This window comes from Xenopus laevis, chromosome 8S (assembly GCF_017654675.1).
Source record: "Xenopus laevis strain J_2021 chromosome 8S, Xenopus_laevis_v10.1, whole genome shotgun sequence".
Taxonomy (NCBI): domain Eukaryota; kingdom Metazoa; phylum Chordata; class Amphibia; order Anura; family Pipidae; genus Xenopus; species Xenopus laevis.
Genome location: NC_054386.1, coordinates 55,910,288 through 56,116,540, shown reverse-complemented (window position 1 = coordinate 56,116,540; position 206,253 = coordinate 55,910,288). Strand labels below are relative to the sequence as shown.

The window sequence follows — 206,253 nt, the reverse complement described above, 5'->3', positions numbered from 1 at the left end:
AATTGGCAGTGCTTTACAGAGATGATATGTTGTTCAAATCTATCCCTGTGCCACCGGAGCTTACAGTCCTTATCACATTCACACTATAGTCAATTTCATCAGGAGTCAATAAAGCTGCCTGTATGTTGGGAGGGACTGGCAACCTGTGGGTTCTGGCAAATGCCAGAGGGGCTGATAAAAGGTCCCATAGAAAGTCAGTATTTAGTGGGCTGGTGGGGGCTGTTTGAACCTCTGTGTGGGCTGATTGGGCCTCTGTGTACCTAAAATGCCAGGGCCTATTTTAATTCTCAGTCCAGACCTTGAGGGAACCTATACACTGTGCTGCCACTTGTACAATATTACAAGTCACCTTGGAGTTGGGTGTTTGGAGATTGTTCTGCGACTTCTAATATCCTTTTATTTCACAACAGGGATACAGTGTTCCCTATATAACTAGCTTTAGTATTTAGGTCAAGGTTTCTTTACTTTTCCCATGTACATCATGTCTGTCTGGGCAACAGGGTGGAGGTGTGACCAACTGACTTGTTTTCTGTGAGAATCCTCTAAGCATCACATAGGCTGGTTTATAAGACAGTGCTGCTGCAGAACTTCTTGGCTACAGGAGTTGTCTTGTATTTATGTATATACCGTATTATAGACATGACTCCTGGCTGCTTCTGACGTATCTCCTTCCTCTTAGGTTCCTGCACAAAGAATCGGACTTCTAGCAAACATCCCAGAAGCAAGAGCAGTGCTGCCTCTAACTCCAGACATCTCTGCCTCTGACTAACTCCAGACATCTCTGCCTCTGACTCTAACCCCAGACACATCTCTGCCTCTGATTCCAGACATCTCTGCCTAAAGCTCCTCTGGACTGTGTAGCAGGGATATCCCCTGGGCTCTGCCTCTAGCGCTTAGTGGGAAGAAGTTCGAGAAGTCTGCGCTGAGGTGGGTGGGTGGAAAAGAAAGAAGCGCAGAGCGGGTGTGTGAGTGACCCAGATCGGCTGAGCACCTGCAGCTAGTGCAGCGTGTGATTCTGGGAGTGGAACCGGCCCTGTCACTTCTGCACCCTGAGTTCAGGATCCCTCCTTATTATGCCCAAGTTGCTTTATCAGCCAAGGACACCATCTACAACTGAGGAGCTGCAATAAGAAGCTGAAGTGGAAAAAGCGCTTAACTTTTATCTTTGGTAACAACAGCCTTGGGACCCTTACTTCGCTCCTTGCTGTTTAGCTATCCCAGTGAGCCATCATGTGCTGCCACGACTCCCCCTGCTTAGCTCTGGTGCTGCTGCTGCTGCAAGGTCTCCTGTGCTCTGCAGGTAAGTTGGCACTTGCGGTGGTAGTGTTTGTGTGGTTGCTTTAGTACCCACGGATTTAGGATGGAATGGGCTGCCAAACGCTGCAGGTGCTCCTGTATTTGATATTCTGACAGGTTGCATCGCTAAATTAAGGGGGCTTCGTTGATTTTGGGAGAGAAAAGTTTAACTGGCAGTTTAGTGATTGTTGGACTGTAATTCGTGTAGGGACTTTCCCTGCACATACGAGAATTAAGAGCTACAATGATACAGTATGAGCCATGTAATCCAGGCTGTCTGGGCTGCTGCCTCTGCGCTTAGTGTTATGTGCAGAGGGATGGTGTGATCTCAGGCAGATGCTACACAGTATTCCGGCCTCCTGTATTGCCCTGGAACGAATAAAAGCTGACTTTAGCCGTATACGTGTATCTATATATACAAGGTGGCTTTGGGTCAGTTACTTGCACTGCTACACCGGCAGCGCAGAAGTTGCGCTAGTATACTTGGCGTCAATAACCTTCCTGCACTTTTCCTGCACTCTATCTATCTATCTATCTATCTATCTATCTATCTATCTATCATCTATCTATCTATCTATCTATCTTTCTATCTATCTATCTATCTATCTATTTATCATCTCTCCCTCTCATCTCTCTCTCTCTCTCTCTCTCTCTCTCTCTCTCTCTCTCTCTCTCTCTCTCTCTCTCTCTCTCTCTCTCTCTAATCTGTTTATCTATCTATTATCATCTATCTATCTATCATCTATCTATCTATCTATCTATCATCTATCTATCTATCTATCTATCTATCTATCTATCTATCTATCATCTATCTATCTATCTATCTATCTATCTATCTATCTATCTATCTATCATCTATCTATCTATCTATCTATCTATCTATCTATCTATCTATCATCTATTTATCATCTCTCTCTCTCTCTCTCTCTCTCTCTCTCTCTCTCTCTCTCTCTCTCTCTCTCTAATCTGTTTGATTATCTATCATCTATCTATCTATCTATCTATCTATCTATCATCTATCTATCTATCTATCTATCTATCTATCTATCTTTTATTATCTATCTATCTATCTATCTATCTATCTATCTATCTATCTATCTATCTATCTATCTATCTATCAATCTTCTATCTATTTATTTATCATCTGTCTATCTTTATTATCTGTGTACCTTAATATATCTGTATGTGTATACCTATATACCTAACTGTCTATGGATATATATGTCTTTCTATCTGTCTGTCTATATCTATCTTTTATATATACTCAGTCTCTATCAAATATCTATTTAATATACTTATATTACATTTAGCCTGTATGTGTGTCTGTTCCTATGTGCTATGTCTTTGTATCATGTTAGTTTATCATCACTCTGTCCGTCCCTCTTCATCCTGTCGATCTCTCTCTCTCTCTCTCTCTCTCTCTCTCTCTCTCTCTCTCTCTCTCTCTCTTTCTCTTTCTGAGTGCGGTGAATGAATAAGTAAAGGTTATTAAGCGGGTGCTGAGCTGTCAGAGATGTGGTTGTGGTGTCCGTATCCCTGCGGGTGCATCGTTGTGCGCAGTGCAGTGAGCAAACGAGGACTGGACGCAGGTGCGCAAGCGAGCGCTGAGGGCAGGGGCGATCCTGGCCCCTCCGCCGCCTGAGGCAGCAGCAGTTGCTGCTGCTCCCCTCCCCCGGAAATTCGCTCTTAAAGTACAAGGAGCAGCGTTTTTGCTGCCCCTGGTACCTAGTGGGGCACTGCCGCCTGAGGCGACAGCCTCAACTTGCCTCATTGGCGAAGCACCCCTGGCTGAGGGCCTGCGTCACCTAGTGGGGCACTGCCGCCTGAGGCGACAGCCTCAACTTGCCTCATTGGCGAAGCACCCCTGGCTGAGGGCCTGCGTCAGCACCCACTTAACCCTCTCCAGTAGTGGACTAGGGGTAGGCTGTGTATAAGGTACGTGCCCCTCAAGCTTTGCGCCCTAGGCAGGGGCGCTCCACCAATGAGGCGAGTTGAGACACTCGCCTCAGGCGGCAGCGCCCCCCTGGTTACCAGGGGCGGCAAAAATGCCGCTCCTGGTAACTAAGAGCCGAATTTCCGGTTTTCAACCCGGAAATTCGGCTCTTCTAGTGCAGAGAGCGCAATTGCGCTCTCTGCACTAGCGTCGTGCAGCGCCCCGACCCCCTCCTGCGCAGAAAATGTGAGCGCCGTGAGGAGGGGTCAGGGCGGCAACGGAAGGCCGCCTCAGGCGGCATAAAGGCGCCGATCGGCGCTGGCCCTAGGCACGTGCCTCTCCCTAGTTCTGGCCCTGGCTGTGCGATGGGTGCTCTGAGCCACTTTTTCTCCTGGGTGGTCCCCTGGCCATGCCGCTAGGCTATCAGTTGTATTTACTGGCTTATTAGCAGAGAGCAGGGGCGTAATTACAGTGGAAGCAGACGATGCTACTGGGGGGGGCCCTTGAGTCCCTAATTCATATAGAAGTTAAATAAATAGACATTTCAGTGGCCTGAAAAATAATTTGCTGTGGGGCCCATTAATATCTAGTTACACCACTGGCAGAGAGGCACAAATGGCCACATGCATCCGTTTTGCTGCATGATATATAACTGGTTTCTTAGAGTTGTTGGTATACATAATTGAATATCAGCCCCAAACATCTAAACATTTAACATTTGTTTGAAGTGGCAATATTCTCAAGGTTTGTGGGCATAATAAACAGTGTAAGACAAAGCCGTCAGGCACTCTTTGATCCATTTGAATGTAAAAACGATGAATTTTATTTTAGCAAGTTAAAAACATCAAACGTCCTAATAATAATAGTGTAATAATAAACAGTGTAAGCCACTTTCTGCAACATAGTAGCCCTTACATGACCTATTGGTTCGACACTCTTGCTTGCGCTATCACGTCACCTTGGTTGTTTTTCTTTATAGATAAAGCTATTTCAGAGAGCCATATTTTCATTTGCTTGGCTCCAATAGTTTTGTGTTCGCTTAATATGTTTCCAATTACTGCGGGGGTGGGGGACCACAGCTGGGAGCTGTTTTTATAAATAACTCTAGGTGGCGCTCCAATCCCCCTTAATTCACTTCAGAAGTCTATAGGAATGTGAACCTGCGCTGTGCTTCTGCTCATGATGCCTAATATGTCTGTCGCAAATCTGGTGTCACACCCAAAATGATAAGGGACAGGGATCAGACCATATTTTGCAATTTAAAACATTAGAGACTCACTTACAAAGCTTATCTATGTGTATTTAATTTTTGTAAGTGGAGGTTGGGAAACCATGATTTTACACTGCTTCACTGTCCAGAAAAGTCTTTTTATCTAGGAAAGGTGGAAGAGACCAAATAATCGTATCTGCATTGTAAACTGAATGCTGTGATCTTATAGTGTTCCATCTGTTTATGTTAAAAAAGCTTTATGATCATGCATTTAAATGTACAGCAAATCTTTACCTACTTTGTGTAAAGGATTTAACATTGTGATGCTGATTATTATGTCATTGCATTCATCCATGTCATATTGCAGTAATTTATGCCAGTCATTTCCTTGGAGATTTTAATTTAGCCTATTCTCTCTAAAAAAAATAAAATAAAATAAAAGATTTTGAAATGGCTCATGTTAAATTGGATTTAGCCATAGATGTAAATACAGCTGAATCTCTCTAAATAATCATTATGCAAGTAAATTGGTATTTCTAACGTTAATTTACCCTGCTGTAATTTTGCACCATATTTCCCATGGAAAATACAACATTCTTGGAATTGCAAACAATTTTGTGAGCAAGCCTTGGCTTCTGCTAGATTATGGATTCATTGCTGGCACGGATTATACATATTTTAAAGTGTTCGCTGCCTTCTGGGATTTTAACAGACATCATTAACAGTTCTTCTGTATGATAAAGCCACTAAGTCAGTAAGGGACCATTGAAATGTCATTGGCTACATATTCTTGCTATCTACAAAATTGAATTATTTTTCTACTAAAGGTATAGCAAAGAATGATATACATTGGTGTGGGGGCTGTAGTTATTTGACACTGTATGGACATATAGTACCTACTTGTGGTTTTAATTCTGCATTCAGCTCAGGTTGCTGGTGGACAGTTGTTGACTGATAACAGGAAATAGGACAAAATAATTCCTTTGCACTATTAATGATTTTTAGGAAGGTGCAAGAACGACTAGCAGCCCTGCAGGTCTATTGTAAACCATCTAAAATGTGCACCACGGATTATCTTTTCTTTTACAGAGGTCCAACGGTTTTGTAATAATGTGTACAGCAGGGCAAGATGGTGTCAATAACTCTTGTATACTGTGAATATTAAGGCAGTAACCCCATATGTAGTAAAAGGCACTAAAGCTGGCCATAGATGTTGAGATTTTTAAAAGATCAGATCCTGATCGTGAGACCACGATCTTCTCGGAACGATCCTACGATCATACGAATTTACCATCAACTAAAAAGACCAATTTGCCAGTAGAGATGTCGCGAACTGTTCGCCGGCGAACTTGTTCGCGCGAACATCGGGTGTTCGCGCTCGCCGGAAGTTCGCGAACGTCGCGCGACGTTCGCCATTTTGGGTTCGCCATTGTTGGCGCTTTTTTTTGCCCTCTCACCCCAGACCAGCAGGTACATGGCAGCCAATCAGGAAGCTCTCCCCTGGACCACTCCCCTTCCCTATAAAAACCGAAGCCCTGCAGCGTTTTTTCACTCTGCCTGTGTGTGCTGAAGAGATAGTGTAGGGAGAGAGCTGCTGCCTGTTAGTGATTTCAGGGACAGTTGAAAGTTTGCTGGCTAGTAATCGTTTTGATACTGCTCTGTTATTGGAGGGACAGAAGTCTGCAGGGGTTTGAGGGACATTTTAGCTTAGGTAGCTTTGCTGGCTAGTAATCTACCTTCTACTGCAGTGCTCTGTATGTAGCTGCAGTGGGCAGCTGTCCTGCTTCTGATCTCATCTGCTGACTGCTGCAATAACAGTAGTCCTTGTAAGGACTGCTTTTATTTATTTTTTTGTTGTTTTACTACTACTACTACTACTACTACTATAAGAGCCCAGTGCTATTAGTCTAGCAGTGTTGGGGAGTGGGACTGGTGTGCTAATCTGCTGCTCCTAGTAGTTCAGCAGCACCAACTTTAATTTTTTTTTTTAATATTCATTTTTTTTTTATTTTACTTTTTTTTATTTTACTACCGCTGTAGTAGTGTATAAGTTGACCTTTTAGGCATTATTTGCCCTGTAGGCATTATTTGCACACTGTTTTCTTCAACCCGCCATCTAGCTGTGTGACCTTGTTCACATTCTGTCTAAATATCCATAATATTACCGTCTCCAGAAAAAACACCGGAGTGACTTTTTTCAAGCAGCATTCATATATTTTACGTAATCCGTATCCACCGCTGTAGTAGTGTATACGTTGACCTTGTAGGCATTATTTGCACAGTGTTTTCTTCAACCCGCCATCTAGCTGTGTGACCTTGTTCACATTCTGTCTAAATATCCATAATATTACCGTCTCCAGAAAAAACACCGGAGTGACTTTTTTCAAGCAGCCATAATATATTTTACGTAATCCGTATCCACCGCTGTAGTAGTGTATACGTTGACCTTGTAGGCATTATTTGCACAGTGTTTTCTTCAACCCGCCATCTAGCTGTGTGACCTTGTTCACATTCTGTCTAAATATCCATAATATTACCGTCTCCAGAAAAAACACCGGAGTGACTTTTTTCAAGCAGCCATAATATATTTTACGTAATCCGTATCCACCGCTGTAGTAGTGTATACGTTGACCTTGTAGGCATTATTTGCACAGTGTTTTCTTCAACCCGCCATCTAGCTGTGTGACCTTGTTCACATTCTGTCTAAATATCCATAATATTACCGTCTCCAGAAAAAACACCGGAGTGACTTTTTTCAAGCAGCCATAATATATTTTACGTAATCCGTATCCACCGCTGTAGTAGTGTATACGTTGACCTTGTAGGCATTATTTGCCCAGTTTTTTTGGCCGCAGCCACTGAAGCACAGAGGCCAGAAAAAATAAATGCTGAAAATAGTCATTTTTTGCCATACGTTGACTCAACGTATATGGCAAAAAATGACTATTTTCAGCATTTATATGGCATATTTTTTCTGGCAACTGTGCTTCAGTGGCTGCAACCAAAAAAACTGGGCAAACAATGTCTACAAGGTCAACGTATGGCGAAAAATGACTATTTTCAGCATTTATATGGCATATTTTTTCTGGCAACTGTGCTTCAGTGGCTGCAACCAAAAAAACTGGGCAAACAATGTCTACAAGGTCAACGTATGGCGAAAAATGACTATTTTCAGCATTTATATGGCATATTTTTTCTGGCAACTGTGCTTCAGTGGCTGCGTCCAAAAAAACTGGGCAAACAATGCCTACAAGGTCAACGTATGGCAGTTGTTTAAAGAGAACAGTAGATTACTAGCCAGCAAAGCTACCTAAGCTAAAATGTCCCTCAAATCCCTGCAGACTTCTGTCCCTCCAATACAGAGCAGTATCAAGCAGATTACTAGCCAGCAAACTTACTATCATCTGTCCCTGAAATCACTAACAGCTCTCCCCCTACACTATCTCTTCCAAGCACACACAGGCAGATTTTTCAGATACATTTTTGCCCTTGATCCCCCTCTGGCATGCCACTGTCCAGGTCGTTGCACCCTTTAAACAACTTTAAAATCATTTTTCTGGCCAGAAATTTTTTTTTTAGATGTTAAAGTTCGCCTTCCCATTGAAGTCTATGGGGTTCGCGAACCGTTTGCGAACCGCTCGCGTTTTTGCGCAAGTTCGCGAATATGTTCGCGAACTTTTTTTCCGACGTTCGCTACATCCCTATTTGCCAGGAGAACAAAGGGGAGCTGCTTGCTTGGCCCTGCAAACATAGATAGATTGCACTGGGACCGACAAAGATTATTTGACCTGGCCGATCAATTTCCTGACAGATGTCGGCCGAAAAATCGTAAGATGTACGATCGTTCGAATCCCACTAACTGCACGATAATTTCGAAGGATTGGTCGGGCTTCCCTAAAATCGGTCGTTCGCAAGAGAAATCTTTGCGTCTATGGGGACCTTAAGTTTGCCCAGTAGCAGTAACCCATAGTAGCCGATAAGATGTTTGCCTTTCAACAGGTGACCAGTAAATTCTATAGTGACCAATAACCTGCTGATTGGTTGCTATGGGTTACTGCACCTGGGCAAACTGAGTGCCTTTTATTACATAACCCCCTAAATGTGTACGCAAGATATGTAGATTGGTTTAAGAACCCTGGTGCCTATGTGTAAGTAGAAATACATCTAGTAAATGTTACAGTGTGGAAGGTAGGGATGGAATGCAATAAATCAGTTCTAAGGGTTTATACAATTAACAATTTGTTGAGCCTTTAGTTACCCTTTAATGTAATGATGGGAGCTGGGGCTAATATCAGATCACTATGATACCTGATCACATGTATATAACTGAATCATACCAGTGAGCCTGTATAGCTATGGGTAAGACAATGAGATCCCTACAGAGTTGTGGTCTATACTGTATATTGGATTATATTTTATGCTGTATATTGGATTATATTTTATACTGTAATTTTACTGGCCAACTGCTGTTGGGACAATCCAAGGAAGTGTTAATTGTATATGCAGACAGCCTATCAGATTACATAATCTGCATTTCTCTTCTCTTAAATCAGGGACAATGTATGCAGAGTAGGGTTTCACTGACGTCACCACCTGCATAAGACCAGAGTTTGAAGTCCTATATCATAGTTAGTGATGGGTGAATTTATTCGCCAGGCGTGAATTCGCCCGCGAAAATTCGCGGAAAAAATTCAAAACCGGACGCCGGCGTCGTTTCGCAAATTTTTCACCGTTTCGCGAATTTCGCACAAAATTCGCTAATTTTTTGGCGAAGCAAAACGGCGTAAATTTAACCATCACTAATCGTAGTATTCAACTGCAGATATCTTTTATATGGCTAACAAGAGAAAATAGTAAAATCTCAAACATTTTGAAAGTCTACGAAATCCAGTGACTAGGTTAGTGCTGAAGATTCTGAATTTACTGGTGCATAATGGGTTAACACATTCTGACAAAAACTATAGCTGCAACTATTTGAAACAAATCCTTGCAACACTATTCGTTTCGGTGCATTCTCGTGCTGATCTGTGAGATGGTTTAATAACACCTGTTGCGCTGTTTTTATGTTGTCCTGCGAGTCACTAGGAACAGCAAATTGTAGCCACTGGCAGCTTTTTTGAAGCTGAACAAAAGTTGCCATAAGTGAATGATCCCTGAAGTTAATAACAGTCCCTCTGGAACATACACCTCCAAATGGTCTCTGTAGGTGTGTATTAAAGTTGCACACCACAGTTTGTTTAGGATGTTCCTTGTTAAGCAGTAAGTTAAGTACTTAATTCATGTGACACCCACGTGTGGAGGGATAGATGTCAGTATTTCTCAGAATACTGCTCCTTCCATCTCTAATAATACAGATTTTTTTTTTTTTTCAGGATGCAAGTGTAGTCCTGTAAGATCAGTGTTCCATTATTGCAAGGGTATTGGCATCCCCTAAAAAGCAAGCCAGCATTGTTACGGAAAGATAAGCAGTTTTATCCTTTTTTACATATCTACTCTATATTGTTAATACTAGAGGGGCGAAGGAGTATAAAGGGAAGAAATATAGAGTGGAAAGAGGGCCCCACATCTGGGAATTGTGGCAAGTGGATAGGTAGAGTAGGGAAGCAGGAAAGACAGAAAATCATCTGAGAAGAGGATGGCTGGGGGTGGAAGTAATGGTAAGGGGGTAAATAAAGTCCCACTGTCCCTCAACTCAGACATGCATAAAAACTTAATGGCCATATAAATGCAGATCCTGTAACTAAAGGGTGCTCTTCTCTGCTAGTTCCTGCAGCAGCGTTGACACGGTTGGCCCCAGTCTCCCTTCTAGATAATGTGTTTCTGGACAATGGATTCCACATTATATTATAAATGTTAAACGAGAGCCTTTTCTATGCCTAGATTTGTACATGTACCTCCTGATTACTAGATTAAAACACAATCAGGGGAATGTAATAAAAGTCGCAAAGAGCAAAACAATTCGCACCAATAAGACTAAAAATCCACATCTCGCAATGTAATATTGTTCCTTAAACTGTTATTGCATTGCGAATTTTAATTGCGCATTGCGAATTTTAATTGCGCACTCATAAGAAGTGCTTGAAGGTGTCGTAATCTTTTGGAGCAAACATAACGACTTTTTCAGTAAGAAGTTTTATTACATTGACTGCGCATTGGCGCAAACTATAAAATTCGCAAACGGTCTTTCACTGTCGGAAGTGGTCGCTAAACAGTTTCCGGGCTCGCAAAAACTATATTAAATTCGCACAAAGCTAAATTTGTTCGCACAAAGGCATAACTTTTCGCATTGCGAATAGTTTTTCAGTTAGCGATTTTTATTACATTCCCCCGAATGAGAATAAGTTGGTTCCAAGGAGATAAAGTAGTATGTTTTGGAGAGTTTGTGCCAGTTCTAGTATTCCATAGCAGCCTGTTAGCATGTGGTATTTCATTGCCACCTGTTTGAATGCTATGGGATGAATTGTTTGCCATGGGTTACTAGAGTTGGTCAAATACGTCTTCTCTAACTACACTATCCTCATTTTAATTTTGATAGAGGCGCTTAAGGGGTGATATGATGACTATGTATAAATATATAAGGGGATCATATAATAATCTCTCTAATGCTTTATTTACCAGTAGGTCTTTCCATCTGACACGAGTTCACCCATTCCGATTAGAAGAAAAGAGGTTCCGCCTAAATATTCGGAAGGGTTTTTTTACAGTGAGAGCTGTGAAGATGTGGAATTCTCTCCCTGAATCAGTTGTACAGGCTGATACATTAGATAGCTTTAAGAAGGGGTTGGATAGCTTTTTAGCAAGTAAGGGAATACAGGGTTATGGGAAATAGCTCATGGTCCAAGTTGATCCAGGGACTAGTCCGATTGCCATTTTGGAGTCAGGAAGGAATTTTTCCCCCTCTAAGGCAAATTGGAGAGGCTTCAGATGTTTTTTTTTTGCCTTCCTCTGGATCAACTGGCAGATAGGTAGTTAATAAAAAAAAAAAAAAAGGTTGAACTCGATGGACATGTGTCTTTTTTCAACCTTACTTACTATGTTACTATGTTACTATGTTACTATGATATATGCATACAATGAATATATACATGCCCACAGATGACCATACTCTTCTACCAAATTTATGCATGTGTAAAGGGTGGATTTGTATCGTAGAAATTCTGGAAACTGAAGCACCTTGAGGAACTAGTAAATAGCTGTACCAGACTGCCAAAATTCCACTCTTCAATTTCTGTTTTCTTTTTTTGCACTACATATGTAAATTAATAAACAGTTTAGTAGAACAGAAGCTTCCTTATGTTTCTAATCCCTTTAAATATTCATATGTGTGAGTGTGTAATAAGTACATTCACTTAGAAGCATATAGAACCTCAACCCCAAACTGGCTGGGCAGGCTTGTTCTACAAGAGCTACTCCTCCAGCTCCACCAACTGCCAAAGGCTTAATGGGTAGAAGCCAGCTACAGATCATGTAAGTTCATTCCTCGGTTAAGCTATTGGCACTGTCTTATGGGAAAACACTAGGGATGTAGCGAACGGCGGAAAAAATGTTCGCGAACATATTCGCGAACTTGCGTCAAAAATGCGAACGGTTCGCGAACGTCGCGAACCCCATAGACTTCAATTGGAAGGCGAATTTTAAAAGCTAGAAAAGACATTTCTGGCCAGAAAAATGATTTTAAAGTTGTTTAAAGGGTGCAACGACCTGGACAGTGGCATGCCAGAGGGGGATCAAGGGCAAAAATGTATCTGAAAAATACATTGTTGACACAGCGCTGCGTTTTGTGCTGTAAAGGGCAGAAATCACACTACGTCACTCAGGTGATGTTTCTGGACACGGAATGTGAAAAAGCTCACACAGCGAGGTGGCACTTGGTTAAAGACTGGGCAAACAATGCCTGCAAGGGCAACGTATACAGTAGTGGATACGGAATATATTATTGCTGCTGTATCACTCAGGTGATGTTTACGGACACAGAATTATTATTGTTATTTAGACAGAATGTGAAAAAGCTCACACAGCTAGGTGGCACTTGCATACCTCCCAACTGTCCCTCTTTTGACCACTCAACCCCCTGTCCCTCTTTTGTACTGGAAAGTCCCTCTTTTCTCTGAACTGAACAGCTAACTTAATTAGCTTTTGGCAAAGAGCTCAGAACAGCTAACAGGTGCAAATAAGATACTTTGTAACAATTTTGACTCTGGTTGGTGCAGGTAGTGGTGTACTACTAGGAGGAGCAGCACACCAGTCCCACTCCCCAACACAGCTAGACTAATAGCACTGGGCTCTTATAGTAGCAAAGTAAAAAAACAAAAAAGAAAATAAAAGCAGTCCTTACAAGGACTATTGGGTTACAGGCAGCAGTCAGCAGATGAGAGATCAGCAGCAGGACAGCTGCCCACAGCAGCTACATACAGAGCACTGCAGTAGAAGGTAGATTACTAGCCAGCAAAGCTACCTAACCTAAAATGTCCCTCAAATCCCTGCAGAGTTCTGTCCCTACAATACAGAGCAGTATCAAGTAGATTACTAGCCAGCAAAGTTACTATCAACTGTCCCTCAAATCACTAACCAGCTCTCTCCCTACACTAGCTCTTCCAAGCACACACAGGCAGAATGAAAAAACGCTGCAGGGCTTCAGTTTATATATGGAAGGAGAGTGGTCCAGGGGGTGTAGGGGTGGTCCAGGAGGGAGAGCTTCCTGATTGGCTGCCATGTATCTGCTGGTCTGGGGTGAGAGGTCAAAAATAAGCGCCAGCTAAGGCGAACCCAAATTGGCGAACGTCGCGCAACGTTCGCGAACATTCGGCGGACGCGAACAGTCGATGTTCGCGCGAATTAGTTCGCAGGCGAACAGTCCGCGACATCCCTAGAAAACACCAGTTGTACATTTTATGGGGAAAACACAAACTCTGCCACCATGTTGACTTCCACACATCTGAAAAGGTAATAGATTTCCAATAGAGTCCAATAGGTAATCTGTACACTTGCCTCCACTCCTAGTGAGCAACGTCTGTGTCTGCCCGGGCTATTAGTAATGTCTCAGAGCATAAATCAGAGGTTTTTTTTAGGTATCTTATGTGATAAACAGGTATTTTAAAATGTGTAATTTTTCAGTAAACCTACAAATAACCCTTTAAATGTCAGGTTGTTTCTAAGCTTTTAGCTGCCCTGGAATTACGCCTACATATGGTGCCATATAGTGCCAGCAGTCAACTGAAAGGGCTGCTACTGTAGCTGGAGCAGCACAGGGCAGAAAGTTTAACAAAGCATTATCGCTGTGAACCTTTAGCTGAACTAATTTATACTTGGGCAGAAATGCAGAAGGAAATGAAAAAAATGAGTGTTACAAGTTCTGCCGACATTTGCCCAGAGGCGCCAGTGTTTTGTAGTAGTTGTTAGAGATACAAGTTTTTCTGTTTATCAACCATCTGTGGTTTGGCAATATAAGGCCTTATGCATACAAGTGACTTTTATGTGATTTCCAGTAATTTCAGCCAACCAGAGAGAGTAGACTGAATGTGCTCAATTGTGGCAGAACCCAGTGTGGCTCATTTATAATCCAACCTGCATCTCTTCAGCTACAATTGGTTCAATGGAAACTGGAGGCTTCATGAGGCAGAGCCCTCATATGAAACATTTTTGTTGCAAACCATCTCCTGGAAAGAGATACCTTTCTTGGGTTCAGTTGAGTTTCTTCCTTTACTCTTTGCTTGGAGGCAAAAATATCATTATTCATTTCATTGCCTTTTTTCATACTTACTACTTACTCCAAAAACAAAATTATGTTACACTGTGAAAGCAATTGATTTAGTTTCTGGATTGTTGGGGAATGAAAAGGAAAAGGGCAATATCTAGATGGATGTGGGGTATCTTAAGAATCCTTGCAATTTCCTGAGCCAACATCACCAGACTTCATCTTCCATACATGACACACCAAATTATCATGGTTATAACAATCACAGAAGTGTTTTTCACACTCTGTTTAAGCAACTATAATGACATTAGAACTTGAGATCGCTGAAAATGTTAAATACATTCAGGGTCGCTAAAGCATATATATTTTATTTTCAAAATGCTCTATTTTCAGCTGTTTAGCCACCTAAAATCCCTGTCTCACTAAGGACGTATATAGTGCATTAAGGACAGTAAGCTACTTAAACTGTGGAGAGTGAAACCTGATCCATTGATCTTCGGTTATGGAAACATTATTAACTTCAAAAACATAAGGGCTGGTTAGTTGGCTCCTGATAAAATTGGCCCTACTGTGTGTGAAAGCAATAGAGACCTTGGGACAGGGACTGATGTGACTGATGTGTAATATCTGTAAAAAGCTGCAGAATTTGGCTCTTTAGAATAAAGTTCTGATGTTATATCTCATCCCTCCATCCCCACAGATTAAAGTCTCAGTTAGTGAGTCTGACTTGAGCAGTAGAGATGTCGCGAACTGTTCGCCGGCGAACTTGTTCGCGCGAACATCGGGTGTTCGCGCTCGCCGGAAGTTCGCGAACGTCGCGCGACGTTCGCCATTTTGGGTTCGCCATTGTTGGCGCTTTTTTTTGCCCTCTCACCCCAGACCAGCAGGTACATGGCAGCCAATCAGGAAGCTCTCCCCTGGACCACTCCCCTTCCCTATAAAAACCGAAGCCCTGCAGCGTTTTTTCACTCTGCCTGTGTGTGCTGAAGAGATAGTGTAGGGAGAGAGCTGCTGCCTGTTAGTGATTTCAGGGACAGTTGAAAGTTTGCTGGCTAGTAATCGTTTTGATACTGCTCTGTTATTGGAGGGACAGAAGTCTGCAGGGGTTTGAGGGACATTTAAGCTTAGGTAGCTTTGCTGGCTAGTAATCTACCTTCTACTGCAGTGCTCTGTATGTAGCTGCAGTGGGCAGCTGTCCTGCTTCTGATCTCATCTGCTGACTGCTGCAATAACAGTAGTCCTTGTAAGGACTGCTTTTATTTATTTTTTTGTTGTTTTACTACTACTACTACTACTACTATAAGAGCCCAGTGCTATTAGTCTAGCAGTGTTGGGGAGTGGGACTGGTGTGCTAATCTGCTGCTCCTAGTAGTTCAGCAGCACCAACTTTAATTTTTTTTTTTAATATTCATTTTTTTTTTATTTTACTTTTTTTTATTTTACTACCGCTGTAGTAGTGTATACGTTGACCTTTTAGGCATTATTTGCCCTGTAGGCATTATTTGCACACTGTTTTCTTCAACCCGCCATCTAGCTGTGTGACCTTGTTCACATTCTGTCTAAATATCCATAATATTACCGTCTCCAGAAAAAACACCGGAGTGACTTTTTTCAAGCAGCCATAATATATTTTACGTAATCCGTATCCACCGCTGTAGTAGTGTATACGTTGACCTTGTAGGCATTATTTGCACAGTGTTTTCTTCAACCCGCCATCTAGCTGTGTGAGCTTGTTCACATTTTGTCTAAATATTGATAATATTATCGTCTCTAGAAAAACCACTTGAGTTACTTTTTTTCAAGCAGCATTCATATATTTTACGTAATCCGTATCCACCGCAGTAGTAGTGTATACGTTGACCTTGTAGGCATTATTTGCACACTGTTTTCTTCAACCCGCCATCTAGCTGTGTGACCTTGTTCACATTTTGTCTAAATATTGATAATATTATCGTCTCTAGAAAAACCACTTGAGTTACTTTTTTTCAAGCAGCATTCATATATTTTACGTAATCCGTATCCACCGCTGTAGTAGTGTATACGTTGACCTTGTAGGCATTATTTGCACACTGTTTTCTTCAACCCGCCATCTAGCTGTGTGAGCTTGTTCACATTTTGTCTAAATATTGATAATATTATCGTCTCTAGAAAAACCACTTGAGTTACTTTTTTTCAAGCAGCATTCATATATTTTACGTAATCCGTATCCACCGCTGTAGTAGTGTATACGTTGACCTTGTAGGCATTATTTGCACACTGTTTTCTTCAACCCGCCATCTAGCTGTGTGACCTTGTTCACATTTTGTCTAAATATTGATAATATTATCGTCTCTAGAAAAACCACTTGAGTTACTTTTTTTCAAGCAGCATTCATATATTTTACGTAATCCGTATCCACCGCTGTAGTAGTGTATACGTTGACCTTGTAGGCATTATTTGCACACTGTTTTCTTCAACCCGCCATCTAGCTGTGTGAGCTTGTTCACATTTTGTCTAAATATTGATAATATTATCGTCTCTAGAAAAACCACTTGAGTTACTTTTTTTCAAGCAGCATTCATATATTTTACGTAATCCGTATCCACCGCTGTAGTAGTGTATACGTTGACCTTGTAGGCATTATTTGCACACTGTTTTCTTCAACCCGCCATCTAGCTGTGTGAGCTTGTTCACATTTTGTCTAAATATTGATAATATTATTGTCTCTAGAAAAACCACTTGAGTTACTTTTTTTCAAGCAGCATTCATATATTTTACGTAATCCGTATCCACCGCTGTAGTAGTGTATACGTTGACCTTGTAGGCATTATTTGCACACTGTTTTCTTCAACCCGCCATCTAGCTGTGTGACCTTGTTCACATTTTGTCTAAATATTGATAATATTATCGTCTCTAGAAAAACCACTTGAGTTACTTTTTTTCAAGCAGCATTCATATATTTTACGTAATCCGTATCCACCGCTGTAGTAGTGTATACGTTGACCTTGTAGGCATTATTTGCACACTGTTTTCTTCAACCCGCCATCTAGCTGTGTGACCTTGTTCACATTTTGTCTAAATATTGATAATATTATCGTCTCTAGAAAAACCACTTGAGTTACTTTTTTTCAAGCAGCATTCATATATTTTACGTAATCCGTATCCACCGCTGTAGTAGTGTATACGTTGACCTTGTAGGCATTATTTGCACACTGTTTTCTTCAACCCGCCATCTAGCTGTGTGTATTATCGTTTCCAGAAAAACCAACTGAGTTTTTGTTGTTGTTGTTGTTTTTTTAAAAATAATGCCAGGCAAAGGCAGGCCGCCACGCAGAGGCCGTGCTAGGGGCCGTGCTGCTATGCAATCCTGTGGCCCTAGCAAATTGCCCAGTTTTAAAAAGCCAATGACCCTGAACTCCCAAAATGCTGAAGAGGTAGTTGACTGGCTTACACAGCACACCCCATCCTCTACCGTTTCTAACTTTACCACAACATCCTCCTCATCCTCCACTGCTATGGCCACCCCACGTAACACTTCCTCCACCACCGGTGCCCCTTCTTCACTGGGGTCAGAGGAGTTATTTTCCCATGAGTTTCTTGAACTGAGTAATGCGCAACCATTATTGCCAGAAGAAGATGAAGGAGATGAGGACCTTACACCAGATTTAATTCTGGCAGAGAACACGATAGAGATGGACATAATGAGTGATGAGGAGGAGGTCCCCGCTGCTGCTTCCTTCTGTGATGTGTCAGAAGAAATTGATGCATCTGAGGAGAATGATGATGAGGAGATTGATGTTTTGTGGGTGCCTAGTAGAAGAGAGCAAGAGGAGGGTAGTTCAGATGGAGAGACGGAGAGTCAGAGAGGCAGTAGGAGAATAAGACTTAGAAGAAGCAGGGAGGACAGCCCGCAGGGATCAGTAGGGCAACAACATGTATCGGCACCTGTGTTCAGCCAGCCAACGCACCCGCCATTGCCGCCAATGCCGCCAACTTCTACTGTTACCGCCAGATCGCACACTTCCAAAAAGTCAGCAGTGTGGGATTTTTTTAATGTGTGTGCCTCTGACAAAAGCATTGTAATTTGCAATGAGTGCAGTCAGAAACTGAGCCTTGGTAAGCCCAACAGCCACATAGGTACAACTTCTATGCGAAGGCACATGAGCGGCAAGCACAAAGCACTTTGGGAGCAACACCTCAAAGGCAACAGGCAAACTAAAAGCCACACTCCTTCTGGTCCAGCATCTTACTGCTCTACCTCTGCTCTCCTTGACCCGTCTGAACCACCCTCCACTCCGCCTTCCACCTTGACCACCTGTTCCCATTCCCAGTCATCTGCCACCAGCCAAGTTTCTGTGAAGGCCATGTTTGAGCGTAAGAAGCCAATGTCTGACTGTCACCCCCTTGCCCGGCGTCTGACAGCTGGCTTGTCTGCACTCTTAGCCCGCCAGCTTTTACCATACCAGCTGGTGGACTCTGAGGCCTTCCGCAAATTTGTAGCAATTGGGACACCGCAGTGGAAGGTACCCAGCCGCAATTTTTTTTCTAAAAAGGGAATACCACACCTGTACCAACATGTGCAGAGCCAAGTTACCGCATCTCTGTCACTTAGTGTTGGGCCAAAGGTCCATATGACTACTGACGCATGGTCCTCCAAGCATGGTCAGGGCAGGTATGTCACCTACACTGCCCACTGGGTGAACTTGGTAATGGCTGGGAAGCAGGGAATGGGTAGCTCAACAACAACAGTGGAGTTGGTGTCACCGCCACGGATTGCACGCGGTTCTGCCACCACCTCTACTCCTCCATCGCTCTCTACCTCGTCTTCTTCTTCTTCTTACTCTGCTGCTGGGTCCTCCTTCTCCTCCTCCACACCTGTGCACCCCCAGCTCCCCCTAGGCTATTCGACGTGCCAGGTACGCCGTTGTCACGCTGTCTTGGGGATGACGTGCCTGGAAAGCAAAAACCATACTGGATCTGTACTCCTGTCATCTCTGCAGTCACAGGCCGATCGGTGGCTGACCCCACACCAACTGCAGATCGGAAAAGTGGTGTGTGACAATGGAAGCAATCTGTTGGCAGCGTTGAGACTAGGCAATTTAACACATGTGCCCTGCATGGCACATGTGTTAAATTTAATAGTCCAACGTTTTGTCTCCAAGTACCCAGGATTCCAGGACGTTCTCACCCAGTCCAGAAAGGTGTCGGCCCATTTCAGACGTTCCTACACAGCCATGGCACGCCTTGCTGACATTCAGCAGCGCTACAACATGCCAGTCAGGCGTTTGATTTCTGACAGCCAGACTCGCTGGAATTCAACGCTCCTTATGTTGGAACGTCTGCTGCAACAACAAAGGGCCGTCAACGAGTAGCTTTTTGAACTGGGTGGTAGGACTGGATCTGCACAGCTGGGGATTTTTTTCCCCCGTTACTGGGTGCTTATGCGCGATGCCTGCAGGCTCATGCGACCTTTTGAAGAGGTGACAAATATGATCAGTCGCACCGAAGGCACCATCAGCGACCTAATACCCTTCGCTTTCTTCCTGGAGCGTGCCGTGCGACGAGTGACAGATGAGGCTGTAGACCAGCGTGACGAGGAGCTGGTGACCTTTTGGGGACCCCTGGTCTTGTACGTGGCTGGGGGGAGGAGACCGTGGATGATGCAGTCCTTGATAATGAGGAAGCGGAGATGGATAGCTCTGCATCCAACCTTGTGAGAATGGGGTCTTTCATGCTGTCATGCCTGTTGAAGGACCCCCGTATCAAGAGGCTTAAGGAGAAGGACCTGTACTGGGTCGCAACGCTACTAGACCCTCGGTACAAGCATAAAGTGTCAGAAATGTTACCAACATACCACAAGTCCGAAAAGATGCGGCATTTACAAACCAGCCTGCAAAACATGTTGTACAATGCTTTTAAGGGTGATGTCACTTCAGGAACTCATCAACATTCCAGGGGCAGAGGTGCCAGTAATCCTGCCACGAGCACACCTGCAAGGACAAAGCCCTTTGGCCAGTCTGTAACGTCAGACATGCAAATGTTTTTCTGTCCAAGGCAGCGCCACAACCCTTCTGGATCCACCCTCAAAGAACGCCTCGACTGGCAGGTAGCGGACTACCTGGCATTAACTGCAGATATCGACACTCTGAGGAGCGATGAACCCCTGGACTACTGGGTGCGCAGGCTTGATCTGTGGCCAGAGCTGTCACAATTTGCCATGAACCTCTTGTCTTGCCCAGCCTCAAGTGTGCTCTCAGAAAGGACCTTCAGTGCAGCAGGAGGGATTGTAACTGAGAAGAGAACTCGCCTAGGTCACAAAAGTGTCGATTACCTGACCTTTATTAAAATGAATGAGGGGTGGATCTCGGAGGGTTACTGCACGCCGGAAGACTTGTTCTGACTTCTATGCAGCTGTCCTTCTCTTCAAGCCTCATGACTCCACACACAGCTGTCCTTTAGCGTCCTCCTCCTCCCTCCGCCACCGTTACAAACTAGGGTGCAAACCCTACTGGTTTAATTTTTTCTGGCCTCTGTGCTTCAGTGGCTGCAACCAAAAAAACTGGGCAAACAATGTCTACAAGGTCAACGTATGGCAAAAAATGACTATTTTCAGCATTTATATGGCATATTTTTTCTGGCAACTGTGCTTCAGTGGCTGCGTCCAAAAAAATGCATATTTTCTGCATTTATATGGCATAATTTTTCTGGCCTCTGTGCTTCAGTGGCTGCAACCAAAAAAATGCATATTTTCAGCATTTATATGGCATAATTTTTCTGGCCTCTGTGCTTCAGTGGCTGCAACCAAAAAAATTTATATTTTCAGCATTTATATGGCATAATTTTTCTGGCAACTGTGCTTCAGTGGCTGCGACCAAAAAAATGCATATTTTCAGCATTTATATGGCATAATTTTTCTGGCCTCTGTGCTTCAGTGGCTGCAACCAAAAAAATGCATATTTTCAGCATTTATATGGCATAATTTTTCTGGCAACTGTGCTTCAGTGGCTGCGACCAAAAAAATGCATATTTTCTGCATTTATATGGCATAATTTTTCTGGCCTCTGTGCTTCAGTGGCTGCAACCAAAAAAATTTATATTTTCAGCATTTATATGGCATAATTTTTCTGGCCTCTGTGCTTCAGTGGCTGCAACCAAAAAAATGCATATTTTCAGCATTTATATGGCATAATTTTTCTGGCAACTGTGCTTCAGTGGCTGCGACCAAAAAAATGACTATTTTCAGCATTTATATGGCATATTTTTTCTGGCCTCTGTGCTTCAGTGGCTGCGGCCAAAAAAACTGGGCAAACAATGCCTACAAGGTCAACGACGTTGACCTTGTAGGCATTGTTTGCCCAGTTTTTTTGGCCGCAGCCACTGAAGCACAGAGGCCAGAAAAAATATGCCATATAAATGCTGAAAATAGTCATTTTTTGCCATACGTTGACTCAACGTATATGGCAAAAAATGACTATTTTCAGCATTTATATGGCATATTTTTTCTGGCAACTGTGCTTCAGTGGCTGCGACCAAAAAAACTGGGCAAACAATGCCTACAAGGTCAACGTATGGCAAAAAATGACTATTTTCAGCATTTATATGGCATATTTTTTCTGGCAACTGTGCTTCAGTGGCTGCAACCAAAAAAACTGGGCAAACAATGTCTACAAGGTCAACGTATGGCGAAAAATGACTATTTTCAGCATTTATATGGCATATTTTTTATGGCAACTGTGCTTCAGTGGCTGCGTCCAAAAAAACTGGGCAAACAATGCCTACAAGGTCAACGTATGGCAGTTGTTTAAAGAGAACAGTAGATTACTAGCCAGCAAAGCTACCTAAGCTAAAATGTCCCTCAAATCCCTGCAGACTTCTGTCCCTCCAATACAGAGCAGTATCAAGCAGATTACTAGCCAGCAAACTTACTATCATCTGTCCCTGAAATCACTAACAGCTCTCCCCCTACACTATCTCTTCCAAGCACACACAGGCAGATTTTTCAGATACATTTTTGCCCTTGATCCCCCTCTGGCATGCCACTGTCCAGGTCGTTGCACCCTTTAAACAACTTTAAAATCATTTTTCTGGCCAGAAATGTCTTTTCTAGATGTTAAAGTTCGCCTTCCCATTGAAGTCTATGGGGTTCGCGAACCGTTCGCGAACCGCTCGCGTTTTTGCGCAAGTTCGCGAATATGTTCGCGAACTTTTTTTCCGACGTTCGCTACATCCCTATTGAGCAGTGGGGTCTAAAACTGAATTCATATCACACTTACATTGTACTTGGTAGTGTAAAAGACAATGTTCCCTTACAACTCTAGTATTAAACAGTTACATTGTCACATGGTCCTTTTTATTTCTTTATCTGCCAGTTTTCTACTACAGTTAGGGGCTGATTCACTATGGGTCGAATATCGAGGGTTAATAAACCCTCGATATTCGACTAGGAATTGAAATCCTTCGACTTCGAAGTCGAAGGATTTAGCGCAAATGCTACGATCGTACGATCGAAGGATTATTCCTTCGATCGAACGATTAAATCCTTCGAATCGAACGATTCAAAGGATTTAAATCCAACGATCGAAGGAATATTCTTCGATCAAAAAAACTTAGGCAAGCCTATGGGGACCTTCCCCGTAGGCTAACATTGACTTCGGTAGCTTTTAGCTGCCGAAGTAGGGGGTCGAAGTTTTTTTTAAAGAGACAGTACTTCGACTATCGAATGGTCGAATAGTCGAACGATTTTTACTTCGAATCCTTCGATTCGTAGTCGTAGTCGAAGGTCGAACTAGCCCATTCGATGGTCGAAGTAGCCCAAAAAATACTTCGAAATTCGAAGTTTTTTTACTTCGAATCCTTCACTCGAATTTAGTGAATCGGCCCCCTAATGTTTTTAATAGGTAAAGAAATGTTAGCAATATTTTTCCACTGGGTGAAATGATACAAAGTGCAGTTATTTATAACACAAATAATGATAACATTTGTTCTCAGATTTTTTTGTATGACTCCCAGACCTCAGAATGCTGGATGACATATGATACATTTCCCTGCATTACCCTTCTGGATACTTAGTGCCAGCTTCACTGGGAGGAAATGCTGGAAACTGTTTTCACATTGCTGCTGAAGGCTTTTGCATTTCCACCTAGATTCTCTCAGCTCTTCCTGTGTTTCTGGCCAGCATGTGGGAAAGATGCTGCTAAGGAAGTGCACAGGCTGTTTGCACAAGCATGCTAGAATTGTTCTCTGTCTCAGGGTCAAAATAATGGGACCCCAAAGATATTGTGTGCCGAGCCAGCAGTCTTGAGTTCTGTGCGTTCAAAGGGAGCTATTTACCAAAGTATTATCAGGAACCAAAAAAGCTAATCAAAACATTTGCTTAACCCTTGGCTTCCTTGACTTGGAAGCAGGCCTCTAGAGCAGAGCTGTCCAACTTCTGTGGTACCGAGGGCCGAAATTTTTCTGGCCTACATAGTCGAGGGCCGATAATGGAAGCCAGTGTTGACTACTCCCTGTTTTTAAACCACACCCACTTTAAACCACACCCATGTTGCCAGAAGATCATGTCCACATTAATTGTAGTAGCACACCAAAAAACCAAATGGTTGGTGCTCACTGCAGCGATATCACTTATCACTCATATGTGAAAAAAGTTGTCATATTAAGACGTAGCCTTAAATCCATATGCCTCCTCTTCCCCTTGGATAACACAGCACCCCCAGCACATGATTAAACACCTTAGGGGCCCCTAACAACACTTGACTGGGTACTTGATAATTTCTATTCTACTGATTCCTGGATTTCTGACCCTGCCTGAACCTCGACTTTGCTACTATATGTCTGCCTTCTGAACTTCTTCCTGAATTTGACTACGCTTTGTTCCTGAACCCTTGTCTGTACTGTGAACTTGGGCTTAACCCCTGAGCTTCCTCCTTGGTCCGGACTACTCCCACTGAGAGCCGATAGGCCCCCGTGACAGAGGCTTAGCCTCCCCAAAATGACACAAACTGCTGTATATATATATATATATATATATATATATATATATATATATATATATATATATATATATATATATATATTATACATTCTCTAACTAAAAGCCTTCTATTGGTCGCCTCCCCAAACAAACTTTTACCTCCAACTCTCCCAATCTGAAAAAATTAAGAGGGTAATGTGTAGAATTTATTGAAAGTACTATTTGTGATTATATTTTATATTTTTAAAGTGTTACATATTATGTTTTCAATCCAAACGTATTGCAGCTTTAGAAATCCATCCTAGGACACAGTGTTTTGATGATATTTTCCTGGATTGCCTAATAACTTTCCACACAGGCAGTTGGCAGTAGTGCCCACATAAGTGCCCATAAGGATCCAAGCAATTCAGTTTTACTTGGAGAAGCCAGAGGAAGCCTATGAATGATTTGTATCCTGTCTGAGAATACTAAAGTCCCTCTGGCATTTATGAGGCACTGTGCTCACAGGGCCGGATTTATATAGAGGGCGCCCCTAGGCCCACTGCCATTCATCACCCCTGTTCCCCCCCTTTATTTGTGCAAATCTTCATCATCAATGGGGATTGGCACATGGGAAATTTAAAAAATTATTGTATCTCCAGCACATCCCCAGTGTTTTTGCACCAATCTGGGTGCGGTTGGGCAGCATGCCGCCCCCCTAAAATCCTGCCCCCCTAGGCCCGGGCCTAGGTGGCCTTTCCACAAATCCGGGCCTGTGTGCTCACACTCAAACCAAGGGCACATGCTAGGTTACATCAGCCAATGAATGGATAGAGCTGTGTCTTTTCCTGTTACAGTCAGGTGATCAGTGAGTGATACACACACACAGAACATCCCAAAATGGTGGCTCATAGATGTAAAAATTATATATGTATTTGATGAGATTCTTTAATAAGTCACTAATTAGGATATAACATATCTGTTTTTATGTTTCCATTTATAATATATAGTTCTCTTTGTAAATAACAGATATCCTAGGGGTTATTACTTTACCTTTAAAGTTCTTGAAAAAATCTGTGCGACAAAAAGTCACGATGCAATCGAGCACAATTCGAATTGTGCAACTATATTAGGATCACATGACCCCATGGACACTCTTCATTACTGGGCCCTATGCACTTGCAGAGTTTGTGCTTATATTTTAAAGGAGAAGGAAACCCCCTGGGCGCAAAACCCCTCCCCCCCTCCCCTGTGTTGCCCCCCGCCCTCCTCCCCCCTGGCCTACCTGTCCCCCTGGGCAAATGCCCCTAACTTGTTACTCACCCCTCTGCACAGGTCCTGTCCACGGAGTTCACAGTCGCCATCTTCTAACACGCGCGTCTTCTTCCTGCTTTGACCGGCGTCTTCTGGTGCATGCGCAGTAGGAACAGTTACCGGTATGGATCTACTGCACATGCGCCGAATGTCACTAAGTTTTCCGATTTCACTTTGTGACATTCGGCGCATGTGCAGTAGATCCGTACCGGTAACTGTTCCTACTGTGCATGCGCCAGAAGACGCCGGTCAAAGCAGGAAGAAGACGCGCATGAGAAAAGATGGCGACTGTGAACTCCATGGACAGGACCTGCACAGAGGGGTGAGTAACAAGTTAGGGGCATTTGCCCAGCGGGACAGGTAGGCCAGGGGGGAGGAGGGAGGGGGGGCAACACAGGGAGCTGCTATCTGGTTACCTTCCCATTGTTCTTTTGTTTGGCTGCTGGGGGGGGAAGGGAGGGGGTGATATCACTCTAACTTGCAGTACAGTAGTAAAAAGTGATTGAAGTTTATCAGAGCACAAGTCACATGACTTGGGGCGGCTGGAAAATTGACAATATGTCTAGCCCCATGTCAGGTAAAACTCAGTTTAAGATTGTAGCACATTTTCTCTTGAACTCCTGTACATGTTTGTGAATCCCCAGGACACTAATGAATTCAGAATGCAGATCTTACATCTCTGGAGCTTGTCTTAGCTGGCTGATTCTCTTGTTAGTGACTCATAACTCCTTTGTTATAAATTATATTATAACGCTTCCTTTTTCCTAATCACGGTTTAATGCCAGTTTTCCAAAGGGCCCTTATGGACTTTCTATGTGTTGATGTTGTAGTGTGTGTGTGGCAGGCAGGCAGGTCAGTCAAAGATAATCTTCTCATAAGGCAATTCCCCAAATCTGTTTTCACTTTCAGTAATGTGTTGGGAGGTCAGGTCTAAGCATCCCCCCAAGTTTAAAGGGACTTTCTGATCCTTAGTGAGCTTTCTCACAGTTATAATGAAATTCTCAGCTTGCTCAGCAGCAGTTCCAGACAGAGGTCTGACCTGAATGTGCCCCAAACTGTGCCCCTGTATAATTCTGTACATTATATACACAGACACACATACACAAGAAACTTACTGCTTCTTCAATACAAATGTAATATAAATCTCTTTTGGAATCTGCTGGAGACCTCTGTGCCATCCCAAGGACAATACAAATTTTAGCTCTGAAACCAGGTTATAAAAAGTTCAAGATATGTCGATTTTGTCTTTGTTTAAAGTATACTCACCAGAGGTTATACAGTAACACTAAAAAAAACCTTGTTCATTAACACAGCAACAATCAGTGATTATTTTCAATCCTTCCAGTTGCATTAGGTTGGTTGTTATAGGTTAGGGAGCTTCGTTCCATGTGACTAAGGTACAGAAACCCAACCTAAGCAAGAACTAGGTGTGCTCCAGATACATGTTGTCTAGTACATACCACATATGCAAACATGCTTTTCTAGAAGATATGGAGTCTATAGAGTGCCTGCAGCATCCAGTTGATTAAATCCAAACAGTTACATTTTGTAAAAAGAATGTAAGGAATTCTAAAGGCCCTAATTTTTTTTGGAAGTACAGTGTCCTATGCTGATATCATTAATATTTTATCATTCCCTAAATCCCCACTATATAACACAGGGTAGAAGAACCTGGTGAACATGCAGCACAAATATAGGTCACCATTATCTTACTGTGAGGAAGTATAACCTGTTATACACCATAAACCATATTTTAATCTTTATCCAAAAAAGTGCAATGTTTTGTCCGAATTCATTTGCCTTCCAAAGCTCAGACAATGACTGCACTATTTCTAAAACTTGGAGTGCCAGGGTTAAAGGAATTGTTCAGTGTAAAATAAAAATTGGGTAAATAAATAGGCTGTGCAAAATAAAAAATGTTTTTAATATAGTTAGTTAGCCAAAAATGTAATGTATAAAGGCTGGAGTGACTGGATATCTAACATAACAGAACAAAACACTACTTCTTGCTTTTCAACTCTCTTGTTTTCCACTTACCAGGCAGTAACCAATCAGTGACTTGGGGGGGGGGCACATGGGTCATAAATGTTGCTTTTGAATCTGAGCTGAATGCTTAAGGATCAATTGCAGACTCACTTAATAGTTATGTCACATGTGGCCCCCCTTAAAGTCACTGACTAACAGAGTTAGAGAGCTGAAAAGCAGGAATTAGTGATCTGTTCTATTATGTTAGACATCCAGTCACTCCAGCATTAATACATTACATTTTTGCCTAACTAACTATATTAGAAACATCTATTTACCCAGTTTTTATTTTTACACTGAACTGTTCCTTTAAAGGAAAACTATACCCCTCAAACAATGTAGGTCTCTATGAAAATATATTGCATAAAACAGCTCATATGTAAAACCCGGCTTCATGTAAATAAACCATTTTCATAATAATATACTTTTTTAGTAGTATGCATCATAAATAGAAAACTGCCATTTTAAAAAATAAGGTCCACCCCCTGGGATTGTATGCTTCACGGTGCACACAAACATACCAAACAATCCAGACGTTAAGTCACATGAACCAATTAACAGACAGAGTTCTGTCTTTTGCTTCCACACTTCCACACTTCTTACAATTAGAGTTGTAGTATTTCTGGACAGGTGATCTCTGAGGCAGCACAGAAACCATCATGAAATGGTGGTTCAAGGTAGGAGATGTAAAAGGGCAATATATATTCCAGTTTGATAAGATTCTTTAATACTAAAATAATGTACTATTACGAATAAAGTAGATCAGAAAACAGGGAACAAATATGCTCTGACTGTTGGCGGTAATGGACTTGCAGGTGTCTGCAGGTTGAACCTATATGATTTATATGACTATAAGTTCATGTAACCTTACTTTTGTACACTTGGGCCTTCCTTTGGGGGATTCTTGAGTTATTGAACCAAGCTTTTCAAGGGACTGAAACTGGAGCCATCAGCATTATGTTATTCGTTGCCTCTTACATTTCCAATTAACATTGCTCTCCCTGGCATAATGTCATCTTTTCCTTTATTTCTGAGGAGCACCAATGAGACCATCCACTTAGCTTAATATCATAGCTGTGCAGCTATTGGGATTTCAGAGCTAAGAGCTGAGTGTACTCATGACTGCATTAGGTGTAGCAGCAGTATTTCTGAACATCTGCTTTTCAAAAGAGCTCCTCCTTTACATGAACGATGTGATGTTTTTAGGTTTTATTGGTTCCACTTTAATGGCCAGTTTGGCCAGTAATTCCATTCCAGAGAATACTGTTTACGCTATAGAGAGCTGGTGCTCAATGAGTGTTTCAGAACATCTGGAGCTTTATGTGCACAGCACAGGGCAACACACCAAACCTTCCCTTTCTTAGCATGCAGAAAAAAAAACAATTGGGAGCAATCTCTGCTCTGAGGATTCCAATAGATCTACAAATAGAACTACAGCCACAATAATAATGAGGGGTTTCTCTATGAGAGATTAGTGAGGGATTTTTTACTTACATGTTTTATACAGAATTAAGCATAATATATATATGCTATTTATGGTGCACCTTTTGTGGGGCATTGGAACAGTTTAAAAGGTTGCCACCTTTTCTGGAAAAAAAATACCGACCTTCCTATATATTTATCTTTTTTTCCTATTTATAACATTGGGATCAACTATCATTTTTACCGGCCAGGCCGGAAAAATACTAGCCAGGTGGCAACCCTACCTGTACAGCATGTCTACCAATTTCAGGCCCTAACTAATAGGTTAAAGGAATAGTTCTCCTTAAAAGGTCCTTCATAATGAATACATTCAATAAATAATAATAACAGGTGCCATTTTGTGCATAAACTGCTAAGGCAACCCAGCTACATAAACAGCAAAAAATTCTAGTTCTGTCAGTGGTGGTCATCAAACCATGGGGCTGCCTCCATTTAGGGACACAAAGAACCAGCTGGTAGGGCTCAAAAGACAGGTAATATTTGGAGAGTATGAATATTTTTTTCATGGACACCCATTCACGTATTTTTCTGGACACCCATCCTGAATACCACAAAGTAATAATGTATAACTGTTGTACATATCCTTGACGTTGTTGCAGGTAGACTCATAGAACAAGGTTTTCATATGACTTTTGATTTAGTGTTTAGTCTGAAAGCCACTGAGAGTGATGCAGGTTGTCTGTTCAACACTAATGTTTCACCCACAAAGTTTTAGTGGTTGATAAGACTAAACAACCTAGAGAATATGGTTGACATTGGCGTTATTTTCTGTAAATCAGAACAACATTCACATATGCATGGCCAGAGTATCCAAAAAAATATATAGACAATATTTCCTTGTAACTTCTTAGTTCATAATCACATGATCAGCCTTATTAAGATGATACAGATGAAGCAAACTTTGTGTTGATATCAACTATGCACACTATAGCACAATACTTCATTAGTTTCAAAAGAAAAAAAAGTAATGCTAATTCTCTCTATATAGTGAAGCATGTTGGGATATAGTAAGCCATATTAGCAAATAACTAGATACAATTAGCTCTATATAGGTTACTGTTACATTCTAACAATGCACTTAGCACAGACGTGCCAGAGAGAATACATCCATCTCAACAAAAGACGACATGAGGCTTATCACAGGTTTTTTTCCAAAGATTACAACTGTTACAACAGCTTGATTACAGTATGTAGATATATATACATACTTGCATGCTTTAATGCCACAGGAGACTCATAAGGTCTGTAGTGTGTAGCCTGCCTCCTGTCACTCAAGGCTAAAACCCACATAACCAAAATATTCCATAAGACAGTAATCAAAATAACCACTCAGACAACATAATTCGTTTTGGTAGAAAGGGGGAGGTCATATTTATTAAAATCTTAGTAAAGAATTTTCCAATAAAAAATGCAGGCCCAAACCATCCTCATTTAAGGGATAACTTTGTACCATTGCAAATGGGCAGGCCCATCACCAGTTGTTATAGTAGACATTTATGGGCTTCTCCTGTAGGGGTCCTCCCAGACTTGGAAACAAAACAAGTGTCAGTGAGCCCCTTAGTGGTTGCTTACATGGGCTTTGCCTGGTTTACCCAGAGGACTGAAAAATCAGTGGCAGGTGGATTCACAGTGATTGCCACATACAGTTCCAGGGCCTGCTAAGCACCACATGGGGCCGCATTGTCATCGCACCATTGTGAAAAAGGTCAGCATTCCCATTTAAGGGATAACACGCTTTGCACTGTTGCAAATGGCCAGGCCCACCACCAGTCACCATAGTAGACATTTAAGGGCATCTCTTGTAGGTGTACTCCTTGACCCAGAAGCAAAACCAGGGCCAGTGAGCACCTCAGTGGTTGCCACTAGAATGGGCTTTGCCTGGTTTACCCAGTATTTGCCCCCACAAAGTTCCAGGTCCTGGCAACGAACATATAGGACCAGCATTGCCGCCACTCTACATGGATTTCCACGCTCGTTTGCGAACTGAAATGCACGTGCGTCCCCGTTTGCCTGTGTACACAATTTCTTCTCATAGGAGGTTAGGACCTGTCAGAAGAGAATTGTGGCTGTTAAGGTAACTGACTGTAAGACATCTATAAATTGTGACCTGAGCTTGTATTGAAGGAAAACTATACCCCCCAAACAATGTAGACAAGTAAATAAACCATTTTCATAATAATATACTTTTCTAGTAGTATGTGCCATTGGGTAATCATAAATAGAAAATTGCCATTTTAACCCTTTAAGTGCCAGCAGAATTTCACATTTTGGTTACGCGAAATGCCAGCCGTTTTTGAAACATTTTGTGCTCTCTCACTTTAGGGGCATTTTCTGAGGGGAAACCTATAGTTTACCTAGGAAAACTATACATTGTTTTTTTCGGTAGAAACTGAGCTTTCTAAATCTGCCTGAATTTTCATGTATTTCCACCTGTGCAAAAAAATTTATAGTGCTAAATACCAAAAAAAAATGAAAAATTACCATTTTTCATCGTATATCAATTTATACCAGAAAAATATTTCATTTTACGGATGAAAATCCAACTGATTTGGAAAGCCTTATGTCTCTCGAACGTGCCAATACCAGATATGTATAGTTTTAGGGAGATTTAGGATTTCTGTACAGCAAAAACTCCCGGCAGTATATTACCGAATTTTGAAAGCACTAAGGCAGAAAACGGCATGCTTTAGATTCCAAGGCAAAAAATCCTGAAACCATAGGTTTACCCCAGAAAACCATACATTTTTGAAAAGTACACATTCTGTCGATTACAAAATGGGTAACTATGTCTCTCTACTCCCAACTACCAAACATAAAAGCTTGTCTGAACATAGCGGTTTTTCAACAAAAAATTCAAAATTCTGAAAAATCATTTCAAAGGTTTTATTTTGCTGCTCCGCATATCCCAAACTATATTAGGTACCAAGAAAAAGCACCTGAAATATGATTGCCAGGGGTCCACTGAACAATTTGATACCCATTATGCATAGGTTTACCAAAGTATCTGGCATTTAGAGACACCAATATGTAGTTAGCACATCCAAATTGTTCAGGACTTTACTTCAGCTACTGAGAAATCAACACATTGACTGCATTTTTTGTGGGGTAAAAACACAGAAATATATGTTTACCCCCCAAACCCATATATTTTTGGAAAGTACACATTCTACTGAATCTAAAATGGGTACCCATGCCTTTCTGCTCCAAACTACTGAGTCGCAAGGCTTTCCCACAATTGTCGGTTTTGGTGAAATATCTGAAAATTTCCTCAAAGCTTCAACTTCCCAGCACCATATCGCCCATGTATCATTACGTACTAAGAAAAAGCACCCTAAATATGATTGCCAGGGTTCCTCTGAACATTTTGGTGGTCATTGTTCATAAGTTTACCAAAGTATCTGGCATTTAGAGGCCCCAAAATGAAGTTAGCGCATACAAGCAGTCCCGTGGGTAACTTCAGCTAATGAAAGATCAACACATTGACTGCATTTTTGTGGGGTAAAAACACAGAAATATATGTTTACCCCCCAAAACCCATATATTTTTCGAAAGTACACATTCTACCAAATCTAAAATGGGTACCCATGCCTTTCTGCTCCAAACTACTGAGTCGCAAGGCTTTCCCACAATTGTCGGTTTTGGTGAAATATCTGAAAATTGCCTCAAAGCTTCAACTTCCCAGCACCATATCACCCATGTATCGTTACGCACCAAGAAAAAGCACCCTAAATATGATTGCCAGGGTTCCTCCAAACAGTTTGGTGGCCATTGTTCATAGGTTTACCAAAGTATCTGGCATTTAGAGGCCTCAAAATGAAGTTAGCGCATACAAATAGTCCTGTGGGTAACTTCATCTAATGAAAATCAACACATTGACTGCATTTTTGTGGGGTAAAAACACAGAAATATATGTTTACCCCCCAAACCCATATATTTTTGGAAAGTACACATTATACTAAATCTAAAATGGGTACCCATGCCTTTCTGCTCCAAACTACTGAGTCGCAAGGCTTTCCCAAAGTTGTCGGTTTTGGTGAAATATCTGAAAATTGCCTCAAAGCTTCAACTTCCCAGCACCATATCACCCATGTGTCATTACGTACTAAGAAAAAGCACCCTAAATATGATTGCCAGGGTTCCTCTGAACATTTTGGTGGCCATTGTTCATAGGTTTACCAAAGTATCTGGCATTTAGAGGCCCCAAAATGATGTTAGCGCATACAAACAGTCCCGTGGGTAACTTCAGCTAATGAAAAATCAACACATTGACTGCATTTTTGTGGGGTAAAAACACAGAAATATATGTTTACCCCCCAAAACCCATATATTTTTGGAAAGTACACATTCTACAGAATCTAAAATGGGTACCCATACCTTTCTGCTCCAAACTACTGAGTCGCAAGGCTTTCCCACAATTGTAGGTTTTGGTGAAATATCTGAAAATTGCCTCAAAGCTTCAACTTCTCAGCACCATATCACCCATGTATCGTTATGCACCAAGAAAAAGCACCCTAAATATGATTGCCAGGGTTCCTCCGAACAGTTTGGTGGCCATTGTTCATAGGTTTACCAAAGTATCTGGCATTTAGAGGCCCCAAAATGAAGTTAGCGCATACAAACAGTCCCGTGGGTAACTTCAGCTAATGAAAAATCAACACATTGACTGCATTTTTGTGGGGTAAAAACACAGAAATATATGTTTACCCCCCAAACCCATACATTTTTGGAAAGTACACATTCTACAGAATCTAAAATGGGTACCCATGCCTTATTGCTCCAAACTACTGAGTCGCAAGGCTTTCCCAAAGTTGTCGGTTTTGGTGAAATATCTGAAAATTGCTTCAAAGCTTCAACTTCCCAGCACCATATCACCCATGTGTCATTACGTACTAAGAAAAAGCACCCTAAATATGATTGCCAGGGTTCCTCTGAACATTTTGGTGGCCATTGCTCATAAGTTTACCAAAGTATCTGTCATTTAGAGGCCCCAAAATGAAGTTAGCGCATACAAACAGTCCCGTGGGTAACTTCAGCTAATGAAAAATCAACACATTGACTGCATTTTTGTGGGGTAAAACACAGAAATATATGTTTACCCCCCAAAACCCATATATTTTTGGAAAGTACACATTCTACCGAATCTAAAATGGGTACCCATGCCTTTCTGCTCCAAACTACTGAGTCGCAAGGCTTTCCCACAATTGTCGGTTTTGGTGAAATATCTGAAAATTGCCTCAAAGCTTCAACTTCCCAGCACCATATCACCCATGTATCGTTACGCACCAAGAAAAAGCACTCTAAATATGATTGCCAGGGTTCCTCCAAACAGTTTGGTGGCCATTGTTCATAGGTTTACCAAAGTATCTGTCATTTAGAGGCCCCAAAATGAAGTTAGCGCATACAAACAGTCCCGTGGGTAACTTCAGCTAATGAAAGATCAACAAATTGACTGCATTTTTGTGGGGTAAAAAACAGAAATATATGTTTACCCCCCAAAACCCATATATTTTTGGAAAGTACACATTCTACAGAATCTAAAATGGGTACCCATGCCTTTCTGCTCCAAACTACTGAGTCGCAAGGCTTTCCCACAATTGTCGGTTTTGGTGAAATATCTGAAAATTTCCTCAAAGCTTCAACTTCTCAGCACCATATCACCCATGTATCGTTATGCACCAAGAAAAAGCACCCTAAATATGATTGCCAGGGTTCCTCCGAACAGTTTGGTGGCCATTGTTCATTGGTTTACCAAAGTATCTGGCATTTAGAGGCCCCAAAATGAAGTTAGCGCATACAAACAGTCCCGTGGGTAACTTCAGCTAATGAAAAATCAACACATTGACTGCATTTTTGTGGGGTAAAAACACAGAAATATATGTTTACCCCCCAAACCCATACATTTTTGGAAAGTACACATTCTACAGAATCTAAAATGGGTACCCATGCCTTATTGCTCCAAACTACTGAGTCGCAAGGCTTTCCAAAGTTGTCGGTTTTGGTGAAATATCTGGAAATTGCCTCAAAGCTTCAACTTTCCAGCATCGTATTGTCCATGTATCATTACCAGCATAAAGCATCCTAAATATAAACATATGGGTCTACTAAACAGTTTGATACCCAATGTGCATAGATATACCAAACTATGTGGCGCACAGAGACCCCCAAATGACAATATGTATAGACATTTTCACGGCTGACGCGCTGGCTGCTGCAATATAACCACCCGGTGTGTGTATTATGCGACATTAGCCCACCTAACAGTACAGAGACCCCAGAAAACCATATATTTTCAGAAAGTACACATTCTGACGAATCCAATATGGGTAAATAAGTGTTTCTACTACAAACTGCCAAACTGCAAAGCAATGCTGAACATAACGTTTTTTATCAAATTTCGGAAAATCGTCACAAAGCTTGAATTTTACCCCATTATATGCCACACATTTCGTAACGTATCAGCATAAAACATCCTAAATATGAACGCCAGGGGTCTACTGAACACTTTGATGCCCAATATGCATAGATATACCAAACTATGTGGCGCACAGAGACCCCCAAATGACAATAGTGTATATACATTTTCACGGCTGACGCTCTGGCTGCTGCAATATGAGCACCTGGAGTGTGTATTATGCAACATTAGACCCCCCTAACAGTACAGAGACCCCAGAAAACCATATATTTTCAGAAAGTACACATTCTGACGAATCCAATATGGGTAAATAAGTGTTTCTACTGCAAACTGCCAAACTGCAAAGCAATGCTGAACATAACGGTTTTATCAAATTTCTGAAAATCATCACAAAGCTTGAATTTTACCCCATTATATGCCACACATTTCGTAACGTATCAGCATAAAACATCCTAAATATGAACGCCAGGGGTCTACTGAACACTTTGATGCCCAATATGCATAGATATACCAAACTATGTGGCGCACAGAGACCCCCAAATGACAATAGTGTATATACATTTTCACGGCTGACGCTCTGGCTGCTGCAATATGAGCACCTGGAGTGTGTATTATGCGACATTAGACCCCCCTAACAGTACAGAGACCCCAGAAAACCATATATTTTCAGAAAGTACACATTCTGACGAATCCAATATGGGTAAATAAGTGTTTCTACTGCAAACTGCCAAACTGCAAAGCAATGCTGAACGTAACGGTTTTTATCAAATTTCTGAAAATCGTCACAAAGCTTGAATTTTACCCCCATTATATGCCCCCACATTTCGTAACCTATCAGCATAAAACATCCTAAATATGAACGTCAGGGTCTACTGAACACTTTGATGCCCAATATGCATAGATATACCAAACTATGTGGCACACAGAGACCCCCAAATGACAATAGTGTATATACATTTTCACGGCTGACGCGCTGGCTGCTTCAATTTGAGCACCTGGTGTGTGTATTATGCGACATTAGACCCCCCTAACAGTACAGAGACCCCAGAAAACCATATATTTTCAGAAAGTACACATTCTGACGAATGCAATATGGGTAAATAAATGTTTCTACTGTAAACTGCCAAACTGCAAAGCAATGCTGAACATAACGGTTTTTATGAAATTTCTGAAAATCGTCACAAAGCTTGAATTTTACCCCATTATATGCCCCACATTTCGTAACGTATCAGCATAAAACATCCTAAATATGAACGCCAGGGGTCTACTGAACACTTTGATGCCCAATATGCATAGATATACCAAACTATCAACGTCGATTTCTTATCTGGGAACCCAAATTACGTCACACTACTCCGACCTTTTTAAGCTGAACTTTCTCCCTTTAATCCTACATATGAAACATTTGTTGCAAAAATGGGCTACTTATCCAATCTCATGGTTTGGCAAGATATCAGCAGTAAAAATGAGTATTCTACCTAAGTTTTTGTATTTATTTCAAACATTACCTATTACTGTTCCTTTATATGTACTGAGGGATATCCAATCATGCTGCCATAAGTTCATTTGGAGTAACAGCAGACACAGAATAGCAGGGAAACTATTGACAATCTCGACTGAGTTTGGAGGTCTCGGAGTTCCAGCTTTTCAGAAATATTACGAGGCCGCTCAGCTCAAACAACTTTTGGCATGGTCCAGGTGGACCTCGTGTAACAACTGGAGTGTTATAGAAAATGCTTTCTCACCAGGGGGTCACGTAAATCATCTTATATGGTCTCGACCTACACACACAGCAGACTTCTCTATGCTGTTATCCTCTACGCGGAATATGTTATCTCTCTGGAGAAGGCATAGGGACAGCCTATCTTCCGTGAAGTCTGTAAATTTGACGTTCCTGAATAATCCCAACTTTTTACCTGGAACCTGTCGGCATTTTGTTGCCAGATGGGGTTGTACTCAGTACCAGACGATATACGATCTGATCGACCCACTCACTAAAGATATGATGTCCTTTAATGGTCTCTCAGCGAAGGTGCCACAAGGGACATGCCGATTCTTTGAATACTTACAGCTTCGACATTTCCTTACACCTTACTGTTCTGGATTTAAGAATATGCCGCCTACCTCTTTTGAACGCTTAGCTCGATCAGGGCTACCACAAAGGGGTCTTATCTCGAGGATTTATAAAATACTTAATGACCCTCAATCAGACACTCTCCCAAGATGCTCATATATGGAGAAATGGGATGCTATTTCACCTCAACCAATTGCGGACGAAGATTGGTTAAATATATGGTCCAATGCGAAGAAAATGGTGCTTTGCTCTCGACAAAGGGAACACATTTACAAAATTCTCTTACATTGGTACCATACGCCAGCCAAGTTGCACTCTTTCTTTCCGGACCACTCACCACTGTGTTGGAGAGGCTGTGGGGGAATTGGTGATGTACCTCACATTTTTTGGACTTGTCCTATGATCCAACCACTGTGGACTGAAATAGCAATATTCATAAGTAGGCTACTTCGCAAACCGGTGCAAGCGGATATTCAAATCTTTCTGATGGGCAAGCCTCTCCCAGATACTCATAAACAAACTCAGTCTCTTCTCAACCAAATTTTTACGGCTACTCGCATGAGCATAGCCGCTAAGTGGAAGTCACAGGATATACCTTCCCTGACAGAAATAAAAAATAGAGTAAATAGCAATAAAGCTTTTGAGGCTGGCATAGCGGCATTAAATAACCAAATGGCTCGGTTTACGGAAACTTGGGCTGCTTGGGATCTGCTATCATAGGCCTCGACAGTCAACTGGCCCCTATACTGTTTCTTTTATCTTTTATTTTTTTGGCAGTATGGTTGGATCTCTCTCCCCTTATCCACATATAGCGGGTTCTTACTTTTCAGTAATCGCTTCAATGTCACAGTCTTTTTTTTTTTATTTTATTTTATTTTAGTTTTCTAATTTTTTTTTTTTTTTTTTTTTTTCTACTGTTGATTTTAATGCATGATTCATTTGATATGCTTCTTCATTTCTGTATCTGGATACTTCATAGAGCATTGTTCTGTTTATGTAAATGGATGATTCGTGGATATGTCATGCTTTGTACTTTTGTGTGAAAAATAATAAAAATTTTAAGTAACAAAAAAAAGATATACCAAACTATGTGGCGCACAGAGACCCCCAAATTGATATATAGTAAATAAAATTTACAAGGCAAAACAAAATAAGGCAGTAAAGAGTGAAATGCAAAAAAATCCAATAAAACCACAAAAATCAATGTTTTTTTTCCAGACTAGTGTTATCGGCCGTCAGAATCACAGTTTGAATATTTTAGCTGGGCCAAACAGGTTATACGGCTAGAAACAAGTGAACACAACATACGCAGAGCTGAAAATGCAATAAAATGGCTAAAAATTCAATAAAATGGCTAAAAATGCACCAAAATACCCAAAATTGCAATATAATCACCGAAATAACATAAAAAAGATATTGCACAGTACGGTTAGCGAATACGCTATTCGTAATGGCAATAAAACATTTTTTTCAGCCAAAAAAAGAAACGATGTGATAAGAAAAAAAAAAAAAAGCCACAATGCCATGTATGTGCGTGTGCGTGTGTACAAATGGTAAATTACATGTTATGTGCGCGTGTGTGCGTGTGCACATGTGTGTAAGTGCAGTGAGTGTAAGTGACCCCCCCAATCCCCAAAAATGTATGTGTAAGTGTGTGTAAGTGTGAATCTAAGTGTGTATTACTGTAATAAGTGTGTGTTGGTGTGTTTGTGTGTGTAATTGTTGCACTAACCTGAAAAAATCGCTGGAGACTGTTGCAGGCGATCTGGAAGGGCCTCAGGAAGAGATCTGCGACGTCCTCGCTGTGGGGGCGGAGATATCCAGCGCGGTGTAGGCTGCAGCAGCAGGACACGTAAGTTACACGTGCCTGCTGCTGTTTTTGGGCCCCTGGGCGATCGCGCCCCAGGGGCCACTCGATCCCCTGCTCTGCTCGTTGCCTAGGGGCAGGGGATCGATGCGGAACGGAGCGAGCGGCTCTAACAGCCGCTCCTCCGCTCCAGAACCCGGAAGTGCTGCAGAACGTAGAATCTACGTTCTGTGGCATTTCAAGTTACTTTTCCACAGAATGTAGATTCTACGTTCTGTGGCACTTAAAGGGTTAAAAAATAAGGGCCGCCCCCTGGGATCATAGGATTCACTGTACTGTATGTTAGGTCACATGAGCCAATTAACAGACAGAGTTGTGTCTTTTGCTTCCACACTTCTTCCTGTTACAGTTAAACTTGAAGTTTTACTGGTCAGGTGATCTCTGAGGCAGCACACAGACCATCACAAAATGGTGGCTCAAGGCAAGAGATGTAAAAGGGCAATATTTACTTAAATATATATTCCTGTTTGGTAAGATTCTTTAATATGCCACTTAATATGATATGAACTATCTGTTGCTTAAGTGTTCATTTTGGGGGTATAGTTTTCCTTTAATAGTATCTATTTTATTCCTGGGTGAGGTGTGCAAAACAATAGCACATTTACTTAGTGAATCTGATCATCATTCTAAGGACAACATCATAAGACACTGCTCTCTGGAATAGCTAATACAATGTATTCTTATATTACTATGATGTCAGTATGATGCCAGACCTATGCTGTTTTATTATAAGTATGGGAGGCATTTGTCTACACAAAGTGAAAGGATGCACTATTGCTAGGGTTCACATTTACTTTTTTTCCCAGTATATACTATGTAAAATACAGTACATGGCCATTAACAGGGATCACACCTAAGGAAAAAAAGTAAGCAAAATACTTATTGTAATTAATTGAGCAGGCCCATAAATAGAATTCCTTATATCAAACATAAGACAGCATACAACTATGCTAGCTTAGTAAGCTCAGTTCTGCAGGAAAATTTCAGTGAATAGCAGCTCTTTAATATACTTCAAGAAGAAAGCAGCCTTCAGAGACCATAGTATAGTGATGAAATGATACCATTCCTGAGCTATATAAGGAACTAGCCATCTCTCAGAAGGAGATCCCTTCTTGTACTTTGCATAATGTATGCCTCTGTCAAATCCATGAGTGTCCATTATAATGCCTTGTAAGTCTCCCAAGGCACTATAAAGGGACAAGTTGGTTATTCTTGCTAAGAGCATGGTCAATCCTTGCTAAGAGCATGGTCTCTTAGCAAGGATTAACCAACTTGCTGTTCATGCCTATCAGGCCCGGACTGGCAATGTCTCTGGTCGGGCAAATGCCCGAGGGGCCGCTCTATATTTCATTAAAGTGGGCCGCACCGGATAGATAATACTAATTAAAAACTGTGCTGCACTTGCCCGTGAGTAATCCTGCAAACACGCAAATGGACGTGGCCAAGACCGCTTAATCACCTTAACCCAGGGATGCCTCCACCGTCCAGAGAAGAGGGGGAAAACTTCTACGTCACGGTGCGTCGGAGGAAGCAGGTGTGAGGATTCATTCACTCCCTGGGAGCGCGCAAACACAACAACAGACGCGCATACCGTGTAGGAGACACGCTACTCAAAATAACTGCCTTCTTTTCTTCCTTCACAGGCTGCTCTGTCTTTGAAGGAAGATAGTTGCTGGCCAGGTCAATGTTCCCCCCTCATAACTTCTGATCTGCCTCCTGGAATGCGCTGCTGCTCTGAAAATTAACACACTATTGCCCGAATTTGAAATGTGCCTGGCTTTGGATTGTAAGGAGATTTTAACTAAACAGAGCATGCGAAAGAAGGAATATACAATTCAAAGCTAGTCTCACACACTAATAGAAGCTGCTTAAAAAAAGAATTTTGACTAGTTTGGTAGAGTTTGCAAGTAGTTAATGATCAGCAACCGGTTAAAGACATATAACGAGCTGGAGAAGTCTTAAAGAGCTTATCCTGATAATCCTCTTCTTGTTGCACAGCGAGTCCAATTCCGGTAGACTGACAGGGTCAAGCTTAGAAAAAAATGCTCCTGCACAGTGGCTCCTGCTTCACTGTTAATCGTAGGTGTACGTGCAGCTGGCTCCTCTCCGACTACTTTCATAGTCGAAGAGATAAGGACACCACAGTGATAAAAGGGAGTAGGGCTTCACCCTAGAGCAGGAAGCAGCTGAACTAAGTGAGAAAGGAATATTATTCTATGCACTATTTAGAGTCATTTTAGAGAGAGAGAAAAAAGTACCAGCGTAGGTGGTACCTTTGGTAAAGGTCCCTAACACTTTACTTAGCCCTTGGTGCAGATTCAGGGCATCAGAGTTCACAGGCTCCGTCTTCTTCTCTTCCGTAATCTACGGGTCTTCTTTCGGCGATATGGCAATTTTCGCGCACTTTTCGTGAAACAGAAGATTGCTCCAACTGCACATGTACCATTATGCCACTCTCTTCCCGAAGAGAAAAAGATGGCGCCAGTGAACTCTGATGCCCTGAATCTGCACCAAGGGGTAAGTAAAGAGTTAGGGACATTTACCAAAGGTACCACCTAGGCTGGGGGGGGGTGGAGCAGGAAAGGGGGATCTTTGGGGATAGGGGTTTTTAACACAACACAGTGCTATGCAATATGTTGGTGATATATAAATACATGTTAATAATAATAATAATTAGCAAGGGTTTGGTTTTCCTTTAAGTGAGAAAGACAGCACTTTTTACACATAATTGTTTGCAGTTTTACCAATGAGTGGATGGGTATAAAACCATTGCATGTTTATGTGTGGGCTGCTTTGATTTTTTTGCCCGGGCTGCTTTTTACCCCCAGTCCGGCCCTGATGCCTATACAGTAACTATACAACTCCAAGATACAGAGATTCATAATCCCCCAACTACCAGGAGTTGCACTGAAGTAAACTGGTAAAAAAATGTGATGAGCGTTCTTGATTATTACACGGCCCCTATATCCACTGCATTATGTCAACTTGTATTGTATCCGAAAGGCTGCAGATTATGCATGCCTAACCTAAATTGGCGTACACTGCAAACTGACATAAACTAGCAAGAATTCTAGTCCATATGCCCCACTTTGCAACAACATTTTCCCAGTGGCATTGCTCTAACCCTATAAACCAGATATATGCTCTCATTTGTTTCAAATTTTGCAGATTAAAGAAGTTGGTTGTGGATACTCCTAAAGACCGAGGTTGAACAGAGCCAAAGCTGTTGTAAGCTGAATTTCTATCCCTGTAATTTGTTGAGGCATTCGAGATACTTCATTCTCAAATGGAGTTAGTATAGAACATGCCCACCAGATGTGAAATATTGTTCCTTCTGCTTTATTACATCTTCAGCAGTTTGCTGATTCAGTCGGAAAAATACAATGTATTGTTTGAGGTAAATAGTACCATTTTCTTTGGTTTTCAATATGATTTGTGGATTTGAAATATTGGAATGCTGCAATAGCTGCATTGATCCAGTATGTTAGCGGATATGTTAACTGAAGGTCTTCTTTCCATTTTAGAATATGGCTTGGTTTTTCCAGGATATTTAAAACAAATAGTATTTCATGTACTCACTTCAGCCAGACTCCTTATACAGTAGCTAGGAAAATGGAAATCCTTACAAATACCAAATCTGGATGAACTGATCACTCTGATAGACTCCAACCTATCATATGAAAAATTCATTCTGGCAAATATACATTCACAAAACAAACAAAAACTAACCCACCAACTATGACAGGACGGGAAAATAAAACAATAAACTTAAAGAAGCAATTCTACCTTCTAGTCAAAACACTAATTGTATCCATAATTAATACACAGGTAGAACCATAAATGAATCAAAATTGAGACTTCATCAGATAAGAAATCCCCTTTCCCCTTCCTTAATACTTAGCTTTCTTTCTATACTTTTAATTCTTGCTTTTTAATTCTTCTTTCTATTTTGAAAATGATTGCAAAATGTATCTTGAATGTAATCTGAAAAATCAAGAATTATTTTAAGAAGGAAAATAATAGGAAATAATGACCATTAACCTGACTTCTGTCAGATCCTGCTATATCTATAATAATACAGTGTGTTACACAAAACAAATAGTTTTGTAAAATGGTTAAAATAGCATTGTTTGTTTTTAAGCAGTTTGCCATAAAATAAGGGCTCCAAAAACCTGTTACATTTTACTGTGTGTTTTATAGTTTATCTGATTCCATAAAAGAAAGTGGCCAGAGTGTGCTGACATCCAGAAAACAAATCCTGCTAGGACAGATAACAACTCATGCTTTTAATACCATTTTGGAAGCACACGTTTTTTTTTAATACTAAAAATCCAGTCAACGGAGTACATCACATCATGATTTGGAAGGATACTTACATTCCCTTGGACACTGAGTTGCTTTATCTAAAGAGTACCCTCTAACACTAACCAATTTAGAGTAAATACATTCTCCAGTGTGTTATCATTAAAGGAATGATATAAGCAGTAAGCTCTAAGATGCTGCTCTGTTCAAACTATTACCAGCAGGATCTGCCTAAAGCCTTCACATACTAAAGTTTCTTCCGCAACAAGAGAAACAAGGATGCAGATTTTTGCATCAGAATATGCCCAATACATTAAGTTGGATGAGCATGGAGACTCAGAATAATTACATACTGTATAAATTAAAATAAAAAGTTAAACATTTCTTCTATTTGTAAATTCTAATGAGAGCAACTTGCTGTAGAGAAAATAGAGTTGATGTCCCCATTAATGTCAAAATTATTTATGGCTTCTAATTCAGTTGCTTCTGCTCATGGGGGTTTCACTTTTTGACCCTAGTATAAATTACTCTTGCATTATTCCTGCATTTTTTTCCTTAAATAATATTTAATATTTATATATAACAGCTGGGGATACATTTAATGATGGTTTTGCAATGGAACAACATATAATCAAGACTATACAGTAGTAACAGGGCCCGTGTTTGCTCTAAGTCTACCTTTTAGAGGTGCAGTAGATTATGAAGCAGAAGTACTAGAGTTGGGTTTCCTCACAGAGGAGACTCAGTCAGTTCACTACTGTGGTAGAAATTACAACTACTGCATATGAGCACAGGTACAAATACAGTATGTACAAGTCTAAGCTTAGTCTATTACAGGTATAGGACCTATGCTCGGTTTTCCGGATAATGGATCTTTCCTCAATTTAGGTCTTTTGTAACTTAAGTCTACTAGAACTTAATATAAACATTAAATAAATCCAACAGGCTGGTTTTGCTTCCAATAAAGATTCATTATATCTTAGATTGGATCAAGTACAAGTTACTGTTTTATTATCACAGAGAAGAAGGAAATCACTTTCAAAAATTTGGATTATTTGGGTACCAAAATGCCTTAATTCTGTAATTCTGAGCTTTCTGGATACCTGTATAATTAGAATAATGATGGTAAACATTGTTCTAGTAACATTAGTTTCTAGAGAAGTTATAAGACTTGTTAATACTGAATGGTGAAACCGTTTAGTTACTGGTGTTGCTTAGAAATGTACTTACAAACCTATTGAATTTTGGATCGATTGGCAACATTGCTTACAGAATTGATATGGAAAGGGAATAAATTACTTCACAAAGAACAGAAAATACATCAATTCTAAAAAATCATGTGCTTGTGTTTGATTGGTTTTGTAAAGATGAGCTGCCCCTTTAAGCTGTTGTAGTGGCGCTCTGCAAGATTTCGCTATCCGGACACTATAGGGTGTTAGAAGAAGATATTTTTAAGTTTATATACTAATCAGTGGGCGTATGTGTGTGTGCCAGGACATTCTTTGGCTTTGAAGCTGATTTTATATCCGTTTGGAGCGTACATTATTGTTCCAAGACACACCCAAAAGTTGCTTTGAGCACATAGACCCCATTGTGTCCAATATAGATAGACTTCTTATAACAGTTTCCAGGCTTTCTGCTTTCCGCTTGCTTTTCATGTTCTAAGTTCTAATGTGTTTATTCAATAGTGAGCAGTATTATGTGCTGCAGCTGGGCACCAGCCCAGTATAATCCATTTAATTGCAACCAATTGTAGGGGTGAAAAAAAACCCAAGCTAATATTTGCAAAGAACACAATAAAACAATTTAAGAACTTTTAAAAACTCATTTACAATAGTTGTGAGTACTCCTGTTCTGGCAATCCAGGCCTTCCCTAGTGTGCATAATACACCCATGGAAATCTTTTTGTACCACTGTATAGAAACTGTCCGACCACATGGCAGTTCTTATAACTACAAGATGTTATGTGCCATACCTTGCAGTTATCTGACCAGTGGGTTTTATGATCAGCTATCTTCAGCTACAGCTCCATGCCTTTAAAGTGATGATAAAGTGGATTCTCCACCCAAGTTTTTCTTTTTCTTAATAAAAGAAATATAATATTTATTACAGAAATATAATATTAGAATTATAATATTCATTACAATTTTTCAGTGGTTTTAGAAATATTTATAAGTGTAATTGTAAATAAAATGAGTGTCAAAACCAGAGGTGCAAACAATGTAAACTGCCGGATAGGTACTGATTTTAATAGCAACTGATTTACCAATAACTTTAAAACCATTGGAAATGTTTCACAATGTAAAACATAGTTTTTGGCTGGAGAACCCTTTAACAAAAGTTAATTTTTATGTGAACTTTATGTAAAATTGGTAAGATATCCAAATTTCTAAAATTACACATATTATGAATACCATCATGGGGTTTCTTCTGATTTCAGTTTTCATGTCTCAACAGCTCTGCTAATGAATTCTGTTCTGCAGGCTTGAAATAATTATTATTAATTCCTATGGAGAGACTGTGACTTCGAACTCATGATCCGTTAGAAAGATAGCAAGAATTTTGCTCATAAAGTTGTACAAAACTCTTTTTTTCAAAGTAAGGCTGCAAAACTAAAGTAACAGGAAACAGGTTCCTCTATGCAAACATAAAACATTTTTTGTAAAGTAAAATTGCATTTCTCACTATTCTAACACATGGTTTTAACAAATGAATAAAAATGTAATAGTACAACATAGAATGTAGACAGGTTGATCAGCCAATTTTTGTAAGACCTGTGTCAAGTCTGTCAATTTACATGGCAGATAAAGGGGCAGATTTATCAAGGGTCCAATAGCAAATTCGACTTTGAATTTTCCAGTTTCAAAATTCACACATTTGAATTTTAATCCTCCTATTTGAATGTACATTCGAATTTGAGATTTATCATGACACGCCCATGGAAACAGTCCTAACTCAATATTCACCACCTGAAACCTGCCAAGTTCATGTTCAAGGCAATGGCAGAGGTCCTGGTTTTTTTGGGGGAGAAAAACTTGATTCGTACAAATTGAATACAAATAGAATATGATTTGAATTTTCGGGTCGGAACCATTTGGTTGAATATTTGACATTCAAATTTTTCTTAAACAGCCTCCCAGTTGAATTGTGAGTATATTCGAATTTAAAAAAATTCTCATGAATTTGAAATTCAACCTTTGATAAAAGGACCTCGAAGTGTTGAGCAGACTGAACACCTACATATGTCCCTACCAAAAGTTGTACCTTTTTTTGTCTAGCACTATTTACTTTTGAGTGTTGAGAACGCACATTCCCTATGTAGCTGTTATCACTGAGATTTGTGAGGAGTAGGAAATGAGCATACAGTTACACCATGGGTGGATTAAAGAACCACAGACTACCACATAGATTTCAGTCTTAAATAGAAGCTGCCCAAAAACTTTCAGACTCCATTCCAGAAATGGACTCACTGACAAACTCGTTGACCAAGAGAGACTGACATGTGGCAATGTTACTTTGCTTGTTAGTTGTCAGTACACCCTTGCTGGACTAAGCCATCACTTATTTCTAGTCGGTCACTGGTCTTAAAAAACTGTTTTAACGTAAGGTGATCTTAAATTTAGGACAACTAGCAATACTACATAGGTGATGATCTCAACCACAAGAAAAATGTTGCTCATCAACCCCTTGGCAGTTGCTTCTAATGGCCTTTAAAGCAGGTACTTATTTTTGAATTCCTGTTTTGGTTGCATAAAAACTAGATGTACTCCCAAACCAAGCTTCCTGTAGGCGGTCGGTCCACATAGGGGATATCAAATGGCCAATCTCAGCACTTATTTTGCACCACCAGGAACATTTTACATGCTTGTGTTGCTCACCAACTCTTTTTACATTTGAATAGGGCTCACTGTTTAAAAAGGATTGAGACGCACAACTAAACGCATAACTGCAGCACCTGTTTGTTCTGTATGTATCCCTATACAAGGCTAGCTCACCTTTAAATTATGTATTGGTATGATGTAGACAGTGATACCCTGAGACTGTTTGCCATTGGCCATGTTTTTTGTGGTTTTTAAAGAATTTAGCTGTTTGTTCAGCAGCCATCCAGTTTGGAATTTTAGCTAGGGGGACAATTTCTCCTAGCAACCAGGCAGTAATTTGAATGAGAGACTAAAATATGAATGAATAAATATGATGGATGAGTAACAATAACCAAAAAAAATGTAACCTCATAAACCCATATTGTTCTGGCTACTGGGGTCACTGACTCCGATTTGAAAGCTGGCTAAAGAAGAAAGTAAATTATTTGAAACTATAACAAATAAGAAACAGGTGAGAATTTGCTGAGAATAGACATTTGCCCCACATTACTCTAAAGCAGGGGTCAGCAACCTTTACTATCAAAAGAGCCATTTTGCCCCCTCTTCCACTAAAGAAAAATAGTCTGGAGCCGCAAAACAGAACACCGCTTATAAAGTTTTAAAAAAGTTTTAACCTTTTTTTAATTTTAACTGTTACAACAACAAAAGTGCAATGTGTAGGCCTACTTTGAAATAAATTAAACACTGAATAGCCCCATTAAATACTAGTGTTCGCATCTGTTTAAAGGCGACAGCTATAGACATCATTAAAATATGCGTCACATCCACGTCTATAGCCCTCGCACCTGGACTCTGGAGGCTTCTCTCTTGTCTTGAGTGTGCGACCGTGGTAAGGACCATGATGAATCATCTTGCTGCGGCTCGGTCTTGCCTGGGATGTCTATACAACCCTCGCACCTGCTGGCGGCTTCTTGAGCTGCCAGCAGGTGCAAGGGCTGTATAGACGACATGACAGGAAAAGCCGCAAGACTGAGCCGCAGCAAGCAGGATGAAGAGCAGCATGAGGCTCTGGAGCCGCAGGTTGCCTACCCCTGCTCTAAAGCCTACAGTTTTGCAAATAATGTTTTTAATAGTTGGAATACAACAAATTAATTTTAGCAGTAGTTAATTATTCCTTGATAATTGTAAAGGCTTAGGGTTATCCCCAAGAGTTTTAGGTTTATTGTTTGCATATTAGGGGCATGGATTTTGTTTTGCCGGTTCTAGCAACCATTAGCAATAATTTAACAGGTTGCAGAGGTCCTGTCTGGAAGTAGATATCTGATTAGTTTGTAACAACTAGACCTGGAGAAGATTTTACATCTATAATTACATTTCCTGACTTCTTTATATGTGGATCAGTGGGTGCCTTGCAGAGCTGAGGTCTTGAGTTTAATTTTGACCTAGGGCCTCTATATGAGGATGTCTTCTTGATTCTAATTTATTGTGTAAATGTGATGGGTACCTCAAATTGACTGATGTCAATGATGAACTCTCTATGTAAAGCGCTGCATAAATGTGTCAGCACTATAAATATATAAATATATAAATATGGTATAATACAGGCATAAAAAGGAGCTGTCAGGAAGTAATGGATTATAGTATTCCAGGGGTCTTTTCTAATTATCAGGCATTGGTTAGAAAAAAAGGTTTATATGATAATTTTAACTTATATAAATACTTCATACAGAACAGTAATGTTTTATTGTTTATTATCTATTGTCATGTTCAGAATCAGGTAGTTTATTGTTAGTGGTGGCACAGGCCTCTAAAGCAGTGCATTTTGGGTCATCACTCCTTGGTCATCAATCACTGCTTAAATCCTATAGTGAATTCTAGGCTTCACCCTTTTAGTATGGCAAGACCTTGGCTGGACTGAGGTTAAAATTCAAAGCTTAGCTGGATTGTTTGCAGCTAAAAAACACCCAATGATCTCTTTATAGACATCTTTTAGTTTGACAATTTAATGTTCTGAGGCTTGTGCTGGCTGATTGATTAGCAGGGCAAACACATTAAAAGTCTAGGTCAATATTCTATAGTAATAAAACAAATCTTATGAAGTCTGGGATGGCTGTTGAAATCAGGCTCTGGAACCGATCTGGAATGGAGATTCCCCCCTCGTCTATTTGTAGAAATTATTTACAATGCAGTATGAGATCTCAGCTTTTGGAAACATTTGTTGGAAATATTGCCCATGGGACAAATAATCACTCATTTCCTCACTTTCAATCTTCTGACTGACAGCCCTAATGTTACTTTAATCTGTGTTTTAAGTAAGGCTAAGATCAATGATAGCTTATTTCTCCATAATGCCCGGCCTGTCATGTCTCAAATCCAGTGTATTTTATCATTGTGTGGTGCTTCTCTACTAGGGATGGGCGAATTTTACCTGTTTCGTTTCGCCAAAAATTCGAAAAGTCTATGGGCGTCATTTCTGCGTCAAAACAAGGCAAAAAAATCTGCAGAATAGTGGGAGCTTTATGTAAGGGGATAAGGGAGCTCAGCTCGTGAGCAGCCAGACTGTTACCTTGAAAGATTATGCAAAACTGTGCTCTATATGGGAAAGTTTGATCCCTGCAATCAAAATCTGCTAAATGCTATAAATTGTTGAACTCTGATTTGATATTAGTTTCTCTTGTTACTTACTCCATGCGTAAGGACATTGCTGCAATGTGTAGGATTTTAAATATATAAAGTCTTAACTGATCAAAGGGGATTCTGCCAATGCTAACCATTGTAAGAGCAAAGGGCATGTGAGAACCATCCTTTTTTCCTCTTAATATTAATGGCTCTTATAGTTACCAGGAAATGATTTTTACCTCCCCTGGTGACTCAGGGGCTGCTGGCACCTGAGGCACATTTCTCAACTTGCCTCACGCCAGCAGTGCCCCTGGGTGGGACGCAGGGGCATTCCAGGGGCTGCTGGCACCTGAGGCAGCAGCCCCGATGGCACCCCGCCTCACACTTCTAACTTCTAGCGTCAGAGCGGGTTGAGAGGGGGGAGCATCTCTAGTGCAGTGAGCGCTATTGTGCTCGCTGCACTAGCAGAGGTGAATTTCCATTTTATAAAATGGAAATTCGGCTCTTAAAGTTACCAGAGGTGGCTTTTTGCCTCCCATGGTAACTAGCAGAGGCAAGGTTCTCACCTTGCCTCATGGCTGGAGCAGCCCTGGTGGGATGCTGCTGGCCCCGTGCTGTTCTGCACTGCGCTCGTTACCTAGGGGACAGAAATTATGGTGCCCTTCCTGCCTGCGCCTGACCAGTGGAGGAATTGCCACCATTGGGCACCTAGCGATAACATCAGCCAAAGGAGATGGGGCCAAGTGCTGTACCGTCCTAGAGATATGATGCTGTTGTTGATCTAGACCCTAACTTTGTGCTGGGACTCTTCCTCAGTATTAATAGGCCCTTCTGCAATCTACTGTATTCCTGAAACATTACAGAAGTTTTGTTGTCTGGTTTGCCATTTGTTACCAAAAACAGAAATAGAATCAATGCAATACCCAAATTTGTTATAATTAGTTATATAGCCCCATAAATACATGGGGCAATGTATTTGTTTTATAAACTGGAGTGAATAAAATATATGTATTTGGAAAATATGTCTCAAAAAACCAAGATTGCAAAAGCATGTTGCCCTATTTAAAGAGCATCAAATAAATATTATTCCATCTTGTCATATTTCTAAATCTTCACATATTTGTAAAACTTCATAAATAGATAAATATTTCATTCTGATACAACGTCAACAGAACTGCCACGTTTTTCCCATACAATAGTCAACATCCTTAGCTTCTGAAGAAGCCATGAAAACTATCTCGTGAAAATTGGTTCAGTCAATAGCCTGTACTTGATGAAATCTCATATTTTTTTTAGAGTAACTTTTAGGATTCAAAAAGATAGACTGCCTACCCCAAATATAGAATGTTATTGAAGTAATAGGATTTCATAAATATTTTGCTACTTTAAATGACTATAATAACACTGACTTCATCGACACTCTGACTTTACCACAAGCCTCATAAATAAGAAATTTGAATTCCAAAGGAAATTAATGAGGTACACTGTGGATCGGGTCTACGTCTCTTTAGCTAATATTAAGTGCTTTATTTGGCAGAAATTTGTTAGATATCATGTTTATTTCCAAAACATTAAGGGGGAAATTTACTAATTTCGCCTTGGAAGGCTCCCCCACACCTCTTGCAACTTTAACAGACGTTAATTTGCAGCGCATACGCTTATTCATCAAAATGCGAAGTTATATCGCAGTAGACAAATGCTGGCAACGTTTCACCAGTGAAAATTCATCAGCTCGAGTATTTCTAATCAAACATTCGCTAGCGTTACTTTCTTACACATTTACGCTTAGGTAAATTTAAATAGGGCTGGTACATATAGATCATATATATGTCTATATTAGTGACATTGGTGAAATTGCTTGAAGTGGTCACTTGTTATTAAAAAGATGTTATTAAAATGACCAAGAAAGCAAAATAAAAACCAAAGAGACCCTCTATTTTCCTAGACATGAGCCCATCCTAAATTAAATATGACATGCCCTTCAAATGGTTTAAAAAATATATATATATATAAAAAAAAAATATATATATATATATATGGTAAGCATATTGGTTATTATGTTAGATTATTCAAAAACTGCACTCCAAGGTCTTTTAGTGAAAAAAACAAACATTTTTATTCAACGTTTCGGCACCAACACTCGTGCCGTCTACAGGAAAGGTGAACCCTTCACAACTGTGAGGATGATTTATAGGTGCAGAAAGGGCGCCAAACCGATCAGGCATGACGTCATTAGTGAGTGACATAATCACAACATTCTGTAATATTAACTATTTCCATAGTAGCAACACAAATACGTAATGTATTGGCGTGAATAATCAAACCTGTGAAACAGCATACATCTCCCAAGTGCCCATGTGGAGTTAAAAAAGCCATGCTTTATTTTCTTAAGGCTATGCTCCCGAACATGACTGGGAAGTGTGAGTGTGATTAAAAATTTACCCCAGGCAGAATGAGACAGGGGATAACCAGACCCTTGTAGTTTTTATCCCCTTTATTTCTTTTGTCCTATAACCTTTGGGCGTGCGTTTCCATTATTGTTTTGCTCTCTTTTCTTCCGTGGTCAATTACCCGAAGCGTACCTCATCATCATCATCATCATCATTTATTTATATAGCGCTGTCAAGATAGGCAGTGCTTTACTGCAGTTATAGCAAACAGGGAATAAATGGTGGATAACAGACAAGGATTACAGAGTACAATAGGGTTAGAAGGACCTAGAGATTAGAGTTTACAAACTAAAAGGTTGGGGTACAATTGAGACATTAGGATTGTATAAACACTTTGTCATTTTTGATACAGCAATGATTAATTAAGGTACATCGAATAAGCTTCTTTAAACAGATGGGTCTTTAAGGAGCGCTTGAAAGTTTGGAAAGAAGGAGAAAGTCTGACAGCTTGTGGCAGAGAGTTCCAGAGAAAAGCAGAAGCCCGAGAGAAGTCTTGTAGACGAGAATGGGCAGAAGTGACCAGAGGAGAAGTGAGGCGAAGATCAGAAGCAGAGCATAGGTTTCGTGAAGGAGTGTATTTGGAGATTAGAGATGAAATATAGGGAGGGGTTTCATTATTAAGGGCCTTGAATGTGAGTGTAAGTAATTTGAATTTGATTCTAGAAGAGATTGGGAGCCAGTGAAGGGACAAACATATGGGAGCAGCTGATGTTGAACGGCGAGATAGATGAATGAGTCTAGCGGCCGCATTTAGAACAGATTGTAGTTGTGAAAGGTGACTTGTTGGAATACCTGTGAGGAGTAAGTTCCAGTAATCAAGGCGGGAGATGATGAGAGACTGAATCAGTGTTTTAGTTGATTCTGAACTGAGATAGGGTCGTATTCGAGCAATGTTGCGCAGTTGAATACGGCAAAATTTTGCAAGTGTTTGAATGTGTGGTGAAAAAGACAGATGAGAGTCTAAGATGACTCCTAGGCAGCCTGTGTGGTGGAATGAAAGGTTGTGTTGTTTGAGTGATATCTGAGGGACAGGGGAAGATCTTGGAGGAAATATAATGAGTTCTGTTTTAGAAAGGTTCAGTTTCAGGTGGCGCTGTGACATCCAGGAGGAGACAGCAGAGAGACAGTCTGTGACTTGGGAAAGGACAGAATTAGAAAGATCAGGAGTAGACAAGTAGAGTTGGGTGTCATCAGCATAAAGGTGATACTGAAGTCCAAATGACTGAATACGTTTTCCTAGTGAAGTTGTATAGAGCGAGAACAGCAGGGGCCAAGAACAGAGCCTTGAGGAACTCCAACAGAGAGTGGGAAAGTAGTAGAAGTAGAGTTAGAGAAGGAAACTTTAAAGGAACGGTCAGACAGATAAGATGTAAACCATGAAAGAGCAGTGTCCCGAATGCAAGCTGAGTGTAGAATGTCAAGGAGGAGTGTGTGGTCAACTGTGTCAAAGGCTGCAGAGTGATCTAGAAGGATTAGAATGGAATAATGACCTTTAGACTTTGCCAATAAAAGATCATTGGTTACTTTGGTGAGTGCAGTTTCAGTCGAGTGTGATGGGCGGAAGCCAGATTGCAAGGGGTCGAGGAGGGAGTTGTGAGTGAGATGCTGGATCAGGCGTTTGTAAACAAGCCTTTCTAGTAATTTGGAGGCGAATGGAAGAAGGGAGACCGGTCGATAGTTAGCGGGAGAGCTGGGATCAAGGGAAGGTTTTTTGAGGATAGGATTGATTAGTGCTTGTTTGTATAATGATGGAAAGGTACCAGTAGAGAGTGAAAGATTAAATAGGTGGGTAAGTGCAGGAGAGAGTGTATCAGAGATTGGGTGGAGAAGACGAGAGGGAATGGGGTCAAGGGAACAGGTGGTGGGTTTTGAGCAGGCTAGAAGTTTGCTAACTTCATCTAGAGTTGCAGGGGTGAAGGAGTGCAAAGTAGATATGAGTGGACTGCACGTTGGTCTGAGATTGTTGTTGGACGGTATGCTCAGCCTAATGAGATCGATTTTTTCATTAAAGAAATGAGCAAGGTCTTGGGCGGTAACATTAATAGGTGGAGGAGGTGGAGGGGGGCATAGGAGTGAGTTAAATGTGGCAAACAGCTGCTGTGGTTTGGAGGACATAGTAGATATTAGATAGAAGTATTGTTCTTTGGCTAATGATAGAGCTCGGTTATAGCAGGAGAGCATGAATTTGAAGTGGATGAAGTCAGGATCAGTTTGTGACTTTCTCCACCGTCGCTCAGCTGATCTACTACATCTTCTGAGGTACCGTGTTACACTAGTGTGTCAGGGTTGGGGTTTAGCTGGCCGGCTGTGACGGGTGGTAGAAGGTGCAAGGGAGTCAAGTGCTGTTGAAAGGGCATCATTATAGAGAGAAGCTGCCGTATTGGGACAGGAGAGAGTATTAATATGAGATATGGATTGTGCTGATACTGTTGATAATTGTTGTGGTTCAAAGGCATTAAGGTTTCTGTACCTGCTGCCCGTGCGCACCCAGAGGCTCCGCCCCCATTTCCATGGGAGCCAGACGCTTCGGGTAATTGACCACGGAATAAAATCTGCACTTAGGTGTGGATATGTAGAAAAAAAGAAAAAGTAAATATTGAAAGTTGGTGGTTAAAAGTAGGTATGTACTGTAGTAAAAACTGCTTCCATGCTGGTGGGAAATAATAAAACGAAATATTATTATCATCATCAAGCATTTATAAAGCACCAACATATTCTATGGCACTGTACTATATAAGGTTGCATACATCAAATACTATTCAATACAAAAAATTAAAGAGGGCCCTTCTCAACAGAGCGTACAATCTACAAGTAGAATAAGAAACAAACACACAAATCTTTAAGCCAACAGAACTTTTTTTTTTTTTAAACATTCCACCATTGTGGTACAAGTGTTGAACAAATAATTATGGAATACAAGTGCATGAGTTACTGATGCTCATAAACATGTCTCACAACAGGAATTCTGAACTCTTATGCTAAAGATTTATGCCCTCATTAAAGAGGACTTTCATTCAGAACCATGGTGACTTTAATCTGTTCCATTTAGGAAGACCCCCCAAAATGAAAGATATGAATTGTTCTGCCTTTTCATTCTTGACCTGCTTTCTCAATTTCCAGTGCTTATCAGATAACTAATCTGTGAAAGAAGAAGCAGGAATGAATCTTGAGGGCTTTCTAAATCCCTGTAGATGATTTGTGCAGTTCATTTGGCATGTCAAGTAAAGTGAAGCATTAGAGCTGATTATGCTTTTGAACATAAACTGAAACAAAATATTACTTACTTTCACTCATAAAAACACATACTAAAACCATTTCATGAAGTCATGAGGAAATCAATATCTGTCCATTCTAGCAAATCTGGACCAATAAATACATTTAACGCCTATTCTGTACTGAACACCTGTAAATCAGATTTGCTTAGTAGTAGCAGGAAGTCAATTTCAATAGTCAGATATTCATATTATACTTATTCAATGTCTTTCCTCCAAAGGCATTTCCTACTAAGTATCCTTTTCTGACTGTAGAAAATTGTTGTTGTCTTTGTATACTAGAAATACTTGAGGGGTGGGGTTATGCTTACTCACAGCATAAAACCATTAAACCGATTGTCTGCGTAATCTGCTGTTAATACTTGCCTGATTTACTCACCACATGGCAAGTTCAGCATTGGGGCGACTGACTGTCCTCATTTTCAAATGCATACCATTCAGAGGTTATATGAGCTTGTTTCATTTAGTGGAGCAGAGAAATTGACTGCAAATTGCCCTTCAGGACTGAACTTGAAAGACCTTGTGTTCAGATTTGCATAGTCTCCAGATCTTCAACACAGGGAGCAATCTTCGTAACTGTTAGTGCCTCAAAATGCAGAGCAGCTATGTCGTATCGTTCTGTTCCACTTTATGCTTCTCTGTTTCTCAATGAACGTCATACAGTACATTTAGTTCACTGTAACTGTGTTGTGTGTGCGAGACGTTTCTATTTGGTTCTGGTTCACTGAGAGATCTCCTTCTGAAGTTCTGAGTGGAACTAATAGTGCATAGACATGCAAATGTTGTTTTCATGTGCCAGAAAATAATTTAGCTTGTAGGCAAAGAGTCAACAAACTACTGTGCTCAGTGTGAAATCAATAAACATCTAATGTTTTGCTTGAAAATGTATATATGTACGTATATATTATAATTGAAAAAAGTGTCTGCATTCTATCTCTGCTTTTTGCTGAGGTGCACAGTCAAAAATATGTACAGTTTTGCAGGCAGGACCTTCTTTCTAACTTGATACCATATATATAAATATCAAATTAAGTGGCATATTAAAGAATCTTACTTAACTGATTTATATATTTAAGTAAATATCTTTTGCTTTGAACCACCTTTGCGTGATGGTCTCTGTTCTGCCTCAGAGAACATCTGACCAGAAATACTACAACTTTAACTGTAAAAGGAAGACGTGTGGAAGCAAAATACAGAACTCTGTCTATTACTTGGCTCATGTTACCTAACACGTATGGTTTGTTTGTGTGCACCGTGAATCCTAGGATCCCAGGGGGCGGCCCTTATTTTTTTTAAATGGCAGGATAATATAGATTACAGTGATCAGCAAAGTTTTTCAGCAGGATAGGGCTTTGCGGTGTAATTCTGCACTTTGCCAAAACCTTTGGCAGAGAAAATATCCAGTACGAAAATGGCCTATAGACGCCAATGTATTTTGAGCAATAAATAAGTTGCCATCTGCCTTTAGTTTGGTGGCACACGTGAAGATTCGAGGGAGATTAGTCGCCCATCGACAAATCTTCTCTTCTTCAGGTGACTAATCTACACAAAATGCCTTCCCGCCATCAAGAATGTGAATCGCCCGTGGGATGGCATTTGGATTGCTTTGTTTTCCGCCTCACAAGGAAACTTCAGATGACTTTGGAAAACCCGAAGTGATCCATATGCCATCCCGCCAGCGATTAAAATTTTCGCCGGCGGGAAGGTATTTCTGGGAGATTAGTCGCCCGGAGAAGAGGAGATTTGTCTCTGGACGACTAATCTCCCCAAATCTCCCCAAATCTGCACGTGTGCCACCACCCTTAATGGCAGGGGCAGTGCAGACAGTGTAACACTTGGAGGACACAAAGATTGCAACTGATAGATAGATGGTGCAGATATGGGGTGAGGTGCATCATAAAAAAAATACAACGCCATTTTTTCTCCAGTATTTTACACTTTCCCACCAACACAGTGACAAGGGCCAGGAGGGAATGGTAGCGAAGGAATCTTTATAACACTAACCTATAATAAAAGTTGCTTAATTGTATATCCAGAATACATATTTAGGGCAGAGACACACGCTGCTATTTTGGGAAATTAGTCGCCCAGTGACAAATCGTTTCTTTTTCGGACGACTAATCTCTCGAAATGCCTTCCCGCCCTTCCCACTTCATTTTCCGAAGTCGCCCATAGTTGCCTCACGAGCGTTCCGAAGCGTTCCGAGTGCCATCCCACCAACAATTTACATTCTAGCCGATGGGAAGGAAGTTCGGGGAGATTAGTCGAAGAAGAAACGATTTGTCACTGGGCGACTAATCTCCCGAAATAGCAGAGTGTGTCTCTGCCCTTACAGTGGAATGACAACAGTTTGTTATCTTTTCCTCAGAACTGAGATTAATATTTTCAGATAATGCTGTGAGCTGATAGGGACTGACATGAAAATGAAAGAGTCCCCATTACCCTCTTCCCCTTCCCTTTTTACATTCTGTACCCCCCTCCCTTTCTTTAAATTTGAAAAATAAAGACTATTCAAAAAAAAAAAAATATGAGTCAGTACATGCCATTATTATTATTATTATTATCATGTATTTATATAGCGCCAACATATTGCGTAGCACTGTAAAGTAAACGTGATTATACAACTACATCACATGAATTACATATATAGAATATATGGAGTAACAAACATCACAATCAATACAGGTACAAAAAGGTGAGGAAGGCCCTATGCATAGGCATACAGTCTAAAGGGAAGGGAGTAATACACAAGGTGTGGGAGTGGGCAAGATCGAATTGAGTGGGTGAGAAATGTGGTATTGTATGTGGTGTTGCGTTTGGTAGTTAAGCAGAGTGAGGGTAGGCTTCTCGAAAGAAGTGCGTTTTCAGAGATTTTTTGAAAGCAGAAAGGTTGGTAGAAAGTCGGACAGACCGTGGAAGAGCGTTCCAGAGGAGGGGTGCAGCCCTTGCAAAGTCTTGAATGCGAGCATGTGAGGAGGTAATGAGAGAAGAGTTGAGTAGCAGGTCAGTAGAGGAGCGTAGTAAGCGAGTGGGTGAGTATATAGAGATGAGTTCAGAGATGTAGGGTGGAGCAGAGTTGTGAAGTGCTTTGAAAGTCAGTGTCATTAATTTGAATTTGATTCTGAAAGGTAACGGAAGCCAGTGCAGGGATTGACAGAATGGCGGAGGAGGAGCGGTTGCTGAGGTGTATGAGCCTCGCAGCAGTGTTCATTATGGACTGGAGAGGTGACAGTCTCTGGAGGGGGAGGCCAATTAAAAGAGAGTTACAGTAGTCTAGACGTGATATGATGAGAGAGTGAATAAGAATTTTGGCAGCGTTTTGGGTGATAAATGATCGTATTTTGGATATGTTCCTTAGGTGGAAGTGACATGATTTAATAAGTGACTGGATATGAGGAGTGAATGACAAGGCAGAATCTAGGATAACCCCAAGGCACCGGGCCTGGGGAGAGGGGGTGATAGTGGAATTGTTAGCTATGATGGATACTTCGGGGATGCTACTGGTGTTAGTTGGAGGAAAGAGAACCATTTCAGTTTTAGAGAGGTTTAATTTAAGGTAGCGTTGCGACATCCAGGTAGAGATAGCGGACAGGCAGGAGGAGACGCGAGTTAGGAGTTCTGGGTTGAGATCAGGAGATGAGAGATAGATCTGGGTATCGTCAGCATAGAGGTGGTAGTGAAAACCATACGAATTTATTAATTTGCCAAGGGAGGAAGTATAGAGGGAGAATAGTAATGGTCCCAGGACAGAGCCTTGAGGAACTCCAACAGAAAGAGGTAGGGGAGAAGATGATACTCCATTGTAGGAGACACTGAAGGAACGATTGGTGATGTAAGAAGAGAACCAGGACAGGACTGTGTCACGAAGGCCAAGCGACTGGAGGGACTGGAGGAGGAGAGGGTGATCTACAGTGTCAAATGCGGCTGAGAGATCAAGCAGTATTAGTAGTAAGAAATGATTGTTGGCTTTAGCGGTTAAGAGGTCATTAGTTAGTCGAGTCAGGGCAGTTTCCGTGGAGTGTTGTGGCTTAAAACCAGATTGTAGGGGGTCCAGCAGGTTATTATCAGAGAGGAATGAGGTAAGTCGGTTGTAGACTAGGCGCTCAAGTAGTTTAGAGATGAAAGGTAGCAGAGAGATAGGTCGGAGCTTGTCAAGATTGGAGGGATCAAGAGAATGGGGGTGACAAGAGCATGTTTTAGTTGAGAAGGAAACAGTCCAGTTGAGAGCGAAAGATTAAATAGGTGAGTTAAGGCTTTGATTAGACAAGGATTGGTATTGCGGAGAAGTTTTGAGGGAATTGGATCAAGCGGGCAGGTGGTAAGGTGAGAAGAGGCCAGAAGCTTTGAGACTTCCTCATCAGTGACAGGGGTGAAGGAGCACAGGAGAGACTGGGGAGTGTGGAGGGAGGGTGGTGGAAGTCTAGGGGGGTTGAGTAGTGTAATGTCCCTTCTGATAGTGTCAATTTTGTTTTTGAAGTGCTCAGCAATATCTTGAGCAGAGACAGATGTGCATGGAGGGGGTGGAGAAGGGGAAAGAAGAGTGTTAAAGGTGGAGAAAAGTTGTGCTGGTTTTTTAGAAAGGGAGTTAATGAGTGAAGTAAAGTATGTTTGTTTGGCTTGGAAGAGGCTGATGTTAAAGGAGCGCAGGGCAGATTTGTAGCTCCAAAAGTCTGATTCTGAACGGGATTTGCGCCAGCGACGCTCAAGTGCACGTGAGTGTCTTTGGAGCGCTTTTGTATGAGCAGTATGCCATGGTTGAAGTGGTTTGGGTCGAGAACGTTTAGTTTTTATAGGAGCAAGCTCATTTAGGGCAGTGGTGAGAGTACTATAGTAGACAGTGGTAGCCACATTAGGACATGAGATGGCTGAGATATTAGAGTGAAGAGAGTCAAAGGAAGAAGAGAGATGTGACACGTCTACAGCTTGCAAGTCACGGTAAATACGTGTTTGGGGAATAGCAGGGGGTGAGGAGGGAGTTAGTGAGAGTTGAAATGTGAGCATATTGTGATCAGAGAGGGGAAATGGGGAGTTAGTGAAATTGGAGGTTGAACAGAGTCTGGTAAATATGAGATCCAGAGCATTACCATTGGAGTGAGTGGCCATTAGGGCCATTAAAAGCTGTCCTAAAGGTGACTGGGCAGTGAAAGAAATTATTTAATATTAGTTATGCCTTGGAAATGCTAGGAAGCATGGGATGCTCACACATATGGTCTTCAGTCTTTTTGGGTTTAAGCCCTTGTTTTTGTACCTAAATGTCTTTGATCACATAATATGTGAGAAAGTATTGTGGTTCCAGTCATAGTTCCAAAAACGGAGCTTTGCTCTCTACTGTAAATCTGCTGGTAGATTTCATTAGACTCATCAGGACACATGATGGAGGAAGGGTGTGGGGCCTAGATTATAAATGTATATAGTTGCTGTTGGGACTAGCTTTTGTATCAGCAGTTGTAAAAGCACTTTTCTCAGGTACTCAAGGGGCTCAAGTCAGATTCTTTCTGCCTTCCCCAAAACCAAATTGATGGCGATAAGGCAGAAAAAGAGTAGTCCTCTCATGAAATAGAGAACCATGTACCCCTGTTGTAAAATATAAGGCCAAGAGACACAGAGGAGTTCTGTAACCATTTAAATGCTCTAGGATATTTTATTTGTATTTCATTTGCCCCTGATATAGTGAAAATAAAAATGAGTGAAAATATATCCGGTCTCTCTAGATGCCTGGTTTATGCATTAGCAAAAAATTCTGATTGTAACATCTGAATTAAAATGGTGTTCCAACTTCCCACAATGAGAAATATCACATTTTATTTTTAAACATTCAAGATTATTTTCTGTTTCGAAGTGAATTAAGAATTATTGTAAATTATCCCTTAAATGACTTTGGTTTGAAAATCAAAAAAGTTGCAGGTCCAAGTCCAAATAGGTAATTTGGGAAATTATTGAATCAATTAGTCCAAATGTATTAATCTGTTGAGAGAGTTGAGTTGATCTGTGCTAAGATGCCCATGATTCAATCAAGCTTTTCTGCAATTTCCTACATATTGTAGTCAATGGAGAGTGGTAATGCTCTACCATCTAGGAATTTACAGTATTCCCTGCAAAAAGCAATTGACATACTTGTTGTATTCCAGATTACGCAGATTTGCAGTTCCACTGGGCTGATCTGGGTTGCTTAAAGGGATGCTGTCATCGGAAAACATGTTTTTTTTTCAAAACGCATCAGTTAATAGTGCCACTCCAGCAGAATTCTGCACTGTAATCCATTTCTCAAAAGAGCAAACAGATTTTTTTATATTCATTTTTGAAATCTGACATGGGGCTAGACATTTTGTCAATTTCCCAGCTGCCCCTGGTCATGTGACTTTTGCCTGCACTTTAGGAGAGAAATGCTTTCTGGCAGGCTGCTGTTTTTCCTTCTCAATGTAACTGAAGGAGTCTCAGTGGGACATGAATTTTTACTATTGAGTGTTGTTCTTAGATCTACCAGACAGCTGTTATCTTGCGTTAGGGAGCTGTTATCTGGTTACCTTCCCATTGTTCTTTTGTTTGGCTGCTGGGGGGGAAAGGGAGGGGGGTAATATCACTTCAACTTGCAGTACAGCAGTAAAGAGTGATTGAAGTTTATCAGAGCACATATCACATGACTTGGGGCAGCTAGGAAATTGACAATATGTCTAGCTCCATGTCAGATTTCAAAATTGAATATAAAAAAATCTGTTTGCTCTTTTGAGAAATGGATTTCAGTTCAGAATTCTGCTGGAGCAGCACTATTAACTGATTAATTTAGAAAAATGTTTTTTTTCCCCATTACAGTATCCCTTTAATGTATTACAACTCATAAAGAGTGTTTTACGGTTATTTTAAATGTTATCTGGTCTTTTGGTTCATTTTTAATGTTCAGGGACATACATTTTATAACACTACATGAGGGAATCAGAGTGACCATCCTTATCCCTCCTTATTTTGTCAGTGACACACAACTGTCTTGTAAAAATTAGAAATGGGTTGAAATCTCAAAGTAGGCCATAATATTTTATATACATTGGGGCCTGTTAACTGCCAATTATACCACTGGAAGTAGCTTGTCCACCTGGAGGAAACAGGAGAGTAAATAATGCTTAAAAGCATGGTGCCTAGAAGGTTGTAATGCCTATGGGACAACAAATTTACAAACAATGTGGTGCTCTCACGGAGAATCCCAGGATTTAAAATCCCTTATCTGTTTTAAAATCCCTAAAATCTGTCATCAAAAGAATGGTAAACACAAATGGTCCATCACTAGAGATTCTGTTATATTTCGAACATCAGTTTAGTCTGTGGGCTTAAATGCTTCCTACTCAGCTCTTAAATGGTTAAAGGAGTTCACTCATTGTTGCCCTACATGTGAAATATTTCCCCAGCACCTTGTGTGGGTGACAAGCCTCTATTGTATGCACTAGAATAGCGACCTTGCCTGCTTCCTGCTCTTATAGTACCTTGGGCCTTGGAAAACAATCTGAGCCCAGCTGGGGGACCACACAGCTCCCCTTTCCCACCCACACAGTGACACGGGCCAGGAGGGAATGGCAGCTCAAAAATGTTAAGACTGACCTACATTTAAAGTGCTTAATTGTATATCCAGAATACATATTTACAGTGGAATAAAAACAGTTTGTTATCTTTTTCTCAGAACCTAGACTAACGTTTTTTGGTAGTGCTGTGAGATGATACGGACTGACATGACAATGAAAGAGTCATTACATGCCATTAAGGCCATTCTAAGCTGTCCTAAAGTTGACTGGGCAGTGAAAGCTACTATTTACTAGCAGCCAGGCCTTGGAAATGCTAGGAAACATGGAAAAACATATTTCCTGAAACACTCACAGGTGTGGTCTTTAGACTTTTTGGGTTCAAGACCCACCTTGTGTTCCTAAATATCTTTACCATACTTAAGAAATGATTAAGAAATTCAAGCTATGGGTCTGTGTTTAAAACAAAATTAATAATAACATTGATTGGTGAAAGGAGAGCACTGGACTAGGGATGTAGCGAACGTCGGAAAAAAAGTTCGCGAACATATTCGCGAACTTGCGCAAAAACGCGAGCGGTTCGCGAACGGTTCGCGAACCCCATAGACTTCAATGGGAAGGCGAACTTTAACATCTAGAAAAGACATTTCTGGCCAGAAAAATGATTTTAAAGTTGTTTAAAGGGTGCAACGACCTGGACAGTGGCATGCCAGAGGGGGATCAAGGGCAAAAATGTATCTGAAAAATCTGCCTGTGTGTGCTTGGAAGAGATAGTGTAGGGGGAGAGCTGTTAGTGATTTCAGGGACAGATGATAGTAAGTTTGCTGGCTAGTAATCTGCTTGATACTGCTCTGTATTGGAGGGACAGAAGTCTGCAGGGATTTGAGGGACATTTTAGCTTAGGTAGCTTTGCTGGCTAGTAATCTACTGTTCTCTTTAAACAACTGCCATACGTTGACCTTGTAGGCATTGTTTGCCCAGTTTTTTTGGACGCAGCCACTGAAGCACAGTTGCCAGAAAAAATATGCCATATAAATGCTGAAAATAGTCATTTTTCGCCATTACGTAAAATATATTATGGCTGCTTGAAAAAAGTGACTCCGGTGTTTTTTCTGGAGACGGTAATATTATGGATATTTAGACAGAATGGGAACAAGGTCACACAGCTCGATGGCGGGTTGAAGAAAACAGTGTGCAAATAATGCCTACAAGGCCAACGTATACACTACTACAGCGGTGGATACGGATTACGTAAAATATATGAATGCTGCTTGAAAAAAGTGACTCCGGTGTTTTTTCTGGAGACGGTAATATTATGGATATTTAGACAGAATGGGAACAAGGTCACACAGCTCGATGGCGGGTTGAAGAAAACAGTGTGCAAATAATGCCTACAAGGCCAACGTATACACTACTACAGCGGTGGATACGGATTACGTAAAATATATTATGGCTACTTGAAAAAAGTGACTCCGGTGTTTTTTCTGGAGACGGTAATATTATGGATATTTAGACAGAATGGGAACAAGGTCACACAGCTCGATGGCGGGTTGAAGAAAACAGTGTGCAAATAATGCCTACAGGGCAAATAATGCCTAAAAGGTCAACTTATACACTACTACAGCGGTAGTAAAATAAAAAAAGTAAAATAAAAAAAAAATGAATATTAAAAAAAAAAATTAAAGTTGGTGCTGCTGAACTACTAGGAGCAGCAGATTAGCACACCAGTCCCACTCCCCAACACTGCTAGACTAATAGCACTGGGCTCTTATAGTAGTAGTAGTAGTAGTAGTAGTAAAACAACAAAAAAATAAATAAAAGCAGTCCTTACAAGGACTACTGTTATTGCAGCAGTCAGCAGATGAGATCAGAAGCAGGACAGCTGCCCACTGCAGCTACATACAGAGCACTGCAGTAGAAGGTAGATTACTAGCCAGCAAAGCTACCTAAGCTTAAATGTCCCTCAAACCCCTGCAGACTTCTGTCCCTCCAATAACAGAGCAGTATCAAAACGATTACTAGCCAGCAAACTTTCAACTGTCCCTGAAATCACTAACAGGCAGCAGCTCTCTCCCTACACTATCTCTTCAGCACACACAGGCAGAGTGAAAAAACGCTGCAGGGCTTCGGTTTTTATAGGGAAGGGGAGTGGTCCAGGGGAGAGCTTCCTGATTGGCTGCCATGTACCTGCTGGTCTGGGGTGAGAGGGCAAAAAAAAGCGCCAACAATGGCGAACCCAAAATGGCGAACGTCGCGCGACGTTCGCGAACTTCCGGCGAGCGCGAACACCCGATGTTCGCGCGAACAAGTTCGCCGGCGAACAGTTCGCGACATCTCTACACTGGACCAAGTAGGAATTGAGGTTTCAAAGCTAAACTGGAGAGTGTGGGTATCTTCAGTAGGAGAACAGTGGATAGTTCCTAGTTATTTTAACTCCATAACAACTGTACATGGTATAGCAAATGTATGTAGATGGGCAGCTGTCTGAAGAGTGTTTGGGCGTATAAGTTTCTGGCACACAAAATTCTGTGCAACATAAAACGGAATAGATAAGGAACTTCAGCTGCAAAAACATGTATAAGAATTTGATAAATGTCTTTCTGCTGAGAGAACAATGGAACATTCCCAAACAGGAAATGCCTGCTTTTTATTATTGTATGTAAGTATAAATGTTATAAATGTTCAACACCTTCTTTCACGTTCAACATTCATTTTTAATGAGGATCAAGCACAAGTCCTTCAACTCACGGATGCAGTGGCAATGCTCTGCTAGTTTTAGTAAAAAGGCTGAAATACAGTGGCCGACCTTGAGTTGTATTGAAAGCAGTGACACCCAGAAAAGAGATACTATTCAGAAGCCTTTAGATTTAAAGTAGGCCACTAAGTAAAGATTTTGTTTTTTTTTATTCTATAACAGACCATGACAAACAGAATATGTAGCAGTTTAGGGAAGGTATAAAAACCTGAACAGCCTCGGAAAAGCTTAATGGATCACTAGCCTCGACTAAATAATGTATCTGATAATTCGAACCCAAAAACTGTAAACACCCTCAACTCTACATTATTCGACATTTGGAGACTTACTTATTAAAAGTTTGATTTTAGAGGGTTTAGAAACCACGACTAAACTGCAAACTATAAATACATTGAATTTATTAAAATATCCAATATATAAAAAGTGTTAATGAAAAAGATCTTAAAACCTCTAAAAATGTGAGTTTTAAATAGAATAAATTGGCCATTTAAAAGAAAGATTTTGCTAATAAGGAATTTGTACAGACACAAAAGGTTATATTATAATCCCAGATGGGAAAAATGTAAAAAAAAACCCCAAAATTATGATATATTTCAGTAGCCAAGAAAAATGTACAAAGGAACACCAAGCCAGCAATAGGTTCTCAAGCTGTTTTGAAACTGCTGTCAAAAATGATTCACCTGTATGTTGTATAAAAGATTGCAAAACCACAACATTTGGCAGAATTGAATTGGAGTAAATGAGAAGGCAAAATGAAATTACAATTAAAGTTAAAAATATGCTACAATGTTGCCAGTTTCCCCCAGAAATCACACGCAGGCAGTTTATTTGACAGGGGGAGGGCTGGAGATGTTTTCAATGGCATTGCTTGATATGGAGTTTATATATATATATATATATATATATATATATATATATATATATATATATATATATATATATATATATATATATATATATATATATAAAAGTATATATACACAATAAATCCTGTAAATGATATCCTTATTAATGGCTCTTAGTGATGTCATCAGTTAGTGATGTAATTTTTGTCTCATGACTCACTAAAACGTGTGTATTATAATATAAAGTACCCCTTGTTGGAAAATATGAGGATATTGGAAAGAAACCTCTGAGTTTCATGTATAAAAGCATACATACAAATATGTATTCATATTCTCACATATACTGTATAATAATTAAATGAAAGTTCTGCAAAAACATAAAGTCAAAATCTCTATCTAAATCAACTCTCTTCTTCTTAGGTGACTATCAGGGGCGCAGTCGTTTACCTAAACCTGTAATCAGCCCACGGAAAGACCATGTTCAGATTAACAAAGGAGAATCTTTCACATTTACCTGCAGGTAAGCTTGCAACCTGAAAATTATCAAACATGTCTATCTTGTTCACGTTGCACTTATAGATTTTCTCATGATTTATCAGGAGCAGAATTAAACCTAACATTTGCAGTGAAAGTTATCCCACTGATATCCCCATCCTTCTTCTCTTCCCCACCCGAGTGTGTTCACCCTATTGCTCAGAGCAGGTCTGAAATGTGACTCTCTACCTCCACATTGTTTGCCAAGGTGGATGGTGGGTAGGAGACCAGGAATGTATGACATGGGCTTGCACTAACCTGCATGATGCTTGACAGAGCAATGCTGCCCCAAATAAACAAGATCTATAACCACAGAAGAAAAAAGAAAAAGCATCTCTACATCACATCATAGTTTCACATGCTGATCCTCTTCTTTGGTTTATAATAAGCATTTGCCCATCACGCACCCAGGCATTTCTGGCTGGCTTCCCTTGGAACTATATATATATATATATATATATATATATATATATATATATATATATATATATATATATACATATATATATTCCAGAATGACCTGGTTTATCTATCCTGTATATAGGAATTTTTTTCTGAAATTAAAAGAATCGAAATGGAATCATTTTGATTCTTTTAATTTCAGAAAAAAATGTTAGTTTAGAGGAGATTGCCTTATTTGGGAACAGGAAACAAACAATCTATCTGTATTAGGGACAAGAAAGGATAGCATAGCAACACTAACTTACATAGTCATAGTGTAAATCATTCAGGAATTGGAAGTTTCCTCAAGATGAGGCTGTCCTCCACCGCATTACTCTCAGGAAGGTGGCTTCTTATGGCACCATTGCCTCTTTCTGACTAGTTTAGTCAACTCTCCCCAGAATGCTAAAATACAATGGAGATCTGTTTTATTGTTGACATGCAACAGCAATACTCAATTTATTTCCAAAAATGACATGAGATTTAATTAAGACAAGCAAAACCCAATATCATTTAATTTATATCATATGATATGTTTATACATACCAACATTTGCTGGCAGCAGTGCTTGTCTAAGGCAAAATTTATGTTTGGTAAAGCCAATTTTGCCAGAACAGTTTTTCACAATACAAAACTGCCAATACATTGGGTATATTCTACATGCATTTCACCTTTCTTGCCTGCAGGATGGATAAACCTGTTTCATTGCAGAGCAAAAACATGACAGCTTGCTACTTCCATTCATAATATAGCAGTAATCTGACAGTACCCTGTCATTCACAAGGGTTTATCCAGTTATACTAGGATATATCTTAAAGGTGAAGGGAAGGTGAAATCACTAGGGGGTGCCAAATGTTATGCACCCCCCAGTCACTGAAAACTGCTCCAGCCTGTGGTACATCTGAAGGAGAAGTGCACAATCTTCTTGTGATTCTTCTTCTCTACTGGGCTGGCGAATGCACAGTAGAGTAAAAAGCTGGGATTTTCACTCTACTTTCCAAGTGTCAGCCTGGAGCCATTAAAACGAAGAAGCAGAAAAAAATGATTGCTCCGTGGGTACGTTTCCTGTGTGGGTTCAATATTGGGTAGCATCCGGATTATTTGGGTAGAATTTTATAGGTAGGCTGGTAATTCCACTACATACAGATGAAGCCATTTGGATTTGTGAGTTAAATGTGTCATGACTCAGGGTTAATTGAAGAAACTGTGTTATCTAAAGTCATCTTAACTAATTTATTGCATTTAACCTTTTCATAAGCATACCAAAGCACCATTGTTCACAATGGTGAATGCTTTAATTGGATGGGATGTTGTGAAGCAGTTTTCTGTGTTAAATGAGATAAATGGGATATCTGTGTTTAGTTATTCTGTGTCAAACAGACAAACCAAAGCAGCTGCATCTGTACCTTTGTAGAATTCTATCCACATACTCAGACAAATTACAAGAAATAGAATTAATGCACGACATTATTGGTCTTCCGGGTGGATTAATTGTATCCTTGTCTATTTTTGCCAGGCAGTAGAAAACAGGAACATTTGTTTTTTTTTATATAGGTATTCACTAACCTTTTGATCTAAAATCCCTTCCTCTGTTGATCTGTTTATTAGTTTGTTTATTTTATTATTAAAAATTGTAGTGGGGTCCCCCGTTAGTTGTCTATAAGTTTTTTGGTCCCCAATTAACTCTGAATTTCTCTGTGTCCATAATAACTATGCCGCCCCCCTTATCCACCGGTTTGATAGTTATGTTTTCATAATTCATAACTACATAGGGCATCCTTTTCTTCCCTTCTAAGACTTTGTCTAATGGGTTTACTTGCCCACTTATTTTGTAGTTCATTTAGATCCCTCTTAATTAGTTCTTCATATAATTGAAGATATGGCCCCGTTTCTTCCCTGGGGATGTATCCCGATTTGTTTTTTAGGCCTGTGTGGTAATAGCGTGGTTGGTTTATTGTTAATCCCTCTATTTCTCTATTTCTAAACTCACAATTGGAGAACACTTTTTTCAGTTTAAGTTTTCCAATGAATTTTTCTGCATAAATGACAAAGAGGTCAACGCCGCCTATTTGTTGGTGCAAATATTAAGCCCTGATCAACTGATAACATGAGAGATAAAATAGAATAATATGGAATTCAATTTAACATGACTAGTAATCCAAATAAATTTTATCTGGATAGATAATCCATTGTGGGCAAGAGGTACACAAAAAAAAACACAAAAAAGAGGGATTATGCATATATGATTGTATTGTTTTATGAAAGAGATCGCTCGTTTGTCGTAGCAACCCGTGAAACTGGAACTTAACAAACCCAGAAGTTGGTAGGCATACAAGCGGTGAACTAATGGAACTCAAGCATTTACTGGTGGGTGGTTGACATGGCAACCGGATGTGATCGTCCTTTTAAGGGGAGTATGGAGAACAGACCACATGGCTCTGAGGAAGCCAATGGGATTGGAAAAACGCGTCAGGCAGAAGTGGCGTCACGATAAGATACAGGGAATCAGTATATTATTTGTCATTGAAATTAGGCAAGAAATATAGCTGTCTACTTAATGTCTAAGGGTGATGGCAAGGTGGTTAAGCATTTTCAGGAGTTTAGTTGCACATGGTTGTCCAGATTTACTCACATTAATGTAAACACAGGTGGGAAAACATTCGCACCACATAATAATAAGACAATTCAGGCTAATACGCAAAGCATAAATGTTGCATATTTTTCCCTCCAGAGAAGGAAAAGGAGTATTATTTGTTTTAGTGCCAGTTTGCTATGCCCAGCCAACTATTTTGAGTGTGTTGGATAATCTGTTGGATTACTGCACTTTCTGCTTACCTCCTGGACCCCGGTCGCGTCTCAAAAGGTATACACACGCGCACATGCAGGAGGGGCCGATAGGACTTTGCAGCTGGGGGGCCCCTGAGGCTGTGGCCCGGTGGGCCCTGGGCCCCCCAGTCCGATGCTGTTTATGTCCACATTTCCATGCTGGATAAAAGGCATCCCACTTGAACCAACCCAATATTTCCTGGCACACAGATTTAAGATTAAACTAAAATTTAAAATTGTTTTGTCCTATATAATGCAATATAGTTATAATATTATTATTTATTTTTAGGGGATCTGGCAAGCTGAAATGGGATTTGGCAGAAATGTCCCATTTATCTAACAGCAGGTTCAGCATATTGCCACAGTGTCGCAGGCCTGATGAGGAGCATCGTTCATGCAGTCAATTAACAATCTCAAATGCCCACCCTAACGACACAGGTTCCATAAATTGTCATTATAGGGGAAGTAGCAACCAAAAGCGCATAGCCAAGATCTACTTATATGTCAAAGGTAAGCACCACCTATTTAGTACAGCTGAATATAACATAAGCTAGAAAAGTCAGTATAATTGCTTTATTGGAAGGAGTATGGTTAGCACTTTTTTTAACATGATTAAGATATTTGAATTATATTAGCAGAGCTGCATACAGTGGGGTAAATGTGATAGGCAGACTTTGTATATAGGGAGAGTGAGGGTAGCTGTAGGCCATAATAAATCACATTAACACTTATGGGCTCATTTATTAACAATTGAACTGCAATTTTTTTCATGAATCACAAAAAAATTGTGGGTTTCCTATATTTCTAAAGGTTTTAAAAATTTGAGGTTTATTAAGTGAAAAAAACACAAAAACCAAACCTCACCAGGTAAATGTTATCGAGGTGCTGTAGATGTCAGTGGGAGGTGCGTTGGTCTTATTGGACCATTTTTAAACAGTCAGAATTTTAGAGATTTTTGGAATTTGTTTGGTACGAATTGTCCAAAATATAAAATTTTTAGATTTTCAGATTGTTCAGGGCTTTTTTTGTTTCTATGATTTTGAATCAGAACTTCAATTCAATGATAGTCGTGGTTTCAAAAACCTTTAAAACCACTAAAATTTGACCTTTAAAATACATGCCTCTACATATCTGTGTTGTCCAACCAGTAGCACTTTAAGCCAAAGCCAAAGTCCTAGTTTTCAATTTTAAAATTGCATAAAACTCAAACAGCAATTTGCCATCTTCCATTTGCATTGAATTAAGTGTTTTAGTTCAGTTTGGCCTAACACCCAGTAAGTAGTTGAGCCCTACTAGGGTTCTAGGATTCAGATGAATCTCACAACGATTCCAAAAGTGCCCTTCTAACTTGCTTTAGTGAATGGTGCAATTTACCCTGCTCAACACATGGGCCTTCATCAATCCACATGATTGGCCAGATTCTACACTATCCTACTGGAAATGATGAGGTGTGCACTACGTGGGCAGCTTTGTTATCTAAAGCACTCCTGTGTGATGGAATACAAAAGGCGTAAGATCTGTTAGCGGATAATCTTCAGCAGTTGACCTCTAACCCCAGGACAAAGGCTGGTTATGCCATGAAGCATTGCCTCTATGCAACGGGAAGAAGGTACTGAAATTCGTCTTTTAGTGTCTTTGCCTTTTATGAAGCAGCTTGAACAAAAAAAACATAACATATTCCTCTGAGTGAGAATTAAAAAAGAACAATATAAGGGGATGTTAATTTTAAGTATTGTAATATGAAGTCACAAAAGTGGATCCTTTTGTTGAGAGAGAAAAATGCCCTTTGTTATCAATACAGACCAGTTCTAACAATTCCTAGCAGCTCTTCAAAAACACATAACACATTTTTATCTAAAAATAAGGGTTTTAGCATTAATAAACTGTTCTTTTAGGGTTCTATCTTTAATAAACTGCACTTTTTTCCAATAGAAAAAAAAAAACAATAGCAGAGTATCTTTTTGAGAACAAATCTCTCTGACTGGCAGAATTAACCCAATGTCAATTCTGGCTTATTATTACTGGTGAGTAAATCGGACCCATTTCGCTCTGCTCAAAATTTACGAAACAGCAAAAAAATCTTCAAATGCCCAAGTCTATGGGCGTCCCCGTATCCTAATGTAGACATGTTCCAAGTGTTGAAATACATTTTCCACTACCCCTCCAGCAGTCTGTTCACTCCACAAGAAAAATAATAAAAGTGCTGCTGTGTTAATATGGAATAAACAACTTGCCTTACGTTTAAGTCCTCTCCATAGCTTGATCTTCTGGCATATGTCCAGATATTGAGCAGATCTGTGAGAATTCCATGTGTAGCCCCGTCATCTAATCTAATTATGCAAACACTGGCCATTTATAAGTATTAGGTTGTGCCAGTAATAGCAGCCGTGCAGTATAATGGGTTAGTTTTACTCCATCCCCAAGATCAACCGATCAACTGTACACTGATCATTACTCTGATGGAAATGGAATTAACAATTTTGGTTTGGAATATAAAACACAATGAAAATATAATTATAGTCAGTGCCTGAAAAGATGACCGTTACTCCCCAATCAGTGGCATTGCGGAAGCTGAATGTGAGAGTCTTGCTGTATTTCTAGCTGTCAGCTATGAAGTGTTTTTCTGATATGTGAGAATGTCCCTTGGTACCAACAGTGTGTGTGTCTCTGGGTAGGACCAGCAGGGCTGTTTCTAAGGAATAAAGCTTTCAGCGGAAATTTTACAAACGTTTGGATAAACATATACGTCCATTGAATTCAACCTTTGTAAAAACACCCTTCAAAAACAAACACAAAGAATGTCAACAATCATTAATGAGCCACCGATTCTAACTAGTCCCATCTGGAAAATACATTCTGGAAGGTTTGTAAAATAGTTCATCATTAATAATGATGCACCATTAAAATGGGCAGATAATGATTCATTATCTGCCCATTTTAATGGTGCATTTATCTGAATGAATGATCGGTTCCCCACAAATAGGGCTGGATAACATGGAGTGGTTCCAGATTCACCTTAAATAGAGAAAATGTACCCTGCAAATAATAATTTAAAAGAAAAGAAATGTCAGTCAAACAATCAGTAATTCCACTGCTGGTCCTAACTACATGTACATGGAGCCGTGCCAATGAGGTGGGTTGAGCAACTCATCTTAGGCGACAGTGTGGAAGGTGTTATCAGGGTGGCAAAAGAGCCACTCCTGGTAACTTTAACCCAAGTGGAATTTCTGTTTTTTAAATGGAAATTCGTCTCTCTCCTGGACCCCTTCTGGTGCCTAAAGGGGTGAAGGGGGCAGAATCTCAGGAGCTGCCTCAGGGTGGCACAATGTTCAGAATCTCCCATGCTTGTGCCCTTAAATAGTGTAGCAGTAGGCAGTTTAAACTAAGACTCTGGTTCTCACAAAGCCTTGTACATTCTGTGACTAAGACACCACTGAAGAAGGAGAATCACAGAATAAGTGAGGTGTCCTGACAAAGGTCATATAATGGATTTAGGGTTGCCACCTTTCTATCTTCATCTTTCTTACTTATTAATATTATTGAACCCTGCTAGGCTTACAGTACATCTGAGAATGGGTGATCAAACCAATCCTACAATCTATCAAAGCAAAGTTATTTTTTAAGTAGAAAGCCATCTCAAATAAAAGCAGCTGATCTGAAATTGTATTCTGCTCCCCATAGATGATACCCAGCCTTTCCTTGAAGCGCACATAGAAAGTCCAGAAGTGATCACATATGCAAACAAAAAAGAGCTAATAATACCATGCCGTGTCACCTCTCCAAACTATACTGTCAGCCTAAGAGAGGTAAGTCGTGCAATGTGTGCTATCTATCTATCTACTATCTATTTGATTTTGTAAAAAGAAATGTCTTACTAGAAGCCTGCAGTTTCACTAAAGAGTATTTCTGGATTTACAATAGCCTCAATTGGGCACTATAAACCGTTGTTTAATATAAGTTCAATTAATAAAGCTGGAACTGGAGATTTTTGTCTACATTTTTAATGACAAAATATCTATTATTTTATACTTCTTGCTTTAAAGGGTAAAACTGAATGTATTTTAATTTTCAGAGTAGTGGGAGGAGAGGGTATTTACATCAAATTACACCTCCTAGATAAACTCCATGTATAATGAACTATTCCTTCTCTTCTAAGCCTTTAAGACAGGGGCACACGTGCAGATTTGGGGAGCTTTAGGGGGCACACAGGCAGATTCAGGGAGAATTAGTCGCCTGGCGACTAATCGCCTCTTCTGCGGGGTGACAATCTCCCCAAATTGTCTTCCCCCTGCCTTCTGCCTGCTATAATGAGAAAACACCAGTGCAATGGCATTCGCGGTGCTTCGATTTCCAAAGTTGCCTCACAAGGAAACTTTGGGCGACTTTGAAAATCGAAGCACAGCGAGTGCATTGGCACAGACGACTTAAGGTGGCCATAGACTCAAAGATCTTTCCCCGATATGCCACTAAACTGCATGGCTATATCGGGGGTAATTCGAACGTTCAGCCTTATGGCCGAACGATCGAATTACGATGCGCCAAGCGGCTCCGACGGGTCGGTCGGGTAAAAATCCAACCTTCCCGATCGATATCGTGGCCAGATATCGATTGGGAAGACCCTTCGGAAGCCCCCATACACGGGCAGATAAGCTGTCAAATCGGTGCAAACGACCGATATCGGCAGCTTTATCTTCCCGTGTATGGCCACCATTAATCGCCCAGATTCTACCCATGTGCCCCTGCCCTTAGTCAATTACAAATTTAGTCATTCAACTGTGACTTGGAAATGTGGTAGTCAGTGTTTTTCAGCAAAAATCACCTGCCCTGTGAGTGCAACTTCTGGTTCAGACTATTGCTGTTGAAATGAATGAGGGTGTTCCTGACAACTTGCTGAACTGGAAGTCATTCTTTTGACAGAAAGCCCTGTATTGGCCTGTTTGCTTGTACCCTAATACTCACGAGTTTTCACTCAACATTGTTTTGATTTCAACTGCAAACCATAAATCCTCTTAGTAGCAGCCTTTTGAGACAGTGTTTTAGTTTGGAATCGTTGAATTGCATTTTTGGCATGTTTTTCTGACACTTCTATGTAAATACTGTTAGAATTGGCAGCTTTGCACAAGTGGAATTTTCTGCCAGATCATTAGGGATGTCGCGGACTGTTTGCCGGCGAACTTGTTCGCGCAAACATCGACTGTTCGCGCTCGCCGAATGTTCGCGAACGTCGCGCGACGTTCGCCATTTTGGGTTCGCCTTACCTGGCGCTTTTTTTTTTACCTCTCACCCCAGACCAGCAGATACATGGCAGCCAATCAGGAAGCTCTCCCTCCTGGACCACCCCCACACCCCCTGGACCACTCCCCTTCCATATATAAACTGAAGCCCTGCAGCGTTTTTTCATTCTGCCTGTGTGTGCTTGGAAGAGCTAGTGTAGGGAGAGAGCTGTTAGTGATTTCACTGATTTGAGGGACAGTTGATAGTAAGTTTGCTGGCTAGTAATCTACTTGATACTGCTCTATATTGGAGGGACAGAAGTCTGCAGGGATTTGAGGGACATTTTAGGTTAGGTAGCTTTGCTGGCTAGTAATCTACCTTCTACTGCAGTGCTCTGTATGTAGCTGCCTGCTGTGGGCACTGATCTCTTCTGATCTCATCTGCTGACTGCTGTAATAACCCAATAGTCCTTGTAAGGACTGCTTTTATTTTCTTTTTTGTTTTTTACTTTGCTAGTTGCTACTATAAGAGCCCAGTGCTATTAGTCTAGCAGTGTTGGGGAGTGGGACTGGTGTGCTACTGTGCTGCTCCTAGTAGTTCAGCAGCACCAACCCGAGAATTTTTTTTTTTTAATATACATATAATTTTTTTTTATTTTACTTATCTTACTGTTCTTTAACGTGTACAGTGCTGTTTGCTGTTCTTCATAGTAGTGCACCAATAGTAGTGCACTTGCAGGCATTATTTGCCCAGTGTGTTCTTCAAACAACTGCCATCTAGCTGTGTGAGCTTGTTCACATTCTGTCTAAATATCAATAATAATACCGTCTCCAGAACCACCACCTGAGTGACGTTTTTCAAGCAGCAATAATATATTCCGTATCCACTGCTGTAGTAGTGTATAAGTTGACCTTGTAGGCATTGTTTGCCCAGTGTGTTCTTCAAACAACTGCCATCTACAGATGAAGCCACTTGGATTTGTGAGTTAAATGCGTCATGACTCAGAGTTAATTGAATAAACTGTGCTATCTAAAGTCATCTTAACTCATTTAATGCATTTAACCTTTTCATTAGCATACCAAAGCACCATTGTTCACAATGGTGAATGCTTTAATTAGATGGGATGTTGTGACGCAGTTTTCTGTGTTAAATGAGATAAATGGGATATCTGTGTTTAGTTATTCTGTGTCAAACAGACAAACCAAAGTGGCTGCATCTGTAGCTGTGTGAGCTTGTTCACATTCTTCAAAATTCCTTGTATCCAAAAGATAGCTGTCCCAAAGGCTTGCTTTTCCGTAAAAAATTCCTTTATTTAAATTATCATTAAAAATATTTGGTTACATTCAGTCCCCCCAGGCCCCCACGTTCACATTCTGTCTAAATATCAATAATAATACCGTCTCCAGAACCACCACCTGAGTGACGTTTTTCAAGCAGCAATAATATATTCCGTATCCACTGCTGTAGTAGTGTATACGTTGACCTTGTAGGCATTGTTTGCCCAGTGTGTTCTTCAAACAACTGCCATCTAGCTGTGTGAGCTTGTTCACATTCTGTCTAAATATCAATAATAATACCGTCTCCAGAACCACCACCTGAGTGACGTTTTTCAAGCAGCAATAATATATTCCGTATCCACTGCTGTAGTAGTGTATACGTTGACCTTGTAGGCATTGTTTGCCCAGTGTGTTCTTCAAACAACTGCCATCTAGCTGTGTGAGCTTGTTCACATTCTGTCTAAATATCAATAATAATACCGTCTCCAGAACCACCACCTTAGTGACGTTTTTCAAGCAGCAATAATATATTCTGTATCCACTGCTGTAGTAGTGTATACGTTGACCTTGTAGGCATTGTTTGCCCAGTGTGTTCTTCAAACAACTGCCATCTAGCTGTGTGAGCTTGTTCACATTCTGTCTAAATATCAATAATAATACCGTCTCCAGAACCACCACCTGAGTGACGTTTTTCAAGCAGCAATAATATATTCCGTATCCACTGCTGTAGTAGTGTATACGTTGACCTTGTAGGCATTGTTTGCCCAGTGTGTTCTTCAAACAACTGCCATCTAGCTGTGTGAGCTTGTTCACATTCTGTCTAAATATCAATAATAATACCGTCTCCAGAACCACCACCTGAGTGACGTTTTTCAAGCAGCAATAATATATTCCGTATCCACTGCTGTAGTAGTGTATACGTTGACCTTGTAGGCATTGTTTGCCCAGTGTGTTCTTCAAACAACTGCCATCTAGCTGTGTGAGCTTGTTCACATTCTGTCTAAATATCAATAATAATACCGTCTCCAGAAACACCACCTGAGTGACGTTTTTCAAGCAGCAATAATATATTCCGTATCCACTGCTGTAGTAGTGTATACGTTGACCTTGTAGGCATTGTTTGCCCAGTGTGTTCTTCATTTTCAAACAACTGCCATCTAGCTGTGTGAGCTTGTTCACATTCTGTCTAAATATCAATAATAATACCGTCTCCCGAACCACCACCTGAGTGACGTTTTTCAAGCAGCAATAATATATTCCGTATCCACTGCTGTAGTAGTGTATACGTTGACCTTGTAGGCATTGTTTGCCCAGTGTGTTCTTCATTTTCAAACAACTGCCATCTAGCTGTGTGAGCTTGTTCACATTCTGTCTAAATATCAATAATAATACCGTCTCCCGAACCACCACCTGAGTGACGTTTTTCAAGCAGCAATAATATATTCCGTATCCACTGCTGTAGTAGTGTATACGTTGACCTTGTAGGCATTGTTTGCCCAGTGTGTTCTTCAAACAACTGCCATCTAGCTGTGTGAGCTTGTTCACATTCTGTCTAAATATCAATAATAATACCGTCTCCAGAAACACCACCTGAGTGACGTTTTTCAAGCAGCAATAATATATTCCGTATCCACTGCTGTAGTAGTGTATACGTTGACCTTGTAGGCATTGTTTGCCCAGTGTGTTCTTCAAACAACTGCCATCTAGCTGTGTGAGCTTGTTCACATTCTGTCTAAATATCAATAATAATACTGTCTCCAGAAACACCACCCGAGTGACGTTTTTCAAGCAGCAATAATATATTCCGTATCCACTGTTGTAGTAGTGTATACGTTGACCTTGTAGGCATTGTTTGCCCAGTGTGTTCTTCATTTTCAAACAACTGCCATCTAGCTGTGTGAGCTTGTTCACATTCTGTCTAAATATCAATAATAATACCGTCTCCAGAACCACCACCTGAGTGACGTTTTTCAAGCAGCAATAATATATTCTGTATCCACTGCTGTAGTAGTGTATACGTTGACCTTGTAGGCATTGTTTGCCCAGTGTGTTCTTCAAACAACTGCCATCTAGCTGTGTGAGCTTGTTCACATTCTGTCTAAATATCAATAATAATACCGTCTCCAGAACCACCACCTGAGTGACGTTTTTCAAGCAGCAATAATATATTCCGTATCCACTGCTGTAGTAGTGTATACGTTGACCTTGTAGGCATTGTTTGCCCAGTGTGTTCTTCAAACAACTGCCATCTAGCTGTGTGAGCTTGTTCACATTCTGTCTAAATATCAATAATAATACCGTCTCCAGAAACACCACCTGAGTGACGTTTTTCAAGCAGCAATAATATATTCCGTATCCACTGCTGTAGTAGTGTATACGTTGACCTTGTAGGCATTGTTTGCCCAGTGTGTTCTTCATTTTCAAACAACTGCCATCTAGCTGTGTGAGCTTGTTCACATTCTGTCTAAATATCAATAATAATACCATCTCCCGAACCACCACCTGAGTGACGTTTTTCAAGCAGCAATAATATATTCCGTATCCACTGCTGTAGTAGTGTATACGTTGACCTTGTAGGCATTGTTTGCCCAGTGTGTTCTTCAAACAACTGCCATCTAACTGTGTGAGCTTGTTCACATTCTGTCTAAATATCAATAATAATACCGTCTCCCGAACCACCACCTGAGTGACGTTTTTCAAGCAGCAATAATATATTCCGTATCCACTGCTGTAGTAGTGTATACGTTGACCTTGTAGGCATTGTTTGCCCAGTGTGTTCTTCAAACAACTGCCATCTAGCTGTGTGAGCTTGTTCACATTCTGTCTATATATCAATAATAATACCGTCTCCAGAAACACCACCTGAGTGACGTTTTTCAAGCAGCAATAATATATTCCGTATCCACTGCTGTAGTAGTGTATACGTTGACCTTGTAGGCATTGTTTGCCCAGTGTGTTCTTCAAACAACTGCCATCTAGCTGTGTGAGCTTGTTCACATTCTGTCTAAATATCAATAATAATACTGTCTCCAGAAACACCACCCGAGTGACGTTTTTCAAGCAGCAATAATATATTCCGTATCCACTGTTGTAGTAGTGTATACGTTGACCTTGTAGGCATTGTTTGCCCAGTGTGTTCTTCATTTTCAAACAACTGCCATCTAGCTGTGTGAGCTTGTTCACATTCTGTCTAAATATCAATAATAATACCGTCTCCAGAACCACCACCTGAGTGACGTTTTTCAAGCAGCAATAATATATTCTGTATCCACTGCTGTAGTAGTGTATACGTTGACCTTGTAGGCATTGTTTGCCCAGTGTGTTCTTCAAACAACTGCCATCTAGCTGTGTGAGCTTGTTCACATTCTGTCTAAATATCAATAATAATACCGTCTCCAGAACCACCACCTGAGTGACGTTTTTCAAGCAGCAATAATATATTCCGTATCCACTGCTGTAGTAGTGTATACGTTGACCTTGTAGGCATTGTTTGCCCAGTGTGTTCTTCAAACAACTGCCATCTAGCTGTGTGAGCTTGTTCACATTCTGTCTAAATATCAATAATAATACCGTCTCCAGAACCACCACCTGAGTGACGTTTTTCAAGCAGCAATAATATATTCCGTATCCACTGCTGTAGTAGTGTATACGTTGACCTTGTAGGCATTGTTTGCCCAGTGTGTTCTTCAAACAACTGCCATCTAGCTGTGTGAGCTTGTTCACATTCTGTCTAAATATCAATAATAATACCGTCTCCAGAAACACCACCTGAGTGACGTTTTTCAAGCAGCAATAATATATTCCGTATCCACTGCTGTAGTAGTGTATACGTTGACCTTGTAGGCATTGTTTGCCCAGTGTGTGCTTCATTTTCAAACAACTGCCATCTAGCTGTGTGAGCTTGTTCACATTCTGTCTAAATATCAATAATAATACCGTCTCCCGAACCACCACCTGAGTGACGTTTTTCAAGCAGCAATAATATATTCCGTATCCACTGCTGTAGTAGTGTATACGTTGACCTTGTAGGCATTGTTTGCCCAGTGTGTTCTTCAAACAACTGCCATCTAGCTGTGTGAGCTTGTTCACATTCTGTCTAAATATCAATAATAATACCGTCTCCCGAACCACCACCTGAGTGACGTTTTTCAAGCAGCAATAATATATTCCGTATCCACTGCTGTAGTAGTGTATACGTTGACCTTGTAGGCATTGTTTGCCCAGTGTGTTCTTCAAACAACTGCCATCTAGCTGTGTGAGCTTGTTCACATTCTGTCTAAATATCAATAATAATACCGTCTCCAGAAACACCACCTGAGTGACGTTTTTCAAGCAGCAATAATATATTCCGTATCCACTGCTGTAGTAGTGTATACGTTGACCTTGTAGGCATTGTTTGCCCAGTGTGTTCTTCAAACAACTGCCATCTAGCTGTGTGAGCTTGTTCACATTCTGTCTAAATATCAATAATAATACTGTCTCCAGAAACACCACCCGAGTGACGTTTTTCAAGCAGCAATAATATATTCCGTATCCACTGTTGTAGTAGTGTATACGTTGACCTTGTAGGCATTGTTTGCCCAGTGTGTTCTTCATTTTCAAACAACTGCCATCTAGCTGTGTGAGCTTGTTCACATTCTGTCTAAATATCAATAATAATACCGTCTCCCGAACCACCACCTGAGTGACGTTTTTCAAGCAGCAATAATATATTCCGTATCCACTGCTGTAGTAGTGTATACGTTGACCTTGTAGGCATTGTTTGCCCAGTGTGTTCTTCATTTTCAAACAACTGCCATCTAGCTGTGTGAGCTTGTTCACATTCTGTCTAAATATCAATAATAATACCGTCTCCCGAACCACCACCTGAGTGACGTTTTTCAAGCAGCAATAATATATTCCGTATCCACTGCTGTAGTAGTGTATACGTTGACCTTGTAGGCATTGTTTGCCCAGTGTGTTCTTCAAACAACTGCCATCTAGCTGTGTGAGCTTGTTCACATTCTGTCTAAATATCAATAATAATACCGTCTCCAGAAACACCACCTGAGTGACATTTTTCAAGCAGCAATAATATATTCCGTATCCACTGCTGTAGTAGTGTATACGTTGACCTTGTAGGCATTGTTTGCCCAGTGTGTTCTTCAAACAACTGCCATCTAACTGTGTGAGCTTGTTCACATTCTGTCTAAATATCAATAATAATACCGTCTCCCGAACCACCACCTGAGTGACGTTTTTCAAGCAGCAATAATATATTCCGTATCCACTGCTGTAGTAGTGTATACGTTGACCTTGCAGGCATTGTTTCAATTTGTTTGCCCAGTGTGTTCTTCATTTTGAAACAACTGCCACCTAGCTGTGTGAGCTTGTTCACATACTGTCTAAATATCAATAATAATACCGTCTCCAGAAACACCACCTGAGTTGTTGTTGTTGTTTTAAAAATAATGCCAGGCAAAGGCAGGCCGCCACGCAGAGGCACTAGGGGCCGTGCTGCTATGCTATCCTGTGGCCCTAGGAAATTGCCCAGTTTTAAAAAGGCAATGACCCTGAACTCCCAAAATGCTGAAGAGGTAGTTGACTGGCTTACACAGCACACCCCATCCTCTACCGTTTCTAACTTTACCACAACATCCTCATCCTCCACTGCTATGGCCACCCCACGTAACACTTCCTCCACCACCGGCGCCCCTTCTTCACTGGAGTCAGAGGAGTTATTTTCACATGAGTTTCTTGAACTGAGTGATGCGCAACCATTATTGGCAGAAGAAGATGAAGGAGATGAGGACGTTACACCAGATTTAATTCTGGCAGAGAACACAACAGAGATGGACATAATGAGTGATGAGGAGGTCCCCGCTGCTGCTTCCTTCTGTGAGCTGTCAGAAGAAATTGATGCATCTGAGGAGAATGATGATGAGGAGATTGATGTTTTGTGGGTGCCCAGTAGAAGAGAGCAAGAGGAGGATAGTTCAGATGGAGAGACGGAGAGTCAGAGAGGCAGGAGGAGAATAAGACTTAGAAGAATCAGGGAGGACAGCTCGCAGGGAACAGTAGGGCAACAACATGTATCGGCACCTGTGGTCAGCCGGCCAACGCACCCGCCATTGCCGCCAACGCCGCCAACTTCTACTGTTACCGCCAGATTGCCAGCTTCAAAAAGGTCAGCAGTGTGGGATTTTTTTAATGTGTGTGCCTCTGACAAAAGTGTTGTAATTTGCAATGAGTGCAGTCAGAAACTGAGTCTTGGGAAGCCCAACAGCCACATAGGTACAACTTCTATGCGAAGGCACATGAACGGCAAGCACAAAGCACTTTGGGAGCAACACCTCAAAGGCAACAGGCAAACTAAAAGCCACCCTCCTTCTGGTCCAGCATCTTACTGCTCTACCTCTGCTGTCCTTGACCCGTCTGAACCACCCTCCACTCCGCCTTCCACCTTGACCACCAGTTCCCATTCCCAGTCATCTGCCCCCCAGCCAAGTTTCTGTGAGGGCCATGTTTGAGCGTAAGAAGCCAATGTCTGTGAGTCACCCCCTTGCCCGGCGTCTGACAGCTGGCTTGTCTGCACTCTTAGCCCGCCAGCTTTTACCATACCAGCTGGTGGACTCTGAGGCCTTCCGCAAATTTGTAGCAATTGGGACACCGCAGTGGAAGGTACCCAGCCGCAATTTTTTTTCAAAAAAGGGAATACCACACCTGTACCACCATGTGCAGAGCCAAGTCACTGCATCTCTGTCACTTAGTGTTGGGCCAAAGGTCCATATGACTACTGACGCATGGTCCTCCAAGCATGGTCAGGGCAGGTATGTCACCTACACTGCCCACTGGGTGAACTTGGTAATGGCTGGGAAGCAGGGAATGTGTGGCTCAACAACGACAGTGGAGTTGGTGTCACCGCCACGGATTGCACGCGGTTCTGCCACCACCTCTACTCCTCCTTCGCTCTCTACCTCGTCTTCTTCCTCTTCTTCCTCCTCTGCTGCTGGGTCCTCCTCCTCCACACCTGTGCACCCCCAGCTCCCCTAGGCTATTCGACGTGCCAGGTACGCCGTTGTCATGCTGTCTTGGGGATGACGTGCCTGGAAAGCAGAAACCATACCGGATCTGTACTCCTGTCACCTCTGCAGTCACAGGCCGATCGGTGGCTGACCCCACACCAACTGAAGATCGGAAAAGTGGTGTATGACAACGGAAGCAATCTGTTGGCAGCACTGAGACTGGGCAATTTAACACATGTGCCCTGCATGGCACATGTTCTGAATTTAATAGTCCAACGTTTTGTCTCGAAGTACCCAGGATTCCAGGACGTTCTCAGGCAGTCCAGGAAGGTGTCGGCCCATTTCAGACGTTCCTACACAGCCATGGCACGCCTTGCTGACATTCAGCAGCGGTACAACATGCCAGTCAGGCGTTTGATTTGCGACAGCCAGACTCACTGGAATTCAACGCTCCTCATGTTGGAACGTCTGCTGCAACAACAAAGAGCCGTCAACGAATACCTGTTTGAACTGGGTGGTAGGACTGGATCTGCAGAGCTGGGGATTTTTTTCCCCCGTTACTGGGTGCTTATGCGCGATGCCTGCAGGCTCATGCGCCCTTTTGAAGAGGTTACAAATATGGTCAGTCGCACCGAAGGCACCATCAGCGACCTAATACCCTTTGCTTTCTTCCTGGAGCGTGCCGTGCGACGAGTGACAGATGAGGCTGTAGACCAGCGTGACGAGAAGCAGGAAGCGCGCGATTTCTGGTCGGAATCACCAGAACGAACCCAGGCACCTGCTGCAACGCAGGGAGAGGTGTCAGAAGTGGAGTCAGAGGAGGAAGGTGGCTTTGTGGAGGAGGAGGACCAACAGGAGCAGGCTTCCCAGGGGGCTGGTGGTGACCTTTTGGGGACCCCTGGTCTTGTACGTGGCTGGGGGGAGGAGACCGTGGATGATGCAGTCCTTGATAACGAGGAAGCGGAGATGGATACCTCTGCATCCAACCTTGTGAGAATGGGGTCTTTCATGCTGTCATGCCTGTTGAAGGACCCCCGTATCAAGAGGCTTAAGGAGAAGGACCTGTACTGGGTCGCAACGCTACTAGACCCTCGGTACAAGCATAAAGTGGCAGAAATGTTACCAACGTACCACAAGTCCGAAAGGATGCTGCATTTACAAACCAGCCTGCAAAACATGTTGTACAATGCTTTTAAGGGTGATGTCACTTCAGGAACTCATCAACATTCCAGGGGCAGAGGTGCCAGTAATCCTGCCACGAGCGCACCTGCAAGGACAAAGCACTTTGGCCACTCTGTAACGTCAGACATGCAAATGTTTTTCAGTCCAAGGCAGCGCCAGAACCCTTCTGGATCCACCCTCAAAGAACGTCTCGACCGGCAGGTAGCGGACTACCTGGCATTAACTCCAGATATCGACACTCTGAGGAGCGATGAACCCCTGGACTGCTGGGTGCGCAGGCTTGATCTGTGGCCAGAGCTGTCACAATTTGCCATGAACCTCTTGTCTTGCCCCGCCTCAAGTGTCCTCTCAGAAAGGACCTTCAGTGCAGCAGGAGGGATTGTAACTGAGAAGAGAACTCGCCTAGGTCACAAAAGTGTGGATTACCTGACCTTTATTAAAATGAATGAGGGGTGGATCTCGGAGGGTTACTGCACGCCGGAAGACTTGTTCTGAGTTTCTGACTCCCCATGCAGCTGTCCTTCTCTGCACGCCTCATGACTCCACACACAGCTGTCCCTTAGCGTCCTCCTCCCTCCGCCACCGTTACAAACTAGGGTGCAAACCCTACTGGTTTCATTTGAATCCAGGTAAATCCTGAGTTTTTCTGGCCTCTGTGCTTCAGTGGCTGCAACCAAAAAAATGAATATTTTCAGCATTTATATGGCATATTTTTTCTGGCCTCTGTGCTGCAGTGGCTGCGACAAAAAAAAAAGAATATTTTCAGCATTTATATGGCATATTTTTTCTGGCCTCTGTGCTGCAGTGGCTGCGACAAAAAAAAAAAGAATATTTTCAGCATTTATATGGCATATTTTTTCTGGCCTCTGTGCTTCAGTGGCTGTGACAAAAAAAAATGAATATTTTCAGCATTTATATGGCATATTTTTTCTGGCCTCTGTGCTTCAGTGGCTGTGACAAAAAAAATGAATATTTTCAGCATTTATATGGCATATTGTTTCTGGCCTCTGTGCTTCAGTGGCTGTGACAAAAAAAATGAATATTTTCAGCATTTATATGGCATATTTTTTCTGGCCTCTGTGCTTCAGTGGCTGTGACAAAAAAAATGAATATTTTCAGCATTTATATGGCATATTGTTTCTGGCCTCTGTGCTTCAGTGGCTGCGACCAAAAAAAATGAATATTTTCAGCATTTATATGGCATATTTTTTCTGGCCTCTGTGCTTCAGTGGCTGTGACAAAAAAAATGAATATTTTCAGCATTTATATGGCATATTTTTTCTGGCCTCTGTGCTTCAGTGGCTGTGACAAAAAAAAATGAATATTTTCAGCATTTATATGGCATATTGTTTCTGGCCTCTGTGCTTCAGTGGCTGCGACAAAAAAAAAAGAATATTTTCAGCATTTATATGGCATATTTTTTCTGGCCTCTGTGCTTCAGTGGCTGCGACAAAAAAAAATGAATATTTTCAGCATTTATATGGCATATTTTTCTGGCCTCTGTGCTTCAGTGGCTGTGACAAAAAAAAAGAATATTTTCAGCATTTATATGGCATATTTTTTCTGGCCTCTGTGCTTCAGTGGCTGCGACAATTTTTTTTTATATTTTCAGCATTTATATGGCATATTTTTTCTGGCCTCTGTGCTGCAGTGGCTGCGACAAAAAAAAATTAATATTTTCAGCATTTATATGGCATATTTTTTCTGGCCTCTGTGCTTCAGTGGCTGCGACAAAAAAAACATAATTTTTCAGGAAAGTACACATGCCTAATTTTTCAGGGTTCTGCAACAGTGGCAAAATCGCATCTTTTATGGTCACCGCAGGTGATCAATAAAGTAGACCAAAACTGGGCCCACACTGCAGAATCAGTGTTTTTTGGTTCACTTCACTGTACATTGAATTACCTCTGCCTGACCGTGCACGTGCGCACAAGCACGGTGACTAATAAACACACCACTACAGAAATATTGCCACCAACAGGACGAACATCCTGGAGGTGACAAGCTCAACTAGTAATTAACAACTATTATTTGCTCACTTGACGGTATCATTCATTGCATTTTTTTGCGTTGCAGTAAGCGCCGCGTTTCGTCTTTGCGTGTGAACAGGCTGTAACCTTTACATGTAGACGCTGGACGTTTTAAAGCAGTTTATTACACAGGTTTAGAAATGTAGTGTGATTTCTGCCCTTTACAGCACAAAACGCAGCGCTGTGTCAACAATGTATTTTTCAGATACATTTTTGCCCTTGATCCCCCTCTGGCATGCCACTGTCCAGGTCGTTGCACCCTTTAAACAACTTTAAAATCATTTTTCTGGCCAGAAATGTCTTTTTTAGCTTTTAAAATTCGCCTTCCCATTGAAGTCTATGGGGTTCGCGACGTTCGCGAACCGTTCGCATTTTTGACGCAAGTTCGCGAATATGTTCGCGAACTTTTTTTCCGACGTTCGCTACATCCCTACAGATCATTACAAATGTAACCTGGGAATTTCTAAAAAGGATAGCACATAAAGGAACATTTCTCACCTGTATTTAGCATGGTAACTGTTCTTTTTTACATAATGGCTTTATTAATGACAAAATATTGCAATAGTTTATAAACTGACACCTAAACCCAGCTGAATATGGAAACATTATAATAATTTTGGTCTGTAGCGATCATACAGTCATACAATTCTATTTATGGGTTTATGAATTCTGCAGAGCAAAAAATGATCACAGCATATTACCAAAAATTAGAAGGCCTATGTTATATGTATATATAGTATAGAAAAATATAACTCAACCCATTATCAATATATTTAAGACATTTTGAGCATACAGCTACTAAAAAATGCATTACCCTTTAAACAACATAGGGATTGTTTGTGCATATATTGCAATATATTTAAGCTGGCCAACTACGTCAAAGTCATCCCATATCTGGCCAGTCCTATGCTCAATTTTCATCAGATTCATTATAAATTCTATTGCTTCATTATATAGCAATTTGGTAGCCTCATCCTCGGCTACCAAAATATAACAAATTGGCAACAAGATGTCTCTTCTACCCCTGCAGCAGCTTGCAGCTTTTCTTCCAAACCCTGGTGAGCCTACCATACCTTTTACTGCTTGGATCCGTATGTTTGCCTGGGAGCAAAGGGGACAGCATATATTCTATACATTACCATTACCTGATAATACCTATGAAACTGCTATTACTGCTTTAAAGAACTTTTTTGTGCCAAGAGTAAATGTGGTGACTGAAAGATATAAATTCCGCCAGGTGGACAGCGTAATGGCAAATCCACAGAGCAATTTGTAGCAGCTTTGAGAGAGCTGGTTGTTACCTGTGAGTTTTGGAATCTAACAGATGAAATGCTAAGAGACCAAATAATGGAAAAAACAAACTCACCTCGCATGAGAGAGAGACTGTTACTAGAGCAGGATTTAACCCTTGCAAAGGCTATTACAGTTGCTAGCCAAATTGAAACAGCAGTGGCAGAGGCTACAACTCTCAGTCAGAGAACTGCTGGGAATGTACAGAATGTGAATTCAACACTGTGGCCTAATAATGCATAGTCACAGGCAAAATACAGTGCTAAGGAAAGGGATTCACCTAAACTGTGCAGCAAATACAAATAAAAAATTCTACTTTCACTGTGGTTCAACACAACACACTGCAAATTATGTTACATGTCCTGCAAAAGCTGTACAGTGCCGCAAATGCAAAAAGGTAGGACATTTTGCTAAGATCTTTCATAGTTCTGCTAAACATGTTCATGAAGTCACTACTACAAATGTTACAGTATTAAGTGTGGATAAAGCTGGTACATTTATTCCAGACAAGTTTGTATGCACTGTCAATGTCAATGGTTCAGCTGTTTCTGTACTACCAAAGGATACTTTCTTGAAATACTTTGCAAAAGATCCACTTGTTGCACCTGCCCTGAAACTGGTCAGTTACTTAAAGGATGCAATCCCTGTGCTTGGTTTTTTGTCAATGACTGTACAATTTGAATCAAATACTGCAAAATGTGACTTTTACATTGTGAATAAGGGTACTGCTATACTTGGAAGGGATCTATTTGCTGCATTAAACCTACAATTAGTTGATGGTCTCATTACTACAGCACCAGTGCCTGCCAAACAGCCAGTGTATAAAATATCACCACAAAGGAACACTTCGCTGGGCTCTGCAAAGTACTTTGTACACAAAGTTAAGTTGAGACCAGATGTAAAACCAGTACCATTTCCTGATTTAGCATGAGAAAAACTTGCTATTGATATTGTGGGTCCTTTTGAAGATGCTCCTATAGACTGCAGATTTGCTATAACCTTGATAGACTATTACAGTAAATGGCTTGAAATTGCATTTGTTTCTCATATAACATCAGCCACAGTGATAACATTTCTGTCTACAGTCTTCAGCAGAGAAGATAATCCAAAGGAGTTAATATAAGACAACGGACCACAGTTTGTCTCATCTGAGTTTGAATCCTTTCTGAGAGAGAGGAATATTGTGCATAGGAAATCTTCAGTGTATTACCCACACCACAAGCAAATGGAGAAATCGAGCGATTCAACAGAAGTCTGAAAGAAGCATTACAGACAGCAAATCTTACTGAGAAATCTTGGAAAGTATTTACAACAGAGTTCCTACATAACTATAGAGCAACGTGCCATGCAACAACCCAATCATCTCCAGCTGAATTATTTCATGGCAGACAGATACGCACTAAGTTACATGTTGCAGACATCAAACTTCCACAAAATACTGTGCCTACAAAATTGTCTACTGCTGACTTTGTCAAACGTCAACAAGCCAAATGCAAGGCTTATACAGACAGAAAATGTGGTGCAAGAGAAGTGCACTTTCAGCCTGGATCTTTAGTCAGAATTAAGAAACCAGGAATGCTGAAACAAGGACAATCTAAATTTACTACACCACTTGAAGAGAGACGCCAGCGAGGACCATACACATATGAACTGTCTGATGGACGCATATGGAATGCAAGTCGTCTTGATCCTGTTAGATATGACTATGGAGAAGCTCCATTTGATACAGGACATTTTCCTACTCCTGATGTCAACTGCAATAGGCATGAGAAAAGTCAACCAATAAGGCATACTGAGAGAATCAGAAAACTACCTGCATGGACCAAGGACTTTGTGATGTGAAGAATGTATAATACTGTTTTAAAATGCTGTTTATTGTTGCTGTTTATTATAATTGTCCAAATGCTTTCCTACTATAGGGGGGATGTGTGGTATTTATACAAATGGCCTGTAGATGTAACTGTGCTCAAGACTGTGCATACTTTCTATACAGCTTGTGGTGTTAGAGTTGCTTACTGTTGTGTAATGGCTGCATGAGCCTGCTAATAAAGCACTGTTATACTCTACTCATCCTCAGCTACCAAAACATAACACCACTGGAAACTACCCAGGGAAAATTTAGCACCTATGCTAGCAAACTGGCTCATATAGTAAGTATAACAAATATTGGATTGGGGTTCACACCTTAGGGCTCATTTGCAAACCCAAGTGCAGCATGCAAAGTGGAAAAAAAGGGCCTCAAACCCACTTCAGTTTTATGTGGAAGGGGTACAATTTTGGGAGTTTAGGAAGGTGGCAGTGTGCAGAGGGCTGCTGTTTAGGAAGTGATAGAGGGGCAGTTCCCCCATTAGCATGACAGAGGCTGATATAACCTCAGACAGAAGTTTTGTGCTTTTAGTTTGCTGGGGGCTCAGCTGAGAAGGGACATTTATTTTGAGGCTAGATACTTTTTAAAAGATGGAGTGCTGTATAACAAAATAATTAAATGCCACAAAAGGAAGTTGACAGTCTCTAGGATACTGGGCCCAATAATATTTATCCAGCAAAACTAGAGAACCATGTGTTGAAGATCATTGGTTCAACCAAAAAAAACCTGGTGTTTGTTCCATATTGATTGACTGCTATGAGAAAATAAAGAATCTCCTTCCTATCAGTTGACTTGGAACAGCTTCCCTTCTTACAATCCTAAGTAAATTCCAGTCCCAGAGAATTTTACTAGTCAGCAGGAAATTATATTTTGTCGTGTGGAGACATTCAGTCGGCTTCCTGTACATAGAGGATGCCCGGGGAGGGGAGCAAGAAACAAGTAAAACATCAGTCAAAGTATATTGTATTGTTGTAGTTACAGTATTATGAAGTGACTACTAGCAGAATCCATGTCTTTCTGATATATGGAATACATTCTTATGTATTTTTTTTAAATTTTTTATGGCTGACCCAAAGCAATGGCAGTTCTGGAGTCCATCAATTAGGAGACCATTTGGAGAGTATGTTACTACACTGTTCTGAGTAGCTCTTGGAATTCTATGCAGTAGATATTTTTCTAATCTAGTTAGGAATTGAACTCTAACATTATTATCTTTATTTTTAAAGGTGTTGAATAACTGATTCAGCTTGCATGTTCAGTTTAAAACCAAGAGCAACTTTTACTATTGGCCCATTTTTCTCAGGAAAACTCCTTGAGGAAACAGAAATACTGTAGATTTGATTTGGGACCTGAAATATGCATGGCTTAGTCTTTGGAATTTTGTTGTTCCAGTTATGCATTTTTTCCCTTTTTTCATGAGTTTGCTGTAATTTTGTGGCCAGATCATGTTACGTAGTTATATTGTTATTTGAGTGGAGAATAAAGATTTGTTCATAAGTTCAATCTTTTTTTATGTACCGCTTGGCACTGTTGTTCCAGAGAAAGGATACATGTCCCAACATTGTCCTTGCCAACATTGCTTCAACGGAGGGAACAAACTGTTACTTAATGGGTAATTTAAATATTCCCCTGGAATATGCCTTAATTTAATTTGTTACTGTAGGCCTGGATATTGTGATATTTCAATAAGATGTCTAAGACTGGTTTTGAGGATAATTAATTGGGGGGGGTTCAGGCTGAACATCCATAGATTAGAGGTTACTGAAAGGCAATTTCTGTAGTACAGGGTGGAATCACAACAATTATGAAACATTACTGAACATACTAAAATGAGCTATAGTGGTAAAAGTGTAGGCTTGCTTTGTTTGATTTCAGTGCTGTTGCTGTTTTAAATTTACCATGATAAGTGCAACATGGCAGAAATTTTGATTGACAAGAGTTGCCTAACTTACGGCATTTGGTGAGAGAAGGCCCCTCTAGGATGAAATAACTAAAATGTGTTTGCATGAAAGAAAACAGCCGGCACAATTTCACACCCTTTACACTAATACTAGGGGGCTGATGGAAATATGGAACTAGTTAATAAAGTGGGCAAGACAAGTGATGAAACCTGTCACTATGAGACCTTTAGCCATAAGGGGGGTTAGCTATGGAGTCATTTTCTCTTTTACACTGGAACAAAAAAGAGCAGATATTGCATAACAGATTAATGTTCAAAAGTCCCCCATTTGACAGTCATGCCCTATGGAATTAAGCAACATGGCCATTTATACTGTGAATATAATTTCTGACTGATTTATGGCTTCTTGGGAACCTGCCCTTGTGAAAATGTAGACAGAGATATTATTTTATTATTATTTTATTAACAGCTAGAATTCTATTCTGGCTTTGGGAATTAACTTCTTACATCTAACAATTCTGACATTTTAAAACAAATGTGTGTGAAACCACCATATCTTATGGGATTCATCTCCGGTTTCTTGATGCCAGCAGTGCAGACATTGCATTTAAAGCACCAAGTCCTGGTAATTATCCCTTTGCATGCCTTTTTAATTAATAAGTTTAATATTAATAATCTAGCCTGCAATTATTATTGCATTATTAATAATATGAAATTATTATTCCAATTATTATTGTCAAATATCCCACAAAGGGGTATATTTTTAGATCAATAGTTTGGAGTAGGCAATTTAGACCTTTAACCTCATGCTACCACTGTGTCCAACCACTCAGGCATACCCTCTTGCCTCTGAATGGTCCAGGAACAAGGTAAGGAGGGAAGCTCTCAAACTACAGCAACAAAGAGAGCACATTAGTATCTCCTGTAGTATTAAATACCTAGCTCCAAACAAAAAGTCAAATTCTTAAAAATAAAAAACTTCTTATAGCTTGCTACCTGCCTCTGCAATTTGCTCATCTCTCCTCATGGCAGAAACAACGTTGCCTTTTGAGAGGGGGTAATCACAAATAGGAAGCTGTAAAACCTTCAGCTAAGTTGTGCAATTCTTATTGAGTTTCTGTTGAAAAGAATCTGCAGGTGTTTGTTGATAAACTATAACAAACAAGGGAAAGTTGTGCTCACCACTAATTTTTAAAAAACATTAGGCAGGGTTCAATGTGACCACAAAATACATATAGACAAATACATATAGACTAATACAAATACAAGAGGTCCTCTGCACTCAACCCATTGTCAATATATTTAAGATATTGAGACATTTTGTGCATACAACTACTAAAAAATGCCTTACCCTTTTAAAAAAACAGGGATTGTTTGTCCATATATTGCAATATATTTAAGCTGGCCAACTATGTCAAAGTCACCCCATATCTGGTGAATCCTACACTCGGTAGCTGTATGCAAAAAATGTCTCAATGTCTTAAATATATTGATAATGGGTTGAGTGCAGAGGACCTCTTGTATTTGTGTTTTTGGATAAGCAAGATGGTTTCCTCGAAAAGTTATAAGTTCAAGATTCTCAAAAACAAACTGAATCTGACTAGTTTCACTTCGCCGATAACAGAGAAACATTCGCCAAATGCATTGAAGTCTATAGATGACAATGTTTTTTTGACACATAACAATTTTTTGTGGTGAAACCTGCCGAAAAAATTTTGCTCATCATTACTAATTAATTGCTATTGCAAAATCACTAGTGGTGTTTGTCTTTGATGTTAATAAATATGCCCAAAACTTTATATCGGTGTGACATTTACCATTAATAATAGTGCAGCAGTAATATATTTTATAATCATCCATGGCAATGCAGTGAAACTCATGTTTCTTCTTTTTTATCTGTTACAGTTCTTCTCAAGGAAGGAGGTGAACACTTCAGAAATGAAGTGGGATCCACAGAAAGGTTTCAGCATTTTAAACACATCTCATTCTATTCATGAAGTACTGGAATGCCTTACAACGCTGAATGGAAACAAGTTCTCTTCTTTGTACATACCACAGAAAGAGAGTAAGGATAAAGAAAAATGGATGCATTTGTATTGTTAATTAAAGTGTCTCCTTTGATCTGTTAAGTGTACAAACCAAATCCAATTTTATTTGATTGAGATGCCCCCCCCCCATAAGAAATGGTTAAGCATAGTTAAATCATTTTTCCCTTTAACATAATGGGAATAGTGATGTGAATGCATAATTACAGCACATCTGAAGGAGCATAAAAAGCCTATAGTAGATATATGTTTCTTACTGATTTATCATAAGTAGATTATAGAATAAACAGCAGCTCTGCTAGGCCCTTTAAGGTGATGGCAGATGGGGAGATTTGGTGCCAATGGTGAAATCTGTGCTACTGAGAATGACAAATCTCCAGAAAATGCTTTTCCACAAGCAATGAAGTAAATCATCAGTGGGAAAACATACATAGTGTCTCACAAGGACACTTTGGGCAACTTCAGAAAACGAAGTACAGCATTTATTTTCCCACCTGCAATGACCGAAAGCATGGAGATGGACAATTTCATCACTTATTGGGGAATATAATTAAAGCTGCAAAGAGAAAACAATTAGCACAAAGAAGAAAAAAATTAGTATTTTGCAATGTAATATTGTTCCTTAAGCTGTTCCTTAAATTGCACACTTTTTAAAAGTGCTTGTTGTAATCTTTAGGAGCAAACAAAACAACTTTTTCAGTAAGAAGTTTTATTATATTCACTGAGCACTGACGCAAACTATAAAATGTGCAAAAATTCTTCCACTGTTGGAAGAGGTTGCTAAACATTTTTTTTCCGTGACTGACTTTTATTGTATTCTCTCATTAGAGAGTTCCTTGGTCAGTGCCCTGTCATAAGGTACACCAGTACTGTGGCGCAAAAGATATTGACACCGCACACCCCCAAAAAAATATATTCCCCATGTAATTTTCTAAGTTTCTCATATATATATATATATATATATATATATATATATATATATATATATATAGATATATATATATAGATATATAGATATATATATATATCCAGTAGTCCAGCTCATGGATTGGAGCTCACAGGCTGTCCTGTGGAAAGGTATTCTAGTGGGCCTGTGAGGAATCTCTCTCAGAGCAGGTAACAGAGCAGGAAGGACACCTCCCTGTGTGAGGAACTCCCAGAGGGGTTGGGGGTGCCAGTTGCCACTGCAACGTACAGAGAGGGGAGACCAAGTGACAAAGAGTCTGTCTGACTGAGAAAAGCCAGAAGGCTGAGCAATCCCCCAGGAGATGTGAGTACAGGGATGACCCCAATACAAGTGTTTTCTTACTGGTAGTCCATGAGGGACCCCGTTTAGTAAGGGAACTCCCGTGGGCAGGATTTATTTTTAGGATTTGTTTTGTATCCTGAAATGGTCACCCCTGTGTATATATAAACTGATATATATATATATATATATATATATATATATATATATATATATATATATATATATATATATATATATATATATATATATATATATATATATATATTGTAGCATGGTTGGGAAAATCATAGATAGTTCGCCGGCGAACAGTTCCCTACATCCCTAGCTCTGAGTAGCAGGGAGGTGATTAGCCTCACCTGGAGTAAAAAGGTGGGGGCTTAATTAAGGCTGCTCTCTGCCCTGGGGGCAAATTCACTAAGAATCGAAGTTGCGCCAGGTGCAACTTCGCCGCTCTTCGCTGCACTTCGCCGCACTTCGCCAGGCGAATTTTTGCCAGCGCTCCGCAAATTCACTAAAATGCGAAGTTGCGCACAGGGGTAGCGTAAGTTTGTGGCTACAACCAGAGGAATTAACTCCTGCACTAATAGTGGAAAGAGTGGTCCTGGATCGTTTTCTCCATGCTTTACCTGTTCGGCTGCAACGTTTTGCAGGCCAAGCTGATGCAACTAATGCTAACCAGATGGTGGCCCTGGTGGAGCGGTTTCTTACCACAGAGGATTTTCTTCAAAGTTCAACAGCTAAAAGTGCTGGCCCTAAGAGTCAAAAGGCACTGGGTATAGGTAAAGACCTACCAACCACTAAGGGGTGGAAAGAGGCTCCAAAAGGTGGAAATGATTCGATGACCAAGCCATTGAGAGGGCAAAGCCCTAAACCAGACCTGCAAGTTAGGGATAGAGGACAAGTAATTTGTTGGCGCTGTCATGAGCCAGGGCATATGGCAGCCAGTTGCCCACTTACCCTGGAACCCATGGATTGTAGCACTGCACAACCACATTTCTCCTTATTTGCTAAGCCTGTTTGTATTGCCCAACCGGGTGCAGAAGTGGAGCCACAAATGTGTACCATCAAAGTAGACGGGGAGGAAGTTTCTGGCGTTCTAGACTCTGGAAGTCTGGTACCTTTGGTTCATGCCAGCCTGGTAGACAAGCAAAAACTACAGTCATACCAGATGGGAGTTATTTGCATACATGGGGATGTTAAAAACTATCCCACAGCTTCCCTCTCCTTTGAAACGGCTGGTGGAATTTGCATTTATGAAGTGAGAGTGGTAACAAATTTAATGCATGATGTTATTTTGGGACGTGATTTTCCTGTGTTTTGGGACTTATGGGGTAAAGTAAAAGGGTGCAAGGAGGGAAGTGTGCCTCCAATGTCCCCAATATGTCCTGAATATTTAGAGTCTAATCTTCCCATATGTCCTGAGCCTTTAGAGTGTTTTTCCATAGGTAAGGCTGCAATTTTCCCTTAGAGATCTTGGTAGGAGAGGATGCAGAGCCTGAACTTGATCTGCCTGATCTACCCATTTCCCGGGATAATTTCGGCACTGCCCAACTAAGGGACCCGACCTTAAGTAAAGCTCGGGAACAAAAAAGGTTGTAAATGGGGTGCCCCAGGAACCAGGTGCTGATAAAATATTTCCTCATTTTGCAATGGAAAATGATTTACTGTATAGAGTAAATGAAGTACGGGGTGAGAGGATAGAGCAACTGATAGTTCCCCAAGCCCATAGACGTACAGTGCTGGATCTGGCACACGCCCATGTGTTAGGGGGACATTTGGGCTATGAGAAAACGAAAGACCGGGTGTTACAAAGGTTTTATTGGATTGGGGTACACCGAGAGGTAAAACAATATTGTGATTCCTGTCCCATTTGTCAGTTAACAGCCCCAATGCCACATTTCAAAAGTCCCCTTGTACCCTTGCCTATAATTGAGGTACCTTTTGACAGGATTGCCATGGATCTGGTAGGCCCTCTAGTCAGATCGGCTAGGGGACACCAATATATCCTTGTTGTACTTGATTATGCCACGCGGTATCCCGAGGCAATTCCACTAAGGAACGCCTCTGCAAAAAGCATTGCCAAAGAGTTGGTTCTGATGTTTACGCGTACTGGGATCCCAAAGGAGATCCTCACTGACCAGGGGACACACTTTATGTCAAAGGTAACAAAAGAATTGTGGAAATTACTGAAAATCACCCAACTGCGTACCTCAATTTACCACCCCCAAACAGATGGGCTGGTAGAGAGGTTTAACAAAACGCTAAAAGGCATGTTAAAGAGGGTGGTAGCTACGGATGGAAAGGACTGGGATGGCCTTTTACCTTACCTCATGTTTGCCATACAGGAGGTGCCCCAAGCTTCCACTGGGTTCTCTCCTTTTGAACTGGTGTATGGTAGACACCCAAGGGGTCTTCTGGATATTACTAAGGAGACCTGGCAACAGGAAGCCACTCCCTTTAAGAGTGCAATCGAACGTATCAGTCAAATGCAAGATAGAATTGAAATGGTTATGCCTATTGTACGGGAGCATTTGCAACAGGCTCAGGAGGCCCAGTCCAGGGTGTATAATCACTCGGCTAGGGTGAGAACCTTTAATCCGGGGGAAAGAGTACTTGTCCTTGTTCCCACAGTAGAAAGTAAATTCTTAGCAAAATGGCAAGGTCCTTATGAGATTGTAGAGAAGGTAGGAGAAGTTAATTACAAGGTTCATCAACCTAGGAAAAGGAAACCCTACCAAGTGTATCATGTAAATTTGATTAAGCCCTGGAAGGACCGGGAGACCCTGGCAGCTGTAACCTTCCCTAGGGAAACAGCAGGTAGTTCGGTTCCAGAGGTAAAAATATCTGAGACCTTGTCACCAAGTCAAACACAAGAGGTAAAAGAATTCTTACAAAAAAGTAAGGATGTGTTTTCAGAGTTGCCAGGACGAACCATGGTGATTAACCATGACATTATGACAGAACCTGTGGTAAAAGTAAACTTGAAACCCTATAGGATGCCTGAAGCTCGCAGGCAGGCGATCTCAGATGAAGTTAAAAAGATGTTAGAGCTTGGGGTAATAGAAGAGTCATGCAGTGAGTGGTCTAACCCCATTGTCTTAATTCCTAAGCCAGATGGCAGTCTCCGTTTTTGTAATGATTTCAGAGAATTAAATGAAGTCTCTAAATTTGACGCATACCCCATGCCCAGAGTAGATGAGCTGAATGAGAGGTTTGGCCTAGCAAGGTATATAACCACCCTTGACCTTACAAAGGGTTACTGGCAAGTTCCCTTAACTGAAACTTGGATGAAGCAGAGCACACTCAGATGGCTTACCAGAGAACGCCTGGTGCACAGGGTGGAGGTACGGCAGTCCCCAATATATAATTGAACGAAAGAAACTCTGGCACTCAAGGCAAGTGAAATGCAGGGTTCCCCCGGGGTTACCCCCTTAATCATGCTTGATTAAGGGGGTAACCCCGAAACGTCGCACGTCTGCACAAGAAATAAAAGCAAGGGGGAACCCTGCATTTCACTTGCCTTGAGTGCCAGAGTTTCTTTCGTTCAAGTTCCCTTAACTGACAGGGCCAAAGAGAAAACTGTCCCAGCTACATTTCAAAGGCTGATGGACCGTGTTCTTAAGCCCCATCAGAAATATTCCTCAGCCTATCTTGATGACGTGGTCATCTACAGCACAGATTGGCAAAGTCACTTACCCAGAGTCCAGGCTGTTCTGGATTCAATCAGAGCAGCTGGTTTAACAGCCAATCCAAAAAAATGTGCCCTTGGGTTAGAAGAGGCCCGTTACCTGGGATATGTAATTGGAAGGGGGTAATTAAGCCCCAGATACACAAATTGAGGCTATACAAAACTGGCCCCAGCCACTGTCAAAAAAACAAGTAAGAGCTTTTTTAGGAATGGTTGGCTACTACAGGAGATTTGTGCCCAATTTTGCCACTATCGCAGCCCCACTAACAGAGTTAACTAGAGGTAGAAAATCTGCCATGGTTACATGGAATCCAGAAGCAGAGACAGCATTCTAAAATCTAAAAACTGTTCTCTGTAAGTGCCCAGTTTTGATTACCCCTGATTTAAACCGTGAATTCATAGTTCATGTGGGACTAGGCTCTGTTTTGTCCCAGGTGATCAGGGGTGAAGAACACTCAGTGGCCTACCTTAGCAGGAAGCTAACGTCAGGGGAAAGAAATTATGCCATTGTGGAAAAGGAGTGCCTGGCCATTAAGTGGGCTCTAGAAGCCCTAAGATACTATCTCTTAGGGCGCCAGTTCAGGTTAGTGACTGATCACGCTCCTTTAACGTGGATGGCGCAAAACAAAGCGAAAAACGCCAGGGTAACCAGATGGTTTCTGGCACTACAAAATGTCAAGTTTGTAGTAGAACACAGACCAGGGAGTCAACAGGGAAATGCTGATGCTCTCTTTAGGGTACACTGTCTGGTGGCCAAGTGTGCTCAACCCAACAAGTTTGAGCAGAGGGGGAGGATATGTAGCATGGTTGGGAAAATCATAGATGGAAAGTATATCCCTCCCAGAATCCTCTATGAAGCAGTGCAGAGGGATGTGAAAATGAGGCTCTGAGTAGGGATGTAGCGAACTGCCGAGTATGTGTTCGCGAACGCCGTTCGCGAACACCGGCAAAAAATGCGAACAGTTCCCGAACAGTTCGCGAACTTCGAACATCCGAAAATCGTTCGATTCGAACGATCGAAGGATTTTAATCATTCGATCGAACGATTTTCGTTCGAATCGAACGATCGAAGCCATTCGATCGAATGATTTCATTCAATCCAATGGCTTAGATCGTTCGATTCGAACGAAAATCGTTCGATTTTAGCGATCGAATGGTCGAATGGTCGAACGATTTTGACGCGAACGCCTATTGGCGAACGTCGCGCGACGTTCGCGAACTTGCGGCGGACGCGAACAGTCGAAGTTCGCGCGAACTAGTTCGCCGGCGAACAGTTCGCTACATCCCTAGCTCTGAGTAGCAGGGAGGTGATTAGCCTCACCTGGAGTAAAAATGTGGGGGCTCAATTAAGGCTGCTCTCTGCCCTGGAGAGAGAGAGAGAAAGGAGAGGTACTGGAGGGCTGTGTTAAAAAGTTTGCATAGTAACTGCATGTTACCTGTGTTTAAAGCATAAGGACTTTTATTGCTGGGCACAAGTTTACAGAAAGAGACACGTTATCTGGTAGCAAGGACTGGCTACCAGCTACTGCCTTAAGTGTTTGGGGAGCGGCTGCTTCCAGGAGAAAAGCACAAGGTATCTCCAAATGACTTTGAGTTAACAGTTAATTTTGTTTGCTGGACTTATATTGCCCAAGTGGGAGACTGTGGGACCTTTGGGAAAAGGACATTTTCATTTATCAGTACAGCTGGATTATTTTTGTTTACTGCCTTCCCAAAGGGTATGAACTGTTATGTTGGTGTTTAAGCTGCTGTGTTAAATAAATGCACACGTGAGATCAGCTGGAAACCTATGTACTGTCTACTGTCTGTGTGAAAGGAGTGCTGCTGCTGCTACTACCGAAAGAGTGATCCCCCACAATATATATATATATATATATATATATATATATATATATATATATATATATATATATATATATATATATACACACTGTACATACCAGTATATACCATTACCAAAGGTGAAATAGAAGCCATAGTTTCAATCAACTTTCAATTAACTTTTATTAGTCAAATGCAGAAATCTAAAAGAAGTTTCTCAATAATTGCTTTGTCAGCTAAAGGTTATTGCACTGATGCAAAATTAATTATATTAATATAATATATATAAAACCACCACTAACAAAGCATTTATTATGGACAGTGTTCCACTGCAAGAACATGTATCTATAAAACATTAATTTTCAGCAGCATGTTATGGCTAGCATTTAATAAGATTTGTAGGGGATTATTTACTAAAATCTTAATTTTTGTGATGACATCAGATACTGGGATATATCATACTGGGATATAATATCTCATGCCACTAATTCATATGCTACTTTCTATTCCTCTCATTGCAGATTATAATGTCAATATTACTACTGCGACAGCAAGTGCAACAAGATTGCTGGTGGGGGAACCACTGACACTTTTCTGTAAAGGAGAAACTGGATACAACTCGAGGGTACTTTTGGATTGGGTACATGGCAAAAAGGTGAGAACATATTGCTACAGGTTTAAATAATAGGACAGCTGAAGCCTAACTAAAGAAGTAGGCTAGAAATGTTGTACATTATGTTTTGGGCTTCTATACCAGCCCAAGGCAACCACAGCACGTTAGCAGTGAAGATCTGTGTCTCTGAAGATGCCCCAGTAGCTCCCCATTTTCTTTTCTGTTGATTGCAGCACATGCTCTGGGCTGCTGTCACTTACTGAGTTTAGGGACTGACTCAAATATACTGTATATACAGAAGAGAAATGTCACAATATAAGGCTGATTAGTAATTAACACAGATAACTACTACATGGCAGTTCAGAAACTAGTGCAACTAGCATGAGGATGTAATAATCAGCCTTGTATTCAGCTTATATTACAGACAAAACCTAATTTTCTGCTTGTAAATTTTGTGATGAATCCCTAAGCTTAGATTCTCAACAACTGCTCAGAGCCCAGTGAGCATGTGAGTGTCGCAGACACTTTCCAAGATGGTGACTCCCCTGTGACCCCCAAGTTTGAAGTCCTGGATCATTGCTACTGTTGAGAAGCTGAAACATTAGGCTGGTACAATAAGTTCATTATATAAATAATAATTTTTAGGGTTTAGTTCTCCTTTAATTGAAATGCCTTTACTTACGTATAAAGAGATCCAGTAGTTCTAATATTTGACATACATGGATTATATTAATTATGACTACAACAAATTCGGCTCTCACACACCCTAATGTAATGAAAGGTAAAGATACCTGGTGCTCAGGGGTAGAGGTTCGGCCACCTCACAAATACTGATCCATAGAAAAAAGTCCAATGGCACACAGGATTGATGCAAGCAAGATTGCCTTGCGTGTTTAATGCGGAGTCCGGAGTTTTGTTGCCCCAGTCCATCGGGTATTTGTATAATACAACAGTAATCAAATAATATGCATTTTGTATATACACAATTTGTACAGAATAATATGCATATGCCTTTCAATACCTAAAAGGCTTGTTATAAACTAGTGTTTTTATTGATATCCTTATCTATGACAATGTCTGGTGGCAGATAGTGATGAGCAAATTTATTCGCCAGGCATGGATTCACGCCAAAATTCCGCACTTCACCACCCGCAAATATTTTTGCGAAACTGCAGCAAAAATTTGTTGCATAAAATTTCGCTGAGACAAAAATGTTGTACTCTTATTTTAAAGAAATAAATGATAGAAGTCACTGAAGCATTTTATGACCAGATAAGGACACAAAGCCACAGTCTTATGGACTATAAACAAAAAACAATGAATTATTTATAAAATACTGTATTAAAGAGTAGTCAGTCATGTCTATGTTGTAACTTTACTACATTGTTCCCCAAAAACATATACATATATGCAAGTGCATGTTCTCTCTCTCAAACTATAAGAATATATTTCTTACCTATATATTTGTGGTTTTTTGATCTAATTTATATGTAAGATTCATTGAACATAATAATAACTACCATGCATGGGTAATGCAAAATAATGCAACCCTTTCCAGAGTAGCAATGAACACATTCATTGTGATCCTGGCCTCTAAATGAAGTGCCTTGTCCACTATATTTGTATTTTCAAACAGTGGAAAATATTTATATTTGATAGTTACATATATAAGTCTACCAGTATGCATGTAGTTTATGCCCATTTCTACAATTTATAAGGTATACATGGCATTAAAGGGGTTGTTCACCTTACATGAACTTTGAGCATGGTAAGGTAATAGTCTGCAATTGGTTTTATTTTATGTTTTTTTTTAGATATTTAGCTTTTTATTCAGCAGCTCTCCAGTTTGCAATTTTAGCAAGCTGGTTGCTAGGGCCCAAATTACCCTAAAAACTATGCACCAATTTGAATAAGAGACTGGAATATAAATAGGAGAGGACCTGACTTGAGAGTAATAAAAAGTAGCAACAATAAATTTGTAGCCTTACAGAGCATTTTTTAAGATTTTACATTATTCAGCTTTTGTTTACCATGATTTATTTCTCTCCTATAGGTATTAAAATCCATTTCAGCCTTCAGTAAGGAAACACTTCCTTATGTTGGAATAAGAACTGTGAATATCACACATGTTTCAATGCATGATCAGGGAGTTTACACCTGCCAAGATAAAATATATAAACAAAACTTCAAAAAAGTTAACATTAGAGTTTATGGTGAGTAGATTGGGCACTGAAACTTATTCAGTAGTTTCTATTTTGTAACAAGAAATATAATTCACTTTCACTATCATCTCTAATTCACAGGGAGAATTTCTAGTATAGTGGTTAAATTTAATCTTAAAGACCCCAGCACGAGGACTCGCAGCAAATGGATTAATGGATAGTTTTAGACATGTATTGAATTAAAGCACCATACTTGACTTAAACAAAACAATAGCATTAGAACATATACTATGTAGCTTGGGAGTCCTTGCTTCCCAGGAGCCCCTGATACTATCAGTCATTTGGTAATTTACAAAGAGTGGGGCATGGTAAAAAGTGGAAAAAGGAGATGCAAGCCACCATATTTCTTTCAGTTTGTGTTCTGACATGAACACTCATGGCTCTTTGGGCACGATAATGGAGCGTAAGAACCTGTGCCTCCCCAAAGAAGAACAGACTGGGATGTATATAAGAACCCCCGATGTTGCCCAGTAACTTGTGTATTATTTAGACACTCAAGTTAGGGAACACTAGTTGGAGCATGATGCTAAGGAGGCCTGTGCTTAGAGCTGTAAGGTGCAGAGAGACTTGTTTTACCTCTTTATATTTTGTGTTAGTGTCTCTGCGATGGTCCTAGGTGAATAAAGTACAAAATCAGCTGTCACTTAAATGGTCAAACCTCATTTACTTTAGTCATTGTATTAGTTTAATTTCTTTTCAGTTTATCAAAAGAAAGTGTGACCTACATTTCATGCAGTCTGGAAAGTAGATGAATATGGAATGCTCTGGATGAAAGTTAAGGATCACTTTCCTACACAAAAAGGATTTTGTGAACAAGGCAGCATGTTTATTTTTCATTGGTGTGGAGTAGATGTGACTTGAAAGCTGTTGTGCTGGATTTTCTACACACTCACATTTTTGGCAATTCTGATTTTAAGCAGCAATACATTTTTTTTATAACCTCCTTTTCCCCCTGCCCTTCATTAAAACTCTTAAGTCAAAATGATAACTGCCTCAGTTTTGTGTTCTCCAGGCTATTATTTAATAGGAGCTTGAAGCTGCATTCTATTATTGGTCATTCTTAATGTAAGCAGTGCTGACCTCAAAACGATAACAAAAAAATGTAAAAACATACTTTTTGTAAGCATGGTTATTTTCTTCAAGGACAAATGTTTTAATTTTCATGTTCATTTAATTCCTGGATGGTTGACCACAAACTTCCTTTTCACCTCCCAGAGTTTTTCTTTTGTGTGTAATATTCCCTAAATACAAGTGATCTGTGGGTGTGGTCATATAAAACTGGTGGGCATGGCCAACCATAAATGGCACTGTTGTAGGGATAACTACCTAGGTTTTCTCATACCCTGTATAAATATTTTATACACATATGCCAGCATGTTACTCTGTTTTAGGCTAGGGCCATATGGGGGCCGGAATCAGCTGGCTGATTTCAGCCCTTCCACGGGCAGTAGCCTCCTTTTTCACTTCTGCATTGAATCAGCTCTGCGTGAACAGATTTTGGTGGATTTTGGCTCCAATTGCAAAGACTCGAGGTTCTTCGCTGAAACCCACTGAGTCTGTTCGCACTGAGCAGATTCAATGCAGAAAAGAGAGAGGAGGCTACTGCCCCCGTATGGCTGAAATCAGTCAGCAGATTTTCGCCCCTGTGTGGCCCTAGCCTTAGGACATACTACAGGAAAGTTTAATGTTATAATAACCATTTAAAAAGCTGTCCACAACATCAAAAGGAAGGTGTTTAAGAAATGTTCCTTTGTGTAATATCTAAAAATACTTCAGGGGTCATTTACCACTGCAAGTACAGCCAAAGTCCAAAATGCAATTTGGAGAACAGTCAGCATGTTTTTCCCAACACAATGTAATGGTTTTCCCAGAACTCCAGCACCATTTTGGTCACCAGGCCCTTTGTTTATCTAATTTAAAGAATGGTGATTTTAAATTTGCTAATGGAAATAACTTTAAAATAACTTGAAATTTTAGATATATTGTAATGTATGGGCAAACAAACCAAGAGCACAAATGGGGAAGACCTTATTTGGGACAGAGAAACATGGTGAGAACTGGTGTTGAGCTGTTGAAATTCTGAAGTCAGAAAGTCTCTATGTAACAAGGTATGTTCCCCATACAATACATCTCAAGATGGTTTAGCATACATCGCAGCCATCTTGCTTAGCGAATGACATTCTGAATCAACTGCATAAGATTTTTTTTTGAGGAGAAGCTATTTATAAATGTTTTGCTCTGTTTGCAAATTATTTCACCTGTTGCAATGTCTTGGTTTCCTTTTAGAAAAAGGATTCCTGAACATAAGTACTTCAGATGGGAAAAAATATGAAGTGAATGGAGTTACTAAAAAAGTTAAGTTGACTGCCGAGGTTGACGCATTGCCAGAGCCTGTTATTACTTGGTGAGTCACTGTTAATCATGACAAATTTCCAGAAAATTATCTGTTTTCCTTTTACTTTAGTTCCGTGTTCTAGACTGAAAAAGATCAGCCAGTTTCACAACAACAAATTGCAGTGAAACAATTGTAATTTATTCATATTGCTGAAGAAGTTATTCTATTTTCATCTACAAATTGGGTGTTTTACCACAATTTGCAGCATTGTAGCCAATACTATTACACAGTTATTGAGACTTAAAGTGAACCTGACAAAGTAAAAACCTATAGGATCCATGATACTCTGTGCTGTTTTGGCCTCTAAAAATTTTTACACATTTATTTTGTATTTTTCATACTATTCTTTCATCTAGCATTATACCACTCCATAGAAGATACCTTGTACCTTCCAGGAACTTAAATGTATAAAATACACCTAGGGGCCTATTTACTAACATTCAAATTTCTAATTTGTTTCTATTTTTTCTGTTAAACTTTTTCTTTATTTCTCTAAAGCTTTGAAATTTTGAGATTTATAAAGTGTAAAAACCACATAAAAATGTACTAAAAAACTTTGGCAAGTAAAAGCAGTTGAGGTCCTATAGACGTCAGTAGGATCTGCAATGATCCTATTGGACCTTTTTTTAGCCATTATACATTTTTTAAATAGTAATTGTCTGAAAAAACAAAGTTAAAGAGCATTTTTTTTTGTTCATACTTGTTATATTTCAATCTTTTGTTATATAATAAGACATACGTGATTTTAGAGAAATACAGTTTAATCATAGTTTAAAAAAAAAAACTTTAGAATTGAATGTTGATAAAGGGCCTCCCTGTGTATAGGGCTTGTATAAGATGTATTCTGCCTGTTGTTTTAATTTAAAAAATGTATGGTTTTCATAATCTTTTGAAGAACAATGAAATTCAAAATGCTTTCTTATTAAACTTGGTCAAAAGTGTTAAATCGCTGCACCAAAAAAATTCTCCAGCTTTGAGGTAAAAACCCTTCTACCCTTTTTGGCTTAATTAACCAACGTGAAATGAAAAAAAACAGAAAATGCTAGTTAAATAATGGACCAATGACAGAATATCAGCTTTTCTTGCCAACAATGTTATTTAACTGGGATGGCAGTGGATGTGATTTACTTAGACTTTGCTAAAGCATTTGATACAGTGCCACACAAAAGGTTACTGGTTAAATTAAGGAATATTGGCCTGGAACATAGTATTTGTACCTGGATAGAAAATTGGCTAAAAGATAGACTACAAAGAGTGGTGGTAAATGGAACATTTTCTAATTGGACCAGTGTTGTTAGTGGAGTACCGCAGGGCTCTGTACTAGGTCCCTTGCTTTTCAACTTGTTTATTATGGGCATAGAAAGTACTGTTTCTATTTTTGCAGATTTTACTAAATTGTGCAGAACTATAGGTTTCATGCAGGATGCTGCCACTTTGCAGAGTGATTTGTCAGAGTGAAGTTGAGAAACTGGGCAGCAAACTGGAAAATGAGGTTCAATGTTGATAAATGCAAGTTTATGCACTTTGGTAAAAATAATGTAAATGCAAGTTATACACTAAATGGCAGTGTGTTGGGAGTTTCCTTAAATGAGAAGAATCTAGGGGTTTTTGTAGATAACAAGTTGTCTAATTCTGGGCAGTGTCATTCTGTGGCTACTAAAGCAAATAAAGTTCTGTCTTGCATAAAAAAGGGCATTAACTCAAGGGATGAAAACATAATTATGCCTCTTTATAGGTCCCTGGTAAGGCCTCATCTGGAGTATGCAGTGCAGTTTTGAACTCCAGTCCTTAAGAGGGATATAAATGAGCTGGAGAGAGTGCAGAAACATGCAACTAAACTGGTTAGAGGGATGGAAGACTTAAATTATGATGGTAGACTGTCAAGGTTGGGGTTGTTTTCTTTGGAAAAAAGGCGCTTGCGAGGGGACATGATTACACTTTACAAGTACATTAGAGGATATTATAGACAAATAGCAGGGGATTTTTTTTACCCATAAAGAGGATCACCGTACCAGAGTCCACCCCTTCAGACTCAAAGAACTTTCATTTGAAGCAACGTAGGGGGTTCTTCACAGTCAGGACAGTGAGGTTGTGGAATGCACTACCAGGTGATGTTGTGATGGCTATATCTGTTAATGCCCTGGCTTGGATGATTTTTTGAACAGACCGAATATCAAAGGCTATTGTGATACTAAACTCTATAGTAAGTATATGGGTATATATAATTTATGTGAAAGTATGGAGGGGTGTGTGTGGGTACTGGATTTTCATTTGGAGGGGTTGAACTTGATGGACTTTGCCTTTTTTCAACCCGATTTAACTATGTAACCAAAATGTTTTCACTGGTGATAAAAAATGTGAACAAAAGAATTTTGTTTCAGGAATTTTCTAAATCTTCACCTTTGTAAAGTGAATTCTTCCTTTTGTTTCTGAATATTTGCATAATAAATTCTTCTATGCAGTTATCTACTCTAATTTGGAAAAGCTGGGATATTTCAATGTAAAATACTTTTTTGGGAAACTTTTAAAAAAATATTAATGCCCCTGAAGGTTTGCCTCATGACTCTGCTGAAAGGACATGGCTGGTTACTTTCTCTAACTGCTAAAATAAAGAATTTCCATATCTTTTAATATTATTTTCCATGAAAGGTACAAGAATGGAGTGCTTATAGCTGCAAATCACACCTGTTACAAACCTGAGCCAGAGGAGTACAGTCTGGTTGTAAAGAACCCAAGTGACAAGGATTCTGGAAATTATACCATGGTTCTCGACAACTCTTGGTATAGGAAGAGCATCAGCTTCATTTTGAATGTCAATGGTAAGTGGTGATTATGTATGATTGGAATAAATAATTTAAGATTTTTCTACATACATATTTAATATAGTTATTTCAGTAATCACCAGTGTACTATAGCAGACCTGCATACTAATGTAAATGTATATTCATTTGTAGGGTTGCTCATTTGACCACAATTATAGAAACCATAACCTAGAATATTATAATTTCCTTTTAAAGAACAAAGAAAAGCCAAATCAATAGAGAGTAGGGGGCAGGGGACAACCTTTAGTGTTAATAATTGCATACCTCAGACCCCATGCTTGGTGCTCCATGTGCCCCCTTAAAGATTTTTTTGTGGGTGAGGATGGCCCAGTCATTGGTAGTAACTACCCTCTTGCACTTAATAAATATATGGCTTCAGAGATGTTTTGGAGGATGTTGATCAAGGTGACAGGGTCTTTTTATGCTTTTGAGAAGCCATTTGCTATCTCTTGTGCATCTCCATAAGGATCCATCATCCCTCTCTCTATCCAACCTGTAAAAAGGGTTTAAACCTTTGCATACAGCAATGTACACTGTAATGAGGCAAAGATTGAACTTGCCCATATGCGGCTGCTGTCATAGCCTAATTGAGTTCCTTTGGCTTCCTACGTAAGCATTGTTATTATACCCTTCATGATCCCCATCTGGTTCTAGCCTTAAATGGGAAGGAAACCTCCTCGGCGCTAACCCCCCACCCCCCCTCCCTCCTCCCGTGTATTGCCCCCTCCCTCCTCCCCCCTGGCCTACCCCTCCCGCTGGGCAAATGCCTCTAACTTGTTACTTACCCTTCTGCGCAGGTCCAGTCCAGGGAGTTCACAGCCGATATCTTCTTCCACGCGATCTTCTTCCTCCTTTGACCGGCGCATGCGCAGTAGGATCATTTCACCGGTACGATCTACTGCGCATGTGCGTGACTTTTGGCGCATGCGCAGAAGATCCGTACCAGCGAAATGCTCCTACTGCGCATGCGCCAAAACGCCGGTCAAAGGAGGAAGAAGATCGCGTGGAAGAAGATGTCGGCTGTGAACTCCCTGGACTGGACCTGCGCAGAAGGGTAAGTAACAAGTTAGGGGCATTTGCCCCGCGGGAGGGGTAGGCCAGGGGGGAGGAGGGAGGGGGGGCAACACACGGGAGGGGGGGAGGGGGGTTAGCGCCGACGAGGTTTCCTTCCCCTTTAATAGATATATAGGCTTTGTTTTTAATGTGTATGGCTCTGCACTATACATTAATCATAAAACAAAAGCACTCAGAGCTATATTCTTTGGTCTGTTTCACAAAAAATCCAGGTATTTAGCTAGAGGCCCAGGTCTCCAGTGCAGGATCACCTTCTTAAAGTACCCAATACCTACTGTATGTCTTCAATGACCACTAGTTCCTTAACTACATACAGTATTTCTATCCAACATATATGTACACTTGCATCATCCATTGTCCCATCAAACTAAAGTTTCCTTTTTCTTGTGTTTTGAATGGTGTTTTGTTTATTTGGGCTAGGGCCTGGATGTGGTCAAAAACACTGCAGCCCTATAGCTGTACCCAATAATAAATAATTGTAAAATATTCCCTGCAATTAAATTAAATTACTGACTAAGGCACACAATGCTTGTAACAGCTACTCTGGACTCTGCCTCGGGCCCCGTGACCACAGCTAATACCTACATGTTGCTTTGGAATTCTGCTATACTATCTTTAGAAAGAAATGTTTTTTTTTGTTTGATGCTGACGTAGTGGAAGGGGAAAAGAGAAAACATCTACAATTCCACTGTAACTGTAGGTATTTTCCCAATTAATTGCAGTTAATTGAGTAGAATGTGCTGATGATGTTAAAAAATACACTATTCCAGGTGGCAAGCAGCTTAGCTTGTAAAATTTTCAGCTATTTAACTAACACACACACAAAATTGAAGACATGCTGTATGCACAGACACCTTCCAAGTCTCTAATTAGCTAGCAAATGTGAGCAATTTTCACCACTGCCTCCATGAGTCTTGGCTGCCTTCAGGCAGCCCTCTGATCCCTGGCCTCCTTTTATCATTTACTTTGAAGTGTAAGGGAAGGTTCACAGAAAAACATTATCTCAAGTTCATTACAAAGGGTTACCTGTTGTTAAATTAAATTAAATCTGGTTTGCCAGCCTCCAAAAAATCTGAAGAATTCACATGACATGGTTTTACTTTTTAATTTTCTCCATGCATGGCATTTGTGAACCTCAAAAATAAAAAATATTGAAACACAGAGAAATTGACAAACACTGCACCAATTACCATTTAAAGGGGAACTATTATATATATATATATATATATATATATATATATATATATATATATATATATATATATATATATATATATATATATATATATATATATAGAATAAAGTACCCAACATTTTTTCATTAATAATATACCATTCGAATTGTGAATAAAATTGAACTTATTAGAGTTTTAAAAAATTCACATTATTCTTGAATTCAACCTTTCAGCCCCAAGGGATAGTGCTTTGCTGATTGGGTCTTAGAACAAGACTTTCCAAGTGAATTAGCCAACTGCTGACAGAGTGGTCATCCCCACCTGTAGTTTAAACTAGAACTGAAATGCACTTGGCATCCATTCCTCTGTGCTGTACAAGCCCTCTGACACTGAGGTCTTTATCATGGAAGCCAGAAATTAGAATCACTTAACCAGGACTGTAATAAAATTATCCATGACTTTGGGCTGTATTTGAACTAATGAACTTTTAATTGACAGGTATTTACCCCAAGGTTAGTACCTTCGCTTTGTTTTGAAAGATGTATTTTTGCATTGAGCATGACAGTCTCTCTACTTTGAACAGATATAGCAGAGATAAATTGAGATCCTCACATTGGCATCTCCTGTGAATGTTAAGTTTCACCTGCTGATTAGATATATTAATGTCAGAATATATACAGCAATAACCTGCCTTTTGTGCCCAAAAAAGGGTTGCTTTTAATTAACCTTTAGTATGATGTAGACATTGGTATTCTGAGGCAGTTTACAATTTTTCATTTTTTGTGTTTTTTTAGTTGTTTAACTTTCTGTTCAGCAACTCTCCAGTTTGGTATTTTAGCAGCTATGTGGTTGCTAGAGTCTTAATTATTGTAGCAACCAGGCAATGGTTTGTATGACAGACTGGAATATGAATAGGAGAGGGACTGATAAGGAAGTTAAGTGATAAAAAGTAAGAATAACATTTTGACTGCCAGGGCTGATGGCCCCCATTTGAAATCTGGGCAGCAAGGGGGCTACTACAGAGGAAGCAGACCCTACAGCAAGGGGGGGTGCAGGAGATATAGGGGGCCCCACAAGTCCCTAATTAATGAGCATTTTTAATGAGCAATTGTATTGGTAAAACAGGACAACCTCTGCATATTTTTGGGGCCCTACAATTATTTTGCTGTGGGACCAAGTAACATCTAGTTACGCCACTGCTGGAAATAGGCAGAAGATTAAAAAACTATAAATAATGAAGACCAATGTCATAGTTGATAGGAATAGGACATTCTATACCATACTAAAACTGGACATAAAAGTGAACCACCCCTTTAAAAAGCTGGAAGGAACAGGTTGAAGATCTGTACCCTGTCACCATAATTACACTTTCAGGCATGCACTGTCTATTGTTGCCTTTTAGCTATGCATTTTCAGTCTCTGACATTGTGGAAGAGTTAATGGTTTAGGCATGAGAGTGGAATGAAGGCTGACGTAACCAAAACAAGCAATGTTTATTAATGCATTCCACTGCCATACTATCTTCTATTCACAGAGAGGAATGTTGGATGAAGCCAAATTTATCACTTTTCTTATATTTTTAGCTTCCAATTATTTGGAACTTGGTCCAAAAATCCTGGGGTCAAAATAAAGAGATTCATTCCACCTAGCATGCAATCCCAGATTTGGTCTCTTTTCAGCCCAAGGTCACTCTAGGGTCTGGGAAGAGGCACACTTTGGATTTTTTATTCACTTGCATGAGAAAGTGGCTCTGCATTTTATAGCCCCTGGTCATTTTTTTTACTTCAAAAATAACTAGAATGTCTGCTTTACTAAATCATACTATATTAAAAAAACATTCTTTCAATACTTTACTATTTTGGGTAAACATAGAAATAAGGAAAGGAATGTGTGCTTATGGAAATTAATTTTGTAGTGACACAGAATTCTTCACTATGCTTATGGGAAGTTTTATGGAATCTCCTAGCATTTTTTTTTCCATACAGTGAAAAAATGCTAGCAGATTCAATAAAATAATTCCGGAATTATTTTAGTGTTTTAGGAGTGGTTTACCTTTAAGTTAACATTTAGTATGTTATAGAATGGCCAATTCTAAGCAACTTTTCAATTGGTCTTCATTTCTTTTTAACTTTTTTTTTTATTATTTGCATTCTTCTTTTTCTGACCACAGAAAACAATACTCTGTAAGGCTACACATTTATAGTTACTATTTACTCATTTTTCTAATCTATTTTCTATTTTGTTTTCAATAGAAATAATTATTAGTTGATGCAAAGCACAAGGTTATCTTTAGGACTGGAGGATTTCTGAATGTCTTTATACCTCTATACCTTTATACCTTTATGGCATGCTCGTAATTATATGCAGTGCTATACAAAGAGTTACTAAGGTACAGCAAGTTCCTGTGCAATATGTAGAGGGGAAGAATTCTGGTGCTGTCTGGGTCACATTATGCACCTTTAGCAGTTAGAGGCATCATTCTGCAATGGCAACTGGGCCTACATTTCAAGGGTTTACAAAGGTCCATATGCTTTATATAATATTATGAATTGTATTTGTTGGTCTGTTAACTGCATATAAAATATAAAATATTTTTGGGCAGCAACAGTCTTGTATTGTATAAAACAGATTATCATCTTATATGTTCTATATGAATAGAATTTCTCTTATGCAATTGTGAGTCCTACAACCTTGCCCAGCTGTATCCACTGCTACAAAGAAGTTGATTTATATTGAGTATTAGCGTTCTAGTTCAAAAACACAACTGTTACACAACTGTTACATAGCTACACAGGGTAGAAAAAAGACCAAAGTCCATCACGTTCAAGCCCTCCAAATGAAGCCCAGCATCCATTCATATACACACTCACATTGACCCCTCCATACACTCACATAAACTATATATACTTGTAGCGCTATAGCAAATTGTGTGTACTGTACACCACTATTGACCTCCACTCCCAATAAATGTGCTCCGGATGAGACCTATAATCTTAGGGAGTAAGCCCTTGCAATGGTGTGGAGGCAGGGTGTAGTGCAACTATAACTGGATACAGGGTATAATAATTGGGTGCCAGTGGTTCTTATAACTTAACCATGAACATATTTATTGAACATACACAATCCTCAGTGGAGTATACAATAGAGCAGACAGGATTTGGAATCTCATTGAATAGGCAATACTCACAGCACCATTTGGTCAGTATTAGTCCCCACAGGCAAGAGGATGTGCAGAGCAGCAATAAAGGTACACCCAGCTTTTAGCCTTTTCCCTAAGTGGAACCTGAGGGGAATCTATCCACCCTGTTCCTATACACTTAGTCCCTACTTCTGGGCTATTAGTACCCGGGATCTTAATCCCTCTGACTCTCCTCGTTGGAGCCTTGAGCTTCTCGACTAAATAACCTGTCTGTCTGTCACTCCTAGAGTGACCTATAAGGGTGAGAAGCCTATTCTTACTAGACCTGACTTGTCTAGGTTCCACAGAGCTCTACCTGCCTGTTCAGGTTAGAGCCAGCACAAAATGGACCCTGAAAGCATGGCTTCAGAGCCTTTTATATCCTAGCACAGTGCCATCTGCTGGTCACTGTGAGACACAGCAAGGGGCATAGCTTAGAGCAGGAAGAGCAAACAGTACCCCTCCCAACTGTATTTTAGGACCCAGTTAGGTGTCTATAACACTGAGCAACTGCCTGTCAAAAATATTAGGGGTGGCTATTTTCCACATCCCTATACTAACTATAGATTTCAGTATCACAATAGCCTTGGAAATCATGCTTGTCCAAGAAATAATCCAAGCCTCTCTTAAAGGCATTAACAGAATTGGCCATCACAACAACATCTGCAATGCATTCCACAACTTCACTGTGAAGAACCAACTACGCTGCTTCTTTTCCTCTAGTCTCCTAGTCTGAAGGGGTAGCCTCTGGTACGGTGATCCTCTTTATAGGTAAAAAGTCTCCTGCTATTTGTCTATAATGTCCTCTAATATACTTGTAGAGTGTAATCATGTCCCCTCTCAAGCATCTTTATTTCCAGAGAAAACAACCTCAACCTCGACAGTCTACCCTTATAATTTAAGTCTTCTATCCCTCTGACCAGTTTAGTTGCATTTAGTCTCTGCACTGTCTCCAGCTCATTTATATCCCTCTTAAGGACTGGAGTCCAAAATTGCACTGCATACTCCAGATGAGGCCTCATCAGGGACCTATAAAAAGGCATAATTATGTTTTCATCCCTTGAATTTATGCCCTTTACTATGCAAAATGTATTAATAAAATAGAATTTTGTCAGCTCGGAAGAATTGAATCGACTCGAAAACTCAAATCGAATTCGATTTGAATTAGAAAAACTCAAACTGAATTTAAAAAACTTGATTTGCAATTTTTTAGAGCAATTCGGCAGGTTTAAGGTGGCGTATAGTCTAATTTGAGTTCTTAAAGTGCCAGAGTATGATAAATCTCAAAACTCCTATTTAAACTCGAATGGAGTTTGGATAATTCACAATTCGATTTTGAGAGTTTTGACCAAAATACATTTTTAATTCAAAGTTTCACTTCGTCACTTAATAAATCTGCCCCTTAGTGTATAACTTGCATTTATATTATTTTTGCTAAAGTGCATAACTTTGCATTTATCAAAATTGAACCCCATTTTACAGTTTGCTACCCAGTTTTCCAATTTAGTCAAATCACTCTGCAACGTGGCAATATAGAACCTATAGTTTGTACAATTTAGTATCATCAGCAAAAATAGAAACAGTATTTATAGCAAGGTAATAATGAATTTAGAATCTATATGGAGCCATTTGTTTACTGCTGAATACCATTATAAAATGGTATGACTGGCATACAGCTACAGGATATTGAGGGGTTTTAAACAATACTTTGTATATTTTGCACACTCAAGCAGTGCATATCAAGGAAAAACAAACAGCACCACCATATATAAAATAGGACTCTGGAGAACAGATTTTATTGTACTTATAGTTATAAAGGGTTCCCAATTGATTCATCATCAGTTTGTATCCAAGTGCTCAACACAATGAAAAAGATGATTCACTTCCTGTACGGAGCTCTCTTCATTGAAATATGTTGTTTGCTTAATTACTTCAAGTAGTTTGTTAATCGGAAACCTTTCCCCCTGATAACCATCAGATGGCTTCATATGGAATTAGCAGAAATGCTACTTATTCCTGAAATGCGTTGCCAGAAAATTGCTCCAAAGCGCCCACTTCCTATTCACCTTACCATTTACGGTTTTTAACCTTGATTAAGATATACAGTATCATTGCAGACTGGCCTCCCTTTAAACCTCTGTTCCATTATATGGCTTATACTAAGACTTACATAAATCACCATTGACATTGGGTGACTGGCAGCTTCCCTTATATCATGGTTGAGCCCCCTCTTTCTTATGTCCCTAAGAAATAAAATGTATACATTATTTATTATATAACACATAAATTATATTGATAGATATTTTTGTGGACACTTTTTGGTTAAAGGGCCAGCAATAGCATTTGCTCTGATTAGTTAAGACATTGTTTGAACAGAGCCTCACGTGATCTATCCTAGTGGAAAGAATGCATATTAGGGAATATTATAATTTATTGAATAGCAAGTGCTTTTTAGCAAGTATTTTTTTGGTGATTTGTTACCCTTTTCCTGCTCCTGATTTTATCTACCTATATTAATACTTTCATAATCAAAAAAAAAAGAAGCAAAGGCTACTATAATTTTTTTTATTTATATTTTTTTTCAACAATATATTTATTGCATTTATAAACATATAATACAGGTATGTATCATGTCTATTGTAGTAAGTATGTAAAATGCACATTGATACGTTTTGCTAATGCATTATAACAAGTGAGTCTACTCAATGAATAAAACAATAAAATGAATAAACTTTACAACGTTGCACCATTGTATCAAAAAGTCCTAGACTGAGTTTTTAGAGGAGGTGAGACATACAACACAAGGCTAAAGTTTGGTGCCTCATTTCCAACACAGGGTCTATATCACATAATGGTTAGATAGTACATGTATGGGATCCATTATCCGGAAACCCGTTATCCAGAAAGCTACGAATTACAGAAAGGCCGTCTCCCATAGACTCAATTTTATCCAAATAATCCGAATTTTTAAAAATTAATTTCTTTTTCTTTGTAATAATAAAACAGTAGCAGGATTTTCTAATAGACTTAAGGTATAAAGACCCAAATTACATAAAGATTCGTTATTCGGACAACCCCAGGTCCTGAGCATTCTGGATAACAAGTCCAATACCTGTACAGTAATTCCAGTCAGTATGCACGTATCATGGTTCCATAGGTGGGTCATATTGATTACAACTGTCTAGTAGTAGAATCATAGCCTCTATAATCCAGCCATGGTTGCCAGATTTTTAAAAATTTATCATGAGTGTTGTTTCGGAAGCTAGCAAGTTTTTTGTTTATCATGATCCAGTCTAATACAGTCTACTTTAAATGCTGGAAGAAGGATAGAGCAGGTTTTCCACTCCTTGGTTATGTTTGTTTTGCTGCCAGAAATGATTAGTCAGAAGTTTATGTTGTAGTTTATTAAAACCTGTGCATTTACCATTCAATAGTGCTATTAGCGGGTCGTTTTTTGATTTATATTTAATATTATATTTCTATTGGGCCTTAAAGGCCCATGACATGGGAGAAGAACTTGTAAGTAGTCCTGAGCTGAGTAGGTTATGTAGAAAGAGAGGTAAAGCTATTCAAAGTAATTAATTGTCAGTAAAAGCCTAAATGGGTGCTATTTCTAAGTAAAAGCCAATGTGCTTCCTTTATAGAGCACGAAGGAGATGTTTTAATGGTATGTATGTGTGTGTGGGGGGAGGTCAAAGCTTTTGCAGGTCTGGTCATTCAAAGCAACCAATCAGCAGCTAGTGTTTAGTTGTCTACTTCTTAGAGTTATGAAAGCAAATATTGTGTTATTTTTTTTATTAGACCAAGGTGCTTGCCCCCTCTTAATCCATAACCCATGCGTAGCTTTCACATGGTTTGCTTGTTTTAAAAGAGTGAACTAGTCCTCAGTAACGATTATGCATCCCTATCACATGATCTCTTATGGGTTCTTGAATAAATAAATTACAAACCTGTCCTGAAATTAATCCTCTTTGGGGAACCAACAGAGCAAAATGATATAAGTCACGTGTCAGCTGGATTGTCGATGAGCTTTTCTTTCCCAACAATGGCATTTACATACAACCCGCGAGTTTTATATATTTTATTTATTCGTTTATATTTTCTTGACAAATGTCTCTATATATCATTGCTATTAATGATCTAAAGATTAAGTCCCGCCTCTCTTAGAGGAGATTTAACATAGGAATGCTCTGAGGTCATATACATTGGGGTAGCCACTGTTAACCTCCAATACTTAAATGTCATCCTACTTTCAATAGAAAGATGATCTATATCAGTGGGGAGCTATATTTTGGATAGAATTACTATCTGTTAATAAATTGTTCCATATGAAGTGTGTTTTAGTTTTTCTCTTACAAAATTACATACACAAAAAAGCTACCTTCTTCTTTTGGTTCTAGTTCTTAAATGATAGATTTCCATAGGCCAATGTCTTGGGATCAACTGGCAACATTTATCAATTATCAGTTAAATAATATCAAAATAATAATAAGTAATAATCAAAGATGAGAGCTGGGAAATATGGTTACTTTACTCTGGGATGTATACATAAGTAATATAGCAGGCTATATATGCTATGTATCTCTAAAGAATTGGTTAAGCTACATTCCTAGGTGTAATTAGGGTGAGATTATTTATAATAACCTAAATTCCTTTTCTGGTAACAGTGGCTAAATCTATAGATCCCAAAGTGTGTATTTTATGCAGTATGTATAAGCTAAATAAACAAACCAAAATAGCACATTTTAGCTGGCCATGGGTTATTGCTTTATTTCTAGGATTAAATACCATGAAGAACATTTTCTTTTTTCTTTATGTGCTAGAAGAGTGTTTTATCTTTGTATGCGTTTCATGTAAGCCAATGTTCACATGCTGCATAATAACTGTCTCTTTCTTTCTCTTTCTATTCCAGTTAAGCCAAAGATTTACGAAAAGGAGACAGACTTTAACATACCCAAACCACTGCTCTTGGGAGTACCCCATAGCTTCCGGTGCACAACTTATGGAAATCCCCTTCCCCAAATTCGCTGGGAGTTTCAGCCATGTCATCTTTCAAACACAGTGTGAGTGAGACTTACCTTCTTCTTTTTCATTGCCTCCGAATTGAGGTAGATTGGTAGAGTGGATATGTCACTCTATAGGAAAAGTGAAAAACAGATATTTGAAAATGCATAAACAGTCTTGTGTCTAAAATATCAGTGAATAGGTAGAATTCAGAAGAGGAGAAATGGACAATGGTTTTTTCCAGCTTGACTTTACATTATGCTTAAAGTATGATAATGAAATTGCATGACCAGCTCTACTGAGCAGGGCCATCATTATTGTATCTTGTATCAGTTATCAAATATATGTAATGTATATGTTCAATGTACTCATCTGCTGGTAAAATGTATTAAAGGAGAATAAAAGGTATAATCACTGGGAGGTGCCAAGATGTTAGGTACACCCCAGTTATTATAATCACTTACACCAGGGCAATGCTCCTGTTCTCTAAAATCTAAAGATGTTCTCTGTATGGCTGTTGTAAAGCTGGCCATAGATGCAAAGATCTGATCGGGGATTCGTTCGATTTTCAGACCGTGTGTGGAGAGTCCCGACATTTTTCGTTCGGCAGAGATCGGTCGTTTGGTCGATCGGACAGGTTAAAAGATTTCTGTCGGCTGCGGGTAATATCTCTGCATGTATTGCCGATCGTACGATTTTCAGAGGGAGACTGACTGTCACTAGCTTTGGTCGGACATAACTTTCATACGATTGCTGTCAGGAGCAGAACATCGGCTGATCTGTTCTTTTGTATTTTATTTGATCGGAATGGTTAGTGGCAGGTCAGGAGATGGGGAAGTCCGATCGTACGTTGATTCGTACGATCAGATCTTTGCATCTGTGGCCAGCTTAACCTTACTAATCACCTCCCACGGTCTCCCTATTATGTTATAATTCTATTATATAACCTGTTTACCTGTTAAACTTGACATTATTGTGAGACAGCATTTAAGAGGTTTGGCATGTCATCACCAAAGGGACAAAGCATATTGGGCTTCAAATTGTCTCCAATATTGTTTTAGTTTGTATAGCTGTTTTAGGCTGTCCCACTTTATTTTTTATTGAAGTATCTTGCCGCTGACAGCAAATCAAACAAATGAAATGAAAATTCTATATATCTGTGTCATTGCTGTAATATGAGGAGTGAGGGTGATTCATGGTGTTGCCTAAAGGTCCCCATAGACGCAAAGATTTCTCTTGCCGAACGACCACTTTTAACGAAAGTGTGGTTAGTGGGATTCGAACGATCGAACATCTTACGATTTTTTGGCCGACATCTGTCAGGAAATTGATCGGCCAGGTTAAAAAATCTTTGTCGGTCCCAGTGCAATCTATCTATGTTTGCAGGGCCAGGCAGGCAGCTACCCTTTGTTTTCCTGGCAAATTGGTCTTTTTAGTTGATGGACAATTCGTACGATAGTGGTCTCACGATGATGATCGGATCTTTTAAAAATCTCAACATCTATGGCAATCTTAAGAGCTCTCATTTTCCTTTCCTTCCCTGTGAGGGATGACCAATTGTCATTGTCTCAGTTGATGACATAGTACTTACCATATTGCCTTTGCTATTATGTGAATGGTGTCAATGTTTATATAGGGTCCCAAATTGAAGGTAACAGAAGGGCATGAGATATACTATAAAGCAGACTAGTGGCTTGGATTAATATGGGCTTGGTGTGGTCAAAAATTCAGTTTTTTAGCTAAAAATAGTTTCATATATATGCAGTGTAAATAATGGAGTTCACACAAACATGTATAATTAAATTCAAACACATATGCATATTTGAGCATAAACACATACACATATGCATATTTGAGCATAAAAATATGCCCAAATATTTTAAAATAACCCACTTCTTCTTTTCAGGATGTGGATACAGTATTGCTTTTTATTGGTTGCTCCTGAAATGTTTGGATGCCTTCAATCGATATAAAGTCCCTTGCTAATTGCACGCTTGGCTTGAGACTTATTTATTTGAATAGAGTGTGTGTTCTTGGTCAATAAAGTGATTATACAAGAAGCAAACTCTCCAGCAGAATTAAAGTTTATTTCACGTTCAGCAAACAATGTCTGCTGTTTCGAGACCTCCCGCTTCCTTGTAATGTACCTGAGAAAAAGATTGTTTGTTGGCTGTGTAATTCTAACAGATGGAGTGCTGGATTGTTGGAAATGAGCAGACAGATCTATGAAACAAAATTATGGGACTCTAATAGAAAGTTATAAATTTGAAAACAAAGGGATTTGTAAAAGATTGGTATGGGAACATTTTGACACCAGCAATGATCAGGCTATGTAGTGTTTTATTATCATTATTATCCGTAGTTGTAACCCCATCTAGGCTAGACTAGACCTTGTCCGCTAGGAAACAGCCAGAGCACTGATTACATTTGACCCTCTCTCCACAGGATGGGCCTCTGCTACTTAAATGGGTGAAGGAATGGTATTGTGCAACTACACCTCACTTGTGTTGCTTGACTAGACAAAAGAATTGGATGCCAGATGGTTCTTGAACAAAACAAACAGCAACGGGCTTTGTTCTCTTAAAGGGGTGATTACTTTTTAGTATGTTATAGAATGGATAATTCCAAGCAACTTTCCGATTGGCCTTCATTTTTTCTTTTTTATATTTTTTGAATTAATTTGCTTTTTCTTTTGGCCTTTTCCAGCTTTTTAAATGGGGGTCACTGACCCCATCTAAAAACAAATGCTCTGTAAGTAGGGTTGCCACCTTTTAAAATAATATATACCGGCAGGTGGAGGGGGCAGTGTTAGAAGGGCGGGGCCGTGACGATAAAGGGGGCAGGACCGTGACGCGCTATTGGCTGGCCGGGTCGTGACGTCAAAGGGGGCGGAGCCATATGCACGAATTTGGCAAGAAGCCCAGGAAACAGGTAAGTTTGGAGCAGGCTGGGGGCAGGCCATGGGCTTTTTTTCAGGGTATTACAAATTTACCGGCAGCTACATTGCTGGTAAATTTGTAATACCGGCCCCGGCCTTGGCTGGTGTTTTACCGGCTAGGCCGGTAAAATACCGGCCGGGTGGCAAAACTATCTGTAAGGCTACAGATGTATTATTATTGCTATTTTTTATTACTCATTTTATTCAGTCCTCTCCTATTCATATTCCAGTCTCTTAATCTAATCAATGCAGGGTTGCTAGGGTAATGTGAACCCTAGCAACCAGATGGCCAGGCCCGGATTTGTGGAAAGGCCACCTAGGCCCGGGCCTAGGGCGGCAGGATTTTAGGGGGGCAGCATGCTTCCCAACCACACCCACATTGGTCCAAAAACACTGGAACGTGCTGGATTTTTAAACTCATTTTTAACCTTCCCATGCACCAATCCCCATTGATGAAAATTTGCACTAATAAAGGGAAGACGACAGGGGCAACGAACGGCAGTGGGCCTAGGGGCGCCCATTAAGTAAATCCGGCCATGCAGATGGCTGAAATAGCAAAATGGAGAGCCACTGAATAAAAAGCTAAAAAACTCAAAAACCACAAATAACTAAAACAAGCCTTGAGAAAGGGTCCTGCGAGGCCCGAAATGTTGCCACATGTCTGCTCACATTTGAGGCAATAAAGTACACTTTTGATTATTATACAAATTGCAGCGTGCTGCAGTATATTGGATTCCTGCAATTGATTTTCTGACCCGTGGCAGGTTGTATCAAATACTACTAGAAGCACCTGATCCGAAAGGATACATCGCATGAGGTAGAGCACTCCATCTTTGTGTGGAATCCAAACATACACATACATGTCAGGTACATCGTTGCTCTTCAGAGCCAGCACTTTGTGACACTGCTGTGGAGATAGCGTACCACACTGGATAGATGCACCCTCAGACTCTCTGTACAGTGACCTGGATCCCCACACGTTGGTTCACAGAAATCACTAAACCTAATTCCCTATTAGGCTGTGTCTCTCACTATGTCTATTGAGTAGAGAATGCCAAAACATCATAGGAAGCAAAATAATAATGATATGTAGAGTTAAAATGTATTTAGAATAAATAAAAGGATTTTAAAGGTTACATTATATATATATATATATATATATATATATATATATATATATATATATATATATTTTTTGTTTTTAAAACCATTAGGCGGGGGTGCAATGAGGCTGTGACCACAAAATACATATAGACAAACACAAGAGTCCTCTACACTCAACCCATTATCAAAATATTTAAGACAGAGACATTTTGTGCATAGTGCTACTGAAAAATGCCTTACCCTTTAAACAAAACAGGGATTGTTTGTCCATATTTTGCAATATATTTAAGCTGGCCAACTACTTCAAAGTCATCCCATATCTGGCCAGTCCTATGCTTAATTTTATCTGATTCATTAAGAATTCTATTGCTTCATTATACGTTTTACAAAGGGAATAAGTTTTACCTGCAACTTACTAGCTGCTTTCAAAGTAAAACTCCCAAACTTGGCTGCCCTTTTATTAGACCCCAGCCTAATGGTTTTAAAAAATAGTGGTGAGCACAACGTTCCCTTGTTTGTTATAGTTTATACAGGAGCAGTGTCCAGCTCCATGTTGTAGCTCCCACCCTTTCCAGCTATAGTCAGATGGACTATAGCTGGAAAGGGTGGGAGCTACAACATGGAGCTGGACACTGCTCCTGTATAAACTATAACAAACAAGGGAACGTTGTGCTCACCACTATTTTTTAAAACCATTAGGCTGGGGTAGAGACATTTTGTGCATACTGCTACTGAAAAATGAATAATGGGTTGAGTGCAGAGGACTCTTGTATTTGTGTGTGTGTATATATATATATATATATATATATATATATATATATATATATATATATATATATATATATATATATATATATATATATATATATATATATATATATAATGTATTTTTTACTAGTATGTACTAGTAGTAGTTTTTGTTGCAAAATAACTTTTCCAGTAAAAAGCTTTACTGGGTACTCAGTGTATTCTGCAGGCGAATGGGTCACTAAATACTTTCACAGATGCACAAAATTCATGTTGAATAAGTACAAATGTTTCATAATTTAGTCCATAGGGAGTCCATAGAAAAGTGAACCAAACATCCTTCCTTTTAGTAGAGGACTAGGGGGTAAAATATAATAAAACTTCTGTATTTGTTACTAGTCTAGTAACCCATAACAACACAATGCTATGTAGCATTTAAAAACAGATATCTGATTGGTTGCTATAAATTACTAGACCTTGCGAGCCCCTGGAATATTAATGCAGACTCAGCTAGGCCAAAGGTTAGGGAAACTCCTTTTGCCAAAACATAACATGGCACCCTCTAATTAAACATGCATGAGATTAGTGGAATTAATGAAATAACAAATTAAAGTTTATTTCCTTTGAAGAGAACTGTTGCATGTGTAGAATAAGGCTAACAGTTGTGCTGGTGAGCACTGCAACCTTATCTTTTGCTTACAGAAGCTGGAGAGTGATTCCTGGGGGCATGATGCAAGGCATTATTTCCTGGTCTTGTCTGGTTTCCTCTCCTTCTTTCTGCCTCTGTTAAAGCCTACAGGGATCCTGATTGTTTCCATTGTTATCCTTTAGTGGAACTTTGCTTCCTCTCAAATCCCTGACTTGCACTTATGCTTCTGACTGTCACACCAACCATTAGTTCTCTGAAGCAGGGATCCCCAACCTTTTGAACCTGTAAGCAACATTCAGAAGTAAAAGGAGTTGGGGAGCAACACAAGCATGAAAAATGTTCTTGGGGTGCCAAATAAGGGCTGTGACTGGCCATTTGGTAGAACCTATGTGGATTGTCAACCTACATTGAGACTCTGTTTGGCAGTGCACCTGGTTTTTATACAACTGAAACTTGCCTCCAAGTCTGGAATTCAAAAATAAGCTCCAGCTTTGAGGCCACTGGGAGCAACATCCAAGGAGTTGGAGAGCAACATGTTGCTCACAAGCTGCTGGTTGGGGTTCACTGCTCTGAAGTATATATTTATACACCCTTAACTTCACCAACAATTATAACTCAGTGTATTCAAAACAATAGTCTAGTAATCAGTCTCAATCAGGAAAATGCTATGTGGTCTAGGCTTGATATATGACATTATATGACATTATAAAAGACATGTTGTGTCTTAAAAGATGATATGTTATAAAACAGTTCATTGTACCATGTGGACCATATTCTTTATCAAAAAAATCAGATGTCTGTTTGTTGATTATATGGCTATTATTAATTCTGTGATATTACAATACATCCATTCTCCTGAGTAAAGACCTTCAGGTCAAGTAAAAGCAGTTTATGCCATTATTGAAAACACACTTTCTGATCCTTGTACAGGTATGGGATCCGTTATCCATAAACCTGTTATCTAGAAAGCTTTAGATTATGGAAAGGCCATCTCTCATAGACTCAATTTAATTAAAATAATCCAAATTAATAAAAATTATTTAATTTTTTTCTGTAATAATAAATCAGTGTCTTCTACATGATCCAAACTAAGAGGCAATGAATCCTTTTGGGAAACAAAACAATCCTAAAGGGTTTATTTTATGTTTAAATGATACTCTAGTAGTCTTAAGGTGTATTTGATTTGGAAAACCTCAAGTCCGAAGCATTCTGCATAACAGGTTCCATACCTATATATACAATGAGAAAATCACTGTTACATATTTTAATACTCTTACTAAAATGTTGAATGTTGGAATCAGGAAAGTCTGGTAACTGGTAACAGACTGATCAGAACAATTTGCAAAGTTGTTGTAATAGACACTATATATTTAAGATGGCAATATGAGACACTTGGGAACAAAGGTTTTAGGTGGCGAACTAGGGGGTCGAAGTTTTTTTTAAAGAGACAGTACTTCAACTATAGAATGGTCGAATTGTCGAACGATTTTTAGTTCGAATCGTTCGATTCGAAGTCGTAGTCGTAGTCGAAGGTCGAAGTAGCCAATTCGATGGTCGAAGTAGCCAAAAGAAACATTCGAAATTCAAAGTTTTTTTTTATTCTATTCCTTTACTCGAACTAAGTAAATGGGCCCCTAAATGTGCTTTATGTAAGAGATCTAAAAGTAGTATATCCAAGTCATCCAGACTAGTTTTACATAGCATACCATAAATATCTTTTAGCATTGTGATGATTTTCTGAATCAAGAATTAAAACTATGACTTCCATATTCACTCTTGTTCCTTCTGCATCTATAAGTGGCCATTAATATTCTACATTTATTTTGGGTGGGCACCTAATTATATATGATAAAGGAATATATGCCTTACATTGAATTTCTTTCTGAACAATACTTGCTGAGATATTATCGGTTCAAATTCAAGCCAGACTGCTACATCTCTTAGTTATAATTTAACTAACCAAGGAGAGTGTTTCAAAGTTGTTTTACATTTGTGCCCATACCAGAGCAATCATGGTTCTCAGCACTAAACATGTATGTGCATAAATAAAATTCTCTATGCAGAATAATCTCTGCCAATATTACTTTCAGAAAAATATAGACTAAAAAAACATTTTTTGTGAAAATTTGCTTTAGTTGGTAGATATTTTATTTTCCCTTGCTCTTATTTAAACCTGTCCTAAAAAGTCTCTTAATATATACGCCACACTGCCTCTTCTCTATACATACTTCTAACTCTGGTCTGTATATTCTGTTTAGGTGTACAGTAAATGATGCCATTCCAAGGATTCCTGTGATACCTGAAATCTCACGCAAAAACCAGTCTATTTCAGACACAAGCCCAGTGATAGAGGAAAGCATTATGGGGAAGACAAAAAATAAAGTAGGTGAAGATATGAAATGCACTGAGGTGTCTACTGTACTCATGTTCCAGCTGCACTGACAAAGTTTGCTAAGATTACTCTGTAGTCTAACTACAAAAAACATGAGTGGGACAGGTCATGTTCAGATAAATACTTCTCACAATATCACTCATTTGTGAAATGAATATGTGGGTTACATGACTTTTCTACATTTATGGTTGAAATATTTGACATTAGAGTTGTCTGAAGTCCATGGAACCATGAAAACACACAGGATTTCCTTAAAATCTGCAGATACAGTAAGACTATCCTTAAAAAGATCATTACCAGCTGAAACCCAGCTGAGATAAATATACTAGGCAGTGGCCTAACTAGGAACCCATTGGCCATGATGTAAGATTTGGAGCATCGTTCCCTCCTTGTTGGCCCACACTCCCCTAATAAACCACTTGTGATTGCGCTCCCTGTACCCCTACAAAATGCACCCTGCTACTATTTTCACACCTTGAGTTGTGTAATAGGGGCTTGACCAAATCTTATTTGGGGGATAGCTCCATCAAAATCTATAGGAAATCTGAAGACCAAGGGGCAAATTCACTAACGCGCGAAGCGTCGAACGCTAGCGTTAATTCGCTAGCGTTGGGCATTTTCGCTACTGCGCAAATTCACTAACGAACGCTGGCGTAGTTTCACTAGTGTTACTTCGCAACCTTACGCCAGGCGAATCTTCGCTAGCGACGAAACTACGCAAATTCACTAACTAGTGCAGTGTAGCGAACGCTACCTTTTACGCTAGACTTCCTTCGCCACCTCAGACCTGGCGAAGCGCAATAGAGTAGATAGGGATTGTTTAAAAAAAAGTCAACATTTTTTCTAAGTCCCAAAAAACGCTGGCGTGTTTTCTACATGATGGCTGATAGGCTGAAAAAGATCGAAAAATTTTTGGGGCTCCCCTTCCTCCCCCCTACATTTCCTGACTCATGGCAACTTACCTAGACAGTGGGCACATGTGTAGGGCAAAATTAAATTTTTATTTGCAGATTTGAAGGTTTTCTAGGCATTTGTAGTGCAGATACGTGTTCCTCCATTGAAATTTGAATTTCGCGCCGTATGCTAATATGCAAATTAGCCTTCGCTAGCGCAACTTCGCTTTATATAGCGAAACAACGCTAGCGCAACTCCGCAACCTTACGCTACCCCTGTGCGCAACTTCGGATTTTAGTGAATTTGCAAACCGCTGGCGAAACTACGCCTGGCGAAGTGCGGCGAAGTGCGGCGAAGTTGCGCCTGGCGCAACTTCGCATCTTAGTGAATTTGCCCCAAAATATTTTTCTTGTGCATTTCAAAATAAAAAAATGCAATGTGATGATTGCTAGAATGTGCTTTGGTTTCCTGTGCAGCCAGTGACAAATGATGGTCGACAAGTGCCAAGGAACATATTCCAGTAAATTCAGAAGATTCCTGAACCCAATGATTTGTTCCAATGGATCTGTGCTCATGTTGGTATATAGTATATTTTACTACCGCTTGATAATTTAAGAGAAAACCATGACAACACAACTGAAATCACTCAGAATTTAGAGCAAGTCAGAAGCAGGAAAGATCTGACTAATTAAAGGTATCTCTGTATAATGAAGCTCCCATTAATATATTTCAGTCTTCAGCTCACCATTTAAATTTCCTTACAAAGCAAGGCATCCATTAGCCAGAGGGAACTGATCAACTGAAAACTGTTACAGGAGCACATTAAAGGGGATTTCATGACAGGACATTGTGCAGATTTAAGTATTACTCAATATCGTCCAGAACCAATGAGTATACACACACACATTATAATTATGCATATATTATTTCACCTATTGTTAAAGAGTAAATTATAAGGATATTAAAGGACATACAGGAGTTCAATGACCATTTTCGGGGCTGCAGGTCAAGTACTTTTATACAGGTCACGGAATTCCAATCTGTTATTAGTATATGCAAGTTCAATGAGCCATATGATACAAGTGACATCACTAAGGACCAGTGATATTACTAAGCACTGTTTATAAAGATGTGTTTTATAGGTTTTTCCATAGCTTTGCTCTGTTGTAAACACAGTGACACAAAATAATGGTTGCATAATTCAGCACTGCCACAAGACAATTGCCTTTAAAGTGTTGCCCATATCTCTCTAGCTTTTCATTCCAGAGCCCATAGAGGTACCATAGCTTTTCTATTATTGTAAAAATAGTATGCAATGGCTTATTCTGCCTGGAATGGAATAAAATGTAATAAACCACATTATTAGTATATCTACTATAATTCACATTTGTGTAAAAGCATCTGCTAGCTGGATCTGCTCCCAGTTATAGGCCCCTGCCTACTGGTTTACCTAGCAAAAAAAATTTTCTATGTGGCCCAGTCTGTAGTTTTTTTTTTATGTTACACCAACACATAGGACTCACACTCTTACATGGTTCTCACTCCTGTTCCATTCCAGCATTCCAGACATTTCATACCTAGTGATTTTGAAACATCTCCGAGGGCACCTATTTATCAGTACCGGCAGAACAAGGCAAATAAAAAAGACATAATATATCACTCCTTTGGTCATCCGAGGAGCTGTAAAGTGTTAGTAAGTGGCAGGCTGTCCTGCTTTCTTCCTAGAGAGAAGTGTGCTCTTGGGAGCAGTAAGCTCTACCTCCTCGGTACAAGTGTTTTGCTTTTAATACAACATGTGGTACACAATGCATGTAATCACGAAATTCTCCCCAGTCATATTGTTTCACCTTCAAAAAAGTTATTGTTTTTGAAGGCAACTTTTATTTAGTTAGTCAGAGTTAACATTTGATTTCTTCCTCTCATTTACAGAGCAGATGTTAGAAGTTGATACAGTAGCTGGCAAAGCTGTAGAGAGCACCTATTTTATAAATATTTCTGTGTTAACCAAGAGTAGAAATCCACAATTGTGAGCGCTCTGTGCCTGCACCAGGAGGGAACTCCAGGTTCAGGCAGCCATGTTGAAACAAAATTCATGTTCATAAAAAGCAAATCCCCAGGCTTGCTCATTATGTGCATGCATGTGACATATGTGTATTTATGCTAGATATGAATGTGGGTCATGGAGGTTCATGGATTCTGTTGTCAATTCTTTCCAAGTTGTGGCCTCCAGCCTTCCTGCATTACCCAAGATCTCTGGCCTTAAATACCTTTTAATGTTCCCCTGAGGAACATAAAAACATTGTCAAGTTTAACATAAAACAATGTTGGCATTTAATGTAAGTGCTGTGCATTGAACCAACATATATAGAATAAACATCTCAGTAACATGTGAGGAACATCTGGGTAAAGTCTATGAGGTTTATATACAGCTGCATCTCTTTGGATTCTTTTGTGTAAGGAATGCAGGCAGTGTCAGAAATCAGTGCCACTTGGGGGACTGGGTTCATAAGAATTTTTGTCAAATTTTGGATATTTTTGGATAAAAACAGACCAATCACAAAGATGTCTTCAGCTAACAGATGAAGACATTAGCATACAGGTAGAAAATACAGCAAAGGCTCATGAGATGGCGCCTGTCCGTTAAAACTGCAAAATCAGCTACTGTGTTCTGTGTTGTTATGGCTAAGGATACAGAATATGAAAAAGTTATTCTAAATAATACGCGTTGCCTTCAGTTGTCAAGTTCATTAAAACCGCATGACCTCAAGGCAGATTAACCTACAACTGGGTCCCAAAAATGTGTTCCACTGATGTTTAAGGTTGGTCAATATGAACCCAAATACAGTGATATTTTCTCCTAAAGTGGTACATTAAACAAGGTCCATAACAGGGTCTGAACCAACAAATCCAGGTGCCAAACCAAATTTGGATCCATGAAAATAAGGTTAAGAAAGACGGTTGGATATGGTTTTACTGAATGGTAAGGATTCGTCAGAATTCAAATTTTATAAAAAGCACAAGGATTGACAGAATACACATCTAAATACAGGTATGGGACCTGTTATCCAGAATGCATGGGATCTGGGGTTTTCCGGGTAATGGATCTTTTCGTACCTTGGATCTTCATTCCTTAAGTCATTATCATTTCATCATCATTTATTTATATAGCGCTGTCAAGATACGCAGTGCTTAAGTCTATTAGAAAATCATTTACACAACAAATAAACCCGATAAGCTGGTTTTGCCTCAAATAAGGATTAATTATATCTCAGTTGGATCAAGTAGAAGGTGTTGTTTTATTATTACAGAGAAAAAGGAAATTTTACAAATTTGGATTATTTGGATAAAATTAAGTCTATAGAAGACAACCTTCCTGTAATTTGGAGCTGGTTTCCGTATAATGGATCCTATATCTGTATTGGATTTGGTACATCCCTTGTCACAACCAACAGTTATACTATCATACAGTACCTGTTGGTTTTATGTGGGTTCTCCGGATACTTTAAAATTCCAAAAACATATAGACACGTTGACCTGGATCCTTCTAAATCTGACCCTAGTGTGAGAATGGGGCCCACCAGAGAAACTGAAGTCCACCCCACTGTTGGAACTATTAGATACAAAATATACTGTATTGTTCTAAAATAAAAGTGATGAACTATCTTTGGGGCCCACTAAAAGATTCTATGGTATCCTGCAAGGCCAGTCCAATCTTTTGCTTGTTTGTTCTATGAATGTAGATGAAAAATTATATTATATATATATATATATATATATATATATATATATATATATATATATATATATATATATATAGCAGCTGCTTCAATTAAGTCATTTTCATCCGTACACAATTGTTCATGTTGTACCAGCTTATTACTCTTTTCAGTCATGTGTATGCAAATTTTTGAATGTTTGCCATATATCACTAGAGGCTTTACTGCTGGCTAAATTTAAGCTTTGAAACTCTGAGCTCACCATGGCTTACATTCAACATTAGTTTAATCCGGTATACACTTCTATGGTACGTCTGACTCATATGTGAACAGCATATCTGAACTTCATTTTTTCTCCTTTCGTTGCATGCTGCTTCTTTTGCTCATTTTTTAATTAAAAAAAGAGAGATCATGTTGCTAAGTATTTCTTCGCACTGCACAATGGCATTATTATTATTGTTATATATCAATTTCCATCAATAAAACCTTCCTTGCACAGTCCAAAATTGCTTAGGAATTTTATACTGTAGACTGCCACCTACTGACCAGAAAAGGAACTGTAAAAATGTTTTATTTTATTTTTGATAACACATTAGACTTTAAGGGGTTTTGTAATAAAAGGAACAGAGTTTGCCCAGTAGCAGTAGTCCATAGCAGGTAGCATTTACTGGTCACCTGTTCAAAGGGGTGGTTCGCCTTCAAACAACTCGTTGTTTTCAGATAGATCACCAGAAATAATTACTTTTTCAAATGACTTACCATTTTCTATATGTGACCGTTTTTCTAATATGGAAGTGCCAAGTGTCTTTTTTCGCCTTCTGAAGCAGCTCTGGGAGGGGGGCGCCAATCCTGTAAACTGTTCTAAATTGATACATTTAGTTGATACGTTTCTTATTTTTGTCCCTGTTGAGCAGAATTTCTTGGTTTCATTACAGGCAGCTGAGATGCTGCTGAGAAATGTATCAACTAATTGTATCAACTATTACTGAACTACTGTTGTAACAGTTCAGAGTCTGCACCTGAATTACTGAGCTGCCAGACTGAAATACCAGAGACAGGAACATTCAACTTTAAACTTTTTGGAAAAACAGTAAAATAAATAATGGAAAGTAATTGGAAAAAGTCTTTATTTCTGGGGAACAATCTAAAAACAACTGAATTGAAAAAAGTGTTTGGAAGGTGAACAACCCCTACATTTGTAGAATCCAAGATTGGACCTTATTTTCTTTTAAAAAACCACGCTTTAATCTGATCGGGGACAAACACAAAACAATTGAGAGAAAATCCATAATCGTACAGAGTTTTTCCCAAATCGCGAGGATTAATATATCTCAAAAAATTTTAGGTTTCTTTTCACGAAAAATTTGAATTTTATAGTAAAAAAAAATTACATTTTTCGAGTTTTTTGCATTTGGACTTTAAAGTGATACTGACGCTAAAAAACAACTCAAAATATTAATGTACATTAAAGTTACCTATAGGTTATGTTGATCCTTTTTCGATGATAGGGCTGTTCTTGTAAGTAATTGTTACTTAATGTTTCTAAACCTAACTTTGTCAACCTAACTGTCCCTTTTGCCAACCTGACTTTCCAACTTGCCAACCTGAGTTTCTAAAGCTAATGGACTTCTGCTGCACAAATGTGGCAGCCCCCTCATAGAGGAACATGGGTAATGGATAGGTAATGTGAAGCATCAGGCAAATACTTTTATGGCAAAATTCTAAGTATCCTGCAAAGAGGATATTGCATATTATAATACTATAGATGTAAAAAAGGTTTAATTCTGGTGTCAGTATCTCTTTAATAAATAACCCCCTAATTGTACCATTACCTGAATATTTGTATTTAGATGCTCATCTATTTGTCCTAGAATTAAGTTCTAAAAAACAGATATTACATTTAAAATTGGTGCTCTATGACAGATATAAATTATTCAAGTGGTTATTTGCTATATTTTAGGGTCAGTCTGTAGTAAAAATGTGCTTGTTGTGTAATTTAACAATACACAGTCAATCTATCTGATATATTGTAAGCCATTGAGGGGAGGGCCCTTATTATCTAATGTACCTTTTTCTTTGTAATTATAGCATTATGCACAGCAGAAATTTAGAAGATGCTGGAAATTACAATATAGAGGGTATCTGTCCAGCAACTGTTCCACAGCAACAACCCTTTTTTATATGAAAGGTTTTTAACCTATGCGTGTATAAAGAACATAAACCATATGTGCACATTTTACACCCCCATTAAAGTATAAAATAGGTGTAATCGAATAAGCTCATATGTTATGAGCCATGTAAAATTGGACCTATAGCTCTAAACTACTTTGCATGGCTTCAGCCAATGGAAAAAAACAAAACAAACATATTTCTATCATTCAAAATTCATTTGTGCAAGTACATATGCAATACATTATATTTAAATTTTCACAAATGTTCTATTTTAATTTTATGGGTTCCATTTAAATGTATCTGTCCTGGTTAACTGGAGTTTTCCTTGTGTTTTTGCAGCTTGTGAGCACACTGACTACGTCACGGCACAGCAATCAGTCTGGAATATTCTTTTGCATAGCTTCTAATGTGATAGCCAAAGACAAGAGAGCTATGCACTTCATCCTTACAGGTACTAATAGCAGCTTATCCTAGTAGAGTACAACAGAAGCATCTAACCAGAAATTAAAATAGAGCACATTTTAGTGGAAAATGATACCCTAGCACCAGTCTTCTCCCTGAGACTGTGGTGCATTATAACCCTGAAAGTGCAGTTTCATGTTGTGATTTTACATATATACTTTAAATGAATAGGACAATGTCTTATTATCCTTATTAATAATTTTTATGACACTTCTTAGAGCAAGAGACATACTATTACCCCTGTGTGATATTTCTCCAAACAAAGGTTCTTGTGAAAGGCTAAAATTGAAGTCCTGAATATAACAGTTGAATGGGAAAATACAGGATCTATAGAGACATGAACAATTAAAAAAAAAAATCTTTTATTCGATCCTAATAAATAAAATAGGTCTAAAATGTGCCTTGATCACCCCTATATAAAATCATGTGCATTAAACTAAAATTTAGATTTTGTGTAAGTAGCAGTTATCATGGTGACATCCCTTGAAAAGGCAAGCATATGAAATTTAAAAAAAAATTATTTATTGTTAAAAATGTAACATTAACTACATTGTGATCGAATTTTAATATAAATTACATTTTCAACATATTTATCTCAAATAGCCAAGGAGTTATTTCAGTTTTTCACTCTCTTAGGGCTGAACTATATGGTGCACCTTTGTTTGACACGTCACCATGTGATGACACGCATTCGATGTGTCAGATGTCCAGAAGATAAAGGAAGTGAATGAGAAATCGCAGGTAAAAACTACATATAACCGACTGTCAGATGAAAATGCGGCATGCTGCGTCTTCATCCGACAGTTGGATATATGTAGTTCTTATCTGCAATTTCTCATTCACTTCCGTTATCTTCTGGACACCCGACACATCGCATGCATGTCACTGCATGGAGACAACGGCGCTCCATGTAGTTCAGCCCTTATGCTTTCTCATTCATTTCAAATCAGATAAGCCAATTCATGAAAATGTTTGCCACTTGCAAAAAAAAAAAAAATAAATTTCATGAAAATCAGTATCAGGTGAAACAATTTGCTCATCCCTAATTACGGCAATAACATTTAGATATTACATGTATAGTTAATTGTAGATTGAATTGCCTACATGCATTGTGCTAAAATCGTTAACCCATTATCTGGAAAGCTCCAAATTACGGGAGGGCCATCTTCCATAGACTCCATTTTATTAAAATAATTCAGAATTTTAAAACTGATTTCCTTTATCTCTGTTATAATAAAACAGTACCTTGATCCAAACTAAGATATAATGAATTCCTTGTGGAGGCAAAACAATACTCTTGGGTTTAATTAATGTGGAAATAATTTTTTAGTAGACTTAAAGTATGCTGATCCAAATTATGGAAAGATTCTTTATCCAGAATTTACCAGGTCCAGAGCAGTTGGATAACAGGTCTCATACCAGTATCTTGTTTGTGAGTTGAACCCAGTGCCAGAATTAGGAATAGGCAGAAGAGGCACCTGTCTAGAATGCAACTATACGGGGTGCTGGGCAAGTAATTTCTTCTTTCTACCCCTAGTCCATGCTCACTCCCCTCTGCTGCTTTCCCCGCCCCTCTCCTCCCATCCCATCTGCCACTCTGCTCTCCAATCCAACATTCTACTCTGTGTCATAGCACATGATGTCCATAGGTTTGCACGTATGGAAAAGTTATTGTTGAAATTAAGCTCCCACAACTAAATCACACATTTTAAATTCACCACCCATAAACAAATGTAACTTTGCAATCTATATTTATAACTTTATTACTTCTCTCCAAATATACCTATAATTACTGTAATGTATAAGTAATAATGTATTACCCTGTTATTTTTCTCCAGCTTATGCTCTGCATAACTTACATAACTTTTTGATGAAACTGATTTTTCTGCAGGTGTATTGAAACACAGATGTAGTTTATTGCCTGCAGAGCAAACAACTTTTCATATTCCACCTGTGGGAGACCACTCAGTGAGAGCTAACTCACTGATTGGTTATATTATACGTTTCTGATTACACAATATTTAAGCACATTGCAACAATTTAAGCACATGGAAAATGAGGCTCCTTCTGCCAGCTGCTCAGTGTGCTGTAAAAATCCAGTACTGGTGTGGTGTTTATACAAATGGCCTGTAGATGTTACTGTGCTCAGACATACAGTGCATACTTCCTGGATAGCTTAAAAGTGAAAGTTACTGTTGTGTAATGGCTGCATGAGCCTGCTAATAAAGCACTGTTATACTCTACTCATCCTCGGCTGCCCAAAACATAACAGTTTGGTGACGAGGATGAGATCTTCTACCTCTGCAGCAGCCTGCAGCTTTTCTTCCAAACCCTGGTGAGCCTACCATACCTTTTAGTGCTCCGTATGTTTGAAAATGACATTATTGCTGCTGCTGCTGACCAAGGGGAGATTTCTGCTGCTAGAAAACGTGCTTTACTTATTCACTGCCTGGGAGCAGAGGGACAGTGTATATTCTATACATTACCATTACCTGATGATACTTATGAAACTGCTCTTACTGCTATAAAGAACTTTTTCGTGCCAAGAGTAAATGTGGTTGCTGAAAGATATAAATTCCGCCAACGTTGACAATTAATGGCAAATCCACAGAACAATTTTTAGCAGCTTTGAGAGCGCTGGTTGTTACCTGTGAGTTTGGGAATCTAACAGAGGAAATGCTAAGAGACCAAATAGTGGAAAATACAAACTCACCTCGCATTAGAGAGAGACTTCTTCTAGAGCAGGATTTAACCCTTGCAAAGGCTATTACAGTTGCTAGCCCAATTGAAAGAGCAGTGGCAGAGGCTAAAACTCTCAGTCAGGGAACTGCTGGGAATGTACAGATTGTGAATTCAACACTGTGGCCTAATAATGCACAGTCACAGGCAAAATACAGTGCTAAGGAAAGGGATTCACCTACACTGCAAAACCAAACAGCAAATACAAATAGAAAATACTGATTTCGCTGTGGTTCAATACAACACACTGCAAATCATGTTACATGTCCTGCAAAAGCTAAACGGTGCCACAAATGCACAAAAGTAGGACATTTTGCTAAGATCTGCCGTAGTTCTGCTAAAGATGTTCATGAAGTCACTACAACAAATGTTACAGTATTAAGTGTGGATAAAGCTGGTACATTTATTCCAGACAAGTTTATATGCACTGTCAGTGTCAGTACTGCTTCTGCTGACAAGGGACACTCCATTAACCTGATGCTTGATACAGGTTCAGCTGTTTCTATATTACCAAAGAATGTTTTCTTGAAATACTTTGCAAAAGATCCGCTTGCTGCACCTGCCCTGAAACTGGTCATTTACTTAAAGGATACAAACCCTGTGCTTGGTTTCTTGCCAGTGACTGTACAATTTGAATCAAATGCTGCAAAATGTGACTTTTACATTGTGAACAAGGGTACTGCTGTACTTGGAAGGGATCTCTTTGCTGCATTAAACCTACAATTAATTGATGGTCTCATTACTACAGAACCAGTGGGAAAAACTTGCTATTGATATTGTGGGTCATTTTACAGATGCTCCTATAGACTGCAGATTTGCTATAGCGTTGATGAACTATTACAGAAATTGCATTTGTTTCTCATATAACATCAGCTACAGCGATAACATTTCTGTCTACAGTCTTCAGCAGAGAAGGTAATCCAAAGGAGTTAATATCAGACAACGGACCACAGTTTGTCTTATCTGAGTTTGAATTCTTTCTGAGAGAGAGGAATATTGTGCATAGGAAATCTTTAGTTTATTACCCACAAGCAAATGGAGAAATCAAGCGATTCAACAGAAGCCTGAAACAAGCACTACAACAGAGTTCCTACATAACTACAGAGCAATGCACCACTCAACAACTCAATCATCTCCAGCTGAATTATTACTTGGCAGACAGATGCGCACATGTTACATGTTGCAGACATCAAACTTCCACAAAATACTGTGCCTACAAAATCATCTACTGCTGACATTGTGAAAGTCAATAAGCCAAATGCAAGGCTTAAACTGACAGAAAACGTGGTGCAAGAGAAGTACACTTTCAACCTGGATCTTTAGTCAGAATTAAGAAACCAGGTATACTGAAACAAGGATAATCTAAATTTACTACACCACTTGAAGTGAGATGCCAGCTAGGACCATACACATATGAACTGTCTGATGGACACATATGGAATGCAAGTCATCTTGCTCCTGTTAGATATGACTTTGGAGAAGCTCCATTTGAGGACATTTTGCTACTCCTGATGTCAACTGCAATAGGCCTGAAGAAAGTGAACCTATAAGGCGTACTGAGAGAATCAGAAAACTACCTGCATGGACCAAGGACTTTGTCATGTGAAGAATGTATAATATTGTTTTAAAATGCATACTGTTTAATTGTTGCTGTGTATTATAGTTGTCCAAATGATTTCCTACTATAGGGGGAATATGTGGTGTTTATACAAATGGCCTGTAGATGTCACTGTGCTCAGACATTGTCAGAACTCACCGAATGGAAGAGGTTTTGATGAAAGCTGACCTCACCTACACCTCCCTCCGAAAATAACAGTCACTGGAAATGGGAACAGGACTGTACCTCAGTAGCGGAGTGGGCAGGAGTGCCGAAAATCCAAAACGTCAAAGCAGGCAGGGATGATCAGAAGAATGGTCAAGACGAGTCCAAGGTCAATGCAGGCAGCAAACAGCAGAAGTCAAAACAGGCCGAGTCGAATCACAGGAATCAAGTTTGAAGAAAATAGCTTAGGAATCAACACAGGAGCGATGATCACTTCGCAATGCAACAAAGTTCAAGGTGACCTTTTAACCTATAGCGCCGGCGTCGAAAAGGGCGCGAAAAAGCGCCAGCGTCAGGACGCCTGCGTGATGCCCGCAGAGCGACCGCGACGCACGCGACCGCGTCGAAACTGAGCGCCCGCGAGGCGCCCGCGACGGACGTAACCGTGACGAAACCGGGCGCCTGCGTATGACGTGGTGCTGGTCACGAAACTGGAGGCACCATCTTGAAAAGGGGCAGACATATCCTTACATTGCCCCCCCCTCGACGGGCGGCCTCTGGAAATCTAAGGTGAAAAGTCTTGATCAACCGAGGAGCATGGACATTGTTAATTGGTTCCCAGGAGTTATCTTCAGGTGGATATCCTTTCCATTGGATCAGATACTGAAGTTGGCCTCTACAGATCCTAGAGTCCAAAATCTTTTGAACCACAAATTCTTGAACCCCTTGGACAATTGAAGGTTTCGGTGGTTGTCTCACACGATTAGGAAACACATTCTTAATAAATTTCTTCAGTAAAGAAACATGGAATACAGGATGGATCTTGTATTTGGCAGGTAATTGTAATTTAAAAGCAACTGGGTTAATTTGTTTAATAACAGAAAAAGGACCCAGGAACTTCTGTCCTAATTTTTTAGACGGACAAGATAATTTCAAGTTACGTGTAGAGAGCCACACCAAATCACCGACCTGAAAATTAGAATTCTTCAAGCGCCTTCTGTCCGAAAATTTTTTAAAAGACCGTTGCGCATCTTGAATAGTTTGTTGAAGGATTTCAAAATTGTGTTTCAGAAACAAAAGTCTCTCTTGAGAAGCTGGAACCGGCACTTCAGTAATACCTGGAAGAGACGTAGGATGAAACCCAAAGTTTGCAAAGTATGGAGACTGTTTAGTTGAATCATGAACTGCATTGTTATATGAGAATTCTGCTAACGGTAATAATGAAGCCCAATCATCCTGTGAGAAAGAAGTAAAACACCGAATATACTGTTCTAAGGTTTGATTGGTTCTTTCAGTCTGCCCATTGGTTTGGGGATGAAAAGCAGAAGATAAAGAAAGCTGGATATGAAGACCTTGGCAAAGAGATTTCCAGAATTTGGAAGTAAATTGTGACCCTCGGTCAGAAATTATTTCATTTGGTAACCCATGTAGACGAAAAATTTCCTTCACAAAAACACTAGCTGTAGTAGCTGCAGACGGAAGACCCCTTAAAGGTATAAAATGTGCCATTTTTGTCAACCTGTCTACTACAACAAAGATGGTATTGAACCCTTCAGATACAGGCAATTCCACAATGAAGTCCATAGAAATACTATCCCAAGGTCTCTTAGGAACAGGGAGTGGATGTAGTAGTCCCATGGGTCGGGAACGTGGTTCTTTAAATCGAGCACATACTTCACAGGACAGGACATAAAGTTTACAGTCCTTAGACATCCCAGGCCAATAAAATTTCCTTTGAGCCAACTGCTGTGTCTTCCTAACACCAAGATGACCGGATAAAGGATGATCGTGAACAAACTGAAGAGTCTCCAGACGGAGATCTTTGGGAACGAACACTTTATTGTTGACTAAGACAAGACCATCCTGGACAACAGCATCTTTAGGGCAGCAGTCTTTCGAGTTGGCGGTTTCCCGAATCTTGGTTATTAACTCCGCTTGGAGAAGAAAAAAATTAGCTGGAGACAATATATTTTCGACTGAAGTATCTTGTTCATCCATCGAATATAAACGAGATAGGGCATCAGCTTTCCCGTTCTTGGACCCAGGTCTGAAAGTAACATGGAAGTTGAACCTAGAAAAAAAAAGGGCCCATCTTGCTTGTCGTGGACGGAATCTTTTGGCAGAACGCAGGTACTCCAGATTCTTATGATCAGAAAAAACCAGTGTAGGATGATTAGCTCCCTCTAATAGATGTCTCCATTCCTGAAAAGCAGCTTTGATGGCGAGTAATTCTCGATCCCCGACATCATAGTTTTGTTCAGATCTAGACAGTTTCTTAGAAAAGAAAGCAATGGGGTGGAGTTGCTCCTGAATGTTGGCTCTTTGAGACAGAACAGCACCTATAGCTGACTCGGAGGCATCAACTTCGAGAATAAAGGGCAAAGCTGGGTCCGGATGTACTAAGATGGGTGCAGAAGTAAAATGACTCTTCAACTCTTCAAAAGATGACTGTGCTTCCTTTGACCAATGAAATTTCTTAAGGGAACTGGTAAGAGAGGTGATGGGAGCAATCATTTTAGAAACATCTTTAATAAATTTGCGATAAAAATTGGCAAACTCAACAAATCTTTGCACCTCTTTTCGGCTGGAAGGAGTAGGCCAGTTCAACACAGCAGAAATCTTACGGGTATCCATTGCTGTCCCATTAGCGGAGATTATAAAACCGAGGAATTCAATAGTGGTTTTCTCGAACTCGCACTTTTCTAGTTTGGCATAAAGTCTGTGAGTTCGTAACCGTGAAAAAACCTTTTTAACATGAGTTCTATGTTCTTCCAAAGATGAAGAAAAAATGAGAATGTCATCTAGATAAACAATAACAAATAAATCAAGAAAGTCTCTGAAAATGTCATTGACAAAGTGCTGAAAAGTTGCAGGGGCGTTGCACAGACCGAAAGGCATAACGAGATATTCAAAATGCCCATAGCGTGTCCGGAAGGCTGTCTTCCATTCATCACCTTGTCGAATACGTACCAAATTGTAGGCTCCCCGAAGGTCTAATTTGGTAAAAATACATGCTGAACGAAGCCTTTGAAAGAGTTCTGGAATTAGGGGCAGAGGATATCGATTTTTGATTGTAACTTTATTCAAGTCCCTGTAATCAATACAAGGTCCCAAAGAACGATCCTTCTTTTCCACAAAGAATATGCCAGCCCCAGCAGGTGACGTGGAAGAACGAATGAATCCCTTCTTTAAGTTCTCATCAATGTAATCTTTAAGAACTTTGAGCTCAGGCTCAGATAGGGGGTAGATTCTTCCGAAAGGAATAGCTGCTCCAGGTAATAAGTCAATTGGGCAGTCGTAGATCCGATGGGGCGGAAGAATATCCGCTGCCTTTGCATCAAACACGTCAAGGAATTCATGATAAGGTTCAGGAACCAGTGACGATCTAGCATCCTGAGACACCATATGTAAGGAAGTTTTACACGGAAGATGCTGAGAACAGAAATTGGAAGAAAACTTGACTTGCTTAGTGTGCCAATCAATAATTGGGTTGTGAACTCGAAGCCATGGGTATCCTAGAATCACAGGATATAATGGGGAAGAAACAACATCAAAGGACAGGGACTCAGTATGCTGCTGAATTTTTATTGACAGGAGAACAGTTTCATGCAACACAGGACCAGAAGAAATGTTCGAGCCATCAGCCAATCTCACCACCAATGGGTTAGTCTTAGGTAACAAAGGAATGCGATGCCGAACAACCAGGTCTTGTCAATGAAACATCCGCACGCTCCGGAATCAATTAGAGCTGGAATCTGGAGACTTCCCTTTGGCCACTGTAAAACAACATTAATGGAGATAAGAGATTGACCATTATTAGCACCAGTCTTTATAAGAACAGGTTTAACCATCTTACTGGCAGGCTTGAGTGGCAGGTAAGCAGGAGATGACCCGCAGCTCCACAATACATGCACAGGTTTAGGCGCCGTCTTCGGAGTCTCTCCTCAGTGGATAGGGGAGGACGAATGAGACTGATCTGCATTGGCTCTGGGTCCGTGGAAGTTGCAAAAGATGTGGGTACGGACTTGACGGGAGGTAAGGCCTTAGGAACTAGCCAACTGGGGGAAAAGGCTCCAGCCCTCTCCAGACGTCTCTCCTTGATACGTCGATCAATCTGGATAACAAGTTTAATGAAGGGCTCCAATTCATCAGGTGGCTCCACACGAGATAGTTCATCTTTTATGGCCTCTGAGAGACCAATGCGGAACTGGTGTTTGAGGGCAATGGGACCCCAATGGGTATCAGCAGCATAATTACGAAAGTCTGTAATATAATCTTCCACTGGTCTTTTCCCTTGGGTTAGACCTCTCAAACCGGCCTCTGCAGTTACCTCTCTCTTAGGATCATCATAGAGCTGGGCCATGGCTGATGCGAAGTCGTTGAAGTTCCCCAACAACGGACTATGTTGCTCAAGCAGGCGGTATGCCCAGGTCTGAGGTTCATCAGAGAGGAAGGAGATGAGGAATCCCACCTTGGATTGTTCAGTGGAATAGATATGTGGGTTCAACAGGAACTCCAATTTGCAGCTGTTTACAAAGGACCGAAATTTCTTACGATTTCCAGAGAATCGTTCAGGTGTAGCCAATTTAATCTTGACAGGCGAAGAAGCAGGAGGGGGTGCAGCTATGACAGGAACAGCCGCCGCGGCTCCAAAAAACTCAGGAGGGGCAGCTGCAACAGCAGGTGAAACAGAGGGACCAGGCAAATTCTGGAGTTGGGTTTGGATTTGCTGATAACCCCCTTGGAGATCTTGAACCACCTGGGTGAGGGCTGCCAATTGCTGAGTAAGGCGATCCATGGCGGAATCAGTTTCGGACTCTTCCATCTATCTGGCGAAGTGATACTGTCAGAACTCACCGAATGGAAGAGGTTTTGATGAAAGCTGACCTCACCTACACCTCCCTCCGAAAATAACAGTCACTGGAAATGGGAACAGGACTGTACCTCAGTAGCGGAGTGGGCAGGAGTGCCGAAAATCCAAAACGTCAAAGCAGGCAGGGATGATCAGAAGAATGGTCAAGACGAGTCCAAGGTCAATGCAGGCAGCAAACAGCAGAAGTTAAAACAGGCCGAGTCGAATCACAGGAATCAAGTTTGAAGAAAATAGCTTAGGAATCAACACAGGAGCGATGATCACTTCGCAATGCAACAAAGTTCAAGGTGACCTTTTAAACTATAGCGCCGGCGTCGAAAAGGGCGCGAAAAAGCGCCAGCGTCAGGACGCCGGCGTGATGCCCGCAGAGCGACCGCGGCGCACGCGACCGCGTCGAAACTGAGCGCCCGCGAGGCGCCCGCGACAGACGTAACCGTGACGAAACCGGGCGCCTGCGTATGACGTGGTGCTGGTCACGAAACTGGAAAATTGAAAAGGGGCAGACATATCCTTACAGACATACTGTGCATACTTCCTGGACAGCTTAAAAGGGAAAGTTACTGTTGTGTAATGGCTGCATGAGCCTGCTAATTAAGCACTGTTATACTCTACTCATCCTCGGCTACCCAAAACATAACAAATGGCAGAAGATATTTAAGAGAGGAGCAAGTAATAAATATGACTTACTTCCTATTTTAGGGGAGGTCCCAGGATTGGATCTCAATAATATTTAAAAGAAGGGGAGATACAATACCTCCCCACCCTCACATCCTACTTCTTTTTCTTCTTTATTTATCTATAAATGTATTTATAAATGCATGTTTGAGTGTAGGAGACAGGTTAACACAGAACCATATGTTTTTTATTTATCATTAAAATGGACAAAAAAATCTAACAGGAGGCCATTGGAGATAGAAAGACAAACAATTATAAGTAACATTGTGACAATATCATTTAAAAACACTGGAATGTGCTATTATTGGATAATAAAGCACATAACAGTATACTGAAAAGCCAAGCAAAACCTTTAATCTGCCAAATAATCAAGGAGCCGAAAAGGGACAACTGGTTTTATCCGCTGTCTCAATCAATCAGGAGCAAGATTTTATTTTTCTAGTGCACTTAGAATAATAAAAGCAAATATCTTGGTTGCCACGGTTACTGACTGTTACCTGCTATGTCACTTCAAACATAACAATCACCCTTTTGAAGTACGCTGTACAACAAACATATGACTGGACTTCTTTCCATAAATTTAGAATCTGATCCTTGTGTTAAAAAAATGTACTTCACTCAGGAAGTATGTGGATGAATCTCAGTTTTTGCCATATGGCTAGGCAGTGTCCTGTCTCTCATTTAGCATGAGTGTTTTTTGAAATTGGATTTTCTTTGGCATGATGTGTGCACAGCAGTTTATGTTGTACAGGACAGAATTGTAAATATGTGCAGTATTATGCTGAATCGGCTATTCTGGTCCTTGGTAAATAAAATGCAACCTTAAACAGCTGTCATAAATAATCCTCTCAAGTATTTTACTTTGCTGGACTCCAAAAAAACAAATGTTTGACGACAATGAATCTGTTCTTCTTTTAGTGCTCTGTCTTAATTCAAAATGGCAGCTCTACCCTCTTTCATTTTTATACTGGTCAGGGAGCCACAAAATATTCCATGATCTTAAGTGGAATTTAACAATGAACATATGTTTTTAATTAGCAATTTGCTTTTTGCATAGTTCAGGAAATTAAACACAATTAATTGGTTGAACATATGAAGAGTATGAACAGACTTCTCAGTGATTTACTCTGGAGAGTCCCATGTGAATGCTAAATCCACTGATTTGGGGAACTATACTGAAACTAGAGGATGAGCATCGTAAAAATGACATCTTCCTCTTCATTGCCTCATGATTTTACCTGTTACATAATGCCTTACCTCATTCATGACCATGGGTGGAATAAAACTGTAAAATTCCTGAAGGCCCCATTCCAAAAACAAACCTTTCTGTTGGAAAGCAGTACCCCTAATTTGGAAACAATCTTTCTCTATCCATCATATAACAAAATATTTCTTACTGGAAGGTCCATTCCTAGAGTCTTCAGTATTTGGAGACAGCAGAACATTATTATAGCTGGAAATACAGGGAAATCAGCTTGAAAAACAGCGAATTCGGTTGGGTCATCTGAGTAGTACGACAGTTAACACAGGGAGCCCATTTAAATTATTTATTAATGGTTAAAAACTGCAATACACTTCTGCTGTAAGATGCCATAAGAAATTCATCCACACGACTGACATATACTGACAAAAGAACAGTTAGATGAGCTGCTGTGATGTCAAAGAATAAGGTACTTGGAGGAGTAGGGGGTTAAATGAGGGCCTGTGGGCCATAAAATGCAATAATACTGGACGTAAACTCATGTGAGCAGGGCCCTTTAATTCCATTTTTATTCTGTAACCCGTTTGTGATATTATTGTAAGATCCCTCTTTGTCATAAATTAAAAGGGTGGTTCAACTTTTAATTAACTTTTAGAATAATCTAGAAATTACAAACTATTTTCAACTGGTTTTCATTTTTTTTTACTTATTTAGCTTGTAGTTCAGCAGCTCTCTGGTGTAGAATTTTAGCAGCTCTCTTATTGCTATTATCAACTTTACCCTAGCAACCAAGCAGTGGTTTAAATGAGAGACCGGAAGATGAGAAGGAGAGGGTATAAACAGAATAGCAAATAATAAAATGTAAGAATAACAACAATACAACACAATTGTAGCCTCACAGAGCAATAGCTTTAGGGCTGCTGAGATCAGCGAGAGCCATCTAACAGCTGGGAAGAGGGAGAAGAAGAAGATGACAAAATTAAAAATAAAATAAAAATATAATTAAAACTTTAATGCAGTTTAAAATAATACTTGTACTTTTTGGGTCCTAGGGTTAAATGTATCTCTGACTTCATGGTTCTGTGATAAGCATACTTTTTTTCTGAAAATCATAGTTTTTGGGTTTGCAGTTGCTAAAACTTACATTTACTGCTTTCCTTAAACATCAGGACTCAACATAAGCATCCTTCTTTTGTATGCAGCTTATGTATTCTATAGCAACAGTCATTGTTTAAGATGTAATGCTTACATATAGTGTACACAAGCAACAAAAATCACCTGTTTTTGGAAATGGCTTTATAATCTTCCAGTTCCAGTTTTCCAGGTGCAGGGGTCAGCTAAAAGCCAGAAGTTTCCATTTGTGGACAGTAAAATTGCTACCTTCTGCCTAAGGATAAATATAGAGTAATGGGTTCCAGTCTACAGTAGCTTTATCTCCATCTGCTTTAAACATAAAAGGGGAGGGGATGTGCATGCACAACATGTGAAGATTCTGTAGAACTAGAGGTATTAAAGCTGTATAATTTATTGTGTATTACTTAAAAATATACCTATTATGCTACACGTGGGGCTTTCCATCTTGCTGCTGTTGGGACTTAAAATTCCATTCATTCAGCATGGTGCCACATGACTGGGTATTAATGATTCTTGGCACATTTGGCCAATACTTTTTTTTTAATGATTAAAAGTTTGTGTAAAGAATTACATGGATATATTATTCAGGACAGCAAGCCTTGTCCAAGCCAGCAGTGTTTTTATGAGTGGATGAGAATGACAGGATAATCTGTTTGTCTATATAAAGGGATTATTTTGTTTGTATTTTAGTGACTAGGGTTTATTTTAGTATTAATGCTGCTGTTACATCATTATTATGTGCCTCCATCCAAAAATGGCACACCCTCTTCCTTTAATTGCAACCCATGAAAGTAACATGCTTCCACTCTTGGAAATTAAAAACAGAAAGATGCCACAAACAATTTATATAAGTACACTCACCAAGATGAAATGGTTGTCAATGTTCCGGGGCTGTGTAAACCAACAGCAATACCGTTGAAAGGGGCCTCAGGCACACAAAAAAGACAATGGTCAAAAATATAAAGTAAAAAAAAAATTCCATTTATTTGTTTACATTAAAAGATAAGGGCCCTACATGTTAGTCATGGACTAAAGCTGGCTATACAAGGGCTGATAAAAGCTGCCGACTGACGGGGCCTTCTGAAGAAGGGGCAACCCCAAAAGTAGGCCAGATGTCAATTGGGAAGGGTTAAAAATCCTGTTGCATCTGTTCTTTGGTGCGGTCCCATGATCCAACTGTCCGTATTGCCTATATTATGATTTGATCATTGGGCCCTAGGGCCCACGATTGGATCAGCCCGATATCGCCCACCTCAATGTGGGCATATCGGGGAGAGATTGTTTGGTGAAATTGTGTATGGCCACCTTAAGTTTGAGAGAACTTAGCCCATGACAACAATACAACACAATTGTAGCCTCACAGAGCAATAGCTTTAGGGCTGCTGAGATCAGTGAGAGCCATCTAACAGCTGAAAGAGGGAGAAGAAGAAGATAAAAATATGTTTCTCCTCTTGCCCAGTTCTTAGCTGTATAATAAACAGATATGAGTTTGAGTAGATCCTAATTTATATTACAGATGAAATTAGAAGGCTGGATTGGCATAAATTATCTTTGGGGTCTGGCCATGATACCTTTTTTTAAATAACTAAGCAACTCCATGCCAGTTAGTAAATTTCATCTGCTATTAAGAATAGTTTTCCATCGTATATTGACCAAATCCAGCAAAACAGGGCATTCAAGGATTTACAGCATTATCACCGAACTGAATTTGCAGTAACATATTTACCAGTGGCATAACTAGATATTACTGGGCTCCACAACAAAAATTTTTTTTAGGCCCCCAAAATGTCTAGGGGTTGAACCGTGTTACCAATATTTATTGAAATGGTATATGAATTAGGGTCTCATGGGGCGCCTAACTTCCTGGGCCCCCTGCAGCCACAGGGTCTGCTTCCTCTGTAGTTACATCCCTAATATTTACACATTCCTTATCTGCTTAGAACGTTTAGACCCGTAACATTAAAATACAGATGTATCTGAAGATGTTTAGTCTAATGCACTCCTAAATACACCACTGCAGATGTAATTAAGAAAGGTTGATTAAATTCTGTAATTCTAATAGCTTTATCTAAAGAGACCTATGAATGTCAATACGCAATTGGCTGCTGTAATCACCATTGTACTGTTAATCAAAGAGTACGAAATACATTTCCATATTTTTGGCTTGCAGACAGTAAACCTGAAGAAATGAAAGAGAGGACTCAAGGGACGCTGCAGGGAAGCAATGCCAAGCTGGTGTGCAAGGCAGAAAGATATATCTACACAGACCTGTCTTGGACCTTCCCAGGTAAAGAGGAGATTCCATGCAAAAAAGAGGTGCATCCTCACATGACCAAGAACACATATCAGCAATATACCATCAGTTGCTTACTGTTGCTGAAGAATGTGACACAGGAGCTTGCCGGAACTTTCAGATGTTTGGCTACAAATATTTATACCGGGGAGCAGGAGGAGAAACAAGTCATCAATCTTGTGATTAAAGGTAAGTTTTACTAACCTGGGAAAATAACAGAAAAAGAACAATAATTTAAAATAATACTAAATGCCAGAGAAAACAAGGAGATATTGGGGCACTGAGTAATTCTAATATATTTACAAAGACAATTATAATGTATATTATACTATGACTGGTTAGTATGGATCAACACCAGAGGATACACCTCTGGTGTTAATTTACACTAATAAACATTACTTGTTCTAAATATTTTGGAATTACTGAGTTCGCACAGATTGTACTTCTTTTCCCTGGAAATTAGTATATATTTACTACTATGGAATGTGGAGCATCTCCCATATTAGGAGTATCCTTTCAATAACCTGTACCAGTTGCTAATAAATGTAATAGTTTAAAATTTATTGCTGTTACAAAACATATTAACTGCTACTCCTTATTAAAACAGCATTACACCTGAAGAAACTGCAGGGCAGAGTGAAAGTTTGCAAAAAACACAGCGCATTAGGCCAGTGTTTTGCACTTGTTTGCACCAGTTTTTTTTGTACCATTTTTAAAATGACCCCTTATACAGTATGTAGTAGCTGCAGTTTTATGGGTCAACTCAGTGTTAGAAATGAGTCATCAGCTGAGAAGTATAGATGCACAGAATCCTATATTTTCAGATTCGCCCAAATACTGAACCAAATACGAATTTGCATATGCAAATAAGTAAAAATCTGAAATAAGAAACCACTTCTGGTTGTCACATGATTTTTAAGGGTTACAGATTCAGTTTGGTCAGGCATTTAGATTCGGTGCATCCCTACTGGGATTTCTTGCCCCATGACAAACCACAAAGCAGAGAGCACATTCTGCATGGAAATGTGCCTGGTCTATCATATACAAAAAAAAACTTTCCCCTATAGTAATATGTCAGGATCACAGTGATGCAATTAGCTTACAAATAGCAGTATCACTTAACTGTTAACCCAAGTGCTACTTTTTAGCACAACATCTTAATAAAAGAGACTTAATATTAGCGCATACAGGGGCTCAGTTATAAACTTTGTGCAGGGCAGATTGGTTTGCACAGTTTTCGCAAGTTGCGAATTTAATTACCGTCAACACTGAAAATTTGTCTTTTATCTAAAATGCTCTAAGTGGCGTTTGAGCAATGCACACAAGCCGCAGTACCATAATAAGAAAGACTATTGCACAACACTGCCTGTAGTATTCTCTCTGATTATTCGCATGGTGTCAGGCGACTTTACTGAAAATAACAGAAATGGGATGATGCCTAACACAAACTTTTCAAGCAATTTAATGGCTCATATTCATACCTAGATCTGAAATCCTGATACTAAAGATAAAAGAAATTAGCAATGTGCCACCTGTTTTCATAATCACATCATCAAATGTTTTGTGCACAGTTTTTCTGTTCTCTGTAGTTTTAGGTCAAGAACTCCCTTCCCTTCCTACTTCCCTCTGACTTATTTGCTTGTCTGTAATTTCAGAGAAGGAGGCTCCACAGGTAATACAGGAGCTTGAGCCGATAGTTGTAAACAGCAGTAGCACCCTGTTCCTGGAATGTAGAGTCAATGGAACGCCTACACCCACAATTACCTGGCTGAAGAATGGCTATGTGATTAAACCTGCTTCTGGTGAGGAAAACCGGGGCTGCTTTCCTGAGAGACCAGAACCTCTTAGTATTTTCCATTAAACAACATCATGTTTTAAGATCATACGTGATTTATTTTAGTGAATAAACGATCACCATTTTCACTGCTTTGATATACAGAATGATATTTTCCTCCTGTGGTTAATTCAGTACAAAATGTATGGGACCTGTCATCCAGAATGCTAGGGACCTGGGGTTTTCCAGAAAAGGGATCTGTAGTTTGGCTCTCCATACTTTGTTTTCTAAAAAAAAATATCATTTAAACATTAAATATACCCAATAGGATTGTTTTGCCTCCAATAAGGATTAATTGGAGGCATAATTAATCCTCCAATTAATCCTAAAGTATAATTCATAGTAATTATTTAAATTGTAGCTTCTGAAATTCATTGTTGAATTATCAAGCAAATGTTTGCCCTGTTGAGCTCAAGAAATAACACAAAAACTTTTTTGAAACTTTGAAACTATAAGCATTTTGGTTGATTCATCAGTGCACTGTATTATCTATTTAACCCTTTTGTAGGCATTACCTTTGAGTACAACAGCACTCTGGTTATTGAGAGGGTGAAGAAGGAGGATGAAGGTGTATATAAGTGTGAAGCTGTAAATGAACTGGGGAAAGTCAGTACATTTGCCTTCATTACAGTACAAGGTACGCTATGCAGTAGAGCCTTCTCCCCTAGAAGGCCTCAATGTATAATCTTAGTCAAGGTTATTAAGGGAACATATAGAAGGACAACCTATTCAGTGATTTACCTAACTCTCATTTATGGCAAGTATGGCAATTTATCCCACTGAATGTAAGTCTAGTGCAATTGCCTACATTTGGATTATTGCAGGACCAACACAATATACTGTAAATAATTGACTTTTATCTAAAATTGATTAATATGCCTTCCGTTGTAGGTGCAGAGGAAAAATCAAACATTGAAGTGATCATCCTGGTCTGCACAGGGGTGGCAGCCACATTGTTCTGGCTGCTTCTTACCTTATTCATACGGAAGCTGAAAAAGGTACGTGACTACCATTGTATTACAAGTAGATCAGCTTTGTGAGCCTGATGTGATCTGAGTTGCCATGATCACACAATCCGAGCTGTTTCATCGGTTTAAAATTCACCTACAGGGCACAAATTCTAGTCGTTGCACAGGTGCAGGTTGTTTGCACAAGGATAGGGGCAAGGCTTGATAACATCAGTGATTTTATCAATATGACAACCAGTCCAAATATGATAGCTCACTGTTTCCAATCCACAATTCATGAAAGTACTGACAGCCGAATGCACAATGTATGTTACATTTCTTCTATATGAAACAAGCATGGTGTGGCACATTCCAGCCTGACGAGAGGGCTCAGCACATATATTTTTGAAAACACTTTTATTATGGGAAGATTCTTATAGTTACAAACACTAACTTATGCCATTAGTACTGTATATATACAGTATATATATATTGTATTAGTATCAGTATAAGTTATACTTTATCACTAGGGGTTTTCCACCCAAAAAAGGCAACCATTTAAATATGCATACTACATCACTGCCTGGGGTAACGTAGCTGTTACCAATGAACAGGTTAGTAAGGCTGCAGATGAAAGAAGAAAGCTGATGTCCAGCTGTGTGTGACGTGACTGGGGCAAATGTAGCCTGTGTTACAAAATCCCATTTATCATTGCAAATTGAAAGACTTATTATTGACATAACTTCTAGTAGCTAAAACAACCTTGTTCTATAACATGATTAACGTACGCCAATTCACGATGAATAGATATAACAATTCTATTAAACTCTATTAATAATAAACTAAATATCACATTTTATTCTAGACTTTGTTAAACAAGATAATGGAAATGGCTATAAAGAACACTTTATTAATTCACTGCACGTATAGGTAATATAATTTATCAGTATTAATGGTTTTAAATATAAACAGGTAACAGGTATCTGTCAAGGGTGAAATAATTATATATCAAATTTTTTTCTAATGGGCTGCAGCACATTAGGCGGAAGTAGCTCTGCTGAGCCACCAGCATTGTTTGTGTTCTAGAATCCCAAGGGCTAAATTCCATGTAACTATATTTGTCCATACCAAAAATATGGTCAGACAGTGATGGATTTGAGATGCCAGGGGCCCACCAGAAACCAGAAGACCATAGGCCCATTCTCCATACTATTTTCTCAGCTCTCCTTGCTCAACCTTCCTATTCCCCTTCTTCTCTTTTCTTTACATACTACAATCAATTCTTATATAAATTAAGCCTGTTGGTTCCCATTATTTACCATGAATTACCATGAAATAGGTCAAACGGTTAGAAGCAAGTCGGCCCACTGGCATCTGGACCCACTGGGAGTTTTCATGGAATCCCAGTGGGCTAGTCCTACACTGTGGTCAGATGGAAAAATTCATGTAACTATATTTGTCCATCCCAAAAATATAGTCAGATATTGTTGGATTGGGATGTCGGGGGCCCACCAGAAATCAGACCATCAGGCCACCAGGCCCATTCTCCATACTTTTCTCTCCCCTCCTCGCTCAACCTTTTTATTCTCCTAGTCTCTTTCCTTTACATACTATAATCTATTCTTCTAATCTATTTAGCCTGTTGGTTCCCATGATTTATCACGAATTACCATGAAATAGGCCAAATAGTTAGAAGCAAGATGGCCCACTGCCATCTGGGCCCACCTGGTGTTTTCCTGGAATCCCAGTGGGCCAGTCCTTCACTATGGTCAGATAAATTGATAATTATTTATGCCACAATGAATGTAAAAGCACCCTTTAGCAAATAGTTCAAAACAAATAGTTTAAATCAGTTACAATCCTTTATGACATGTTGAATTGTATGTATGAATTGTAGGATGTGATTAGTCAATCCAAGGATGTCTGAGAAACTCTCTCAAGTAGTTCAGCTCTAATTAAGTGTTTCAAGACGTTTTTATAATGAGTTGAAAGAAGTGGCTTGTAGATTTTATGGACTAAACTTGTGGCTGAAATTCTCCATTGCAGCCACATGCCTCCGAAATGAAGACGGGTTATCTGTCCATTGTCATGGACCCAGATGAGATGCCTCTAGATGACCAGTGTGAAAGGCTGCCTTATGACAGCAGCAAGTGGGAATTTCCCCGTGACAGACTCGGTCTTGGTAAGTGGCAAGTGCAGTATGCATATATGACTCTATAGGACACTTACAAAGTTGATATTACATATCATATATTATATACATTTGATTAAAGTGAATCTCCAAATATTGTTTGTTTTTTTTTTGTTTTAGAAAAAAGGTTTTCTCCCACCTAGTTTATTTGCTTACGTCATTGTCGCCCTTATCTCTGTTCTTTCTGACCCGCTCACGCTTTCACAAGGGAGTTTTTCTGCAGTTAACCCGAGCTGTGAAAGCATTGATGACCTACACATTCCTTTAAGCTGCTTTTTATTCTTTGTATACATATCAAAATTGATATAAAAGTGCTTGAATTTATTAAAGATAGGGATGGGAAATCTATTGGCACATGCCCACTAAGATGATTGTTTGTTGCCACTAATCTGCTGCAATACAGTTTTCATCAACCCTTAAGACTTACAGAGTATGACTAAGGATAATGGTATATGTAGAACATCCGAAGCTTATTTAATGCAAAGATTGGGGTTAGCAACATAGACAAACATCCTCTACATTTTGCAATGATTTCAAACTATTAGACCACTGACTATCGTTATACAATGTTAGAATGGGATATTTCTGTAAAGGACTGTATAGCATTCAACCTATAAAAATTACACAGTTTTGCCAAAGAAAACTTAACCACCAGAACTAAAATTCTCAGCAATGCAACAGCTGTACAGTTGTATGATTTCTTGCAAAAATCTTGACCATTATGAGACTAGTATGTTAATTTAGTGGTGGATTTTCTATGTACCACCATTTTACAAGCACTTACAATTTGGAATATGGATTCTATAGGCCTATTATATGCTTACAATTTCCTGCAGAATTGTTTGGAGGACAGAGGGAAATCCAGGTGGGAATTTTCAAGAATCTGTGTATAGGATATGAACAAACCAAGACATTTGTTCTTGCTATAGGAAGTTCAATTTATGGCTTTTCATTTACCTCTTTCATAGAACTGATACAAGATACGATTCTTACATCAACTGTAATCTTCATTTTCAGAATCTGACTGTTAATATATTAAGGTTATTTATTTTCTAAACAAAATGCTGTATATATGTCAGTGCCAACATAGCTTCTTTGTAATCAGCTTTGAAGAAGGAACTACAATGTTCTGAAAGCTTGCTGTGATTATTATCTTAGTTAGCCAATAAAGGTATCACCTTTACACCACTTTTGTTATGCTTCATATCAAACGTTCTACCCAATAACTTTTTCAACGGGCTAACACAGTACAAAAAACATTCACTGATAGTTGAACCTGTTGGTTCCACCAAAACCATAATCTCTATAAACTCTTGGCCACTTTACCTTGGGTCCACTTTAAAGATTGGGGTTTAAATTCTGTTAGTAGTGTTTCATTGCTTTTTAACATTTTCAGGATCCATTTGTATTTTGAGGTTTGTTGTTTTTTTTAAAAAAACTTTTGCCTTTTAATATAAAGATTTAAACACAAGTTTCTTCCACTCCATTATAAAATGTGGTATTAATTCAGCTCTACCACATAAAGCGTTTATTTTATTAGAAAATTTAAAAAAAAAACTGCTTAATCACATTATCTGAAGTTTCCAATGGGTAACAGAATAGACTAAAATCCTATAATGAAAGGGATTTCCTTGTGATCACAGTGATCTGGTTAACTCACCTACTACCCCACAACCCTCAATTTAATGTCCATTAATGGTCCATATTCATAAAATGGAAAAGTGACTGAATGATAACAATTAACTGAAGACTCTAGTAAGTGAAACACTTCACTATAATTTTGTTATATTTGAAAAAGAATGTTAACAAGCTTGAAGACTTTATAAGACATTCCAATTGGTTTGGTATAGTAGGAACCGTATGGACTTTCCATTTCCTGACAAAAGACCCTATTCTAGCAATGATCATCACTGCCCAATATGACTGTTAGGTCCTTTCACCCTTTGCATGTCTCTCTGTGAGTGTGCATAATGTTCTGTGCATGTCCCTCCAGCACACTAGTTCTAACTCTTCGCTTCTACCTCTAGGTAAAACACTCGGCCATGGTGCTTACGGTAAGGTGGTGGAAGCGTCTGCTTTTGGCATTGATAAATCCTCAACCTGCAAAACAGTTGCTGTTAAGATGCTTAAAGGTATTTCTTCCTATTGGGCTTTCTCCTTTAATAAAAAGTGCAATTAAACATACCTCAATGACTTTTTCAGGTCTTTGGGTCAGTAGATCTTCTTTCAAGTATTGCATGGCCTTATCTTGTGTAGTCTGATTATGCATAGACTATTTATTGGCTTTAAATGCTTTATCAGTAGATGTGCTTGTGAAATATATGAACTAAATCCTCAGATTTTCTACAGCTAAGCTCAGCACAAATTACAGTTTCAGTTTGCACCCTTCCATTTTATTTGCTCTTCTCTGCCTTTGAACATTACAGTTACAGTAATGCTAAATAAGTGTCAGTTAACATTCCTGTGCCAAGCATTATCAAACATTTATTCTCAAGGTTAAACATTTTTCACACAAACTGTGCTTTAGATACCATGATGTTCAATGCCAAGTCATTATATCCATATTTGATGGTCCTAACAATTTACATCTTAACCTATTTCACATATTTGCAAAGGCCTTAAAAGCTGCATCATCCTCTTCCCCATACTAGGGGGAGATGAATAATCTTTCATTTGAAAAGGTGCAACTATCTCATTGATCCCTCCTGAGGTCAATTTAAATATAGCATAACTGATCCTGGTAAATATTCGCAGCAAATATACAAAGAAGTATATTTATCTATACACCAGACAACTAGTTAATATGGTATCTGCAGGTGTATACAGTATATTTAACCCCGGCTATTTTTTATATATTATGATCTTTAAAATTTGATAATGGGACTTCTTTTTTTAATTACTTATATTAGATATGATCTTCAAAACTTCCTGAACTGGGACAACAATTATCGCCATATATCATTATGTCTGCATCTTGATATATTTGAATATATGGGATGTTGCATTAGGTTCAGTAAAGTTGGGCTCCTGAGCAACGCTTAAGATGAATTCAGGATAAAACTGAGTTGTTTAATTTTTACTCAAGCCCAATCCAATGAGCTTCTTGACACATTGACATATTTTAGCAATACTGTTTCTTTAATTTGATTGAAGTGTTACAAAGTAGAAATAAAAGCATTCTCCAGTTACCATATATTCGAGACAATGAGCTGAGCAATACGAAAGCAGATAATCTGCTACAAAGTGATTTCGGATTGCTCTCCTCATTGTCTCGAATATATGGTTACATTGAAGACCAGCGGTGAGGTCTAAGAGGAAAGAAGCATCACGGCAATAAAAGCTTGGCAAAGTGCGCTGAAGTATCCTGTTTTTTTAACATTTTCCAGTTCTTTCTGAGTATTTCTGAGTAAAATGTACACCTCGAAGAGCAAAATTTAAGATTTTTAAGATGAATATTATTGATAATATTTTTCTGTTCTTATGTAAATATTAGTAGTGATGGGCAAATCTGTGCCGTTTTGCAAACGCATTGAAGTCAATGGGCGTCAAAACAAAATACGCGAGACTATTTTGTCTAAATGCATTAAAGTCAATGGGCGTCCAAATACATTTTTTACACATCAATTTTATACGTGCAACAATTTTTTTTCTGTCGTATCAGATTTATTCGTTGGCAGGGAAATACTGAAATTTGCTGCAAATTAATACCTGCTGAATTTATTCGCCCATCACTACATATAAGCTGAATAACTTCATGTCAGAAATAATGACAGATCTGTGGATTTGTCAAACTATTTGGTCCTGTTTAGGCATAGGAATATGAAGCAGGCCTTAACAAAGTATGAGGAAGAGATTGATATTTTGCCTATGACATGGCATAGCTATCTTAGAAGTAAATATTTTGAAAATATTTTGTTTAGCTATAATTGTAATGAACTGTTATCCAGCACATTTCCTTCTGTAAACAAATTAACAAAATTCAAATTCCTGCTATGGACATCTCTGTTGCATTCAATGAATGGGGAAACACAATGCTGTATGTGACATGCTATACATAGTGTCCCTGTATAACATTACAAAGTGACCAGTAGGCTTAGTTATGCCTGTTATGAGTTTCTTGAATATCTTTATGAGCTCTATCACTAAATAAATAGAAGTGGAGTCAGGAAGAAGCAACCTTAATGTTTGAGATTCCTTTCAGAGGCCTTGGCTGTCTTCCTTGTTGTCTCTTCAGGTTTCCTTTGTAACCTAAACAGGATTTTGTGTGCCCATTAAAAATAACCCATTGTGCCGAGATGACCATGTCTTGTTTATGTTAAACAGAGAGTGCAACATACAACGAACGTAAGGCATTAATGTCAGAGCTGAAGATCCTTATCCATATTGGCCATCATCTCAATGTTGTTAATTTATTGGGTGCATGTACAAAGCCTGGAGGTGAGTCTTTTCATTGTCACTGTACAGATGCAGCCACTTTGGTTTGTCTGTTTGACACAGAATAACTAAACACAGATATCCCATTTATCTCATTTAACACAGAAAACTGTGTCACAACATCCCATCTAATTAAAGCATTCACCATTGTGAACAATGGTGCTTTGGTATGCTAATGAAAAGGTTAAATGCATTAAATGAGTTAAGATAACTTTAGATAACACAGTTTCTTCAATTAACTCTGAGTCATGACGCATTTAACTCACAAATCCAAGTGGCTTCATCTGTACTTGTACTAGGTTTTTGTTTGGTTCATATTTAGATCAGGCACCAGTTTCTGCATGAATGAGTACATTATGCCCATTTATACCCGTGGTCTCAATAGGAACTTGAAAGACATATGCTCAAAAAAAAAAATTATGTGTTTGTATGCATTTCTCGCTTTTTCAGTTTTGTTCCAAAGCTGATTTATTAGGTAAGAAAGATAAAAAGAAATGTAAGTGCCTATGAGTGGGAAAGACAGAGAAGCTGATGCGTACATGTGTACAGTTGAGATGGATCTGCACCATGTGCTCTGTCATTGCCAGCAGAAATTTTAGGGCTGTGCCAAGAGAGAGTGGAGACATAATTTGCTGCATATAGAGAGGATGAGATTGTGCCAAAAACTTGGGAATACACATCAGTAAGAAAACACAAGCTCTCCTCTGTACAGATGTAAATGATACATTTACAATAGGTGTGCAAAGTGAAAAATGTTGGCACAGTATACCATTATTTCTCAGAATTCAACAATCAGACACAAAATTACTCACTAGATACAGAAGGCACAAGGACTTGCCCGTATTTGTTGAACCTTGCACTGAGCCTATCTAGTAAAAAAGTCCAGTCTACATTTTTGAGCTGGAAATTTGCAATCTAGAAACAGATTCACAATCCATCAATTTAATATAGGCTACGGATTAGTATAGGGCCTGTCTGAGGCTTTGTTTACTAGAAATGCATATTTTTGAATCCAGCTCCAGATAGAATGTGACCAATGTTGTAGGATGAAATTTTTATATAGTTTAAACACAGAAATCATCACTGGTTTGACCTCCAGTCATGGTGCAGTGGATGAAATAGAATACCATAACTGTCTGAGGTTGCAAATGGTAAAGTAACTGAGTAAAGGTTTGTCCAGGTTTTGTAAGCCTAACAGGTGTTAGTATTTGTTTATTTAATGCAGTGTGAATAAAAAAGCAAACATTAGGTGAGTATGACTTACTGGACAGGGTCAAACTTTTTCCTTACTACTACATTTGCCTTTAGCCTCCTCAATGTACTGTATCAATTCAAAAGTTGTTTCTGGGTGGAGATACTGTATATAGAGGAGCAAAGTTGCTCATTAAGAAAAATGGGAAGTATTATGCAAATTCAAAAATGCTGTTATCTGCAAGAGAGGGGCCATCATAAATTTCAATATCCCCTTACCTATGCAGTAGTTGTTTCAAGAAGGACTATGTCTATCTTAATGTACTATTCACCTTGTACTGTTTAGCCAGGGAAATATACACTGAAGACATATTCCTGATTTGATTGGGTGATTTAGACCTTCCCCTCCCTTTCTAATGATGGATAGTTTTTCTTTCTAATAACAGATAGATTTTCAATAAACATGCAAATACTTTATGTGGCAAATGTATTCAGGAAACAATATTGCATTTTACATTGCAGTTATACGGTTTGTAACAGCAAATTATGTTTTTTGTTTGTGCAGAACAGTGTATGTGATTTCTATCAGAACAGATGGTTATACTTATTCTTCTGACAGATTATATGTACTGCTATATAATACAAAGCATGCTGATGACACCAATAATTCTGTGTTTTTTTTCCTCCATAGGCCCTTTAATGGTTATAGTGGAATACTGCAAGTATGGAAATTTGTCAAATTACTTAAGAAGCAAACGTGGCGACTTTATTGCATATAAGGTATGACCAAACCCAGCAATATCAGACTTTCTTCTGAAATGTTTCACCATGCTTTGATTATGCCCAGTTGCTCTGACTCATTACGCTCCTTGTCTCACTTTGTTAAATTTGGAAGAATCACAAAAGATGCCAGGTGTAAGCTGTATGAGAAGACACTGCCACGAGATGGCCCAGATGCACTGAAAAGTATTCTAAATAGGTAGCCCTTTTATAGGCTTCCATCTCTAGTCTTTTAAAATGCATATATCACTATATGGCTGTCAAAACATATGGTAAAGCTAAGATAAAATTAAGTTCAACAGAACACAAAGAATACACAGTGTGGGCAAAACGGATACTTCGTTTGATAATACCAAAATCTACTAATAATGAGAGCAAAATAAACAATAAGTTTTCCTTTATGAGAATGTAAAAAGTTGGCATGATGGTTAACCACAGTAGGCAGCAACCGAAAGAATCAATCAATAAGGAGTAATAAGAGACACTGGCCTTAGTATGTCTTGTGTGTTACATACCCAGTGTTGGAACTATAATTAATTGATTATATAACCTCCCGGTGTATTAGGGAGCACTCAAAAGAAAATAGGAAAAGTTAGGTGGTGGGCTGTGCTCTCAAAGCAGTAGCCTAGGGCTACATCATCTTTAACTCATTTTTATTTCAGCACTGCACCATTTAAAACAACACACACTTATTAACATTCAATAAGCCCCCACTATTTTTGTTAGTTTCCTTATTAGAACAGTGCTCTAATGATCTTTTTTCCAGAATGCAATCATGCAGTGCTAATGTGGTTCGACATCCATTAACAGTATTACTTAGCAAAGATGTTGCTTTTTTTCAGTTGAATTTTATGATTTGAAGATACAATTTCACTTTTTCCCATCTGGAATTGTATATAACCTCACTGACACACATGTAATTGATACGATCTGTGGTCTCAGTGCAGAATCCACAATGTGGAAAGTTACATTCAAGTACCGACTTCTTCCTCTCCCTTAGTGCTGGCAGTGTAGGCAGTGATTTGTTATTTGCTGTCCCGTAGAATGTAAAACCTATAGACAGATCTAACACATGCACTGAGGTAGCCGTCACCTTTTTAGGTAACAACATCCAACATGGCAGTCACATACACCAAACAAAGAGTAACAATGTACATTGATTCTAGTGATACTGGTCTGGAACTGTTCCTATTTAAACCAATGTTCTTGATGGTCTGGAACAATTGCCAGGATGATAGCTGGAAAGTATTTTTATCATTGCAGGGTACACTGAATTTGAAATCTAAATATATTATTAAATAGTCATATTTATTATGAGCTTACATTTCTATCATTATTCAATATCTCCAGATCTAAAATATTCCCACTCTTATTTTATTGGACATATTTGTTTTAGTGCTCTAATGATATTAAGGGATATTTGTGTGGGGAAACCTCTGGTCTCCTCCTTTTCAATTCTGTTGAAATGTAGGGATGTAGCGAACGTCGGAAAAAAAGTTCGCGAACATATTCGCGAACTTGCGCAAAAACGCGAGCGGTTCGCGAACGGTTCGCGAACCCCATAGACTTCAATGGGAAGGCGAACTTTAACATCTAGAAAAGACATTTCTGGCCAGAAAAATGATTTTAAAGTTGTTTAAAGGGTGCAACGACCTGGACAGTGGCATGCCAGAGGGGGATCAAGGGCAAAAATGTATCTGAAAAATCTGCCTGTGTGTGCTTGGAAGAGGTAGTGTAGGGGGAGAGCTGTTAGTGATTTCAGGGACAGATGATAGTAAGTTTGCTGGCTAGTAATCTGCTTGATACTGCTCTGTATTGGAGGGACAGAAGTCTGCAGGGATTTGAGGGACATTTTAGCTTAGGTAGCTTTGCTGGCTAGTAATCTACTGTTCTCTTTAAACAACTGCCATACGTTGACCTTGTAGGCATTGTTTGCCCAGTTTTTTTGGACGCAGCCACTGAAGCACAGTTGCCATAAAAAATATGCCATATAAATGCTGAAAATAGTCATTTTTCGCCATACGTTGACCTTGTAGACATTGTTTGCCCAGTTTTTTTGGTTGCAGCCACTGAAGCACAGTTGCCAGAAAAAATATGCCATATAAATGCTGAAAATAGTCATTTTTCGCCATACGTTGACCTTGTAGACATTGTTTGCCCAGTTTTTTTGGTTGCAGCCACTGAAGCACAGTTGCCAGAAAAAATATGCCATATAAATGCTGAAAATAGTCATTTTTTGCCATATACGTTGAGTCAACGTATGGCAAAAAATTACTATTTTCAGCATTTATATGGCATATTTTTTCTGGCCTCTGTGCTTCAGTGGCTGCGGCCAAAAAAACTGGGCAAACAATGCCTACAAGGTCAACGTATACACTACTACAGCGGTGGATACGGATTACGTAAAATATATTATGGCTGCTTGAAAAAAGTCACTCCGGTGTTTTTTCTGGAGACGGTAATATTATGGATATTTAGACAGAATGTGAACAAGGTCACACAGCTAGATGGCGGGTTGAAGAAAACAGTGTGCAAATAATGCCTACAGGGCAAATAATGCCTAAAAGGTCAACTTATACACTACTACAGCGGTAGTAAAATAAAAAAAAGTAAAATAAAAAAAAAATGAATATTAAAAAAAAGAAATTAAAGTTGGTGCTGCTGAACTACTAGGAGCAGCAGATTAGCACACCAGTCCCACTCCCCAACACTGCTAGACTAATAGCACTGGGCTCTTATAGTAGTAGTAGTAGTAGTAGTAAAACAACAAAAAAATAAATAAAAGCAGTCCATACAAGGACTACTGTTATTGCAGCAGTCAGCAGATGAGATCAGAAGCAGGACAGCTGCCCACTGCAGCTACATACAGAGCACTGCAGTAGAAGGTAGATTACTAGCCAGCAAAGCTACCTAAGCTTAAATGTCCCTCAAACCCCTGCAGACTTCTGTCCCTCCAATAACAGAGCAGTATCAAAAACGATTACTAGCCAGCAAACTTTCAACTGTCCCTGAAATCACTAACAGGCAGCAGCTCTCTCCCTACACTATCTCTTCAGCACACACAGGCAGAGTGAAAAAACGCTGCAGGGCTTCGGTTTTTATAGGGAAGGGGAGTGGTCCAGGGGAGAGCTTCCTGATTGGCTGCCATGTACCTGCTGGTCTGGGGTGAGAGGGCAAAAAAAAGCGCCAACAATGGCGAACCCAAAATGGCGAACGTCGCGCGACGTTCGCGAACTTCCGGCGAGCGCGAACACCCGATGTTCGCGCGAACAAGTTCGCCGGCGAACAGTTCGCGACATCTCTATTGAAATGTACTAAATATTTCCATATGGCTTGGAACCACATAATTAACCTTTTTTACTTATATGGGAAGTCTTAAGGGACAGCTGGGCATGACTTTGTTTAATGTTTTTGACTCTTTCATGAGTGTAGATTATTTACACTATATTCCCAGTTCCTTGAACATTGAAACACATAGAACGATTTCTACTATAAATTTTCATTGATGGAAACTGGTGGTTTGGGTACAAACAAAGGTTCAAAAGAAGTGATAACAGGATTATTCTTTGCAGAAATGTGGAAGATCACATAACTTTTGGATGTATTTTATCAGATCATGCACAGTTTGAGTTTCTTTCTTTTATTCCTGTATCATTGTGAGACACCTTGCTATAATTGACTGCACTGTAATATTGCCCTAAAGCAGGCCTAATTTAAATATATATATATATATATATATATATATATATATATATATATATATATTAAATATACTGTATATATCAGACCTGTCAAGAAATGCACTATAATATTGCTCTAAATCTTAAAATAACCCCATCCAATGCTTTCAGCCATTCCATCTACTCCATTGGGACCCCCTAGAGTAGTAAATCTTACACTTTGGAAACCTTTAATTTATTATACCTTTTAAAGATATAAAACATTACTAGATACTAAAAATAAACAATATGAGAAAAAGGCAGAACTTGATGTGATATAGCCTTTTTTTAACCACAGCAACTGCATTGCTATGTATACCTCCTTCTCTCAAACATGAGGGATGGCATTAGACTCTGCAATGCCAACATGGATTTCCTAATAGCACATTTCAGTGTTAGGGAAGTGGTTAAGTACTATGGAGCTTTAGTGCCAAACATAACAAGCCTGAAGTTTCCTTTCCATAGCACAAGGGGTTTGTATCATGTTATCTGTGTGGTTGCTTTGAGTTAGTGATCAAAGAGGACAGAATAACAGCACCAGGCCTTATGATTCCCTGTGTACTATTTCGGGTTCATGTTTTAATTGTCTCTGTTTCATTAGATATCCGTAGGTGTCATTTATGAAGACCCCAGACAGAAGTGCCTGGCTAGGTTGTATATCTCACGGCAAATTAAAATTATGCTGGGAAATGCCGAGCACAACATCGGCAGCCTTACTACCCATCCTATAGTTAATCAAAGAACATTGATCAGGACACATGGATTTATATAAAGATCAGAAGAATTTATAGTTCATTAGCGTGTATTCTCCACCCAACTGTGTTCTCTTATAGCCATTCTATGTATCACTGTTATAAAAACTCACCCTGGTGGTCCAGTGGGCCGGCGGGGATGCTCGCCTCCAGCAGGGACACCGGGCACGTGCTGCTTCTTAGGGCGCGAGTGTCGTGCACTTGCAGCTTTTATTTGTGCAGTGACGCTGGCGTGTTTACGTCAGCGGGCAATGGCGCGAGTTTGAAATGTATTCAAAGGGACCTTGACGTTGTTATCATTGCCCGTTGTTAGGTTCCATTTCTGAGTTCCTGGGTGCGATTTGCTTGTATTCTGATTCCTGTTTTGACCCTGCCTGCCTGACTATTCCTGATTTCTGTGATCCCGACCTCTGCCTAGTAAACCGACTATTCTGATATCCGTATTCCGACCCGTGCCTGTCTTGACCATTCTAATTGTATTCGTCTATTTCCTTGAACTGTGATCTTCTGCCCAAAGACTTTGTTTAACCATCATGCCCCTCTGCTCCTCCAGAACCCTTAGCTTGGCTCTACTCTTAATAAGACCTGGCGGCATCCAATTAGCCGAGGGCTCCTCCCGAGGTGAAAGGCGGCTGTTAAAGGCGGAAGCAAGAGCCGAGACCAGGGAGCCTAGCATTGGTTCTAGATTCTGGGTGCCGATCGTGACAATCACTTGTCCATTGTGAATTGCTGACTGAGGCTGAAATCAGCCAAGTAGGGCAGGAGGAATCTGTCAGTGATCCACAGCATAGTTCAGATGAAAACCAAATGGTAGAGTGAAGAACTCACAAGTAAATCATTACATATCTAAACAACTGTAGAAAAAATAATAATAGAGACCATTTGTGAAATATATTTATTGAGCATTCACTACAGTTTCAGGACAAAAGAATATTTTACTAAACTGAAGCGTATGCCTACTACTTCTAGATGTCTATCAGGTCTTATCCACATGTCAGGGGTATTAATTCCTTATTCCTTATTTTGCCCTAGACACATATTGGCTGATTAAAAACCCTGAAAAGGTTTGTTACAGTAATCAATAACCGGACTTCTATATTTATGAATGTTGATGTCTGGGAAGCAGTTTGTGCCATGAGACCTCTGCTTATTTTATGGTGAATAATCAGTCCAGCAGTGCAATTTCTTCATACATCTGCAGTTACACCCCTAGATCCACTAATATTTAGATAGATTAAAACAAATGAATTCCCTAGAATTATACATTCTTTATTTTTATTTTTAGTATCAAGAAGCAGAGAAAGCCTTGGATGGCTCAATCAGCGATCTCTCTGAGCTCATCAAGAGGCGCTTGGAAAGTGTTGCCAGTACTGGAAGTTCAGCTAGCTCTGGATTTATTGAAGATAAAAGCTATAGTGACTCAGAGGAGGAGGATGAAGGTACAGAAGAGGGGGATATTGCTTTTTGACTGATGCATTTTTAACCCCAGAATAATAAGGTATTCTGTTAGCAAGCAGAACATATACAGCTACAAGCAGCAATGAGTAAACTTGCACAAATGTCCACAAAACATATCTTCTGGACATGTTTGCCTTTGCACATATCTATGTTGGTGCTGCTGTTCCATTAGCTGGGACATTCTCATTTCAAAACTTTTCTTCCGTGTTCAGTATTGGTAGGTCATGCAAACAGGCTACAAATTGCTGTAGCCCGATTGTTGTAAAGCATTGTCTTTTCCTCCTACCAAACCCTGCAGTATAGAGAACCCAGTGGGCATCCTGAGTATGGAGCAATTATACATGTGCAAAGCAGAACTTGTACTTATGCCAATTAGACATAGTTGTGGAATGCAATTGTTTTTTTTAAATCCACTTCTGAAATTTCCTTTCCATGATAGCACAAAGATAATGTGAATCTGCACGTCCTCTTTTCCAAAATAGTAGGGGAACAGTTCATGGTGGCTTTATCTCTTCCTGATATGTTGTGCCATATGAGAGTACAGCATGTATACCAGGAAGTAGAAGCACAAGAAAAATAAAGCCCCCACCCAATATAACATATTCTATATCTCAAGTGCTCTCTCACTCAAAGTGTAAATAAAACATATCTGGGACTCTTATTTCTGCTTGTATTCCAACAAATGAGGGATACATTACTTATCAGATGCACTACTTCCCACCATTTGATGCCAAACCTTACTCACTGACCTTTATAAATGGAAAAACTATCTGCAGTAAAATATACATCTCAAACAATATGAATAGGGTTCCTGGAAAGCTGTGCGGGTGCATTATTATGAATGTGAGCACAACCTCATTCTATGTTCAGCACTGTGATGCTACTTCTCTTAGATCATGAGGATGTCAGCAAGAGACTGCTAACCATGGAAGATCTCATATGCTACAGTTTCCAGGTTGCAAAGGGCATGGAGTTCCTGGCATCAAGAAAGGTAAGATCACAGTGATGATGGATTAGATATATCATAAAAATGTTCATTCTTATATTGACAGGTATTTTACTTTCCATTTATGTCTTTTAATACTGTAAGTTCACAGTAGGTATGCGATATGAAGTTTTTGTTAGTTAAGGAAGATATGAAAATAGTCCATACTCATCATCCTAGAGCACCTCAAGGAAAGCTGACTGTATGATAATGGCATTAATCTATAGAAATCAAATAGATCCACTGTATTAGACTATTAAGGAGCAGACCCCTAGAGTGCAGGAAGGCCTTGGGAAGAGGGGTCCTGGTAATCTTTGGCAGGTGAATAGTTCACATGGAGTAGTGGTGGGACCAAATTCCTTTGTTCCTGGGGGGTCTAAGTGCCATAAAATTATGAATCTGACTGGATGTGAGTCTGTTCTTTTTAAAACTGGCAAACTATGTTTGTCACATGTGGTTTATGTTGTATATCTTCTAGTATTTTCCTTTTTTGTGTTCTGTAGTGTATTCACCGGGACTTGGCAGCCAGGAATATCCTTCTGTCTGAAAATAATGTGGTGAAGATCTGTGATTTTGGTTTGGCCCGTGATATATACAAAGATCCAGACTATGTGCGAAAAGGAGATGTGAGTAGAACAACAGGGAAACATTTATTTATACATGGAAAGGAAAAATCAAATAACTTATGAAAAAGACCATGCTAAGATTACCAGGGATACTAATAAATGCAGATTGCTGGAATGCACTCATTGCTTTGGAAATTAATAAAAGTAATTAGAAATTAAACAGTTCATTTAGATGTATTCTGGAGACTTTTCTGTGATGCCTTTCAGTTGTATTCATACAATTTGAAATTAGGCAGGTTTAATAGACTGATTTTATAGGTGTCCTGTTTTATATGGGTGAGGTGGGAAGTAATTAGGGTTGCCACCTGGCCGGTATTATACCGGTAAAAATGATGGCTGATCTCAATGTTATTAATAGGGAAAAAAGATCAATATATAGGAAGGCTGGTATTTTTTTCCAGAAAATGTGGCAACCCTAGAAGTAGTAGTAGTGTATGTAATATTGAATGGCATTGCTGTTATAATTACAGCAACTAATGCACATGCTACCTGGTATAATATTCTACTTTCAATGAGTATGTGCTGAAGGATGATGTTTATTCTACTTGTAGGCACGGTTACCCCTTAAATGGATGGCACCTGAAGCTATTTTTGATAAAATCTATACAACAAAAAGTGATGTGTGGTCCTTCGGTGTTCTCTTATGGGAGATATTTTCCCTTGGTAAGTAATCCATTCAGTATCATTACTGAAAACTTTTTGTTCTGTATTTTATAAGATTGGAATCAGCTTTTTATTTTATTTTCCATAGTTAGATTTAATTTTTTTAGTCTGAGGTTACAGAAAAGTGGTTCAGCTTAGTCCTTGACCACAAAAAGCCTGGAAATCAAGCAATTTAAGGTCCTTTCCAAAGGGCTTGGACAGACTGTGCAAGCCTATATGAGAGGAGACAAGAATTTTCCAACCAGCAATGTTATGCCAATGTCAAGGAACACTGTTAACTGTTTCAGAGAAAATGTCAAGTTCATTTTCAGATCTCATCTAGTTTCATATACTATGTACACCTTTCAAAAAGGCTGTACAACATAGCATGCAAATTATTATCCAGTGCTGGTTCATTACCTGAAAATGAAGGGGGTTCTTGTTTTATTACAACTCCATGTTTCAAGAGGACATTGTTGGTATTAATACAATTTTTAAACTCCAATAAGCCTGAAGTGGGGTGTGAAGTGGGGTGCAATGTCACTGTATATATAGACTCATAAGAGTCATCAGTTTCTGTAATGTGTCATAATTATTCATCCTGATGACTTAAAGGGGTTGTTCACCTTTAAATCAACTTTTAGTATGATGTAGAGAAGGATATTCTGAGACACTTTGCAATTTGTTTTCATTTTTCATTATTTGTGGTTTTGAGTTAATTATTTTTTTATTCACCAGTTTGCAATTTCAGCAGTCCTGTTGCTAGGGTCCAAATTACCCTAGCAACCATTCATTGACCTGAATAAGAGACTGGACTATGAATAGGGGAGGCCTGAATAGAAAGATGAGTAAAAAAAATAACAATAACAATACACATGTAGCCGTACGATGCATTTGTTTTTTTTGGTGGGGTCAGTGACTCCCAATTGAAGGCTGGAAGAAGGCCTGAATAGAAAGATGAGTAAAAAAAATAACAATAACAATACACATGTAGCCGTACGATGCATTTGTTTTTTTTGGTGGGGTCAGTGACTCCCAATTGAAGGCTGGAAGAAGAAGGCAAATAATCCAGGAACTATAAAAATAAATAATGAAGGACAATTGCAAAGTTGCTTAGACTTAGGGGCACATTTACTTAGGGTCAAATATCGAGGGTTAATTAACCTTTGATATTCGACTGCCGAATTAAAACCCTTCGACTTCGAATATCGAAGTCGAAGGATTTAGCGAAGGAATCGAAGGAATAATCGTTCGATCAAACAATTAAATCCTTCGAATCGAACGATTTTAATCCATCGATCTAAGGATTATCCTTTTGATCAGAAAAACCTTGGAAAGCCTATGGGGACCTTCGCCATAGGCTAACATTGGCCTCGGTAGGTTTTAGGTGACAAACCTAAATTCGATTATTGAATGGTCGAATATTCGAACGATTTTTAGTTCGAATCATTCGATTCGAAGTCGAAGGTCATAGTCGAAGGTCGAAGTAGCCAATTCGATGGTCGAAGTAGCCAAAAAAAACCATTCGAAAATCAAAGTTTTTTTCCTCTATTCCTTCACTCGAGCTTAGTGAATGGGCTCTTAGGCTAAGGCCACACTAGGCGATAGCGCCGCGATTTGACTCGCGGCGACTTTTCGCCGCGACTTTTAAGCCGCAATCGATGGGGAAACTTTTGCGCTGGCGTCTATGGGGAATCGCGAAAAATCGCGAGCGTAAAAACACACGCGGCGATCTTTTCTCTACTGTCGCTCGAAATTGCCTCGCTAGGTGATTTCGAGCGACAATAGAAAAAAGATCGCCGCGTGTGTTTTTACGCTGGCGATTTTTCGCGATTCCCCATAGACGCCAGCGCAAAAGTTTCCCCAGCGATTGCGGCTTAAAAGTCGCGGCGAAAAGTCGCCGCGAGTCAAATCGCAGCGCTATCGCCTAGTGTGGCCTTAGCCTTAGAGTAAATACGGAAAGATCCCTTATCAGGAAAACTGAAGGTCCTGAGCATTCTGGATAACATGACTCATACCTACTGTATGTACGTTATAGGCCCTTTCCAGCCCTGTTAAGAGATAATAAAGGTGGAATGACAGCTACTATTAATTTATTCTGCTGTTCTGTTTTGTATAGGTAACTGAACATTAAGGAGATTATTTAGCAAAGGTCAAATGCAATGTGAATGTGAATTCTTTTTACATTTTATTAAAAATTCGAATGGTTATTTATGAAATTAAATTTGTTTGAATAGTCCCGACCCGAAAACTCGTATTGAATTTGAATCAAATTCTAATCTAGTTTTCTCAAAAAAATCCAATGATTTTTGCACATCAAATTTTTTTTTGCCGCATCTATGGGACGTCATTTTTGAAACAAAACTTGGCAAAAAAATTTCTCATCACCACTACTCAATATGTTCAAATAGTTCAAGGGACCTCTGCCATTGACTCCTACATGAACTCAGCAGGTTTTAGGTAGATAATAGTCTAGATAATAGATTATAGTAGATAATAGTAGATAATAGTCTACTGTTTCCTGGGCTGAGGTGTGATAAATCTCAGATTCTAATTAAAATTTGAGTTGGTGGTTTTTAATTTTCAATTTTTACCATTGGAACCTTAGTAAATCTGCTCCTATATGTACCAATAACATGCATAGCTTTGCCCACTATATCTTAAGAATGGTTTGAGGACAAAAAAAGATTTAAAGGAACAGTTCAGTGTGAAAATAAAAACTGTGTAAATATATAGCCTGTGCAAAATAAAAAATGTTTCTAATATAGTTAGTTAGCCAAAAATGTATAAAGGTTGAAGTGACTGGATGTCCAACAGAACACTGCTTATTTACTACTTACCTGCTTTTCAGCTCTATAACTCTGAACTATTCAGTTAATTGAAGGGGGGCCATATAGTACTTATCTGTTCAGTGAGTTTGCCATTAATCCTCAGCATACAGCTCAGATTCAAAAGCAACATATTTGACCTATGTGGCCCCCCTCAAGTCTCTGATTGGTTACTGCCTGGTAACCAGGGCCACCAGGCAGTGTAAACAAAGAGAGCTGAAAAGCAGGAAGTAGTGTTCTGGCTATTATGTTACACATCCAGTCACTTACATTTTGGGCTAACTAACTATATTAGAAACATTTTTTATTTTGCACAGCCTATTGATTGATCGAATTTTTAATTTTACACTGAACAATTCCTTTAAAAAAGTGTCAGGGGGCCTAACGTCAAGGTTCAGGCAGGTTCAAAAGTCCAGGAATATTGATGTGTTCCTGTGTGTGCTTGGCTGGAAGCCTTGAGAGAAATGCTGCCAAGTTGACTTAATTTCTTTGAACTGCATATGTTTGAGTTAATTAACTGATCAGTGATGCAATGTAGAGGACTTTGAAATAATAGCCTGGGCCCCTAGGGATATTAAAAATGTAATTTCTTTGGCTTAATAATAATGGAACTTGTAAAGTCTGAGCCATACTGTTCATGGCATGGACAGCAGGTGCCATGTCAGACTTTGCCACGTCAGAATTGAGAGTTTTAGCATGATCTGCCTCAGCTTGCCGAAGGCTGTTGGAAGTTGTAGTTTCACAGAAGCTTTATTTTGGTCTTCCAAGAATACCACATTGTCTGTGGCAGTATCCGGTACTGATGTCAGATATAATTACTATATATATGATCTGTCTTATCATGAGTCTAATAAACAATTAATGATAGTTGATTCTTACTCTTTTAGAGAGCTAAACAGTCTTACACTTAAACGGGAAACATTTTATAAATGTATCCATTCACACAAAAGTGGATGAGGCCTCGGGCTAGATCAGGATGTGCCAATATTATTCCAGTTTTCCAGGATCTAATGTTGAGAAATATGACTGAGCACTGAGACTGTGTGTAGGTGGAGATTGCTATTGAATATTTTAGACTTGAGCAAAAAGTAATACTTTAAATATATCACAAAGTTGTACAGGAGCATTAAGGGGTGTAAGAGCATTTCGGGAGCACTTGTTCCCCCTTGTGCACTGAGCACTGCAATGAAAAACCTATCACTCAGTACAGAGAGCAGCATCAGGATGAGGCAGGTAGAGGCAGGTAGGGAGCATACAAATATTGTCTGATAATGACATTTTTTGCACTATGTGCTCTGTGTTCACAAATTAGCCCTAAAGTATTTTTCCTAATCTATAGGAAATTGCAGTAATGCTATTCTCTAAGGATTTTATCTGAGCCTTTCCTTTGCAGTGCTGTTATGTGAGAAATTGCAGGTCATTCACATTTTAGGCAATAATTACAGTTACTCAACCACAAGGTTAGATTTAATCACCCAAAGGCCAGAGTTAAAGTTAGAGCACCCTGGCATTGAAGGATGGCAAGGTGCCCCAAGTAAGGTTTGTGAGTGATGGAGCTGATATAAAACATAATGGCAAGACAGTGCAAACATTCTTATTTGCTTCTTACAAGGCTTAATTCATAGTATGACTTTCAACAGCATCAAAGAGTTACGACCAACTGGTTGACCATTGAGGATAATATTGCAATAAGTTAGTATTTATGAAGCCAGAAAGAAACTTCTCTACTGCCTTGTGGTTAAAAAGTGTTTTTTTTTGTGTGTAATGTATTAGGGATGATAATTGGAACACGTGTGCTTTCATTACAGCTAAAGGCATTTGTGGGCCCAATGCCTGGGCTTTTCTGAAAGCATATGTGATATTTTGGATGAGGTTTCAGTTTATGAGAACAGCATGCCAGTAGAGATAATTTAGACTTTTTACACTTCTCTCCCTATTAGGTGCTTCACCCTATCCAGGAGTGCAAATTGATGAAGATTTCTGTTGTCAGCTAAAGGAAGGGACTCGCATGAGATCCCCAGAATATTGCAGTCCTGAAATGTAAGTCACGTTGTGTATAAAGTAGGGATGGACAAACAATGTAGCGCACCTTGCATGATTTTTTGCCTGGTAGCAAAAACAGTGAATTGTGGGATAAGATTTGGGGCCTTGTGATGCAATTATAAGAGAAGAATTGATTCAACCATAGTCTATGCTAATATGACACAAACTGAATTATTACTGTGAAACATACAGTATATATTTAATAATTCTGTTTAGCACACTGTGCCTAGGCCTGTGTTCCTGAATTGGAATTTCTTGCTTTTTATTTCTCTAGTTACCAGACCATGTTGGATTGCTGGCAGGGAGAGCCAACAGACCGCCCCACATTTACCAGTCTGGTGGAACGCCTAGGAGATCTCCTTCAGGCCAGTGTTCAACAGGTGTGATCCCTTTTCTCTTCATTTCTAAGAATTTTCAGAAGGTGTAAAACAGTATGAATTTATTACTATTTATGAGAGACCCACCTATTTAAAAATGGCACCATCACCCATTCTTTTGGTTAAGGCTGTAACATGTTTATTTTTTTTGGTCTGCAATGTAATAGACTTTTATTTTTATCATGCAAACGAACATACTTTAGTACCAGTTATTTGTTATGTTTTGGGTAGCCGAGGATGAGGAGAGTATAACAGTGCTTTATTAGCAGAGTCATGCAGGCATTTCACAACAGTAACTTTCACTTTTACGCTGACAGGACGTATGCACAGATAAGTCTGAGCACAGTGACATCTACAGGCTATTTGCATGAACACCACATTATTGTATTGTCAACTCTAATCATACTGTTCACTTTGAAAATGGCAATAAACATAACTGGGAAAAATGGTCACCAGCTACATGTAGCCCCCAAAACTCCATGCTCTTTATTCTCTTTATTTTGGGGGTCATAGTCTGGCTGAGGTGTTAAAGCCTGGTTCTTGTATTTTCTTCTAACATTGTTAGTGCATGTATTATCTTCAGCCTCAAAGTGAATTTAACGTTTAGTCATGTCCCTCAGGATGTTAATAGTGGGTCTGCTCTTCCTTCAATTTCACCTGCAGGAGGGAAAGGACTATATTCCACTAAACATGGCTTTGTGTCCAGATGGAGAAACCAAGACTGGAAGCAAAGAACCAAGCCAAAGAGATTCACTCACACAATGGAGCATACTAGAAACTGGGTGAGATATTGATTTGTAAAAGAGACTTAGCACACACCCCTGCCCAACTCTGCATACAGAGGAAATGTTTTGTTTTTAAAACTCATTTCCCTTGCTCCTAATCCTAATTTAAGTACAGTGAAACATGAAAATAGAGGCCATTTGTTTGCTTGTATACATATGTATAACAAGAGGAAGCCCTCAACACTCTCTATAGACAGCAGTTACCAGTTACCCCCTGTTATCATTAATTCATGGTACTGGTGGGATTTTTTAAGTTTGTTTGAGCTTAGAAATTCAGTATTGCAATACACATTTATGAGTATAATGGCAAATATCTAGAACAGTGATCCCCAACCAGTGGCTTGTGAGTAACATGTTGCTTTTCAACTCCTTGGACCTTGCTCCCAGTGCCCCCAAAGCAGGTGCTTATTTTTAATTCCTGGCATGAATGCAAGTTTTAGTTGCATAAAAACCTTGTGCATTGTCAAACAGAGCCTCCTGTAGGTTGCAAGTCCTAATAGGGGCCACCAATAGCCAATCACAACACGTATTTGTTATTTGGCACCCCCAGGAACTTTTTGCAAATATTGAAATTGTATTTGCTGCTGTTAGCAGATAGTAGAGTACCCTAGTAGAGATAGATTTTAGCCCTGATTGGAAAAGGTCATCTCTATATTTAAATATGTTTTTCAATGTATTGATAATTTCCTACATGACTTAAAGTAATACATCAATAAATGCTTGAACTCGCACCCGTCTATTGCTTCCATATGTAAAGCGAAAGTTGTGCAGGCTCCCAGCTAATAGCAGTCATGCAAAAAATGCACAACATTTAACTGGAGACAATTGCCTTCATCTGATGTCAGGTAAAGGGTTAAAAGAGACATTTGCAGTGAGGGTTCTGCAGGCTAGATGTGGTTGTTGGGCAGGATGTGGTAGATAGTTTCTAACTGTTTTGCTTAAATAACAGGATTTTAACAGGATCAGAATTAAAAAGGGGGGATATACTGTATGTTAGTAAGTCAGGAGATTTTTAATGGAAACAATGATCTGCACTGGACTAAAAAGCAATATATATGCTATATGCTGTTTCTTTTAAAGATACATGATTATTATAAAATACATGAAATAGGCCCTTAGAACCCCTATGTGCCAAGCAAGTTAACAAACCTACATTATCAGGAAGTATTTCTGGGTGGTTTGCTAATGGTAATCTTTGTCACCCCCTGGCAATCAAAGCAGTACTGACATGTCTCAGCTAACGCAAGCATTGGATTCGTAATATCAAAATGTGTTTTATTACAATATAAAATGATTTATAAATGTTCTCTTAGTGAATGCACATGCTAGTATTAGTTCTAACTAATGGGAGAATTTGATTCCTGGCATACAATAACATAGCGTTTGCAATTAGCTTTTTATTTTATTTATTTTAACAAAAAATCAGAACAAATCTGACACATTTCCACCCAGAGTGTGCATTCTATTGCTTAGTGTGTCTGGAGGGCAGGACTTGCACAGACTGTACAGCTAGGAGGATGCACCTGCCAGTCACTACCATCATCAGTATGTATTGATATTGTTCTAATAACTTACCCTGCATTTACAATAATATGCAAAAATGAACATGCAACAGCTATCATTATTATTTAACACATTGATACAGCACCAACATATTTCACAGAGTTGAAGGTTGTACAATAAATGGGTGTATGCACTGACCATGCAGATTACATCCAAAAAACAACCAATCGGTAAAGAGGATCCTGCCCAAAAGAGCTTACAATCTATTTACTATGAACAGGAGAACTGCAAAACTAAGCACAATAAACTAAGCAGAATAAAGTATACCACCCCACACTATCAGATGCTCATATGCACTACAGAGAAGAAAGCAACAAGTGTCAAATTCTTAGTGCACCAACTAGGGGGACCCTTGGACACATTATGTGCCAAATCCAGTTAGTTTAGAAGTAACAGTTCCCCTTTATAACTAGCTATTCTGGAAACCAATTCTAGCTGGAGTCACACACAGATAGGATTATATTAGAAAGGTTACACCCATGTATCACTTATCACCAGTTATATCTCATAGATATGTTTATCCGTGAATAACATTTTAGTTTATGAAAGATCTGTCAGTACTTTGGCACTTTGGGATGAAGCTTACATGGAAGACAAACATTGTTTCCTTGACTCCCTGTGTAGTTCCTAGGTAGTTGTGTAAATCACATACAATTAGTTCCACTCCTTAAAACCGAATCCCGACTGAACGAACAACATGTAGTTTAGCTTCAGTTTACACAAGGAGATATTGGGACTTGTATCAAAGAACCCTCTGTGTCCGACTCAAGCTTTGGCTCTTGTGTTTTCCAGAAACAACAAGAACCTACCACTGAATGTGAAGACCTTTGACGAGGTGCCAGTGGGAAAGGACAAAGTTCTCAATGAGGTAAACACTTGCAAAAGGATTAACAGTGAATGTCTTCTGTACTGTTCCCCAGAAATCTGTATCTGTAAACATGGTGCATGCTGCAAAAGCATATCCTGCAGGTGTGAGCGTGGGAATGAAATATAAAGCCAACACAAAGCAATGGCAAACACACATTAGTCTAATTTTTATCCCTGTTCCTCTCCCCTATTCTTTAATATGTCCAGATATACAGAGCAACAGTCAGTAGCAACAATTACATGGTAAAATCCTGTAACTTAACAGGTGGTTGCTATGTAAACTGATCCAAGCAACCTGAGAAAATCAGATGAGCAGCAGGATACGCATGAACAAATCTACTGTTATACAAAATGATATACTTTTCTTCGATATTAGATTGTTATCTTATATCAGGAGGCTTCACCCTTTAAGCATGTCCTTGTTTGTATAATGCTTTGTTTTTAATCATCCTTGGCAGAGACTTGTTTGCTTACCAGGGCAGTAGGTCCCCTTTGATAATGGCTTTGTAGACATTTATTGGTTTATAATTACATTAAGACACAAAAGAAAATGGTGCGGAGCACAGGGAGTGCTGCTCTTTCTTGAACGCTTAATCCGTTAGACTCAGCTCCTAGTTCCTAACCAAACATATTACAAGCAGCATCCTGTTTCCATATTCATTACCATTTCACAGACACTGGGAAAGTTTTTTGTGTAAATAATCAGAGATATATTCAATGGCCACTCTCGTTCAGCCCATTAGTGATTAAATTCTCCTGGAAACTGTCTGTACAGTTACTAAAGTCTGTATGCTTTTCTGAGCAGCCACCTGCCCATATAAAGCTGACCAGGCATTCTGGGGAGATATAATAAATAACCTGGCTAGACTTCTCATAATATAATCTGGGTTACTATGAAAATACATTGGTGCCAGTGACAGATAGTGACAGCCTTCACACGTGCCAGGAAGAAAAAAATTGAATAATATCGGGATTTTTTCCATATCTCTATGTTGAATATATATATGAATAGTCATGTATTCTGTTATTGTGGTAAGCACTGCAGACTTGCAATGAAAAATAGTAGAGAGTTGGACGTAAGCCATTGTAAAGCATTGTTACGTGTTTTAACTGAGCTACCAATTAAAAAAGGATTATGAGTTTCCAGGTGTCATTAAAACAGTACACAAGAAAATTAATATCATGTTAATTATATCTTTATAACCAGTGCTAAATAATACAGTTATAATCGGCGATTAGTGATATTATTTCTGTCGCCACTCATTGAAACTTGTGTATTATAGTAAATAATGTCCCCCCTGCTATATTAGAATATTTTAATGACATTAAAGTTCCTTGACCTTGGTTTGGCTGAATCTCAGAATCCTTGGGTACAGATATGGCGGAATACCAAACAGAATCTAAATCCTCACGAATAGCCGATGCGTGAGCATAAAAAGCTGCAGCAAATTTTCTCCATTATATAATAGGGTTTGGATTTGGTTTAGCCAAGATTTTGGAATAAGCCAAATCTGAATCCTGATAAAAATGGCTCGGATTTGGCCAAATCTGGGATTCAGTACATCCCTACTTTATATGTTCACAGATGTCCTTGGTGACTTATAATATCCTTATATTTTTTTTTACAATTAAAATGTTCAAATTGTTTTAGAATAGGGGGTCCATTATACCCTATACTAAGGGTTTGCAGCATTAGAGAAGGAGTTAAGATTGCTAAACGATAAAGAATTTGTTGAGAGGTTGTGCTTCATATAAGGTAATTCCTAGGGCAAGGACCCCAATAAAATGCAACACTGTTTTTAACAATCAAAGTGAGAAAATCTTATGCTGACTGTAACCTTTAAAGTGGACCTGTCACTCTAAAAAATAATTCCAAATCCTTTTCTATCATGGTAATTGAAAACTGATGAAAACTATCTTTTTTTCACACTCAGTAAATCACTTCAGCTTGATAATTTATTAATCATTTATTAATTAATTTAGAAAAAAATAGAAAAAAATAATTATTTGAGGTTACCAATCCATATAAATAACACGTTCAACAATTTATGTATTAGACAATAACAATTTCAAGTGTATAAATCAATTGAGCAATTTATATGTGTGTCTAAAAAGTCAATTAATGAATTCATTTCAGAATTAGTTCATATTTGATTGCTATTAAAAACATCTTGTGGAGATATTGGTGTAATGGCCTGTTGTCTGTATAAATAGTGAGCAAAAACAATTTTATAATGATATATGGCCACAAATATCTCTCACTGGCAAATGTATCAAAAGAGGGAATGTTTTGTATCCATATAGTAATCTGTTTCTGCTATTAGTAACAGTTTTATTTAGTCTTAAGCGCAACAATGTAGCCCTTACATTTTAGTCAGCTATTCCTTTTCTATCATGTTAGTTGAATTCAATAAACTTTACTTACACTATATAAATTATTTAAATATTGTTCCTTGCAGTCTTGAAATTCACAATCGCAGCATACAGACAGACAGCATTTTGTTATTAGGGACAGTAACACCAACAAATGTTGCCATTCTTTTAAAACACTTTCATGTTGTGGTGTTTCTGTTCTGGTATCATTTATATTACTGCCAAAAATAAGTTCATCTCTCACTGATGCCTTCATTTATGAAAACATGTTTATTTGCAGTTCCTCTGAACAAAAACTGCACCCAGTAGTCAGTGATGTCATTGTTACTGATTGCCACTGCATTTCAAAATAATATGTATGCAACAAGCACATGATAAATCATTTACATTGTTCTAGAAGCTTCGTAAGACAAAGTAAATATTCTTGTTGTGGTCTGTCACAGGAGAATGAATCTGACAGCGGGATGATCCTATCCACCATGGAAGTTAAGAGCCTTAAGCGACAAGAAACCCGGTCATGGCCATTTGGAATTATAGCTCATGCGTAAGTCAAGATTTTACTAAGAAGGTAGCATAGAAAAAGTATTTAACTTTAAGTTATGAGAGGTCAAGGCAAATGCTATATATGAATCTTTAGTCCTTTGGCAAAGGATTCATCTTATAACAGTCTTTGTGCAAACCTTCTCCTAAGTTTGGTTCATTCCAAGTTGAAATGTGCTAAAACAGAATATAGATTGTAATCTACCTGCAGACATTGAACTGGTGCTCATAAACCACTCAATTAGAGCACTTATAATTCAGATTTGCATAAACTGTGACTTGCCGATTGGGTGCAAGACCCTGCAGTAGCAGAACACTTTACTAGAATACCTTACTGGTAAGTAGGCCCTGTATTTGTAATATCTGGGTAACTCTATAATAGTATAAAGCAGAGGGTTTCCGTCTGTTTACATACAAGCCCCCTTTTGTTGTCAAAGTTATAAAAATAAAAACATTGTCACTTAGCTCTAGGAAAATCTAGAACATTAAACCTCAAATTTTTCTAGTCGAGTTTTTAAAGGGGAAAAACTAAAATTTTTAGAGGAAAAAAAAACTAAAATGTTTTGAAATTAATATTATTCTCCAAAGCTGCTAAAAATTTTAACCCAAAAATAATCCAGCTAAAACCTGTCCATAGCAGATGGTCCATTTAACTATGGAAACATGTTTTTTACTTTCAGGATTCTTATGGCTTCAGGCTGTTTGCACTGGTTTTCATTCAATAATCCAATTTACATTTACTTTTGGGCGACAACTCGAAACACTTGATTTTGTTACAACTTTTTCTCTCGCTGATTTTTTGAGAACTTTTATTGGGAAATTAAGGGCATTCAGGTTTAGGAGTTTGGTCAAATGTTTTTTCTAATAAAGTAGGAAAAATTTGAGATTTAGCCTCAATATGTGCATTCCTCAATGTGCATTTCTTGATATTCAGAATAGCAAACATATACTTTTCTGGCCGTGGAGAAACACCAGGGCTGGACAGATACAACCTCTGCCTCCTGTTACTTACTTTACCTGCCACACAAACAAAGGTATAAGTGAGCATTTATGGGGTAAAAACAACTCTGTATATGCAGTAACCAGCAGGTACAATTAAATTAAACCAAAAACATTATTGGGAGGTTAACTGACATTTCTCCACCAGAGGACAAAATGTAGCCCTGTCCACCCAAACACTGTTTTGCTGCAGCCCATGGAGAAGTCAGGACTCTCAGGAGACAGATCAGGTCTATGAACAGCAGTTTAGAGGGATATGACTTACTGTATAAGACAACTTTAAAGTTTATTATCTATTTCCTAACCTCATGTCTCAAGGGTTCTGCACCACAATAATCACTTACAATTCCAGGGTTTTGTAAAATCAGCTTATATGTATATTGTTCCGCAAAGTTGGATCATAATGCCTATAATTGCATTAAATTAATGCCCAAGATCTGTAAGGTCTACTAATTGTATTAACACAGTGCCCAAAGGCTGTAAACTCATGAGTCATATATATTTGTTTATTGTATTAACACAGTAACCAAAAGCTACAGCAACTGTAAGCTTTATATATGCATTCACACACTGTTCAAAAGCTACATCAGCAAAGCGGGGATAAAGACTGGAGACAATTGCTGCATACATTATGGGATAAAGTACTTCAGAAACATTTACCTTGGATCCATTTCAAACACTTTGTCTCCTTTGTGAATCATTAGATTGAGCTTTCCAGTACAGCTTTCCTCTTGCCAGGCCCTGCTGTGTCTTTTACTGGTGAGATATTTGTTTTCTGCGCCTGGCAAACTAACTAAAGGACAGGGTCAAAATATGTCTGACCCACCTCCAAAAAAATGGTTACACTTTAAATACGTCTGTAAGCAATTTTTTTTGCATGAAGCTGAGATCCAGTAGTATTATTTGTATATTATGATTTGTATGTATTAATCAACCCTAGACACCCATGAACACATAAACCCATAAACATAAAAAATGTAAATTTCCACCAGAGTAATAAACCATAGAAACTAACCAGCAATTAGCTTTGATACATTTAGTGCATATAAAATAATAAATGCAAATATCTGATTGGTTGCTGTGGGTTACTACCTATAGGTAGATTTGTACCTGGTTATGCTAAGGCTAAACAAGTTGGAATCTAACCTATAGCCAAAAGCATAGTCTGACTTATCGCACAGATAAGTCTGACAAATCGCACTAGACACCCCCATTGCTGCAAAAGTCAAAATATACCAGATCTATAGAGGTGTTTCCTTTAGTTGTTGATTAGTTTAGTGGATATATTCAATAATATGAAGTATTATTGCTTGTATAAATGTGTGTGCTTTGCCTGCTTAAATCAGGGATGCCCAAAAGGTAGATCTACCAGTAGACCTTTAGCTGGTGATCAGTAGATCTCAAGACACTGTAAACAGCAGCTTGTCTCCTGTTTCATGCTTTTCATTCAGATATTTATTATGTTAAGGTTACATAAGAAATAGACGTTAAATATAGCAATATACATTCTCTCATAAATCAGTATATGTAAGTAATATTTTCCATGGAACAGAATGCTAACAATGCTTTTATAGATCATAATGGGACAACATCACTCAAAGTAGACCTCGCATTAGAAAAGTATGGGCACTGCTGGTTTATTATTTAGCTTATGAGCAAAACTCCATCAAATATGCATTAGATAAATTGGTGCATTTTGACCCTGCCGCTGGCACTAAAAAACTATGGGTAGAATATCGAGCGTTAATTAACCCTCGATATTTGATCATTGAATTAAAATCCTTTGTCTTCGAATATCGAAGTCAAAGGATTTACCGCAATTACTTTTTTAAATTAATTTTAATCCATCGATCGAACGATTTTCCTTCGATCATAAATTGCCTAGAAAGCTTATAGGGAAGGTCCCCATAGCCTAACATTGTGCTCGGTAGGTTTTAGGTGGCGAAGTAGGTGGTCGAAGTTTCTTTTAAAGAAACAGTACTTTGACTATCGAATAGTCGAACGATTTTTAGTTCGAATCGTTCGAGTCAAAGTTGTAGTCGAAAGTCGAAGTAGCCAATTCGATGGTCGAAGTAGCTGAAAAAATACTTCGAATTTCGAAGTATTTTTCATTCTAATCCTTCACTCGAGCTAAGTAAATGTGCCCCTTGTTCAAGGCAACACATTTTTTTTAAAATATTTTCAGTTTTTTTTTTAAATTAAGCTCACTGAAAGTGTAAGAATACTTTTATATGGCCATGTCAGGCCTCTCACCTTCTCATCCGGTCCATTTAACACCGGCAAGCTTTTCTTGCTTTGTGTTAGCAGAGGCATATTCTGGGCAACAGAAAAGAGGGAAAGCTCGAGCTACCCTTTGATTTTAATTGATGTAGATTTGTTGCATCAGTCCCACAAGAATGAGTTTAGAAAATAATCTTTCGTGATAGCTCTATTCACACAGAAGGCCTGCGCTGCTTTCTTGTAAGCATTCTGTATTTCCCTCAACTCAAATGACCTCAGAACTTAGGGGCATAATTATAAAGCTATGTAAAATGTATGAACTTTGTAGCTCTTACTTGATCATGGAAATCTTTGATCACAAAGCAGACCTTTTAATTCTTCCCAGGTTTGCCACCTGTCTGGTTTCTGCACTGATTGACACAGCAGTCAGCCAATCAAGGGCTGCTGTATCATAATCCAATCCCTAATGTCACAAGCAAGTCTCCTCAATGGCATCATCCCACCCTCAGCTGTCATCAGCTGCATCCCTGATGCCACTCATCCCTCCCCCAGTGCATCACAAAGGTGGAAACCCAAGCTTCCACATTTATTGCAAGTCAACCCTATTTATACCAACAGTGGGTCTGGAGCAGAGTCGCTAATGCTATATCTGGGGTCTCCCTACTTCAGCGTGACCAGGTCGCTATCACTTTCAGTTCAGTTCTAACACAGTTGTATTCTACACATGTTATATTGTATGAATATGTTGTGTATTTTTATTTTCCACAGAATGAAAGCCATGAGTAAAAGCAAAGAATCAATGTTAGGAGACAATGACAGAAGCATCTTTAAATACCAGCCGCCTTCCCATATCGAAGAGGACCCTTTGGATCTCACACTCGATCAGCTTGTTGTTATGCCAATGGATATGAAGCTGGAATGTCACAGTCCACCTCCAGACTATGATTCTGTTGTCCATTACTCAACCCCACCAGTTTAGGAAAAACAATTTTATTGTTCTGCGTTTTCATTGTGGAATCAAATGACTTCCTCCCCCTGTACAACCGCACATAAAAGATAATCAGATATTCCTTGACTGGACAATCCCCGACTGGTCACATCCAAGAAATTATCTGTTCTAAAGAAGAGAACATTTGCATGGGACATAGAGTACCTATGGAGGTATTTCTCAGATGACTGTATTGGTAAAGGATAACTGATAAAAGCACAATTAGTAAACTGAAATTCTATGGGGTTAATGAATAGCTAAGTATTATTTCACGTCTAGGCTTCTGGTTTTATAGTCAAAGTGCACTGCAGTGCAGAGCTGAGGTTATGGATCACAGATTAAATGCAAATCACCAGCCTCAGGTATTTGTCTGGGCATCTGCTTGGAAACCTGTGTTAGGGTGGATGTGAGAAAGCTTTTAGCCATGGTGGTGTCTATGTCTGCAGCTGCCATAGGATTATGCATATAATATTGAAAACGTCATCTTTAAATAGGTTGATCTTGAGTCACTGAAAGGGTCAAGTGTAATGGTTTTAGACTTCAGCCATAATCATTCTTCATTATGTAGCAATAACAGGTGCAACAGTTGCTCTATTTCTCTCAACCTTTAGCAACTTCAGCTGTATAAAAAGCAAAGTCAGGTTCATGGCTATGGGTTGTAAGACCTGGGGCAAATATTGTGACCGTTATTACACAGTTCCTGCGTGCACCAAATCAATCGCAGCTACTGACTTTTAAAAAGGTAATTTTTTCCACTAATAACACCCTTACCCTTTATTAGTAGAAAGCAAGGAGCAGATATACAAACATTTGAACAAATTATATATGTAAATAAACTATTGCTTTACGAATTGTTAGGAACACACACCGCAACTGCTGCTTTTTTTTAATGAGCAGTAACAGTGCTGAAATGTACCAAACACTAGCACTTTAACACCACAGCATTCTGTATAACATCACTGTTAGTTATAAAGCTGTGCAATTTATGGGACTGTGAAGCCAAGTGAAAAATGCTCAAATAAAAAAGAGGTGTTAACTTGCAAAAACCCTCATAAAAACTGCCTCTGAATGCCACCGATTTATAGCAGCATTTTACACCTCTTTTAACACCAGAAATTCTTTGCCTCCAGAACTTATCCCATTGACTTCATTGGGTTTGCCGGGTTTAGAGCAGTGTAAAAACTGTGGTGTCATTTTTGGCAGTAATCTGAAGTCAAATAAATGACAAACCTTGTTAAATATATTGATTAGCTCCTTATTAAGAATATTTCTGTGACCCTGGTACATGGTGTAACTTGCAAAGACAACAACAAAGCTGTGTCAGTACGCCAACTATTTTACGCAAACCTTTTTAAGGCATAACATATTTTACACATTTTTTAAGAAAAGTTCCATCATATGTTAATGTTCAATGATTAGTTTGCCAAATTTGATGTAAAGGAAACAAATGATGTTGGTACCCCACCTTTAGCTGTGCTTATCCCTTAATATTGATATTCCTCACTGATTAAATTTAGAGTAATGTTCTATGCCAGATTAATAAACTAAGAGAGGAAATAATCGCTCCAGATATATTCTTAAATCTTACTGAAATATGTTTAATCAATGAAAGTACATAGAGCAGTGGTTTCAATCCCCTGGCACTGTGTACTGTTGGGGGGGGGGCTGGAGCAGAGGCAGATGGGGCTTTGACTGAATGACAGTTACAGTGACATTTGTGGAGAAAACCTTGATCTAATATACTACGTAAATCCCACCATGAACGCCAATCGGGGTAAGATTTGGGGAGAAAGATTGTTTATGCTCCTACATACACCTGGAATCCCAGTATTAAAGGTAATTTAGGGTGAACTTCAGGGAGAAAGACTATTTATTCCCCTAATACACCTGGAATCCCAGTTTGAAGGTCAGTTAGGATGAGATTTGGAGAGAAACACCATTTATTCATCTGGAATCCCAGCCTGAAAGCCAATTAGGGTGAGAGTTGTGGTGAAACTTTATTTTCTGGCCTAGATATTCTTGGAACTAGTCTGAATGACCGATAAACTATTTGTTCCAATATTTGGAACTCTGTAAGGATCTAAAGAGACCCAAACCAATGTTGGAAATCCAAGGGGATTTTGAATTGGAAACGTTTAACAACTACTGAGAAAAAAAGGAGCCATTTTATTAGGCATTGTATGCTTTGTTTATTAGCATTATAATGATTATAATGAATGACTGAGGTGAGGTATCACTAATCTGTAACTATCACCTGCCCCTTAAATCTTTGCAAAGCCTTTCAACAGGCCCTGAACCTTCAGCCATAAAGTTCAGTTGGCTAGTTCAAGAAATATGTCACATCATCATCAGTGGCATTTTTTTGTGAAAATGGATTACATTGTATTGTTTAAAGCCTTGTTGAAGAACTTATATTTTGAAAGCACTCCTTTCTGGAATCTAAACCTCTTGGCAGGACATTCATTCTAACACATGTTTTGCATCTATATCTGTCTGTGCATGAAAGGTAGAACTGTCACACTCTATGTATATAATGTATGCGCCTGTTTTTGGCAGAATAGATGCAAAATAAGAACAGCACCTGCAACTTGCAGCAATGATAGATGTCTTTCCCTTCTAAAAGACTTCCTCTCAGTTATTGTCTCATTTCCAACTCAGAATTAAGCACAGTGCTAGAGACTTTCATGGTGATTACACATTATGCATCTGTATTCGTTATGGGATATTTTCCAAAATACAGCAGCACCCCTATCTCTATAGCTGGGCTCTTGGATCACTATTTATAGCACCATTGCTTGGCTATCAGCCATCATCCATAAGCCAAACATTCCTGGGTTTCTATTGTTATGCCTTTCATAGGGTTCAGCAGAGTCTAGTATCGTACAATAGTATGTAGCCTCCTGGCAATTCACTGACTGCTTGGATTTAACGAACAAATTTAAATTTTTCCCCACCTTTCCATGTGGCTATGAAGCTGCTATCTGGTTACTTGGGTTATAGACCACAGAACAGAAAGCCATATTTATGACCTTTCAAAAATAGAGCAGAGTTTGGGGATAAAGGACAGGCAGATATGTTGTCAGTACTCCAAGAGTTGGGTTACCATCATTCTATATACTTAAAAATAAAGTGAGATCCATAATATAATTGTCACCTAACCCATGGTCTCAAACTGAGTTATATGTTTTATTTATAGAGTGCCTTATTACAGTGGAACAAGTAATAAGAAAAAAATGCCAAGAATGTGTATTTCCATGCAGTATAGTCCTCTGACAGTGCCATTGATTTGTAAGAGATCATCCTCGGCTACATACATAGGGTATGGTAATAGCATTTACATCAGGTGTATTATAATCCATAGCAATCAGCAGGTTGCATTTACTGGTCACCTGATTGGCTGCCATAGGTTACTACATCTGGTACAGACTTTGCACCTTTTTTTTTTAACATTGCCCCTTATTATTTAATTGGGACTATCTTAAAATATATATGTATAAACCATTGAAGCAATTAATTGCTGCCTGTGCCTTTCTGCTGTTAAAAGGATATTGTCAGTATTCTTTAAAGAAATTATGCCGTAAAGTATTATGATATATGTAGTTTTGTACTTCTACTAATATTGCTCTGGTCTTCTTCTCTGGTTTCTAATTTAATTATCAATATTGTAACTGATGTATAAAGTGCATTTTGGCAAAAGACTCTTCTTTACCTATATATATATAGGTATATATATATATATATATATATATATATATATATATATAGTCAACTACAAGAGGTCCTCTGCACTCAACCCATTATCAATATATTTAAGACAGAGAAATTTTGTGCATACTGCTACTAAAAAATGCCTTACCCTTTAAACAACACAGGGATTGTTTGTCCATATATTGCAATATATTTAAGCTGGCCAACTACGTCAAAGTCATCCCATATCTGGCCAGTCCTACGCTTAATTTTCATCTGATTCATTAAGAATTCAATTGCTTAATTATACATTTTACAAAGGGACTAAGTTTTACCTGCTTGACACCAGTGGGATCACCTGACTATATATATATATATATATATATATATATATATATATATATATATATATATATATATATATATATATATATATATATATATATATATATATATATATATATATATATATATATATATATATATATATATATATATATATGGCATTGTTATGTATAAAAGCAAGATCCTTTCAATGTGCTTGTGGGGTGTGGATTTCTTTTGCCTGAGCTTGCGTTGGCTGAATAACAGTTCTGCTAGTGTGAGAAATGTCACATATCTATAGCAATAGACACAGACAGAAGGACAGGGGTGACAGCTGAAAAGTATTTCTGCATTTGCAATATGCTACAATTTATATGAGACTCAGTAGCTGTGTTCTGTAACAGGGTGTCAGACACTGGCTCATGACCTCCATCACCCATCTCCAGCCAAGAAGAGAATTGAGATAAGATATATATATATATATATTTTTTTTTTCCATTAACAATGAGGCATTAATGCACTGTTTTACTAATAAACCACAATACAGGGTTTCCCAGTCCCAATATAATTGCTTTATCATTTCTTCTCTCTTCACTACCTATATGTCCCCTTTTTTATTCTGCTTCCAAAATTATCTCTTTATTCATCCCTTTCCCACATCATGTTGTGTTTGAGTCAGTCACCTAACACCCACAAATTAAATAGCTTATCATTATGTGTGCAGGGCTCTGAGCTTTTTTGGCACACCAGGGGGCTTATTCATCATATTCAAGTTGATACAGAGCTCAGCACATTTTCTGTGTATTACTCGGTATAAATAGAGTGAACTCCATTTACACTCCTTTGATCTTATACAAGTAAACAAGAATTTCCCTTATACCCTTAGGCTAAGGGCACACTAGGCGATAGCGCCGCGATTTGACTCGCGGCGACTTTTCGCCGCGACTTTTAATCCGCAATCGCTGTGGAAACTTTTGCGCTGGCGTCTATGGGGAATCGCGAGCGTAAAAACACACGTGGCGATCTTTTTTCTATTGTCGCTCGAAATCGCCTCGCTAGGCGATTTCGAGCGACAATAGAAAAAAGATCGCCGCGTGTGTTTTTACGCTGGCGATTTGTCGCGATTCCCCATAGACGCCAGCGCCAAAGTTTCCACAGCGATTGCGGATTAAAAGTCGCGGCGAAAAGTCGCCGTGAGTCAAATCGCGGCGCTATCGCCTAGTGTGCCCTTAGCCTTAAGTCTTATACATATTATGTTGTATCAGGTATTGATATACTTATTTGTACAGGGATCCAGATACATGATGTGTAGGTGCTCAGACATAGCTTGTGTGATCTCAGGGACACCTTAGTACTTACTTCAGTACATGGACATGTGGCACTATGAGTATACTTTGATATACACACTCAGGGAGGTATAACAGTTTAGATACAAGGGTTATGGATTCTTGGAGCTCAACACGTTCCTGTTATGTGACATGTTATAGACCCCTTGTCCCCCTGCCTCCCCCTCCACCCTGTATAACATCTATAACTTTACCATAGAAGGAGAGACTTGCATGTGGGGTGGACCCAAAGCCTTTTACTCTTAAGTATACATCCTGTTCATGCCCTTTAATAACTGAGAACTGGGCTTTAAAGCAATGATGTTTTATACACAAAGTGGCAACCATTGTCCTGACAAGATGGATGACTAATACATTGGAGGTTATGTTATCCTGCCAACTCCAATGCTGTTCCTACTTACAGATACAGAATGACTATAGAGAACAATATTGGGTTGGGTTAACCGCTGGTTCATGGCTGTTCTTTACAGATATGTTTTCTCAGTTTCTCCCAGGCTTTACAAGCAAATCAGACAAATTACTATCTCAAGTCAATGTGTTACGTTTCTTATGCAGAGAACTGGGTTCATTAATTGTAAAAAGGTGGGAGCCACGGATCATTTAAAGGTATATTTGTTACATACACAAAATTATATTCTGGCTTGCCCCATATATATTAGAAGTGATTTCTGTGTGTATCATATCAGGGATTCCTTATTGCTTTTTGGTTGCCATTATAGGAGTATTGAATGACTGGAAGACATATTTCTGATCATAGATTGAAAGCCATTGCAATTACTCGCAGATGTATGATCTCCAGAGAGAATGCATAATATGCAGTACAATATTTTACTACATATATGTAAAGTGTATAAAATGTAAAATTTTAAAATATTATCCTTCCAGACGGATTAACCACTCGGGGCTTTATATACCATCTTGCCATCTTTAAACGTGCAAACTTATATTTAAAGTAGGCTGTGGTCGCAGTTACCTTGTGTTTTATAGCATTTTTTAATAGGAAGTTATACTGTTTGCATTTATGTGTCTGTTTATGAAGTACATATTTTCCTTGCCATTCCTTGAGTGCTTAGGCACTTATCTGTGGTTGCCTTACTGTGCCAAACTGTACTGGGTAGATAGGGGACTGATATTATTTTTTGACCACCACAGAGCTTTCAGGGAGAATCCAATTCCTGCAGCAATGTTCCACTCATGTTAGTGGAGAAATACTACCAATAGCAGATGCTGGTGCTGTCAGGTGGATACATTTGGGATGGTATTTTCCAGCAGTGAAGGGTGTTTCAATCCCTGCCTGATACCATAGTGATGGTCAAAACTGCCTATATGACGCCAACTAGGTGATGGAGATTTGATAAGTGATGTTGACCTGCCTGATTTATTGTAGGGGATAAGGTCTCTAGTATATTATAGCCATGCATGGGCAGATGGCAGGTGGTGTTAGGCTACTGTAACTAATATATTGAGGCTTTGTAAGAAAACCATTTTCCTCCAAAAATTTTGCGGATGTGAAAATGTATTTTCTACGTGTCCATTGAGAAGCCACAGTCTAAATAAACTCAGCATGTGGATTCCCTGGGTCTGTTAATAGTTACAGTGGTTATAATTACATGGTAATTCATAACCTGGTATATTCCAGCTATATTATTTCACCCTGCAATAATGCTGCCCGTGCCGTCATGCTGGTCAGTGAGGCAAAATGAGCTTCGGGGTCATGTTGGTGTCTCGGTTGCAATGTTTAGGCTATGGATACAGAGCCAGAGGAACAAAACATTTTATATTCTTCATCTTCATCAAACACACATTTTTGAGAAAAACCTATAAGTTCTCTTCAGGGTTTCCTAAAACACAAGGTTTACATTGCATTTATTTATTTTTTAAATTAAGCACCAAAAAATTGTTTAATGGTTGACTGCGGAATGTATGGCCTTGCCCCTGATAGTGGTCAGCAGCCTTATCCTGTGAGCTCTGGGGGTATTTGGCTTAATGGATGTATGCACTGAACTTTCTAAGCTTTCATATGTACTTGTGAAATGTATGTGATGTATTAACAAGAACAAAATAAAGATGATATATTTATATAGCTTGAGCCACGCTGTAAATATATTTTTCTCATTTTCACACATACACTAAAAACAGGTTCACACCACCTCCGCGGCTAAGGTGGTAGGGCCCACGAGGGGAACTGGACACCCCAATTCAACGCTGGATATACAGTAAGATCCTGAGATGCTCTTCAATGCTTTTTCTATTTCTAGAGTTATTTGCTTGCCTTTTTGTTCAGTCTGTTTCAAACTTGAATTTGAAACTGCTCTCTAGTTATAAAAGGTTCATCTGCACCCAGTAAGGAGAATGAATTAGGGAATTTTGTACATTTTATATTTTAATTTTTCTGTTCAGTCTCTCTCACTCCCTATCTTAATTCATCTTCCAGTCTTTCATTTAAACCGCAGTGTGGCCTATGTGGAAAGTGGGACTCTAAAAAGCACATAACAGTTTTCATTCCAAAATGGAGAGAGCTAAAGATGCAAAAGGTTAAATTCTCCAGTAACGTTATAAAAATACTATTTTCAATTTCTGCAGCATTAGGTGACCATCTGCTTGCATTCACTAGACCAATGGTCCCCAACCAGTAGCTCGTGAGCAACATGTTGCTCTCCAACCCTTTGGATGTTGCTCTCAGTGGCCTCAAAGCAGGTGCTTATTTTTGAATTACAGACTTGGAGGCAAGTTTTGGTTGTATAAAAACCAGGTGCACTGTCAAACAAAGCCTCAATGTAGGTTGACAATCCACATAAGGGCTACTAAATGGCCAATCAGAGCCCTTATTGGCACCCCAAGAACCTTTTTCATGCTAGTGTTGCTCCCCAACTCCTTTTACTTCTGAATGTTGCTCACGAGTTCAAAAGGTTGGGGATCCCTGCACTAGACATTGATGATCAAGGAGATCCCACTAGATGACCACACGTGTCCTTCATAAACACAGGTGAGCAGAGAGGTGAACGTCAGAGAGTAGTTCAATCAGACATATGGCGGCTAAATGGATGGATACAGTGCAGAGAGGCCAGACACACTGTGCAACAGTGGAGGGGTGACTGTCAGAGAACAGTCCAACATACTTAGAGTTGGGTGGCACTTTAGAATGACAAGCCAAAAACACACTCAATGAGACACCCTTATACATGTCCACTAGACTATGAATGCATATTCTTATATGTAACAAGTAGATTACTTTGGCAGATATTTTTTGGAAAACGTCAAAAATAAATAAATAACAAAAGATTGTTGCTGTAGATTATAGTAAAAAGCATGGAGGGAGGACACACCGATTTACAAAGACAAGAAAGAATATTATTATGGGGTCAAAGCATACATGCACTTCCTACAGACCAAAATACAATAGACAATAGACAATAAACGTCAATGGACGCCAAATGATAATCCAGCACAAAATAGGGCATGAAATATGCTTGCAAAACATATTTTATATGACTCAGATTTACAGTATAAATATGTACAAGCCAGTATATAATAGCATACATAACAACCCTGCACAAAGAATGTAAAGTAAAAAGAATACAGCAATGAGAATACCCCCAATGTCTGAGACAATGTCAATGTCAATGTCCCCTTGACAAAGAAGTTATCTGGCCTGAGTGTGGCCTGATCCCAAATCCTGGATCCAACTGTTCTCTTATTGCTAATAGTAGCGTTAGCCACTTCGCCCTTTAGTGAATCTGCCCCCAAGTGTTTGTTATTTCCATAAGCACCCAATCGGCATGTTGTAATGTTGATGTAAATTGGAGGTCTAAATCAGTGCCAGGAATGTGAGGTGCAGTTCAGAACACAAGGTTTAGCTGAAATGTAAGGTTAAAGATTACTATCTGACCTTTTTTCTGGAAGGTAATCTATACCATGTTTCTGGTATCACATTGTGTCCCAACTTGTTTGCTTACAGTGTGAAGTGAGCAGTGGATATATTACTATCTATACAGTATATAGCACTATATAGCAGGAATTAAATTAGGCTTACAATAAAATACTCAGGACAAAGAGAGAGTTGTGGAGAAAATACAGGAGGCACAGTAGTCAATACATGCATGTGAGGAGGGTGCTCCCTGGGTTCTAAAATAGGAAATCCTAGGTTTCAAGAATTAATTAATCATAACATAACATAACAGACAAGCAGCCCCAAGTGTGAGCAGCAGCTAGTAACACTAACAGAAGCTTCATGTCTTTCACACTATGGCTGCCACAATACTGTGATTTGGGTGGGGGAGCAGTGGCTGAATAAAATCCATATCACAGATAGGCCGCTAATGCAGCTCTAATTGATCCTGACATGCTTTAGCTGTGTGTCATGTTGTGTTATGTATATTTTTCTGCTCCTTTTCAGCTGGAAATCATTTTGCTTGGCTTGGCAGCGCTGAGCTTGGAAGTACACTCTGTACCTTTTAACTGCTTTCATTTGTAAACTTTCCTTTAACAACTGAAAAGATGTCATTTGAAAATAGTAAACACTTTATCAGTAAGGTTTCATTCATCTTATTGCTCTTTCCTTGAAATCAGTCATAACTCATCGGTCACTACCCAAAATCTCCATGCTGTATAGATTTAGGGAGGTGCTATGGCAGCTAGCAAGGGGGCCTCTAGACCCCAGACACAAGTGCTTTTAAAATAAGCAATGTAGGGCAGGCCCAGATCGGCAATCTGTGGATTTTGGTACATGGGAAAGGGCTCCTGTTAGATGCCATAGACAGTCTTTATTTATTGGCATCGTTGGGCAGTTTGGTTCTCTGTGTGTTTGAAATGCCAGGACCAATATTTAATCCCAGTCCAGACCTGATGAAGGACATGTTTTTGCATCACTTACTACCCTTGCACTTGCATACAGGGTCTCTGTAAATTACCCACAATATATAAAAATACTCATTACAAACACATTCTTCAAAGGCTTTACTACACCTGTAACTCTGTGTCCCGATGACTAAAAATGGCTATATTTAATAAAACTTACTGACTCAGCTCAGAAGCCCTATAACTGTAATGATTCAGGCCTTTAAAGCTGTCCACAGCAGCTCTCATCTAAACTATGCTTTCCAAACCTGTGGCAAAGCAAATGCTTAGTATGCTCTGGGCTGTTATGGAGAAGCTAAACTTAGGGATAATTGAAAATGACATATAGAAAAAGGTAAACATCCAAAAGTAAACTACAGTATTATAATGAGTATAAATAAAAACTCAACAAATATAAAGCATGGTCTATCGATGCACCAAACCCAGCAAGGGGTGTAGAAAGACCATATACATCAACCACAAAAATGGGTAACAGTCACTGAAAAACCTCAAGAAAAAGGTCACCAGGAAAAATAAGTTAAAAGCTAAAACATTTATTGGAACAACATCTATAATGCCCTTTTGTGCTCCATGGGCTTTTAAATATAGGCCCACTGAAAATTACCACAACATTAGCCGGAAGTTTGGTTACATTGTAGCTGATGATACAGTGTTTATAATTAATTTTGATGCAGACTGCACTTGCTAACTAGTAATGATAGTTTTCTATCATGACTTTGATATTTTATATTTACAATGTATTGTGCCTCAGGCCCTACGCTCAGGTAAGTGACAGTAGAACAGAGCATGTGCAGTGAATCAGCAGAAAAGAAGATGGGGAGTTACTGAGGGCATTTCAAGACACAGATCTTCACTGCTAAAGGGCTGTGATGACCTGTGATGACCTTGGGCTGGTATTCAAGTTGAAAACATATGGTGGAACCTGTCTACACTAATTTTTGTTGTTTATCTTTAAGTCTGAGGACATACTGTTATTTGTTTTTTTACTATTGCAAAGGCAGTAGTCATGTGCAATGTGGTTGAGTGGCTACCTGTGCCTTTCAAAGGGAAAGAATGCAAAATGTGTGCTTCAGTGACAAGTATGTGACTTTCTAATGGTTGGGAGATAAAGAGGCATGCTGATTAATGGGTATTAACATCTGGATCACAACTTGTTGCATCGGGGTGAATAGAGGTGTCAGATATTAATGGATTGGGAGTCTGCAAATTAAAAATTCAGTTGGCATAAGGCATCCTTTGTTGGAGGAAAGAATAAGGGGCCCATGGAGGGGCCTATGCAAAGGATCAAGGATCACATGCCCAGTCTGGTGTGGCTTTTGTCTAATGGAAATATTCTCCCTGCCTGAAACCTTGAGAGATCATTATTTTTGGATCCATACAAGGGACTATGTTCTACTGACCCTGTCAATAGAAGATGTTTTGGCAGTCAATATTTGACCATATAGGTTATACAGACATAATGCGCCATTGCCGTACACAGCCTTAAAGGAGAATACAAAGGAGATACAAGGTTACAGTAGTCAGCTCACCTCCAGCAAAGTTTTTCACATTTTTGGGGTTCTTCTTTACAAGTCTGGTTTTACCCATATATGCTCCTAAAAAGCCGGTACAAGTAAATAGATAGCTCAGGAGTTCCTCTCTATGAACTATGATGAACTGTATCATCACTTTGCCCTTTAAGCTCCAAATAGTATAATTTTGCAAAAAAATCTTTTTGCATAGTGCATGAAACAATGTCAGGCGACTGGTAAAGACTTTTTTTTTTTATAATGCATTGTTTCCATTACCTTTTTAGAATGCACACAAATGCCTACAGGCCTCCAGTGCAGCACAGAATGCAAATGAGAAGATGTACTGGGAATAAAGGGGCAGAGCGGGTAGGAGTTTTTGTAGCAGGTGGTACCACACTCTCTTGCTTCTTCTTCTTCTTAGGAACACTGATGGACTTTCACAAAGTTTGGACTTTTATAAATGGACTTCTTGAAAATAAGGACTTTGGCATAAATGGATTTTCACTTTCTAGATGGAATCTATATACAGTGAAACCTCAATTTTAAGTACCCTGATTTTAAGTTTTCCCGCATTTTACATTTCTTATTTGTGGTCCCACCAATTTTTAATGCATTTCAATTGGTGCCTTTCCCTGATTTTGAGTTATGTTTTCCTGGATTTTGCATAGAACATTTGTCTTGGTGTACCCAAAAATTGCTGTTTGTCCTCTGTAGTGATGGGTGAATTTGGGGCGTTTCGCTTTGCCAAAAAAATGGCAACAAATTCACGAAACAGCGCCAGCGTCTCATTTTTGACACTGGCGTCCGTTTTTTTGGATGCCGCCGTCCAATTTTTTTTAAAAAATGGATGCCAGCGTCCGTTTTTTTGGCCAAAAACAGACACCGGCATCCATTTTTTAAAAGCAAATTTATTCGCTGGCAGCGAATCGCCGGAATTCGCCATGAATTTGCGCCTGGCTAATAAATTTGCCCATGACTAATCCTCTGTGAATGTTATTATTAGTGAAATAAGGAGGTTTAAAATACTAACCAGGTGTATATTTTGCCATGGTACTGCCTGTAAATAGTCAATTCCAATTAGTCTGCACTTCATACATTCCAAACACTTTTAGGTTTAGGTTGTGTATGTGACTGACAGAGAGGCCTTTAATACAAAATGAACTGGGATAATAAAAGTGTAGTGATGTGATAACACTATGGCCAGTTGATAATAAACCCTTCAGTCAAAGGCACAGATGGCTGCCCTACCCGAGTTTCCACAATCTCACCCTCAGCACAGGTGATGGACACTAAAAGTAAAGCTGTGGCCACTTGCCCCTTTAGCGGTGGCAAGTGGAAGGGAGCACCTAATGCTCATCATCATATGTCACGCTTTCTTCATTCATTCTTGGTGCGACGTGCAGAATGGCACGGAGCTCTTTCCTCTGCCAATAAGGAAGTAAAAACCTGATTCCAACACACCCACTCTCGGCATGTGCTGCTCTGTAAACTGCATAACACAACAACCCGCAACTCTGACACCTGGATATCAACCAAGAACTGATATTACTGCATGGTCCGTCTGCCAGAGGAATCATTCCCTACTCAGTCAAAATGTGACTGATGCAGTCATAACCTGCCTATATATATTCCTCTAATAATCTGACTATAGGACTTCTTTCTGTATTCCTCTAATAACTTGGCTATATGCTTTTTTCAGCTAGCCAAATGCAAGCTAAAGGGCAACAGTACTCCAACCCTGAGTATTGCTTGGGACTCCTTCCAGTTAAATGCCAATCACACAGAGTTTTTCACTCAAAACCAGCAAAAGACTGTCAATTTGTTATAAGATTTGTGTGAGGATTATTTAGTTGTAAATCAGATCTGTTGTAATATTATAGCAAAATGAAGTTCTGTTTCGCTTCATTATAGACAAATAGTAGGGGACCTTTTTACCCATAAAGAGGATCACCACACCAGAGGCCACCCTTTCAGACTCGAAGAAAATAATTTTAATTTGAAGCAACGTAGTTGGTTCTTTACAGTGAGGACAGTGAGGTTGGGGAATGCACTGCCGGATGATGTTGTGATGGTTGATTCTGTTAATGATTTTAAGAGTGGCTTGGATGATTTATTGGACAGAAATAATATCAATGGGTCCTGTGATACTAAACTCTATAGTTAATATAGATATGGGTATTTATAATTTATGTGAGGGTATGGAGGGGTGTGTGCATGGATGCTGGGTTTTAATTTGGAGGGTTTGAAATTGATGGACTTTGTCTTTTTTTAACCCTATTTAACTATATTAACTATATACAGAACCGAATCTGAACCCTAATTTACATATGCAAATTAGGGGTGGGAAGGGGAAAACATTTTTTACTTCCTTGTTTTGTGACAAAAAGTCACGTGATTTCCCTTCCCGCCCCTAATTTGCATATGCAAATTAGGATTCGGATTCAGTTCAGCCAGGCAGAAGGAATCCGAATCCTGCTTAAAAAGGCCAAATCCTGGCCGACTCTCGAACCAAATCTTGGATTCGGTGCATCCCTAATATATATATAATTGAACATAGAAACGCACTCCAACTCGTTTAGATGAATAAAGTCACATTTTATTTGCGTGTCCAACGTTTCGGCCCACCTTAGGGCCTTTATCAAGGATGGTGGGCCGAAACGTTGGACACACAAATTGAATACAATAAAATGTGACTTTATTTATCTAAACTAGTTGGAGTGCGGTTCTATGTGAAATTCTATGATTTCAATTTTGATCCAGCACCCACCATCAAACTAACAGCTCCGGATCAGAGTGCGGCTGCTCATGCTGAATTATATATATATATATAGCCTGAAAGGCTTTAATATTCACTTAAGGGTTCACTTGCACATCATTACTATTATTATCGTAGCATATCATCTTTATAATGTGTATTTATAAACACCAAAATATGTCACAGTGTTGTACAAGTGAACATGTTGCTGTTTCACCCTGTAACATCTCACCCTGGTGGTCTAGCAGGCTGGCTGGGACGCCTGCCGCGTTGAACATCTTCTTTGTATATTGCTAGTTACTTATGGATTTTACACACCTTGGGCGTGACATCAACACATTTGTTTGGCGCGAAATTAGAATATTTAAAGGGGCTTTGAATCCAAATTAATTGTCCGTTGTTAGCCCTAACTTGTTAGGTCTAACTTGTTTGGTATCTGGGTGCGATTCCTGTCTGTTTTCATTCCAGTTTAGATCCTTGCCTGCCTTACTATTCTGAACTCTGCCAAATCTGACCCTTGCCTGCCTGACTATTCCTTGAATGCTGCCTGTACCGACCCCGGGTTGTTTGACCTTGCTTGAACTCCGCCTGTGCCGACCACTGCCTGTCTGACCCTGCTTGAACTCTGCCTATACCGACCCCGGCCTGCCTGGCTAGCTACGCTTTTCGTCTATTCCCCAAACTGTTGCCTTCCCTGCAAAACCTTGGAAATGCATGTGCCCATTTGCTCGTTCTGAATTTACATGACCATTCCTAGACCCTATGTTAGTTGCCAAAGTAATGCTTTACAATAGTTCTTGTTCAGTGTCAGACTGGTCTTGAGCCCACACACACATGCACTGGGCCCCCGACCCACCTCTACCAAATTCAGGGCCCCGCACCCCCCCAACTTTAGGGCCCCCTCGGTAACTGACCGCAACCCTACTCTATCCACCTCCCCACTCCTGACCAGAGAGATCATGGAGTGCGGAGTGTCAAGCAGGTGTGAGTAGATCTGGGCTTTTTGACTAGTCCAACCCTGTTCTTGTTACTACTTTTTCAGTAGAGAACATATAAATATATATATAGAGCGACATACAGTATAAAGGCACCTGTACACATTAACTGTATTTTCATTTTGGATTTTTTTCTGTTTGGTCTGGGTTTTTACTATGACAAATATATGAGGCCTAGGGGTTGTAAACCCTCCAAAAATCATCCCTGATGTTGGTTGTAATTAGAATTTAGAATTAGCTTTAGAATTATTCCCAAATGTTTAAGGTAGATCCACAGTTCAAAATGTTGGTGCAACCCGATGGTAGTTATTTGTTGCATTTTTACAAATCTTTTCAAAATTGACAATGTTTTGTGACTATAACAGCAAATATAAAAAATTTTAGTAACTTTTACAACTTTCAGCTCGTATGAAACAAATGTATATCTAGATATAAATAAGCCCTATGATGAATCCGTTAGATAAGAGGCTAGAATTCTGTTAGTCTGATGGCTCCTGGGAGGTGCATAATCTGGTTGTTCCCATTCTTCCTGTAAGGGCCTTAGGCATTGGGACAATTCCACGACCAATGGATGGATGTTCTCTTAAAAGTTCCATATCATACCATGATGTATGCTGAAAAGTATAGATCGTAAAATGTCTGATCTGTTGTGGAAGGTGTGCAATGTATGTTGTCCATGCATTAAAGAATTTTGATGTGTTATGTTCTTTTTTGGTTATTGATTCTAACCAGTCCATATGGAAAATATGATGAAGTTTTTGTTTCGCTAATGTTAGGGATGGAGGGTCTGTGTTCCACTATTGTTGCAGTATTAAATTATTTTGGCCTTTGTTAGTTGTGTAAATGAGGTATTGTTGCTAAATAGTGCGCATTCTATTTGTATTTGTAGGAGTTTTCCAGCCATCTGCACACCACATGAGGTCCGCTTTAGGAGATTGGCATCTTAAAGGGATATTGTCATGGAAAAAAAAACATTTTTTCAAAATGAATCAGTTAATAGTTCTGCTCCAGCAGAATTCTGCACTGAAATACATTTCTCAAAAGAGCAAACAGATTTTTTTTATATTCAATTTTGAAATCTGACATGGGGCTAGACATATTGTCAATTTCCCAGCTGCCCCAAGTCATGTGACTTGTGCTCTGATAAACTTCAATCACTCTTTACTGCTGTACTGCAAGTTGGAGTGATATCACCCCCTCCCTTTTCCCCCCAGCAGTCAAACAAAAGAACAATGGGAAGGTAACCAGATAACAGCTCCCTAACACAAGATAACAACTGCCTGTTAAATCTAAGAACAGCACTCAATAGTAAAAACCCATGTCCCGCTGAGACACATTCAGTTACATTGAGAAGGAAAAACAGCAGCCTGCCAGAAAGCATTTCTCTCCTAAAGTGCAGGCACAAGTCACATGACCAGGGGCAGCTGGGAAATTGACAAAATGTCTAGCCACATACAGATTTCAAAATTGAATATAAAAAATCTGTTTGCTCTTTTGAGAAATGGATTTCAGTGCAGAATTCTGCCGGAGTAGCACTATTAACTGATGCGTTTTGAAAAAAACGTGTTTTCCAATGACAGGATCCCTTTAAGCAATTGTCAGAGGAGAGATTACCAATTTAATTGGGGTTAAATATGAATTGTGAAGAATCTGGAGTGACATTCCCTGGTATCTACTTGCTGGGAGTAATTTCATAATGTTTGTATGTTGATTTAAGTCATCTGATATTGTGGTGTCAGGGATCTCAATGAACCATTTAAAACTAGATTTGTCTTCATTTTCTATCTCTATTAATGGACTAATGATTTGATATAGGTTGTGGGTTTTACATTTTTATTTTTTCATATTTTGTTGAAAAATCTCTGCCTGTTAATTGTTTGATTGTATGTTTTGCAAAATGAATAATTTGTAAGCTTAAAAATGTTTATAACGTTGTAAGTGGAAATTTTTCTGCAAGTTTGGTTTGAGAGAGGACTGAATATTTCTCATCTATTATGTCTTGTATGTTCTGTAGTCCATTTGTACTCCATAGATGAAGAGTTGGATTTCGTATGCCTGCTGGGAAATTTTTGTTGTCTAACCATGTTAGGTATGGGGAAATGTATTGTGATATTTTTTGTTTCTTCTTGACAGAATGCCATGCTTTATATGTATCTATGAATATAGGGCTGTTCCTTAAGTTTAATGGAATGTTTTGTATAGGTGTATGTAATAAATAATTTAGAGATTGAGTATTAGTGAGGTATTGGTCTAGGGATATTGTGGTGTATAAATCTCTATTGAGGAGCCAGTCCCCTGCATATCTGAGTATTGCTGCTTCATTAAACGCCATAATATTGGGGAAATTAGAAACGTTCTAAATATGTGATTTAGTCTTTTTTGGTCTGTTGGTTTAATATAATATGGTAGCATCTGTAGTGGGTATAGAAGTTTAGGAAATAAAATCATCTTTATGAAGTGCATATCACACCCCTGTCCACCCGAACAACCGTCACGCCAATTAATATTAATATAAATGGAATCTTCATGTTAAAGGGGTTTTTTTTGGTTGCTGTCTTCAATGCCCACTCCTGTCATTTGCAGGCAGCTGTAAAGTCCTACCCACTAAAAAACGCAAACACCCGCCAAATAACACCCCCCCTCATCTGAACACTCGCCTGAACACCCGCCTACCCAAACACCAGCCGCACGTTTTTCCGGGGGCGTGGAGGTTAAAGAGAGCAAGTGCAGGGAGCGGGTCTGGGCTGGCGGGGCCCAGAAGAGCAAAGGCCCACTGGGTTTTTCCCGGTGTCCCACCAGCCCAGTCTAACCCTGTTTGGGCCCACTGGGGCTGCCATATCAGGGGCCCACACACACCCACCGGCCCCTGCCACCACCTTTGCCACCCCCATGGGCCACCCTCTCTATCTGAAACCTCCCTCTGCTCTACGCGCCTAGTCTGATCCTGTGCAGATTATGCCAGTATTTGGAAAAAAAACATATTTTTTCTCCCAAGTATTCTTGTAACAATAATTGATATACCAATATTTTCCTATACCTGTAACATTGTTATGGGCTAAAGGAGCCATGACTAAAGGATGGACATCCACTGAGAGGGTCTAAATAGGGATGGCTTCTTGTTGTGAACAGTAGTTGTAGGCAGAAAGAGTTGGGGAAGATGGCAACAGTAGAGCAAGATAGTAACAATCCACAGTTGCTATTGTGGTAAATTGCTAAGCACCAGTGCCAGGCCAAGCAGAAGGACCCTGAACTATGGATAGGCAGATGCAGGAGGTACATGCCCAGCACCACCCCAGCATTGTGCCCTAGGCACATGCCTCTTCTGCCTACCCCTACTTCCAGCCCTGCTCAGCACCCACCATTCTAATTTACATGAATGCATAATTTTCAATAATCTTAAAGTTATTAATAAATGCAGTTGCTATTAATAGCCATTATTAGATAATCTGCAGGAATACAGAGAAGCAACCCCATGGTGTGCCCAAGGGAAATAAGTTATACTTGCAGAAGATGTACCAGTGCAAGGGAAAGATTTGAATTCCTTAAGACAGATACATACGTGAGCCCTTCCTGTTTAGCCATTCCAGCTCTTCCTTCCTTGTGTATCTTCAGATGTGGAGGTTTCGTGGGCTTTAATCCATGTTAAAAAGGCTTTCCTGTTTTCCCGGGCTCCAAATGTATTGTCTGCTTCGCTCAGGGAAGCATTCAAAAGAAAAATTACAATTCCGAGCTCTGAGGGCCAATATTAGGAACCCAACTGGTGATGCCGCTTCAGATCAGTTGCTGACATGAGACAAATGATCAGTCTTCTAAATATTTAGTTTCATATATGCTAAAAATAACATCTGTACAAAATGTGGTTTTGAATTCCTTCCCACATTTTACACTGTTCTTTTGTGGTCCCACCAATATATATTGCATAATACATTACCTGATTTTTCATTTTCTCAGATTTTTTGCCTTTTTTTTTCTTGCCCCATAAACTGTACTCCTATTATTGTGCTCTACTATGGAGCTTCCCAAACTATAGGCATGCTTCCCCATCTTACCAGAGCAACACAACGGGGGCAACCCAGTGGCTAACTAGGGAAAATATTTGGGTAGGGTGGTGAAATTCCTATCTCCATGTAACAGGGTGACTGTACAGGTTATGTTTCAGAGTAATTGGAACCCAAAATGAGTTTCCAGTCTGAAAACATCTTATATCCTCCTACTATCCATGGCTGTTTTTAGCATTTGACACCACCACCCCCCCCCCCACCACTCCATGGTTCAAACCTTAACCTTAATTTTATTTAGACTCGGTCGGGATCATTTAGGCGTTTGCTTCAAGTGTTCACCCTGCAGCTGACTGAAAAAAGGTAATCACTGATTGGTTGCTATGGGTTACTGCCCAGGTGCAAATTTTCACAGTGTGTTACTTCTCTTATACCTATTGGGTATGGTTTGAAATCTGAAATGGGATATCAGCTCAAAACAAACTATATAAACATGTCACAAAGGGATCATAATAAACAGAATGTATATCAGGACATAACAGGAGGTAAATAAGGCATACTGAATCAAGTACTACAGTGCTCTCTTGTGGCTTGAAATTAAATATATATGATGGTTTTCAATGGCTTGCACTGCTCATGTCCTTTTTTCTAAATAGGCCTGCTACCACAGCAACATTCCTATCTTCACCCTATGGCCTCTAGCATGGCATGCACCTTGTTCCCAGATCCCAGCATACAATTTTGCCAACACTGTTACTTAACCCACCCTAATTAAAATGTGGCAGGCCAAGATCTCCCAAGTCCACACTAGATGCATGATAAACAAAGTACTCTACTTTAATACTTCTCAGCAGTAAATTTAACTCCTTAGTACACAGGGTTATGCCACAGTGTAAAACATTCTCATTTAAAAAGTCACTGGCTCTTCTGGCCATCTCTTGCCGCATTTCACCTGGGCATTGAAAGCTCTGCTTTTCTTTGTTGTATTGAGGTCAGGGCTCTGTTCAGGCCAGTCGAGTTCCTCCCAAGGCACCTGGCTTTGTGAATGGAGGCATTATTGTGCTGAAACTGAAATGGGCTTTCCCTAAACTGTTGCCACAAAATAGAGAGCTTATTATGTACTGGCACTTATGTTAACAATGATGAAGCTTAAATAGGTAATTAGAAATCATTAATAAGGGCGTCTTTACACTTTTGGCCATACAGAGTGTATTATTAATATGGAAATGTAGATCTTTATTGCTATTGCTATAAAATTCTCATGAAGTGTTCTACCTTTCGCCTTTTCTACCTTTTGCCTTCCCCTTTCTTATCTTGAGATCTGCGTCACATGCTAATTTCTGTTCCAATTTCTTTTCCTTCTTTGAAACAGATGCTTAATTTAGTGATAATAGATGTTACAGCCTACCCCAATCAAATCATTCAGCTATGTTTTCTATGCCTTATAACAAGATCTTTTTACCATTTTCAGATGGCACTGATTTCTAAGGTGGGGCAATAGCAAGGGGGCTCAGTCTGAAGGTCAGTTAGGGTAAGATTTTGGGTGAATATATATTTGCAGTCCAAATAATGATGTTTAAATGACTGATACACTGATATTTATCTATATCTGTACCAAGGATGCTCTGAGCAAAGATTGGCCTATCATGGGGGGAAGGAGTTGACAACCACTGGGTCAGGGTAATTACTTTTAATGGTTATTACCTATATATTACATATATTATTGGTTTTAAAATGTAAATGTCACTTTATTAGTCACTGTGATCCAGGCTAAACAGCATTGAAAACCATTTTGCATCATAAACCATAAGTTTCGAAATCATTCTATATGAAAATATGCAAAATGTGTTTTACTTTACTTTACTTTACTGCTCTTATTAGTAAATAGCTACAGTTACTACACCCAACATTTTCCATACGAAAAAATGTAAATGATAAAATTAAAGGACACTTGTTACAAACAGAAGTTACAAATGCATACATTTTCATTTTCATAGGTCAAACGCATAGAGGCAAACTTAATCAGGATCAATTTATGAACTCCATCAGAAGCCATTGAAGCAATCTAATTCTTTACATACAGGGTTGAACTGGGGTATACCAGGACTGCGACTTTGTGTGAACTGAGGGGCCCTCTTCCCTGCTCTGGGAGTACTACCTAGCCCCCATTCCCCATGCCTCTTCCTTAATTTGCTGCTATTGGGACTGGGTAGGGGACCAGGGGTGGGA

At 39.3% G+C, this 206,253-nt stretch overlaps 1 protein-coding gene across 1 annotated transcript; it reads left to right on the top strand.

Moving 5' to 3' along the window:
- Positions 1–394: 394 nt before the first annotated feature.
- On the top strand, positions 395–184,780 carry kdrl.S (kinase insert domain receptor like S homeolog). The gene is made up of 30 exons (XM_041574719.1): positions 395–1,300; positions 67,228–67,327; positions 70,898–71,118; positions 74,290–74,414; positions 94,278–94,437; positions 101,697–101,830; positions 103,842–104,001; positions 106,297–106,414; positions 109,055–109,224; positions 119,567–119,717; positions 127,355–127,478; positions 134,610–134,721; positions 149,287–149,598; positions 151,065–151,211; positions 151,752–151,880; positions 152,135–152,241; positions 154,237–154,372; positions 156,409–156,513; positions 158,705–158,818; positions 160,698–160,786; positions 166,543–166,696; positions 167,609–167,706; positions 168,204–168,326; positions 168,878–168,989; positions 173,737–173,836; positions 174,114–174,219; positions 174,880–174,998; positions 177,357–177,432; positions 180,248–180,348; positions 184,332–184,780. The coding sequence occupies exons 1-30, from the start codon at positions 1,231–1,233 to the stop codon at positions 184,540–184,542; spliced, it is 3,984 nt and encodes a 1,327-aa protein (XP_041430653.1). The 5' UTR covers positions 395–1,230; the 3' UTR covers positions 184,543–184,780.
- The last annotated feature ends 21,473 nt before the right edge of the window (positions 184,781–206,253 follow it).

Coding starts and splice junctions, on each gene's coding strand:
- kdrl.S (XM_041574719.1), top strand. CDS start 1,231: ATGTGCTGCCACGACTCCCCCTGCTTAGCTCTGGTGCTGCTGCTGCTG. Junction 106,415..109,054: donor CCAGAGCCTGTTATTACTTG/GTGAGTCACTGT, acceptor TTTCCATGAAAG/GTACAAGAATGGAGTGCTTA. Junction 166,697..167,608: donor CTCAGAGGAGGAGGATGAAG/GTACAGAAGAGG, acceptor TACTTCTCTTAG/ATCATGAGGATGTCAGCAAG.